Genomic DNA, 209374 nt, shown 5'->3' with positions numbered 1-209374 from the left:
GGGCACTTAGTGTAAATAAATCCTGTACATGTTGAGTCCACATTTTTAAAAATGTTTTTAAAATAAATAATCGAAGTGAGTGTTGCTTCATTTTTAGTAAAACTTATAGCTGATGAAGAGCAAAACATATTTCGGAGCATTCATTTGCTGTTAACTGTCTGTGTCTCTTTAGATACTGCCTCAGATTTTACCTATTTATTACTAAAAACATACATTTTGCACGTTGTTCCGTTCTGCAGGAACATAAATTCATAATTTGGCCTCTGCTGGAGCCATCCGATCGTTTTAATATGCTGGATAGAATTCTGTCTGTGTCCTCATCAAATCTCCAGATTTTTTCTTCTGGAGATGTTGAACCCTCACCGTAGTTTCCCAGCTTTGTTGTTTTAACAGACTTTTTTTTCAGGTGTGAATTCTTAAAATTCAGCCAACATGTTTTATGTTATGCAGTCTGTGGCCTCAATGAACACATTTATGAAAACTGAGCGACATCTGAGACATCCTGAATTCTGATCCTACTTTTTTGTTTCTAACGATGCACCAAATCATCAGAGAAAAAATTTCTAACAACAGGCTGATTACTGTAAAAACTGACAGACTTACGGACTTAATTCCCCCTGAGCTCTGTGACTCACGTTAAAAGAAACGTCGGTGATGTTTCTTCCTGCTTTTTGTCACAAGGTAAGCGGATAGAGGCTGATCACAAGCTTTCCTCTTTGCTTTAGGGAAAGGTTTGGAAGGCAGCAGGAGCTTAACATCTTTCCTGCCCCACGCTCGCTGTATCGTGAAGGGGCCGCCCCGCGCTGCCCGGCCGAGGCCTCGCTCCCTGCAGTGTCTCACCCTCCAGCTCTGTTGCCCTTCATGTGACTCCAGAGGCAGGCAGACAGGTGGACAGACGGGTCTGGCGTAAAGCGGAGGAATGCTGATCGATTCCCTGCAGGGGCCTGCAGCACCTCGCTGGTATAATAGGCTGGGAAGAGGACACCCAGAGGAGAACCATTTCACCAAGGCAAATTGTGAAGAACGTGTGTGTGTGTGTTTACAGACGCCTTCAGCTGCTCTCTGGGTGGTTGAGCTCCTGGCCGGGAAGTGATTTCACCCAGTTTCCAAGGCAGAAGGAGGGGGAGCGCTATCGCTGAACTGCAGAAATCTAAAAAATCTAAATTTGCTGCTTGCGCCCTGCTCACCTTAAATATAGCAGTTTGAGTGTTAGAGTCAAGTTTCCCTGAGTGGGCTTACATCCAAGATCGCTGTCATACACCTGCACACATCCCCTCGCAGACACACAAGGCCGGCCACCTCTCCCTCGTCACTCTAAATGCAAATGGAGGTGATCATTGGAGACAGGCTCGACTCCCGGAGAGATGAGGTTGTCATTTAAGGGGAGTGCCGGCGACGCTCTGAAATTACCAATTACACACCTCGTCCGTAGCCAGTGTTGGCTGGAGAACGCCAGGGAGAAGGAGGCCGATAAGAAAGGAGGAAGATGGAGCGGTGGGAAATGAGGTGAAGAGGAGAAGATGGAGGAGGGGGGGATGAAAAGAGGGGCAGAATGTCAGCTTAATTTCTAAACATCCCTCACCAACGTGTCTGTGAAGATAAAGACAGGAATCCTCTGTCAGATAACTGTACCTGGAGTGTTGTTCTTAAGGCTTCATAAGCTCCTAACGAGCACATTGTGGGTGAGGATAATTATAATTAGCGCGAGATATAATATGATTCTGTGGATGAATCCTCCGAGGGGCAGCTGTGGAATCCTAATGGGCTATACAGGTAATGTGTTTGTTATGTATCCCGGTTTCATTATCCATCCATTACAAAGCTGCAGGCAAGAAGATGCTGAAAGTCTGTTTTAAAACAAAGGCATTTATTGCGAAAAATGCACTTGACATGAAAAAACAATCAAATCAACCACGGGTCATCAGTACAAGACGATGCATAATGATCACATGGTAGAGAGCGCTGGGCGTGGCCAGCACAGAGCATGACTTCAATGGCACAAAAGGCCTATAAATATTCTGCACAATATAGAATTATATATATACTTTTTTTTTCTTCTTCTTCTCTGTTTCTCTCACTGTACCACCGTTTTCATCCCGACTCAGTCCCCGATGAGGCATGAGCGCCCATGCTGCACCGAGCTCTTTCCATAAAGTTTCTTTTCTGTGTTAGGAGCTACATACAGAGGCCTCCTCCCGCCCTCTCACACACACACACAAACACCCAAGTATCCATAGGAACAAATATGACCGACATCTAATTCAAGATGGCAGGGTGAGAGCTCAGGCTTCCTGGAAGGATGACAAAAAAATAAAAAAAAGTTTGTGGGATAATTTGATCATTTTTGTTTTATGTTGCGTTCAAGTCCAGTGGGAATTAGCGCAGCTGTTGGCCGCTTGTTCACATTTTTCAAGCCGTCTGAATGAAGTGGTATTTACAACCAGGAAGCTGAGAGCAAACGACAAGCTCACATCACGTAATTAAAACACATGAGAACATCGGAGAAACCGGCGGTTCAAGTTAGCTTCATGTAAAGTGACCACCGTGCAGTGGTTTTTTTTTTTATTCCTGACGTGTTTTGACTGTTGTAAACTCGTTCTCCTCGCCGTGAAAAAAAAAGAACACCGTGGAGGCGCGTTTGATCTGTCGAACACAAACGAGGACTTGTGCTTAAGTTTCACTCGATAGAAATTAGAGTCCTCGCAAACGTAAAAACTCTGCTCGGGGTTTGCGCCGAGCTCCTCTGGGGTCTGCTGGTTTTTTTGTCGTCGAGCTCGATCTGATTGAAAAACAACCATCGTGCTCATACGCGTACAAAGAAAAGTGGGAGAGAGGTCTGGCCTATAGAGTAACTAGTAGGAGTGTGTATTTGTGTGTGTGTGTGTGTGCTGACATTTGTAGGCACTAGGGTTTGACTGACAGGGTTTGAAGGCCAGTGGATAGATGTTCAGATCGAAGTTTCCAATAACTAATATCCAAAATTTGACATTTCCTGTTTGTTATGTTCAAGGAAAACAAACTGGCACTTTGAATCGACGGAATCGAAACACACCTCGTTGAAACTCATACAAATATCGTAGTCTGGTATATAAAATAAGATCAAATAGTTTAACGTGTAAAGAGTCACGCTGGCTGCTCCATACAAAATGAAAAACTTCTAACTCAAGCTCGTGTGACGCTTGTGATCGAGTGTTTTGTTTTTTGGTTTATCTGTCGCTCCAGGATTACCCATAGTGCACCGCCACCGGTCAGGAGATGATTACAGCATCATGACAGGTCACCTTCACTTCAGAGTCCAGCGTGAACACGGTGATAAATCACGCTTGCATTTTAAATCTCAGGCCTGCTTGTCTCCTTTTTCTTTACTATGCTGAGAATATACTCATATATCAAAGTGTGAGAGCTAATCGAGGGGGAAAAGAAGTTAATAAAAAGCCACACTTCTGATTTATCATCTGTGCTCCTGTCTTGTTTTCTGCAAATCTGTGGAGATCTGGTTGGAAGGTCTCCCTCATACCCGGGTGTTTATTCTTCAGTCGGATCATTTGGGAGAAAAAAAAACCCGACTTAAGTTTCTAAACTGTGTGTTTTTTTGTCCTCTAGAGTTCGGTCGACTCTGGGAAGCTTTCATTGATAAAATGCCAAAAACAAACAAACAAATAAACAAAAGAAGTTGTTTTGTGCCATTTTCAGTCCGCGTGGACCAAAGTGTTCTCCGTCTGTTTGTGTTTATTGTCTTCCCGATGTGACTCAACAGTGCTTCACCAACAACAGACTCCTTGTTTACCATCAAGTTAGAGCCAATTAGACGTTTGTGTGCTCCGTAAATGAACGAGCTGTTGTGCTTCATTTTTGGCCCAGTTTAAAACAAAAAGAACAAACAAAAAAAAGCAGGTGAGGACAGTCGCTCATGCCCTGTAACTGTGCTCTTGTCACTGCTGACCTCTCGCTGTCTGACGTCCTCGTGCGGCCTCGAGGTCTGAGCGTCGCTGTGCTTCTCTCTCCACCAACAGGGAAACAAGGTAGATGGTTGTGGCAGGATGTAAACTAGACGACGGGCCCGGATCCACATTCAGGACGTTAAAAATTCACAGAAGCAGACTGACTACACGCTCACTGAAGCGGTACAAAAATACTCGTTAAAGGTCGGTAAGAATCGGACGAAAAGGTCAAAGGCTGGCAGTTGTACGATGGATTGCGTCCCTGCGCTCTGACTCACAGGCGCTTCCCCGCCTCGATCGTACATTCTTCGAATCCGTTTGGCTTCGCAGTATTGCTGCAGTCAGACAAAAAAAAAAACTATCGACTGTATCTCAAGAAAAAGGCTTAGCAAGAGGAATTACTGTTAGCAATCTTTGTGACAGAACTCATTGTATTTCAAGTAGGGAATTTCCGAGGAGCGCCCACATTGGAAACTTTTTTTTTTTATCTGTTCGTTTGTCAGACTAAAAAAGGCTGGATAAAGATTTAGTCATTTTTGTCCCAGCAAAGAAATTTGTGCCTGCTTAAAGAAAACTCATGTTAATAACAGAAGGATGTGACAAGCAGCAGTGGAAATCCCTTTTGTCAAGTAAATACACGTGTAAAATACTGTATATGTCGATATACTGGCAGGTTGTATCAAATATTAACAAGTGCATTTCTTCTTCTTTTTTTCTAATCTCATACAGAAGTTCAAAAACAACTTTATAAATACAAATTAATTCTTTAAAAGACTTTTGGTGTAACGTACTGCTCCTTTTTTTTTTTTTTTTTACATTCAACAAGCCAGTTAATTCAGTTTAATCCAGCTGTGGGGTCTATGAAAATCTAATTTAATAAAAGTAAAATTTAAAAAAAAGTTGTATTTACTCAGATATATAAATAGAAAAAAAACCCAAATGACCTAATTCATATCTGACTATTTGCACCATTTGATTTCATATTAAACTCCCTGTGACGAACCATCACAGCATGACAACACAAACATCTATTTCAACATATAAAAAAAAAAGAAAAGAGAGAGAATGCTACATGCATCGTTAACATATATCGGGTTGAAAAGAAACATGTGCTCGTCACACGCTGGACGCGGAGATGTGCTTACAATGATCCTGGAGTGTCGGCTCACGCACTTCCCTCGCCGCCTGGCCGTGAAATATTTTCACTTCTCGGACGTAGAAAGCACCCGAATACAAGTTCTGAGGTCTCAGTGGAAAAGCAGAGCTAATGCTTCTTGTGCTAGTGTTTGCTGGTGGATGATGCCGAGGAGGAGGAGGAGGAGGAGGAGGAGAACGGGGGAGGCAGGGTTCGTCCTTCTGTGAGTCTGTGTGCCTTCAGTAGTCAACATCACGGGTCTGCGAGACGAGTCCGATGGAGCCCGACGCTGGCCGGGTTCTGGGGGAAGCTGCCCGGCTCCGTGTGTCTGGGCTGGTCGAAGCCGGGACTCGCTTTCCTGGACAGTGTGTGTGTCTGAGTTAGTTGGACTGATACGGATTTCCAAGTTTTCATTATTAATGCTTTGTGACAGCTTTAATGTGTTTTAATTTCAAACTCCGGTGTTGCTTTAATTATTAAAAGTTTGATGTGTGATGTTAAAATTTTCCACTTAAATCCAGACAAATTAGATTAAGGCAGGTTTATTTTTTTCTAGGTCAGTGTTCACATCTAATCCAATAATTTAAATCTGGAAATCCGATATCAGCCCAACCTGTGTGTATGTGTGTGTGTCTTGTCAACGTGTGTGCTGTATGACTCAGAAACAGGAACAGTGTGTGTTCGTTTGTTCACTTTTTGCAGTTCAGAAACTCTCGACGAAGCTGCCGGGAAACAGGCCGGTCTGTCCCGTCCTCTGCAGGGTGCCTTTGTACCAGCCGTCCTCCCTCTTCTTATGGACGAACACCACGTCTCCTTCCCGCAGCTCGATCTCCGCCTCGCTCTGGGGCGGGTAGGGCACCACCACACGATACCTGCCGCACAGAGACGCGTATGAGACACATGCTGGAGCGACCCACCTTAAAGAATTCAATCAGCGCCGGTATCAGTGAAGCTTTCGTCACAGTAATCAAATTAGACGGTGTTCTCAGCAGTGTGATGTTTTGGTATAAAAGGAAACTTCAACCCTGAGATTTTCTTGAATCCATCAAAATGTTTAATGGATTCTAGGAGCTATATTTTGTGGTTACGTGTCCACCTCGCTCGCTTCATTTAGCAATTTCCAGAAAGCCTTCCACAGAGGAAGGAGTTGCTAAAAGGCATCTGATGTTTTATGTTTTTAATAAGAGGCTGTGTACTTGTGGGGCTTCCACCCAACACCGCCTGCCTAATATAGTGTAGGTCCCCCTCGTGCTGCCAAAACAGACCCCTGAAGGTGTCCACGCAGCGAGGTGGGGCCTCCAAGTGTCGGACTTTTCTAGCACATCCCACGGAAGTTCAATCAGACTGAGATCTGAGGAGTTACTCCTGAACCACATTAGCAGGCTGGCACGATGCTGCCATGAGGGAATCCTGCTGCCATGAAGGCGTGCGTGTGATCTACAACAATGGTTCAGTAGGCGGTACTCGTCATAGCAACATCCAAATAAACGAGTCAAGGTTTCCCAGGAGAACCCTGTCACACTGCTTGACATCTTCTCTTCAGCAGAACTTGATTCATCAGAGCACCTTCTTCCACTGCTCCACGGTCCAGTTCAAACACAGCAAGCTGTGGCGCTCTGTGTGATTTGACGCCCTTCAGTCATGGCCGACGTTAAAGTATTTTTTTAGCGATTTGTGCTAACGTGGCTCTGCTGTGGGATCGGACCACATGGGCTCTTTGCTCCCTGCATGCATCAGTGGGCTCTGGGACCCTGCTGTCCCTCCTTGGACCACTTTTTTCTTTTAGATGCTCTGACACAGTCATCAAACCGTCACAATTCAGCCGCTCAGATATTTACATTTGCTCAGTTTTGCTGCTTCCAACACGTGAACACCTTCAGAAGTGATTGTTTCCTCGCTGCCTAATGTATCCCACATGAGCTGCTGTGACGAGGTGATCCATGTTTTTATTATGTTGTGGCTAACGGGTTTGCTAACGCCATCACAACACCTTCAACCACCTCCTGACTCTCACCTGTCTGATGGCTGAATGTATTTGTTTCTCTGATTCTGAGCGGCTGTTCTCTAAATTGTTTAAATTCACTACAGACTGGATTCTCAGCCGTGTGAAAAACTGGAGCCACTTTTAAAACTAAAGACTGATCTTTTACTCAATACTTGTAATTAAATTCTGATTTAAACGTACATTTAAAAGGGCTCCATTCTTTTAATGTGCATTTTAATGTTTGATGCTATCTTTAATTAATTACTATTCACTTAATTTGATTTCATTTTTCATTTTAATGCATTATGTAGATCACTTCGAGTCGCCTTTGTGTATAAACTGTGCTATCCCTCGCCTTACAAATTAAACTGTTTTAGCAGAGAGTTTTTTTTTACCACTTGAGAACCAAATTGAACATTTATTCCTGCACAACGTGTCTGACTGAATCCGAGTGTGACAACTTCCAATTGGCTTTGATAAATTGGGTGAAAAGCTGCAAAGTGAAGCATAACAAGTCGACGCTCTAAACACCGCTCTGTGTTGTATTATTCAAAAGCCAGTAAGTGCATTATCAGATGCTATCACAACCACTGTGTCGGTGTTTTGGAGCACCACTGTCCCATAGGGTTTGACATTTACCAAAAGCATTGCCAAGACAAGGTTGTTTTCCCTCCCTGCTGTTCTCTCTCTTGCACACAACAGAAGGAGCTGTGTGCACTGTCTGCTGTGATAACCGGCGCTCTCAGTGCACCAGCATCCTGCTGACATATGCTTCATTCCTCCTCCATGTGACACAACTGAAGAGTCTATAAGAGCGTGCCTGATTTTATAGCATTCCTCTGAGGGCCAACAAAGAGTGTGTGTGTGTGTGTGTGTGTTTGTTAGAGCAGAACTAAGGTCTTCCAGGCTGCTGGTCTGTGTAAGTTGTGTCTGTCAAGGATAAAAGAATAATCTATGATGTTTCACAGTCGTATTAAGCGTTGCCCTTGGTGAGCACTAAGGTACTTAAGCTCACATATTGTACTGTAGGTGCAATTTTTTAAATCCCAGCTGATGCACCGACAACAAGGACATGGATGGTGGTTTATATGCTTAAAAAGCGATCGCGCCTCAAGAAAAGCCTGGTCTTGCTCTTGGTGGGATCACAGCAGTAACAGCTTAATGCTCGTAAAAGTGTCTCTGGTTGGTCGGCTGGTCTTCATTCATTCTCTGCTGATGCTGTTGTTGACAGTTATGTTTATTATTTTATCCTCCAACCTAAAATTGTACAATTTGGTCAGAAATAATTGGCTATTGTTTTAAGTTTCGAGCTTATGCACCCATGCAGTCTGTTGCTTCAGTCGCAGTATTTGCTGTGATTGTGTGCATACCCACATACGACTGTGTGCAACCTTTTAATCACAAGATAAAAAAACTACATTTGATTTGCCTCCTACATCTATGCAGTGTGTGACATGCGAGTGTGTGTGTGCCCACCTCTCTCTGGACAGGGGTTTGGGTTCAGGCCTGAGGACCATCAGAGCATTGCCAGCGCGTGTTGCCGGGGGCGACATAGGGAAGTTGGTGTCCAGGGAACCGGACTTCCTGTGCAGAGGCTCCAGGCCCATCGCCCCCGCCATCTCGCTCTCGATTGGACAGGAGCCGGCTCGTCCCTGCGACGCCATTGGACAGGAACCTGAGCGGGCGTGGTGGTGATGGTGGTGAGGATGGTGGGCGAGGTCGGTGGCCACGGCGCCTTGGCCAGCCAATGAGGGGTCGTGGGTGGGCGGGGAGGACGGGGGCGAGCGGGGTTTCTTCTTGGCTGCGGCCCCCGACAAGAGCTTTAAGAGACCTCCTGCTTTCCTCTCCTTCTGAGGACGGAGGGATGAGACAGAAAGAGGGAGGGGAGAACAAGGGAACAAATGAACTAACAGTTGGTCGTCTTTTTCCAGAAAACGATAGATTTCACAAAGCCTGTGCAAACACTACGTCGAGTGTGTTTACTTTAGCAGAACAGACATGGTAAAACAATTGTGCTGTTTTCTTTATACAATGCAGGATGTATCGGAAATCTTCTGGCCTGAGACAGGAGACGTTACAGGTCGTTTTTATGCTGCTGCTGCTTTCTTATGTTGGAAGGACACAGGGGACGTCAGCTGCTTTAAAATGATGCATTTTCCTCATCTTACATGAAAACACTTTAATGCTTACTTGCTGAATCAGATGAGAAGATCGATACGGCTCTGACGTCTGAAGATCATGTCTGAACAATTAGGCGATTTCATACATAAATTGCATACATAAAAAGCAATTAGCAAATGGCAAAGACGGCCTTTTATAATATACATTAAGCAGCATGTCTGATCCAGGGTTGAAACGCTGTGTGAGTTGTTTTTACTGCCATCCTCCTTGTGTGACAGTCATGCTTCTGATATCTCATCTGCTCCATAGCATGCTAAATATAAAATATCTAGACATTCCAAATCAAATCGCAATATCTGTCCGAAAAATCGCAATAAAATATTTCCCCTTAACCCTTCCTCCCTACTGAGGATGGAGTTGAATGCGATTAGCGTAGCTTAGCATAAAGGCTTTCTGGTCTGTTACTCTTTCTCAGTTAGCTACGGCTCATTCATATGTTCACCATGAAACAATTACAATTACATTAGCTGCCTTCCCGTTAAACCACAATTTGTTGCTTTTGTTTTGCATTTTTATGTGTAAAATAAACAATCAAGACCTGATATGTTAATGATAGTGAGCTTTAGAGATGCTGAAAAGCAATTTAAGTAAAAAATAAAAAAATTGTTGGAGCCAGGTTTGCAGTTTCCTCCTGCTTCCAGGGTTTGTGCTGACCTGAGCGTGGCTATCAATCTTCTTAAGGGAGCAAGGAATTAAACTGTGTATTTTGTGTATTACTTTGTGCATTTGTGCATACCGTCACAGAATTTTATAAATAAATAAAACTAAAACTACACCAGCTAGTTTCTCGGGGATTTCGGTCAAAAACAATCCACACTGCTGGTTGCTAATGTTACTTAATTTGTGATTTCATTCAGACCTACAAAAAAAAAAACAGATCAGTGGTTTTGTACTGAATCACTTAGGATTAGGACAGCTCGTCTTTTTTTAACGATTTCAGAACCCTCCCTCACATGGCAGCCATAATGCCATATATGTGGTGCATTTCCTCTGAGCGAGAACAAGTAGTTCTGGGGCCGCAAGACACATCAAATTATAAAACGGCACCTTGCACTTCACTCACAGCTCAGACAGAGAAACAGCAGCGGCGTTGTGAGTAATTATAACCAGTCGATGTTCAGTGTGTAAATGCCGGGCGTGTCACAATGCGGTTCAAACTGACAGGTAGCTGAACAGAACTATTCTTCAAGCTGGTTACATGTGCAGCTGAATCTGCTCTATTGATTATAGACAAAGTGTTTCCTAATGGCCTCCATAAAGCCACATTCATGCTTTTCCATTCCAGGTTCATTTGTGATTATTCTGTTTTGTCCATGCAGTCAAACTACTGCAGCTCGCTGTGATTTTACACCCTCAATCATACCAACGTGGATCAATATTGGGCATGTCTGAGCATTATTATGACTTTTTTTTGGTGATACACAGATCCCTCATGTTAGCTCTCAGCTCTAGCATTTCTTTTCTTTACTTTTTTTCTTTTAAACAAACTGCTGCTGGATGAACCAGCCGGTAGTTTTACACATGAACGCAAATGATGCCAAAACAAATCTGTTATAATTCACTGTGAACCTGTGCTGCAATGTTTGGAACACACAACTAAATAATAAATCATAGTCCACGAGTGGCAGCGCAAGGTTTCAATGAACTACATTTGGAAAACAGTCGTTGGTATTATTTTTTTTGTTATTCAGACATTCACCTGCTTTGGCTGCACCGTCTCCCAACACTGTGGCGTTGGGAGTATCGCCTATCCACCGTGTCACATGTTGCCCATCTAATTATGTGTGCAGCACCTTTTAAATCACCGCAACGAAGTTAATTTTCACAGCTTTCCCAGGTTCTAGCTTTCGTTTCTGCACATGTGAGCTCTCGGTTTTCACAGTAATTCACACAAAGGCTTGTTCTCGGTGTGAATCGCACTTGGTCACATTGTAAAAATTGTGACCCTGAAAGAAGCACATCTACAGTCGAGCTGGAATACATCGTTAATAGTTTCTTTATTTTCTTCGTATTAATCATAAGACGAGCTCAGGGCCTTTTCGTTTTATTTCCTCTACACCAGCTGAACTGATGCATTGAATACTGCACAGCCTCGTACTGAACTAACACCTATCCTGACATATAATCACATCAGAAAACTGCACTTTTTCAATACATCTAAAATCGTGGATGTATATGTTTATCTGTATTTTGTATCGCTTATTTTCCTGCTGCTACCCAGCACTGCTCGCCGCCCCCTGTGGTAGGTCTGGCCAGCTGTCACACTACATTTGCAAGCCTTTGCAGATGGCTCCATAGCACTGTCAACTACCGAATCAGGATTTAAGCAAAAATCTGCCTGTGCTGCGTGATGCTCTAAAAAGTCGAAGCTGTCAGTAAATATGGAAGATCAAAGTAATGATCTGTCAAAGCAAAACCCAGAATGCAACACTGGAGAAAGCTTTCTTACTCATTTCAACTATTGTGTAGCTAATGAGCTAAAAGCTGTACTGAAGTGTGCAGAAGAATAAATCAAAAATATATTCTTAACATGAAAATATCTGAAAGAAATGAACAAACAAACTTATGAGGTCGTTAGACACAGACTTCATCCCAGAAGTTAGTGTTTCAGTCTAAAACTGTCGCTCTAAAAAAGTCACTCTGCTCAGTTATGTTTGGTTTGGTCGGCATAAATTAAACCCCCTATTCCTTTAATGAACGTCTTCTTATTAACCAAACTGTACCTCAACAGTTTCAAACAGAGAGGCTTTAACGCTGCTGTCTGCTGGGAGTTCACAGGACTGTGGGAGAAATATTTCCTCTAAATGACCTGCTACAGACAGAACATCTTGCATTTTATAGATCGGTTGACAATCAGTAGCTTAATCAATAATGAGTCATTCGCCCATTTCACCAAATATATGCAATTATTCAACTTTGAACAACCAAACGTGCTGCTATCTTCACAAAAATGAAATGAAATGTTTCTGCCCCAACACGAAACACTAGGCTAATATCGTCAGGCAGATGTCATCAAAGTTTTCTGTATTGGTTGACGAAAACTTTCTTTTGCAGAACATAATCCAGAAAAAGATTCTTGGGGTAATTTGGAAATTGTGTCATCACATTATTTGTGCAGCAAAGCAGCTTTAACACCATTGTTTCCAACTCTTTGCACTGCCTGCAGCACATGTAGCAGAGTATGCATCACAGATCGCAGATTTCAGAAGATTTTCTTACTTGCTAAACTCGGCATTGGCCCTAAAAATAAAGTTCTGGTCCAGCTCTATAAAACACAGTCTCGATAACTGATCAGAATCAAACCACAGTGAAAGCGATTTGATTCACAGTCCTGATCATCCGGCTCAGTGCAGAGGTGGGATGGCACAGGAAAAAAAAAAGTGCTGAGCAAAGCACTTACAGAGGCTGTATGAACACTTTGACTCAGCAGAGCCATGACAGAAAACGACCTGCACCCTCTGCTCTTATGCTCCAAGAAGCAGCGCTGAACAGATATGCATTTCCCCACGCAAGAATATAGCACTTCTTACTTTCTCTCGTTTTTTCCGCCGTCTCTTTTTTTAAACATGAAACTGTCACTGCTCCCTCTCTGAATAATATACATCTGTTTCTGTTGCTGTACTCTGGCGCGGCGCTGAAATATACACTCTTAAAAACGTCCCGCTGTTTGGGCAACACAGATCTTCCTCCTGTTATGCAAACACAGATTGTCGGAATTCTAATTTGGGAGAGGGAGGATGAGGCGGAGAGGTAAATAGAGATGAATAGATGCAGAGAAAATGAAGGGGATGGAGGGAGGGCTCGAGGAGGGTGAGAAGTAAAGGAGAGGACATAAAGAAGAAGGAAAAGAAGGTGTGGGTGGAAAGAGAGAGAGAGAACAGAGGGGTGTAGGCAGGGAGAGAGAGAGAGAGAGGGAGGGAGGTGGGATAGAAAATGGCACAAAAAGTGAATAATCACGCCCTCTCTTCTTTCATCTGCAGGCTTAAAGGCTTAATCTGCCTCCTGTGAGTGTGTGTGCTCGCCTGTGTGTGTGTGTGTGTCTGTTTACATGAGCGTGTCTAACTGCTGGTGTCGTTCCCGAATAATCCACCAGGGAGCAGCACACACTCACGTTTTAATCTGATTGTGGATCCGACAGTTAAGTGGGATTTTTCATGCTATGCAAAGAAATTATGTACATGCTTGCATCTGTATGAGTGTTTGTATGTGTGTGTGTGAGGTTTTCTTTCATTCCAAATGTAAGAAACACCACAAACACAAACAGACATGCAACCATTCACCGTTGATGTCGGGCCACTGAATGGAGCAGCTTTCACCTTTGAAAGCAGACAGCAGGGTGTAAAGATTGCTCAGGGTTGATGGGAGTAATGCACTGATGCCATTTTCTGTCCACCCACAAAGCTAATTACTCTGCCATTTTACTCACCCACGCTCTACAACACTGTCGAAATGCTTGTAAGGTAAATTTACCGACAGAGAAACCCAAGGAAATTTGAGGACGGAATGGGACGAAGCCCGCACGCCACGTCTCAAACGCGCTAATCGAACGGATCACAGCAACTTCATATTTAGCTTGGTGAACTTGCTCTCCCTGCTCACAGCTGTTGGTCTATAAAAAGAGTCTCTGTCTCAGGATCAAGTGCCAGCATTAATTTAATATCGCTTTAGAGTTAGATGCACAGCCAAAGCACTGCAGAACAGAAGAAAGCAGCTCATGCTAAAGTGTCAGTGGAAAGTAAGGCCCATATTATCTAAAGTCCAGGTCTCAAGACATTTTTAGACTCTTCACGACCTGCTGAAATCCTGCAAGCACTTCTGACAGCCTTTTCCTTGGCAATTGCCCCAGAGTGCAGACTTCTTGGAAACGGTCTACAAATGCATGTCGGTGTCCAACGTGATATGTGTCTGTAATGCTGGCTGCGCTCTAGACAGTGTGACAGTGTGTTGAACAGAGATTACCCTAAACTGTGTCTGCCAGACAGTTATCATGGCTGCTTCATCATTTTCTCTGTAACAAAGTGTGACTCTGTGCAGCCTCGTTGCTACCCCGACTTCAGACCTGATATTTCTGCTCTGCCAAGCTCGAAGCCACGAAGATCTGCTCTGTGAATGAGACTTAGGCTGAACACTTAGCAAACAGATAACATGATGTTTTGGAACAATACCTGGGTTTTGTGCAGATTCTCACTATCTTGAAATTTGATCTAAAGAGCCTCCCTCGCCATAAAACACGAAGCAATCTGGTTTTCAAGGCACAAGGCTTTTGAAACAGCATTTAGATCATAAATGGATGCTGCAATTAAAGAAAAATACATATTGTGAGGTTGTTCTGAGCGGAGTAGCCGCTCATTCAGGCCGGAGAAGGCAAGTCATCATTTAAAATGTTACAGACCAGCTGAGAAAAATTATATCAAACCCTCCAATTATATGATCGTTACTGGATATAAAAATAACAAAAAGCTAATTTTGTACATGTCGTCATATGAAGGAAGCATTCTTTTATGTCAGGATGACATTGGTGGCCTCGTTCCAACCTCCTGAAATATATTCAGTGTGTGTGATATAATCCTGAATCTGGGCTTTTAAAAATAAAAGTCCACGCCAGCTATGCATCTGACGATGTAAACAAGGCCCCTGCCTGCTGTTCTATAGTCAATGAGCTGTTTGTCAGCTAGCCATGTAGTTAGATTAGCTGTCCCAGACAGCGGAGCCAACAGTGAAACAAATGGAGCTGAGACAGATGCGAGCATTCGGCGCCATCCTTCACTGTCAGTGTGGCCGGCTTTAACATCCACAGCTTTAGCGCTGCAGCTCTCGCAACATATAGGATGGCATTCAGCATTTGTACCAGCTGCCTGGGTGAATGACACTCACTGAGGTAGAGGAGGCCTACTGGCACATCACATGCACAGATGCATACAGACTTACACACTATAGATTTCACACCCAATAAACTGTGAACTGTGGGAGACAGAACACCTTTTCTTTACCTGGCAGGGTGTTAAAGTTAATTAAAATACTATAAAAGATGAGTATTTATGGGACAATTAGCAAGGAAATGAAAAAAAAAGTAGTAGCGGCAAGTTGTGCTACAATAGTTGGTCTGAAATGAGGGATTGTGTTGATTTGAGGTGCAGCCTATAAACACATTTTAAATCCCCTCCTCTAAGAAAATGAGCGTGATAGATTCATCTGGATAGATTACCTACTTGGTTGATCATTAATCTTTTGGTTGTTTAAATCAAGCAAAAATATCTAAAGTTTCATCGTTAGAAGAGTCTTTCCTGGTAGTAAGCCGACAGTTTGGAGGATCTGGAGTGTTGATCAGACAAAATCAGCTGCTTGAAGACGTCAGTTTAGGCTTTAGAGAGCTGTATTGGACATTTTTCACTACTTTCTTACATTAGACCGAATTATTAATACATTGATCAAGAAACAAAGCAGCAGAAAATGAAAATACATGTTTTTGTAGTTGTAGTGAAGTCCTGGAGAATCCTCTGCTCTTAATGAGTTCCTTTGAAATCTGCAGCTTTGTTATGTTTATCTGTAGTAATATGGTTAATATTGTTTTATAGGTTGGTCCTTATGGAACGTTCTCCCCTCAGATATTACAACAGGCAGCAGCAATCACTAATCAAAGACTTATTTTACGATCAAGAGGTATGATTTTCATGGTTGGGGGGACCAAATTTCCTGCAATATGTTTTGTGATTATACATGTGGAGAGCATAATAGAAGTCGCATCGCCCTGGCAGGACAGCCAATTACTCCATTAGAGAAAACGTCTGACCAAAAAGCCAAATGTTAAAACAAGCTCATCATGTTTGAGTCTTTGCTGAAAAGTGCAATTATTGGTGAGGATGAGCCTCACCTTCTCTGCTTTGGGTGCGAGGGCGCCCTGGGTGGGAGCGTGGGAGGGGCCCGGCGATGGAGGCTGCAGTGGACTGGCCGGCTCGCCGTTGAGGAGCACTGCTGACACGTTCGGAGGAGTGAGACAAGAAAGAGGGGAGGACAGGGGGAGGATGGGACGCGAGGCAGGGGAGGAGAGGGGCGAGGGCCCTAAGCTGGGTCCTGGAGACACCATGGAGAGAGGACGACCCGATTGGCCAGGGCAGCGCGAGGGGGAGGAGCTCTGAGGACGCAGGGGAGAGATGGCCACCGTGGGGCGCTCTGGGCTTCCAGCAGGGGGACTGTGGACTTAAACACACACAAATACACGTGTGGATTAGTATAGCTGAGGGGGCTTTTACACCGACCGCTGCCATCACTCGGCATTAGGCCCGAGAGGGTCAATACTCTGCTGACATTGAGTTTGACTCAGTGACCTTCTGAGTTAACATCTGAGGAGAGAATTGGTTTTTATAATCGTCTGTCTGTAATGTGTGTTCAGTAACGATGCGCAGTGAGAGTCATGATAGAAACAAGTGCACTTTCAAACTGCTGTGGCACATTTAGATCATTGAAATGCATCTCTGGATTTACTGGGAAATGCAATTACGGGAAACACTGCTGTACACGTTGTAAAGGCTAATATGCGGTAATGTTATGGGCGCCACCTGTGCTGGGCAGAAAGCAAAGAGGCACTTAAGTTAGCTGGCCAGTCCATCACATAGATAAGAGTCGATGAACAGTTACTTACTTATTTATAACTGTGTGAATTTAGGAGTAGTCAGTTCACATCACTTACATATTTAGTCTGTCGGAAGACTCCCACTACGGAGAGATAAGGCCATTCTGGGAGGTCTACGAGTTGAGTCACGGTGTGTAAAAATATATCAAATAGTGAGCTTGACCAACACTTTTCACACAGTGGGAGATCTGCTTCTGTTCACACAAGCATAAGGTGGTATTTCTCTATCCAGCGACTGATGAAAGGGAATATTTACAAGTGACGACGGAAACATTCTCTGGCAGGAACAAGCCAACAAACGCTGAGAAGCTTAACTCTAAACTAAAGTTCCCCCCCAACCAAAAACGGTCTTGGATGTCCTGAGTTTGGAGCACTTTGCTGAGCCTTTCATGAGGGCAGGAGTGCACAAAAACACACACCCACGTAAACATACAGCAATGCCTGTGCATACAACTCGCTTGCACAACGACACACACACACGCATGCACACACACATGCACATGCACGGTTTCTAGCCACCTGCTCTGCTCCACTGCAGCACTCAGGCAGAAATCCACAGAGAGGTGTGCTGGTCATGTGATAAAACCACTAAACGCCAGAACTATGCACATACTTTATTTTGTAATGGAGACCAGATGTGTGTGTGCGTTTGTGTATATGTGTGAGAGCGAGAGAGCATGAGAGGGGGAGAGAAAAACAGAGAAAAGGGGAAAGAAGTGCAGAGAGAGAGAGAGAGAGAGAAAGGAGAAGCTCTGTCATTACGCCTCCATAAAACGAAAAGCACGGTGATGTCATTCAGCTGTGTGTGTGTTTGTGTGCGTTCGCTTGTGTGTGTGTGTGTGTGTGTGTGTGTATGCATGTACGTGGGAGTGCACATGTCTGTATGTGTGTTATTCTTGGCAGTCCTCTCACAGTGTGTACTCTTCAGCCTCCCAAAAGAAACCTCGGCCATTATTTTCTCAAAGGGGAAGAAGAAAAGATACAAAGGAAGAGAGAGAAAGGCTTGTTGGAGAGATGAATAGACTCTGAGTAGAGAACAAGGCTGATATGATCTAGACCTTGTACAGACGCAGGTGTGTGTGTGTGTGTTTCTGGGGGGATTGTGTGTGTGTGTGTGTGTTTCTGGGGGATTGTGTGTGTGTGTGTGAGGATGCTTGTGGCACAAACAGTGCTCTTTAGCAGCGTCTTCGCGTCGTGTGCGCCGTTTGTGTGTTGGAGCACATGTAGCAACGGTTCGATTGTGCTTAATTGTCTGAAGGAGTTACAGAATGTTCCCGTACAAGCGTTCTGAACCCAACGTGTCGACAAAGTTGATTCAGCAGCTTTGTGCTGCGGCGTGCGAGGACAGAACGAGGTGGAGGATGTGTACGAGACGCTCACATCAGGTCTCACAGGATTAACACCTCCGACAACAGCCGTCACTGCCTTTTGAGTTTTGATTAAACTCCAAAAAACCTCATCTCTGTGCATCAAAGTTATATATTTTGATGTTTTTTCCCCCCGTTATGTTTAACTTGTCTTGTACTACTTTATGACTAACACATTTTTGCAAATCTAAACATGAAACTCTTCCCTCTGAAATGTTCCAAACAAAATCTGTGGGCAGCACTGCATTTAGTCGACATCATATTTTACAAACGCATCACAGTCTTTCGGTGCACGCCGGTTATCAGTCTGCCTCACAGCAAAAACAAGCCAGCTGTCTGGGTTTTCTCCTGCGTTACAGCGGGTCCGACACAGAATTAGTTTTCTCCACAGGAACCTGATTGGATAATACTGACCTCCAACACGTTCAGAATGAAGCGAGCCAGACCTTATCGCAACATCAGTGCAGAAGCTGTCAGCGCAGTGAGATATTAATATTCAAGAGTCTGCATACCTTTCGGCCATGTTGTGTACGTGGAGACGCTATGAACTAAATCTCAGTCTGGCCATTTATTTGGGCGCTCATCCAACTTTTTTTTTTTTTTATAGCTCTGATGTTTTTATTTGTTCGTTTTCAGTAACTATTACACTTGTTTAAGAGCATTGAAAAAGCTGGAGGTTAAAGAGGCGATTGCAAACCTGCCCATGGTGTGGCGGCTACTTGAATTAATGACTGCTCAATATTCCATTATGCTGTAATCAGACACTAAGGGTCTAAAATGCTGCAAGGTCCCACATGATCTGGAACCTACTCCTTTAAAGCAGGCTGCAGGCTGGCGAGCAGTTTTGTTGCAGAGCATGAGATTGAGAGAAAACACCGGAGTCAGACTCCATATAATTTCTTTTAACCTGCTGAACATTTCTTTCGAGGAAGGATCCACATCAGTGTGACACGGTGACACTGTGGGAGGCTTTAATGTGGTTGATTCTGCAGCAGAAAAGCAGGTGCTTGTTGTGTTTTTTTTTACAGGTGCACTTCAGTTTATGAATCACCAAGTTCACATCTCTGTCTTTGTTGTGTGTCAAAAAGAATGCAGGTCCTTTACCTGCTAGTGGAGCCGTGACATCTCGTTAGATCCTGATCACAGAGAAACTGTTACGACGGGAACAAAACTGATGCTCCTGAGGATTCAGTGATTTAAATGTAGTGGTCAAATGATTATCGCTGTGGCTGATAATCGGATCCAATATTTAGTGTTTTACTGATGTTATTTTTTTCACCAATTACCGCTAAAATGAATGACTCCAAAAACGCGCTCCTTTAGCTCTGATCCAGCTGCCTTACTCTATCTGTCATCAACACTCTGTGATCTCCAGCAACCTCCCGCCCACAGCACCACCCTGTTAGTTATGTGACACGAGCAGCAGCCTGACAACGCTGAAGGATAAATGTAATGTGCTATTCTAATTGAAAACATGGAAAACATAAATATACAACATAAGAAGTTTTGTGTTGGAGTTTGTTTCCTTCTAAATTCTGACTCAACGATTTTTACCGTAGCGGTTCCAAATAGAGCTGCAACGATTCATCGATTCGTGTGTTAAAGCTGCTTGGCAGCTATTTTAATAACTGATTAATCAGTGTGAGCGATTGCTTAAGAAAAGGAGTTAACTTCTCTGATTCCAGCTTTTAAAATTTGAATGTTTTCTGGTTTTATTCCTTTAGACAAGAACCTATCTTTGCATATCAGCTAACAGGATATTTAGGAATGTTATCTTTTGCTTTAGGACACACTGATCAGCATCTTTCACAATTTGTTAAGAAAATTATTGTTAGTTGCAACTGAAGTTCAAACTACTATTCTCCTTGATTAGTATATATGAGTATATGAGTAAAAACAACATATTGGTCGACCCCTAATCAAGTGTGATTGTACAGATTTACAAATGCTTGATGTGTATTTCTGCTGGCGTGCACATGCTGCTGCTTACCCAGCTGCATTGAGGTGCGTGCCTGGTTCACCGTGTGCTGGCTGGAGCGCAGGCAGTTCTTTAGCTGGGCGGCGGCAGTTTGCGGCGAGGACGCGGGACTGATGCTGTTGACAGAGTTGTTTACCAGGGGGGTGGAGGGACGGGACGAAGAGGGCCCCGGGGACCCCGGGGACGACGGGTCGGAGATTTTACCCGCCACCGGACTGCACCCACTTCCTCCTACTGGACTGGACAAACACGAGCCCCGAGTGCCGCCAACTCCAAAGGGAGCCCTTCAGAAAAGAGAGAGCAGAGCGATATTGATTTGTCGTTTAATTTACCAAATGGTTATAGATGATATTTATAGATTTTTGCTTTCGTCAGCACTGGTCATACGTTAACATCAGGTTTACTACTTTGGAACGACTGGTCTTCCTGCCATACACACACATGCAGGGCTGCAGCTCTGTCCATCGTTGTGGACTGAAATATTTCAACAACTATGTGTTTGCCATGTAATTTGGAACAGAAACCCTAAAGATGAATCCTTACATCTTTAGTGATCCAGAGATTTTTCCTCTAGCGTGTCAATACAGTTCATATTTGTGGGTTTGAGTGAACACTGTACGATCGGTTGCCGTGACATTTTGACTTTTAATAACTTGGTGATCTTCTTTAATAGTTTTATATAATTGTATATCTTCTTCTCTAATTCTTGGATTTGCTGCACTTGCTGTTGATCTGACTTGGAACTTTCTGCACTGAATGAACAAAAGTCTCAGACTGACTTTATTTGTTATAAAAACAAAAGTTCTGCAAAGTTCTACCAGTGCTTGAAGGAGTTCCACCTATGGTGTCAGACGGTTCTGCACTAGCATCTTTAAAACGTTTTCCGAATGTTGCACTGAGAACATCCTCCCTTTATTGTCAAACACTGTGGTCATGTTTTATAAGAGGACAGTTCCTCAGCAACGTCCTCAGAACATCTTTAGAACATGACGTTCCGGCACCGAGGACTCCATTAACGTTGGTTCTTCTTGGATGACTTCTAACCTCATAGGAACATTACTGGAAATGACCGATATTAAAATGTTTTTTGAACATTTACCCCAAACGTTCTCTGTGAAGCATTATTAGAACTTGTAGGTAATGTTAGCCAGTGTTCTTACTGGGCTGTTGGACTTAAATGAACTGCTTCAGCCATTTGCCCACGTCTTGTGGCTTATGACCTGTATAATGGCAATAAGCAGCTTTTAGCATGAACATGTTAGACATGTTGGTGAACATGGTAAAGATCGTCTCTTCTTATCAGCGTATTGTCACTGTGATCATGTCCATGTGGAGCCTCAGAGAACCGACAGCAAGGCCGTTCCTTTGTACAACATGCTAATGTTCAGCCGGTAGTTTCGTCCATAATAGCAGGAGCTGCAAACAGGACTATTAAACTCTGTCAAAGTGAGTAATATCAGTCCTACTATCTGACCGGTGCATCAGCACGACATAGTGTCCTGCTGTAACATATATGGAGCTGCAGGCTGCTCGTGTTTCTGTCTGAAGAGTGCTGAATGGCAGAACAGTGAGCTGAACATTATTGACGCAGCGGTATTCACACTCTTATGGCTGCCCATCGACTTCCTGTCATACACATACAGAGTTATGGCCTTGTGTGTGTGTGTGTGTGTGTGTGTGTGTGTGTGTTTCTACCAACACACACAAGTTATTCACAGTGTCTTTGATTTAAGGTTCTCTGTGGACATCACACATACACTACTTCAATTGTTTACGGCGTGTGTTGTGTTCAACAGATATCCTGCAGATATTTTTGGTCACTTCCAGCAACTTTAGAGATTTCGTAAAAAATTTTTAAAAACCAGACAATCCAGGATAACAACAATTCGGATGCATTCACGGATTCTTGGAATCAGATAAAATTGCCACGCACACATACATACAGTTGGTATCACACAGGATAATAAATCCCACGATAAATATGCAAATATTCAAACTGCAGTTAAAAAAAAAAATTGAATTCCAATCGTGGCCACCTGCATTGATCTTACTCGACAATGTGCACGCATGTGTGTCCGTGTCCAGGTCTGTGCGTGCATCTTTGTCAGCCTCTGATTATCATATTGAGAAATTTCTGAGCTGCACTGCAGACAAAGGAGGAGGGGAGGTACGGAGGGATGGAGGGAGAAGGAGAGAGTATGCTTGCGTAAAAATAACAAATTGCCTCTCATTTGATTATTCGCCCATCTTGCCTTTCTTTCTCTCTCTCTCTGCCTACGATTGCATAAGTGCAGAATGTGAATCAGCCATTCATATCCACTGGAGAAGGACACCTGCTGTTTTTGCAGTCGTTTCAACTCTTTGTATCATTCTCTCGCTTTCTTGCTTCTTCTTCGTCCTCCTCACGGCGTCATTTTCTCTTCCAGCTATCTTGTATTTAATTTCTTTTATTTTCCCCCCACACACAGTTCTCGCCTCTCCTCACGTTTTCTTTTCTTTTTTCTTTTCTCTTCTCTAATTTTCTTTCTTTCAAACTCTTTCTCTGTTTATCTCACATTACCTCATCACATCCTCCATCTTCCCTCATATTTTTCTCGGCCTTCTCCCATTATTGTAATTCCGCTTTGCTTTCATTTTCCTCCTCTCTCTCTCTCTCTCTCTCTCTCTCTCTCTCTCCTTTTCCTTGACTGCATCATGGGGCAGAATACAGATTAGATGAACTGCAAATGTTTTCATGCGTGCAGGAATAATGAGGGTAATTAAATTGCCAAATATTTCAGCACACTATGTTTTTTTTCTTGGGTTTTATTTGTTTTGAACAGCTATGAGTAACAGTGTTGTGTAACGACAATGATGATAATTATGATGATGATGATGATGATGATGACGATGATAACGATCTACAGTGAGGACGTGGTAGCCAAACATTAGAATGACACTGCCAGTAGCATCATTTGAATGTCGCTTTGTACTTTTTTATTACATTTAATTTAGGCTAATATTTACACTAAAACGGATAAATTGATTTCACACATGTTGAGGATGTATTCAAACACACAACAAAACATTTTTCTATGTTCTTTTTTTGCAGTAGCCTCCTGGAAAACGACTTCTCAGACTACGCTTCTGGTACATTTGCTGGTGTGACCAAATCATTTTGGTAGTTTTGGTGGCCACAATGTGCAGCACAGGCTGAAGAGAGAAGAATATATTACCACCATGAGGAATACAGTGTCCACAGGGTGCACCTCTTCCAACTAAAGCCCCAGAAATTGCTTTCTGGACATGCCTTTGTGACAAGAAGCAGTCTGGGCACACGGAAACACATGTGCAATTACATGCCGTAATACCTAGCAAATAGCACTGTTCAGTCTGCTCTGTATTCGGGGTCTGTCGGAGGCTCGGAACATTACGATGTAAATTACAATGGTGGTGGTAGTGCTCGTGCTGGCATTGCCGATATGTGAGGACAAAATTAGTGCCCTTAGTCGGGCTGTATTGCACTGCTGGGTACATTTGACCAAACCAAATCAACTGAGTGACAAACGGAGGGAAAGTCTGAGCAGGACGGGTGGCTTTTGTAGAGATTAAACCTGCGTGCCCTGTGCTTGTACTGCAGCTTCTCGAGCAATTCAGTCACTCTTCCATCTTGGGCCAAGGAAGTGAGAAAGTGCGCTTTAAGCTGCACTCCTAATATGACTGCGACTTACTTTCATGTGGATGCAGCGATGACACAGTATCAATACAACACCGCCTTCCCCATCCATCCACAAGCTCACTGACCTGGACACCGGGGTGACATAGTTTCCTGGGAAGACTCCAGAGGCAGCGGTTCTCAGCGAGGTGCCTTTGAACCATCCGTCTTGACACTTCTCTGTCACCCGATACATCTCCCCTTTCCGAAGCTCCAGCTCGTCAGCCTTCTGGGGTTTGTAGGCGTACAGAGCCAGGTATCTGGGGAATTGAAGCCGACAGACAAAATGCAAAAAGTGAGTCAAATAATAAAAAACATTTAAGTCTGCAGGAAATATCGAGCAACTGTTCACCACATGCCGATTATCTCCCACTGGGCATCTTCATCTGGAGGCATGCATGTGGATTACCCCTAATGTACTGTACTGCACGCTGAGCCGAGCAAAAACAAAGCTAAATGAACAACTGCGAAAAGACCGAACACTATCAAATGAATGCCTTCAGAAAACTCGAAGACACTTGTGACAGTGTGTTAAAAAGGACGAAGAGAATTGTATTTTCTTGTGGTATCAAGAAAATAACTGAAGAATAATCATGACTCTTTCCTTTTTTAGCTGTCAGAAAAACCTAGAATTATCACTTCTAACAAAAGGACGCCTTGAGCATTATGCGAAAAGTATTTTTTTTTATACATCTCATTTTTTGGTTTTTTTACTTTGCAATGCAGAGGAACAAAGGATAGGAGCCCACGTACTGCAGATGCTCCTGCAACTCCTTTATTAGACCATCAACGTTCTGATCTACAACGGGATCTTTGTCAGGTCAAACAGATGAACAGTGCTGGCTTGTCCTCCCACCGTATACCATTTTCCTGGGAGGTTTCGTGTCTGTTTATCTTATCTTTGAGGAAGAGAGGGCAGGAATAAGATAGTTACTGTAAATGTGTGCTTGCCAGGTATGAGTAACTCCTGTAGTCTCCTGCAGCATTTAAAATCTGCACAACAACACCAGGATGTCAAATAGATTTTTGAAAATACAACAACTTAACTGGATGGAATAATTTTACCTTCTGATAACAGCTTGTAGAGAATTCTGAGATGTAGTTTTGAAGTTTCTCTCTGTATATACTCCATAGGTAAGTTATCTGATCATACATTCTCCTTTACTTAAATGAAAAGAAAGAGGCCTTTGGGGATGCTGATCTCTGGTAATATTCTCCTACCAGTGTCCCATTTTGATAGACCTCACAAAACCTGTATCCATATCAGCCAGAATTATTGGCTTTGGTTTCTGCAATACTGACAAATTAAAAACAAAATAAACACTGTTATTAATTCACACCAAATTCTAGTATTTATTTTTTAACAAAATCCCCAACAATTTCATTTTCTCCTTTCTCTCTGACCACTAGAGGCTGACTCAGTGATTGTTTTTCCCCTCTCTTTGATGGTATAGGATGCTGTAAACTGATGCCTCCTTGTCTACCTGCTCACAACTGAATGGACGCATTTAGCGTCTTTCTGTGGACGTCTCCACGTCGAGCTTTGTCTGCGGTACCTGCGTTAACATATAAATGAGTTTCTTGGTCCTGATGCTGGGAGACACGTAGAGCCAGACTCCGACGGAAGACGATAAGACCACAGAGTAAACAAGCCCTATATGTGCTGCCTCCCCCGTTGCCATGGTAACAGATGTGGGGGACTTTCTCCCGTCTCCTCATGGCAACAGGAATAGTTGCCAGGTCAAGATGAGAACGACCGACCTCATCAGCGGGAGAAATCCACTCCGGACGCACGTGTGTCTTGAGAGAGAGAGTGAGAGTGTGTGTGTGTGTGTGTGTGTGTGTGTGTGTGTGTGTGTGTGCGCGCGCGTGCACCTATAGCGCTACTTGGAAGGTGACGATATTAAACCCGACAATGTTGCTGTGTTTGACTCACATCCTGCAGGAAGGACACCACGTTTGTGCTTCTATACTCATGAGGACCCCCGCTGGCATAATGTACTTCCTGGCCTCTTACCTAATCTACAAACCTAATTCTAACCTCGGACGAAGCACAGAGGACTGAACAGATGACCTCGCTTTCCAAAAATATCCTCACTCCCAAGGTCCAAAGCTTAAAAACTGGTTCACACAAAGCTGGAGGTACGCGAGCGCAAACACACGCTTCACCTTGAGGATAGCCGTATTGTTCTGGCAGTTACCCGGTGGATTAATTATGAGGTGCATTATAGAAAGGTCTTGGTCAGCACTAGTATGTCAGCAGCCATCTGGATGCGACTTGTGCACTTGCATTTCCTCAAGTATTTTGTTTGATTTTCGTGAGCGGGACGGGTCGCTTGTTAGGCTCCGAATCCGCTCACGAATCTATCAGCTGATCAAGTCAATAGCAAAGCTTACAAGTGCAGCCGTTGGATCCATACTTTGTCCTGTGAATCCATACTGAGTCCTACTATTGCTTTAATACCCACGTATAGAGTGTAATTTTCCTTGTTCGCACACTGACCAAGTTTTTTTTTGTTTCCCAGTGGCCATCTCTATGAAGCACTAAACACCGGTACAGTAAAACGCATGGTAGGGGCCATGCCTGTGCTGCTCAAAGCCTTGTTATGAAACACTGACGCCAGCATCACACCACTGAGGAAATAGTGTGTAACTGTATTTTTCCTTTCTGAAGGGGATTTCATCCTTGACCAGTGGAGGAGTAAATGTGGTTGCAGAGGTGGTGGAACATGGCCAATACCTTTGGGCACAACAGAGAAAATATTTTTAACACTGCCAGGTGGTGGGTTCTGAAATCACGCTTGGATCTCAGGTACACATCCACTTGATAAACAGAACGGACAGGTGGAAGGAGGGACAAAAAAAAAGAGAAAAAGAAAGAAAGGTCACAGTTGGGTGAGCTGACAGCACTGAGGCGTACTCACATGTTGAGTGGCAGCTGCACCTTGGCGTGGGCCAGCAGCTCAGAGGTTATAGATGCCACTTTAGGGGGCACCAGTACCCCTGCCGAAGAGGGAGAGGGACCCGGGGGTGATGCATCCTGAGGACACACAGGAAGGTATATAGACAGAAAGAGTGGTTTTCATTTAAAATAAATCATTATGTGCAATACATTCCTGCAGCCTTTTCAGCTTTTCAGTATGCATCCTGGGTATTATTCAGCAACAACATATTGAACTAAGGTATAAGAGCAACCACAGGCAATCATTCTAAAAGCAACACGTCTGCTGTAGAAAGCTGTCAAAACAAGGAATAATGGGGCGCCCTGATAACGGAACAGTAAGGGAAAAATATCATGTGGGTGCAAATTCCCTGAGCAGCTCGTCTCTGGTTCGATTCCCGGCTGGTTGAATTAATGGCCGCTCTTCTCGTCTCTCAGTCATAGTTCCTGTCACTCTCCACAGTCAATTAAAGGTTATAAATGACCAAAATCTTTAACATATAAAAAATGATTTGAATGATTTTATGGACACAAAACTGTCTATATGGTGATAATATCTGTGACCGACGTGAACTCTGGTTAAGCACATGTCCAAGTAATCAAGACATAGAAGCTCATCTAAAAAAAAAAAACTCTATTGTCATTGTAAGACTTTATTAAAAAAATAAATATAGCTGACTTTGGGCTCAACTCTTTCAGAAGAAGAAAGGCTATTAGTTAATACAGCGTTGAACTTTTTGATTCTGAACTACTGATATTGGTATCAACACAAAAATCCAATACTGATACTAAATGTGACACTAAAACAACCATTATCATGATTTTTGAGTGAAGCTGCTGGGCTGCAATCTTTGGCCAAAAATTGTTGTTTTTCTTTTTTCGTGTTAAGTTTTAAAAACGGTAATAAAACCCACTTAAATGTCTTTACTCAGTCCTACGTATGCAAACAAGTTCGAAATATGTCAATACATCATTACCGAGATATCAGAAGTGAAGGACCTGAGTTAATGTACACCCCAATTAATCAGATTACTATATACATACCAGAAATGTAAAGTAATTAAGCACATTTTCTTATATATTGCATTTAAGTACAGCTTTGCACTTGGGTACCTGTGTATAAATATGATTTCTTTCCACCAAACAACATAATACGCCTCTGAAGCACAATGAGTGTAATAACCAGAGTGTGTTTGTCCATCACAGTGTGTTTGTCCATCACAGTGTGTTTGTCCATCACAGTGTGTTTGTCCATCACAGTGTGTGCACTCACCTGGATGCGTGCAGCGGCTCTGGGGTCAGAGGAGCTGATGAGGACCGGGTGGGAGATCTCCATGCTGTGTCTGTTGTTGAGCTGGGCGGCCCTCTGGCTGACGGACAGCGCGCTGAACGAGTGGCGCTTCTTGGCGTTTTTCTTTCCTTCGCCTCTCCGATGGCCAGAGCCGTTTCCATTGGAAGGGGAGGCACTGGGGGAGGGTCCCGGGGAGCAGGGGTCCAACGGGGCTGGCTCGGAGCTCGGACCCGGTGCGTTGGCTGGCATAGGCTTGTCGATCTCCATCAACTGCTTGGCTGTTTCGTTTAACTGAGGAGGAGAGGAGAGGAGAGGAGAGGAGAGGAGAGGAGAGGAGAGGAATGGAGAGGAGAGGAGGAAGAGTTAGTTCAGGTGTTGGATTTCAGACGTGAGTGCTTCACATACATAACATCTCCAACACACACGAGTGTATTTGTGTGGCCTTTCCTCGCTTGTTCTTTTTGGCAGCTTTTCAAACCAGCAGCATAACAATCATCACTTACAACAGCAGGTCTGGTGAGACTCCCTCTGTGTAACAATCTCACTGTATCTCTTTGTCAAACACACAGATACTCAAATAACCAACCGAAATGTGAGCATCCACTTCCAGTGCCAGAATTCTCCTTTTGCTTTTTCTGCTTTCTGGTGGAGTGTGGGGTAAAATCTAATACATTAAATGTTTTAGTTACCTATTGTATAAAACTTTATCTGTCATTAAAACATGACAGTGTGTTATATACTTATATAAGTAACGTATACACAACTAAATCCCAGTTCTCCTGCCTTCACTCTGAGTCGGCTGGGATCGGCTCCAGCCCCCCGCGACCCGAGTGAGGATTAAGCGGTGTATAGATGATGGCTAGATGGATAAATCCCAGTTTGATCCAAACACCCATGGTATAGTGACAAAGAACACAGAAACAGAAACACACTTTATTTTTCTATTTCCTCTCAGCTCCGTGACGCTTTAAAAAAAAACAAACAAGAAATCAAACTAAATCATTGCAATCTTGAATTGTAATGGTTCATACTTAATTTACTAAAAGACTGAACCTTGAGATCTAGTCTTAGAAAATGAAGCAGAAATCTAAAACTGCGAGCAAATGGAGAGACGACGAGGATTTGTTCAACAGACGGCACAACACAGAAGTAATGGGTGGCTGACTTGAAGCTCTGTCATTTTCCTCTTTCTATGGGGCGCTACAATGGAAATAAGCTATTAGCTTTATTGTGCTTTTATCCTGAACAACTTTAATTGCATGTCAGGACTGGGTGATTGCAATCTTGTATTTACTTTTAGTATTACCCAATAAATCCTATCTAAGAAGTAAACATTCCTTCTGGCACAGAGTACATAATTAGCTGTATGAATCTAACAGTCTGGTCACAGTCCAGGGTTTTAATAATGTGCTGAATGGTTTTATTTTTTTTTTCCCCCCAGAAGCTGCTGAAGAAGAAAAAACACCTCCCTCAAGGTAGCACATCTCACACTTACCCTGCATCTTTTAGCTGCTTTTAGAGAAAAGGGGGTTTATTATTAACAGTTGTTAATTAAACTGTGACACAGTTGGAGAAAATAAATCAGCTGATGCAAAAAAGAAAAATCAGAGAAGAGAGGTATGTAAAGTATAACGTGTCAGGTTCTCTTGGAGCTGATTCCTTTTTATAAATCTTGCTTTGACACTGTTATACGTAAGTAAAACTTCTAATTCTATGAGCATTTCATAGTGTATGGACTGTGAATGCAAACCCTATTGACAACAACCTCTGTAGTCTTAATTTTTGAGCCTCACTGACTGGATCAGCTCATTTCTTCCAACCTGTAACAAGACATTTCTTGATGTAACAGGAATCGTTTCTGTCATCGCTACCGGCTGCCATCTTACCGTGTAATTCCATGTATCACGTTATCAAGTGGGAGCCAAAACTTGTTTATCAGCTTAGAAATAGTTGTGGAGACACGGGGACGGATGATCCATACCAATTTAATTAAGCAGCAAGTTGCAATATTTTCTAAATGATGAAAAATCCCACATATAAGCTCATTTGATCGCGCCAATGTGTTTTCTGCTCTGCGGCTGTGAGCACAGCTTTGATTCTAAATGAGAAACCTGTCTATAGCTGGAAAACCGGCTGAACAATTACTGAGTGTTCTTGACAATTATGGAGCTTTGGAGCAGTTCAGGGAGGCAGTGAAGTTGTTTTATTGTCAAATGTTCCACGTACCATCCAATTATTCATCTGCACGGTCATTACAAGCAACCCGGCGCTCGTTAATTGTCCTTACTCCGCTGCTTCTTGGCGTTCCTGAACTATCTGCTGCGCCCTCCACCTCCACAGAAACCCTGACACTTGTTACAGGAATGCTGTCGAAGCACCTGAGTGAAACATATTTCTCTTTTGGTAATGCCATGATGTGTTCTACGGATAGATAACATTATCTCTGTGGACTTGTTTCTCCACTGGAAAGCTGATATTACACCATGAGTTTATTACCTGTATATTAAAGGTACCGTACCGTTATTGGTGTGATCTTGGTGACATCTTAGATCTTATATTTGTAAGTCCTAACTCTGGTGTTTAACTAACATAATATGGACCATGGCAACTCTACACACACACACACACAGAACAACAGAGACATACATACTAATATGTTAACAGACAACATCAGCCACAGCACTCCAGCAAATTTACATCGCAATCATGTCTGCTTAGCGGAACCTCAAACCCCCGAACAATCCCTGGAGAGAAAGTCGAGCATTTATTTCTCTCTCTTGCTCTTTTTCTGTGTGCGTGTGAGAGAGAGAGAGAAAGTTTATAGGGCCGCCCCGCCTGGGTTCAGTGTTGGTGATGTCGCATTTCCATATTAATAGATATGCTAATCAAAGCCAAATCATATGCTAATGAGCATGATGGATTGATGCTGCAGATATAACTCAGTTTGCTCTCATGAGACTGACTAGAGGACATACACGCATGCACACGCACACACAAACAGTGAAGGTCAGCGTGGCAACACACACTCCTACTGAGTCACTTACGCCCATGTTTTCTAGTTTGTGTCTGTGAATACATTTAGTAGTTACCGGTCACACACACACAGACAAACTCACACCAATGCCGACTGTTTCAGTTTCTCTGCTACTACTATAGTGCACGGTCATGCTGCAGCAAAGGACACAAGGGAGAGTGTGGGGTGTGTGTGTGTGTGTGTCAGACTGGTCTTCATTTGGAGCTTTTGGCTGAATGAAATCTCCAAGGTCATCTATTATGTGTTGAGCTAACAGTACTCTGTGTCTTTTGGAGGGTGAGTGTTCTCTCAAGGTAATACTGAGACTCGAGCTGATGAGCTGATATCTGCACTGCGAAAAGGGTAAGCCAGCGAGATACATGCATGCACTTGCAGACACACACACACACACACCCTGTGGCAGGTGTGTGCCAACTCCCTCTTGCTGCAGGGAGACATAAAAAAGAGACAGATAGAAAGAAAGAAAGAAAGGAAAAGTACAGCGGTGTATTTGACACGCGTTATAATACGTGACCCAAACTCAACCCAAACCTGTCCACAACAAAACAACACAAAAGGTCCTATACTGTTTTTTTCAATCGATGCGAATCAACCTCAGATCTTCCCATAAAGCACTGACATTCAACACAAACTCACCTACGCTGACCTCACATCCGCCTGAACCCACAACAGCTCTTCCAGCAGTGATACTAAACTTACACAACACAATCTAACCCACTCAGAACACCCACCCAAAGTCAAGTCTGGTACAGTCTATTCAAAATATCCACCGCGTATGTGAACTCAACAAACCCATCCGTACCTTTACATCATCAAGCCTAGACGCCGCGAAAACAACATAAAACATCTCTCAAAGCACATTTACGCTCAATAAATCCATCTACATCTACTTAAACTTAATGGTGCCCTTTCTGCTGTGAGATGTTTAAATAATTATTGTTCTCGTAATGTCGCTTCTTTCTGTGTTTACTGTTGAGTCATGTCAAGTTGATGTACACAGCACAAGTGCTTAGAAAAAGAAAGGAAAAAAAGCAAATAAATAAATAAATCATACAAAACCTATGAGATAGGAGTATATAATTTATAAGGTATTACCAAACTCCTTCTGGACTAGGTCTTTCAGTTGGCACCCCAGGCCAAGACTAGGCTCATATCTAATGAGCCTAGTCTTGAGGCCACGTTTACATATAGCTGGGTATTTATAAAAACAGATCTTAATTTTCAGAAATAACATTGTTCACACCAGATCGTTTACCCTAACCTGCACAAACACGTCGTTAAGAGCTGCTATGAGCCAAACCTGTAGGGGGCAGTGTAACGAGAAGCATAAAGTCAGGCTAGCCAATCAGAATCCTGGAAATAACACAACAAAAACTTCTTGTTGCTTTAACGATAATGGCGCGAGGGTCGTTTGTTTGGACCGACAGAGAAGTGGAGCTGCTCCTACATGTGATGTTAGAGGACAAAACAAGTCAAATACTTGAAAATATTGACTGGGAAACTTGTCAATCCAAGTATATGGATGTAGCCAAACTATAAACATGGTCGCACACATACGACGCTGATTGTCGCATTCTGTGACGTCAAACTCTGTCTCCTCCCGTCTACATGCAAACGTAAAGATGGAGTTTTTCCAATTCTCCCCTTTGGCTGGAGTTTTCAGATATGAACGTTTTCGGTGACTTGTAGCTTTGTTTATGTGTAAACCAAAGACCCACTGAAATATCACCGTTTTTGCGACGTATAAACGGGGCCTAAATGAGCCAGAAGTGCAATTTTAATGGTCTCTGTGACAAAAACAAAGACGAAACAACAACAAAAAACCTGCATTTCAAAAATGACCATTCAAATTTTATTAAAACAAAGCTCAAAATATTTGGTGAATATGGCATAGAATTAAGGTTTACAAAGCATTTAACCTCACAGCTAACACAATGCACACACCGGCTATGAGTCAGTGCAACAACACGATAGGTAGGAGGTTTGGTGTTACAGAATTCTCTAATAGAGTTCCACTCAGGATTCTTAAAAAATGTCTGTTATTACATTAAAAAAACAAAAATATAAGAGGAGATAAATATATATGAGATAAGAAGGTGTTGTCGCAAAAAGGAATCAGATAAGGAGGTATTGTTATTGTTAAAAAGGGAACAATGACAGCAAAAGATAAAAACTGGAGACGTGCTGACGCATAAGTCCTTGATGCCTCCTCATTCATTTTCAGTAAAGGCAGCTTTTAGAGAAAGTACATTATTTTGGTCTTAAAATATGTGTGCTGAAAATGTTCGAGCAGCACTCGGCTTTGTTCTTGTGTGTTTTCTCACCATCCCAATTAATATGTTCAGCAGCGTTGTGTATAGAACAGCAGCCAGGGAGACCAGTGTACTGTCTAAATAGGTGTCCAGTTTCAGAACGCTCCCACACAAAAACCACAGCGTTGTCAGGCAAAAGAGTTGCTGGAACTTTTGCTGCAACTCAATGCAACATCAATCAGCCGGGTTGGCCAATCAAATACCTTTAAGAGAATACGTCTGGGATATTACTTTGCAATTTTATCTGTCAAATTTAACATTTCCCTTCCTGATGACAGTCACAGAAAATCACAGTCAATGTATTATCACATTAACATCTGTGTACTGCTTTGGCCTCCAGATCTGCACAATCTATTGTTTCAGCAGCATCAATACTGCGATGCTGCTCGGTACAAAAAGAAAACCCCGTGACTAATCCGTAAGAGACATCTGTCTGATAGAGCATCATCGCTCCAGTTTAAGGGTTCTCGGATATGATATTTTTTATTTCACTTTGTTTACAAGACGCAGGGTTTGTTGACATGCAGGCTCCATGTGTGCACAGCAAGACGAGCGAGGAACAGCAGAGAAGTACTGAAAAAGGAGACTCGGTTGCTGAAAGAAACACATCAGCTGAATGGAAAGAGAATCAGAAATCAGAAAGGACGATGTTGGGCAAAAACAGGTCCTTTGTCAGCAGTGAATTTTGATTTGTTACGACTACACAAGGTCTAATTTCCACTTAATTCAACACCGTAGCGCTGTGTATGAGTGCAAAGCCAGGTTTGAATACCATCCAAAGTAAAAAACTGTTTTGGATATCTTTGCCGGATGACGTTATTTTTGAAGCAGATGCACTCCCGAACAAAAAACAGCCCAATCGTTCTCGAGTGGTTAACTCTTTTCAAGTGCAGTTATTCAAGCCATCCGCTGAAAGTTCCTGGATTTTTTTCATACAGCAACATGTACTGCAGAAAAACTTCTCAGTGATCTTTTGTTCGGCCATAATTCAAACACAGATAAATTAGACAAACTGGACTCTCCACAACGATCTTCAGAAACATGTATCCGTCCACATGGATCCTTGTTTCAAAGCTTCATTTCACAAGCATCCCATGAAATTTAGCCAAGAGATTTGACCCAGTGGGCTGCAAGGTGGGCAGTGGTTAGCACTGTTGCCTCGCAGCTAGAAGGTTGCCAGTTCGCAGTCCCGTTGAGGACACCCGGGATCTTTCTGCGTGAAGTCTCCATGTTCTCCCCGTGCAGCATAGGTTCTCTCCGGGTTCTCCAGCTTCCTCCCACAGTCCAGAATCATGCTGAGGTTAATTGGTGATTGTAAATTGTCCGTAGGTGTGAATGTGAGTGTGCTTGGTTGTCTGTAGACTGGTTACCTGTCCAGGGTGTCAGCTGGGATAGACTCCAGCCCCCCACGAGCCTAGTGAGGATTAAGCGGTGTATAGATAATTGATGGATGGATGGATGGACTCTCCACAACTATCTTCAGCAACATGTAGCCGTCCACATGGCCCCTTGCATTTCTTGACCGTACTACTGTCTTTGGTCTGAAGCATGTGAGCTTCAAAGGTAGTTACTGGGAATCATTTCACAAGCATCCCATGAAATGTAGCCAAGAGATTTGACTGAGTATTGACACGAGCAGCATTCATATCTAAGCAACAGCTTCAACGGTACTTCATATTCACACACACACACACACACACACACACACACACGCACACACACACCCACTAACTGATCAGCAGCGGTTCCATCTGGGCCCTCCTCATTAGCTTCTCGCTGCAGACACACACACACAAACGCACACTCGACATGCCCCTCTACCCCCACTGTGACAGAGTGATGGAGAGGTCTAAATTATTGATGCATCTCTATCTAATAGGAGCCCCTGAGTGTCTGTGTGTGTTTGTCCCAACCTTGTTCAGTCTACGGCTTAATCACCATCACCTAAGAGAGCCGTTTGGCCAAAAAGCTAATTTCGGGGACATGATTGTGTAGCCAAGAGTCCGAGCCTGCAGACCCCGGCAGAGAGAAAGAGAGCGAGAGAGACAAAGAGTGTGTAGAGAGGGCGGTATGATTAAAGGATAACAAAAACAGGAGGAAAAAACAAGCAGAGCAGCGATTTAATATGCACCGTTTTATAGATGCGGACGTTAACGCGTGCATTTTGTTGTAAAAGTGAGCGCTTGTTGTCGAACATACGCTGCGTTAATAGCAAATAAACAAGAAAAGCAATATAATGTTTAAAAGCAGCATAGAGCACGAGCCATCCCATTAATTACTTCCTGCCGCTAATCTCTACCTTAATAAATTTCTCTAAGCTGCAGTACACTAACGCACAATGCAGCCGGTAAGTGGATCTGACCTCATGGCAGTCGTATTGTCATGACAGTCACACACACACACACAAAAATACTTCCCAGCTTGAGCGAATCTCCTGTCAGTTCTGAAGGTTTCATCATTTGTTTTTGACAGGGCCATGAGAGAATCAGTGTGTTCACAAATTTGCGGTGATGGGTAGAGAAAAGAAGAAAACACACTTTCCACCAATGCCTTTTTTTTTTTTTTAAACCAAGGCTTAAAAGCCCTAAATGTGATCCAGAGTAAACTGTGCATGATATCTTTTTTTTTTTCAGGGATTAAAGTAAAATATATTTCACTCTTGACAGGCGTGGCACTATGAAAGACAGTAAAATGTTTGGGGTGTTGTGGGGTTTTAGCCTTTTTACTGAGAGGAAATCTCTTAAAGAAAATACGACTACGGTTCAAACAGCATTACTGATGTTATTTGCATTTCTGGAGCTATTGACTGCATATGTTTGGTTACGTCCAGATAAACCAGATATCAAAATATCGTATCCACATATCCTGATTCGAAGGCAGAGCCCATCCATCCATCCATCCATCATCTATACACCGCTTAATCCTCACTAGGGTCGTGGGGGGCTGGAGTCTATCCCAGCTGACTCAGGGTGAAGGCAGGTTCACCTGGACAGGTAACCAGTCTATCACAGGGCTACACTTAGAGACAGACAACCAAGCACACTCACATTCACACCTACGGACAATTTAGCATCACCAATTAACCTCAACATGTTTTTGGACTGTGGGAGGAAGCCAGAGAACCCGGAGAGAACCCACGCTGCACGGGGAGAACATGCAGAAAGATCCTCACCGGGACACGAACCGGCGACCTTCTAGCTGTGAGGCAACAGTGCTACCAACTGCGCCTGAAGGCATAGTGTGGAACCAAAATGCAGTTTAACCTTCTGAACCCCCCCAAATCCGCCAGTGGGTTTGAAACGGCACGTTATCTTAAAAAAATCGTCAAAATTACACCATTTAACAAAAGCTGTAAAAACAAAAAGAATCGTGTTTAACTTTCTCAGCTTCCTCCAACAAATTATGCATGAAATGTGATTCTGCTGGGAAAATTACCCAAATCTAAGCTAGAAATCATGATATTTCATCAAAATAATTTTCTTCTACATGTCCCATTTAAAAATGTTCCCAAAATAAATGGCTCGTCCCAGATCCTGCAAAAAGCAAAAAAAATAAAATGAGAAGCTACGACGATAATTAAACTGTAAAATGCATTTCAAAGCGTGTGCTAATAAGAACTCCCAGCTGGAGTTCAATGCCTTTTTTGTCAGTGTTTCCAGATCAATGTGAACTTAGAAAGCAGAAAAAACACATGAGGTCACACATGAGGTCCTTGTGGATGAACGTTTTACACCAGAGTCAGTGTGATTTTTCCTGAGGTGTGTCACCCTTAACAGATAGATTTCTGGAGAATCTGGGACTTCTTAAAGCACCGCCAAAGTCTGGCTGTAACGTCTTCAGTTAAAACTCAGTTGGCATGCAGCGAGGACAGTCCAGTCACAAATTTGGGCCTAGATGTAGAGAGTTTGTGCAGAGCCTCGCAGACTTGGCCGGATTAATAACATCCTTGTGGACACTTGGATGTGGAAAGGTGATTAAGTTACTATCATCCCCAAATGTCAGGCTAACAGTTTTTCAAATGTTGCATACCATGTTCACTGCAAAAGGAAATAAAGGCCTAGTTCGTGCAATGTTCCAACAACGTTTCTCCTCATCACTGCAGAGGTGGTCTGGACTGTAGTTAGCGGCTATAAAAGAGGACTTACAGTGAGGTCACAGCTTAAAACCAGAGTCTGCCGTCCACAGTCAGAAGCTACAGACCTGGAGAGGCAACACGGCACCTTAAACGCTTATAATAACTCAATTGAACGGTTTGTGAGTTCGAGATTGATTCCGTTCTGGAGGAAAAAGCCAACAGCAGCCGTTCCTCCTGCACACGTCTTCATTCAGAGTGTGCAGAGAGGAAGGCCCGTTACAGACGGGTCTGTTGTCGATGTGTTTGTAGAACAGAGAGGCAGCGAGAGTGGGGGAGCAGCTCCACAGTGAAATAAGATTTTACTCCTTTTAAATAGTAAATAAAATGGAAAATCAATACGCGGCGGTGATTGTTGATATTGAGGCGGGCAACCACAGATAAATCAGTGTATGGGAACCACTGATCTTTCTGAAACAGTGTGAGACCCCTCTGTGGATTTCCCTGGTTGTGGGACTTACGATTAACACGGCACACAACCCTGCTGCCATCTGAGGGAAATTCTAATGTTAAAACCTCAGAATCATCATTAATACTGGAGATCTTACAACTCTTCACAATCAGCTGAGAGCCAAGGAGATTCAACAATCTCTTCCGTACATGCCGACTTTAAAGTGAAGCTGAATTCTCAGTACTTGCAGCATCGAAGCTAAAAGAACCAAAAAAATAAATCATACATCACCAGCTACCACCGCCAGTGAGTTTAGACAAAAGCTAAGCACCTTTGGTAACAAGTACAACTGGATTAACACACAAATAAGTTCAAATATATTTGACATGAGGAAACATTAATTGTCAGGATGATGATATTTAGTCTTTAATGCTTATTCCATTGATTCATTTTTCTTTCTGTGACAAAAATCACTTCGTCAGCTCCCACTTCTGTGAACGATGAGGAAACCAGACGGCACTAAAAACCGTCTTTGGCACCCTTTCAATGGACAGAATGGATCAAAGCATTCTACCCATAGAACAAATGTTTACCTTATTTTTTCCTCCAAGTAGGCAGACTATACTTTCTCCCATTGAACGGCCGCGCTTTCTGCCTCTAGTCTCAAAGTGGCAGCATGATAAATGGTGATTTATGTAAGACAGGTGCTCCGCTGCAACATCCCTGTTGCTTCTGCAGCTTTCCGTGTTTGTGTGTCAGTTTACCTCCACATAGAGAATGGGGAAGATGCCAATCTTGTCTCCCAGCATGCCTTCTGCCCAGTTCTCATCTACTCGTCTGATTACTGTCAGCACCTCATCCTGGAGAGAGAGGAAATGAATGAGACGACACAGAAACACAAAGCCACGCTGTAGCTTCACTGTATTTGCCCAAATAATAGATATTTAATTACTGCTGAATTGCTGCAGAAAAAAAAGGTTTTTGTTCGATGTGCCTTGAAAAAATGAAGCAATTTATAAATTATGATTTTTACTGTTTTTTTTTAAACACAGGCTTTTGATTGAACCTTGCCAAAGCATTGTAAAAATACATTTTAATGTCCAAGAGGTTTTTTTTTTCCTGCTTTGTTGAAGCATCTTTGTTGTCAAAATTGTCAAATTATTATTTTTTTACAATCTCGGGCTGTAAAAACGTTCTACATTTGCTTATGTTGGACTGACAGCTAAGAATTGATAATAAACACGAGAGGTTGGCTGATCATTCGTAATCAAGGAATACGATAACCAATATCTGGAAATACATTTGCAATCAAAAACTTTTCAGCATTTATCCTTCGCTGTCGATGTGTGATTAATCGTGATGCGTAACCAGTCAGACAGAGTTGTAGGTGGGTGTTGGATAATACAAAGTAGATGGCAAACATCACACTTGTGGAGCTATACCTGCACAAGCCATAAAATCCAAGCCTTGAATAAGTCCGCTCAAATGAAATAAATGTTAAAATGATAAATGTATGAAGGACAAATACATATAACAGATACACATTCTTAAATTTCAAATCAGATACAACAGCTTTAAATGATCAAAAGTATTACAAAACAAATACAAAAAACCCCCATCACACCGGAATGATTTGGATAATAGACCCAAAAATGTCAGGACCAACATAACTCATGCTTAATAAAGCAGGGCTGGATAAAAGAATACACTGCTAGTAATTGAAATTGTACAAAAAACACATAAAAAAAACAAAACAAAACCTTCATTCAGCCTTTCATAGAGTTCATTTTAGTCAAATCCAACAGGTTGACAGCAGCAGCATCAGAGCCACTTGTTTTATGGAGATGCACTGATATTCCCGTGAGTGTTAACCCCTTAACTGCAGGGTGCAACACTTTTCAAGGCATACATATCATTATAATTAGTTTAGAGCTATCACGTATTCTGAATCTGGATTTCTCCACTGAACCTATGATCCGTTTTTTTCTACTGAGCTCAGTAGAAGCTAACATGGCCGCTTAGAACTGGTCTACAGACTAGGAGACAACTGAAGCTCCTCTATTCTATCAGTTAGGATTATTTCTTTAGATCCACAGATGATGCCTACCACATATCGAGAATGTGGACAGAGCGTGAATGAGGTACGCCTGTCCACGTCATTGGTAACTGGCCTATTATACTCGGTTCTGTTCTGTTTGGGGCAGGCCCAGCCAAAGAAGATAAATGTGAATCATTTCTGGATATCGGGGCTCCGTCTGATAGATTCCTGTCGCTCTGAGCCCAGCGCTGCCTCACTTTACCTGTGACCTAAATAAATTCTGTGAACTGATGAGTTCTCCAGGTTGTTCTTGGGCTTCCAACTAAAGAATCGGTTTAACAGTATGAATTTAAGGGAGGTTACTGGTTTCAGAATGTTTCCGTTCTTTTATTTCAAATGTTGTTCCTTCACCAGCTTCAGTTCACTCAGTTCATGATATTTTCCGCTGCTTCAATCCGTTTTGCTTAAAGACTCTTAAAGATCGGATATGTTTAGGCGTTTAAAACAAAACAAGCACTATTTCTTGTCATTTGCGACTACGACGATGCTGCTGAGGTGGTTCCATAGGGGTTTGTGGCAGCTGAGTACAGTTTTGAAATGTTCAAATCTTTCAAAAAAAATGCGAGCTAAAACTGGTTTGGTAAATATAATACTGCCTCAGGACAAGGTGAATACCGATGCATACGTCTTTCCTTTTTTATTTCCGTGACTTGGCACCTGGGCTTAACAGTCTGAGCAAAGGCAGGCGTTTATGTGCCAACTTAAGTCAAGTCAGATTTATTCATAAAACACATGAAAAACCAACAAGAGTTCAACCGTGACGGAAAGACGGATCTGAATAAAGAGACAATAAAATAACAAAAAGATGATATAAGGAATAAAGTCAAGCTCCACTGGAATCCAAAACCAACAAGAAGTTTAGCAGTGAATTAAGATTATCTAAAGCAAATGGAGACGTATTAATTGTTCCAGAGATCAGGAGAAGCCCATTTAAAGGCTCGACTGTCTGGAACATCCAAGTGACTCTGGTTGGTGGACTTCAGTGCTGTAAAACAAGGTGGTGCCTTTAAAACTGTAAAAACAAGAAATAAAATCTTAAAATCGAGAGGAATCCAACAGAAGAAGGCCAACGCTGGTTTCACGTGATCACACTTTGTTTTACCTGTTAAGACGCAAGCAGCTGCATCTTATACCAGCTTTACACCAACCAACAGTCGTTCCTACCACACCCTGAGCTTCTTTACGTTCCACCTGAGCTATCAGCCGTGTATAACGGATACAATACTGTTTGAGATCTCAACTTGAAAGCGGGGCATAGATCAACATGCTTATATTCTCACTTTTGCCCTGCCGTATATGTACATTGTGTATCTGATGGAATATTGCAGCTGACACACATGAGGATATATCGTCTTTCGTTGCTCACTGCACACACCAGCGGCAGACTTTATCGTGAAAAAAATATCCTTCCCCTCTGCCGCTCCTCACACGGAGGTCCTGGTTAGACCGTTATGGGATGGAAGTGATAATGCCAGTAAATGACTGTGTATTAGTCATACTGAGTAATTACCTCTCACACTGAGCAAACAATATCACACACACTGGTTCTGCATGACAACACGCATATAGCACGCCACGGGGGAACGTGCCTCTGCGCGACTGTACAGCGCCGCCTAATCTTCAATCATTAACCTGTTGATTAGTTTAGCCCCAAAAAATGTAAAAACAACGTGAACTATCGACGTGTCGCCGTTAATCTGGACGCGGCGTCTTTGGAGCAAGGTCTCCGCTTTACATTAGGGCGATCAGTCTTGAGATGCCGTCGCCGAGGAGAACAGTACACTGTAATTTAATAATCTTTCCCTCTCTGCAGACACACTCAGAGCGCGGAGACAGAGCGGAGGTGTTGAGCGATCAGTCCTAGCACAAATGAGCCTGTGTAACAGCAGGAACAAAATGATAAGCTTTGAGGAACACAACAGCACAGAGAATACAAATTACTGTTTACCAAACCCAACCTGGGTGCAAACTTGTGAAGGACTGACTCTCATTCCGCCTTTATCTCTCCCGTTTCCGTCCTTCGCAAAAGTATAATTTTAGGGGGTTCCGTCGACAAATGGGGCTTATTTCGAACCATCACGTTATCTCCGTCTTATATGTTGGGGGGTCTTTAAGATCGACAAGATTGAGACGCAGAAAACGGCACCCCTGCTCTCAAAAACAGAAAGTGATCGATTAAAAAAAAAAAACCTGAAGACCGTCAGTCCGGAGGGTCATTAATCCTGATCCTAAATGTGTTTGACCTTAAAAGGAAGAGAGACACCATCACTGGCAGCAGCACGATGCTCCACCAATTAGCAAGATGGTCAAATAAAGCAGGAGCAGATGTCCTTTTTCTTGCCCTCACACTTTCTGTCTCCTGTAAAAGCACATTTTTCTCCTGCAGTGAAGATGATGCACCACATTAGAACTAATAGTGCTCAGATCTCTATCAGCGCTACTCATTTTGACCCGCTACGTTTAGGTCCTACGCTGGGGTTTGGTTAACAGCAACACTCTGAAGATAGCGGTTCCTCTCCGACCTTTGCTTTGGAAAATGTTTTTATTATTGCTTTCACATCCGACCATAAAAAACCCCATGTGGTTTTACTTAATGGAGTTTACTCTGCAGCTGTGCCTAAAAAAAAAACACAACAACAAATCTACAAGAAAAGATTAGATTAGATTAGAATTAAACAGCAAATAAACTGTGATTATTCCGTGTTGTTAAGCCTCATCGAGATGTAAATACCGTCTTGGCTTACAAATAGTAGAAAATTTGAATATGACAACAGAGAATTTTTGTTGCCGGAATTTTCATTCCAAAAAAACATCAGAGTCGGCCTTAAAACCATCTCCAGCCTCCTGGAGACGGGTAATGCCCGGGAAAATCTGTGGGCAGCAGCTGCAGTTATCTCCACACTGGCAACCCCTCGCATCCAAAAACATCGACTCACGCTGATGAAAAATTCAGCTTTAAAACCAAAAGCGTGTAAATTGTTAAAATAAGACAGAATAAAGCAAAACTCTACACTCGCTCCAGCTTCAAATAAATCCATAACACGGTAAAACAAAGGAGTCGTCAGTGTGTGTGTGGACTTTGATTCTATGTGTTCTGCCCATTTCCTACTTTTTTAAAAAAAATGTCAACAGATGCACAAGCTTCTGCGCCATCACTAAGAAAACACGTCCCTTCTGATTCCATCCACTTTAGCTGATCACAGGACTTCCTGGCAATAACGCAGATATTTCCATTTGATGTCATTTTGAATTAGTAAAAAAAGCAGCACTCGTAGCAGCAGCAGCAGCAGCACGCAGGTTATATTTGTTAGTTGAGCTTCGATTTTTCACCCTTTTTGAGATTTATATTTCTGCAAACCACTCTGAAGTGTAGAGTCAGGGCCAATAAATTATTAGTGTCTTACAAAGAACTACTCCAACACTACGGATGAGTGTTTTCTTACTATTACAGCATTGTTGCTGCTGTAAATCCATCAATCCCTTAAATCTCTCCACTGATTCAGCCACGCAGTCTGTCCATATTTCAGCTGTTTATCCTGCGTGTGATATGAAAACAGTGTCCTCAGGTGACTGTGTCTACAGCGTGTGTGTGTGTGTGTGTGTGTGTCCTACCTTGCTGAAGGCCAGACAGTCTTTATCCTGGTCTTTGTCTTTGACCTCAAAGTCGTACAACGCTTTGCCCTGTGGTGGAGTTTGGCTCAGGGGACGCAGCAGCTGGATGTAGCTGGCAGGCAGGAAACCGTGGCAACCGTTGAGCTCGCCGTGGTACCAGTTGTCGTCCACCTTGCGCCGCAGGATGATGATGTCACCCTTGGAAAACTGCAGGTCGCCGGGTTCCTTGCCCTCGTAGGAGTAGAGGGCTTTACCGCAAGGTAGCGCCGGGATGTTCTGTAAGACACGCAAACAAACACTTAGAGCTGAACGAACGCTGGTTTGTACAAGCTTCAGAGCAGACATCAAGACAACGCAGTAAACATGATTTCATTATACTACTGTTTATACTCCAGAGGTCACTGAGGGTCGACTGTACTCTCAGTGATATCGAGTCTAATTGGAAAATAACAATAAGTAAGATATGCTAACAGAGGAGAGGCACAACAACAGCTGGTTCAAAAAACAACAACATTTCCTGTTTAGTGAAGGTGAAACATAATATTATGAAAAACTTGCACACAAGAATCATATTCAAAACACATTTAAATAAAATGTCCTTATGCTCCTTACGATGGAGGGACGACATGTGGTTCCACTGAGTTAAACAGTTTTGCTTGCTGGTGGCCTGAAGTCACAGATTTCTATCAGAATTTTAATCAGGTTGGTGTGAAGACAGTAAAGATGAGTTCTTTCCCAACATTTATGGCTTTTATTTTACAGCCTGTGTGTGTTTTTTGCTTCTTTAATATGAAATACTAGATGTTTGTATCTTGCCAAGTTTCTAAAAAGCCTTCAAATGAAACTATCAGAGAAGGAAAAACTATTAATATCCACACTAAAACCTCAACCTGCATGATCAGGGGCAAAAGACGAAGCGAACGGTTAAGAGCCGCGAGATAACAGCAGTGTTTTGGAGGCATCTGCTTCTAAATTTTAACTCCTCAGTGAGAACTGGGTGTTGCTGCCTACTGCAGGCCCACGTAGTTATTAACATAAAAGGCTAGGTGAAAGGTATACTTTTTTTTTTAATGTAAAAGTCTTACGTAGAGCACTATTAAGTGCATTTGGAGACCTCTGCAGAGGATTAAAAGCATTAGTGCCACTGTGTTGAAAGGATGTGCGATAACCACACTTGACAAACCTTGGGGTTGAAAGTTTACAGTGAAAAGCTGTTTCATTGCACTCTTCCTATTAAGACACTGGGAGCCGTGGCTGAAACAAATCAGTTAGAAATCTTTCATGTGACAAAAAGGAATATATTTAATGGCTTGGTTTGAATTTTTATTTTAACATTTGTGATAGCCCCATATTAGAAGCAAGGCACAAATGAGGCAGCGACTCCCACAGTGATCAGTAAATAAATAATAAAAGTAAAGGCCTGGGGGGCAAACAGGTTTTTGAAACAACTCAAAACAGTGGTAAATTCAATATGTTGCAAACTGTTGGCCCTGGAGACAAATTTGTAGAGCATGGATAGTTGGATATGCGCTCCAAGGTTCGTTTTATTCCCCCCCAGCAGTATGTGAGATATGACTGGTTATTAAAATGTTTGCCAGGTAATTGCTGCTCCCACCTTGGGCCAAACACAGTAATTTTGAAAATGCCAGAGCGGTGTGAAGCATGACTCCCTGAAGTTTCATCAACATCGGGTCTGTGGTGTTTCACTTATCACATGTCCAGGACCGTCAGTCACACGCTCTGCCCAAACAGATACACGATGCTTGTGTGGAATATAATCAAAACGTTGCACTGAACTCAATCTGTGGTTCAGTTTTATTATTTTATTACAGAATCAGATCCATTTTCAGCTGACCGTTGGCTAAAACCCTCCCTGAACAGTGATTGTTCAGTCATAGCTTAGCAACTCTGTAACTGGGCTCTGCAGGATTGTCAAGCTTTGTAATTTCGCTCTACATGTTGAAGTGGATCTGTCCAGGATGAACCCCGTCTCAGCTGGGACAGGCTCCATCCCCCTGTGACCCTGCAGAGGTTAAAGTGGTGTATGGATAATGGATGGGTCTGTGTTGAAGTGGTGTTTGAAAAAAACAGAATTAGCATTTGCATATACAGTGAACTGGATTACCGTGCCTCGTTTCTTACAACACTTTGCATCAGTTTCACCAAACAACGGTTGCCTCACTTTAAACCTCCTTATTACTCCTAAACTATGGAAGGGACGCTACAGGAGACACTTGGAAGTATGTGGGGACTTTAACACAGGATGCTATAGGCTAATATTAGCAGTTCTGTACCAGTGCTGAGCAATGAATCGAAAAATTATAGAATTTGCAATACCGACAGGTGCAATATCCGAATCGCAGGAGCTACAACTTTTTGCTGAAGGTAAAATGAGTCACAAAATTTAAATGAGGCACTGTGGTGCTACAGAGATGCTACAGTCTATAAATCATATTCTGCAGATGCAAGGGACAATGCCTGTTTTGTTCACACTGCAGAAAAAGATCATATCATCAGTTTTACACCTTTTTTTTCGATGGAATAGAAATGCAAAATGTACCTTTCTCACAGAAATCGTGACTCATGTCGCAATAGATCAATGAAACTAGAGAAGTTAACACTCCTGTAGCTAGTAATTAGTTCGCTATTATAAGGCTGCAATTAAAAATGATGTTCTATGTCGATTTATCTGTTTATTTCTTTTTCCTGAATAATCAATCAGCTGTTTGGTTGATAAAATGGTGAAAATGCAGATTGGTATATCCAGAAATGATGTCATCAAATGTCTTATTTTGTCCACAACCCGAAGATGTTATGATTGTGAATCATAGAGGAGTAAAGATACTAGAATATATTCATATTTTAAGAAGATTTTTTTTTTTTTTTTCAAACTGACTCAGGCTGATTAATCAGATATCAAAATAGGTGTCAGTTAATTGAATAGTTGACCTGGATCTATGGAATAATCCATTTACTGTTGCAGCTCTGGTTAGCTACAGCTGAGAAAAATATTCTTGTAGATTAATTGCGTTTGAGTTCCTTGAAGACGTTTCACCTCTCATCCAAGAGGCTTCATCAGGTGTTAATGGCCCCTTAAGGATGTAAGTATCTGGAACTCCCAACTAGTCAGTCTGAACTGATGAAGCCTCTTGGATGAGAGGTGGAACGTCTTCAAGGAACTACGATTAAACTATGAGAACAACCATGACCTGGACGACTGAGAATCTTCATAGAGGGACAAAAACATGCTGTTAACAGCTTGTGTTTGCTTGCGTCTACAACTGTGAGAAATTAAAGAATCATTGTGTGAGAAACTACCTGAATTCTGAATGGGCCGTAAGCTGCATATGTAGGACACTAGAAGGCCGAGCTTGGCAAGCATAGCAACAGTAACTACGGGGGGATGGGGAGACGACCAAGATGCAGGTAAACACATTAAATAAAGTTCTTCATGTTGGAAGCAGACATCAGACCGACAGTTTCCTTTCTCTACATGCCGCTGCAAAGGGCTAGTTTTCATCCTGCAGAAGAGATGGAAGCTACGTTGCCATAGAACCACTGACACATAGATATTCATTGCCACAGTACGCTTATATTTACATTCTCCACCACACACACAAACACAAACAAACACTGCGGCGTTCAGCACACACTTAATATACTGGACATGTTCTTGACGGCAACCGGTGCTGAAAGGGAGTTTATCTTAAAGAAGATCCAGGTAAACAAACGGCAGCGTGAAACAGAAGAGAAAATGCATGAAAGAAAAACAACGTCTTTTCTTCACAAAGAGTGTGTTTACAATGAGACACACACACACACACACACACAAACACTTTTTACACATTCACATATAGACCGATTCTCCCCAGACGCCACACGGAACAGAACAGCCCGAGGCTCCACTGCCTGACTCTACTGAGATCAGTGGTGACGCAATAAGAGGAAACGCACACAGACACACAAACAACACACACAAAAAAAACGCAGTAGTAATGCTGCTTTTACTACTACTTCTACCAATTCTTGCAATTATTATATCACATCTGCCACCAGAAGCCTGACACAACACCTCCGGGCAAAGGAATCAAGTCTATGGACACCTGTAGACGACACTCATCTCATCCCTGAACCACGGCCAATGTTCTCCAGCTGGAGCGTACACCCTTTTGTTTTCAGGCCTTCCACAGGATTTTATGGTCAGTCACTTATGTTTGGTGTTGCAGCTAGACGCTTGGCTCGCCGTCTGAATGTAAGCTCTTCCCAAAGGTGCACACCGGATCGAGGTCAGGGCTCTTTACAGGCCAGTCGAGCTCCTCCAAACTAAACTGGGATAACCATTCCTGGAGGAATTTCTCTTTGTGCAAGAGGGAATTGATTTCATGTCTAAACAAGACAGAGCCTTCAGTAAACTGTTGCCACAAAGCGCTGGGAGTGCTGCGAGCAGCAGCAGCAGCTCTGGTGCTCAAACTGTGTCTACACAGGATGTGTTGGGGCACAGAAGCTGCCAGTTGCCTGTGTTTTGGAAGAGTTCAGAGCTCAATACACAAGTTACATGTGTAAAATTCAGGAAAGCAGAGAGCCTTTGTAGACAGTTGGATTGATGAACAGAGGAGTGCATCTATTCTGCAAGTAACAGAAGATACAGATGACTGAAAACGTGGCTGCAACTCATCCTGTGTAGAAACATGACATGTAATCAGAAGGTTCACAGACTGCACCTCCAAACATTCAAACCTGGGCCTAATTTAAAGTTTACCAGTAATCCCTTCAAACAGTCCTCTTCTGCAGTGAATCACTGCTCCAAGCGTTCCTGCCACGTTTGGAACACTCTCTGGAAGAACCATGTGCAGCATGTGCTGGGTCTCCTCCACCTCGTCAGATCGGCTATTTCAGAATTTCATTTTGAAGTAGAGGAAGAAGTGGCAAGAAGCCAAATCTGTTTATGAAAGGTGGTCTGAGAGAGACAACTGTGCTGATGCAGTCAAAACAATATGCGCCTGTTGGCACACACCAGAGTTCAGGCTGTTTGCACTCAATGATCTGCCTCAGATGCCGCAGGATGTTACAGTAGACTTCTATGTGGACTGTCTGAACCTGGGACGCTAATTCACAAGACTGTGTTTGGTGGTGGTTTTGGCCTGACGTGCCCTCTTTAGTGTTGAAGACTGCAGCCTCTTGCTGTCTGGTCTCTGGATCGTAGCCTTAGGACACAGTGCTTGACACCAGTGATGCTCTTCGACATGAAGGTCGGATCAGTTTGATCGGGAATTTAATGTTTATTCTCTGAGAGACTTTGAGGTTCATGGTGAGATCGCAAATGTAGTTGTTCACTTCCAGAGATCATTGGAAACACAGCAGCAGCACCGGACGCTGCTCAAGGACGGGAAGGGACTAAGGCCAAATTTAAAAGAGGTGAGCTTTTTATACATGAAATCACATCACAGTGTAAGACTCAAATTTACCTTCACTGGAACTACAGGGCCAAACCTTAACGCCAAACCTTGTGTAGCACTAACAGCTGAGTGGCATTACATTTCCTGCTCATCATATTTGCTGTTGGGATTTAGATGTGTATACTGTAGGAGACATGGCTGACCTTGATCTGGCAGCATAAAGTTGGGCTGGGAAGTAAAGAGCAGTGCTCCTGACCCCTTCGGCTGCACCGTTGAGAGTGTCGGTGGATGGTGACTGTGTCAGAGATGTAGAAGACAGAAATGTGGGACTAGACAGAAGAGAAGAGCTGCATCATTTGTCTCTTTCTTCATTTCCCTCTGCAAGTCTCACATCTCTTGTTTTTTTGCATCTTCTCGCCTGTGCTCCTGTTTCCCCATTTTCTCCTCTCCCTCTAAGCCTCTTATCCTTTCTCACTCCCATGATATTTTATTCTCACCTTCCTCTCGCTTCCATCCTTCCTCTCTTTCATCACTTTTGTTCACTCTTTATTTCTCCTCCCCTGGGCCAACAAACTGTGGTGCTGGAGGCAGCCGGAGGGCCTCATCAGGGAACTGCTGTGTTTGCTGCTCAATGGGAGGGAGGGAGTAGGAAGGTCGCTGTGCTGCCTCTGCTGAGGGGATCATCTAAAACTAGAGGCAGGCTGCTGTGTTTCTCTTCACTGAGCCTGGGGCAGGAGGCTCCGGCTGCAGGTAGGAGTTCTATATTTTACACCTGGAAAGATTCCACCTGAATCTAAACAATGGGCCCATTCTGCTGCTTTATGTTGTCACAACCTAAATACTGCTTCAGTTCAAAGCCCACTTCTATCCGAGAAAAGGTCGGAGGGAACTCGATGACTTGTGTGGACTTGGGTTGTCATCAAGCCACTTGAAACGATGTTGGATAGTGTTTCAGGCAAAAAAAAAAAAGAAGAGTTGATTTGAAATATGTGATCTAATTAATGCATATTTTGACATTTACACTGTGAGGAACCTGAGCGAGGTGAGAGCAGAGGTTGTTCCAGCAGCCAACACGAAGGTCAGACAACGTCTGTCGCCTTCCTGGAGAGAACGGCCTTATCTCAGCGAGCCCTTTGTTACCGTACCGCTGCCTCTGACGTGGTATCATTCTAATATAGTGCTGAAATAAAACTTGTTCTCAGAGGTGTTTGTTGCTGTCAGTTTGTCTGGAGGTAAAGCTAACTATATTGCTTTGCCAACGACGGCGCTTCCTCCGTGAATCTCGGGGGCCTTTTACTACGATATTTCAATACAGACAGATATTTTGTATTGAGAGAGCTCTATATCGGGTGACCAGATGATGTAAAGGCATGTACTGTCCATCAACAGTGGTATTAAACTCTATCCAACATCCTGACACGTGAACATTTAGCATTAATTTATGAGTCATTCTTGGACCAAGACGCTGTTTCTCTCAGCCCACCAGAGTCCATACTTTAATGGAGTGTTGGCCAACTGTGAATTCCCGGGGAAAATACATTTATAAGACTTCAAAGATCTACTTCATTTTTTTTTTGCTCATTCCTTTCTCTTCATGTTAACTTTTCCTTCACCCTAACTCTTTTCTTCTCTGCCTCTTTCGCGCCACCCGCTGCGCTACAGGCGTGACTATAACTGTGCTGCTGCTTTTTCTTTGTGTCGCCGCAGCAGCGGAAAAGCTCCTTAACACACGCACTTCATTGTATAGACGTTCCAGCGAGTTTACTTGTTGGCATCTTGTATTAGAGCGACCCTGAGCCACTGTAAAATTCCCTCTAATGATGTGCCAGGATCTGCTAACAGATTCGTCCTTTGCTGCTAAAATGTGGGAAAAAAAGTGCTGAAACCGACTTCACTCACAAGATAGTAATCTCTCTATAATTAAGACATGCAATTATCCGAATGTGGTCAAAGCGTGTACGCAATTATATATTTGTATACCGTCTAATGATGCAAATGTAGCGTTGTGTAACATCAGAGATCAGTGTAATAACCTTCACAACTAATCTGCATTTGCTATGGAAAAATAAATAAATGAACTATATATATATAATAAAATACTGTAGATAAGCCAATTCCAACAATTTTATAGAAGAACTATATTTTAAGCTGTCTTACCCTTTTTTTTTTAAAGCAGAGCAGGGGATAAGAAAATCTCTTTGGCAATCCGCCTTAGAAAATTGCATTCTACATAATCAAAGTTTGTAGCATTAATTTAAATTTCTACAGCATGGCAATCCAGGAAGAGCGCTTTACCTACAAGATTAACAGCAAGCGAGTATGGTAGGGATTAAAAAGCTAAAACTTATCTGTGATGTTTTGTTATTTCTAACTATGGTTGGCTCGTGCATTATCTGCCCGCCTGTGTCAAAAAGACAGCGTTCTTCCATCTTAAACTAATGATAAAATTGAAAGTTTTAAATCCGTCACTAAAGAAGGCTGTGAGATAGGTGGGAACTCGGCTCTTCTTTTTTGTTGGTTTCATTACTTTGGAACTCACCGATGTTTTCCTGCAGCACTGCGAGAAGGGAAACTAATCTTTTCCAGAGCTGTGATTTTGTGCATGAAGAAAGTAGAACTGTGTGAATGGCCAAAACCAAGCCGGGACTGTTGGATCTCACAAGTGTGCGAAGACTTTTTTTTGTGTGTCCTGTCAGCAGCACATTATTATTGTCAGTCCCAACACACACACACACACACACACACACACACACACTTTGAGAAGGCTCTCCTCACCACCCCTGTGGTGCAGTAATTACTGTTTGTGGATTTCCGCAATGGACAGAAGGTGTGTGTGTGTGTGTGTGTGTGTGTGTGTGTGTGTGTGTGAGTGTGTTGCCCTTGGGGATATACAATAAATGCACAAGTCCCTCCATCTACCACTGCTGAGACTCCCATCTGTTAAGTCTCACAGTGTGTGTGTGTCTTGTGTGACCATAAGGTACAGGGAGGTGACTTGTCCAACATGGGACTCACTGGTCCACTCAACAAGAACCCACACACACACACACACACACACACACAATTATTTCATTTAACACAAACTTATTAAATGTCAAACACAAACCGGGATGTGAGAACTTGCCCAAATAAAAATTCACAACAAAATCTGCATAAAAATCACGGCATTGAGGTGCAAATCAGAGCAGGTATTCAACACTAACGTTTGCATTCGACAGTTTTTGATACCGTGTGTGTGCGTAACTAAACCTTCTGGCACTAATTTATTCTTAACACATCCTGGGCAGCGTTCACATATATATTACAAAAGTTAGTCGATTCATTCATTTGTCAGGTGAAAGAAAAATAATCGGCAAGAATTAATTTTTTGATTGTGAATAAAAACTAAAGACATTTTGGTAAGCTGGCTTTGACTTTTGCACATTTATGTCAAATGATCAATTGAGAAAGTACTCAGCAGATTAATCTAATGCAAAAATAAAGATTAATTGCACCTCCAGTGGGTAAAAAAATACGTATTAAGCACACATACATGCATGCAACTGCACATGGAGCTCATTTAAGAATACTCCAGGCACACAGAGACTTATGAACGTATTAGAGAATGTCCACACCTGAAAATGTATATTGCATGACCATTTAAACGCACTGGGTGTGTGGGTGCTCGCGTAGACAGGAAACAGGGGGTCAGTTGTTCAGTTGTTGAAAATACTGAGGAAGAAGAGCAAAGAGGAAGGCAGAAAACAGTCACTGCAAATCCAATCTGTGTTAACAAATAAGAGGAAGGAAGCTAGTGTCTGATAAAACCTCATTGCAAAAGTCTTCATTTCTGCTTGTCCAGACTAAAACGCAATCCTGGAATTTTCAAACTGCTATTTTCAGGTCCTAAAATGCAGCACAGTGCTGTGTTTAAAATGACAAAGGTTCAGATTGTGTGTGTGACAAACTCATTGTGAACTCATTAGATCTATAATTAGCAGCTACCCTCAGCTCTGCATACGAGAGTCCATAGGAAGCAGATTTCTCTGCTTGGACGGTACGCTGCAGCATCCATAACTTTCATCCTTTTCCAGTTCAGTGACACCACTTGACTCGTGTTAATCTATTGTAACACACCAGGCAGTTGGAAGAAACCAATAAAAACAAGAGAGCGTTTATATTGCTGGTCTCGGCTTTTGAAATGATGCCGTGAGTAACGGTGCACATATAGCAAAAGGTCTTCCATCTTTTGCTGTATTTTTTTTTAATAATAATTCTTCTCCCCTGTACAGTTGCTCAGTTTTCACATTGCTGCACGAATTCTGCTTTAAGATAATGAGCATGTAAACTGAGCTGAAGAAATGAAGCGACGCTGTTCTTGAAGACGTTTTCACTTTAGAGAACTGAGGAAGCCTCTCATGAGAAGTGAAAGTCCGGCTGCTTTTTTACTGCGATTCTTCGGATCGCTGCAGTGACTGAGAACCTCCACAGACAAATTGGTGGTTTTGCACTGTAACGGGAAGGAGTTAATAGTGGAACCCATGAGAGACACAATCTGTATCCAGCTGCTACCTATCCCAAAGGACCCCTATTATAAAGACAACAGCTTTGATGCATGGATTCTATTTACCTCATATTCCTTGGAGACGCTAAATCAAGCCCATGCTTAGCAAAATGTGTCTCTACCAAAGGACGGATTAATCACATTATATAAGGTTAAAAAAAAAATCTGGATGCTTTTAAAGGAAATCTGTGGTCTGAACACGGCAGCACAGCCGTGAGGAGAGGGAGGGCATCTGGAGAATGTGCAGCTGGGTTTATGATGGACCCACTTTTTTTAGCTTTACATTGCACCTTGTTGTGAGATGATGGTACCTACAGAAAGCACAGTGTGGAAAAGTACAGGAGCTTATTTGACCATCCTGGAGTTATAGACCTCTTCACCGGCAGAGAACAGACAGATCATTGAAGAGAAACATCGATATTTTTTTTTATATCTATACTTTAGCGTTCTGTCGATAAAAGCTAACAAGATATTTTTTGCTGCACTAGCAGTCTCTCGGTTCCTCTGTCAATCATTCGGTCCACCAGTTTCATCCAGACTGAAATATCTCAACAACTACTGGATGTATTTCTGTGAAATATTACACAAGATCAATCAACCAATCAATGGTGTCCAGAGGATACGTCTTGAATCCCTATGCTGCCGGTGCAGCGAGCTGCGCCTCGCGAAGAAAGAGTCCTCAGAAGACTCAGAATCAGGACCTGATTTGAATAAAGCTCGTCTCGTGTGCCTGACAGCGAAAGCCTCCTGAGAAATGTCTGGCATCCTTCCTGAGGGGTATTTCTCACTCAGGGGGGTTTTTCTTGACCCACACTCAAACGCTAAACACTTCCACTAAACACACACATGGTGGATGCATTCAGGAAAAAAAAACAAAACATGCACAGATTCCTCCGACTGAAGAAATCATTTGCTTAAACTGATTTACAAAACCATCTGCACACTAACTGACTACAACAATAAATCAGAATAAAACAGCGCTTGTAAACACTGATATGCATATAAATATATTTATGAGTGTAAATCTATTCATTTATTTCTGAGGGACAATGGAGAACACTGAGGCTGAAAAGAAGAAGAAAAAAAACTTCATGGAGTGTGAAATAGATGTGGCAGTCGTTGAGGTTGAAGCTATATTGGAGGAAATTGAGCTTTTATTGTTTGGTCAAAGCACCGGTGTGACCAATAAGATAATTTTTTGAGTAGCAGCACATCACCACCAAGACTCCCGACTCAGAGATCCAACCTTTACATTTTATACGTTTGAATTTACAAACTAGGTGATGTATAATTTGTTTCCGGTGTCTATTTCTTCAGCTTTAATCTATATTTAATCTCATTTATCTCTGTCGAGCGAGCATTTAATATACAGTTGTTTAGCTAATTAAAACCCAGAGAAAGACAGCTGAGCTTTAAAGCAGGATGAGGTGGTTTTGATATCGAAACTGGCACCATGCAACATGACTTTGTGCGAAGGAAAACTGCAATGTGGTTGTCTCTGGAGGGGGTCAGCAGTCATCCGAGCTCGCTGCTCTTAACAAGCGTCTGACTTCTATAACGGGAAACTGCCTCATCGTCGGTGTTGTTCCTCAGAGGGAAAGAAAGACAGATCTGATGATAGATGAACCCGGTGCAGCGAACCAGATGAACAGACTGCTGCTCAGGCCAGAAGTGTGCGCCGTATCACATGCTGGGTTATTTCCTGTGTGTTTTCTGAAGCAAACAACGTTTCGGTGTCCGTCGTAACAGGACTCACAAAAGTTGACGCTGCACAAAATCAGCTACCTCAGAACATATTTGTCTTTATTTCACTGAATTGTCAACGAGACGCTTTCTGTGTAACTTTGATCTGAATCATCTCGACAGGCTACAACTTTAAAGCCTTCTACGCTATGCGGAACCACGGCGATTGTGTACTGGTCTTTGAGGGAAAATCCGCGACTAAACCGCAGCGCTGTGCCTGAACACATCCTTTGCAGACGCTGACAGAGGACTGAAGCTGCTGACTTGTTGCTTTTGCTCCGTGACCAATGTAAAAATACAGTCTCAAAAGGCATTTCTCTGGGACGGGGCTACAGTTAGTGAGCAGAGCAAAATGTTCCTCTGCAGAGGAAAAAAACCCCAAAACAAACTGTAATATTCTGGCAGTGAAAAAAAACAACATGAAATAATTATCTCAGGAAAATATAATAGTTTCCTGCAGGTACAATACATTTTCTAGCCTTAATTCTATGAGATCATGTGTGTTTTAAGGATATCTGCATGTTTTAAAACAACAACACATTTTAATATCAGATAGTAAAACATTTTTTCTAATAGTTATGCTATAGTGAGTGTTTTTCTTTGTCTCAGGATGTGCAGAGTTGCAGCTATGGCCACAGATTTGCCCAATATAATGATGTTGCCTCTGTTAAAGCTGATTTTAGTTTCTAGACATAATGAAACTTTGGCAGTCACTACATCCTTTGTGAGCAGCACTGCACAACTTCACACGGCATCCGAACGGTCCAGAGCTGTTCAATGCAACTGGAGAGTCATAAAAGATAATCAAAAATGTGACGGCATGCAGAATATGGCAAGAAACCCAAATAGCGAAGTAGCACAGGTGTAGGGAGAACCTCGTGTTGTCCTTTGAGCTGAGCACCTGCTCAAAAACAGAAGCCGCTATATGAACTGTTATAGGAGCTGCATGCACATCCCTGAAGCTCTTATTTATGTAAATCTTTTCTCAATAGGAGCACAAATGAGATCAGAAGGTAGCTGAAACAAACCACAGGGCAGCCACAGAGTATTACCGCACACTTTACATAAAGAGTCTGAAAAATGTTCCCAAGTCAGGTGCAAGAAGTTTTGATGGTGGCTGTAGGAGACTTATGGTTTTGTCAACCACCGTCTATAAAATGTTTATACTCACGGTTGTTTTGTTGTAGGGCTTGTTTCTTTGTTTCTAGAAGTGTTATGTATCATGACGGATGCTCTTTCATGTACACATTATGATAGATCCACTAGGATGGGACATGGGCACCTAGACAGCCATAGTTTTTAGTTATTTTTTTGGCCTTTATTTGACAGGACAGTGGAGTGAGAGACAAGAAAGTGGGGAGATGTGTGAGGGAGGGACCTGCAGCAAATGATCATGGGTTGGATTCAAACCCACGACTGCTGCGCTGGGACTATGGCTCCAGTACATGGGTCACCAGTTCAATCAGTGGCGGCCCGGCAGCCATAGTTTTAAAAAGCTCTACAATAAGCTGTAGTGTAGGTAGAGGCAGAGAAAAATATGTCGGCTTCTGCCTGATTGGCTTTCTAGCAAGTATAGGAAATACCTAAATGAGGTATTAAGTGTCGAACCCCTGAATGACGTGCCATGTGGACAGCGGTGTGTTTCGTCAGGGCGTGTTTGGGTGTTGACTCTATAACCAACCCTGTAAAATGTCCTTTCACGATCTTAAAAACAGTGTTGAATAAATTATCGAAAAGCAATGCAATACAGAAAAAAAACCAGCAGAGAAATGTTAATTTCAGTCCACCGCCTGGGTATTACAGTAACGTGCGTCTGCTGAGAACTAAGACTCAACTTGTGAGGTCTCACCTCAGCGGAAACATTTGCATACTGGATACGCAGAGCAGCTTCAGGTTAAGTGAGCTTTGAAAGAAATAAGGAATTAAATGGACTAAATGGTCTTGTTTGGAGTGGTGAAACACATCCTGCATCCTGGATTCGCTCGTCTGTCTGCTCTATTGCTCAGCGACGCTAACATTCCCACGTTAGGCAAGTGCATATGTGTGTGAAGGATGGCGGATGAGACGGGATGTTCCATTCTGCTCGTATCCTCATCCATTTCTCCAGCACCAAACTATTCTATGTCCCCTGTAGAGCATTTATTCACCTCCCTACAGACACACACTCTCTCTCTCTCTCTCCCTCTCTCTCTTTAACTGTGATTACTCTGCTCGCTCTTCTCTTGCTCGCCCGTCCTTGGAGGGGCACTGGGCCATTACAACTTTTTTTTTTTTTCTTCCCTGCACTGTCTGCGTGTGTGTGTGTGAGGGAGTTTGTGTAAGTGTGTGTGGTAATAGCATAGTAAATCTGCAGAGGTCTTTTTCCACTCTGCTGTGAGAGCGGCATTCTATCATGTGGTGGCGTTTTATTGGAGCAGACACTCAAGCACAACACAAACACACACATTTGCGCTCGCACAGAAAGGGATTATACCTGTACGTTAAGATGATGTTAATTTGTACACAAAAAAAAACAAAACAACAAAACCTTTGAATGTTTCGAATAAGAATCCACACCCGTCTCTACGCTCAGCAACAAAAAACCCCAGAGTTGTTGCAGCAGAATACATAAGTAAACGCTATGCTGCGTTTATTTAGATAAATAAAATGTAAAACAACAAATTATGCCAACATGCAGCCACGCTCGCGCAAACATCAGCGCACACACACGGCCCGTCTGGCAGTAGTTCAGCGCACTATTGATTCACTTTCCATCTATAATTCATGATACAACACACACCTCAGATTAAGTGGAGACGCGCACACACACACACACACACACACACACACACACACACACACACAAACTGGCAGTTTCTGAGAAGTAGGAAGACGAGAAACACAACACCGCTCGCTGTGTATAAACTTAGACACACTGACACACGCGCAGATACACACCGGTCTAGCCGGCAGCTACCAGGAGTCCATTCATCTCAACCTTGTCTTCACCTCCCCATCACTCCCTCATTCTTCCTCCTCCTCCGTGTCTCCTCCCTTTCTACGCTCTCTCAGCACATCACTTAGCTCAGGTGCCACGCTTCCTTACCCTGCTCTCACTCATCCTCTGTGTTTTTTTTCTTTCCTCTCTTCCCCGACTTTATCTGAGGGAAAGCTCTTACGTCCGGAATGAAAACAGATGAATCCTGTGTGCGAGTGCTCAGTAAAATTTAATAGAAATCTGCACATTAGATGTTGACAGCAAACCAGAACCAAAGCCCTTACCCTGACCTTAAACCTGATCTACATCTTGAATGTTCTGTTTTCCATTAGGGGGACCTGCTCTTTGTCCACAAGATAGAAACCTACAATGTAAACAGAATAATGTCCCCACAACATGAGCAACACTGGTACAGAATCACACACACACACACAGGCTCTTAGCGTATGGGTAAAAAGCCACATCCCAAAGTGTGTTTGCTTTATTGAAATTACTGGGTCACTGAAGCGGCATGAACAAGGAACTCAGCAATCAGCATAATTCATGTGCGTGTTGCTGCTCCTGCTGACGAGCTGGAAAGTCGGCGCTGGGGTCAGTGCGGTGTTGTGTTCTTTCAGTCAGCCATGTTGGAAGTATGATCGTGGGAATGTGTGTCGTGTACACTGTGCGGGTGGGAGACACACACGGCATTAAATATTGTCGAGATTAGGTGTCCATATGTAAACAGAATTACACTTCAGAGTGCTCGAACATACTAAATTAATAGTAAATAATGTCTTTGCAGAGGTTTATCATTTCCCTTATTGACAGCAGAGTGTGAAGACGTCTTCATGTAGCACAGATTGCCCCGTATCGACCATATTTTGCAATATTTAACAAAAAAATCTTCCAGTTTATTTAGTGGAAATAAGAAGATTAGTTCCCGAACGCATAATACATGTGAGAAAATAATTGCTGAAACCTTATGAACCATGTACTACATAACCAGGGACACATTTGTTGTTTTTTTTTTTGAATGGGCCAGAAATAATGGCTTGATGACGCACTTGAACCATACTTAGCATTATCCCCTTAACAACGTTCTAAAAAACTAGAGCATATTAGCATTAGTGGTTCTCCTGCTCTATCAGGAGTTACTGCACCTCTGCAGCCTACAGTTTGATGTCTTTGTCCAGCAAAAGGGTGTCAGAAATTGCAGAACAGCTCCTTTTTAAAATTTCCTTATGATGATGGAATAAAGAAGAGATGGACGGATTCTGTGAAAAGTCACACTGGTAGAGAGTTGAGGAGAAACACCAACATCTGCAGTGATCATTTTACATCGTGTGCTTTTCCAAACTGGGATTCAAAGGTAATACGCATAGAGAATCCCTTTCCTTAGTCTTCGTCCTCGCATCCTGCCGACATCTGGTGCCTTTAACTGCAGCACATCCTCACCAACGAGCCTTGTGTGCTTAGTTTTTTAATTAGGATGTAACTGAGTCTATGGTTGTAAAGTGATATAAAAAAAAACAAACACTGTGTTGTTAATACAGTTAACTTGGGATACTGTAAAAGCCATCTATCTGCTTTAACATGTAAAATCATTGTAATATATTTCTAATGTACAAATATATAAATAGGGTTCAGCTTAATTGGAGACAAAAGTGTGTGGCAAGACATTCTGCTGTTCTGCAGCATGTCCAATAATCCAATCCAATGGAAACCCAATAACAAGCAGAATTTGGTACCACCCTGACACGTGTAGACAATGATAGTCCTAGACAGTGATTGCAAATATAATCAATGTCAGGTTTAATCTTGTTGTCTGTTTAACCCCTTGATACATCCCCAAAAAGAAAAAAAAAGAAGGATGTTACAGTCTATCGAATGTTCAGATGAAAATAATAAACTACAGTCATGACTCAATAATCTGACCCTGAACAATCTGAAAACCTTGCAGGATTTTAGGAAAAACGAACAGAACCCATGAAAAACAGCCTTAACACACTGACAGCCTTGGATTCCAACTCCGACATGACATTTTATGACACTAATCAGGATAACGGCGTATTATCTGACTGAACAATCCCACAGATTGGCTACATTCACACTGTAGGACTTGATGCTACATTTGGATTTTTTTGTGAAATCCGATTTTTTTGTGAGTTCCTTCACATTTCCATTTAAATGCGACTTGTATGTGATCTGCTGTGTGAACTTCATACGACCCAAACGTGTCCAAAGAAGGACAGAAGAGGACACGACGACGTCAAACGCAGCGAGCGTACTCAGCTTTTACGGAAGTAAACACAGATGTTGGCGGCGGCAACGCTGTCCTAAACTAGCATCAGCAGCCAAGTACTGCCTGTTTGTTCCGGCCACTTCCACCCTGTTGGAGCGCTCCCCAAAGTGTCCCCCCGCCTCTGATATTCATCATTAATTGGGCCTGAATATCCAGAAGCCAGAAAGTGCTATTGGGACCAGTCCTACTAGTTATTCTAACAATTATAAACAATAAATATTAACAACAAATGAGTCTTCCAGCATCCAGAAGGTTTGACATTTAGCGTCGGATTATCGAGTCACGACTGTACTCTGTTCCTAATTATACTGCCTCAGCTAATGCATTACAGGTGTGCTCAGGTCTGTTTCTGTGCTATAGTCATCCAGGTTTGAGTTTTAACCAAGACCTCTGGCGTTTGAGTGGGAAATATGTATACTGCTGTGTGCATCTGATCCGATGTACGGCACAGTACAGGTTGACGCACATGCACATTACATAATAGAGGATATATTTAAGTCGTGGGACCCTGTGCACGATCATACAAAGAACAGTGAAGCAACAGAATGAGCGTTGCACCCTGCTGGAGCTGAGACAGCTTGTCGAAGTGAATTATAATTGTTCATGCACAGGCACACACACAAACAGTTATCTTTAATCTGTCCTCAGACTTTTGTACAATGTCACATCAACTTTCATCTTCACATTGAATATTCTTTGTGAATATCAACCACGATGTACTTTCACGACTCAATGTCAGGCTTCTGCATTGAGGATATTTGACTGAGTGAGCGACTGGGAAAGAAGCAATGACAGAAAAAGAGAAACAGGGTTATAGATGGGAAGGAGGAGCGACAGCGAGCTTTGGTACAGAAAGCTCGGGGATCGCATGCATATTCATAAGACTCATTTCCATCTGAGCTGTGAGAGGAAAAAGTAGCCATGTAAAAAAAAAGAAAAGAAAAAAAAAACACATACACACACACACAGCAGAGCTTGTAAAATATGCAAGCTGTTCAGTGCCAGCGGAGTTATGAAGAGGATGGATGTCTTACCTGATCAGGAATCCAAAGTGTTGAAGCAGAGAGGGAGACAAAAGCGAAGAGAAGAATTAGAACCATTCACTGGCAATATTATTCCAAACTAGAGTTGGGCAAATGAACAAATATATTGGCCATCAGTGAATAAATGACTCCATCGCCAGTTCAGTTTTTTTGGGGGGGGATGATTTTTGTTGTTTTAATTTGCGAATTTAATGGTCTGCCTCATTGAGATTTCAACTCTTAATTGCTTCGTTAACCTGTCAAGCACTAATAGGAACCGGCGGATGATGTGTGAGAAGCAAGTCGGCAGCAAGTACCTGCAGCCACCGTGAAGGCCGAGCCGACGGAGGCGATTACAATACTGTCGGCGACCCAATTTAAGTGCAACAGGTATCCAAATGTTGTGCTCACCGCCCCAGAGAGAAAATAAAGGCCTCCTTCATTCAATGCTACGCCAGTGTCTCTGCCTCTCCTCATCGCTGCAGACACACTCAGCCAAACACTTAGACACACTTAGCATGCTGCCACAAATAAATCAGTTTGTTGGAGACAGCGATCTGATGCCATCAGACTCCTTTATTTTTTTTTAAGTGTTGTTGGACATAGCAGTGAATATATTGAGGAATCACAGCTGAATGGATTGATGGTGGCCAGTGGGAAAGTTTTTACACATCGCCCAACCCTAATCCAAAAACTGAATGCTTTTTGTAATAAACTAACAATTAAACCAATGTTTGCAACAGGATGACTGCACACACTGAAATGATCAAACCAAATGCATTTACTGGAGCCTGACTGGTACCAGTTAGGGAGTTAAAAATTCTAATGTCAATACATCAGCCGACATCCTTCATATATGTGTGTGTCTATACATAGAGGGCGTGATATTAAAAAGGAAAATAAAGGGGGGATTTTTTAAAAATTAACTTTCTAGCAATTCATTTCACAACCTTGTTTGCAAATTACGGAGAAAACACTACTTGAGTCTACACCTCCACCAGCGGTGATACACACTCTGCTGCATGTGCTGCAGACGGTGCTAAGAGTTGCATCCACAATGGAGTCAGCGCCTCAAGCACCTCAAGCATCTTTTTCTGCATGATGTTCTGCAAGGTGGCTCGGTGGTTAGCACCGTTGCCTCGCAGCAAGAAGGTCGCTGGTTCACGCTCCAGTGAGGACACCCGTGATCTTTCTGCGTGGAGTCTCCATGTTCTCCCCGTGCAGCGTGGGTTCTCTCCGGGTTCTCCGGCTTCCTCCCACACAGTCCAAAAACATGTTGAGGTTAATTGGTGATTGTAAATTGTCCGTAGGTGTGAATGTGAGTGTGCTTGGTTGTCTGTCTCTAAGTGTAGCCCTGTGACACACTGGCTACCTGTCCAGGTGGGATAGGCTCCAGCCCCCCCACAACCCTAGTGAGGATTAAACGATGTATAGATGATGGCTGGATGGATGTTCTGTAATGGAAAGTTCTCATATTGGAGTATTTTGACATACATGTCAACACTGATCTATCTGTCAGCTCCAGTATTAACTGGTCAGAATGCGCCTTCAATGTAAATCTCAAAACTTTACTTTTTATCTCTGATATTGATCATTTGCTTAACTCCACACAGCCATGATATCTGCTAATGTGCTAATCATGAACATCTTATCACACAAAGCTCCGTTGAAGCTATTACATCACGAAGCACATCCTGCAGCTGACTAAATGATGCAATGATCTGTGTAAAACATGCCATGCCATGTGGTTATCATGTGGCTAACAATCTGAATTTCAAACTGCGTTTCTTTGAAGAATGTTTTCGCCTTTGAAACGGAGACGGTCTCATTCAGCGAAGGGCTGAGGCAGATGACATAATGATGACACATTAATAATCACTCCAAGAAAAGACTGACATTTCATATGGCACCACTGTGACCAACGAACTGACAGAAGTGAGAAAATAATTCAAGCCAAGCACCGAGCAAGATAAATATTCCCAACCAGACGAGAAGACAGTACTGTAATATTCTGGAAGGACATTTTACGAGATATGTTAACATTTCCACCAGCAGCCAGACAGCTTCTCAGCTGGTCCACCACTTTGATCAAGAGTGAAATATCTGCTGCCAGGTGTAGCAGGAGGATGTCGTTAACAACCTTGTTAGTCTCCTTTGTCATTAGCACCCAGGACTCCCGTCGTGCTGTCATAATGAAGCTGCTCTTTTCTGAGGCTCATCGCTGAGATTCAGCTAACTGCCCTCACACTGGCAACGCTTGAGAGCTGACTCAGTTATTCAGAGCTGGAAAGTTTAAATGCGTGTGTGTTGAAATGACTTTTTGAAGGCCATTACTATTATTGCAGCCCTGAATTCAGCCCTTTTCGAGGAGTAATAGAGGCAAATTAGCTACGAGGAAAGAAAAAAAAATAAAATGCAGGGGGTAGTGAGGTTGCTAGGGGTGACAGGTTGTCATGGATGTGCCCTTTGTATCGGCCCCTCCCCTCTCTAGACCCCTGTTACTGTGGCGACAGGGGGCCTTGAGTGACAGATGGTTGCTGAGGCGTGTCGGCGGTTGTTAAGAGCACTAAATGTGTCAATCACAGGCACAGATATAAAGAGCTTAAAGGATATAGTCACGACCAAAAGAAACCCAAACCACAGTGACTTCAAGTGTAGCGTATCGACTTGAATGCATCTGATAAACTGACGCGGTTTTGAATAACTAAAGTATGGAAGTCACATGATCTGCAAACATTATTGATTAGGAGGGATTTATGTCACTTCTAAGGGTTGGATGAAAAGCATGCTGGGATGGGAGTCCGCAACTGTAAACATGATGAGTAGTTCACGAGACGGGGGGATGGATGTGCATAAATAATGAATAATTTAGCAGCCGAGCACTAATTACACTTACTTAACTCTTCCCGTCAAGAGGCAAAACACGAGCACTGGATAGCTCGTTTTTTCAGTATTTTTTGAAATAACAACAGCAAAACATAAGCAGACTTTCACATTTGAAAAATGAACTCATTTGCACCGCTTCAAATTTTAATTAAGATGCCACCATCAGATGCATAAGATACTGTGTGACCCTGTTCAGTAAAAGTTCAGTTTAAATACAATAAATTAGCATTTGAGTGCACGCTGATGATACAGATGAAGAGCAAATGTTCACATTTTCAAACAGGTTTACATTGTTATCATATTATTATTTAGTATATTTCTTCTACATCGATCATCAAATGGCAAATCCAAGCAAATCAAAATGTTTAAATCAATTAACTGAAATTAATTAACATTTCCCTTTTATGCAATACAGGGGACTAAAGCCTTGTCAATACTAATATGAATATTTTTCAAAACTGAAAAAATTCCGTCCACTTTACCTTCATTTTACAAAACTTCCACAAACACACGAGAAAATTATTAAATCTATAAACTAGGATATACTGAATACCAAAGATATGCATTCAGAGCATCATGTGCAATGAGCCTCTTCTGGTGGTGAAACGAAACACGATTGGTGCTAATTATTTATTTACTTACTGATATGAATTCATACGTGTGGGCAGATGACGAGGTTTAGTTGCTGCTTGTAAGGTGAAGAAAGTATGAACCAAATACAAAGAAACCGGTGGACGTCTGCCGTTGTTAAAGAGTTGCTCCATCTCATTACAAAAAGCAACAACAGGCTGTGCTAACAAAGTGTTCACATGATACACAAAAACCAGAGTTTAAAAAAATCTGCACCTTACAAAGTCAAATCTTCATTTAAATGACCGAACACGTTGTTTACTTGTAACAGAGAGGCCAGTGGAGGATGTTTGTTTTGCACAATATCAGTGAGAACCGGGTCTAAACCTCTGCTTTGTGTAAAAGAAACCTTTAAAACTGACACAATGTGCATATAAATCTATTTCGAAGGAGGCAGTGTGTGTGACGATCGATTGTCCTAGCAGCAATCGTTATGATTAACAGCAATATGAATTGTGTGCACTGCACAAAAGGAATAGATGTGTATCATAGATATGCATACATGGTGGATATTGTGGAGAAGACATCTGTGAACCTGGGACACCTCGGTGTTGTCTCTGTGCTCCTCTCCAAACTCTCAGCGAAGGCCAGAGACTTCGTGAGACATAAGAGGTAGTGACATCTCCATCCATTCAGATAAGGTTAAAGCAGACTGAACTTTAAGGCCGATAAACAGTCTTGACAGCTGGCAGAGATGAACAAGACACAACAGATGAGGGTGGTGTGATCCAGAGCACTGAACTCTACTGTCTAATGTGGAAGTGTGATCTAGACCTCCACATGTTAATGTCAAGAGCTGCATTGCGCTGATCAGCACAGTATGTTCAATCAGCGAAGACTCTCACACGGCGGTGTCAACACTCAGGGCATCTCTGCACACACACACTGAAGCATGCACACACATGTATGAGCGCTGAAGTCAAAGGGAACACAAACAGCTTCTTCCCCCAGGCTCTCCACTGAGCACTTGTTGAAGAGGAGATTCCTCCACCATGATGTCAGTTCTTCACACAGTATAGCCAGTCGTACACACACACACAAATACACACACACACACAAACACACACACGCTCGCTTCAAAAAACAAAGATGATTGGAAGGGAGCTGCTGGCAACGACCAATCAGCTCGCAGTCACATATGATGGCAGCAGTGTCTGTCTCCTCTGTATTCCTTCCTCTTTCCAACACCTCCTCTCTTGTTGTCCCTACCTTTACATCCACCACCTCCTCACACCTCCACCTGGCACGTCTCTATCACCAGCCACATCTCTCCCTCTCCCCCGTCGGTCGGTCTGTCTGTCTGTCTCCCTTCCTTCCTCTCTCTGTCTCATCCTGTTGCTCGGGGGTCGATTTTTTATTTTTTTTTGGTCTCTCTCTGTTTCTGAATTCTCAGTTTCACTTTAAAGCAGCCTCAGAACAACAAAAACAAAGGCTGTTAGAAAGAGAACAAACACAAGCAGGATCAGCAACTGTGACACTGTGATGTATTTTCAAATAATAGTAATGATGACACAGTAATGCGCCGGAGTGACATCAGCGACATGTTTTTTGTTTTTCACCTCTAACGTGATGCGATGCGTCTCATAGCGCTCGGTGACAAATCACTGTTACGCTGGTTATCTATGGAAAAGCCCCCCAGGCTGAGCTTTTTTTGATCAAAGTGTTAACAAGAAGAGAGAGCGTGTTTTTTTTCTTTTAGCCTGCCTGCATCCTGCCAACTTTCAGAAGCGGTGTTCGGTTCCTCTTCTTGGCAAATTAGATAATAAAACAGTTAAAATAAATTAAGTCAATTAATGAATCAAAACTGAAATAATCTAAAGGTTTCTTTGTTCTGTTTGTTATCCCTCTAACATATCTGATTAGTAGCGATGAAGCGCTTTGAGGCTGCTTTATATAAACTGAAACGGCATAAGGGGAAAGTAAATTCACCCCCAGCAGCACAGAGGCAGACAGTTGCTGAGATTTAACTGCAGACCTGGGAGTCCTCCATCAGCGGGAACATGGCAAAGTGAGAGAGACAGAGAGAGAGAGAAAGAAAGAGAGGGACTGGAAGTGCTCTTGACAATGAGTGACAATTCGTTTCATGTTCCCCCGGCATCATCGCTGCACTCAGCTCCCGTCCCTTTAAAGTGTTAACACCTATGTTTCCTCACATTTGTATAACAAACCTCTTCTAAACCTTAAACCTATAATTACCTCACTAACTTGTTTAACGGTGTCTGTTAAATGGGTGCCTCTGTGGTTTGTGAAAAACCACACTGATGCAGTCATTTCCACTCGAGGAGAGTTCATTTATGTAATAGGGGAGAGCGCCGCTTCTCTCGACACCGCTGCACACAATCCCATGTCTCCGATAAGCCACGTTTGACTGACATGCACTCAGAAAACCTAAAGGAAAGAGCAACAAATACACATTTTAATTGGCACTACCCGATGTAATTTTCATTTACGAGTGAAGAAAAAATGCTGCACTTCTAACCGTGCACGTCAATCTATTCTGTTTGTGCGAGAGAGAAGCTCATCAAACAGTATTTCCAGCAATGAATTTCCAGCTGACTAGATGCTGCTTCTCCAGTTGATACGACATCTCTCATGTTTAATGAAACTCGGGGATGTGTATCATGAAAACGAATGTGACCGAGAGCTGGCACCGCAACCAGATGCTCTTTATCTTCCTTGTTGATGCTCTGCAATCCGTCCCTGCTGCCTCCTTCAGCTCAAGTGAAACGCAACTCGGTTGGAATGAGATCAGATGATTGACTCAACCGAGTGAGCCATTCGCCTTAAACAATTCTTTAATTGATTTGGACATATGCTCGCGGCTGTCATCCCACCGAAGGACGAAATGTCACTCGATGTGTTTTGATACATCCGATCAAATCCGAGCGCGCAGAATATTACCGTGTACCTCGGCATCCGTCGTGTCGCATCCGCCGGCGATGAAATCACCAGTAAATGCCGGTTTGCCAGTTCTTTTGGCAGCCGCACATGCACGAGCAGAACAAGCACCATGTTTGACAGATGAGGTGGGTCAAGATTAGAGCTGTTATTTTCATTCCTCCACACTTTCCTCTTTCGCTGATTCCGACGGAGGTTGATTTTGTTTCAAAGAGCTTTTCTTTGTGTTTCTTTTATTACATGTTTTTGACGAACTACAAAAACTCCTTTCTACTTTGGAGCTCACTAATGGTTCGCACTTTGAGTAAATATTCACGGTCATGAAGGGTTAAGCTCTTTCACTTATTAAGTAACATTTAAATAACACACAGCCACCCGAATGTCCAATTACTTCTGAACCCCTTTGCAATCTGGACACTGTGTGGTAAAAGGTCTGCATCGCCCACACAGTTCTCTCGATTTTGGCAGAAAAACCTAAAGTTAAAGTTGGCCCCTTAAAGCAGTATTCAACGTTTGACTTCAGATTTGATGTGCTAAAGCCCAGAGCCTGGAGAGTAAAAACTCTGAATACCTATTGTCTAAGCTTTTGTGGTGGTTTATCAGCCAAACCGCACCAGAAAATGGCGATACTGGAGGACTGTTTCATAAGTAATGTTTACGTCGGAGACCTCTTGGTCATGTAAATAAGTAAAATCTACAAACTCTTCCAATAGTCGTTTCTTTTAGATATATGTCATTCAGGGAGTCATTGGCAAGTGACCTATTCTGTCATTCAGTTGTGAGGTCGTGTTGGATTAATTGATAGTACGTACTGTATAGCTTGCCTGCAGTCTTTAATTTAACACTCCATTACAGCTCATTAGAAGCATATGAAAAAAGCCTCAGCCGAGAGAATCTGGTCATTAAGACAGCCAATGGGAATGCTTCATCTGGAGGATTGCATTCAACAGAGACAGACACGTCACATGTTTTTCAAAGCACAGCTTCATTAATGGAAAATTTTCTCTGGCAACAAACATTAACAGAGCTTCGCGATTCTAAGGCTGAGGCACACTGGTGTCACACAATCCGTGCTCCACTGATTTACTGTTAAGATATCTTCTGTTGTGTTAACAGCAGATTTTACTAAAGTCCGTCCTCTAAACGACTGACACGCCCTTTTTCTTAGAAGATGTGTTCTTGCCTAGAAGTCATGCCCCACAGTGTCAGACCTTGAAAGCTCCTTTTGTAGATTATTGTAATTCATAAAGACCTAAAAATAGCTGCCTTCATGCAGACATCACTCTGAAAAAGTTTAATCGTCGCTCTATTGGCTTAATTCCTGTTCAGCCACATTCACTGTATTGCAGCTGACAGGGTTTTAGGCTCTTCATGACAAAACATGAACGCCACACGAGCTGTCTAAAAATAAAAACGATCCAACTCCAAAGTTCGATCACCAGCAACTCTGCAACAATCTCCAGATCGCAGTCAGATTCTTTTTTTCCTTCCTATATTTTGTCAGACTTACACATCTTACAGCTGACAGTCGCAGAAAAAACGGGGAGATGCTGCGAGTAACAAAAGTCTCAGAATAGAACGGAGACGGATGCATAGCAGTTACATCGTGTTACTGTTACACGGAAACGTCAACAAAGGAAACAAATGAGTCTATCAATGTTCTTTTGAGCGTTGCTGAGAAAGTGTGAAACTAGTTTGATGAGCGAACCGCGGCGTGAAAGTAAAAGATATACTAATGCTAATAATGAGTGAGTGAATGAATGAGTGAGTGAATGAGTGAAACGGCATTGATGATAAAGTGGAAATGATAAAGACCATTTCAAATCTTCTCTCTTGTGGAAAAGTAAACAGTATTTTTCCAGTCTTTATGCAAATCTCCATTTCAAAGTGCACAAAATGCATAATTTTGTGCCTCCTTGCACCTTGTTACTTTGAAATGCTAATGATGGCTATGGTTCACGCTTACTGGGTGTGTGTGTGTGTGTGTGTGTGAAAGGGAGAGAGGGAGCATGTGTGGCAGATCGTGTCTGGTTTGTATAGCTTGCCGCTGACTGAATGACATCTTCAGCTCTCATTTGTCCCATTTGCTCTCATTTGTCACGCACACACAAACCTGAATATTCGAAAAAAATAAATAAATCTCTCCCACCCACCCACACACACACACACTGAACTGTATCTATCTTGATGTTCTAGGAAGGTGAGTGCCCCTTCAGCCATTACTCTTCATATATCAAGTCATAGATTCTGCCACCTCCCCGGCTATTACACCGATATATCTCATACACACTCGCGCACGCATACACGCCCGCGCCGCGTTTATCGCTGCAGTTACTTAAAAAAAGGTCACGACCTGTGTAGGTTTCATTAATCACGCGACTGCTCCGATTGGTGTGTTCACATTTAAGGGGCGGAGCCTGACCTTTGAGGAGCCAGGAGGCCAGCTGTTGGGACCTGCATCATAAAGCGGTGACACACGCGTTCGCCAGTGAATTTAACTCACTCGCTGAAATGAAGGTTAAATGGAAAATGGAGGGAAAATTGAAAAGGACTAAGAATAGAATTGAGTAGGATGCAGCTTCGTTGTTCTCGATCTGCACGGTCAAGTTAATCCTCAGGTTTCTGTCTTGGTGCGCGATCTGATGTGTTCTAAAGCGACGGCTCTTTGCATGCAGCACGTCTCACTTTCCTCACCTCCTTTGTCATTGTGACTTCTGTTCTTTTCTCTCCGCGGTATTCTCTGTATTTACATTTAAACATTTGGTTTAAGGCCTACTCAGAGCGATGTGTAGGTGTGTGTGTGTGTGTATATATGTGTGTGTGTTCAGGACCTCTCTTGGCAGCCTGATGAAGGGGGAGCTCTACTGGAGATGACAGTGAATAGTAAAAGAAGGGAAGAAGGATAGATGTAGCAGTTGGGAAAACATGGCAGTTTATCTACAGGATATGCATCCTTGGGGGAAGAAATAGTAACGTTTCCAAAATGAAATTTGATCGCCAGGTGAACTCTAGTGGTGCAAAAGCTGAAGCAATGAAGCGAAACGTACATCTCCCCAAGAAATTAGTGTTATCACGTTATACATGCGGGAGCCGACTGTGTTTGCACAAAAAAAAAAAGTACATTCCCCTTCCTATGCAGACGTGCTGCATGTGCTATTGAGCCTCCATCACAGCTCACTTCCATCCATATCAAATTACTTTAATAATTATAGCCTGTCACGGGAGACACCGAAGCCTAATCAGTGTTTCTTTGTTTTTGTTTCTGAAACCAGATGAAATGACAAGCAGCTAATGAAGTGTGGAGGCTGTTAGACACGAGAAAAGAACGACTCTTTAGCGCGTCGCTTTTTCTCTCCGCTTGTATAAAGTTCAGATCAGACCTTAATATCATTAAAACCTACAAAGACAAGAAATCTCACACGCAGAGGGTTTCAACAAACACGCGCGTGTTCGTCCGCCTGACAGTTGGCAAGCAGCCCACGTTGACTGACTGAGTAAACACACATGACAATACACACCGGACCACAGGTAGGCTGTGATTAGAGTCCGGTTGCTTGGCAACATCTACAGTCCTGCAACAACTTGAGAAGAAAAAACACACATCCGTCACAAATAGTTTTCTCACTAACTGTGGCTGTAATTCCCACAGAAAAGGTGAAGGGACATGTCAAGTGTTGAGGTGCTGCTAAAAAGGCTACAAGCTCGACAAATTCTGCAAAGTAAGATGAAACCTGCTCGGATACCTGATGAACTGGACTTTATCAGAATTTGTGCAATTGTGATTTTATCTTAAATTCAGTGTGGCCAGTTGTTTAAAGACAGTTTCTTTAATTGTTTGTTTGTTTAATTGTTGTGCTTCCATTATGAGATGTTGACAGACTAAAACTAAGTTTATGCTTGATGCATCCGCAAAGTTCGTGCGGACAAATGACATCATTTTAGTAGCCAAGCGGAAAATTTCCGTGTTGTGCACTTCTGAAAGTTTGTAACAATGCAGAGGGAGACACGCGGAAAACATGGCGGACAAACAGGAGCTCTTCGTGGTAGAGGTACAAAAATACAGGCATTTATATGATGCTTCACACAGGGATCACCGTGATAGCCGAGCGATGAACGATTCGTGGCGTAAAATTGTGGCCACACTCAGTAAAGTAGAGGAATGGGTGAAGAAAACCTGAAAAAAACCTACGGGACAGATAAGGGAAAAAAGAGCACCAAAGGGCCAAGTGGAGACCCAGGGGGAAGCCAAAATGTTCTGAGGATTTGTTGAGCTGGCTCTCAACTTTTATCAAGCACAGAAAACTGACTCCAGATGAGGTGAGGCTGTTGATAATTATGTCAGAACAGAAAACAAACTGCTAAAAACGGATGGAATTCAGCCTTTACTGCAACCTTGCGTAAACCACGTTGTAAGCGATGTGAACAATGCCAAGCTTCTTCTACTCCAATTTAGTACTGTGGTATACGTGTGTTTGCGACACACTGCCCCCTGCAGTTTGGTAACAGAGTATAACAGCCACACGCGTTTTCTCGTGCTGACTCCACGCGTCACGTACAGAAGCATAATCTAGCCTTTAGAGATCTACTTACTAAAGTCAAGTGTTGGCGAAATCATCGTTATGAGACTAAAGAACAAACCCTGTAATGGTTGTATATGTCTCCTCCTGACTTTCAGTTCCACCTGCCCACAGTATATAAACCTCACGACATCATCGGTAACACTCTTATAGTAATTTGCCATTAGAACTGGAGATAATTGAGGCCATCCAAAGACACACCTTGCGTGTGCTCCTTGTGTGTGTGTGTGTGTGTGTGTGTGTGTGTGTGTTGGTGTGATACCCCAGACAGCGGACTGGGAGACGTGGAGGGATTGGATAGCAGTGTGTAATGACTTTAGGGGCAGAGGGGGTGGGCTGGATCAGGTGGCACATTNACCCCAGACAGCGGACTGGGAGACGTGGAGGGATTGGATAGCAGTGTGTAATGACTTTAGGGGCAGAGGGGGTGGGCTGGATCAGGTGGCACATTAGGTGGGTGGGCCACTAGTCTGCTGTGAGCACACACACACACACACACACACACACACACTTAAATAACACAAGCAACCCTCACAGATACATAGCATACAGTGATCCATAGCAAATGACCGGGGCAGGAAGACGCGTGTGCACGGCACTCGAGCGCACGCAGCCTCCTGTTCACATAATCTTGCATATTCAGAAATGTGGCTGCCTACCTGACTTTCTCCTGACTCATCTTGACCTCGTAATAACCCCGAACCATTAGCAGCCTGTACATGTGCGTGAGTGTGTGTGTGTGCGCGCTTGTATCCTCAGCTGTTCAGCTCATTCATTCCTTCAGCTGCTCGACTGGGCGGACTTCACCACAGAGTGTCCGCAGCTTTATCTCAGCTTCAGTTGGTCAGATCTCTGCGAGTTATTCTGTCACCTGCTTTAAACGGTAACTAACCAGCTCTACTGAACTGACCAAAACACTCACACACACACACAAACATGAAGGCACAAAGCATCGTGGCGGCCTTTACTTTTGATGTCACCCACAGTAAACATCAAGATGAAACTCACCATTTGAGTCGACATGATAAGAAGTACAAAGGCTGACATTTAGAAGTACCTCTTTTCATTTGTCCTCAGCGCTATGATCATGGGATTGATTCGTGTGGGGTCCTGTTATTTCACAGGAGGCAAAAGTTCTGTCCTGCTGTCAGAGAAAAACAGAACTTTGGAAATAAAACACAGAATTCAGCACTTTCATTTTTTTTTATAGAATTAATCAGCAAAGTGCAAATAACTCCTTTGAGGAATAATGAGTAATTCTTTTGCTTAAAGTCATATATTCTGTCTGTATCTGGTTATTTTTTTCCTTCACAGACGAACATACAGTACAGGGTGTCACTCAGTGGCTGGAGATGGCAGAGAGAGAGCTATCAGTAGCGAAGACAAATATTCATCAAATCCCACCAGACAATGCATAATTCATCACATAGGGATTTGAATTATATATATTGATCATCAAATATTTACAGTATTTGCCTTTTTCAAGAATGGGGGCTGGACGTAGTCTTTCTCTGCATCGGCTCAACGTGACAGAGAGAATACGGTAACACAGGACGGTGGATTTACAGGGATACAGCGCGGGACGATGAAAGACAAGATCAAGTTTGACCTTTTTGTTTTGTTTTCCTGCTACACATGAATTCATTTTTAAATCACATAATTACATGCTGTTCTACATCTTTTTTTTTTATCTGTGACAAAGAGACGAGTTAGAGTCAGTTGGCTTGAGAGCACTGCGCACTGTATTTCAATTTTAATGCAGAATTTGTTGCTTTTGTTGTCCCAGACGTGTAATTAGCTTTAAACCATAGAGCAGACTGATGGTAAATTAAAATCCGGGAGTCAGAAGATGAGGGCGTTATCGACTGGGGTTAAACCTTTGTAAGCTGTTACTTACACGCAGACACACATATGGACACGTTTGTCGTCCAAGCCTACCTAAATGTCAGACATCTGCGTGATCTCTTCGGATTTCCAGCCAAGAGACACGGGCGGGTAAAATAATGGAAAACATACAGTATTACAGTCTATTTCAATCCAACAGATCTAAAATAAACACAACCTTTGAGGACAATTACAATATTCTATAAGATAAAATGTTCTGGGTTTATTTTTTTTGTTTTTTTAGCCAAACCCTGCTGAAATTGCCCCCAATGAATAGTGGATTTATTTCCCCCAAATAGATGGATTTTGTGACGATAAGAAGCAGATTAACTCTGTGTGTGTGTGTGTGTGTGTGTGAGAAACAGGGTATGTGCCTAGGTTATAATTCTTTTTAAAGGAGATTAAACCTTTATTTTGGCAAACGTCTTACTTAGAAATGATCCTTCTTACATACACACACATGTGCTGTAGGGGAGTGTGATTGGGAACTGGGCCAGATGAGAGGGATAGAGGGAAGTCACCTCCTGGGGAGCGACAGAGACGGGACAAATAGCAAATAGGACAGATGTAAAAGGCCATAGTGGGTCAGATAACGCATCACTGATGGAGAGAAGCAGCAAGAAATCTGATCCTCTGATACTCTTTCGCTCCTTCTCTCTCTCTCTCTCTCCTGTTTCTCTGTGTGTGTCGAGCTCGCTCGCTCTCCCATGGAGCCAGCGAGTCTTGCAGTCAAGCGTGCAGCTGTCAGCTGCTCTATGGCAGGTCAGCGATACACAACCCCTCCGTCACAAAGAAAATCATCCTGCATGTTAGGGGTGTAATGGCACACAAAATTCACGCTTTGGTGTATTTTTGGCGCAGCTGAGAGAAAAATGTAACACAAATACAGAATGACAAAATAAATAAATCCATTACGACGAGTGCAGTGTATGTGCAATTAACTTAAATTGATAATTAGAGCCATTAGCGCAGTTTGCACTTTTTCATTTTCGGTGTTCAAATGTTCAAAGTCAGTCAAGTATCACTCAATTCTGCCACTGCGCTCAGTTCAGCCGCTCTCCGCTGCCCCGCAGGCCCGACTATCATTTGTGAGAGCAACTGCCAGTTTAGTCAATAATTCCTGGTCAACTGCAGCTTGTGCTCTTTAACACAGACGACAGGCAGACGCACACACATGAAGGAACATTATAGCCGGGCTGAAGCCTCCGGGGCTGAGGGCTGCAGATGTGTGATATTCGGTATCTTTCAATTTTCTTGGAAGCAACCAAGTAGACTAGGAACTCGATAAGAGTCATGGCTAATGAAAAAACTTGATAAGAGCTCGCAATAAAGAAACTGGATTAGCTATAAAGAAGAAGAAAAAAAAATCAATGAGTAACAATTTAAAGGGAACTAGATAAGAGGCATTCATGAATGATAAAAGAACAAGAGGATTAAAGTGGCGATTGTGGAATACCGTCACAGTCACGTTACTCTGAAAGTCTACACAAGGTATGTATGGGAGTTAGGATGCAGAAGGTATGATAACGGAGCAGCAAGGATGGCCCGACTTTGTTTGTTTACATGCACACATGCACCAGCCTTACCAACGGCATCATCCGCTGTGTGAATTAGAGGCAGATTACAGCAGAAAGTCAGTTTAATACCAGCTTTAATGTAGAAAATGTGCAAATTAACGTATGTTTTGTAATGAGATTAACAGATCCAAAAGTTGATATTTTATGCAAATACGAGCTAATTGGAGTGCCACTTGCATGCTAAATTTATCAGCGAATTGGGAACAAGTCGCGCTATGCAACTGTTATAAAAGGCCACATTAGATGGAGATTAGAAGAATGGGTTTATCTCCAGAAACATGTCATGCATGGAGATGAAAAAAAAAAAAAAAAAGCAGGGTTCAGGACCTTTTTCATCCTCCATTGCCTCAGTAATAGTCAAAAATGAGCTCATGAGAAACTGCTGTTCTTCATCTCTGTGGGAAATCAAAAATAAGTTCATCCGGTGTGGAATGAAAACTATACAACTGCAGGACAATGTGCAGACATCCCATGGAAAGGAGAGAGCGCTGCATGAGAAGAAGATGTCACGATAAGAGAGCAGGAGGGAATACGCAAGTGAGGAATCGTCCATAAAAGAGAAAAGGGAGGGAAGGCGCAGGCTGTGGTGTCAGATGGACAGGCAGATGGTTGGAGAGTGCGACTCCAATCAGGCCGGTGATAGGGGTGAAGCCCTAAACACTAAATCCACAGAAATCCGTACAATCCAAACACACATATATCCAGCCTAAAGGTTACAGTGCACCCTCTTCTTACTCAAAACCACCATGTTACGTAACTCTCACAAGCGAGTTCTTCTTTATCGTGTTTTCAATTCAGGTCTGGTTCCAGAAAGAAGCCCCAACAAATGGGCGCCTGACGGACCGCAGAACCTGACTGGTTCCATCACTGTCTACATGTATGAGGCATGTTTCAGTCTTCAAGTCAGATGATTTATTGGAACTTATTTAGCTGTTTCTTGATGTAACTGGGTGATGTTTTGTTCTATCTTTTGATGACTTGACTACTTTGGAAAACACAAACAAGTGTCTTAAAACACCCTCATGAAGGTCAAATGGTAAAACACGCCAACTGAGTAAAGAGCTATCAGTTAGTTATCAGACTATCGAGTTGATTGGTGAAGTGAAAAAAAGGACATACTGTCTACAAACTTGTCATGTTACCTACACAAGCTCCCGCAGAGACCATTGACAAAGATTGTAGATCACCAACACAAGAACAGTTATTGGTTTGTGTCTGTATGTAACTGTGAAATTATTAAATGCCTTGACAGCTGCAGACAGGAGTGAATTACCAGCTAATAAGAATATGGTTGGTTTTCCAAGTAGCAGATTGCACTTTTTTAAAAATCTATTTTACACCTTTATTTGTGAATTTATTAGGCGCCCGTCTAAAAGAAACAGCGCTCCAATAACAGACACGACTACAACCACAACTGCTTCACTAATTTCCAGCAGCTGGTTGGCGTTACAGTCATGCTGAACAGGAGCTGAAAGCAAAAACTGAGACAGAGCCAGGAAAACAGACGGGTGAAAGCTGGAGATTACCCTCCAGCGAAATAATACGACGGCTGTGTGGTCAAAAATCAAGAAGATCACGAGATTCAAGATGAAAGGGGAATCAGGTGGAGGGGAATCTAGGCAGAGTCAAAAAGCTGAATAGGTTTTTCAGCAGAGCGAGTACAGGACCCTCAAGTTCCTCCTGCTCACACCTCTTCAGTGATGAGGATTAACGACCTCAACACAGCCCCATCAACGTCTCTCCCCACATCAGGAAACACTGAGCCTCCCTCTACCTCTCTCACCTGCCTGTCTGCCTCCACCAGCCGGGTGAAGAGACAGCTGGAGAGGCTGTGCCAGAGCAAAGCTACAGGTCCAGATGGTACCAGCCCCAGGGTCCTGAAGGCCTTTACCGACCAGTTATGTGAGATTCTACGGCACCTCTTCAACCTTGGCCTGAGCCAGAAGAAGGTTTTAGTAACTGTGGAAGACATCCTGCGTTGTACAAAAGAAGTCTTCTCCATCTGCCCTCAATGATTACAGACCAGCTGCCTCAACATCTCACATCATCATAAAAGTCCTGGAGAGACTGGTTGTGGCCCACCTCAGACCTCTCGTCCCTGGGCCCACTGCAGTTTGCCTCCCACCCAAATGTACAACACTGTAAGTCATATCCAAAAGATCAAAATCAAGTCCAAATCCACTGTCCTTGTCCTCACACAACCAGGGAACCATTCAACATCCCACTGATCCACACTGCAGGGGAAGATGAACTTCTGCTCCCTTTTGGTGCTTCCCCTGCGGTGTTGGTAGCTTCCTGATCACCTGCTTTCTATGGATGATTCCCTCATCCTTCTCCTTGCAGCACCAAAACATATTTTAATATTTCAAAACTAAGTTTTTTCTACCCAGAACAAAAAAAACTGGCTGGAATTGAGTTAGAATATTAGTGAAAATATAAATTTTTGTTTCAAAGATAAATTTGAGATTTGTATTCATACTTATTGTTGTTATTATTATTATTATTATTATTATTATTATTATTATTAATAATAATAATATTTACTATTATTACAATGTATATCTTTATATAAATAAAATACTATTAATTGACCAGAAATAATTCCTGCTCAATTAATAATATTACAATGTCTATCTATATCCTGGAAATATTTCCAGGTCAGTTAATAACCATAAAGATTACTTAAGCAGTTTTACATATATTTATTAATTAATTGACCAGAATTAATTCCATCTCAGTGCACATTTAACCCCTCACAAATTCAAAAGCTACAACAACAAAATCATGGCAGGTGAGACTGAGAGTTCAACGCTGAACCCCTCCCTATTCTGCAAGCTGCAGCAAAGTTCTCAACAAAAATGACGGTGCTTGAGAAGTTGAGAAAAGGCCACTCCTTGGAGGGTCCAAAAAGGAATCAGGAAGGATGATGGGAGCCAGGAGAAAAGAAGAACTACATGCTTTGGACAGGACATTAAATATGTGTCCGGTAACAACTTCAACACAATTAATGTTAAGTTTTAAGTCTGTGCTGACGTTAACGTGTCGGCCAACTTGATGCCGACATCGTGGGTGACCCTCTGCCTAATAACCGGATGTCTAGATAAAATTGGTAACTTAAGCTTAACCAGGTAACGTAATAGACCAGGTAAACATGAATGCATGTGAGTGGGTATGTGTGTCTGTGTGGGTTGGCAAGGGATGGGTGGGTTGTCACTGTCATCGCTGGGCTGCAGCTGCTTGTTGACATCATTACCACAGGACAGCTGAGAGCAGCTGCAAGGCCCCAGAGACAGACAGACAGAGAGAGGGAAGCTTAGGTCATCCAACCAAACCACCACGTCTTTCCACCTTTCTCTTATGTCCTTCTTTCTTTTTGTCCCTCTGAAGCAACCGCGACTCGTTCCTGAACAAACAGACGGACACACAAATGCTGCGTTGTTCAACTTTGGGGCCTCACAGACTTGCTACCAAAAATAAAGCATTGGGTGTAGACTATAGTCATGAATGTGGTTTAGTCACTCAAATATACATCATACGACACGCTGTATGACTATACATGTACAGAGCAGAAAACTGTGTGTGGGCTTCTTTTACTTATGTTGTGGGAACATAAATGTGTTCAGGAGGATGTAACGTCCTTCTAAGGCAAGTCTCTAGAACATAAATCATTAAATTTATAGTAAGAACATTTGGTTTAGGGTTAGAGTGCTGTCAGGTTTACTTTAAGGGTTGGGCAGGTAGTAGTTACGGTCAGGGTAAGACAATGTAATGTGAAATACTGGAAACATGACTCGTGTGTGTGTGGGTGTGTGTGTGGATGTGTGTGTCACGGTAGTCTGGCCAAAACCACAAAGCCAGAGGAAGCTACTGCTGGTACAGACGGACACACGCAGACACACACACCTTCCTCCATCTGTCTACTTAGCGGGTCAATCATAACTTCATTCAGGCAGAGAAAGAGAGAGACAGGATCAGGTCTCCCGCTGCAAACTGCGAAACACACTCACTCGCTACGTGAACCGAGCTGTTCTGGCCCAGATTATACTGTACTGAAATGGGATTATATTAAACTGAACTGGATCATGCGGGTCTAAAACTGATTACGCCGAATTAGTGGATTATTTGGAACTGGATTACAGCGGACAGATGAAGACTATAGTGGAGGGAGCGGGAATAGATGGCGGTGAATTAAAGAAGACTGAATCAGATTAGACTAAACTGAACCCAATTTCACCACCCTGGCATCAACACTGGTAATAGAATGTTAATGGGTTGAAATGGATCAGTTAAGAATGAAAGAGGCATATTGGCTCAAGTAAATGTCCTTTTTGGTCCAAGTTTTTTTTTCCATTTCACTTCAGTCCAATTTTTCTCTGCTTAGCTGCAGTGAAATGAAGTAACAGCTAACCCAAGCTAGACCCGTGTTCGTTTTATCAGACAAAATACCTTTTTCAGGGATTAAAATAGGACTAAAATGAAATGCTTTGTAAGCGATAATGTGCGAGACGGACAAATGGATAAATGCTTGATGCAGAATCCGGCTCATAGACCTGCGTGCATCAGTGGAATCACACACTTTTATTATCGATATTACTGGATATTATCTGTGTTATCAATTACTCTAGAGGTAGAAAATTAACAACTATTTCATCAATCAATTTGTTTAAGTTTGTCACTTATCAAGCACATAAAGGAATTGTGGAAGAATGCATATAAGACTGTAAGTAACCGTAGTAGTTACACATCAAGTTTAAAATAAAATAAAAATACATGCTATACTCGAGCACCAAGTCTCAGCCTTGAGGTTTCACTTAATACTTAAAGAATAGAGTGTGTACTATAGCATATAACAGATTGTGTCCAAATTGTCTGGGTTCAAAAGTAATTGCACACTTGGCTACTGAATGTGTCGTTGGCAGCTCACGCGTGGCTGAGAGTGAATGAATACGATATACGATGCAGCTTAGACTCCAAGAGTTGTTTGTGAAATTGAAGAGCAAAGAGGTGACCAAGATGATAATAAAGAAGCTCGAACAAAGCAAAAAAAACTATCAGAGATGTTGAAGGTAGTGAGTTTGATTGGTAAAACAGACAGCTGGGTAACGGGCTGATTCTGACCTGGCAGGCCAAGTCTTGTGAATGAGGAGAAAATGATTTGCATGAAAAAGAAAAACACCTTTATAGCTTCAAAGTAAGTCAGAAATGCCTGAGGATGTTGGTGTACATGTTTCATTGTCAGCATCAAGAGAAAACCTCATGACCACAACACAACGGTCATGCTGCAGCTACATTAATCTACTAGGAAACAGTAGCCACAGCATGTTGTTTCCCTCTGTGCTGCAGAATAACTCAAAACACTTACATATAGAGCATCGTCCCTACTTGAGTACCCAGAAGCAGATTTATTCATCTCAGGCCCTGTTTACACGTAGCAAAAACGTGTTTGAATGCATTTGGGTCTTTGGTTTACACGTAAACAAAGCTGCAAGTCAACAAAAACTATCAGAAATGAAAACTGAGTTGGCAAAACTGTCTTCACGTTTGAATGTAGAGGTGGAGGTGGACGTCACAGAATGCGACAATCAGTGTCATATGTGTGCGACCATGTTTACAGTTTAGCTACTGTAATAGAAAGTCAATATTTTCACATATTTAACTTGTTTCGTTCTCTAACACCACATTCAGGAGCAGCTCCACTTCTCCGTCAGTCCAAACAAACGACCCTCGCACCATTATCGTTGAAGCAACAGGAAGTAATTCGTGCCATTCGTCGTTTTGTTTTTTCCAGGATTCTGATTGGCTAGGATGCTTCTCGTTACACTGCCCCCTATAGGTTTGGCTCATAGCAGCTCTTAACGTCGTGTGTGTGTGGGTTTGTGTAAACAAAGATTCTTTTGAAAACGATCTGGTGTGAACAATGTCATTTCTGAAAACGTAAATCCATTTTTGTAAATAATCGGCTACTTGTAAACGTGGGCTTACTGTGCTGAACTCAAAACTTCCCCATGTGGAGGATCTTGTTGTTATCTGGCTTTAATTGGTTCAGTTTGTTGCATTTCCCTGTGCTCTTTTTGAACGGTTCTGTGAAATACCTCAGTCAGATGACAGCTTAAACAGAGACGGCTAAGGAGACACACATGCTCACACTCTGACACACACACAGGCAGCTCAGATACCACACATAGGAAAAGCCTCAGCCATGCCACTCTCTCACACACACACACACACACACACACACACACACAGATGTCTGCAGACCACCAGTGAGGCACCAGACTGCCCCACCTGTTCACTTGTGGACCACCAGTGGCTAATGGCTCAGTGTCTCTTAGTTGGTTATAGACCAAAAAAAAAAAACAACAACAAACCAACAGAAGACAGCATGGAAATTTAAATCAAAACAACAACATTTTTCATCCGCATGCCCGCGTATGTGTGTTGTTCTGCCTCATGAGCCACACGCCAGTCATAAGATTCAATTATGAAAAACAAGAGATCTTTATTCACGATTGACAATAGCGACACACACAAACATCTGCAGGGTTCAGAGCCATCTGTTGTTACAGACTGCTCAATCAGCCCGGTGTGTGCGAGTGTGAATGTCACGTATCTTCCAGTTAGACATAAACCATTGTACTTCTGAATGGTTTCTGAGAGTATGTGCAGCTTGTGGCTGGGAATGTAGCCTGTCTGTGAACAGGAATGTCAGTCAGCAGAATTTCTCTGCTTCATCACAGTGAGAGTATGCAGAAACTTTAACCTGAAAGCTGTCCAAAAAGATAGATTCATGGTGACAGCTACAGGAAGACTCCTGGAAAGATTTCAGCACTGTAAGAAGTCAAGCACTGCTTCAGTGATAATGGATGACATTTACTTATAGATGAATATCTCTCTCTTTTATTTTTTTTTTGTGATCAACTTTTTATGGATTTAATAATGTAGAACTCACAAGACAGACAGTATGAGCGAGATGCTAGCATCCCGACCGCAAGTCCGCCAGACAGCAGGACCCTATGAAGGTTTAGTCAATAAATAAATACACGTGTGTCTTGATTCTTTTCATCAGCATTTGATATGCTAAATAAGTATGAATCAGCCTCACTGGTTTAAAGGAGTGAAGATAGTCCAAATAAACAAGAGCACCATCTACAGACACTTACCTGAAATTTTCATCTAGCGCCACAATCAGATCACAATTTGTCCAATGTTTGTGAATGACTAAACACTAAACCTATGACACAAGCAGTCAGCAGAAGCTGTATATTGTGTTTCCTGCTCGTTCTGAATATTTGATTAAGGTGTTAAACATGGTAAACATATGACGTTGTGAAAAGCAAAATGCTATTTTACTTTGAGGATGTTAGTATGGGCTGCAAGGTGGATCGGTGGTTAGCACCGTTGCCTCGCAGCAAGATGATTGCCGGTTCGCATCCTGGTGAGGACACCCAGGATCTTTCTGTGTGGAGTCTCCATGTTCTCCCCGTGCAGCGTGGGTTCTCTCCGGGTTCTCCGGCTTCCTCCCACAAGGTCCAAAAACCTGTTGAGGTTAATTGGTGATTCTAAATTGTCCGTAGGCGTGAATGTGAGTGTGCTTGGTTGTCTGTCTCTAAGTGTAGCCCTGTGATAGACTGGTTATCTGTCCAGGTGAACCTGCCTTCACCCTGAGTCAGCTGGGATAGACCTCCACTGGGACCCAAATGGTAAGTGGTGTATAGATAATGGAAGGATGGATGCTGTGAAGTGCAAAATGCTATTATTTCTACTTTGAGGATGTTCGTCTGCTGTCATCTGCGTTTAGCTCAAAGCAGCACTGTATTTGTCCACAGAGATGGTCGCAACTCGTTTCTTGATAAATAGCGTCAAAGTTAATCAAAATGGTTGTTTATCATTATTCGAGTGATTAAGCACTTCAGTGACTTTCCAATCATTTTAGCAGTAAAAATAATTAAAATCCCTCTCTGGTTTTTGATTAAACCCTCATCTGTGTGTATCAGAGGTACATAGTTAGAAGGTTTTTCCATGAAAAGAATTCCTTTGTGCCTCCAAATGGCTTACAAGCAGCTCTACATTATTGCCTTCTCTAGAATGTGCAGATCTAGGAAATCCTCGCCCCCTCTTTCCATCCATCCCCTCCCCATTTGCTGCAGCTCAGGAACACCAGCTCACCTACGATTCTGCTTAAACACCGTTAAACTACATAACAGGAATCATTAAGTAATGCAGCCTCAAACGTTTAAACTGCTTAGTTCTGTCGCACATGAAACCCCAGAAGTCTGAATCTGTGTGGCACCAGCACACCACGGTTTTAAGGTGGAACTCCCACAGCCATGGTGCTTTTTTAATTATGATGTGTCTTAACACCATATCGACTTGTTAACAAGGTAAGAAAGCAGGATTTTCACCATTTGTTTCTGTTTTTTGCAGGAAGAGTTGCTTAATTTAGGTGCAAATATATAGAATTGGACAAGGGAGTTAAAAGTAAAGTCAGTTCTGGAGAAGAAATATGGATATTTAGCTTATTTAGATAATTATCTGATGTGCACAGGACTTAGTGGAATGGTGTCGTATGGATTCATCCACAAAGAACAGTCCCTGAACACACCATGAGGAGATTTTCTCTGAATTTGGCTTATTGGTCTAGACTTGCATACTCCACCTTTAGTTGTGAGCTTTCCGTCCTCTCTCTCCTCCTATTCCCTCTACTGCCTCCTCCTCTCCAATAAAATCACAACTGCCAAAACATGTCTGAGAGAATGCACTTGTTTAAGTATTGGGTATCACACAGCTCGTATTTGTAAGCGTAGTAGTTGTAATAGTGGTGATATTATCTTGGGTTTCAGTGTCTCATATGGCCTAAATCTAATTCTGTCTTCAGATGCTTCTCAGTCCCAACAAGGACACAAACAGTGTATGTGGAGAAAACTAAGTGCTCCTACTTTTGGCACGGAAACAGACAACCTGGAAGCCATTAAATATCAGCTATTAGCAACTGTCAACAAACAATAGCGCTGGTGTGTGTGTTTGCATGAATGTGTGTCTATATACATGCACTCAGGGACATGAGTGACTTATCTGGGACAGGGACATCACAGGGAACAACAGCAGTTGAAATTCAATTTTCTGGTGGCGATAGGGAGCGAGAGCGTGACTGAATAGGTGTGACTGCAGAGGTTTTCCTTTAATACATCCAAGATCATACAATACACAGAAGAACAAGCCACCAGGAAAAGCCTTCCTGCTGACATTGTTTTATGTCTTTAAAAGTGTGTGAGAATGTGTGTGTACGTGTGAAGCTGCAGCAGCTGAATTCAGCAGATATAAAGGAACACTGTAGTGTCACTCAAAACCAGAGGGGGAGAGAGAGCGAGAGCAGAAGAGTGCAGAGAACAATGAGGAAATAAAGCAGAGAGGCAGCAACAGAACTGGAGAGCGAGCACAAGTCAATTGAAGAGAATAGCTGCTATTTTACATTATGTTTACTTTTTGTTCTGTAAATCACTTACAAAACTGTTTTTGATGCCTGCACCGCTCGCTAATGGAGTCGCACTTCTGATACTCCCCAACCGATGACGTACCAACAGGTATGGCAGTCACCTGTCAACGCAGCTACATGGTGATGGCGGCGCCCATAGACGCAGCGCCCCCTTCAGGAGACAACGAAAGGGAACGTTTTGAGTGTCTTGTCTATTCCAGACGTTCATTCTGCAAAACTTGCGGCCGGGAGACTTTGCTGGGTGTCAGGACAGTGAGCGGCGCTGGAATCGGTTGTGATGTGGACAAACTACACCAACATGGAGTCCGATCAGAGACGACGCCGGCAGTTACCAGAGAGAGAAGGAAACGGTACGAACGTAAACAAAGGAGGAGGAAGAGAGCCGGGATCCATGCTAGGCTAAAGGCTAACCCCTCCAGACCAGCAGGACCGTCCTCCTACTCTCCAATGTCCGCTCCCTCCACAACAAGCTGGACGTTTGCTGAGAGAAACCCTCAGAGAGTGGAGGGACTGCTGTGTGTCTGCTTTAACAGAAACATGGCTCCATGACAGCATCCCAGACGGACATACAGCTGGAGGGGATGCAGACAGACAGACAGCCAGCTCTGGGCAGCATCTGCAGCTTCACCATCGTCTTTGTGTCCCTGAAGACCTACCAGGACCTGAAGAGGTTCGCCATGTTCAACGTGACGGATGCAGTGCCCCCTTCAGGAGACAGGAGAGTGAACGTTTAGTGTCTTATCCCAGATGTGCATTTAGCAAAACTTGCTGCTTGAATAATCCTGAAGAAACGCTCTCTCATCTCACCTGTACTACTGTGTATGTACAGCAAAATGACAATAAACCTGATTTGATTTGATAGTTTAAAAGGCCCGTGCCGGTCTAAACTCTGTCCCAGTTCGCTGGACGTAGGACACGGTGACAGATCCAAACCATGGACCAAGTCACGGTGGCGGTGAGTCAGTCAAAAATGTTGGCCAGTGTGGGCAGTAAGTACATTTACCGTACATATGTTAAACTTTGCTGCAGCATTGCATCATCGCTTAAATTTAGAGCCCCACAACAAACCCGCCGTACTCAAAAATAAAATAAAAAAATACGCCTCGGAGAGACAAAGCACTCTCTCTTCCTGTGAGCTTGCCAGTTTTTTGCAAAAAATATGAAGCCCGCAGTGAGACTGGTACTATTGTTAACCCCCCTAAACTATCGTCATTTCCCTTTGTGCCAGTAGTCGCTCTTTAAACACTGGCTGGATCTGTGAGGGGTGTGTGTGTGGAAAAGGCAGAGAAAGGCTGGTTTTACAGCCAAGTAGTTTGTGGAGACTTAACAGATTTCACAAACACTATTTCATGTTTCTACAAGAGCTTCCAGCACATGGGTTACAGTTTGACAGCAAAACAGCGCATTACGGCCAATTAGGCAAGTGCTTCGTCTGGGTTTATTTCTGTCAAAGTAACGCTATTGGATGGTGAAACAAAGAGCTGAAACAGAGGACTTTGGGAAAACTTTGCTTGTGTGGTGCAGACATTTTGGTAAGAAGTTCGTCTGACTACTTTTGGGGTTGTTGTTTTTTTTTCCGCGGCTACAGGTGTGAAGCGTTCACACGTTCTCAGTGTGTGTGTGTGTGTGTTAGGGGCTGGTGTTATGTAATCATGGTAACGGTTCCATCGGCTCTTCTCTTTCCTGGTAAAAGCAGTGTTCTCCCACCACAATGAACCGAGAATTTGTAATGGAGAGTGCAGAGGAGCTTCTCCTGAGAGGAAACTTGGCCAGCAAGTGCAGCGCTACAAGCTAAAATACAGAACAGTGCAAATATGCTGGCGAGGGTGACTGATGTCTCTTTGTGTTCACATTTCTAGACTTATGTAAGTCCAGAGGCCACCGTGATTTCCTTGAGGAAGGGTTCACAATCCACACGACTATAACTGCAATTACAAACACTGTTGTAAAGTAAATAAAGCAAAAGGTGGTTTTGTGTTTTGCAGATGTTCTGATTAAATAATTAGCATGGTAGAATTTAGTTAAATCTAACTGTATCTACATGCATTATTATACCAGTGGGGACAAGACAAGGCTGTTCACACTATTCTATAAAAGTGTAACTTCCTCTAACATTTACGTCTTGCTCCACATACAATAATAGATTTTTCTGAGGGATTCTTATTTTCAGTGTCATCACTATGAAGCCTACAACATAAACTCTGTGATAATGATTCACTCAAAGCTTCAGGCGCTTCAGACAGTCATCTTGGAAGGATCAGGCACCAGTAACTAACCTCGTGGCACCGGATGAACACCAGCTGAGAGTTTCCAAGAGTTCTAAAGATGTTTGATGCTGAGAACGGAGCTGTGACCAACCAGTTAGATTTGCAGCAGCGCCGTTATCTATATGTTATATACTGTGCGGGTACATACGTGCGGATCAGGCTCGTAATGTTTGACAAGATAAGCCACTCAAATTAGTGACTCTTAGATAAATACTGCTGCACTCAGCTGAAAGGGGGGAATGCCTCCAGGCTGTTGATGACAGCAGGAATAGTATAAAAATTAATTTGAATCCTGCTTTTCTTGCATCACTTCAGTGACAAAATATTCTTTCTACTTCTCTACACATTCACACAGTGCCTCAAGTGCTGACAGTAAATTAAGTTTGAATGTGCCTTGAATGTTATATCCAGATAATCAACTTTGTAAATACTTATCAAGTCATCAGACATGCATTATTTATTTTTTGCGACCACGATTTTTCTATTTGACTATTTACTTAAGCGACCAATCTGACTGTGCTTAGTGGCAGCACATTTCCATTTTACCCTAACCTATTTTTTATGGGGTTACTTATGTAAGTAGATTGCAATGACTTCGCTAACTTGAATTTTGTGAAGTGATGAACGCCGTAACAGTGTCACGAGAAGATCAATGTCGGTGTTTTTAGGATTGTGGCGGATCAGGAGCGTCATTATCAACAGCACAATGGAATTAAGCGAACGGGAGAAAAAAGAACGAGGATGCAGAAAAGAGGGCCAGATCGAAAAGGCGGAGCGTGTTGATGAAGATAGAAACGGGGTTAATGTATGAAAGAATGTGTTTTCGCAGAGGAAAAGGGAAAGCCATGGCTGCAGGCTCTGACACTGCCCCAGTTTTGCTACAGTGCCAGTATCTCCTGTGGCTCTCCAGCACATTTCCACCCAGTTGATTAATGCTGACATCACAACCATTGCCAGTCTCTTTGAAGACTGAAACTATCATGATCCATATAAAAATTTCTGTTCATCGTTGCTCTCGGTTTTAGCCTAGTTTTTTACTCTTGATTGCCTGAGAAAAAGAAAAAAGTTCTGGGACATCATGGCATGGTGGTGGAAGTAGGGCATGAAGGTACACTAAATAGCGCAGTGTGCTGTGTGACAAATTCAATATATAACGGTAGCTAGAGTGGCTTTCCTCAAAGCTTAAGTCACTGCATTTTACAACATCGATTGCTTTAAAATTCACTGTTCCGTGGTACCAAAGGTGTCTTTTTTCATTTTTTTGTCACTTCTTGTGACTAGAGATGATTTTGAACATATAGAATCTGATTTAGTTATTTTTCTTTCTTTAATATATATTTTGAGGGAATACTTTACTGTTTTTGTAGCTCTCAGTGTGTGAGACTGACTTGTGACAAATACATGAATCTTTAGCTGCTTTGCCACAATTAAACTCCATTAGCAACAACCCAATCCCAGCGCTTAATGAAAAAAGGAATTTCCTCTTCTTGAGTTTGAGTTTGAACCTGCCAAAGTCCCACAACCACTTCAGAAGCGACCTGGTAGGACTGGGAAAGATATCAAAATTTTCCAACCGGCTACATCCAAGCAAGTAAGCGGCAATTACCGATATATTCACGGAGGTATCAGACACAATCTGAAAACAGATTTATTTGTGGCAGTCCACCACAATACCAGCACTAACTCCACGTATTGATTTTCTATTTGTTAACTATTTAAAATTCCATTGCAGAGCTAGGTGCTTGTCTCTTGCGGCGTCTTTCGTTATTTCTTTTATCCTCTTGTCTGTTGCACAAACACACTGACAACAGACCGTCTGTGAATAACTTCTTCTCAGGAAAAACGATCTTTCGTAGCTTTTCCTGGAGGACAAAATCAGTTTTGAGTTCACGAATGGCAACTTCTCCGCACAAATTTGTCCAAAGCTGATGCATAAGTTAACCCTGATAGTCTATTTGTTGTTGAGGTGGAAGAGTGTGGTGCCATGCTACCTTTCCAGATCCTCCTAACCATGACAGTTAGACCTCTGGTTTTGGGTTTAGCATCTTAACTCTAGCCCGGCTTGTAGATGCTAATTAGCCTTTATTGTCTGGACCAACTGTGCAGCGATGAGGAAAGAGGTACTGTTGTAACTTATCAGGAGCATTTGCACAACATTTGGATATTGATGACAGTAACTTGTCCACCTGTCGGCATGCACTCTGCTTTGGCTGTGGCTACGTACTGCCAACTTATATCTCACATGCAGCTAACGCATGGCTAGAATTGCAGGTTAAGTATTTGTAAAGCTGAATTCTCAAAGAGGCAGAGAGTTAAATTAGCTAAATAAAAAGCCAAAACAAAAAACTCAGCCAACACCGGATCTTTATTGATTACTCCGCACAAGTCGAGCTTTCTGTTGAACACTTTAAAATCATGTTCCTCCTCTAAGATACAGATTCTGTATAATCCAATCTGTAATCTTTCCAAACTCTGAGATTTATTGGTTCCAGCTAAACACTCCTAATTTCTCCAGACGCTGCAACGGTAATGCTGAGTTAAAGCAAAACAAAGCAAAACAAACACAAATCTCACACACGCTCGAGCAAAGTAGGAGAATAATACAGCAAACAACAAATCGTTTTATAAAATGAGAACAAACTAAGTCGTGACCAGTAAACATGGCCACCGTGACAGGAGAAAATCAAGACAAATGTGTCCAAATCTAGTTTAGGCAAAGTTTCAAAGATTTCCAAACAAAATAAAATGATGGAAATGTTGCCAGAGTAGTCCAAGACCACAAAACTGCCACTCAACCGACGGGCTGCACGATTCTGTGTGTAAAAAATGCTTCATCAAGTTTATCAAAATCAAGTTTCTTAAACACACAGCGGCTGAGCTACGATGCTGTTCTACACAGTTCATACAAAAAGCTGATAATGGGCATACTATGAGATATCCTGATGGCAGCACTGTGCAGCCCGTGCCAGAAAACCATATGATGACCTATGGTGTTTTAATAGAGCTGGCAGGAACGGGCAAAAGGAGCCTGAGATGAGTTTGGACTTCAGCCAGCTGTCTGAGAACAGATGAAGAGAATGAATGGAGAGCTGAGCGGAGAAGTGGCTGCAATCACTCTGTGGAAGTCCCTCTCTGAGTGGACAAACATCAGTCAAAGACAGAGATTACAGTAATGAAAGACAGGGAGCGGCGAGAGGAGAAAATGAATCATGTAAGAGATGACAGTGATGCACAATGGCAGAGCGAGACACTGTGGCGTTCAGGGAGGACACCGACTTTCAGTTTAAAGACCGTCACCATTTGTCCAAGCTAAATAAAGTCATACAGTATTAATGCACCAGTAAAAACAGGTCCTCATGTGGTCTCAAGATGTACAAATTATAGATTTGAAATTGGAATATTTTGCATTATCTTCTGTTGGACTTACTTCATATTCTCTGAATATTAAAAGCCAGTTGATTCTATCGGCTTCCCAGCTAACTCTTTAGCCATTCATACTACTTTGCCCTATAATATAATTTTTTTTCTCTTACATTGTCTGCTGTCCTATGTAGTTGCATAACTGTCATGATAGATCACAATTTAGCTGTATGATGCATGAGAGCATGTTCACAAGGAATCGATCCTTTTCTATATGTGAAATTCTCTCTTTATAGAATATATATAAAAAAAATAAAATAGTAGCTGCAACATCTCTATGTTTGTCTGGAAATGAGGTGTAGAGTGGAGGTGATGGAGCTCTAAAGGTTTCCTCACACACACACACACACACACACACACACACACACACACACACACACATATGACTCAGGCAGGACAGGGAGCCACAGACACTCAAACACACACACATTCACATAAACAGAGAAACCCAAACAGCAGGGTTGCTAAGACAGCCCATGACAGGTATTATCTGTGCTCCGGTCCTGTCAGTCCGGGCCGCTCCAAACCCAACACGACTCAACATCTGCTCCATTCAGAGAAGACCGTCGGAACAAACACGAGGCCTCTTCAAGTTGATGAAATGCTGTGTGCTTCGTTGCCACCTGTATCCATTCTGCAGACTTGAAATTAATTACTTGACTGGCTTCGCATTAGGTAATGCAGTGAGAACACAGAGTCGTTCTGTCAGGTTAAATGACTAAATGGGAGTGCTAAATATCCCACGCTGACAAACTGGGAGGCTGCAAATTTGCTCTCTTTGTGCTCAGAAAATGTCTGGAGTCAAGTCTGGACAATTTTTGACTCATGGAAAATGACTAAGTGAACCTTGTTGTGTTGATATTAGTCATGTGGTAGCATGCTTATGAAGCCCAAACTGTTTGCAAACTTTAAGTTTGCTTCCTCATTTTATATATTCTGATGTCATATTCATGCTGGGGGACATGGCTGAAATACATAGCACAGTAATAATTACATTTTTAAAGTTTTTCTTCATGATTTAATGCAACAAAGACAAGAAGGGCTCCACAGTAATACAGACTGAGTCACCAGCAGCTAACGCTAATAGTATAAGTGCTCTGTTTTCACAATAGTATCGATGGGAACCTGCCACGACACCGTGGTCACTGTTCACTTATTGTTTTCATGTATACACACAATGTTGACCATCAAATGTTATCAGCAGGTAATCGTGATAAACGCTTTCCAGTCACAGCCAGATAAATACACTTTCTCAGTGGGGAGCTCATGATGAGGAGAATCTCACATACAAAGCTCCGACAGGCTCCTTGAGAAAATGAATGCAAAGCAGCCTGTAAGCATGAGTGACTATGACATTGTCGTATGTTCACAGGACCACATAAATGAGCAGAAACTATCTTCATGTAGCTGGCATGACACTTTCCTTCAAGAGGACGTCTACTGTACTGTGCATAAACCTGGATTCATCAGTGATGTGTCGCTATCTTGTGGTTTGTGTTATAATGTAATCACTACGCGCCTGCAGCAGACATTCTCTGACATGATTTATGCATTTCAGATTGTCCACCAGTTACTTACTGGTGTTTGGCGCTGATAAATTGCTCCAAATCATCACAACATTAGTGTGATGTAAAGAGCCCTCTGGTGTGTTTTACCTTATTAACACATCCATATGGCGCATTTTGTACGCTGGAGCAAAACAAAGAGTCGACGGCATGGCTGAGCGTTTCCACCTTGAAACCGCAGCATACCAATGACAGTCACGGACTCGGTCCTGCGGGGGTTTCATACATAATAAACCTCAAGGACCAATCCTGTCAACGTGTAGAGTGGAGCTTTCTGTATAGCTTCTTCAAAATGTGCTCCTGGTTCCAACATGTACGGCTGAATTACTCTAATGTGCTGTTGTGTAGCATTGAGCAGTAATCAAGCGGGAGGATCTGCGCATCCTCGAGGAAGCAATCTCCACAAACAACCAACATCACTGCCAAGGACACAGAAAGCCCACACGAGCCTTTAGAGTAAATGTTGTGTTTTAAATGCCATTCGAATTTCATGTGTGTTTTCGTATCTGGAGAACAAAATGTCAGGAAACCCTAATTACTACAAGCTCAAACACAAACATTTTGCTAAACAACAACCCCTACCTCTTCCCACGAGGAGACCACATTTATATAACACTGATGTAAATTTGAGTTCCAGACCGGTCGGCGCGCGTTGCCATGGTAACGCGTCTCTGTTGATGTGTGTCATCTTCTCGCCCGTCCTCTCCACTTCTACCTCTCTTTCATGAACTGAAGGTAAGATCTGTGTTTGGCTGGAACACATCCGGTATCGGAGAAAAATAGCGATCAGACTCGTGTCTCTGGAGAGTGTAAAGGTTTTTATTTTTAAGGAGGGGGGGGTGGGACAGGAGATTGTTTGTACCAGCGCTTCCATTGTTCCCAGTCGACACAGAACAGAGCCGGAGGGAGGATGGTGTTTGACCTCACTTCTCTGTGCTTACATAATCCCTGTCCTGAAGGGAGAAAACTACCAGATCCCTCACACACACACACACACACACACACATACAGTACATACACACACCAGAGCCAAAGCCAACAATTCACTACATAACTGCCACTAGGCTTTCACGCGTTCCTTCCAACTTTCCTCGTACACTTTTCCTCTGACACACTTCGGTGACGAGCTACACACCAACCTGAGTCTGAGAGTTCAGCGCTATAAAAGGCCGAGAAATTCTGCTTAAGAGCGTAAAGCGGCCAAGCGGCGCACATGCATGCACGTGGTGGTAAACATACAGAGTTTACTTTGAGTACTCGCACAAACCAGCACCAAACACCACACATGCACGCGTGTGCCAACTCAAATATGCACACATAGTACTTAGCAATACGCAAAACACACACATGCGCCGCGTACGCAGAGCCAGGAGTGGATGTTTGGACACAGACGTCAGAGAGTGGAAAGCTGATCACAGCTGTACTGCAGCCATGAACACTGTGGATCAGACGGTGTCCCAAAATAACCTCGAGTGTTTTTATATGACCCCTGAAAATTCACATGCAGGCAGCAAACATTTTGGAAGGATATCACATTCATGCTCATTCAAGAAAAAAAATACTAAACTAGAGCTTAATGTTCCTGAGTCCAGACACTAATCCTATTATAAATGTTACATATGCTTGGTATTTCTTTGTTTGATAGCGTATTAATCGTATTTTAATACCAACACTATTACACTTATCGATTTAATACATGATTCAAAACTGCTCTTGAGTTTATAATAGCAATATTTTAATACCGAGGTGTGAAATAAATTAGGTTTGCTCTACTTAAGGGGGCTTATTCGGGTGTTTTTTGTCTCCATTCCTTTACTTTTTAACCATCACACTGCTAGAAAAGTCTGCACCGATGTTTCCGAAAGTAAATTGAAGTTTTCAGCGAAAATCCTGAAAGAGGAAATTTACTACTTCAAAAAGTTCAATCAGCTCTACCGGTAAATTAAAACAAAAAAAAAAAAAAGAGGGGAAAGGAGTGATTTCACAAAGATCTATAGCACAACCGGTGATGAATAGAAGTCGAGAGCGGTGAGAATGAACCGCAGATCGATGAAAAGGAAGACCTGCACTCTCTGCGGCGTTTCCAAATTCTCTTCAGATGTGTCTGTGTGTCTGTATGTATGCATGTGTGTGCACTGATACCTCTTCTCCAGCCAAGACTCTGCTTCCTGCCAAATCTAAAGTGGGTGGTGGGTACATTTCAACATCTCTCCATTACAGAGAAAGAAGAGGAGGAGGAGGGGTAGAAAAGGACGACGGAGGAGGCATTTTTGCAATGAAACCGGAAGGAACTCAAACATATTAACACACAGGCATATACGAGAACAAACCCTCACACACACACACACACATAATGTCTGACACCTGGAGAAACCACCTTGTGTTTCCACGAATCTCTTTCCCCAAGAGAACCGTTCCACTTCTTCAAGCACATCACCAGTGGAACCTCATCTGTTATTACAACAGACACACACATTACACTGCATGCAGCTAAGGGAGTCAACACTCTTAACACCAAAGTACAACTACCTGCAGTCACACACTAGGCCTCATCACACTTTTCCAACAATGTGAAAGACTGCTTTCGGCTGCTCGGGGTAATTTTACACACTGACATCCCAGATGGCAGCAGGAGGTAGCTCTGATTTGGTTTGTATGTTGCAAGTTTCATAAGCCATAAGCCATGCGATGTGATGCCAGCACAGAAGCTGTGCCTTTCCCACCAGGAAGTAGCACATAAATGTCCACCCACGTCAGACGCGATTGTAGATGGTGCGCTAATTATGAAGTTGTTGCGAGCGACAACGAGGCACGCATCGTTGCTTTCCCCCTGTCATCGATGAGATTGCTTCTTTAAAAACACCATGTTAACATTTGTGATCTACAAAGTGAGACCGATTCCACTGCAGCTTTTCATCCGGTTGCTCTTGGGAGTGTCGAGTTTCCAATACATCACATTCACTCACTTACATTTGAATACGACACTGATTTTGTCTCGCTTTTTGTGTTAACTTCAACCAGACAACAGAATAGTTGTAGTCTAACAATGTTCATACAAGACATTTTCTCCACTTTGTCAGTGGCCACACAAGAAGCTATTTTCATTAGTGACGTTTTGGACGTTTTTGGTGACTGAAGTGAAATTACAAATCATTTTGAGTGCTCAACTTGCTTATTGCGACTCCTCCACTTATTGTTTTTGACACTAGAAGACCATATTTTCGAGTTTAAATTATACATGACCAAGATTTGTAGCACTGCCACTCCTTTGGAAGCCAATTATGGTTTTAGCATCCAGCTTACACATACAAGTAAGACACATGCTGCGCCAAGTAGTTAAATCTTGAAACAACAATATCTGCATATTCATAGATTCGGGATTTTTAATGATGAAGAAGGAGTGGGTGTCATTTCCTTTTAATTTACTCATAAATCACAAGTTGTTTTAACTTTTTTTGTGGAAAAGTCTATTGTGAGCAGAGCATTTTTATGTCCTAAGACAAAAGATCTTTGTTTTTGCTCTTTCTGGCGCCTATGTCCATAAAACATACATCAGGAATTGCTTTTAAAGTGAATTTGGTCTCAAACGTGATGTGCTAGAACATGCTCATTGTATGCAGATGTTAAAATAAAGCGGCACTCTTTTGTCTGAAATGTACTGGCTTGACCAGTGACTTCTCACCCTCATCTCCATTGTGACAAAAAGCCCAGCAGTGAGGGGGTTAACCCTTAACCTAACGGGCATGTGTGTGCTCATGTGTGTATTTGTGCAACCGGGTTCCCCCGTGGGAATAGCAGTCAAGCTCGAAAGCTTGTTTAGACTTTAACACCCATTATGCATTAACCGCCCCCCCAAACTAAACAACAAGCACACCAACTCATTACAACATCTCCCAGGCTGTAAGCTGCCCAACCTGCCCCCATCCATCAATCCATTATCTCACCCACCTCCATCCACTGGCATATCTGCTTTAGTTGGACGATGGCAGCGCCAATGATGAGATGACATCACAAAGATATATAGATATAATATGGACACAAATAAAAAGGACAAATCACAAAAGAAAGTTTGGAATGGGGGAATACTTTAGATTGGTTTGCTCCTGTTGTTTCATCCCGCTATATTCTGACAGTCAAAGCGGTCTCATGTTTCTACATCCAGCGTGACATGTCTAGCCATTAGGTAACTTGATGCTGCCACTACTAGCTGTACAAGAAGTTGTAGTATTTGCAGTTTTGCCTCATGCTAATACTACAAGATCATTAAATAACTGAAAGGAATAAAGACACTCTGTATTGAAAGTCACATTGGTGTCCACAAAAAATACACAAACCGACTAAAAAACTGATTTGATTATTCTTGTTTAGAGAATATTTTCAGGACTACATTAAACTTTACAAGAGAGTAGAACATAAACACAGTTCCAGGCGGACAAAAGAATAAAATTCTGGAGGAAACATTACCACAGCACATTTTGGCATGAAAATGGTTTTAACTATATGATGCTGAACGCTCTCTGTGGACGGCTTCATTGCAAAACCATTTAAAATCCAATTGCGCCCAACTGGTAAACAAACATTTGAGCATGGAAACAGATGAATGCTCGCTATATGCTAGCATACACAAAGCACAGAAGAGCGTAATTCCCAAGATGTCCCAAAGGCACAGAGCATAGGTCGAGAACGGTAGCACATGCGTGAGCGTTTGGGATGGGGAGGCTTCACCGTGTGGCTGCAGCGAAATTAACTACGTTCCCTTCACAGGAATCTGAGAAAAAGTGCAAGAAGATGAGAAGGAATGAGTAAAGAGCGACAGAGGAAAAAGATGTTTGTGCAAGTGTATGCTCATTTAACAACCTGCACTGAAAAATGTCTCACATATATGCATATATTACGTCCAAAGAGATACTCTGAGACTGGAGAGGATGAATTGTGTGAGGCCGTGTAGCTGTGTGCGTGCTGTATATGTACAGTATGTGTCAGGCGGCGGTTTAGTATTTATGAAGTGAGGGGATAATGTGAAGGTAATGACTAAGAGCTCGCTGTTTTCTGCAGAGATCAGCAGTTTGTAACACTGATGAAAGTGAATGACTGTGCACGCACATTTGTGTACGAGGCGATGTGGTGATTGTGTGAGAGCAGGTGTGTGCTTTTGCATTTCTGTGTTTGTGAATTTGAGTTTTAAATGCGTACAGTAAGGATTTTTTGGAAAGAGGAGGGCATTCAGATCACATTTACTTCTTTAAATGGCAGGTTTTTTTTCTTGAGCTAAGGACAGAATTAGGTTATGCTTTGTCTGTCTGTCTGTGTGCGTGCATGCGTTTGGGTGTGTGTTGTTTGGACAGAGGTTCAAAGGATCATTAGAGGGATTGGAAAGAGACTATTTCCTTTTTTGAACCCCTGCCTAATCCTTGGGAATGACAGGGCAAAGCAATGTCTCACTCTAGAGATGAAAGCAGATGGTGTCATTGCTGCATTACGCTACCATGGTAACCTCAGGCATCGCCATAGCAATCCCAGGTAAATACAGGTGAGGGAGAAGATCAAGGGTCGGGATCTTTGTGACACGGCGCTTTGATGGAAATTGGACAGGCGAGGAGGAAGCAGCAGACGACAATGCAACGACGCCTGTAATTCCTGGCAGTGTACGATGAAGATCTGCTGATGAAACTGGGTTTACAATAAAGAACCAATCACGTTAGGTTCCCCTTTAATGTGACGGGTATGCTGCAGTTTGCTTGAATACATATTTGATAACTAATCAGTCACACATTGAGCGTCTATGAGAAGAAAATTGATTATGATCGTCAAAGCTCTGGTGTGAAATCTTCGTGGTCGGCATCAGACGAGATTACGATCGTGGGGAAAGCACTGGATTCTTCATGACATAAAAATGATTAAACATAAGATGTTTAATGCTATGCAGTAGAGTCCAAAATTAATCCCTCCCCAGACTAAATCTGTCACTGGCAGATGGATGAACAGACAAATAGATTTACTTTATGAATACCAAACAAAAACCTGGGTTTGTCACTGAGGTGTAAATGAGAGACCACGTAATCCCCAAAGCCGCCACCCTCAAGGAAACAATGCACTCCAAGAGGACCTGCCAAGGCCAACCTGCACGAAGAAAGCCAGTAAAAATGTATGCAACATGATCCCCCGCTGTCTTTGCCAGGTATTGATTTAATAACGTTTTAATGCGTCACTTAAACGCAGTCTCAAATACTGACCTGTTTTTAAACTATGCAGCTGAAGATCCACTCGAGGCAAAACGCTCCGTATCAAACAGGTGTTTATTTCTGCATGTTGTGAAGCAGGCAGATGAGTTTTTTTGTTCTTGTCTGGAGGCTTAGTTATTCACAGTATGGGATATTTACCAGAACACATCATTCAAAAATAAACTTTGACGCACGCTGCGCTGTGAAAAAAAACAAAAAAAAACCAGACCATCCCTGTGTAAACTGCTTCTATAAATGCACTGCTCTGCATTTTTTATTTTCTATCCAAGGCCATGATTTGGCAAGAAATGTTTAAGAATCACATACGGCACAAAGACCACAACTAAAGCAGGAATCCGACTCAGTTTGAAGTGTTTTTCTTGTAAGCACAGAAACAAATATGTGAAGTGGACGGCACTTACAGAGCGGCTACCTCCACCAAGGCTGCGTTATGGCAGCATTAAAAACAAATTGTGAAAATCTCCAAACTGAAAGAATGGATCAATATGCAGCAGAGCATGCAGCACTTCATGAGACAACAACAACAAATACCATTTCTTGAATAGCTTTATCGTTGGACCATGATCTGATACGCCACTGAATTAAACGAAAAAACCAAAGCACATTTTTGGGATATCCAGCTAACAAACAAACACAGAGGCTGAACAGACTAAAAAAACAGCATAGCTAGTAACAAGAACAGTCCCCATGTCCACTAGAGTTGAGGACTATCTGATAATGCACCAAAGCAAAATCAAAGCTGAAATAAAAAGCAGGACTGATTATCAGCACTGAAATCAGAATGGATCATCTTACATGAACAGCGCCATGACTAAGTGTCAGCGTGAGGTCAAGCAGCACAACTGGCTGACAGGGAGACTAAAGAGATTGGCTCCTTATGAACATCTTGTCCTATTCGAAAATGAAAACACAAATTTTCACACAAATGCATTCCAGCGCCGTTTACACGCCATCGCTAAACTGTTAAAACACCTCTTTTGTTTGTATACCGGTTGTGCTGTCTGTGAATGTGAGAACAATCGTCGAGTCATTTCTGCAACAGCTGATGCACAACGCAGCGACCGAGGGACTAGTTATGGGGTTGCCGAAGTCGTCGAATGCAAACAGGCTGTTGCAGCAAGACTAGCAGCTCAGCTCTTGAACGCTTGACCTGACTCAGCACAGGAGATGACAGGTAAGATGAAATATCGGTATGAAAACTGTAGACGAACCCCACGTGTCAAGATCAATGCAGGTGCTTATTGTAGTTTAGCGTCTGTCAGAAAGCGTTCTGTTTGTGAGAACTTCATTTCACACAGCGATTTGCAAATTAGAAATGATCGGCCTTGATAAACTCTAATTGGGTGAAAGTACAAAGGCAGCAACGGAGGCTCCGACAGCACGCACAGCGGATGGGATAGCTGGTCTCGCTGCTGATTCAGCAAGCCTGCCTCTTCTTCAATTTCCATAGCAACCCATTCATTCTCATCTACAACCCTTAATAACTGATGTAGTGTTCTGTTTCACCTCTTTGACTCCTGCAGCAGCCGTGCGCGAGTGTCTGTGTATGTGCTAGCGCTGTCACTCAAAGGCAGATTTAACTCCCTTAGCGAGACCCCTGCTCTTTCTGCGCAGAGGGATGTCCATCCAAATGCACACACACACACACACACACAGACACACACACATGCACACACACATAAGCCCCACTGTTAAAGGAGATTAATTCACACTTTCATCACCAAGCCTCGGTCCCCAGAGAGCCTGGAGGAGACTTGGGCAAAGTGACTGCAAGGGGAATTGCAGGGGGTAATGGGTTATAGGTGTGTGTGCGTACATGCGAGCGAGCGCGCGTGTGTGTGTCCACCGGCAATAAAAGCTAAGTCCACAGTGGAGTGCTCTCCCGGAGGGGCCCTAAAACAAGCACAGACTGGCCACAACTAAGAAATGAAGGTGTATATTTTTTGCGACTGTTAACAGCCGCACAGTAAACACAGCTTCTGATGTTAATGAAGCTGAAGGAAGTAATCAGTCACACCATCATCACTCATTAACAGTCACAAATAGCAGCAAGTCTATATTTTCTGATTCCATCATTTTCTGCTGCAAATTCTAAATCAAGTTGCGGCTTTGTGATCTTCCTAAATATAAATTACAAATTACATGAACGACTTTCCTGCACTTCCAACATAGCCATACTGCCGTTATGTAAATCCTATATTGCCACGTCTTTGCTCTGCTTTTTTTTTCTGTATGCGCCAGGCTTCCAAACTGCCCTGCAAGGACCAGTAAAGCCTAATGACTGAATTAGAATAGAGTCTTAAGTGTTAGTGGAAATGTCACTGAGGGTTTGGATTCCTGTTCATCGCCATGAATGAGCGGCGCTGCTCAGCGCTCCCGCACTTCATCGCACCAAAGCGCTCCACTGCTTCAATCAATGGCTAGCTTACCTGACAAGTCAAGTACTGAGTAAGGGGGTGTGAGAGCTCATGGTAATGGCTTTATTTGCCTGAATACTCACTGCAGCCCTCTCACTGGGGACATCACTAAACCCAGAAGACAAAAAAAAAAAGAAAAAAAAGGCTGAACGTGAACATACACCCTCCTGCGCTCCAACTCTGAGAAATCCCATCGCACATATCAAAAATAACACCGGAGACGAATAGAATAAACCCATTTTTATAACGTGGCACCGAAGGAAATCTGGAAATCTTGCCTTTCAACAAAACCGGAAAAGTAAGAATTCTGTCAATGGGGTGAAGTAGCTTCTCTGGCTTCTCTGCTAAAGGATCTATTTAACTTCAACATGAATGCAGTGTTCTCCCAAGGTCCTACTGACACCGCCTCACATTTCTCTGTTCGACATCCTCGTAGACTGAATTTTCTTTTTTTGGGGCTGCTTCTCAGTTTGAATTTGAATTTTTTGACATTTCAGAGACTGCAGTTGGTTAATGGAGCCATTGGGTGCTGTATTTTATGCTTTGACTGTCCGGCATTGGGGCACTGGACACTGACATCATCACTGACAACACGTGAACTAAAAGTTTCTTCAACTAGAATCCACGCCCTCACTTTGGTACTTATCTGTTTGTTAATTGCAGCCCTGGATGTTAAACTTTTGCTTCTGGGAAATATCTGAAATCAGTGAAACAACAGTTCTGCCGGGCGTTCCTATCTCACCACAAGTGCAAGATTTTAGATTCCAGACAAAGGGAACATTTCTGCAGCTCACAGATGATGATCACATTCTGCTGCCTCCCACCTTCTTAAACAGCCACGAGACAACGCATCGGATGCACTGCATAGGATGTAAACACGGCTCTTCGCTTCATTCCCATCCAGTGTGGGTTATAAAAGCTCACACTGCTGCAGTCAGTGGCCAACTGGACTTCGCCTGGACTATTGCAACTATAACACTGGCCAGTGATTCTCTCAGTCCGTCCAGTTCGCCTCCCTTCCCCTCTTGTTAACTCACTTCACTATAATCAAGCCTCAGTGGCAATCAATAGACAACATCACAAACCAGTCAGTGGACGGCGTCTGCAACAGTCTGAGGAAACCACAATGATGCATTTCTGCTTTTCCATTAATACAAATGTAGACATCAGGGGAAGTAATGCTTTCCCACTTTTCCTTCCTCTGTCACCGTGCTTCATAACTTGGACTCCTCTAGTCGAACAAGTTTCCTGCTCATCCCACTCATCAAGCAGTCTATGCTGCAATCACTGTCTCTGCGTGAACAACCAGGACCCAGTCTGCACATTAGCATGTAACTATAGGCTACAGCAGCTGGATCCCTCTGTGTGCATGCTGAACACACTGTTCCCGGCTCCAGTAAACATAAACAGTGAGTAATTCCTCTGTGTGCTTGTCCTCAAAACCTTCTTCCCCTGATTTCTGCTGCTGAACGGAGCAGCAGTGAGCAGACGGAACCAGCCTCAAAGTTCTGTTCTGTGCAGATCATTCACAAAATGTCGTATTAACCAAAGTGTTGGGGAAGAGATGCAGACACCACATCGAGCATGATGGAAAGTAACCAACCTTAACAGGGGAGCTCCTGGTGGCCACAGGCAGCTCTCTGATCGCAGTGCCCGGAGGAGAGGCGGATATCCCGGCTGCGTACCCCTGCAGGGAGCCCCCGGCTAGGGACTGCCTGCCGCCCGCTCCTACTCCTCCTCCGCTCCCTCGCTGGGGCCGCTGCTTGATACCATCCAGGAGGCGAACCAGGAGGATGTTAGCGGGCAGGTCGTCCACCCCGCAGTCCACCAGGATGCGGCACTCCGGGCAGCGGAGCTCGTTCCGGGAGCTGACAATGTTCTCCAGGCAGCGGCGGCAGAAGGTGTGCTGGCACGGCAGCACTTTGGCCGTGGTGTCCAGGCGCTCCAGGCACACCGAGCACTCCAGCAGATCCAGCAGCGACGAGGAGTCGTCCATGTCGGCGGAGAGGGTGAGCATCTGGGCTTCAGTGTCCGTGGGGACGCCGCGGCGACTGTTTCGCGTACCGTGGTGGGAACGGACCGGGGGCGCAGAACATTCTGGGAGGCGAGCCGGCGGGAAGCAGCCCACGGACGCCTCGGTGTCCACTCGCAGTTTATCCCCCCGTGCTGTGGACGTTCTCCGGCTGCTGTCTCCCTCAACGTGTTTGTGTTGCTGGCTGGCTCGCAGCGTCTCTCTCGCACAGTCTCTCCCTCCTCTCTCTCTTCCTCCCTCTCTCTCTCTCTCTCTCTCTCTCTCCAGCAGCTGTGCAGAAAGCGGTGAGGTCACGCTCTCATCATCATCATCATCCGCGCGCAGATCAGAATTGCGGTGCGCGCTCACGCACCAAAGACAGATTGATAAAGACAGACAGAGAGAGAGAGAGAGACCTTCCTCCCTCCGTGGGCATCCACGCAGCCCCCCTCGGTGCTGCTTCTCTCCCACCAGCCAGGTCTTCCTCCCCTGACAGCTTCTGAAGGGCCGCTGCTGCTGTCACACCTTTCAGAGGCTCAAAGGTTCAGCTCACCTGCTGACAGAGACGTGCACGCGCCGGCAGCAGTAAACCAAACAGTCCCCTGAATCCTCACGAGCGTTTCATAAGCAGAAGTTCATTTTAGGTTGTTGTTTTTGATTTTGTGTTTGATTTTTATTATTATTATTATTATTATTAAAGTCAAGCCCAGCTACAAGTAGTCTACACAAAAAACACCAAATAATAATGTTTAAAAAATCCCAGCGTGGGATCGATTTATCCGCCGTGTCTCTCTCTGTGATGCCCACCTGACAGGAGCTGACATCCTTGTTGATTACCTCAGTAACTACATCCAGCTTTTTTGGGGGGGAAAAGGTGGTTTGAGGCGCCGCCTGGTGGTCACCAGCTGATGTGTGCGTTTCTTTGTTTCTCTGGAATGAAATCACAAGTGAAAGTTAACCAATGGGTTTGCTTCCATGTGGCCTACAGGCATAGAGGCCAGGATTTAGTAAAGTAAGATCATGTTAAAACAAAACATAGGTACACGACTAAATCTAATCAGAAGTTTTGGGATTAATTACCAGATTTTTCCAAGTTTCACTAAATGTGTACACGCTTCCATATCAACCACATTACATTACATATACTGACAGGTTCAAGAGAAATCTAACCCCTTGACCCTTACCTGAGTGGCTCTGCTTGCTCTACTGTAGGAGTATTTTGCAGGAATAGTTTGGGTCAACTTGTCCCCGTAGATTGAAGGGTTACTGTAAATCAATACCGAGTTGTTCTGAGCGATCACTGTAATCCTCTGATGAAACCTCTCTGTCCTGATGGAATAGGATGCCCCCCCATCCACAGGGCAGAAAAGGTCACTGAGCGGTTTGATGAACGCGAAAATGATGTGAATCATACGATGTGGACTTCGCAGTCACCAGGTTTCACCCTGACTGAACACCTATGGGAGATTTTCAATGAGCACGTAGGAGCACTGTCGTCAAATCGCCAAATAACGAGCGTCTTTTGGAAGAATTATGCTCATTCACACCTTACCGAGACACTTTTTCAGCTAATTTTTCAGCCATCTGCATGCTTAGAGAATGTGCAAGACCGTCTTTAATTAAAAGGTGCGACTTTTACATATTTTAAGATGCAAGTGAAAACTGCATTTCCACTCAACCGCTTCTTGAGGATAAATTCTGTCACATGCCCGACGCGCAGATAACGGACAGGAGAATGAGTTATGCTGAGGGGGCATTAATCTGCTTACACAGTCGTATTGCGAGCCCACGTATCGTAAATCATTGCATTTCAGAGTTGGGTTTAAGGTTTTGAGGTTAAAGTTACTGCGGGATTAAGGCTTGGGCAAGTCGTACGAGCGAGGTTACGGTAAAGCTCCAACAAATGAATGTAAGTCTGCGCAATGTCCTCTGAAGTGATGGAAACAGGCCCGTGTGTGTTGTTTCTCAGCCATGACTGCCTTTGCTTTGCTCGTCCACCTGTTCAGACCTGCTCTGCTTTCACATTCAGGAGGGGTACGGCGTGATTAAGGCGACTGTGTGTGTGTGTGTGTGTGTGCCTCTGTCAGTGTGTGTGTGTGTGTGACTAATGTGACGCCTTCCTGGTTGAGGGGTGGGCCCACTATTTACCACCCACGACGAACAGCAGAGAGTGGACTGCTTAAGCATACAATGAGAAAGAAGGGGGTTGTGGGGGGGTTGCAACCACATTTACATTACTGGAAACACTGGAAACTGTTGTACGCTGTAAATCATTTTACCTCAAAGTTACAGCACGGCAAAGGTTTTCATGACAGTATTGTGATATAAACACACACATCGTCATTCTGTATGTACATGCTTATAGAGAACAAGTGAAGCTTTCAACAAAAACACATAACATAATGAAATGCGGCCCGGGGACTGAGCTGCACGGAGAATGAAACGCTGGCTAATTTATTTCTGAAGTCCCCGTGCATGGCAGTACGTATAGCTGCAAATTAAAAAATGACAGAAAACAATGAGCCACGGAAGACTCCCAAATCCAGAAAACACAAAATGCAAGAGGGGGTTTTAGTCATTTTCAACCTCAAGTGAAATCAAGGTCAAACAATGGGCTAACTCGAACACTTTGAAGCAGTTTCTCAGCTCCCCGTGCGTTTCATCAACAGAGACGTGTCATTTCTTTTAGCTCTATTTGTGTCCCCGTGGCTGCAGAACAATGCTTCAGTAATTCAGCCTCTCAAAGTATGTGCGTTGTTGTTGTTGTTGTTGTTGTTGTTCTCGAGCCTTGATTCCGAACGCCTCACTAGTGCAGCAGCCCACGAGTGCTGGCAACGAGCCCAAATTCATGATGTCTCCCTCCCTCTTTATCATACCCACTCATGTCCTATGCCCAGTGTGTTTCATCTGCCTAATGCAATTCTCCACAGCCAATGATTCAGAATTAGAGGAGAACTACGGGGAGAAGTGAACAAAAATGATTATTGGATGAAAATCCCCTCAATCTATTTAAGCAGGATAGTTAGGGCTCCCTGTAGGACGCAGTGCTGTCAGTAACAGACAAAAGGTGGATGCTGCTTAACCAGCGGACGCGTCAATTAGGAGTGATAACTCTCCTTTTGGTGATACAAGGGTTAAACAGCTCTGTGAGATGTCACTAAGACCGACACACAAATCTAACGGATGGACATTCGCTCCACATGCTTCAACAATGCAGCTGTACACGTCGATCAGCCACAACATTAAAACCACCGACAGCTCAACTGAGTGCCGCTGAGCATCTCATTACAATGTGATGTTCTGCTGGCAGACCGTGGGTCCTGGCAGTCGTGTGGACCCTGACACATACCACCCACCTTAACATCACCGCAAAGCACCACCCCCGCCCTCATGACAGCAGCTTTCTCAGCCTCCCGTGGCAGGACAGGACTCCCCGCTACGCCACAAGAAATGGCTTGGAGAGCATGTCAAAGAGCCTAATGCACCTTCAAATTCCCCAGATTTCAATCTGATGAGCATCTGTGGGATGTGCCAAAACAATCCTGATCAAGGAGGCCGTCCGTGTCCCGATGGGTCAGAGCTGTTTCTGCTGCACAAGGGACACCTGCACAGTATTAGACATTGTCACTGGTCAATGAATGCATGTTGTGGTGGTAGATATGTGAACGTTGTCTTGATTTAATGTTGTAGTGATGCACTTACAGAAATGCGTGTTATATTATTTTCATATACTGCAGTCACACAATATTATCTGCATAATACATAATACATATAAGTCTTAGAATTTCACTTTTACTATATTTAAACCCCCCTGTAGGCGCTATGCTCGTTGGCCTAAATATTCTGATACTGCATTTTTTTTTTAAAGGTAACCGAGTGGTACCCAGAGTTCTTCAGACTTGGCAAAACAACTTAGTTACACTTGGGCTCTTGTGTGTTTCCCATCAACTTAAAGTGTTTTATGCTCCATATTTAACATTGCTGCAATAGCATTACTGCACATTAAGTTTTATTTCTGCAATAAATGAAAAGAAACACATTGTTTTTATTACTGCAGTGTAGCTGTTGTGAAATTGAATTCCGTCCTTTGGGAAATCCTTGTTACGATGATTTAACTCTGGACTGCGTTGAGCTGACCTCACCGTCATTTACAGCCATAATCGCGCTGCTGTTTTCTTCTGCATGAAGTTAGGTATCTACAGGGTCCACCACAGTTTCATAGACTTCTCTGTCATCCTTGTCTTTATCAATAATAATCTAATTTGTCCCATCATGTCGCAGCAAACACCTGAGTTCTCCCATGGATTGATCAGAAGAGAAGTGAAATCTTGTCTGCCTGAGCCAATCAAATATAATGATTATGCAGAGTGTCTGTGTGTGCATGTGTGTGTTGGGGGGGTGTATCCTTTCTATGTACCTATACCATACACCTCTCTCTCATCAGCCAATGCCTTTCGTTCATGCAAAAGTAGGTTAGCTGACACGGCAGTTACCATGGCAACCGGCTCTTTGCTTCCCCGTCGAAGAGTAGTTAGAGGCTGCATGCGTGTGTTCTCGCAGGCGACGTACGTGTGGGAGATTTACAGGGGTAATAACAAGGTCATCGAGTCTGTCGTAGGTGGGTTCTGTGGTGCATTGTGTGTGTTCCGCAAGACATATGGCAGACGTCACGTCAACGGGAAAAAAAAAGGGAAAACAATTACTAGCAAGTTCAAGAGATGATCTTGTAGATATTAGTACTTCAGATAATACTCAAAAATATCTGCTCAATTTTACAGTTTTTTTTTTAGAGGTGCTCTAAGTGTGATGTGATGCATGAGCTTATGGTTCTCTTTATTATTTTCTGTTTGTGTGGAAGCTGGTTGCTGTGCAGTGAATAATGTAGAAATATTTTTTATATTGTCACCATAACCCTGGGATTCAGCGGTGACTTTTTATGCCCAGTGGTTGTGGCTGTAAATATTAAATATGAGACACATCAGACATCTGCCATTGCTTTTTTTTATTATTATTTTTTTCTATATTACATCGGTCTTTGAAACATGTCGAACCATATTTTAAACATCCGGGGAAGAGTTAGAGCCTTTTCAGGACACATTAAAAAGCATGAGGAAGTTTTTTCTTTATTTTTAATGATTTTGTTGTAAGTTGAAGTCACCCTAGCTTCATTACACCAAGCAGTAAATTAGGCCCCCGCTGACTGCTGTCTTCTCAGAGCTGCAGCACTTTGATTGGGAGTAAAAAAAATCAGGATAAGCAGCCAGTGACAGCTGCTTTAAAACTCTGATGTCCTACATTAATGCGTGGTGACCTTAAGAAAACTTGGAGGCTCTAACTGTACACCAGCAACGATTGCACTGATTCGCCGAGTAATTCTGCAGCTCATTTGTTTTGCATAGTTTCTCAACACCACACCAATAGAATAAAACGTAGGAAAATAGCGTGAGGAGAAAATACTGGGTAAGTAAGAAATGTAAGTGACAGCTAGCGCCTTGTTATGCTATTCTTAATGTTGTAAAGAGTGAATGTATATGTTGACATGTGTCAATATGTCCCGCTGGCTCCCAAACATCACATAATACAAGATCTATGAGATGAATACGCTTCCTTTTCTATCATAGTTTATGTCTCGAAATATCATAAAAGAAAAATATTGCACAGGTTACATATCATATTTTAGAAAAGGCTGTAGGAGTAAATAACCTTTTATCTCTTATTATAGCTTCGTCCAGGTGTAGCATCTCTTTTGTCATATAGGTCATATTATTCCAATATAACGTTATTCCCCCATTTCACCTCATGCAAAGGTGTTTTTGTGTTACATCCTGCGCCGTAGTAAATACAGGTTTTGCTTAATGTGTGTTTTTGTCCGGTTTGTGACCGAGCAGCCATCATTCTCTCAGCAGAACTCATCACTCTTCTTGTTATCCTCTCCTCATCCTCTCTTTATCCTCGCTTCTCATCTAATCTCTCCTCCTCTCATCCTCCTTTTCAGTCAGGAAGCCCTGGATCGACATCAATGAGACTCGAAAGGAGGGGGAAAGACAGAGAGGCAGCGAGAAGAAAGAAATGAGACAGAACGATGTAGAGAGAGGAACCGAGTATAAACGGGACAGAGAAAGTGCAAAAAAAAAAAAGAGAGAGAGAGAGAGAGAAAGTGACAGAGAAAGAGGAAAAACATTCGAGATAAGGAGAAAAAGAAAAATGGGAATGAAGCAAAGGACAGAGAGACAGAGAGTGAGAGGGAGAGTAAGTAATTACAGGACTCCCAGTGTTTTCAAAGCCCCTCTTTTATCTCATTCTTCCTGTGTGTGAGAAAAAAAAGAAAAAGAAGAAGAAGTAGCGGAAAGAGACAGAAGGAGGAGGAGAGGAAGACTAAAGTCCAAGCTTTAGTCCAACTCAGACATCAGGCACCAGCCAGCTACATCACAGACACACTCAAACTAATTTATGCCTTCTGTTTCAAAAACATTTATCATCTGAGAGTTGGCGTGTGTGTGTGTGTGTGTGTGTGTGTGTGCAAGGTTCAGGTAAAGCACTTTAATGGCACCATTGTCAGTATAAATATGCCACATTTTACTGACCACAAAGGAATATTGACTTTTTTTCCCCCTTGTTCTTCTTCTTTTTTTGAACTATTATAATATTTATTTATTCATCTGGCCACTGTTGTCCTGTTGTCACTGTGTACTGAGCATCTACTGGACCAAAAACAACGACAACTACACAATTGTACTGTCTCTGGTTGTGTGGTAAAATGCAGAGTGGTAGTAGAGGTAGTGACAGCATTAGTATGGACTGCTAAAGCCTCAGTAACAGCATTAGAACCAATCATAGCAATTATAATGGCAGCTGTAATGGTGTTGCATTGATCAGTATATTTGAATTTAACAAACAAGCAATTTTGAAGACGTCATATTTGATCATGGGAACTTGTGATGGACATTTTCCAACAATCCATCCATCATCTATACACCGCTTAATCCTCACTAGGGTCACGGGGGGCTGGAGTCTATCCCAGCTGGTTCAGGGTGAAGGTAAGGGACACCTGGACAGGTAACCAGTCTATCACAGGGCTACACTTAGAGACAGACAACCAAGCACACTCACATTCACACCTACGGACAATTTAGAATCACCAATTAACCTCAGCATGTTTTTGGACTGTGGGAGGAAGCTGGAGAACCCGGAGAGAACCCACGCTGCATGCAACATGCAAACTCAAGATTCTGGTGCCCCCACCGAGACACGAACCGGCGACCTTCTTGCTGCGAGGCAACAGTGCTAACCAACTGCGCCACCCTGCAGCCCTGTATTCATTCAGAAAAGCTCATTTATTTATTTAGTAGTATTAGTAGCAGTATTTAATATTAAAGTAGGAAGGCAATGAGGCAGGTAATAACCCTGTACATGGGTAGTATTTGGCCCAGGAAGAGAAATAATTTCACTCACTGGGTTGGGTCAAATGAACAATCAGCATTTTTGGATAAACAGTAAAACCCAGGTCCTGAGCCAAACCAGTCCAGCAGATGTTCTGTCCCCCAGTGACCCAGTTGTGGTGATCAGCTTTAAGTTATTATCAATCAAGCAGTTTTTTTGTTGTTGTTAATGGAGACAGTGTTTTTCAGGGTTACCTCGCTTGTTGATCTTCTCCTTGCAGCTCGCTGTCTGCTGTCCGGACTCCGCTGCGCTGCCACGTGTGAACGCTAGATGGCGGGCTCGAGTCGTAGCCTGCAGCATGTTAATTGCCCCCACAGAAAGTCAGTCTACCTGGGACACGTTAATCTGTGTCTCATTCAGGGCGGAGAAAACTTCTCACTTTTTTTTTTTCCCTCATCAAGGAGGAGCCTGCAGACACACCGACATGCACCAATGTGGAGGCTGAGACCCAACTTGGGCTGCGCGGAGTAAAGAAACTCTTAGACAGCCAGTCCCTCGGCGATGCTCAGCCGACACCACGCCACACATTGATCACCGATCGCCAGGATTGATCGCCCGCCAGCTGATCCCGCGGTGCAGAGCAGAAGCCAGACCAGTGTGCCCCCCTCTCCGGAGCTCCAGGTAAGACGTGTGAGCAGCTCCGCTCTCAGGAATGCAGGGACGGATTGCTGCAAGACTTCGGGGAAATTCCTGAGCAACACTTTTTTATGCCAAGCAAACATGTGCTTTACTGTAATTTTTTTGTACATCTAAGAAGAAACATGCATGGATTGTTGTTGTGATTAGTGAGGGAAATGTAGGCTTTATGAAAGAAGTGCTGAAGATGCAAGAAAAAACAAATACAGACTTTGGTTTATGATGACTGTGAGTCAAAATATGCAGAAGTGTCTTAAAAGATCAACACAGAAAACCTCCTCTCTACATACATCTAAACACCTGACTGACTCTGACTTGCCAAAGTATGACTCTATGGTTAACTATGCAGATGCAGAGTAGTTGTAAAGTGCATGAGAATGGAGAAATACATTTCCAGTGTTTTGATTTGCATGGATGTCATCTTACAGAAATGCATTTTTAAACCGTGTGTAAGTCTAAAGCATACCATCAAACTGTTCTGAAGTACGTGAAAGGTTCTGTACGTGTTGGTGCAGAGGTTTTTAGCCCACGGTGGTAGACAAATTAGATTGTTTTTCATTTTTCACATCACTGGAGTTACAGTTTGGGCCTCAGTTGCTTTGTGACAAGGCTGTGATTGTGAATGTTGAGCAGGCAGCCCCTGACTTTGTACTCTAAGTTGTGATTGTATGAGTTTTGTTGGAAAAAGCAGACAGTAGCGCAGGAGTTTGGATAGTTCATCTCCTAATAGAGAGTAATTATAATGCTTTTCATTAATAACACGTCACATCACATCAATCACGTGTCACTTAGTTTGAATAAGGCTCTTCTTTTTGGCCGTCTGTGTCTGAGCAAGTGTGCGTTTGTGACCCTGCACACCTTTCTCCTCTGTCTGCATAATTGTTTTCTTGGTGCCGCCTGACTGTCCCGGGCCCCGGGGCCCCCGGGGGAAGTCCTGCCCGCAGACAGGCAGCTTGGCCCGGCTGGGGACATGCCGGGTCCTGCCGAGCCTCTGAAGTCTGCTGGCTGGCTTTGAACTGAAGCTGCTGGAGGTGGAAATCAATCCGTCTCTATCCCCCCTCGCTCTCTCTCTCTCCCTCTCTCTCTCGCTCTGTCTCCCTCTATCTGAGCCTCTCTCTCCCCCTGCAGCCCCCAGCGCAGCCCATCTCTGCTGCCATTGAATCTTTCATGTTCACAGGTAGAAAGGAAAAGGAGACGCAGAGAAGAAACAGGAGGGAGTGTAACTCATCTTCAAAAGAAGTTAATATGGTTTCTGAGGATTAAAGGGATGAAGGCAGAAAAACTAACAAAGCCTGTGCCTGTAGTCATGATCATCCTATACTACGCCGAAGTGAATAGATAATTTGTTTACTTACTCGTCGCTCTGTCGCTTAACAGCGCTCGCTATTGGAACCCACACAATGACTCTATTTATTTTGGAGTAAAATCGGTGAAAGGCGAAGGGATTCTTGTGTTTTCCCTGTGAAAGTTAATGTTGAGATTTATGTAAGATGTCACAGCTGAGACCAATCCACACAGCATATCCCTTTCCTCCCGTGGAGAAATTTATAGAGCTCAGGAGGCCTTCTGGGGTTGAGTGTTTCGTAATGCCTCACACATCTAAGAGGAAATTCAACAAAACACGTCATTCAGAGTTTACTTATAGAAGTAAAGTTATTTCAGCTCATTATGTTTTTCCATGGCATAATTTATGGTACAACTGTTTGGCGGAGGCTCGTACCCACGCTGTCCCACCAGAACCAGGAACATATGCAAGAGCGAATGGATCCCTGCACACTTTGTATGATGCTTAACATTATTCTAATGGGTATTTGTAGGGATGTCGGACTTTCAGAGTCACATTTATCTCCATTTGCATCAATTTTCTGTTTTTACATTTAGAAAAAGCACATCTAGACTTTACTCAAATGCTTCTACCCAAGTTTTGTTGCATTTAAGTTGGGCTTTGCATGCTAGTTAGTAGCTCACAAAACTCGCATTGTTATTGACAGTAGTATGCTTACTGTAGGTATGCAGAAAACAGGCAAAGTGCCAGAATTATTTGCTTTAAGTGATAAAACACCGGCTGTAAAACTGTAATCTGCATTTAAGAATGTTGAGTATGCTCAACACGTGAAGCTCAAACCAATGCACATCCACTTAACTCTGCAAACAAAAGTTGTTTTCTGACAATATAACCCCGGCTTCTTTTCACAATTCTTAAAGTGACTAATCACTCATTACTCTCAGTCGTCAGGACAGGCAGAGCAACAGCTGAGGACAGAGTAGTGGATCTTCATTGCGCTCCCTCGGGGGCTTCCAGGAGGTCCCCGACAAAATGAGAGGTAGCTGCGCTTCATTATATTTTAATTTATGTACAATAATCCCACCAAAGCAACATAAAAGCACAGAGCTTTTCTAATCATAGGTTTCGTTCTCACCGCTATTATTTCCCCATGCACAGTGCAGACAGATCAACAAACCAATAGTAAATCAACAGTTGAAACCTCACCACGCAGGCCCCGGGGAGCAAGTTTAATCAAATTGGGGTTTGTGGTCTAATTTGTGTTTACTTAGCAGCCCTGTGTATGAGGAACCTACTTCAGTTAGACATCAGTCTCTTCTGCACAGACTTTGTGGAGAGAGGTCTGGTGCTTTATGTCTTACGTTATGGAAAAACTGAACAACCGAGCGAGGTCTTGAAAACACACAAATAGACGAGTTTGTGCCTTTAAACGAAGTTAAAACAGACTGTTGTGTGCTGGTTGGCACCTAAAGGAAGCCTTGTGCACCGTGGCAGGTTTAATCTCCGGTTGAGATGTTTCTGCTCGGTGAGACAAGTCAGCTGGTGGGAAGTCTGTGAGGGATCAGCGTTGGGGCACCTGTGCAGATGCCTGCAGGATCTGAGGCGATAGCGTGATCCGTTTTACGCCTTCCTGATACTGCTTGTGGTGGCAGGCATGGATGTTTATGATGGTTTGCAAACACCTCTGAGTGAGAACTTTTAATTCTTAAAGTTTTAAATGGATTGATGAGGATTTTAGCTGTGAAGATCCCCCTTCTCTAACCACCGCACCCATCCAACTGTTGCTGGTGACAAATAGCCGGAAAACCCACAGATTTGTTTCAAGAGGTGTGAAAATGCACGACTACTTTGTGATAAATCTGGAAACAAACAGACAACGGCTGATGCAGATACAGTGACAGTTGTGGCTAAATTCTGGCCTGCTTATCCCGACAAATAATTCATTGTAGTTGATAAACGGCTTGTCCAGCATTGATTTGGACTCTTGGAGACTCGTTAATAGTTTGTTACAGCGCTGCATAATCAGGAATTACCAGCCAAGGTGACACCATAACTCTCAAAAAACAGAAATATGCTAATGTGCAGACTTCTTTTTTTTTGAGAGGACTGCATTGTCCTGCAGTCGCTCTATGATAGGTGTTGGTTTGAAGGAAGAAACAAGACATACAGTTGAATTCCAGGTTGCAGATTAGGCTTCCCACCTACAGCCAATGCAAAATAAACAGAGACAGACACAGAGACAGGGAGAGAGATGTTCTGCCCCAGCAGAGCTAAAGAGGGGAACAAGGGATCAAGGAGAGGAGACGATGAAAGACAGATCACCGGCAGGCAGAGAATCAAAGAGCCTGCTGACTGACTGGAGCTGCGATAGGTGTGTGATACGAGAGAGAGAGAGAGAGAGAGAGAGAGTGTGTGTGTGTTTGTGTGTGGTGTGTGTATGTGTGTAGGCATTTGAGACTTCTTTTCATGTGCCCTAAGAGTTTGTTTTTCCTGCGCACCGAGTGGGAAGCTGACAGTAAGTCTGTAATTAAAGCAATCAAAAGATGAAGAGAGATGAAGAAACATCACACATGCACACACACATTCGAAAACACATATTTCATTTAGCGCACTGAAATTATTGAAGGTGTGTTTCTATTCGGCTTAGAAATCTGCTCAGTGTTCAAGGTCAAGGAATTAAGCATGTCTATTTGAAGTTTTTTTTTTTTTCTGTGAGCTCTTCGGGACTTGTCTTGGTTGCAAATGTTTATGTGAATCCCAGTCTTCCTGCTGTACGTGACATCCGAGCCACAAACTCGCTGTTATAGTCGTATTCTGGTCTGATTTGTCAACTGAATATTCAAGTTGCAGCAAAGCGTGTTTTGACACTACTGTAAAAATACAGTTCCCGCTGATAAACCGTGGCGATACAGTCGGATAGGGTTGGAAAATATTGCTCTTTAGTGAGGAGACAAGGGCCAGCTGCTGTCTGAGCTTTGGGTCTGTCTCCAAAGTTGGAAATCACTTTAATCATGGGTTTATTTTCACATCAAACTTAGACAGTAATCATGTCGCAAATCAGACGTATTTATTTCCGGCTCATTTAGTTCCTCGCAAGTGAGCCTTGATGGCTACTTTGTTCAGTGAGTTTGACTTCCTTTAGGACCGATAAAGGCTTTTAAACGTAGGAGAGTGCAAGAGGAGTGGGAGTTACCAAGTTATCTCGCATTGCAGAAGCTGGATCATAATGATTAATGGGCTACAACAGACGCAGAGTCCTGTCTCTTTTATTTTTAAGATATTTTTTTCAATCAGTGAGATCCATTAGGAGAAGTTTTGAGAAAGCGGTGGGTCCAATTTGAGTGACAGGTCTGCCGCCACCACCTCCCCTGTATTTACTCTCCAGCTGCCTCCAAATCATAGAAGGGAGACAAAGTGCCAGCAGCACATTCCTCCTTCATAATTCACCCGAGAAAAAAAAGACAGTCGGGGCACTTATGATTACTGAGAATACTTAAATGACAGTGGATTCTTCACTGTGGATTTGGAGAATATTGAAGCCCCGTGCGTAATCTTTGGTGCGTTTGAAATAAGGTGCGATTCGTTGCTTTTCATGCAGATTGTAAATTATTTAGACGCCCTGACACGGGGCCAATGCACAGTTAATGACAGGGTGTTACGCTGAATGGAATAGTTTCATTTCTTTTCCTGATGATTAGAGACTCTTGCAGTAAGAATTTCTCTGCTATAATACTCTCGCAATTCATAATTTGGAATCCCACTGCCAGCATTTGCTTTATTCATCTGGTGGCCGTACTGGTTTCAAGCTTTTGTCATCAATTTACTTTAGGCAAAAGTTTCACATGAAACATAATGAAGAAGATCTAGAAAACAGAGGCTCAGCTGTCCAGTCTGGAAATACAAAATATACGTCAAAATGAGTCTTTCTAGAGTAAGTTGTTTACCAGAGCTGGTGGAGGTTTAAATGACAGACGACGGAAACTTGATAGAGGGGAAATCCACAAAGGTTTGTGGTTTTCTGCTTCATGTTTTATCTACAAACCTGCTCCATTGAAGTTTTATTACCAATAAGAATTCAGATAATTAAGCTTAATAATATCCCAGCGCTCGTAGTTTATACTTGCTACTGTTACAGCTAAGTGTTGGTTTAGCTGATGGGAAGTTGAGCGCAGCCCGAACTGAGACGCAGGGCCGCCGACTTCGTTAAACTTTACTGTAGCTGACCAACTGGAAATGATGTGCACTGTCTGTACCAGTTAGCTGGAGAATTTTCTGTAGACAGATGTTGAGTGAGGACAATAACAACATCTCGTCTTCTGTCAGGGGGCTCAGTGACGGCGAGTTTGACATGTACTTGCTTTTCGGTTTGCTCGGAAAACAGCAGGGGTTTGAGGTGTTGTGCCTGCACACACATGCAAACACACTCGCAAACAGACGGGGTTTAAAGTGGTCAGACTGCATAACATGTGTTTAAGGTCTTGTTTGGATTTGGCAGGTTGAGCCCTGGACTGTAAAAGGATCAAATAATTGGCTTTTCAGGCCTAGAGCTCCTCAGTTAGAGCGCTGATTAACTTTGGAACTTGTTTATGGCTTGGAATGGATTATGTTTGCAAGTGTGTGTTTGTGGCAGGACTGTGTTGACGTCTTGGCTGGCTGTTGTAAAACGACTAACATGATTATGTTATGAGGACATCAAACTGACAATGTCATCCTCCTAAGTTATGCTGGATGTAGTGTGTTTGATTGATTGATTACATATTTCTTCAATAAAACTGATCACCACTGATTGTCCATGAGAACACCTCAATCAACTTTTTAAATGTATCATTTAAATTGTCATAATTATTCACATCCTCGTTTTGACACAGAGAATGCATCATTTAACTGTATATCAGAAGTTTTATTGTTGTAGATGCAATGGTAAAAACTACTAGATACTGACAAAAATCATCAGCTAGCAGCAACTTTGGTCCGCCAATGTTTTATTAGCAGTTTATTCCTAACATGAGCATTTCTATTTATATAACAAGCCATTACGCTATGTTTAAGGATCAATACGTAATGTGAACCAAAAAGTAGAAGAAAGTTTCATGTCAATGTAAAACAGATTTTCCTTTTTAGAAATACCCCAACCCAGGATGACAAAGAGCCCCGAATCTGTGTGCTGCTGATTGGATTGTCATCAGAAATTAAGTGCTTTTTAGGAGACCACAAACCGTCCTCCGACCACACTCTTCATTTTCTGCATTGGTTTGCTTCTTGGCTGGGTTCCCTGGCCACTGATTGGCCTAATGCTTAATGGGGGCAGGAAGTAATTATCAGAAACTGTAATAAATATCCTTTAGGGGGTTAAATACTGATGGCAAAAAGCCCTTTCCCACAACATCCATCTGTAACAGCTCTTAATGATATAGAGGTAGGAAGACGTAGTGGGATGCGGAGACGGAGACGTAACATGTGTCCCACAGAAAGCAATGAAAGGAATTAAACCAGTGAGACAGAAAGAAAGGGGGGTTTAAATCACAAAAGGGCAATTTTAAAAATGGTTAACGCCATGATGTGGTCCAGGAAAACTAAATATCAATTTCCAAAAAATAAATCAATAAAAACCTTGAAGGATTTAGGGATGAAACATAAATTTATACCAAAGTAAAACCAAAAGTTGTACGTCAGCTCTGCCAAGCATAGTCTAGAGTACAACGTTTTTACATCCTAAAACTCAAGGGGGAGGCTTTCAGAAATATGGAATACTTCATACAAAGTGGAGTAAAGACAAAAAAACACCCTACATCAGACCAGTGTTTGGTGTTTGGAGCAACCTTTGAAGCAGCACCAGCCCTCCTAGTTACACTTAAACATGTTTTTAAGCTACTTGACAGTCACGTGCCACAGTTCTCGCATCTCATTGTCTCTCTTTGGTAAATTTTTCTGACTTTTCTTCAACTCAATCCAAAATATTCACCTCCTTTCTCCTCTTGTTGCTGATGAAACTGCAGTTTTTTATGACTCTGTATGTTTGGGGCCAATCCAATGACTCCCTGATGATATTAGATCATTTCTAAAAATCTATAATCCTGGGATTCATTTGCACAGTATGTCCTGTACACGCAATAAGTTTAATTTGAAGCTGGTTGGAGATACAACATCTACAAAGGTTGTTGGTCTGATCTCCCAGTAGGTGGCCCTGTAGTTGTGCATGTGCATACAATGAACTTGTCACTGCAGTAGTTGCTGCCGGTTGGCTTTGGGCTTCACCTGAAGGGCAGACGGATATTGTGAATTGTCAGTGAAGCTCATCGCGATCATGTGAGCGAGATGGCTGGTGACACCCTGTTCATCCTCGTGTTACATGTCTGCCTGCAGCCCTCCTGAGGCTGATGGCAGAGTTAGCGATGGTGAAGACATTACATGCAGTGGAAACTTTCCCGTTTTGGTCGGCCCACCACACGGCTCCTGCTGTAAAATTCTACTTCCAACTTAGGATTCATGCTGATTTGTCAGCGTGATTGTCATTCCAGTGATGTGACTATTATTTTCCACCAGTGACCCATGATGAATTACCCGTTTCCCATAAGAGTAAAAAAACAAACCAAAAAAAATCCTATAAAATGTCCTTAGTCAGCCAAGACCCTGCCGACTGATGAGCGGCAGTTTTTGCCATCTTTGTAGAAACACTGTGCTTGTAAATCTGAAGCATGACCACAAAAAATAGGCAATTATGAATAACAAAAGATTGACAGGCAGCTATGTGAGGAAGCCTGCCCCGGCTGCCCAAAAAGGAGGGCGAGAGTCGAGAACTACCAGGAGGAAGGCAGTGGCTGTCTACCTAGAATGTGTTTGTATGAGCTGATCTATGGGAATTTCCATAGGCCAGCCCCTCCTTTCACCTACAGGGTCTGAACATCCCCATTATGACTTTTAGCAAACTCTGTCATATTTGGCTGTCAGATTTTGGTACAGTCCATTTCAATGCAGATTTAAATCCGCTTTGAAGTTGTGCTCCGGATCCTCAACGATATTAAGGCATTATGCTTGTCACTGTAGGCCAGAGAGCACTGACGGACGACGTCTTCTTCTGGTCGTGTTGATTTGTATTGTGTGAATTCCTGAGGTCAAAGGGTTTGTTATTGTGCATTTTTGTAATGAAGCAGAGTAAATTGTCTTCCCATCGCTATGCGGCATTTCATATGGGATTTCTTCCGCTGACACAAAGGGCAATCAAACGCAACCCAAATGAAAACCAGAAGACGGAGCTAATGGAGGGAGGGAGGCTGCGAAAAACGTCCGCAACTCATTCAGTCCAGAGGATGTTGCAAAATAAAAGAAAGGCCTCTGAAAATCTTTTGCTATCCAGGAAGCTGAATGTGATGTAAACGTGTACTGGGAGGCTACCCAGTACAGTCGCTGGGTTCTGCCGGTGAACTGAATGCACTCCGCTTGGTAATGACACGGCTAAAGACAGAAGGGTTATTTATCAGAGATTATGTGATCGTTAGAGGATTAATACCCTTGGGGGGCAAAAAGGCTTGGGCTGACTTTCATCTCAGACCTGCCCCGACAGAGAGAGAGCTGAGGTTAGAAAGACAGAGGGAGGGTTGAAAGAGGTAAAGCAGACTGTCAGAAGACACCAAGAGTCTTCAAACGCAGCCGTGCTGGTGTATGTGTGCGCAGGGTTTGTGTGTGCATCACTTTAACCCCATAATGAGTAGCCTTGAGGGGGTCCATAGCCATTTGGCAGTTCTTCATTTCCTGATTTGAAAAAAAAAAAAAGAAGGAAAAAAAAAAAGACGCAGTATCTGCCCTTTTATCTCCTCAGCAGTGACACAAAAACACATACATGCGCACACACACACACACACATACCGGTTGTGGTCTTACCACAGGGACTCGCGCAATTAAGCCTATTTTGCCCTCAGAAGCGAACTCTCTATAAAACTATACATGTATGTGTTAATGTGTATGTGAGCGTGTGTTTGTGTGCGGAGGCTGTAATTAAGCGAGATCAAACCCTTGGGCTCGGAGAATTAGCCATCATTGAAGATCAGAAGGTTTTTCTTTTTTTTTTTGTTTTTTTGCTCAAGTGCGCGACATGGAAGAGTGAAATCAGAGGTTGGAGCCAGACAGATAGATTCTGACCTCAGATAGCAGATAATTGCGGCTTCTTCCTTTTTGTCTCACACACACACTCGCGCACACAAACACACTTTGATAGTCTTGACAACTTCTGGCGGATTTGAAGTCAACATGCTAAAAGGGAACTGATTTGACCCGAGGGCACATCCGTCAAAACAATAACGTGCTTTTATACGACTGTGTCAGCACATGTGTTTTCTGGTTTTCTGATTCAGGCGACTAAAACTACTTGGTAAAGATTAGGGAGTGATTGCCTTCATGGATGATGAAAACCAGCGCTGTCTGTTGTTACAGACAGTACTGTTGTTAATTTTGGTGAATGCATCTTGATGACATACCAGTTAATCTGATCCACACTTAAAAGGGTATCATGGAACAATGTGAATTGATTTTAATGAGTGATTTTAATGAGGCCACACACTATTCTGTATCATGTCTCCAATGACTAATGCAATACTCAGGATTCAAAACAGGATCAGGGATTTTTAGATTCCCTTAAGAGAAGCATCATTTTATTCTATTGTCTACTGTTGGAGGAAAAAGTCATTGGATTCAAAACATCTTCATATAAAATGATTGACTGTTTTTAGCCACAAATGCACTTAAATTAGAAATCAGTGAAAGTGGTCAGGTAGTGCGGACGCCCCACGGTGCACTCGCTGTAGCAGCATAATCGGCTCTTACAGTCGCTTCGAGATTGCAAGCGAGTGGATGTGATGCGGGTGAGTTATGTGCAGGGTTTAGGGTGTCTCAGGGCCCTCTATAAACACACACACACACACACACACACACACTTTCAATGGCTATAATATCTGCATACACAGAGCCGATTGTGTCTTGTGTTTCTTTCATGGCATATGTAGCAATTAACCGTCAGACAAACTGCACCAGAAGTCGACTCCATAACAGTAATTACAGGTATATTTGTGTACGTCTGCAGCGTGTGTGCGAGTGTGAGCGTGGGGAATACTTAAAATCTGCTGCTGCAAGTGTATAGGTCTGCGTTTGTCACCGATCCAGACATCGTTTAGCTGTGAAGATGGGAAAAGTGGATTGAAATAAACACTTTCTAATTACATTTTTGTAATTTTTTTTAAAAGCTGTTGCTCTTCACGTCTCATGTCCATGCCCCCTATTCATCATTACCAAAATTGCCCGGAACATTGACTTGTAGTTTTCTGTGTTATCTTAATGGCCAGAAGATTAATTAGTCCCGTCTGGTGAATTAATCAGCGGGTTCTGCGTTTGATTTCCCGGGCCTTATTGATACTGATAGAGTATTGTTTGTTAGTTCAAAGTATTGAATGTGACCATGTAATTACGTGTAGATTAGACGCAAAACATAAATGAAAAGAGTAATTAAATATCCGCCGTATTTGTGGAAGAGGCCTCCGTGTTTCAGGGAGCTGACAGAAGCGGCATTAATCACATGCTCTTACAGCCACACTGCTGCACTGTCAGGGACCACACACACACACACACACACACACAAAATGCAGCATTGTAGACCGATGCAGGACAAACATACAGAAAATCGCAGGCGTGCTCTTGCAGACACTTGTGCGAAGAAACAAACGTGCGCTCACACATCGCCACAGAGCATTTTCATTTATGGCACACTGAGAGAAATACGCACCTCGTTTTATGACGTGTTGCTATCAACAGCATTAAGAGTGCACCCAAACACACCCATCCCATCGCAAATAAAATCATCTCTTATTTAGTGACTTCTCAGCTTTTACAACCTGCTGGTCTCCCTGCCAGAGTTGTGAAGACGGTTTTCGGCAGGGGAACAAAGAATTTTGAGCTCGGTTGCTAAAACAAACACACGATGGTTTAATTATGCTTCACCTAGCATCAACGTGAGAATCACAGCCACTGTGATGCAGACTTTTACTTTGTTCTACCTTCATTTTATACCCTATCCTAATACTTTGTGTTGTCTTTTTGCTTTCGTTTACCCCCTTTGTTGAATATTCATGCTGCTGTAACAATTGAATTTCCCTCTGGGGGTTTAATAAAGTCAGACATTTAATAAATCAGTAACAGCAACCTACTATAAACTGAAGTAGAAATATTGATATAATTTATTATATACTGATATATATGTAGGTTACACCCTTATGTAAAACCAAATAAACATAAAATATTAGCACTTCAGCAGCATCCACAGGTGTCAAATTGTGCCTGAAAGCTGTTTTTACTGGCGTTCCAGCTAAGCTTGGGGTTGTAAATTTTTTTTTTCACCCTAATGCAATAGAGTCATAACCAAGAAAGAGACGTATAATTAAATGTTTTTAAGTGATATCGACGTCGTTTGTGGAAGCAGAGGAAGCCGGTGGAGATGTGTGTCTGTAGTCGTGAGTCAGAAGAATGCCATTCGCTCTTCTGCTGCTATTACATGTTTATGGGCAATGACGTGATGCTAACAGGACACTGAACTCATTGAGGCCACACACACACACACACACTGACAGCACTACTGTTGGCAGGAATGCTGAGATTCATGACTTTGCTGTTTTATAATTGAAGTTTTGTGCAGAAGCTTGAATACTGGAAATGTTTGTATGAATATAGTGATTAATGACTGTTTCCGTTTGTCTCTCTCTCGCCTCCCGTAGGAACAAGACGCAAAAATGTCAGAGAGGAGAGGTCAGAAGAAGTCCGTCTTCCTGTCCTCATTATTGGTGAGCTTTCCAGCCGTCCTCGTTTACAGTTCTTTTGACCTTACTGCCTTTAAACTTTCTGCTCAACCTCCCTGTTTTTTTTCTGCACCCTCCCACTTCTTAACTTTCACGCTGCCCCCGTCTTTTTCCAAAATCATCACCATATTTCTAATGTCGACCCCTCAGAAAGCCTCATTAGTCCAGCTTTTATGAATCGCAGCCACAATCAACTCCACTCTTGGCACTGCGTCCTCCAGACTTTGTGGTGTTGTGTGCCAGCAGCTTGCACAACTCTGCAGCACTTGTACCAATTAGTCAACCTTCGAGTGTTTCAGAGAGCAGATACCTTCATAATCTGACCTGGAATCTAGAGATTCTCTGCTTGTTTTGATGTTGAAACCCACTGGCACTTTTCCCGACAGGCCCCCTCCGCATTACCCTCCCTTCCTCTGCCGCTTTCTTCTCTTCTTGCAGGCTACCACTGGAGCACTTAGGGGTATTTGGATTAAATTGCCATTCAGTGACCTCAGAAGTAAACACATTTTAAAGCCACTTATATACACTCCAGGTTCAGACCGTAGAACAATGACAAATTACTGACAGTCCATTATTTTACTCTTTTGAAATTATTTTATAATACAAAGGAGACAGGGCACTCCAAAGGGATTTTTTCTCTGTTTACACTTCCTGTGTATTCCTTCTAAATACTAGTATAAACTGAACTTACAACAGTAGGACCCACAGGATGCAGGACTTGCAGATGGTGGTGCCTGAGCAAATATCTTTCCAAAGCATTGTGACATAGCTGGCTGTGTGCAACTGGCATGGTGTGTTTTTCCACTTGTGGAAAAATATAAAGGAGAAGATAATTATGACAGACAAACAAAGTGCACACTGTATAAGCAATGTGTAAACACTGGTTGCAAGTAATTACTTGCTAAATACCTAAAGTGACCCTTAAATGTGTTGACTTGCCAACGATGAAAAATAGCAGCGGATGTGTCGCACAGCTTGATTGCTTTCACTCGGTCTCCGCTGACTCCAGAATTTAAATGGAGATTTAAAGAGATAGGATGCTTCTGTTGTTAGTTACAAACTAAGTAGCTGGAGATGTTAAAGGGGCACGCCGCCAGTTTCACTCATGAGATTTGGTTTACTCCTCATAAGGAGCAACGCTCCGTCTGTGAACAATTGTTCTGTGCCTCTGAAGGAGCTTTCCAAAATCTGATAAACTAACACAATGTCTATATTACAAACTGGAGATGCAGAATTGGAAAGTTGTCACTTACGAAGCAGGAGGCGTCGAAAGAAAAGATGAAAGTGGAGCTTAAAGCAAGTGTAATTCAAGTGTCAGACCGAAATGTGTCACAGTGACACTACAGTGCAAATCTGATTACTGTCACAGTGAAGGTTGCAAAGCTGTGAGACGTCTCTGTTTTTTGGCCTGTTCTTTTCTACTGGCCTGAAGCCACATCATGCAAAGTTTCTTCAGGTTTACACATAAAAACAGCAACAAAGTCCATGTTAGGAAATTAAAGGGGGGACGGTGGTACAGACTCAATGCATTTTCAGCCTTTTTGTGTTAAACATACAGGGTTGAGTGCAGGAGGAGGAGCTCATTCGTCATGAAATACCGGCGTGCTAACGCAAAAAGCAAAACATGCGTTCTGATAACACGAGACGTGACTTGGCCTGTTATTCACATGCAGCTTTATTATACCAGCTTGGCCGTTTACCAGGAGGCTGTAACATGTGGAATGAATCCTGTTTTCATAACATTTTTACACTTTGTTGTGTTTATTTTCATTTTTAGTCACGGTTTTGTGTTGCGGTTTATTTTTTATTTTCAGTCGCTGTTTTTTTGGCACTTGTCAGTCATTTTCAGTCACTGTTTACTTTTGTTTGCACTACAAAATGACTTGGTTAGGTTTAGGATGAGACAGAGCGAAGTCTGAAACATGCTAGTCAGGATATCTCAACCTTTACCGCTTTGATTTTGACCTCTAAGTGGCTTCATTTAAATGAGAAACCCATCTTAATAGAGATTAGAACTCATCAACTACTGAGAAAAAATGTTTTCTTTTTTCATCAGGTCATTTTTTTGGTAACTCTTCATTACAAAATGAAAACTGAAAGTTCAGATTTGGCCCCCGAGCTGTGAAGAGTGCATTAAATCACTGCTGACCTGTATTTGCACTAACTGGGCTTCAGGTGTGTGAGCTACGGGTCACTCTGGTTTGGATCTGGGTTAAATTAGACACAGATTATCTGGCCTGAGATGAGTGGACGGATACACTCACACACACACACACACACACACTGTATATAGACACACACACACACTAGCAGTGTAAATGTCTATTTATACAAACAGTGCCTTGTTGTCTGCTCACATGAGGTGGTTGTGAGGACGAAGAGAGAGAAAGAGAGAGGGAGGAAGATGTTATTAAAACAATAGAAAGAAGATGGAGAGACTTAGTCATGCACTCATTTACTTTCTCTCCATCATTTTCTGGACTGCAGATGATTTTATAAAGTCAGTTAGTTTGTTTGGAAAAGGACAATGTGTGCTGGTAAAGCTATAAATACCAGCTGCTGCCTATTACAGTGAGCCACAATGACACAACGCTGCATCTCACACACACACACACACGCTTCCATCACTTCAGAGGACATTACAATGACTTACATGAACTTCCTAAACATGACCATCACCTTCTCATAACTGTCCTCTTAAACCAGATCTTCACCTTAAGATTTATTGATTTGATCCCTAAAAGAGCAAACAAGTCCAAACAACACACTGTGTCCCTACAACATGAGTAACACAGGCACAATCACACACACACACAAATAGGCAATTGCTGGCGTTGTGCAAACTCTGGTGTAACGTGCACACAGCTAACAGCGATCTTCCCAAAGCCAGCTGCTTGTACGGAATAAATCAAGCGTCATTCCCAAATCGCTTCAACAGCAACAAACAAATGTACACAATGGTGCATTTTTTCTTAATTATAAAGGAAACACAGATTGAAATATGACTGACAGACCAGCAAACTAATCCTCAATCATCAGTCCAACTGCATGCTCGACGCAGCGCAGCTTCTTTGATGACATGCTTTAGTGTTTTTATTGTAGGACGGATCAGGATCATCCTGTTTATCCAAGTGAAACACCTTGCTTTAATAACAACTGATTCTCCAGATCCAATGTTCTACACAGACAGATCAATGTTAATTATAAGGTTTGTCTAATAACAACAACAAAAAAAATCAATTAAAAGGTTTGATGATATCTGAACTATATTTTCTACAAAGAAAGTCAAATTAATTATTTAGTTCTGTACTATTTGTCTGTAAATCAGACAAAATAATCATGAGACTAATTATTCTGCTGAGAGATCCTGGTTCAAATAAAGGTTAAGTATAGTACGGATCTTTGATAAAGAAAGGAATGTTTTCAAAAGCTTTTAAATAAAGACATCTATAGAGATGTAAAAATACAGAATCATAATAGTTTCATATGTTAAAAAAAGTGTGTTTAAATGATTTATTTTTATGTATGTGTGGTTGCTTTAGCATCATGATGTAGAATTGATAAATACCAAATTAATTATTATTATAAAACCAAGAATAAATTAATACAAATAAATATAACACACAAATTATGTAAATTATGTACCAAGTAGTTTTGCTGCCTAAACTTAAACAGTGACTGAAAATGCAAGTAAAAAAACAAACAAGATTCAAGTTGTTTGTTTTTAATGCTAATTGTAGCTGATTATTTATTATAAAGGGGCAGATTACATACGTTTATTCTTCTTTCTGCTCTCTTTTATATTCAGAAGTTGGAAACTATTGAATTGGGTTTGTTTTATCTTTTTGTTTTGTCAATGAATGAAATAAACTACTACTGCTACTACTGCTACTACTACTGCTAAAAACAATACATATTTAATGATCCCTGATGGAACTGGGACTCTAGTCCAGAGACGCTGCTGTAGTCTCTCATCTCTCTAGTTCCTGCGCTGGGATAAGTCCATCCCGCCTCCATGGAGCTCTGTTGCTCTTTGGAAGTGAAACCACATGGCACCGCCACCATTAAACGAGGTGATAACATGCTACTGGCTTCCTTGAAGGTGGAGGAGGTCACCTGCTGCGGATTTCTATAGACGCGATAACAGCTGATAACAGGCGTTTAACGGGCTGATAACGACCAAAGCAGGAGCAGAATTATCTCAGCGTGTCCTTGCAGGGAGAGCAGAGAGTACAGTCTGGATCCCTGATATTCATCGCTGGGTGTTTTGTTGCTCCTCTTATATTTTCACTCTCAGTGGGCTCGTTTTTCACTGTGATATAAAGTCCTGCACCTCTGTGGAAACAGCACGGCTATGACTGGAAGTAGAGGGAGCTCAGACGTGGCTTCTGTGCAGTATGTCAGAGTTATGACGCCATAATTCATATGCGTAAACACAGCCTGCAGTTCAGCCGAAAACTCCCTAAATTTTTGTCACATGACTGGCTTCAAGGTTATACCAGGGAGCACAGAATTAAAAAATAAAAAATAAAATAACAAGGGTGGTTAGAGCAAAGGGTTTATGTTTAGCAAATGTTTAATTGAGACATGACTTGAAGCTCAGATTTCATTACAATTAGATTACATTTTTATTATAGTACACTTACTTGCTTGTATTTTTACTTATATGTTGCTGCTGTTTTACATTGTACTTATTATTTATTAGGCTTTGGACCTGCGTACCAATTTCATACCACAAACATGTAAATGTGAGCTGGCATGATAATAAAGCTCCTTGAATCCTTAAATCAGGGACCACTGGGTAACTAAAAATCTGTTGATTCTTTTTGTTTTTGGTTCTGATAAATGATTTTATGAAGTGATTTTGTTGTTTTTTTTCAGACAGCATGCCTTTCCAACCTCCTAGAAGGTTTTGTGATTTAGCGGATTAATCCAGTGCACGTTCTGCATTTCTGTTGATCCGACCAATTTTATTATTTATTTGTTTTGATATGTGTTTTTATTTTAATAATGTTGTTTAATCATAGCAGGTTAGATTAGGTGCTCATCCGGATCTGATCACAAATCCCTGTGGAAGTGCCTTTCAGCAGTTATCTGTCAGCAGCGCTGTATGAATGCGATTGCATCAGTGTGACTGGCGTTTTGGTTTTCACAAGTTATTAGTGCTGTTTTTTAGTTTTGTCTGACCCTCACTCCTGTCTGTCTCTCTCTCCCTGTCAATCCAGGTGTGCTGTATGTTTGCTAGTGCAGAATATTCCAGCTGTGGAGAGTATGAGTTCTTCAACCAGACCAGTAACAGCTGCCAGGCCTGCCCTCAGTGCCAGCCGGGACAAGAGCCGCATATGGTGAGCGTGCACGCACACGTGATAGCCATTCGTTTAGGTCATTATTCTGTTTATTGCAATAGTTAAATAGTTTATCGTGTACATTTTAAAGTAGGTTGTTGCGGTGAACGGGCGGAAGGAAGCAGGATGAATGCAGAGATTCTATATCACATTGCAATGTTTAAAAACTGACAAATAGCACGAAGATCTGACATTATAAACCTACATGCCAGCTTCGCTCAGACCACCCACAATACGCTCACACGCAAACCCACAGAGAGCACACATAGCTGCACGGTGAAGGGTGCCCAAATTCAAATGAACAATTTCTTTCTGGTTTATTGCTCTCATTGACTTCGATGTGAAGGCATGCATTACAGTGAATAACTTGCAGTAGTCACAGAGTGATTTAGCCTCCGTCAGTCAGTCTGCCGACAGCCAAAGCAAACAGAGCGCAGGTAAATGCTCCAGTGGGCACCCCGGGGTGCCACGCCCTCTTAAGAGAGACAGCTGCACTCAAGGGTGAATAGAGTGAAAGATAGTCACGGTAATTTATTTGGGTGCTGCAAACTTTTGATATTGTTTTATATTGCTTTTTATATCAAGTATGATGCAGTTTATTGCAGATTTTTGAGGGTCTTCAGACAAACTAGAGCTGATCGACCTGCACAAACATTTTCAACTTATCCAACCACTTAGCTGGAGTTGAGGGTTTTTAAAGCTCAATTTTGAACGGGGAATAACTTGAAAAGCTCAAACATGAGCAATAAATTTACACTGTGAAGCTCTTTTCAGGCTTGTGCTGTGTTTAAAGTGATCGAGGTTTAATCTAATAAGACGCCGCTGCAGCTGTTTCAGGAAAGTGGTGCTCATTCAGACATGAAACTGACGTGTTCAGATGTTGTCAGATTAATGGAAAAGGTGCTTGTCTGAAAGGGACTTTTTACATTTGACAAAACGTGCATGACAAAAAGAGGAGTCACGGAAATTTCAGAGGAGCCTTTTTAGTAGGTTGAGCAAAACAGAGGACAATGTTTGATCTCACACTTCATTAAAACCCTTGAATACTTTGTTTTAAGTGTGTATTTTTAACACCATAATCAGGACTAAATAAGAAGAACAAATGCCTTCCAGGTGATATTTATAAAGACTTCAACATTAAGTTTCGTCAGGTCTGTGTGTGCGTGGTTCGATCTGATTTGATTTACAGCGAACAAACGACTCGCTGTGTTCACATTCAGACTTTGATTGGTGCATGAAGCATGTGATATCAGTTTCTTCCAGCTGAGCGCCGTCCACCTCAAACCAGCGACATAAGCTCAGACACAAATTGTGCATGACATGATGAACCCACAAACCGCCCAACTCCGCAGCTCCCCTTAGCTCTCTGGGGCGCTGCAGTAGTCACTCTGACTGCTCCCACAGCTCAGATCTCAGGCGCAGCAGGCAGCTGTTAGGGAGAAGCCGCTCTACACTCCCCGCTCAGCGCTAAACATCCGGCGGACAAAGTTAGACAAACTACTGGGCGGAGCTAGTGAGGCATCCAGTCATGAAAGAGAAGGCTTTTCTGAGGAGTTGAAACAATTGGCTTAAACGTGGCTTTGAATAAAGTTTGTCGATTTTAATGTTTACAGCTTGTTTCGTTGACTCAAAGTGGACAAAAATGTAGTTGCAGGCAGCACATTGGTTAGCACTTCACATCTTTGAATCTTATGGGAGGCCTTTCTGTTGTCCCTGAGGTTGCATGTTGTGGGTTTTCACTGAGTGCTTCCTCCTACAGTCCAAACATATTAATTGATGATTCTAAATTGGCTGGAGGTGTACGTGGTCGTCTGTTCCTTTGTGTCAGCCCTCGAAAGGATAAAGTGGATGGATGGATGTTTGCATTGGAACGCTCCAAAGCCGTAGTTCTTTTCTTCCTTCCTTTCTTATTCCCTTGTCTCCTTTACGTCTACATGCGATGCCAAATATTCCCACTGTTTGTTTTTTTCCTTCCTGTCCTACTTTCCCCCCCTCCTTCCTGCCTTGTCTCTCCTTAAGCTGCTCTATACTTCTAGTAAGCATCCCCAACAATGCGATGAGTTCGGACCTGTACAATCAAATGATTTGCATGTCTTTCAATATCGGAGAAGCTCGGTCTGATAAGAACGCAGATCTGTCATAAAGAGTAATTTAGCCAGTTGTTAGCAATCGAAACTAAAAAAAAAAGGAGTTTAATCGGTGAGATGAGAGCCCCCTTTTGCACTTTCTCCCGCCGCTCTGATCCTCTGGGTGCCGCAACCTGTAATTCATGCGTTCCTCTATTTCCCTGAGCTTTCTCATGTGTGTGTGTTTTGGCACGCTTCTAATCTTGGGATAACCATAGGGTTCCTCCTCACAACAGAGACTTCAGAAAGTACGTGCCCACACACACACTCACACAGACAGCGTACAGCACATCACACGACGACCAAGGCATCCGCGACCCCTATTTAATGTACATCTTGAATCCAGATTTCCGTGCTAGTTTACACGAATGTAAACACTCCAGTCAGACATACATTTCCGATTTCCCAACTTTTATTGAGCGATGAAAGTGCTGGTGAGGTGAGGACGCATTAAAGAACTGGGTATTGATGTTTCGAGTTGGCCCGCGTCGTGTGTTGGAGCTGCTCGGCATTAAGATTTTGTTCCCTTGAGATATAGTGGTTTGAGATGCATAACATGAACCGCAGCTTCCTTGGTTTGATCCTGCTCGGAGCCTTTGTTGCACGTCATCATCTTCCCGCTCTCCCTACGCCTCTTCGCTGTCAAGTTTAAAATAAAGGCAACAATGCTAGAATGGTCCCTGCTTTTTTTTTTTTTCAGTTTTAAATTTTACCCTCCTCCTTCTTTCCCACATATACACTGAACACGATTCAAAAAGGCGACAAATTTGCTTTGAAAGCGAAGAAGCCTTCAGTCACTCCGGAGTAAATTTGAGTAAATGAACAGAAGCAGAGCCGCAGCACAAAAGATCCAAAGTGAGCTTTAACCCAAAGCGACAAGATCCTGCCGATAGCTCAGCGCAGTTTTATATCAAACAATCACACTGAGACTTATGGACGTCAAACACAAGCGAAAGAATATTAGATTTCTTTAGGAGTGGGCCTTCTGTAGCCCACAGCTACGAGGCACAGGCTTGTTTTAATAGACAGATGAAAGGAAGAGGGATATGAAAGATGAAAGAAGGAGCAAAAAAAAAAAAAGAGAGAGAAAGAGTATGTTTTTGTATCTGTGTGTGTGAGTGTGTGTGGCCTGTTCAGCCTCCCTGCTGAGAGGAATTACCCATGTAGAACTGGGAGGAGATGGATGCAAGAAAACAGAATGATGAGTAGGTCATCCTAAACACTACCAGGCATTGAGAGCTGTACACGCACACACACTCACAGGGATCTCTGTGACCAATCAGATTATTCTTTTGTCATTTCATAAGACTAATACCACACTGGTGAAGGACATTGATAGAAACAGATGTGTGTTTTTGAATGTGTGTGTCCACACCACAGTTGTGAATCATCTCCATCATCTGGAAAGCTCATCTAATGCTACGTTATGTCAGACGTATTAATTACAATTCATCATGGCGCTGAAAGTACGGATGTGGCTTCATGAATTTATGTGCGTGTTTTGCAGACCTGTGGCTACGGTGTGAAGGATGAGGACTTTGCCTGCGTGCCGTGCCCGCAGGGGAAATACTCCAAAGGAAAGTATGAGATCTGCAGACGCCATAAAGACTGCGATGCCCTCTACAAAGCCACCGTCCGCGTACCGGGAACTCCGGACAGCGACGCAGAGTGTGGACCCTGTTTACCGGGGTAAAGCACACCAACATGCACACATACTGTTTTATTTTTCTAAACTTTAATTTAGAAAGTGACCACACAAAGACGTGGGCACTGAAGCCGCTTTACGGTTCAGTGAGCCCTCAAAAATCTTCTCTTTACATTTAGAGCCACTAGGAAAATGGCAATGTGGGAAAAAAAAGTGCATTGCGGTTGTCATTGTGCGTTGTGTACACACAAACTGTGTGAAGTAGTTAAGCAGATCATTATGCAGTCAGCTCCTGGACTGAGCCTGGTGCTGCCCTCTAGGTGCTGCACCCTGGAAGTGAAGGGCAGCTTGCACTTGGCGTTCAGAAATGGGATTTTAATGAGATCTCCAAAAGAAAAACTGCAACCGTTACTCAAAATATTACTCAGTGAATTATGATACAACCCTTACCTTGTAACTAAATATTAGCACATCAGGAGACAATAAACACGTTCATTCACAGGAAGCAAAAAGGAGTGCAAAAATATGCAACTCATAAAAAACTGAGCAGGTAGAGATGAAGAGGGCGGTGGTATGGATGTAATAATGAGGTGAGTGCAGCCAAATGCACACATGGATGTCTTGGCAAATCAAGGAATGCTTTAATTGCAGCCTTTAGTGATTTACAGTTCATTGATGATCGGGTTCAGATCATAAATATTTGGAAAACTGTAAGATCCAAGTCTAGCGCAATACACAATCAGCCTCTGTTCATATGTCGACTTGTGTTGTGTGTCTCCTTAAAAATATATGCATTGAGCGGCTGTGCGTCGTTGTGGAAATCTGGAGGAGCTGTAGCGGAAACAGAGCTCGTGTTCAGAAAGACAATGCAGACTTATAGCAGCTTCAACTTTACTATCATCATATGCTATGATAACAGTGAGGCCAAGGTTTGTGCTTGTTACAAGATAAATTCACTTAATTCAGGTCAAAAGGAAATTTTGCTGCAACATGCGCCTTTCAAAAACGTGCACACTTGACATGCAAACTCTGTTCTAGTGCGCCTGCTGTGTAAGTAGAACACAGGTTTGGGGCAAAATGCATCACATGAAAGACGGGCAAAACAAGAAGCCTTGAAGACCCTGTCAAGTGAAAATCAAGTTGTTATTTTTGCCCTTGTGGTGTGTTTTTTTTATACGCTAAAAGACACATCATTAGCAAAATAAGCAGCTGACACTAAGACTCAGTATTTACACCTTAAAACTGTCGTGATGACAAAAACATGAATATTCAACAAACCCGAGGAACCAATCCTGCCGACTTGCAGCTTTCTGTATCATTATTCTTGTTCAGAATCACTTTCTGGCTCAAACACTTATGGGGGAATTACTCCAGTATTACAACTTGCTATTGTGTGGAGTAGTTTTACAGCGTTTGAGCAGAATTGAAGGTGAGCTGGTGTGCTTAAGCTGCAGCAAATAGTAGAAAATAGATGTCATAGGTCCAAGCATGCAATGTAGAGTTATATCTAACCTGATTAGTGATTATTTTAATAGAAAATATGTCATTTTAATACATAGAGATGAGTTTTGGGGGGTAGTTAAGTAAGTTTTACATTACAACATGAATTGTGTGTATTCAAAACGGTATTTGTTTACATCTATGTTCACTTTCTATTTCTCTTTTCTTCCTTTTCCTGCTGCATTGCTGTGTTTCTTGGCGCATTACTGCCACCTGTAGATACCTGAAATGCTGTGAACCTGCTGGCATGTATGTGCGTCGAATCACATGCATGGGCTGTCGCAAAGAACAAACAAAAACTGGACCCGCTCATAAAGAAAACTTTCCTGCAGCTCTAATAATGGTCAGAGTCCCTTTAGAAGCACCCTGACATTACCTTTTGTTACATGACATTAAGTGATGAGCATGAGTATTAACTAAAATAACCACATAAAGTGTCCATGATTATACGCTTCACAGCGAGATGTGTTGCGACACGCACACCGACACCAGAAAATTCTGGAGAAGTTACGGCACCTGACTTGATTCAGAATCTCTTGGAATCATCCCCTCAGGAATACATCAACAGCGGTAGAAAGCGATTGAGTAACAAAAGATCAAATAGTGCATGCGACTAAAATAGAAGCGGCTGAGCGTGCAGAGACGGCGTTTGGATTCTCTGGAAGGATAAACATTTTCAAATTCACAGATTTTTGCCTGTCAAAAAAACCCGTATAGGGCCTAAGCTGTTATTTTGAATGGAAAGTGAAACGCCTCTGTGACTGGAGCACTTCATTCTGATCAAAGTGGATACATGAGACGTGTTTATTTTACTTGGCCTGATGCACGTTTTGCCGGCTGAACCAGACGTTCAGATCGGTGATCCTCAATCACATGCATATACACCCCGTCTAGTGATACGTTTCCTCTGGGATGTGCCTCAATTCACATTCGGAAATTGTATTTTTTTTAAACAAAACAGTGGCGTGTGATGCAGTTCATCTGTGTGCATACATTTACATTATACTGAATCTGTTTCTCCACATGCAGAGCTGTACATTTTTAATCTGACTTGCACATGCATGCATCCACTTTCCTGAATGTGCCCTGAGTTGTTAGTACTTTGCCCTGCTCCCTTTAATTTAATACATCCTTTCACTTTGTGTGCGTACCCACTAAATCCTGCACTCTTCCTCCATTTGCATTTGGCAGCTGTCTATGCAGCCCCTGTCACATCGACACATTAAACCAATAAGGAACATTTAAATGTTCCCAGACCTTCCTTTCCTCCCTCCCCCGTCTCTCTCTCTTGTCCTTTGCATCGTCAATCAGTCCCTCTCCTCTCGTTCCACTGGAGACGTTGACTTACTGTCAACACCAAACTGTTTGTTTCAGTTTTTTTTCCCCCTTTAATCATGTTTCAACTGATATATTTGATTGAATGTGGGAAATCTAGCAATATACTGTATTATAAAGTAGGCGTTGATGGATTCGTCATAAAAATGAGAGATTCACGATTTGGGGACATTCGGGAACCCTCCCAATCCATTAGTTTAATGTTGAAATCTCCTTGTCCTATCATTATTCTGGATGCTGCTCTGCTGTCCTTTAGTTATCTTGGCTCTCCGTCAGGATGTTTTTGCTTCTGATTACTGTGATTCTTAGCGAAGTGAGTGTTGGGTCATGTTTTCGTCTGTATCTGCGCCGTATATGCTGCTCTGTAGGTGTGTGGGTGTTGCGCGCTGCAGCTAGCAGAGTCCATACATGTTCGACGCCGAACGGAACAGGCCTCAACAGTTGCCGTAAAGTGCAGCTTAAGCCTGTATCTTAACAGAGAAATGTTTGTTGTTAAGGGTCATTCATCTGCTGCTTTCCCTGAAATAATTAGTTTTTTTAAGCCGTCAGTAAACAAAGATTTCAGAGGAATTTAAAGCTGGGGTAGGCGGGAGTTTTGTGGCGTCACTGGACTGAAATTTCATACTAACGCTTTGGCATATTTTAATTCAAAACTAGGATTCTGTCGCAGGGCTTTTCTTCAAGATAAGGCAAGAGAGTATGAAGGGTTATGAAGTCTGCAGGGGGCATAAGACAAGGCAACACGATTACTTTGACTCAGCAAAGTGGAATTTAAATCCTGCTGAATCATACTTTGTTGTAATGATGAAATAATAAATGATTTTTTGGAGTTGTTGATGGTTACTGACTGGTTGCATTCGAGTCCCGTTTTGCTCGAACTCAGTAATGTTCATTTACTGTTTGGTCTTCACTGCTCATCTTTCAAATACATTCATTTAAATATCTTCTCTTGAACAACAAGTACTGAGCAGGTAATTCCTTTAAATATATATAAATGAAAATTGTGTTTTCCCATCTTCGTGAGTGATTGAACAACATTTGTACTTGTAGTTAAAACACAGTGACTAATATCTAACGGCATAAGTCCCTGACAAACATCAAATCAAATGTCTCCTCATATTTCCATCCACCAAACTGCGAGATTGAAGTTGTTTTGACGTTACTCCAGATATATGAAGGCATCACTTAATTACCTGCCGGCTGGAGGAATCATCTGTATTTACTGAGATATTCTGTTCATACCCTGGAGCCTAAATGATTTAATACGTCGACCAGCCATTCACAGACTTGGCTGCTCGTTACCTCCCTCTCTCCTTTCCTTCTCTAGACGCGTCGTGACTCAGGGCCATAACTGTACCAAGCTATGTTTTGTGCCTTCAGGCCATCAATTATGTACATTTCTTTGCAGAGTCAAACTTTTCACCTCAGCTGCTTCCCCATAGTTCTGCACTGTGTAGGTACAGTATGTCTGGGAGGCAGGGAGGCCCCATACGCTGCATACCTGCCCCACCTGCCGATAATACTTACTCGTTGTGTTTGTATTTCAAAATCCTTGCCTGATCTTTAAAACGGGCTTAATCCGTTCTTTACTTCTGTTGCTACCTTACTTATGAGAGAGTAAAAGATTGTGATAGTGGCAACGGCATCGATGCAGCTCAACCACGTGTAGTGTATCCGAGTTGTATCGTCTAACAAGTTGCTAGTCTAAGCCATGTATTTTATATCTTCCAGGTATTACTTGCTGGAAAACAAACCCAGAAACGTCTACGGGATGGTCTGCCACTCGTGTCAGAACGCACCTCGCAACACCAAAGAATGTAAGTAATGTAAATCTCTTCTTTTCTCTTATCTTTCCCTGTTTTTCTATTTACTTCCTTGCAGTTCATTTCCCCTCCCCCTCCCCCCCAAAACATCATCTTTCCACTATGAATTCCCCTTTTTTCTTTATTAAATTTATCGTCGAAGCTTTCTCGGTCCAAATGCAGAGCCGATTTCCGCCGGATTAAAAGCTACTAAACATTAAAGTTTTCCGTCGAAACGGAACAAAATAAAGCGGGGTTTGAACTGTCTGAAAGCAGATGTAGCGTAATTTTTAAAGCCTGGATTTAGTTTGAGGAAACAACTGGGGGTCAAAAAGCTGTGCCGAGTTCTCCCAGAGCCTCTGGTCACTGTCCTCCCCCCTGTCAGAGGGCCTCGCTGATGGATGCAAAGAAGTCGTGGATCACTCCTTGGATCACTGCTTTCTCTGGCTCCGCTGGGGGTGTGTGGATGCTCATCAATAACGCTGCTGCCTCGCTGATTATCCTGCCTCTGTCTGTGTGCACGCAAACATGGCGCCAACTATCGCTGCGACTCGATTATTTAATTTTTACTGTAATGGTATTCGCATTCGACAGTGGTGACACGGGCATATTGCGACCATATGAGACAGTGTGTAAGCAAGTTTGATGCCAGAGCATAAAAAATACAAATAAAAAATTTGGTGAGCATTTATGAGTGATGATGCATTACTGAAAATTAGGCCTGACTTTTGCGCTTTACTGTATTTTTTTCATTTCTAAACACTTGCATATTATCGCCTTTGGGTATGTCTTGCTTGTGTGAATCAATTGTCATCTTGTGTCCTCGGATAAAAGCCTTCAGATGTATTTAAAAGCACTATAAGAATGATCAGACTTCAATCCCTTAGCATATAATTGGATACTGTGGATAACTGGCACAAAAAATGTCAATGTCAATCAATTTAGTATGAAAAATTAGCAGCGAAATTTATTGTCTGTCAGCAACAATAGACTTCCAGTGTCACATTTTTCAGTGTTAAGTTCAGAAAAGCCACAAAAAGGAAAAAGTTACATAAGATGAGTGTTGCTACCGATGAGCAGTGTCCTGCTGTGCCCTCTGTGGGTTTTGTCCAGATGTGACAAATAAAAATAAAAAAAAACGAGGGGCTCTGAGCTCTGTTTTTGACCCTCACTGATGCACACTGTTATGGGAATGATATTTATGGGCCCATAATTGCTCAAAACCCCCTTTGAGTATAATTGAGGAGGCCGGAAACAAATTTTATTGTTATTGTGTCATATTTAATGAGTATGTTTTGAAAGATGAAAACCCCAAAAAGCAGCCTGGGCCTGCAGAGGAGAGGGTGTGATGTCGGAGCAACAGTGTGTGTGTGTGTGCGAGTGTGTGTCTGTGTGTGAATAAACACTTGCTTTTCAACAGTAACCTAATTGTCTCTCCCAGGCATGGAAATGAGTGATTGAATGATGCTGTAAAGAAGTTCAAGCGAGAGAGGCAGAGTGATGCAACGCTGCAAAAACTGGCGAGTGTAGCAAGAAACTCTATTGTGAATTCATATTAATTAAAACCCGTTTTGGAAAAGCCACTTCTTGCATTCATGTATAACTCTCATGAATATAACCAAAGTTAATATAGTTGCATTTACCATTGTTTTCTACGACAACATAAGTGTCACTATTTGGAAAAGAGATAAAATCCTTCTATCCATCTGGTAAACGAGGCATATTTGAATTGAACCCCTACAGACAAGAGCTTCAAAATGATGGACCCTCCTACAGTAAATAAATAAAAAAAAAGGAGCTGAACGCTGGGAGTTCTACTTGCTCAGGGTGCAGGCAGGCTGACACTTGCCATGTAATCTGTAAATTACCCTGGCTCCTGCCTATCTCTGTGTGTGATAATTAAAACTTCGGCGGGTTTGAGAAAGAAAGATGATTAGCGTGTTTGTGCTTGCGCCGATGCTACTCGTTGGCAGGTCTGCTGTCAGCATCACCCCCCGTCTCTACCTTTTGATTTCTGTTGACTTTTGATGCCGTCGTCCAAAAGTGGGTACAAACACACCTAAACACCTACTTGCTCACGATCAACGGAGACGTGACTCGATATCACGGTTTCACATGATGGAAGTTAACCTTCGCTTCATCCCCGCTTGCAGAGGTATCACAGTTCTCACCTCCAACAAAAAAATGCTTTGTTTTACAGATATATTTAGACTGCTGCGCTCGGTATGTTTGGACCTGAATATCCAGATTGCCCTGCAGAATTATCATTTTGCAGTGTGTGTTCAGCCTTTGAGACATGATTAAGAGATTAAACCGCAAGACTCTAAACAGAATTCCAGTTCAGGCTCATATCCTTATCCTGAGAGTGTAAACACATACCCGGAGTTAATGTCTGCAGCCACAGGGCACTGGTGTGTGTGTGTGTGTGTGTGTGTGTGTGTGTGTGTGTGTGTGTGTGTGATGACATGAGACCACGGGGAAGCAGCGGGGCACATGCCAAAGAGGTCTCCAGTATATCAACGCGGCGAAATGAAAGACTGATTAAAAGAGCTGATTTATGAGCTGCCAGGAGTTTACACCTCCATTAGGAAAGAGGAAAAACAGTTGGTGAATAATCCAGAAATAGAGACACAGTGGGGGAGAAAAGAGGGAGGGGAGGAGGATTTTGGGGAGCTATGGATAGAAAACAGAGCCAAATCTGGACAGAAAGCTGTTTCGTTTCCCCGCCGCCTGATAAAACTGTTTCTTTACGGTGACAGGAGAAGGTCTGAGAGAGATGGAGTTCATCTGCTGTTAGTGAGGAAGAGTCGCTTTAGTCAAGTGTTACCGCTCGCAAAATGATGTCATGCGAGAGGATTTGGGGAGTAGAAACATCAGTAAAATGCCAAAGCTTACGTGTCGCCACCAACAGTAAAAGACAGGATGTGAGCTCTACGAGTAGCAAAGGTTCAAAACATGCTGCTTTTTGGTAACCTTCCCCTCGGAGCAGTCTGAAGTGTTTTATGGAAGAAAAGGACGAAACAATGTTAGTTCAACATTTGGCGTTCTTGTTAAGATTTAAATTAGAAGCTATATACCACTCATCTAGCCCTGTCCTGTCAAAAGGTAGCAAAAGCTCTCCGTGTGCGTCTGTAGAGCTAATTAATTTACACGTTAAATCTTGTATACACCGTATGTTTGAACACGTTTGCCTAATTTGTGCCTAGGACAGGGCCAGGCAAGATGTTTTCTCCCGTTTCTAGTCTTTGTGCTAAAATCATCAGCTGGTGGTAGCTCCGTATTTACTGTAAAGACTTCGCTTGGCAATGGAACCATCAGACTATTACTTTAATCAAAACTGGCACACACTGTAAATAATAATAATATTAACAAAAAAAAAAAAGCCTAAATGTAGCTCAACGGTAGGATTGCGGCAGCTGGGGTGCCATAACAAAAATGGAGAATAATGGAAAATAACTCTCATAAATTAGATCATGCTTTGCTTGTTTTTTGCATTTTAAATGTTTTATTATATGATTTCATGTAAAAAATGTTGTAATGTGTGTGTGACTCTCTACCAGCAGCACTCAGTAGTAGCTCAGCAGGACAAAAATGTCTTCACTAATACATTCTCATTTAATGAATTAGGGCTGAATCTCTGTGTTTTACAGGCACACAAACCAGCAAGCCAAAGGGAAAACCTCTAATCGACCCTGGCAGCACAACTGTATTCCCTCATTCTGATAAAGGTAAACACAATCAAAAACACAAACACAGGCTTCATCTGCCTCCATCCATCACGTCCATCCTTTGTCTGTTTTCTTTGTTCCTTCTCTCACACACACAACGCTTTACATCTCCATTTGCCTCCATTTTTCAGATTCTCCAGGACAGGGTCACCTAGCAACAGCTCTCATTATTGCCATGTCAACGATCTTCATCATGGCCATCGCCATCGTTCTCATCATCATGTTTTACATCCTGAAGGCCAAGCCGAGTGGTCAGGGTAGGACATACGCACCAGCACACAGTCTCATCTTACAGCTGAAATTATGCTGTGTTTCATGACGCTTCATATGTGTGTGTGTGTGTGTGTGTGTGTGTGTGTGTGCAGCGTGTTGTTCCGGACAAGTTGTGAAAGCAGTCGAGGCTCAGACCAACAAACAGGAGGACAAGAAAGAAGTCCCTGGTGAGACACGATGCACACAAACACACTGTAAAGCTGATTAATTTGTTTACATGCACTCTTATATCAAGGTTAAGAGTCTTTGCCTCGTTGTAATTATAAGTAATCTTATTAATCATATCCTCATGACACCAACATTATCCACGTTTGTGCTCTCGTGCGCGGCTGCTGGTTCACTTTTCACACGATCTTATCCTGGTGTCGGAAAACCTGCACAAGGGCTTTGATCAAGTTTCTGCAAACAAGTTATTTAAATTCAAAAACACACAAATGCAATACAAAAATGTGCCACGAAAAAATGTGCGAGCAAAAGTGCCACTAACTTGATTTACATCTTAAAGAAGACCACCCATGAAAGCAGCTTTTCATGCCTCTGCGCTTGTGACAGCCGAGGACAAAGGCGCCGTGCGCTTGGGTCCTGTTCTCGAGAGCATCAGATCTCAGAAAGGCCTTGAGGAGCATTCTTCAAATTTGGCACAATCATCCAAAATGACTCAAGAATAAGCTGCTTTGAATTTGGTGGTCAAAGGTCCCGGTCACTGTAACTTTATGAAACATGCCATAGCTCATCTGATAGGATAAAAATAATGAAGTGGCGAGTTTTCACATCCAAAAGGTCGACGTTCAGCCTCACTGTGGCGTCATTATGTTCTGCAAAACCACTTTTCTGGCTGTTATTCAACACCATAACTCAGGAACAAAAGGGAAATGTGAGTGTGACCATATGTCACATTTTATCGCAGACCGACTCGGTGGCGGTTGTACAGATCTTTTGAACTGTAAAGTTAAAGATATGTAGGAAGAATTTAGAATTTGTAGCTTCTTTGCAGAAACATCCGTATTTGAAGAATTGTCTTTTGTCATTGATTCACCACCTATATTATATGATTCTGGACAGACACTGGTTATGGGAGGCATGCAACTGTGAGGCAATAGTTCAGGTTTCATTCCTAAACCACGGGGTAAACAAGAAAAGTCAGCAGAGAACAAAGGTAGCTGTAGTTAGTTTACAGCTGCTGCACTGTGAGGCTACTGTATGGAGGTAATACAGTCTGCAGACACGTGATGTTGCTCTTGTACTTCCAAAAGTAATATGAGGAAATATTCCTTATAAGCTGGAGAGAGAGACGAGGATAAATTGAAGAAAGAAAGAAAACTATGAACATACATCAACTCAGTGACAGAGTTGTGTGTGTTTTGCTCCAGTGTTTTCATATCTGTGAAAATAAACGGGGAAACACTCACTAACTGATCATTACTGTGTTTCCATAAACACTGCTTGCATGCGGCGCAGTTTTAAAATATACACTAAACAACCGACGCAGTTTAAGCTGCAGCTGAGGTCAAACTGAACTCAAAAAAATGCACTCCAAATACTACAAGGACACATAAAGCTGTGTAATTATAGTAACGACACAAACTATAATTAGTTTGAGAGCTTCCACTGTTAGCTTTAACAACTCAGAAATCACTCAGAGGTAGTCGGTGTGTGTGACAGTCAGCTGAAGCGTGAACAGATGCCACCCAGCACTTATTAACTATACATATAATTTTCACTAAATCCGTTCATGTGTTCATGTGTGATCCAAACACTGGATGCTATCTGCGGACGAGCCAACATCCACCACAGTGTAGCTCACCTGTAGCGCTTTGGGCTCAGCAGATAATGATTTTTTTCTGTTTAACTGAAGCTGCGTATCTTTGTGCAACCATCCCACAGTGAAAACAAGTTTCCTCCACAATTCTGCTTTACTCAGGGCAGCTTTTCTGGAGTGTGAACACGTGTTAAGATCTGCCCTCCAACCACAGCGGTGCTGATCGAGTCTACGTTAAATATGTCATCAAAGAAACATAATCATCTCATCATCAGATCTGACTGATTCACATCTGAATGTTCATACATCATTGGCTCCATGTGTCAGTTTAGTATGTATGTGCATATTTATGACTTGCAGCTTAATGTATGCAAAGTGTGTGTGTGTGTGTGTGTGTGTGGAGGCTGACGGACGTGCAGCGTGATGAGTATATCATGGTGGAATGTGAAGCTTCCAAAAGCTAAAGCCATACGTTGCTTTAGGCGCCATTTCTCCTGACAATGATGCTCTGTTCAATTTCACTCCCAGACTGACTGACTAACCGCTTACATGTGGTGTGAATGAGAACACACACACTCTCACACACTCACACACTAACTGCATCCCTGGCCACAGACACATTATTACTTAAAAATGCAATAGCTAAAAAGCATAATAGAGTGGTTGGAGTATTATTTAAAATAAATGTCTGCATTGTTAAGTTAATGTTGGGTTATCATAAGGGTGTGTGTGTGGGTGTGTGTGTGTGTCTGAGTGTACTTTAGATGACTGGTGTGTGTGTGTGTGGGAGAGAAGCCCATTGCTCGGAGCTCTACCGGAGCTGACTGTCACTCACGTAGACGCTGACTTAATAAGGCTGCGAGATGAAAGACACAGGCGCTTTATTTCTCACACACACACACACACACACACACACACTCTCACGCAGAAACACACACCAGCGCGGCATTTGTTCCACTTAGGATTTCACTCATTAAGCTGTCTATCCCTATCAGTATCCATGATGTAAGTGTAATTTCACATAATACTCACTGTAATCATTTTATACATTGTTCAGTGCAGTGAAGTTCCCCTTGTTTGAAAAACCTTTTAGCCTCCGTAATCCGTCCCGCTTTGTGCGTTCCAACTCACGGCGGCATCTAATAAAAACGGCACTAATGCGGTCTTGCTTGGCGACAAAAGATCAAAACGAGACGTGAGATCTTTTCTGATTTTACGTCACTGATGTGGTTTTAGTTTATTGTCACACACAAAAGGGTTGTGATTTTTGCTAAACTTGTGTTTTCATAATATATTTTTTTGTGGAGGATATTCTGGGATTTGATTGGTGGATTATGTGTACCAACATGACACATCACCAATAATTAAAGCCATGTTATGTACATTTCATGGGAAATAGCACGAAAGACTCAAGAGAATCTTAAAAAATGAGGTGAAATTCCATTTGCCATTATCCTCTAATTGCCACTTGTAGCCTCCACTTGAGCAATTATAGTAATATTTGGTATGTTATCATCACCGCCTCTTCTGTTTTTCTTGCACTGTGCATTAACAGGCTCACTTGTAAACCTGAGCATCTCTCTCTTCTCAGACAACGTGGTGATCTACGCAGAGAAAGACGAGTTTGACAAGCTGAAAGCTCCTCCTCAGAAGACGGTGAAAAGGTGAGAGAAAGCTGCGATTCTCAAGCGGCTGCACCAGCCTCCCGCTATCTGAACAAATTGGATCAGTCAAAATAAGAAGATTTTCAGTGATTACTGGTGAAATCCAGGCAGCTTATGGTTCTAAGCAGCAGAAGTCTGAAAACACGATTCAGTGCGAGCTGACACGCAGCGCGTTATGAGCTCAGCAATACCTACACAAAATAAGATTCCTACTGGGAGATGTGATTCTGTAAAACAAAGAGTTGACGGAGATGAAGGTGAGCTCAGAACTTCTGAAATGACGGAGCTGGTCAAAGCATTTAAGACTTTTTGCCTTTATCTCAACCAGTGAGCCGTAAAATGAGTTTTATAAACCAAGCAGGTTGAACAGCCTCTGCATATGTTTGATTCACAGGTTTTACATTACTTTTACTTAGTTTTCTCTTTAAAACATCAGTAAAAATTCATCCTTTAATTTCCAGCTGCTGAAGATCTTCAGGCGCCTTTTTCTGTCTGACCAACAATCCAAAACTTAACATTATTCAGGTACTGACCCACATGGATCAGCCACAACATTAAAACCACCTGCCTAATATTGTGTGGGTCCTTTTCAGTGCTAGATGATTTTAGCATTGGATCATTTGGGCTCTGTGGGCTGGGTCTTCCATAGACTGGGATTATTCTGGTGCACTCTACAAATGCTAGACTGGATCAGGATTTTGAAATGTGGAAGTCACATCAACGCCTTGAGCTTTTTGTCGTGTTCCTCGAGACATTCCTGAGCAATTTTAAAAGTGTATATTGTGAACCATTCTGGGGGAGGCTGGTGGGGTTGAGGAATGCTGTTGCAGTGGGGGGAAGGGGTGCTTAGTCAGCAACAATATTTCGGTGGTACATGTCAAAGTAACATCCACATGAACGCCAGGAGTTTTCCAGCAGAGCTTTGCGTTGTAACGAGACGATCACAACTTGATCAAAACAAACCTTTCAGAGGTTTTAATTGTTGCGGCTGATTAAAAACAGTATAGCCTCACATTCAAGAAGCTTAAAGTTCATCAGATTGGCTTAAAAAAAAGAACTAAAATCACTGATTTTACAAGTAATGTGCAGAAGTTTGGCACTGAATCCAGCTTGGAGTCAGTTTTTGCAAATCAAACATACATTACCTTTATGTACCTGCGATTAACACACAAGAAAACTAAAAAATAAAAAGCATGAACATGTGCATGTAGATGTACAATGCTAATGCATATATGTGTGTGTGTGTGTGTGTGTGTGCGTTTGGATGTGGCGTCGCAAAGACTCTACTCAGCAGAAAGAATCTTTTATCATTTTTTTTTCACCATCTGCCCATAATTAAGCCACCACAGAACAAGTCGCTGCAGTTGTAGTATCACTGCTGCTGGCCTTTTTTTTTTTCTCCCCCCTTCTCCTGTATCTATACGTATATGTGTGTACCGTACAAAACAAGTTCAGTAGAGTTTTTGTTGCTTTTAATGAAGCAGAGAGCCATTATGTGGCTTTGGAGCAGGCAGAGAGGTGGGTTTGGTTTGGGTATGAGGTCGCACTGATGAGCCCCGAAGCCTCGCAGGCACTGAGAGACGGACTGAGGGGGTAGTTGTCAAGGGAGGATAGGGGTATTTATTCCAGGCTTCACCTAAAACCACCACCAGGTGAAAGCATGTCCCGGCAGACCACAAAAGAATGACAGTTTCCTCACCTTCTTTCTTTCCGAACACATCTCCTCCCTCGAGTGAAGACAATGCCGCTTTATAGGCGGTGGCCAACGCGCAGAGGGAAGTGTGGAAACACATGATAGCATTCAGTCCTGCACACAAACCTTCAGCGATCACTGTGCTCCGCTTGCACTAAGCATGCTTAGATTGATACGCTGCTTCCAATATATAATGAAAGAGCCGCAAATTAGAGAGTAGATTAGACATGTAAGCACACACATGCATGCACACACACACACACACACGCTGCTCAGCATCAATAGTGGTAAATAGTGTGGTATAGCAGCATGCCAGAGGATGTGCTAACTCACTGCATTAGCTGCCAGAGTGGGTGTTAGATGTCTGGGAAACAATGCCATTTTGTGTGTGTTTTCAGGAAAAGAGCGTGGGACTTTGAAACAATGGCATTCTCTTAAGCATCTCTGTCAACAAGGTGCTTTTGCGAGAAAATCCGGAGCAGGCAGGGAGAGAGAGTAGACGGGTAATAAACTGATATTATACGGTATCATGTTGTAAAATGCAGGGCTATTTCAGTCAATCACAGGAACTGCTTAGAAACATCAGCAGCCGTGGCAACAAAACAGCATTCTTCTCCGGTTCACTTTCATTCGTCCCCGAGTTCCTGTTCGCGAAGACACAAGTCATTCTGTGTGTATTACCTGTCGCCATTTACATACGGACCGCAAATTATGGTTATGCATGGAGATGTTTGAGGCGGAAAGGAGAGTGTCAGGAAACTGGGGTATTCTCTCAGCTGCCAGTTAATTCGTCTAAAACTATAGTTCAGTGCAACCGTCCTTTAATACGTCCTACCTCAACCTGGTCTGAAGTTTTTCACCAAGAGCTGCTCATCACGCCTGTAGAATAAATGTGACGATATAGCAGCTCATTATAGAGACTAGAAATGGAGAAACAGTGACAGTGGCTCTGCACAAAGGTAACAAAAACTGTCAGTTAGTGAGCTATAGGGCTAGAAGGCTAAATGATTGCTCAACTGCTTCCTTGTTGGAAAGTTAACTGTATTTCCAAAATCCAAAAATAGGTCAAAGTTTGGTATACAAAATGCGGATGTTATGAAGCTGATTTGTTGCATAGATGTTGGAATACTAACAAACATTTGGACAAAACTCTGCGTGCAGTCCACACTCAGAGTGCACGTTTATTTGACAGTTGTGCGCCTTTACGAAATAAAAAACATGTGAAATATTTGCAGGAGGCCATTCACATTTTAAGTAGTTCTTCCAATACAGAAAGCAGTGATATAAGTTGTATGGTTTGTATTTGCAGTGAAAACGATGCGTCATCAGAGAACGAGCAGCTGCTGAGCCGCAGCATTGACAGCGACGAGGAGGCGGCATCAGATAAACAGGGATCAGCCGAGACCACGAACCCCAACCCCAACCTTTGCCTCGTCAACCTGGGCAACAAACCTGACCTCTGCCTGCTCTCTCTGGGGCTCTTGGACCGCGGCCGTGCCTGCAACGGCACCGGTGCCGTTGCGCCCGGCCAGGCCAATAACCTCCCGAGTCCCAACCACATCAACAACGTCAACCACATCGCCGGCAGCAACCACATCAGCAGTGTGAACGCGATCAACAACAACAATAAAACTCCAGGGGTAGGAAGATGAAGCTCTGAAAGATTATGAACAGATTCTTTATCATCTGGAAGCCTCATAACGCTATTTTTGTCTGCTTGGCTTTTACCACACAGATGCTACAGAGCCGAAGGAAAAAGATTCTAGATCTGTATGCCAGAGCCTGCAATGTGACTGAGGGTAAGTTTGTCACTTACAGGAAAGTGTCCATCTTATCCAACTTTGTAATCAGGAACTGATTTCTGCTCATACTGTGGGGGGATTTGACTTTTTTTTTCTGGTAAAAATGAACTCTTTATAAACTGTGTTGAAATGAGAAATGTCATTGACTGAGAAAATTCCTGAAAAAGAAGTCATTACCTCACTTTGCTCTTGGATTTTTTGGAGTGAAGACTTTAAAAAAATGACTAAAGATGAACAAAGATGCCACCTTTTTTCACAGTAGCTAAAGAGACGTCTAAAAGGACAAAACACTCCAGCAAAAAAAGCTGAAACGCAGATCAGGATTGGAGAAAAAAAAAATACAGCTCCATCAAACCCTTGACAGCCAACTTTGATTCCAATTCTTGAATTGCTCTCCCTCTCCAGGCCTGAGCCCGACAGAGCTCCCCTTCGACTGCCTGGAGAAGGCCAGCCGCATGCTGAGCTCCTCCTACAGCAGCGAGGCGGCCGTGGTGAAGACGTGGAGGCACCTGGCAGAAAGTTTCGGGCTGAAGCGCGACGAGATCGGCGGCATGAGCGACGGCCTGCAGCTCTTTGAGAGGGTGAGCACGGCGGGCTACAGCATCCCCGACCTCCTGACCCGCCTGGTGCAGATCGAGAGGCTGGACGCCGTGGAGTCGCTCTGCGCCGACGTGCTGGGCAGCGGCGAGGTGGCGGCGGTGGCTGGACGCCCGGGTATCAGCAGCTTTCACAGCCAGTTAGTCTGTCCTTCACCTTGCCCGTCTCCATCCCAGCGCTGCGCCAGCGTCTAGATATGTGGTGGAGCAGAGACTTGAGAGACTTGAGAGACTTGGGTGCCTTACAGAGCACATGTATGTAAGGACAGATGCTGCTCTGACAAGGACAGCACATATACAGTATACACATTACCCCATCACATGAAGAATGTCAGTGGACTCCCTGTCCACAATCCTTTTTCGCTATAATGGGTTTTCTGCATAATAGTCCGCTTTAAATTTGAGAGAAATGAAATAATCAAAGACCTCAGCTTCAGGTTTTTCACTTGTTTTCAGATATTTCTCTTCTGCAAGAACATAATAATCAGAATTCGTTGATGTGGTTTTTGTCTTTCTCAAGTGCTACAGAACTTCAGTGGAGCGTGCGCTGGACGCAACACAACACGTTTTTCTTTACAAAATGAAATTTAGCACAGATTTCTAAAAAAAAAACTTTTCATAACGATGCAATGGTGTGCTGCTGGAAATGGTCGCTGTGCAGCTCTACTGCGGCAGCGGCAACAAAGTGCCTTCAGACCGAGGATGCTTTCTGAGCTGCACTCTCACGGAACCTTCTGATCGGGACCAAATCCTTGTCCTTCATCCGCAGTCGAAGAAACCAGATGTTTGTGTCCGTATAAAGAAAGTGACCTAGTTTAACCACAGCATCAATTAAAATTCATAACTGTGCTTTTGGCCGCGCTGTCATCACACAGGAAAGACAGCAGATTCGAGCTCCCTACTTAAAATGCGCTTATTATACACAGCTGGAAATGCTAAAGCATCGTTCGCCTCAGCTTTTATCTGGTAAACTCGCTTGTGAACTTTGGGCATTTGTGGACGCCCTTGTGTCTCTTGCTGAATTGGGATCTCACCAGAAAACACGCAACAGTAGACGAGAGCAGATCGTGATATTTTTATTTCTGTGGATTTTTTTTTTTTTAGGAAAATATCAATTTTGGGTTGACCCTGCAATCTTGTTTAGTTTAAAACACAAGTTTTATTCATTGATTAACATATGTGTGGTAAGTGTGGAATCGGTGATCACAAGCAGATGTAGTGTACGGAAAAGTTCAACCAACCACCTCACTTAAAACCCCAAAACACATGGACTCATTTTACGTGGTGTGTTCAGTGTTGGAGCATTAATCCCATACACCGAACGAGCGCGGCGTTACTCGCACACGTGTCCGCAATCCTCTTTCTACAACTTTAACGCGCAGATCAGCCTACTCTGTTACTGCAGCTACTTCCTCAGCAGTGACCCAGTCTGTGACCCTGCTCATAACTCTGCCTCTTCCCCCCTCGTGCTCCCCGATGCTGCGGTCTAGTGCCGCCGCCAGCCCTAATTATTTGGCGTGTGGCTCCCCGTGCCCCTAATAGGCTGAAGTGTTGTGGTTTACAGAGCGGGTGCAAAGTGCCTGTGATTTCCAGCACCTAATTAAGCATTTAGGGCCACTTAACCACTGAAAGCCCAGTGGAAAAGCTGTAAAAAGCCTGCTTTAAAAAGAGCGATGCCAGGGCAGAGGAATGACTAACTGCCCGCAGGGGTTGCTGCACTGTGAGCGGCGGGAGAATGGTGCCGGCCGCGACGGAGGCAGCTCTACGGTCGTTCTATAACGTCTGATTTTATTCAGCTTTTGTGGTCGGCTCAGTCATGCTCAGACAGGATTTAAGCTCCCCTCTCGCCTATGGGACCAATATGGCAAATGAGAACAATATGCAGTTGTGTGAGTCCTGAAAAGCAGCTGAAGCCCGTTAGATGCTGTACGTACAGTACAGAGAGCTCTGATAAGCTTCGGGGTTAAAGCTCATGAGCAGCATCGAGTTAATCCTCATTTTTAACTTTAATACAGTGATGATGTCCGCGGTGAAGACGCTGCGGGTCAAGTCACCTGATTTCTGTAGCAGTTAAGCTTCCAAACTCAGGAGTAAGCTCCACAGTCCAATCAACGCCAAGACTCACTTTGACGTCTTGGGAACAGGACTGGTCTTTATCTGATGTTGTCTGCATTATGTCCCCTGTCTGATCTGCACAGATTCTTTTATTTTTTTTCCCCCTTAATGCCTTTTTGTTCATAATTTGCATTGCAATCTGGGGCTGGACTCCAGTACTTTAAATTAATTAATGTGCATGCTCATTAAGTGTGTATCCATAAATTTGTTTGTCTTCGATCTAAAGCTCACACTTAAATATTCTTCTCGGAGCAGATTTGTCCTCATCGAGTCCACTTCAATTCAAAACAGATTCTTTTTTTTTTGCTGTTGTTTTATGCTGTTGAAGTTTTGTTTGAAAAAAAAAACAAAAAGAAAAAAACATTAATTGGTGGACTGAATTGAAATGAACTGTTTTCAGACCTGACTTATATCATGCTGATATGACGATGTACAGAAGCCAAACATGAATTACTTACCTCAGTAGCACATACAGTATAACAGAACATGTAGAAACACACAAACTCTTCACAGAACCAAAGTGTAAATGTATATATAACTTATTATTGTACATAAAGTATACCTTAATAAAGATGTATGGCTGACATTGCATGGCATTTGAATTTAATACCGTAGTTACTGACTGGTAAGTATAAAAGCTTTGTTATTACAGTATTCCCAGACTTATATGTGATTAAAGGATTTCTTGTGTTTATTATTGTGACTACTTGACTTGCACCAGAAAAGATAAGATCTCTTAGAAATGTGCTTTTGTTTTAAACGCATTTTATATTTGCTGTATAAGACAAGATACTCTAATATTATGAGATTACAACTTGCTAAACATATTTTTTGCATCCCCGTGTCTTTAAAGTCTGCAGCAGTCTGTATATAGTTTAAAATCTAACCAGAAAACGTCTCTGCATCATATCAGAAGGAAACGACATCCATCCGGAGCTCAGTAAATAAGCCGTACAGTCGTCCATCCCACATGTTTGTCAGCCGTTACTGCTGACACTGACGGGGTTGCTTAATGGCTTTGAGAGACCAAATGGAAAATCTTTAATGACAACATTTTCCAGTTCAAACATTTAATTAAAGGTCATTAAATGTGACATATTAATTAGATGGTTAGTCAAATAAAAGATGATTTCATTGGAAAAAGGCTGTAAGACACAATTAGACGACCATAACTTCATTTAGTCATTAGATCTCACCCCCACAGGCATTTTTTATCTCCTCCACAGGCTTGCTACTGCAAGAAGCCAAACCACTTCTCCTTTTAAAGATAATCACTTCTTATTGTGTTGCATTGCTTGTATAAAAGATTCTAGATAAACAGAGTTGGTTCTTTTTGTAAATAATTCGCTGTTACTAAATGATTAAGAATAACACAGATACTTGATTTCTGCATCATATTTTCTGTTTCAGAGAATTAGAGAAAGATTTAAGCTGATGTGCACCAACACAAATCTTAGCCCGGAGAAATCGTGTTTTAGACAAAGCTCAAGTAAAAACCAATCAGCTGCACCCACTGATCTTTTTCCACTGACTTGACATCAGCCACTGCAGTGGCAGCTTCCACCTCTGCTCACCTCTCTGTCATCAGGCTTTCACTCTGTGTGGGAGTGTGTTTGTGCCAGAATTCCAACAGCCTTAGCTAAACGATAAGGTGTGTATGTGCTGGCTGAGGATCTTAAGGCTGGTTCCGAAAAAGGCCTGTCTGGCAGTGGAGACGTATTGATGCTGCTGTGGGGTGTCGGGGCAGCATTGAGCTCTTTCTCTCATCATGTTTCAAACGCTCCGAATTGCCCACAAATAGTCCGTCCCACCTGAGAAGTCGGTTAGTTTCGTAACACACACACATACAGGTTGAGTAGGCACACACACACACACGCACACACACGTATGCATAAATGTGTGTCTTCAGGGTCTGTTTTTGCGTCTTAAAGCACTTGGCTTGCGTTCATATGAAGAGGTGAAGCCATAGAGAGCTTCTCCAGGGCAAGGAGTGCCAACCAGAAGACTAATTAAACCTCTGCCAGTCAGCTACACCTTCAGCCTGCAGACACATCAAACAACAGAGCGCCTGTAGTGTCCAGACCTCAGTCGGTCGTATCTTTTATAATTTGTTTGGATCAGAACTGGTGTCTGATGAACTGTGTTTGCACTCTTAATAGCTTTCAACAGCAGTGACTGTAGCACGATTTTGCAGAAGGAAATATCCCCTGACGTACTGTCACAGTCGGTATAGAATAAATTATTCATTAGAAATGCTTCTTGCATTTACAGCAGAAAAAACGTGATGTGTGCTTTCCTGCCAAGACGAGGAGACGACAAGATCGATACACTCTCGCTGCGTTAACTACAAGCATCAACATAAGAACTGCAGAATGGCCACTTGAGGCTGGCTCCAAAAGTGAATAAATCCCCATAGAACCCCCAAGTTCAATGGCTAATTTACATTTTAAACCTGTTTACAGACTGCTATAAAAACAAAAGGTATTGGTTGCTATGGGTAAAGGATGCGAATTTGTGGTATAACTCATCCTGTAAAATTGTATTAGGGCTTAAAGTTATGCATAATTAAGGGAGCTTTGTGTGACAGGTGGGTGTTGTGAGCAGAGTGCAGCAGGAGATTAGTGATAGCTTTGCTCTAAAAAAAAAAAAAAAAAAGAAGCATACCAACACCTTTGAAGCTCTCTAATAAAACATATCTCCATTTGTTAAATACGTTCATACACAAGGTGGAAATAAAAATAGGTTTTAAAGGGACTTGCATGTTGTTTCTAAACAAACATGTTGAGAAAAATAGTTCAATACAAATCTGGGACGACCGCGTTAAAAAAATACTGCTCAGACTGCATCATGTGTTGGGCTATAGAATGAAACAAACTGATTAAAAACAAAAGCGGTTTGAAATAAAGCATCGTACAGCCATCAAAAGCTGGCATTCTTCACATTATGATGGATAGGAACGCAGGCAACGTATACAGACAGCCCCTGGTTTGAATCAGGATTGACAAGTCTCTTTAACAGACACAAAACCGAAAAGCAGAATAAAAGAAGTGAAAACAAACGTCGAAGTTGGAAACCGGTGTGATCCCAGCCCGTCTCTCGTACATAACCCCTGACAGCTGGTTCCACTCAAATCCATCACACAATTGCTCATTTACAGTCAGGTATATTACCCCAACCTCCATGTGCTTTCTACATCACTCAGGCAAGCGTATTGCGGCTGGTGGAAATAATATTCATATGGTGGTCTGCCACATCAAATTGCTGATTGACTTGACTTTATGGTTTCTGCTGAACTGGAACCGCCGATGTTTCCCCCTGCCAGCTTCCTCCTCCCACCTCCCAAATAACATTTTAATAAGGTTTACCAGCCAGAGCAGAGCACTTCGTCTCTTCGGAGTAATTTTCAGAATTTTTGGTCCACTGAAAGAAGCCAAACATAAATCAAGATCAGCGCATAACGCTGTGTGGCTGACGCTGTCCAGGGTAGATTGGCAGAGTCGAGCTTGTTAGGAAACGCGGACCAGACACTGCTACGCTGACTGCAGCGTGGAGCAGATTTAACTGAAGTCATGAAAATAAATACATCAGCTGTTGACAGTTCCTGGAGTAGACACATAGGCAATACAGCCTCATTAAAGTCATACTCTACCCAAAATCTATTCCACTGTCAAACACTCATCCCCTTCAGTCGTGAAGGACGGCTGTAAAAACTTTGAATTCCTGTCAGCTACAATGAATTCCAACGTTAAAAAGTTGAAAGGAATCAATAGAAACTGTTTACTCTATGAGCACTTTCTATTCCTAGCTAGTGCGTCTTTGCCACAATACAGTTTTTGTGACACATGGCTGCTCTCCTGAAGCATCAGAATGAGACAGAAAGTTTGTAATGGTTGGTTTGTCACTTTAGGAACTCATACAATCAAATGTAGTCAAACACACGCTCTGTCATGCACACACATTTAAAAAGCTTTGAAGAACATTAAAACAGCTATTTTTACCAAACTAAGGGCAAGAATTATATTTCTTGATTATGCAAAACTCAAAGAATGAAACCTCTGTGTCTGTGCATGACAACTACAATGAAGGCAGGCAACGAGATCACGGTCACGGCGAGTAAACTCTAGTGAAGGTTTCTTTGGTGAATGAAACACTTGGTTCGGATTAGACAAAAGCTCACGGTGGTGGGTAGTATAAGAGTCAGCATTATCTCACAAGTGTGGACATGTTTTTGAAATTGAATTTGAAGAGGTTCTGCCTTCAATATTCAGTTTCAACCTTGAGAGCATCAATGTGTGATGAAGTATGACTTTTGTTGTGTTTTATTTTTTACTTTTTATTTTTATTCTTATTTGGAATTACTTGTTTACTTTAACTGTTTTGCTTGCTTTAACTGTACTCTGGCAAAACAATTTCCTTCGGGATGAATAAAGTTTATCTTTATCTTTATCTTTATCTTTCTTCTTTGTCCAGAATTTTCCATCTGACTAGCTGTAGTAACCTGTTATATGTGTTGTGACCAGCTGCATTACATGTTTTGTTCCTACCTATTTGTATATCAAAGAACCTTCTGATGTACAGTCGTGACTTGATAATCCGACCCGTAACAATTCGAAAACCTTGCTATCCGACAGGTTTTTAGGAAAAACAAATGGAACCCATGAAAAACAGCCTTAACATACCGACAGCCTTGGATTCTGACTCCGACATGACATTTTATTTCACCAATCAGGACAACGGCGTATTATCTGACTGAACAATCCCACAGATGGAATCACACTGCAGGAAATCCAATTTTGTTTGTTCACATTTCCAATTAAATGCGACTTGTATGTGATCTGCTGTGTGAACTTCATACGACCCAAAAGTGTCCCGCATGCACAGAAGAGGACACGACGACATCACAGGCAGCGAGCGTGCTCAGTGTTTAGGGAAGTAAACATGGATGGTAACGAGCGCATCTGCCAGAAGTGTGAACGCTAACTAAACTAGCATCAGCAGCCAAGTACTGCCTGTGCGTTCCGACCACTTCCACCCCAGAGGTGCACTCTGACGGGGTGGAAGTGGCCGGAACGTGCACAAGCGCACCGGTCAGTTAGGCGTGACGTACAGCGATGCGTAGTGTTCTAACAATACACTAGATATTAGAACAACTATGACCAATAAATATTAACAGCAAATGAGCCTTCAAGCATCAAGCCCTCCTTGTATCTCGACCTCCGTCTTGACAATCCGACAGCCTTGATATCTGACATAAATGAAGGTTTTACAATTAGTGACGGATCATCGAGTCGCGACTGTACAAGACAAAGTATGAACAAAGTTGAGATCCGTGGCTTAATTTACTCATCTGCTGGGTGTGAACACATTCATATTGTATGTCCTCAACTAAAACACTAACAGCAAGATGGCTTTATTTGTGATCTCACCCAGTTACACTCATTTGTCACAGGCTGCATGTGTTACTATTCTGCCCAATAGCTCCAAACTGCAGCTTTGCCAAAGCAACAGATGAGCCGATGGAGGCAGAAAGTGATTAACGGCCTCACACGCTTCAATTTGTACTCTATCTGGAGACGAGCTCCGAGGCACAAGAGATGGATGACGAAGAAACGGTTGACGATAACATGATGATACTGACGGAGGGATTTTTATTAACCACATCGGCCTTTAAGTGACACCATATTGTAAGAGAAGAGCTGAACATTTTGGACTACCGCTGCATGCAGTTTGGGGAAAACATCAGTATCTTTCAGGACACACAAACTCATGCACCTCACGATGACCTACCTTAAGGTCAGGTCCAGAACATGGTTTGTTAAAAATTGCAGATGTACAGTATTATGGATGTTTACCGAGTTGCTGTGTGGTACGATCCACAGTTGGAACAGCCACAAAAGAAGCGTAAATATTCTGCTCTCACAAACTGCTGCCAAAAGCCTCTTTAACCTCTAATTGAATCACCTTTGCTTGAGGTTGTGTGCAGTTAAAGCAACAAAAAAAAAGCACATAAAGAAGTTCAGCTAGGCTAAGACTAGAGGAACAGACAGGGATCTCCAAGTCTTGGTCTACCCTGGCAATGCAGCTTCACCCCCAGGGGAGATTAAAATTATACTACTTATTTACAACAGTGCAATACTTTTTTAAAAGCGCACTAAAAGTAAATTGTTTTCCAGACATTGTGTGTTTAAACAGAACTTTAACATTGTCGTGATTGCCTGCTGCACGGTTGTAAACCAAACCGATTTGGAGTTACAGCATTTCTTATCATTAAACGGGATCAACTGTGAGCTGCAGCTCAAGCCTGAACTTTATAGACTGTAGGATCAAAAGATAAAATCACAGAATGGTTTAAATGTAGTAAGTAAATCCAGTTGACATGCTGTCGTGGTTCTGCTGATTTCAGGGATACATAATACTAGAAATGTATCAACCATAAAAAACTGACATTTCCTTTGGCAACTGTGCAATAATTTCACTAAAATACGACCACATCTCATCTTCTACCAATTGCAACTATTATTTGCACATGCAAACAGTTTCCAAAAGTCTGCCATCACTCAAGATATTACTTTAATTCAAATCTGAAGCAGGTTGCATTTATTTGCAGAGTATTTCGTTTCAAACATCTTGACCGTTTCTTGAGCAGGTGGTTTAAAACCTACAGATTAAAGACTTCAAATTTCCATCCATCTGTCAGTTCTATACAACGTTTCCTTGATGGAATAAACCCTGGACAGGTCACTGGTTCATCACATAGAGACTCACACCAATAGGGCAAATTGAGAATCACCTAAAACTGACCTAAAATGATGGCTTCGGATTGTGGGAGGAAGCCAGAGCATGAGGAAACCCACACGGGCACAAAGAGAAAGACGCCTCAGCCGATCAGCAGAGCCAAACGTTCCTGCTGTTAGGCGACAGCGCTAACTGCTGCACCGCCGTGACTCAAACTATTCAAACATATGCATCAGTTGGTCCTAAACCAACATATTAAAAGTCTCATTACCAAAGAATAATTCATACATACGTGAAATCTGAACAGTTTCAAGCGAAAATCACAGAAAACTTTGCCACCTTTGTTGCATCAGTCTCTCCTCAGAGAGACACTTCTCTTTAAAGGATCTCTTTCTTATTTGAAATTGAAGATAAAAACTGAATTTTAGTGCTGCTCTCCTGAGCATGCAGGAATTGGGGGGCCGTGAGGACAGACTCAAAGCTCAACAGACTTCTGGGGAAAATATGCTTCAACATCAAGGATGGATGAATCCCAGATCATCCTGATAACGCAGTAATCTACAAGTGATTAAACACTAATAGTACCTTTTTATACTTTCACCCCTGGGTGCACATTTCCTTATCTGTGACACTACAGATAAAGAAACATCCCTTTTAAGGGTGACTTTAATTAGATATAATTGCTGCAGCAGAATCAGAGACAAGGTATGTATGCAAAACTATAATAAGAGTGCTGTGCTAGGCTATGTTCTCCTCAGTCTGACCCTGAAAAAGAGCAAACATATGTTCTCCCATCCCATTCCTGTTGCTTCTTTATGTTTGTTTTTCCACTAATGAATCAGAATCACTGACGCACAACTTGGTATGTAATAACTTGTCAGAACCGTCTCAAAATGACAGGACGCATCTCAAGAGGCTCGTTTCATTCTTCAATCAATCATGTGGAGTCCTTTTAGGGGCCTCGCGTAGAAGACCAAACGTACGAGAACGCTGTATTCTATTTCCCTACAGGACGCATGTGATCCCAGGACACAATATCCAGCAAATCTTTCATCAAGCTCACTATCCTCAAACGCTGATTTGAACAAAAGTTTATAAATTAACAAACATGCAGTTAATTAAGGAGTTCAGATTCTGTGGGGGGCCTTAAGAAACCTGAAGGCATGCCTTTCAAATTCAGACCAGCGCAAGCACGATCCGAGCGGTTTTCAACAAGTACATTTTAAATATCAGCTCTAATTGTTCCAGTCCGTCCAATCTCCTCCATCAACCAACACCAGTGTGTCCCATACTGAGACCATTACTCCCATCAACCCACCCATGCTCTGGAATAAATAAATAAGACATGTTTATAAAAAACATATGGACTTCAGCATTTCATATGCCATCCAAACTTCATGTACTTCAGTTCTTTCTGTTTATTGCCATTAAAACTTTCACAGTCACAACCTCTCGCAAGCGTGATACTCTGATAGTTTTTTTTCTTTTAAAGGGGGTTTCATGAAAGAAAAAGACATCAGATTAGCATTTTAGAACAAAAACAGTACGGGTCGCCAAGTGCAAAACACACACACAGCCTTAAAACAGCACTTCTGACAGACGAAAGAACTTCAAAAACACATCGGTGTTAAATATGTCCGCAGATGTCATGTGAGGTAGAGGAGGAATCGAGCTGCTGCTTTCGCGTATGGTCAATAACTGCAGCTTGAACACACATTAGAAGAGGAGGCAAAGTGTTGAAGTTGTAAAATAGAGGGAATGTCATCCTGAATAAGAAGTCTAAGCTTTGACAGAAACCTTGAATGTACCATGAGGCAGAGAAACACGTGTGTGTTATCTAAGGTTGTGAAGGATGGATCGGAGGTTGAGGCAGAGGAACGTGTGTGCCGGGTCGGTGTTGTGATGCAGCTCTTGTATCTGGTGTCGGAGGGAGGAGAGCTCAAACAGACGACGGTTCCTCCTGGACAAAATTATTTAAATAAAAACAAAATCACGAGTCAGTCAAAAGACATTCAATGAAACTGTGTCAGTGAGACCTTCAGTGCTGCACCAGTGTACCATGACTATACAAATAATCCTCTCTGGCTGGGTAAATACTGCCTGGATGGACAGGCCTAAACAAAAGTGGTACCTGCTAATTAGAATACCTTTCAGTGTTGGTCACCGAGTACCAAACAATGATTAGAGTGTGTGTTTAAAACCACTTAAAGGTAAGCTAGGCAGGAATTGTTGGTGACTGCTTGTTTAGATTATTTTGTCTTCATCACCAGATTCATCCTTATTCTAGATCACTTGGTGTTTTGTCTTGTTATACCTGCATTTTTTCAAGGTTGTGTCATTTTTATAGCTGTTCACAGTCTAGCATGTGGCTGCTACCTTTCTGATAGTGGGTCACTGAAAACATTCTTGACCAGCTTGCATCCAGAAAATAAACTACTAACACATTACTACACCTCTATAGATACGGTAAATAAGGAAAAGTCATGGATCAACAGAGTTATATGGATCCATTGTCAGGGAATCATGGATGTTGAAATATTTGATATTAAGAACCACAAAAAAAGCCTTTTTTTCTGGGAAACAAACTGCAGGCTTTGTGTGATTTCCCGTGCATAAAATTGACCAGAAGTCTAAAGTTGAACATTTGAACAGATCACGATCGTCTCAGATAATATATTTATATGTCCCTGACCTCCAGGATCACAGATGCAAACACAGAGTTGTGCAAGGAGAAACATTACATAAGTTGTGGCAGAAATTCAAAGTTACTTATGGAGACTGTTTTCTAATGAACTCCCATCATCTGCTCAGTATTCTCTACAAATTTGACCTGACGGACTGACCAATATTTCCATCCCAGACTGTTGCATTGATAAAACGTTGTGTGAAGGTGTGTAGTCAACATAACTTCAGCACACACACACACAAAGGATCTAATAAATATAAAACTGCCACATCTAGAAATTATATGATTTAAACCTTCCTTTGGTTTCCAGAATGTTCCTCTTTCCAGCACTTCAGAGTCGGTTTATGTCTGGACTCAGGTTGAGTCTTAGACAGATAACGATCAGTCTGCACAGACACAAAAGGACTGACACGAGTGCGCAGCTACAGGTTGCATATGTCTGAGCATGCAGGCAGTTACGACCCAGGATCACGGATGTGTTACTCTTTGTTTAACATGTGATATTATGAACATCGAGATCACAGTGTCTACCTGATGCCGGAGAGCTTCTGCAGGAGGATGGAGAGCTTCTCCAGCGATGGCAGCTCCAGTCGAGGGTTTTTAAGGAGCTGAGAAGCTGCTCTGAAAAACTCCTCGCAGCTACATGCCTCCAGAAAGGAATTTAAGTAGCCTAACAAGCATACAAAAACAAGCAGAGAGCAGGGTATTATCAAAGCAATTCAGCTAATCAACAACACATTGTCTTCAATGTTAAAACTTCTGAAGAGACGGAAATTATCTTCTTCATTCTGCCATGCTTTTTAGATTTACATAGGAATGAAAACTACATGGACGCACAAACAAACCATGAAAACACTTTAACGATCAAACTGAGACAGGGACGCAGATGCCGGTCAGAGTGGCTCTACGATGATTGTGTTTGGAAGAGCTTCCATATTGTCACTGTTAACTTTGACCTTGCCATCATCAAACCATAACCTCAAACACACACACACACACACACACAGGGAGATGAAACAGAGAAAGGACAGCACACAGATGGGAGCTGCACATTTTTTAAATTAATAACAGCAAAAGTTGACCTTACGAAGTCCTAAAATGAAGTTGGTTCCTTGTTAACAAACATTTGTTTCTGCTCAAGTCGCATTCCTGCTCCTTCAAAAAGTAACTCTCCGCTGTCTTAAACCACGCATGCAAGGGAGGGAATACAATCTTCACAACAGAGGGACTTTTTTTTGGCCGGCGAAGCAGCTCCACTGGCATCAAATCACAGCAGAAGATTGGACGAGGAAGAATAGGATCAGGTTTAGATAAGAAAGGACAAGATGGATAGAATCTGACAAAACGAGAAAGATGGACCAAGAAATAGTCGTTTGGCAGGTTATTTTTCAGCATCATCTCCCCTAAAGGTTATAATGGATAGCAAACATTACTGACATTATCTTGAACAATTACATTCAATTTTTACAGTCTTTATAGCTCATTTTACACATTTCACACTCCGCATTTTGAAACTAATTCTTCCTGACGTTTAGTGAAATGTCTGCTGATAACGGCTGCACAGTTCGGCTGTCAGCGAAACTCTGTAGCTAAACTAGATCCCTCAGTCCAACAGAGATGTGCGCTGGTAAGAGGTGAAGGGCAGCAGGTAATTATTATTTTAATTAAGACTTATTAGTCGATGGATTTTTTGAGGGAGTGATAAATAATTTCAATGAAGACAGACACAGTAAATCCTCAGGTGGAAGCAGCACATTGGGCATTTTGTAATCAGTTAACGATTCATTTACAAGCGATTGGTTTTCTGTCAAAGCGTCGATATCTTGTTCTGTTTCCACAAATGTTGGCAGCCTGCTCTCCCACACTGTCAAGTCCTCTGACGGGCCTTCTAAACATGTGCCACATTCTACACATACGTAGCTGTATGGACGCATGAACACACGCAGTAACACAAACACATTCCTCACGGGTTCGACAGCTCACAACATCGAATCGTAAGAAATGAGGTGAAAAATCCGCCTTTCAAGTAATTTACACAGGTCAGGGTGAACGCCATAAAAACATAACGACAAACACATGGGACGAACACAAACACACACAACCGAGTGAGTCAAAGTGACCATGCAAGTTAAATATACAGTATGAAGTAGTTTGGCAGTTAACGTACCCACGGTTTACCAGAAATCAGATCATTCTAGTTAAACCTTGTTAGCGGTGTGTTTCGTTACGCCGCCTTCATTTGAAGCACAAATGCAGCGTTCACGTGGTGCGTTGTGTAACTGGTCGAGTATGTGGCTGAACTTTATACAAGCAGTCAAGCTGTGGCAGTTTGACCACAGATGTCCTACGTGTGCATACGTGTGTTTTGTGTACAAGTAGACCTTTGTTTTGTTTTATTGGAAACCTTCAGGTGTAAAACGTTCCCCCCCCCTCTTCCTCAAACCTTTTCCATCTCCCCTCATTACTGCTTGTAAAACACAATAATTAGAAAGTCTCACTAGACTTACAGTCCCCTTGAAACGCACAAATGCGCACACACACACATTAAATGCCCCAGTCAATTTTGCCATATGGTTCTGCTGTGTATTAGCATACAGCAGTTAAAATGATACGGCTCATAACCCTGGTGAACCCACTCTTCCATGGAAACACATTGCAGCTGTTATCTCGTCCACCTCCGCCGAGTCTTTTCGTCTTTCCGTAAAGCAGTCAAGGGGTCGCGGAGGTCTGAGGTTTTATGACCGCAGCTTCCAAATCTATCGCCTGACCTTTGCTTTTGATTGATGCGAGCTCCGACAAACCATTACTTTCTCACATGTGGTTTTTATGTGGAGATGATATGGAGTGATACAGCAGGAGGAGCTGGTATAAATCAAAGTAAATAGTGATAGCCAGGACAGTCTATAAATCTGGCCTAGGAAAGTGATTGCAGCAGTTACGTCAATCACAAACTATTTTTCAAGCAAAGTGAGTTGTGCAACTTTTAAACTGTATCACAAATGCGGTATTGTGGCTAGCTGGATTAAATTATGCTTGTCCCATACGTTAATGTTCATCCACCATTGCACCAAAAGCTGCTCCAACAGTGTAGCGCTGCCGACTCCAGAAGAGCGCGATATGTTTACAATTTCAGTATCTCGGTGCAGCAATACGTGATCAGTTTAACGATTGTTTTTCTTTCCGACTTCTTAAACTGTGACAGCATGCTTTTCTTTATTTCTAAATTAGTAGCTTACTGTTCTTAGGGTGATTATCTCGGCCAAAATTGTCGTGGCAAACACTATGATTTCAACATTTGGGTAAAGGAGATGGAAACAGTTCTGAAGCACTCTATTTGACAAAGGAATGATGTGACAGAAAGGTATAATTAAGTTTCTCGTGTTGTTTCCTTCGATTCCTTCGACTAAACCCTGTTATTTGCTCACTAAAAATTTGGTTTCTAATAGATGCATGTACATTTACCAGAATTAACATATATTTGTTTAGAGCCTCATACAAACTTCAATTACAGGAGAAACATTTCTATCTTTAGACCAAGATATATGTTTTTTGACATTTTGCATTTTTTGGTTGGAAAGAACTAGTTTCTAAGACACAAACTGATGAAAGCAAACTGAGAGACAGGGTGTCAGTATTATCCTAAAAGCATCCGACATATTGACTTAGTGACTTTGTCCTTTCAACTGAAGTTGAATATTTAGTTTATATATTACACAGCTGGGGCTGCAAGGTGACGCAGTTGGTAGCACTGTTGCCTCGCAGCAAGAAGGTTGCCGGTTTGTGTCCCAGTGAGGACACCCGGGATCTTTCTGCGTTTCTTTTCTCCCCGTGCAGCGTGGGTTCTCTCCGGGTTCTCCGGCTTCCTCCCACAGTCCAGAAACATGTTGAGGTTAATTGGTGATTGTAAATTGTTCGTAGGTGTGAATGTGAGTGTGCTTGGTTGTCTGTCTCTAAGTGTAGCCCTGTGATAGACTGGTTACCTGTCCAGGTGAACCTGCCTTCACCCTAAGTCAGCTGGGATAGACTCCAGCCCCCCCACGACCCTGGTGAGGATTAAGCGGTGTATAGATAATGGATGGATGAATTACACAGCTCCCTTTTGTAAAGACTTGTGTGGAATTTGGAGGTCCCAGGTTTGCTGGCTTTAGCCAAGCTATAATTTGCATAATTTCCACTACAGTCATGCTGCTGTGGTCCTGCAGGCAAACCTGTGGGATGCTTTTATCATGAGGATATAGAGAATGCAATGTTTAAGTCACCAAGCTAGCTGCACTTCATTAGTGGTGCCATTCTTCAGTCACATTCCGTGCTATTTGGTCAGAAGATCAGCTCTAATATTGCAGGGAGGAATAGTACAAACAGAGACAGCCACAGGCTCTTACTGTAAACAACTTACTGTAAACCTTACATTGCTGTGGGGTGCAGTGGAAAAACCATTACCACAACTCTTTCTGGGAAAAAAAAAACCCTAATAGGCATCTGAATGTGTTTATTAAAAAACATGCGTACTTACGGGACTGCTCGCAGAGCCGCATCAGGACGTCTATCGGTGTGTCGAGCCCTGTGCGACCGGCCCGGAGCGTTGTCAGCAGCACATGCAGGCCTCCGTAGTGGATGAACAGGCCTCGACTGTCTTCACACATCAGTTCAGTCCGGAGATTCTCCAGCGCTTGGGCCAGCACATCCACTGCAAACAGGAGAGAGACACACACACACACAATCAAAAACACTTGAGCTTGTTTTGAAATGCGTGTGTGCGTCATTTCAGTCTGACATGAACATTTTAGCCTTTAGTGTTTTTTAGCCAAGCCATAAATAAGGATAGGACTAAGCAGTAAATTATGTCATTTTATATTAGAAGCAATTGTAGAGGCAAGTGTCATCTTTGTACTGCAGGTACAATCAGGTCCATAAATATCTGGACAGTGATTGTGTAATTTTGCCCCTGCTTTCTGTGGCTGTTCATCAACAATCCACGACAATATGTGATCCAAAGAGGTGTCGATGCAAGCGAAAGAAGTCCATCACGAGGCCAAAAAAAACCAAAACAGACCTATCGGAGAGAAAGCAGGAACTTTAGGAGAGGCCAAATCAAAAGTATGGCACATTCTTAAAAAGAAGGAATTCAATAGTGAACTCTGTAACACCAGAAGACCTGGAAACCCACAGAAGATAACCAAAGTGGATAAAGACAGAATTCTGTCCTTTGTGGAAAAAAAAAATCCTTTTGCCAAGTCAAGAGCACACTCGAGGAGGTAGGCGTTTCCTTTTTAAAGTCTACAATCAAGAGACACCTTCGTTAACGTAAACAGGCTTTTCCTAAAGATGCACATCACTGGTGAGACTCAACAACAGAAAGGCCAGTCTGGACTTAGATAGAAAACATCTAAAAAAGTCTGATGAGTTCTGCAGCAGTCTTCAGATGGATGAAACTAAGACGAACTTGTACAGGAATGATGGAAAGAGAAGAGCATGGAGAAGGAATTAAGGGATCGTGATCCAAAGCATATCACATCATCCGTCAGCACAGTGGAGACAGTGTCATGGCATGAGCACGTATGGCTGCGACTGGAACTCGGTCACTGGTGTCTATTGATAATGTGACCGCTGACAAAAGCAGCAGAATGAATCCTGCCACGTATAGAACTATCATGCAAATGCTATAAAACTGGGCTTCACTGTACAGCTGGACAATGACCCAAAGCATGCTGCAAAGACGACCCAAGAGCTTCTTAAAGCAAAGAAAATGGAACGTTACTAAATTGCATTCACCTGTTTTCAACCCAGTTAAGCTGCTTTTCACAAACCGAAGACAAAACCGAAGGCAGAAAGAACCACAAACAAGCAGCAACTGAAGGCGGCTGCACTAAAGGACTGGCACAACATCTGAAGGAAGGAAGCTCAGCATTTGGTGACGTCCATGGGTTCCAGACTTCAGGCCATCGACTTCAAACAGTTCAATGCAAGTAATAAAAATAATCCTTGTATTTCTAATTATGCTAGTTTGTCTGATTATTTTTGAGCCTGTGAAAAGGGAGAAAAACTGTCTGTAATACCTGAATGTTTAATTCAAGATTTTTAAGCTTTTTTTTTTTTTTTTTTTAAATAAAGCTTCGGTCACATCTTGATTGATTCACTTCAAATTCATTGTGGAAGCAAAATGCACAAAACCCTTTGTCACTACTGATAACCATGACTGTACACATTTTTAGTCGCGTATTACCTGTTAAGCTACAGGATAGTACTCATCCACATACCCTCTCCCATCTTGTTCCTCCATCACACTCGCCTCCACTCCGCTTTGGTCATAACTCCTGTCATTTCTCTGCAGTCTTCTTTTCAAGTAACATATTTTCAAATGCCCAAAAGGGCTGGATTTCTATCTGATGTGATAAAAGCTTTTTTTAGTTTTTGGACTGAGTTTGGTGAGCTGCACCTCAGAATGGTGCCCGTTATGTGTTTAAAAAAAAAAAAAACTTGGGGGAAGAAACATCTCTCCATTATACTCAATTTGGTTTCATGTCAATCTGAAGAAAGGAAGAAAGCAAAGCTGGTAAGCAGATTGACAGAAAATAGTCTATATAGACATACCAAGGGAGCCCTGGAGCATTACAAGCAGATGGAAGGTCATTTTAGAAGAGAGGTTCATAAAATATGTCAGGATATGTAGGCTGAACCCAATGAGTGCACTAGGATTTATAGTGTGGGAGGACAAGGATCTTCTTGCCCTTTTCAAATATGTGCATCAGAGCAAACTTAAGAACCTAAAGGCATGCTGGCAGGTTTTTTTGGCTATAAGCTTTATTGTAAAGAAAACCCAGTTATGAGTTAGATGGTATAATAGTGGCTGCTATATCAAGATAATTTTATTGCCAGCGTCCTGATGTTTAGCAAGAAATCACTACCATGTTTGCAGTCTTACTTAGGATTTGTTCAGGAACCTACATGATTGTTCATATTTAATAGCAACACATCAATCAGTGGACATTTTAGTTAAGATCAAACGGCTGTACCGCCCAACCTTTGAACCACACAGAAACATGTATAAGTTCTGTGAAGCTGAGCTGACTAATGCATCCCAAACCACACATAGCCAAAGTACACACAAAGGTCAGTGAAATACAACGTAGTTCAGTTTTAGTTGTCTCTCCTCAGTACTCCAACTACCACAGGTGGGACAAACTCAATATTTTTCAAGTCACACATAAGTCTATCTGGATTTTAAGGGATTAGTCAAGTCCTGCATCAAGATCAGCAAGTCTGCAGTTAAATCCAAGTCTTGTGTTTTGTGTTTTAAGTCCTTAACTACTAACAAATACAGTATATTGTTGTAGTGCAGACGCAAGGAAAGCTTGATTTTGAATGCAACTGAAAGCAAAATATTCATCTCTTATTAAGGGCTGCAAGGTGACCGGTGGTTAGCACCGTCGCCTCACAGCAAGAAGGCTGCCGGTTCGCGTCCTGGTGAGGACCCCCAGGATCTTTCTGCGTGGAGTCTCCATGTTCTCCCTGTGCAGCGTGGGTTCTCTCCGGGTTCTCCGGCTTCCTCCCCAAAAACATGCTGAGGTTAATTGGTGATTCTAAATTGTCCGTAGGTGTGAATGTGAGTGTGCTTGGTTGTCTGTCTCTAAGTGTAGCCCTGTGATAGACTGGTTACCTGTCCAGGTGAACCTGCCTTCACCCTGAGTTAGCTGGGATAGACTCCAGCCCCCCTTGACCCTAGTGAAGATGAAGCGGTGTATAGAGAGATAGATCCCTTATTAAATCCATTTGTTTTAATATTTCACCATTTGTGACAGTAATTAAATGGGGCCTGCACATTATAACACTGAATGTATTTAAAATAATAACATGAAATATCTGATGATTCATATTTTCTGTTCAGTCACATATCAGCAACCTACAGCCCCTCTATGTGAAGCCCCTACACTCATGCACCAGCAGGTAAAGAGTCACCTGCAGGTAGGACACCTGTGTAGTTGACGGTTATTCTATAGTGAGGTATCTTTAGGTGAAGTTTAATATTTACAGTTTTCCGTCATCTTGAGCAGACCCTGTTCTTTGTGGAGTCATTGTAGGAATTTGTGTAGCTGGTGAATTAGATCTGACAAAAAATTGGAGAAATTTTCTCACTTCACACTTCCCTCTTGCTTGGTTTAATGTTTGTTGGCTGTGTTTTATCAGTGTGTAGACTTTTACCGAATCTGTCAGAACCACAGGCTGCTGCAGTGTTTTTGACTGAAGGCCCATCTTGGCGCTGCTATTTCTTTAATACGTCACAGAAAAGTTTAGATTTTCGATGCAGCTTCTTTTGATTGTAGTAGGGTGTTAGCGTTTAGAGTAGAGACAGGATGACATTTAAAGATTATGTGTTTGACTGTTTTGCTGAGAGGTAAAAAAAAAAAAAAAACACTGACAGTTTGAGGTGTGTCTTTCTTGACTATCTTGTTCTGTCTGTTACACCTGTAGTTTGTTTTTTTGACCACATATGTTGGTCATCAATAGCTGGCCTGTCCTGGAGCCCAGTAAACATTATCGTAGTTAGGCCTTAGGTCCCATGTTAGAAAATAAATAGGAGGTGTAATAAATGAATGGATGAGAATATAAGTAAGATAACAGTTTAACATTAGCGTAGGTCATCTGCTTTCAATAGACAAGAACTAAATCAACAACTAACAGAACACTTCTCTTGTACGGCTCCATAAAAAGACCACCAACATGGTAGCCCACAACCCATGATGCAACAGTTCCTGTAAAAGGACTTAACAGTACTGAAATAACACGTATTAGCTAACAGTAATTGGCTAGTCATCCAAAAAAAGGACAGTTTCCAGCTTGGCATTCATGGCTAAAGGGAGTGGCGTGTCTCTACCATGGACTGCATAAAAGAGTCACTCTCACACCAACCACTGGCTCATGAACTACTGATTAGCAGCACTGAGTTTGGCATTTCGGTCGCTGCCATTTTGGATTTCTGGAGCCAGAAGTGATAAGTTAGGGGTGGATGTGACTGAGAACCTATGAACACTATGTATGCCTATATGGTAGTGACAGACACGCTCTCAACTGTAACCCGTCTTTATCGTCTATTTAACTCTAACTGGGACCAAAATTCACAAAACAAACAGCACGCTACATAGAAGAAGACTTGAAACTTGCAACTGAGACCATAAACCCTTTAGGAAAGGATTTACTGAGGTAATAAATCAAGTGAGAAGTAGGATCGTAGACTTAAATACAATCAGAAGTCTTTTTTTTTTTTTTTTTTAAACCAGTGGCGTTACCCCCTACTGGCTGCAATCCTATCTGCTCGTCTCCCAGTCTGTTCTGCCTGTTGCCTAATTCATGACTGGCCTCTAGTGGCGTGGTTTGTGCACGGCAATGCATTCACGGAGTCTTTCTGTGTCCGATTATCACAAACAGAGCTTATCTCGGTGACAGTGAAGATCAGACTTTTGAGATTCTAAATACCATCTTAATACTACGATACCACCGACCCTACTATCCATGGATCTACTTTATTTATTTACATTTATCAAATATAATGTCAAAGATACAGTCTGTACATGTGTTGTCAATAATACCTTGTGTGATGGTGCGTAGGATGATGAGGGTGGAAAGAACACGTGTGTGAGGACAAGGGCTCTGGTAAAGGGGCCAACTCCTGAAGGGTCCAGGTGTGTCAGCGCAGGACTCGGGCAGGTCTGGATCTACGGACCTCGGTGCTGTTGACTGGGCTGCGGGCTTCGACACCTCCTCCCCTATCCGCCGCAGAGTGGCAGACAACGGTACATGCTGTACAAAACACACAGAAACAAAAACTTTGATGCACTGGTCAAAGCAAAAAGTCATTAGCTGCACCTGTACTCAGTTACTATTGTTATATAACTGTCAGAAATAGGAATGATATGCCGACAATGATCTTCGTCAAACATCAGTGTATAAAACATGAGGTCAGCCTGACAGGAAGCCAGAAGGCTTCTTCTATGACTTCTCCAAATAACTGATGGAGCCAATAAATCAGTGCAGTAAACTACAGCTACTATCCAAGATTTATGCATTCCCAAACCAATGGAGAGCTGGTGGTTTTTAGACTCACTAGATTCCACTTTTCATCTACCACTCCAATTCCCCAAAGTCTCCAGCGGTTCACTAACGATCCTTCACTGTAGGTCATCTCCCTTCCTCCATTTATGCACTGTGGTCCAGTGCTGGTTGGTTTTCATCTTAAACATGAACACATATTGCAGCAATAAGGGAGCATGTGATTCCAGTTGAACATCAAGCATTTCACTGAGCAGATATGACATAACCTGACAAACAAACATGAAGGGGCCAGGCTCCCTTCAGCGGGCCTGAGGAAGAGGACTGAAGCATGGGAGATGGAGGCAGTGGATATGAAAAAAGAGGCCTGGGGCAATGGGTGAAGGCTAAAACTTAGCCAATGGCTGGGAAGGTTTAACAATGAGCAGGAGGTCAGGCTCAAGGAGTGGAAGCTGGTATTAGGTCTTCATCATGGTATGAAGAGGGCAGTCTTTGCCTATGAAGTGGGAAACAGCTAAAAAATGTTTCATCTGTCACGTCTTCAACCAGCACAGAGGTTGTTACGGAGGACTCTCGAGGGGCTCGTGGCTATGTGGCCAAATAAGTGAGAAGGACACACATCCTTATCAAAGTCGAGATGTTGTTCAGCACACAGAGACAGGCGGGGGCCTTTTGAAAACCAAGCTTCTCATTTGAACACAAGATTGAACTCGACAGGACCTCCAAACATTAAAGGCTGCCATGTTGTGCCGGGAGATGTGGCAATAAAGTGGATATCCCCCACTTCAAGTGAATGTGTACTTGTGAAGTGTAGATATGTGTTAAAAGAAAACTGTGCCGTGTTAGTATTCTGCGGCATGTTGTTGTAAAAGGGAACTTTCTGTTTGTAGAATAACACTCCTCTGCTCCTCTTGCTCTTGTAAGGTCACACATGAATAATGAGGGAAGGTGCAGGCCGCCTGCATCTTGTTATAGACAACTATATATTGTTAACAAAGCGGATGGATGCTGCTGAAAAGCTTACTTATCCAAAACTCTTTTTTTTTTTTACTAACAAACTGGCTTTCTGTTTGATTTACGCTCCTTCTGGCAGCCATGTGGGAGATCTGAAGCTTTCAAACAAGAGCATACCTCATAAATTATAAAAATGGGTTTGGTCTCAATATCGATACAAAAAAATGTTATCAATAACAATAAGATCAGTTGAAGAAAAAAAACGTAGTAGTTATTTTGATTATGAAGCTCAGGTGATGTGGTTTAACTAGTCACTAAAAGAGACCAACAAACAGAATAGTGACGGAGCAACCATTTTGTTTTAGCGATTTCTTTCAACAAAAGCTTGACTAACGAGGACATTTCTTAAACGTCAAACATATTGCTGTTGGATTAGCCACAACTTCAACTATTGCTTCTGGTGACAGAATCGCTAACACCCCACATTCTCCACTTCCATCGATGTTATTCAGTAAATACATCTAAAACTACTTACTTCAACAAAACCGATGTAGTTTTTACCTGTTTGCTGTCATCCAAGTGTCTCACAGCCCAGTGAATGAGGCGGAGAAGGTTGCGCAGAAGGTTGGGTTCTGACAAAGGAGCGTGATGAAGCTGATCTGCTAACAATGGCAGCACCTACGGAAACAAAGATAATCTGTGACTACAATTCCCGTCAAATGTTGTTAATGTCTCATCGTCTGTTGCTCTTTTGTGGTTGTGACACCAAACTGTGTGTTGGAATGCAGCCGTAATGAAATCCAAACATCAGCGTGATGCTACGCTGAACATGTCACCTTGAGACATCTCTCACTGAGCACAACCTCCCGAGGCAGGCGCTGGTCGACGCCGTTCGGTTCCTTTCCTGCTACTGATGAGAACATCTGTCCATCAAGTACCCAGTCCAGTAGAAGGGCCAGGAGCTTTGGCGGTGTGGGACTTGAGCTGCCCTGAAGGGAGAAGGGTAAAACAAAAACAAAAAAAAACCTAAGGGTTCGGTCATGTTGTGCAAGTAGTAACCTGCAACTGACTTTGTAAAAAGAAAAAAAAATGGTGACTGTAGTTAAAGCTGTTTGTTTGTTGGACTTCTACCAATGGTCAAGTTCACATTGTGATCTGAGTTATTGAACAAGCACACATGAAGTCACACCAATGGCATTCAGAGCTGTACCTGTGGAGATATATTTTGGGAAAAGGTATATAAACATCAAGACTGTGATTTAGGGCGTCTTAAAATGATTTAACAGTCAAAAGAGCAGTAAAAAAAAAAATAAAAAAAGTTTGACTCAACCTTCTCTAAATAGAGAAAGAAAATTCCTTGACAAGACAAGTGCAGCTGCATCCAGCACAGCACATTCATCTTCATCAACAAGTGTGATGATAACTTCACAAAATCACAAACTATGATTTATCATGTCAGTTGGCAGAACGAGTGTGGTTTGTGGAGAAGGACGGTTGTGCTGCTTCCAGTCTGGATATGTGTAAATCAGAATGTTAGTGTTTATCTAACCATGCTAAATTACATGCTTTTTTTTTCTCCAGTAAACACATTAACAATAAATTAAGTAACGCAGTCGTAATTACAGCAAATGTACAAATCCTGGTAAAGACACACAGAGTTGTTGATGTACCTTCTCACTGGGTTTTCCAGCAGCAGCAGCAGTTTTCTCCTTTTTGTGTGGTTTAATACATTCTGTACTCTTTGCGCTTTCTTTCTGATGGCCTCTCGACGCGACGCTTTGCTCGAACTTCCTCTAGATAAAATAACAAAATACGAAAAGGTAAATATCTGCTTTTCTATTCATCAAAGATAACAGATATTAAAAACGAACAACTTTGATGCAACAAAAAAACAACCACATTAAATAGTTGTTGCAGTGAGACGACCTCAGACAGCACTGAGACCATAATGGGATGGGAAAAGCTCACTTCAAACGTACTTTATTTTAATTATATCGAAAACTAGATGTGCTTGGAAACTTGTGTTTGTACCTGTAGGTTCTCAAGTCGAGCCTGCACCCTCTTTGACTGGCTCTCCAGCTTCTTATTCTGTTCACTGATCTCAATCACCTGTTGATTTAGGAAAAACAAAAATAGTAAACGCTAATCTGCTATGAAAACCAACTGGACATAAAATCTATTTTTTACGTCCATACATATGTATATATAAACCGGCCTCTTGGTTCCACTTTTGAAGCCACAAAACATGATCACTTTCCTGAAGTTTCCCCCCAAAAAAACACTTTAACCATCGAAGCAAGTGTAGAGTAAGTGATTCTAACTCATTGTGGTATTTTTCAGCTTCGAAATACAAGATAATTATGTTGTAGTGCCCCCATGTGGACCAAGACACTAACTGCGTAGTACGTCCCTGCATGACTCCACCCATGACATAGTGAAAATTTCTTCAGTCACTTTCTATGTTTTGGAAAAAGAAAATTCCAGTCAAGCATCAGCTTGTTCTTGGTACAGTGCAGATGCATATCAGAATAAGCTGCCATAGTCTTCATTTTGGATATTACATCCAAAGCTCATTATAAACAAACACTTCACAAACGGAACCGATATCATAACACCTGTGAGTTTAGACACTCATAAATATTAATAGTTAATATAATAAACATTTACCAAGTGTCAGCTGACACAAGCACCATCTTTAAACACTTCTAACCTGTTTCTTCATGTTGTCATTCAGCTGCTTGATGGTGTCGAAGCTGGATTTGAGCCTCTTGTTCTCTTTGCTCCTTTCTCGAAGAAGCTCCTGCAGCTGGCTCAGTTCCTGCTGGTGTTTCTAGTGAGACACGGTTATACATTCGTGCATAAAGAAAAATGTAGTCACACCAACAACTCTTCAACATCAGTATTCTTCAGTATTACATTGTGCTGAATTGAGTTTTCCATTTAATCCTATATTACACCGTCTGTGTCATTCTTCAACGCAAGGTCAGACGGTTCTGTGTGCATGAATAAAATCACATTAGTCTTGTTGGACCCACTCAGATAGTCTCAATATTTGATTTGGATTGCATCACAGGCTAACAATGAAAGGTTCAAAGATGAAAAACCTGAACATTGGCACATAGAATTTTTAGTAGACGTGTGGAAAGAGGGTGACCAAGACATGGTGAAAAACATGATCAGACATTCCTTGCGCTAAACATGATGGATGGTGCATGTGTGTCTGACCTCCTCTGTAGCCTGAATCTGAGCGTGGACCGTCTCCTCCAGCCCAGCCAGCCTCCCAAAAGCCTCTTCCTCCTGCTTCAGCCTCCTTTGTCGCTCAAGCAACTCCTTCTCCCACTGCTGCTGACTTTGTCGCTCTGCCTGAAATACACACAAAGACAAAAGTGAACTATTTAGAATCTATATCAAACCCAAACCAACCTCTGATTCTAAAACTTAAAACTACTAATCACAAAGACAAAAGCACCCCGAATACGTACAGCTCTGTAGGTAGGTAAACCTCTTTAAATATTCTCTGATTTCACTTTTTCTGTCAACTACTCTTCCTCTCTCACCTTTAGCTGTTTGTAGATTGTCATCATCTCTTGGTAAACCTTTGCTAGTACTAAGGAAGAGGAGTCACATGAAGCAGGGAAGTGGGGAGTCCAAGGCAACTCTCTGTCTCGCTCCGTTTCCTGGGACCCGGGACTGCCGTGCAGACAGGAGGGCAAGGTCACATCTGGATAAATGGAAGAAAATTAAAGCCCTAGTGCAGTTAATTAGGATCTTACTAAGGTATCGGGGGGGAAATGCTTATCTTAAATGAATATTTTTCCTCAGCATGTACAAACTCTATAATGATTTCAACTTCTGAGGTAAGGTGGCCGCTTGTTAAACCAGAAACACCGCTAAATGTGCTTTTCACACACACCTGTTTCTGTAAACAGCACCTGGGAGTCCTGAAGCGGGACCGCTGTAGAATCTGCACTCAGGTCTTTGTCACTGTCATTCAGACTGCGATCGGTGCTGAACCTGACAAAGACAACAACATGTATAACACTCAAAGCAAACATGCAAAACAGTACTCGGTCTTTGTGGTCACTTACGGGCCAGGATGGTTGGTAACTGCTGTGAAAAGCTCACGTAAGGCTTCGCTGTAGCATTTCAACTCTTTGCTTGGCTGTTTGGACCTGTGGGCCAAAACGCGCCTTTGTACTGCTTCTAAAAAAGTAAACAAAGTAATGTTAAGACTTCCATCCATCCATCCATTATCTATACACCACTTAGTCCTCACAAGGGTCATGGGGGGGTGGAGTCTATCCCAGCTGACTCAGGGTGAAGGCAGGTTCACTTGGACAGGTCGCTACACTTAGAGACAGACAATTTAGAATCACCAATTAAACTCAACATGTTGAGGAAGCCGGAGAACCCGGAGAGAACCCACGCTGCACGGGGAGAACATGCAAACTCTACGCAGAAAGATCCCGGGTGTCCTCACCGGGATGCGAACCAGCTTCTAGCTGCGAGGCAACGATGCTAACCACTGAGCCACCTTGCAGCCCATTTTAAGACTGTATTCATGTTAATAATTATCAGTTAAAATCAGATTTTACTTCATTTCTATAGCATCTTTTATAGACGAGATGCAACTCTGCACAGCACTGCAGTGAGACAATGATGTGAGACAATGATGTGAATCTTCTTCTTTGCATCAGCAAGTGCGAGTAGAGTTTAAACTTTAGGTGGAAAAATTATTTTAAGTAAAGTACTTTGATTGGCCGAGGGTTTTAAAAGCAGCAAAGTGTCCAGACTGGCACAAATGCATTTCTTTTATAAGTTCATTAAATAACAAGTGACAGAGGATTACATCTGAAGAAAAGGTTGTACGTACATTTAGTATGCAGGGGGTGTATTCACTTCTTTACACTTCATGAAACAAGGAGTCCAATCTTTATACAGCACATGACTGTATATAGCACTGTGTTAAAAAAGTTGCTTTTTGCTTGAATCATTTTTAAATGATAAAATCATTAGTGTGGTAACTCTGACTAATGCAGGGCTGTACAGCAGGTGAGGATACAGGATGTATGACCAATGACACGCTCCAGAGTGAATTATTAGCAGATATAAATAAGTGTGCATAATCTTGTGGACTTGCTAGAACCCAGCCGAGAGCCTTTGGGTATCTAGCTGCTCATAGACCCTGTGTGAGGTATAAAACACTCACCATCTCTGGTTCCTGAGCTCCTGTCTTCTGATGGTGGCAACTAAAAGACACAGCACAGTGATATTACTTCCTCTCGACAGTCAGTTGTCAGTAATTATTTGTCACTGTTGACTAGACAAAGCATTCACGACAACAACAACAAAGTGATTTCAACCAGCATTAGCAACGAAGATAAGCTAGCTTAGCATAACTTTATCAATATCAGTCACAGCGACAACGGACAGGTTTGTTAGCATTACTTAGTTACGAGGACGCTTTGCTACTCAAACTGAATGTGATACTTTATGCTGTCGTTGAACTCAAACCTTTTTCCTCCTCTCCAGGTGTTTCTGCTTCAGCATGTCCACTGTGTCCCTCACGTCGGTGTCCTTAAACTGTCAGTTCATATCCACAATAACTGTGACTAATATTTCTCGTTCGTTTCTGCGCTTTCAGCTACCGGTAGTGTCAATGTTCACAGAAAATAAAACAAACTTCCGGTTGAGGATTTAAAATAAAACGCCCCTTTAGTGTTACGGTTGTGAGAAGGAGCAACACAGCGATTATTCTGTTTGTTTTATTGTTAAAAGCGGTGTCTTTTTTAATTACAGTCTAATCGTGTTTCCTTTTTTTCATTATTTTTGTATGTTTGGACGACTTTCTTACCGTAACCTTAATATGGAGCGCTTTTATTTTTTTAAATGGTATGGTTACATTTCCGGTATCACTGTGTTTACATGCGCTGCCTTCACGTAGCTTCAACCAGCCGTGGTCGTTGACTAGAAGCAAAACACGATCCAAACTTGGCGGATAAATGAACATGTGATGCTTTAGTGATGGAAAACAGCGCCCACTAGTTGATTCCGTATTTATTCTGTTGTGTGAAAATTATTGCTGCTCGTTAACATGGTTAAAGCTCAATACACAACGAAAAGTACCCAGAAGAAAAGCGGAAGGACAAAGGAGGATGCAGGTAATTTGGCTCCATTTTGTTGGGGAAAAAAAAAGAAAAAGTTTTGTCCACCAAACTTCCCCAGTTAGCCTAAGATAGAGACTTTTTTCGGTAATAAAAGTTTTCTGAAATTGTGTTTAAATACACAAAGTGTTTTTTGTTTTTTTTTGTTTTTCTAAATCAAAAAGGCCCCATTTTGCATTAATTTTAAGCACAGAAACATGAAGATCGGATAAATCTGCATAGTTTTAGGAATTAAATATTGCATCAATAAGGATATAATTGATAAATGAACAAATCCCTCTGTTTATAAAAAAAAAAAAAATCCAAAATATATGGTAAACGAAATGATAAACAGCATGCAAATGGTCTTCTTTTCTAATTTAGTGGAAAAGTTAATAATCTTATTTCTATTCTTCTGGACAGAAAATATATACATTAAGATTCAGTTGTGCACCAAAACTGTATGGAGCTGTTCAACTGGTGACAAGTTTTTGACCAGTTAATTAATCCAGACTAATTATTAGATAACATGACCAGCACACACAGACCCTCCTTTAACCTGTGACTGTAAAAGGCCACTTTATAAAACAGCTTTATTCAAATGACACGATGCCACAGATGACAAAAGACAGATGAGAACTGGGTCTTGGCATATTGGATGCTGACATGTCAGTTAGGGCCCTTGAATGTCCACAATTCCACCATTTGTAGTCGAAGGAATCATTTTAGACAGCATGGTAAGACATATATGATTCTGCTGATGGGTGTGTCCACTATGACCCTGTCCCCGAAAATGCTAAGTTCACCAAGTTCCTCAGCATCGATAACCTCATTAGTTGTATGTGTCGTGGATGTGTGGCAGTCTCCTGTGTAAAACGTGGACACGCTAGCTTGTGATTTCAGGTCTGTGACTCCAGTCTGGATTTGCAGATTTCCCTTTCCAATAGAGTGCAACCTTGGTTGTTTCATGATGTTCACTGTGTTGAAGAGATGCTGCGTGTCGGAGCAACAATGACTTCCTCCCTAAAGTTAAAAAAAAAGTTTTAAAAATCCCACTCTGCATTATGTGTTTATTTACAGTGTGGATAGGAAGAATGCTTGGTGTGTGTACGTGTCACTGACGGGGAGATTTCTGACTCACAGTATGAGGAAAAAACACATTTTAAGGACCTTGAAAGATATGTACTGAAAGCTACAGATGTAAGTGTTGAAAAATGTACACCTAAATGTGTACTTTGGATGTTTTTTCTCTACTTTTATCTGAAAGAAGACATGGCATGAAAGGAAACTGTTGTGTGTGTTGACTGAATGTGTGCCGTTCAGCAGTAACAGGCTAATGCAAGCAATAAAGCAGAAACTGTTATATTCAAACTCTCCTTTTCCATTTTCTTATATGTTATGTTGTTTACCAATGCTCTGAATATACTGTAGGGTACATATCCATATTCAAACAGCTCTTTGGTGAAAGCCTCCCTTGTTGTCATGCCAGCAAAGCCCTTTGAATTAGAAGAATTTTAATTAATTTCCCCTTTACTGCTCCAAACACCCACTTTGGCATACTTTAATTTTGCGATGATGTTTGGTTTACAAATGAGAAAATTTCATCTAATTTCAGTCCAGGATGTCCTTAGGCTGACTATTTTGATGAATGACTGTCTTCTCCTTTCAGCTGCGGTGTAGTTACATCAACGAGCCAGCAGGTGTCAGTGTTTCATCAGCTTGTTCCTTTTGCTGCCTTGTCATTGTTCTACCAGCTTCACCACCAGTTAACCAAGTCAAACTAGTCAAGTAGGTTGTCAGAAAATCAGTCTAATATCCCTCTCTCACATACAAGACATATATTTTCTACAGGTAGTCCTGATTGTTAAAATATTTTTCATATATATTTTACAGCAAAACAAAGGTCGAGATCAGGGGTGTCCAATCCTGGTCCACGAGAGCCACAGTCCTGCATGTTTTAGATGTTTCCCTCTTCCAACCCACCTGATTCAAATGATCAGGATTGTTCTCAGGCTTCTGCAGAGCTTGATGATGAGCTGATCATTTGAATCAAGTGTGCCGGAAGAGGGAAACATCTAAAACATGCAGGACTGTGGCTCTTGAGGACCAGGATTGGAGACCCCTGATCTAAATACTTGTGGCTCTACAGGACATATTTCTGTTGCATTCATGCCTGAAAGTACAAGAAAGTCATTGTAAACGGATTCTGTGCAGTAAAAAACTTAACATCTTCATTTTAACTGACAGTTTGAAGAAGGTAATGTACCCATCAGTGGTGATGATGATGGAGTAAATACCAGATAAATTAAGAATTAGATGGAAATTTTCTAATCACAGTGTAGAAAATGTAAAAAATACTGTACCACAAGGTCAATAAGTGAAAATAGGCTGCACCTTCTGAGGAGCTAGAGGGATAAAATAAAGATTACAGTAAGTCTTTGTTGAGTGTATCCACAGATTAACCTCTCTGCACCCCGAGTGCCCCCTCTAACCCACAGCGTAGCATTTAGTCATTATGTTTGACAGGCAGTGCCAAGTTCGCTCTTGACTTGAATAGTCTACAACTAGCCTTTAAGATTAATGTCCCCTTTCTCTGTTTGGCTAATTAGCAGCCACCGTCATTAATACACATTCTCATGATTCCATCATTTTGTCCCTGCAGGCTTTTTCTTCACGTTGAGAGAAATTAGCCGGCAAGCATAATAACACAGATCTTCATTAGGGAGCTCTTTGCTTTTGTCCACTTTGTATGGAAATTACCGTTCTGTTATGTTAATTGGTCATAGAAATTCGAGCTATTCTGCCCATTTGTGCCAAAAGGAGACAGTGTTGGACCATCGGTGGTGCATGTGTGAATACGTTTTGTTGGGTTGAAGGTTAAAATTCTGATCAGGTCAAAGGTTAGCGTTGATTTTCTGCAAAGGTTAAAGGCCTTATAGCCAGAAAAAACCCTCAGTAATATTACAATATCCACCTCTGAGTTAGCTTTCAATGAATTGTTGTCCTGTTCCCGTACATATTGCAACTAAAACAGCACTCAGGGACAGAAATAGTCGGCGCACATAATCGTAAAGAGCAGACACGGCATGCTTGGAATCTACAAGGCAGTCGCGTCTGTTTCTTCACTTAGTAATTTGACAAAAGCAATCCACACAAGATAAGATAATTGAGTTTGATTGTCACCAAACAGTGGGGCATTCATATGAAGCGCAGTTCTGCTCTTTATTGTAGCAGATTTTATGGACCCTCAAGGCCTGTGTTTGTAGCATGCGGCTCAACTAATTTTTGTGGCGCATACTCGTCTGTGTGCGGTATGTGTGTGTGTGTGGAAAAATCTCATAATAGATACAGCGACGACATTCTGAAAAGATGTGCGCAGCAGTTATCGTCTGCACCTTCTGTTTTCTGTCAAACAGCACAAACACATGTGCCAGCCCATGGGATACAACTAGACAAAAGCAATCAGCTCAAATCATTGAATTAACACCATATTGCTATGTTGTATTGCACAGCCAATTATCTCCTGTCTCATGATACAAAGCCATGCACATACACATGCAAGTACTCTGGCACTCAATTAAAGTGGCGATGGCAGTGCTCTGCTGTGAAAATGATTGCTTTTCAATTGGCATGACTCTTTGAGTCCACAGAGCAGTATTATGTATGCTAATGCAAGCTGTAAAGACGGATCTGCAGTTCAGGGGGTGGACCCAGAGCAATTAGAATGCCTCAGAGCCCCAGTCAAGACACTGCGTCCCTGGGAATGCAAGGCAATTTTACGAGCTTTTCCATATTAAAAATATATTTTTGAAACTTCACAGGGATAAGCCTGTAAAAATATGAGCCTACTGATACCTCAGAGTTCGACTGATGCATAAGCAAGCAAGAAAGTTTTTATAAAGCATCTCATCATGCTCAGAAGTTATTCAAAGTGCTCTACAGGCAAACATAAAATATATATATAGAAATAAAATTCTATTAAATTAGACATATAATTAAAAGTATTTTAATAAATTCAATTAATCAAAAACACTGCAGACAGGTTGGATGAAGTCCACCTAAATTTATAGAATAATTAAAACCATTCGACTAAAATAGTGACAAGAGATGAGAAAAAAAAAGTAAGGGAGAAAGCATAAATTAAAATAGATAATACAAATATAAAATAAAATGAAGTAAGTAAAAGTGCAGACAAGTTACATTTAAATCAGTGGGGAAAAAAGCAATCAAATTTACACTTAAATATGGCTGCACTTGGGGCAAATCTAAGCTGGTTCCAGTGGAAGCTCAACAGTAGCCCTTTGATGAAAAGTGTTATGAATTAGGAATAAGACTCTTCTTCTCTGTTTCAAGCTGTCAGGGGTCAGTAAGGTGCAGGAACACGTTCAGGGCTTTTCCTTGGGTTTCCTACCAGTTGGACTTTCCTCAGGGACAAAGGGAGAACCTCCAAACTCCACACAGAAAGACTCCAGGCTGAGGTTTGAACTCAGGACTTTCTAACTGTTGTGTAATCAGAATCAGAGTTTAATTGCCAAATAGGTTTTCACATACGAGGAACTGGACTTGGTGTTTTACAGTAAACAGTAACATATAGATTTAAAAAGTGTTCCCAGTCAGTATTCAGCAAGAAGACAGATAAGAAGCAGTGCTACAAGTCAAATTAGCAGCAAGTGTAATCAAGGGTCACAAAGTAATAGAAATACTTCCAGTGTGCAGGAATGTACAAATCAATTGCCTGAGCATGTGCAAGGTTACACAGTATGCCATGTAAACAACGTGAAATGTGCAAAAGGACAATAATAATCCTATTCGTATTGAGTCGGTGTGTGGTGGGGGGAGGCAGGGTCACCGGGGGTCTCTGGCCTTGTTTAAGAGCAACACTACTGTAGGAAAAAAAGTCCACCTATCAGCCATAACATCAGAACCAGACAGACAAAGTGAAGATGAACCCAGCCTCCAAACTCCCCAGATCTGATCGAGCGCTCGCAGGATGCGTCGGAACAAGCCTGATCCTGGGAGAGCCCGTCCTGAAACCCAACACGACCCAAAGCATCCTCTGCCAATGTCCTGGTGCCAGACACCGCTGTACACCACAGGTTCTCATTTTTGCAGTATCGGGGGGATCTACGTATTAGGCAGGTGTTTTTATTGTGACAATGAGTGTCTTCATAGTGAATGATACGCTTCATAATTCACAGCAGTTCAGCTTAAGGAGGGCAAAGGGTACCGGTTCCGCTGCCCAGCCCTATTGATTTGCATTAATCAGAACTACTCAGCAAAGCCCTGCAGGATTTATCCTCATAATAACTTCTCCTGTTTAAGAGCCTTTAATAGCTTTGTCAGATTATATTTATTAGATTAATTTCTACAGATTTAATTGATACATGAATATTTTAATGTTTACCCCTTACATACTGTGAAAGGCCTCTGGGGCTTTGGGAGACTGGGAGGAGGAGGAGAAGTCAAGTAAATCCACTTCAGAGGAACCCCCTTGAAACCCACTTTTTTTTTTTTTTTGGATAATGGAAACGTATGAAAATTCTTTAATTATTCAATGGATTCATAGTTTATTCGGACTTTTGGATTTGTCTAATTATTATGGTGCTGAAATATAAATGGGATTTAATGATTATAGTAAAGTACGTAAGAATAACAGTGGACAGAGTTCGGCAGAGGGTTAAGAAACTACTGCAGAGTGGTTAAACTGCATTACTCTCATGTAATCCACCTCTACTTGGAACTGTGCAAAAAAAGATAAGTGGGTGCTTTAATTTCGCCATCTCTTTTTTCCAATCCTTTTGCTCTCTTAACCTTTTTCTGTCCAGATACGGTTTTGCAAAGCTGTTGTTTAACTCAGATTAATTTTCCGTCTGTTTTTGTTCACCTCACTCAAGCACTTGTATGTTAAAGGTAAATGGTAAATGGCACTTATATTTCATCCAGAGTGCTTTACAATATGTTTCTTATTCACCCATTCACACACATTCATACACCAATGGCGACAGAGCTGCCATGCAAGGTGCTGCCTGCCATTGGGAGCAACTTCGAGTTCACTGTCTTGCCCAAGGACACTTCGACTGTGGAGGGGCGAGGGATCGAACCACCAACCTTGGAGGACAACCGGCTCTACCACCTGAGCCACAGCCACCCTAAAATATAAGAACGATAACCGGTTAAAAATATCTCTTGCACACAGTACAATCAAGACAAATGACTGTGTGCCCATTTTCATTTTTACTAAATTTCTGTATCGTTTTCCTGTATAGTGTAGTTTGTCGTATGTCTGAAATACATTCAGTATCAAATGTGGAATTGCTTTAAATTGTAAGATATGCAAAGATATATATGTATATGTACAGTAAAGCCCCTTTCTCATAATTGATTAAACAGCCGAACATATTTAGATGCTGTTCGGTATTACATTAAATAAGTCCTATCCTGCTTTAGAATGTTGTCAAAGTAACTCTACATCTTCGCATCTTTTACAATGTCTGGATCTACGAGATCTGCACCTGTCTTCTTCACCCTCCTCTTTCCAGTCTCTGCAGCTCAGACACTGTCAAACTACTGTGCACAACACAATGGCAAGTTGGAATATATGAGGTTTTCAGTCATACGCTGACACAGCTGATTCTGTAGAAGACTGGCTATACAGTGAGCCCCTCTCTCCAAGTTGACAGGTTTGGTTCTTTGGGTTTTTTGTGTGTGACACTTTGGAAGCCAGAATCTTCTTCAGATATTTTGATACACTGCCATTTAAAGATGGGAATGCTCAGCTGCTTATTTTGCTCATGATGTGTCTTCAAGCATATAAACGAGCACCATATGGATGTTAACAAGGTAAACAGTTGGATTTTTACTGGAGGGGGTCTTTAAATTACTTCTTAGAAAGACGGCCTTCATGTAAAAACATTTTATGTACAATTCTGCTCCACTGATGAAATGAACCCAGATGGATAAATCCACATCAGACTCATAAAGACAGACATGGGCTATAGCATTATTACCAATGAATATAAAAGTGTTTTAAATCCAAATAAATATAAAAGTTATGTAATTTTATCCATCTTTTTTCGTTGAATTAATTGATCATGTTGTTTTTAAATTATCTTGTCACCCAGTTTTCAATCAGAAACCTTATTAACATCTCGTGATGTCCCATACCATGACACTTCCAATGAACCCCATCCCAAAATGATATATGTGCAACCTTGTAATGACACACCGGATGTGACTGGAAAGTGATCGACCCCTCGAAAACTTTGAGATGGTCACTTACGTTGCGTCAAAGCCCCCATTTTTAATGCCAGTGGCTCTCTCTGCCAGCGGGATGAATTGACCCACTGTTGAACAGATAGCCGCCTTGGTCGGCCTCTATAGGAGCTGAATACATCAACACAGTCTTGATAGTGAAGTTTGACCTCAACTCCCACTCACAATACACACAACATTCCTCTAAGTGTTTGTGTGTATGTGTGTGTGTGTGTGTGTGTGTGTGTGTGCACCAGGGTTTTTGAATGACCGATATAAACGTCAATACTTCTTTTCATATGCTGATGTTTTTTGATTTGACCATTTTCATGCCAGAAAATTGGTCCTGAACATTGAGTTTTTTTTACTCCCATGGAGATTATTTTCATTCTGTGACATCGGAACTAAAAACAAGGAAAAAACTGCTTTCACACCTAAATACTTACCATGCATATTTGCAAGACATCTGATGAAGTATCAGTCACAGCAGGATTTTCTACACATGACCAATGCAGTGTTGAGACATGTTGGGATAAGTGCCTGATAACCATGTGTGCTGCATTTTAACACCCTTGTCCAAAGTGGATCAGTATTGGGCATTGTGCAAAAATGAGCAGGTCCATTGTATGGGGACTCCTCTACACAACTATTACTAACTCTTTTGTCATCCATGCCATTAGAATCTGGTCTGACTGCAGGATCATTTCACTGAGAAATGTCTTTTTAAAACCCACTTGCATTTAATGATTTCTTCTTACCCTCTTTGCAAGATACAGAGTTTGATATTTGGCATAAGAATAGTTTGCCCAAAGAGAATACACATTTGCCTTGTTTGTGTAGATATCACCAAAATTTAACAAATGTACTGTATTTCCCTTTTTTTAGTTTGTCATTATTCTGAGGATATGATCCTGCAGTTCCCTCAGAAGCCAGCTGTAGCAGGTTAAACTATGCAAGGTAATATATGCCGTCATGGGCTCCAAGGCGAACGATAAGGGGAACAATTTAAAATATATTTCATCTAATTTCAAAATTAAATTGCCTCTCTGGGTCTGATATTAAATTTGTATGGCAACAGGGAAGATAGATTACAACTGATGAGAAGTACTGTGGTGGGATACTAAGAAGAGTCCACTGCTCTGCACCAGACATTTACTTATTCAATTCAAACTTGTATATTACACCCATCCGTCATCATCAGCGATTACCTGAAGATTGATCAGGTTTGTGATAGATGCACTCAAGCATCTTTGAGCCACGGACTGAGCGGCTACAATATTAAAACCGGCTGTCTAATATTGTGTTGGTCTCCCAAAACAGCAGTGAACCACTGCTGCATAGAGACGGGACCAGTGGAGATATTCTGCTGTGATGTCTGGCACCGTCAGTGGATCTTTTGGATCCTGCAGGGTGGGGTCTCTGCAGACTGGGGTTGTTCCAGTGCATCATGTGGACGCTCAATCTAGTTGGGATTTGGTGAGTTGAAGCAAGCAGCAAATTGGGATCATGTCAAAGTACCTTTCACATAAATATCTGGACTCAAGGTCTCCCAGCAGAGTGTTTGTAGTGACATGATCAATGCTATTTACTTCACCTGAAACTGGTTTAAGTGTTGTTGCTGGTCAGCGTACGAGGGTACTTCAAAAAGTTCTCGGGCCTTACCAGAAAATGTCTCATGTCTTAAAGCTTTACTACCCCGTCACAGCACAAGAAGGTCACAGCTTGAACCACCAGATTCTTCTTAACAGCGTGGATGACTTCATCCTCCCTCTGAAAATGATGACCACATGTCAGTTTGGGAAACAGATGGAAGTCAGACAATGCAGGTCGGGTGAGTACGGTGCATGTGGCATCAGTTCAAAGCCACATTTTCTGCTTCTGCCACCTGTGCTGTGTGGACGGTCGAATTGTCGCACTCCAGCTCGAGTCTTTCCTCTCCTTTTTTTTTTTGATTGCTTCAAACATTTGAGTTTTTGGAGACAGTTATAGAAGTCTTTATAGAATGCAGTTATTCCCTGAAATGGGAGTTCAGCCCCTTATCCCTGTCTATGATGCACTTTCTACAGTATTAGGTGTCAAAGTCGAACCACACCCTCTTACTGTCATTATTGGAAATGTTCCAGAAAGAACACAACTACCTGTGGTGGGGTCATAAGATTATTCATCTTACAAGAGCAGAAATCTTCATTCTCACTGCTGAGGTACACTTGAGCAAGCCTTCAAACACTAAACTGCACAAAACAAAAGATATTTTAGTTACAGATTACCTAATATTTGGGAGAGCATGATGGAACGGAGGCAGAAGGACAAAAATAGCGAGAGAGGAAAGGAGGGTAATACTGTAGAGGGACTATATCTATGAGAGGACCTTCATCAGCGACCCTGGCGGTGCTGTAATTCCTGCAGGGTTGAGTCATGTGGGATGTTTCTGGGTAGTCTCAGGGCCCAGCAGCCCTTTTTTGGGAATGTCATGTTTTAACAACTCCAATGCCTTTTAATTCCCGCTTCTGAAAGTCTGTCTGGAAGTATTGGAATGTGTGTGAGGCAGCAGGCCAGACGCTAGTGTTTGGAAATAAACTGTCTGTCCGATCTGATTGGCCTCATTCTCAGGGACGTGGGAGCAGCAAGTTTGCCAATACACAACACACTCTTACATGCATGCACAAACATGGGCGGGCATTCTTCCAAACACACCTTACAGGAACTGCTCTATTTTCACTGCATTCCCATTTGGTTTTGCACTTGCAGCCCAGTTGGACACACAAAGATGCATAGATGCTACAAACCCACACACACACAGCCACAGGCACACTCGCAAAACATGCACAGTGCAATTGCAAGCAAGTGCTTTCATCTGAGCATAGATCCAATGTGTGTGTATGTGTGTGTGTGTGTGGTGAGAGAAAGAGGCCGATAGAAAGGCTAATTCTTTTTTGCTAATATTATTCCCAAAGCAGTGCTGATGAGTCTGATGGAATGGCTGCAACTGAACTAGAAGCTCCTGGGAGACTGCTAGAGTTAATGGACCATGTGTGTTCATATTATCATATGTGTGTGTGTGTGAGTCTGTGTGTGTGTGTGTGTGTGTGTGTATTTTTTAGTCTAAAAGGGAGGAGCACTGGAGGAGTGTGATGAAATAAGCTACAACAACATAAAAGGAATCTAATTGTTCCCTAAAGGCACAGTGTTAGAACAGTGACAAGAATAACTCAACCTCCCACATCTGAGCAGCAACACTGGCAACCACTGAAGACAGGTCTGGACCCAAGTTTACTACTTTTGTTTTTTTGTTTTTTTTCCATCTTTGACAAGCAATAAAACATGAAGGGAAAATGGCCTGAGGTAAAGGATGTCTGGAAGGGAAACATTTATGCTTTAAGCTGAATTGTCCACGAGTGTGTCCGTTTTCTATACATGGCTTGATCCTCTGTAGGGTTGCAGCTTATCCCAGTTGTTTTAGAGCGAAGGCAGGGTACATCCTGGACAGGTAGTCAGTCCATTACCGGACCAGCACAAAGACAACCAAGTACACTTAAACCTATGGCCAAATTATAACCCCAAATTCAACTATTCATGTCATTGGACTATCGTAGGAACCCAGAGCAGGCACAGGAAGAAACTCCACACAGAAAGACCCCAACTGAGATCTGGACCCAAGACCTTCTAACTGTGAGGTGATGGTGCTGCCCCAATATCACTGCAGCTAACATCAGATGTGTGTTTAATGTTAGTTACCTCTGCAACAACCTTAATGAAGTAAAACCCACTTGCGATTGGTCACCTTTTGACCTTGTGACCGAGAATCAAAAAGGTCACATCCCGACTGATGATGTTTGAGAAGAAGTGGAAGTTGAAAGAGAGTGAAAAGTTCACCTCACATACCATAATTTCCCAGTGGACCATTTTGCGTGCTCATGGCTCAACGCTTACGGTTATTTCTCCTCCAGAGCAGCTTGGCTGACATACTGTCATTTCCATCAATTGTCTTTCCTGAGCCTCTGCAAGTCATTCCTAGACTATTTAAATTCCTGCTTGGAAACCCAGAACAACAAACCTCTCAGACTTCCTAGTGCCACACTGCTGTAGGCTGGAGTTGCCGCTGCTTACAGGACTAACTTCTTCATCTTGACATCCTCATCAGTCATCTTTCTCTGACTCAATGTGCCCAATCTATTTCAAATATAAGAGATGTTGTTCAGAGTTCAGAACTGAACCTGTTCTAGTCCCTTGCAGCTGTTTCCGGCAAAATCCCAACACATGTTTGGGTTCACCAGGCTTGTCTAACAGCCTCCCCTTTGATGAAATTCACCCGGTCAAGTTAAGGTAGGACCCAAGCCCTCCTCAGCAACTTGAACAGGAGAAATCCTGTCAGGTCTGAGGAAACAACTGCAAAGCAAAGCCACAGCTACAAAGGCGCTTTTGTTTTAACATATATTTGGCTATAAGAGCAATGACACAAAACCAAAGTTCAGATGAGGGAGGACATTTCTCACCCTTCCATCTATCAGGCTGATTTCACATGTCTACTGTGTTGGCTAAGGCATGAATTAGAATTAGAATACAAATTTATTAATCCCTGAGGTCTTGTACCGAAATTGCTACACCAAAAAACAACACAACACCAACATAAAATCAGTAATAAAACAACAGCATTCAAAATTCAAATCGAATCAAATCAAATCCAAATCAATGAGTGTGGCCCTTTAAGATATTGTTCTTCTTTAGCTCACTGAACCAGTTTAATAAGCAGCCATGTTTTTAGAATTAACTAAAACATAATTTTAAAAATACAAAATGTGTATTTTTTCCCAACTAAATGTTAAAACTTACTGGAAAAGTAATGGTTCTAACTTTAAAGGACAATATCAAGCAAACTGGTCTAATCCTGCTTTAAAGTGTGGATGTGCTGCTGCTGCTGCTGCCAAACCTCTGCAAAGCCCACGAAAGCTCTTCTAAACACATCAAGCACATAAACACACCCTGGCATATGTAAGTGTTTGTGTCCATTCCATTGAAATCCTAATTTTTAGTACATGTGGGCACCATATTTAGTCCCTACGTTAAGTTGGGGCATCTTGGCAACTCTTATATTAGCGTGAGACCTGTACGATTACTGAGACCAGAGAGAAGAATGAGCTTTTCAGCAACATACTAGCTCACAGTGTAGCTGTGAGATAAACACAATGATGAGAGAGCAGGATTAGAGGATGGAAAATGAGGCAAGAAAGTATGAACTCAGAACAACGTGCCTGAGGAGCTTGTACAGTCAGTACTGTCTCTCCAATCGCTGCCCAAAATACAATTTCATGGACTTGCTCAATTTTACTCGATTATTGATTTGGGAAAATAAAAAAATAAAAAATCAGCAGCAGCCACAGCTGCCCATCAGCTCAAGAGGTCAGTGTGTTCCTCAAGTTAAAGAAGTCTGTTAATGGCAGACATGCTGAACCAAAGATTACTTACTTGAGTACTTGTGTACTTATTGCCCTGTGAGTGAAGAGATCATCTCTCAAGCTTTAGGTCCCTAAATCATGTTCCAATCAAGGACCTGTGCTCCTACTGGGAAATAATCTCATGTCTCACAAAACCATTTAGTCTTGACATTCTTTTTTGGCAATAAGTTTGTTTTTCCTGAGTTTCCATGTCAAGAGTCCCTATATAATCAGTCCATAGCATTCCACATTCTTCCTATAAGATATGTGGAATGGAAATGCACCCACCATCCACAGCCTGGGCCTTGATGTGACTGCAGGGTCAAGTGCCTCTTTTCTCTCTCTGCAGAGACGAGAGGCGTACATTACAGTAATCTAAATTCAAATGACTAAATGTAAATACAAGAGGTAATACTTGAGAAGTGGAGAACATGAAATGGTGTAAATACAAGTTGTGTGTGTGTGTGTGTGTGTGTTACATTTCCTAACCAGATGTGTTGCCTGATCGTACTTGGATGGAAGTCAAAATGTTGTGCAACGTGCAAAGCAGAGGGTTTATCTGTTCTGGACATACAAGTAATGACAGTGCAAATACTGTTTATAGCGACTAATATAGAAACACATGTATAGAAACATATAAACAGCAGGATAAAATATATATAAATTGGCTGACTTAGACACTTTAATGGCCACTGAGGTCAGTTGTGATCAGACCGAATGAAATTTTGCACCTGAGAATGAGAATGAGAGCACCTTTCCGGTCTGTGTTGCAGCTGCCAAGTGCACATTTAGCCATAAAATTAGCAGAATTTTGTCATTATTTTTGCTTAACAATAACATGATTATGAATGGGTTTACAAGACTTTTTTTTTTTTCAACTTGGCAAATTGTCCAGTAGTGTGACTTTTTTGGATCCATGGGTATCAGAGAAATGAGAACAATAAGCTGCTTGAATGGCATTTATTGGGGTTTTTGAGGTAAAGTTAAATGCAGAAAATGACTTGCCTGGAGGGGACATTTCACAAAAAAGTATTACCTTTTATGTACCGTATGGAGAGCATTGAGGCCATGTTGGTCTTGGTCTTTATTTCCAGGTGATTTTGAGAAGGTGAGAAACCATCTCCAAGACAGCAGTGTTTTACCAAAGCTGCAAATTCATTAGCTGAACAGCTGGGATTACTTACATTCGTGGTCACATAAAGATTTTTGAGGTCAACAGGTGCTACTCTTTGCAGCTTTCCTCCTGAGTCAGCAGCACAACAGTTAGCACAAGAACATCATCGGTGTCTTCAGGTCGTTCATGTAGATTTTTTGCATCTGACTCCAGTCTCCATGTCTCGCCCTCCAATTGATTTAGTTCTTTGTTGGCGTACTCCAGTTCCAACAACTGACCAACTATCAGCCCCATAACGGTCCGTGGGGAAATCCGACATTGCTTTTAACGGCTGAGTTTCCTGTAAAGACAGAATAAGTCAGCCTCACCCATGTAAACAAACTGGTGTGAATATGCCAGTGATTAGGTCAGCCAGGAAACATCCCCAGATGGAGATCCCTAATGCACTCAGGGAAACAGAATTCCAAGGGACTAATTTCTGTGTTTACGTATGTTTAAACCTCCGACATACGTTCGAAATTTTTCATGTTAAAAATAAGCTTCTATGGAAAACTGCAAGAAGCTCAAATGCCATTCACACGCTTTTTTTGTGTTTCCTCGTTTCCTCAAACTCCTTAGAAGGAGGTGAGAAGTACAAAGTTAGCATGACTCATAAAAACACAATGGTCACTATCGGGAAGTATGTCCATGTTCTATTGAACTCTGCACAAACTCAGGCAAATAAGTTGCACATTTGTGCATATAAATATTTCAATTTCTTTCTCAGGGCTTGAAATTCTGTGGATTTGCTGCACTTGCTGTTTATTTGACTTCTAACACTTGCTCCTGTTTTGTCCACAAACACTTCCTGACTATTGATTCACTATTTTAAGTCTGAAATGAACCAGAATTCTCCTTTAACTGTTAAGTTTGCTTCATAATCAGATCCGTGTTAGACATCTACTTGAGATTGTTTGAATATCTGGCCGCCAAATTGGTCCACTTGTGGTGAGATATGTAACCTAACAGAAGGTCTGTTCTCCTCCGTGGCTCATTTGCATTTTCCTTGGTGTTAGCAACTCTGCACCACAAACTCTTTCCCCTCACTTACACATACAGGCACACACACACACACACACATACTGGGGGTGTGTGTGCGTGGGCAGATAGAAAGCAGAGGAATCCCTGATAAGCCAGTAGCCTGGCGGACGACACAGAGAGAGGAATGGCAGCTATGTCGGGCATTCACAACACTGTGTGGTGTCACCAAACAAAGCCTTCCCTTCTCCCGCCTGTCAAAGACACCATTGTGTCACGAGGAGAGAGCCTTTATATCACACACACATTCCACGCATGCTGTCCCCCACCACACACACACACTTGTACACTTACATACACACATAAAGTGTCGACCATATAAACCTACATGTGTACAGAAAATATGCAGACACTAAAACATTATTTGCACTCTGCATTTTTACTGATGATATTCACATTAACAACACATGTAAAAACCGTGAACTCTGCCTTTTACTTTCGCTCCTCTGGCCTCTGGCTGTCTGTGTTGACAGGATGGATGCTCCCAGCAGAGAGGCTGGCATTGCCAGCATGGAGCCCCCAGTGAGAGTCACCTGCGAGGGGGTGGGAACGAGGGGAAGCTCCCCTGCACACTGGAAGTCTGGGAAGTTAATGACAGCTGACATACTCACAGGGGGGTTGACAGCGAGAGAGTATGAGGGCTGTTCCTGTAAGAGAGAGGGAAGCTGTCTGCGTCTGTATGAGAGTGCGTTATCCTCTTCCTGTTGCTCTGACAAGCTCCTGACTGCTCCTGCCACCTCCACCTCAGCCACAAAGGCCTCATGGGAAGGTGGACATGACAGGAGGGTGGGACTCCCATATGCCTCGTGTCTCACTTTCCAGTGTGGCTCTGCAAACACCTGTCAATCACTGTCGGGGTGGGACGCCAGCTACAGTACAGCTGGAATGTGTGTTTTTATGTTTGAGATAGTGAAGCAGAAAAAGGAACATGAGAGCAAGCATCATCAAAAGTGTGTGATGTGTCAGAGGAGAGAAAAGACTATTTTAACATCAAAAAGACAACAGCCTTTGTGCTGCTTTAGGACATGGTGTTTGGTTCTAGACAAATCCTGCTACCGTATTATTTTTCTTTTCCTTTTTAAACCAACTTTTACATGGAAGATAAACCATTAAATAGTTAATAAAACACTAAATATTTGCAGTTACATCGATATTGACCCCCATAACTCCAGACAGGGCACGAAAATGGGAAAAGATGCAGTGGATCCTGAAAATCTGCCTAAAAATGAGTGTGATAGCCACATTACTTCATGTAGTTTCGAGGATGTGTGTGTGGAAAGGGGTGGTTGGGCAGCTGATGCTGACAGGTTGAAACTATTTGGGGCCGGCATTCCTGTCAGCCACGTGGAGAGCCTCCCAGCATGGGGGTCAGCATCACAGAGGAAGCTCCCAACTTCACTTCCCCAGCTCACAGTGACGGGGCACACTGAGTCTCTGGGGCTGGACAAGAGGTCCTGCTGAGAGACTCTTTGGCTACAGGGTGCATGGTCAGATCGGTGGACAAAGACCCAGACAGTAGGGGCTGAGTGTGGACAATGCAGGAACAGTGGAGGGCCGGCAGGGGGGGAGAGAATTACCTGCCAATTAGGCAAAGTTAATGTGAAGAATGATGGGTGTCAACCTGTCAGAACCCGGGGAGGTGGGGGATCAGCTGGATAAGCACCATGTTATCCCTCAGATTACACTGTCTACTGACATGATCACAGACACACACACACACACACATACAGGGCAAACAGGCTGAATACAAACATCTTTTGATTTGCATTCACATGAGGGATTCCAATAATTGAAATGACCCACCTCTTCTTGTAAAATAACTTTAGAATGAGATTTAAAAAAACAAAACAAAACAAAAAAACATAGATTACTTTGGACAACAAATATAGAAACCTAAAATGCTGCCATTTGTTTTAATTGAAAAAAAATATCCAATTTGGGCTTCGGCTACTGTACTCAACAATTAAATTTTGCAGAATAAATGCAGTAAATTGCTTGTTTATGTTATTTATTTATTTTAAAGTTACAACAGCCACCTCTTTTAAAGTAGATCTTTTTTTAGTCAGAGCTGTTTTCTCTTTGGAGGTGTCACAGCAGTTGGATGATAAAGAGGCTCATCAGCTGCCATGTTTATGCTCCAAAAGGTAACATCAAAGAAGATGAGGTCTTGAATTAGATGCCTCGCCTTCAGTTCAAGTTGCTTTTGTCAGGGTCTTTGAGCTGATGTATGGCCTCAAACAAAGGTACCCTAAAGAGTCCAAAAGGTTTTGGTGCATCTCGACACAAACAGGACATTTACAAAGTGCTTCAACTGAAAATCAAGCTACACAGTTTGAAAGACAGGATGAAATGAACTCTTCACATTTCCTAAATACTTCGAAATCCAGCTCATATCTTCCCCTGCAAAGCACCTGTAGTCAAGTGACATCTAAAGTCAGCTTATTTGCACACTTATCTCAAAATTGATATGTTGCAGATCGATATTCTACCTGCACATCTTGCAAGAAACAGCTTGCAATGTTTGGAAGTGGAATGTAAAATGTACTGTAAATGTGGACAAGTGGAATTTATTTAAAGGTTTAATTTGATTAGAGAAATGCTGAATGATGGGGAAAAGCAATTTAAATAGCACTCACACATGTCACACAAGCAAAGTTTGTAGAAGTTGAAGTAATAAATATAGTAATTTATATGACTATGTTGTTGTTTTAAGGTATTTTATGCCTGAAGTTATATTGTCTTGTTGAAAGACGACACAGAAACCCACTTGGTCTCCCCGGAAGAGAGGTTTGCAAAATTAATTAGAATTTAACTGTTTAAATGAGTAAAGGAATAAAAGCTGAATCAAACTTCAATTCCACTTTTATATTTAGATACAACTGGTCCTTGTTGGGTTCATGTAGGCCAAGAATAGAAGAGCAACGCGAGGAAATAGAAAATCTAAATTACCCCTTTGGATGAATTTAACAGTTCTAAAAATGGTTCTCTTCTGGTTTACTTCCTATGAAAAACTGAAGCACTGGCAGCTTTTTAAAACATAAAAACACAGACTCCAGAGGAAATAAGTACAATTTAGATCCAGTATAATTGTTGTAATATCATTTCAGCTTACACACATCAACCCTTTTCCCCTTTCATCTATAAAAACCTATTAAGCACATTTTGTGACACACTGCACAGCTTGTGACTCCACATCTCTCCTGGGAAACCATCCGTAAGTTGTTTCAGCCCTCAGTGAAGACCTGGTTCCAGTGACAGCTATAAAGTGAAACAACGATCTGGGTCAATGGACCGGGAATGCCCCTCTGTGGCTCTGGTATGTGTGGTATGGCCATTATGGGCAGCATGGGACAGTAGCAGCAGGTAGGGTCACATAACACAGGCCGGGATGATTGACGGGCAGGTGGCAGAGCAGCAAAGGGATTACTTACTGCTGAGTAACAGAGCGTTTTCAGCTTCTTCTTGAATGATTTGTCACGAAAATAGTCACAATAATCATGAGGAATTCCTGCCAGATCCTAGTTTAACTGTATTAACAGTACAATGTTTATGTGGATGTTATTACTGAACACTGTGAGCTGCATTAAAAATACATAGCCCTCCTTTTTATCTATATTCTTTTCCAGGACTTTGTATTTTTGGATTATAGCAGCCTCATTGCTCTTAGGAGGTGCTTGTCTTTAAAAGGTTTTTTTTTTAGCAAATATGATTCCTTTCTGACAGTTTATTAATGGGGATAATAATTGGGTCTATAAACCGTTGATGGTGCCAATTAGCGAGCTGACAGGTGAGTGATAGATCGTATTTTCAATGAACATTCGGCACTGCTTTGACCTAATCAGAAGACAAAAACGTGTGGGAACAGAAATGTGTGGGTTTCTGGACATTTGTGGCTTCAAAGTGTCCCTTGAAAACTTTTTAATCCAGACTTCTAAGAATGTCGTACAGCTTCCAGAGTAAAGTTTTAACATCCTGTTAAGGTTGAATTGCTATTGAATTTTTACGTTGTCGCAGCTTGGATTGGGCTAACGACTACTGTAAGTGTTGGCAATAAAAATAGTCTCTTAGCCACATTCCAGAAATATTGGTATTGGCGTATGAAAAGTCATACGAGTTGAGTCCCCCGCTCCTCTGAATGCAGGCTGAGCTGCAGTGGAGCAGCCTACAGTGGAGACTGAGCAGGGGAAACAGGTGTTGGTTGCTAAATGTGCTTTCAGTGAGCAGAGGAATGACAGCTATGTACTGGCCTCTGTGGTTACTGGCACATTACCCAGAGTGGAGCTGACAGAAACAACCTACTGCTGCTGCTGCTGCTGCTGCTGCTGCTATACACCGACCTTTATGAATGGAGATCTCTCCCTCTGATGGAGGAACACTTTTTGTTGAGTGAACTGACTTGGCAACAAGCGATAAAAGCAAATAAAAGGCTTGAAGTTATTGTATAATGTCTGCGTTGACCTTTATCGAACAATTTAGCCGAGCTGGTTTCTAGCAGCTGGATAGTCTCGCTCTGCTAATCATTATTGCTATTTGTGTGTATATTTGGTTGTACTTCTTTTGCAAATATTAGTTTTTTTATCTCTAATTTTAAGTAGAAGGTCTGTCTTCAGAAGTCTGGCAAGAGGGAGCATCCTGATGTACAGTATCTTGGCCGCTCTGTGTGTGGGCAAGCAGAGGAATGTGGCTGGGCTGTGTTATGGGTGGATGTTCTCGCTGTACATTGTAAACAGGCATAAATGTTGATCTTTCCCTGTGGTGTAGCTGTGTATTGATTTTTGATTTAACAGCCTTGCTTTGGCTCTTGGAGCTCCGACAGACCTCATGCACGCCACGCTGAGGCTCGTGGACCTGTGCAAACATTTCCTCCCTTGTTCCATATGGTACCACATATATATATATATAAATAAGCTCTGTTGAAGCTGTTACAAATACCCAGTTTTTTTTTTTTTCACACTGGGTCCTAATTAAACATCCTGAAGTGATAAAAGTGAAAACATAATCAAGGGGTTGCTCATAGAATCCAATAGAGTCAGCAGTGCAGATGTCTTTAAAGGGATGGAGGAGGCATGATGTTGGTGATGTTGGTGTTCTCTCATCCAAACCAATACCCAAACCTGTCTTATAATAACTAAAACTACATCACATCCCTTTACTCCTCCAGTACAAGAGTAATCCATGAAGGCAGAGGAAAGAAATGAATTCAAGACAGATGAAAGCAAACATACAACTGAGTGAACAAAGTTGACTGATGGAACAAGGTCATTCAAAAGCATTATAAAGCTGCTCTAATGAACAGTTTTTGATTCACGTTGCTATAATGAGTGTGTGTAATCTGAGAGATATTGCTCATAGTAACATACACCTGACCCTGCAGCTTCCATCAGCTCTATGGAGCTTTTAATAATCACCTTCCAACTTGTTGTTTAGGTTGTCTGGCCTGCAGTTTTATTATTTTGACCCAGTGTTAAGTCTCTAGTTTCCAAGCATAGCAGGTGTGTATGGAGATAACACTGACAAACTGCACAGAACAAACAGTTAGATTAGCCATTATAAGCCAAATTAGAAGCTTGGTTTGTGCTACTTGGTTAACATGATGTGCAAAATGGTCCAACAATGGCAACTGTCCAACAATATTTATATAATCTTAAGAGGCAAACATTTTAAAGGGAACTGGTGGGAAAATTGCACATCACCCAGCTATCTTTTTTTTTGTTATTGACACCACAAGTAAACCATATTTATGTTTGGGAAAAAAAGACAGAGGGGCTCCTCTCATCCATGTCAAATTCTTGTTCTACTGACGGACTTATTTAAACATAGACTTTGGAAAATTCGGATGCATCCGTGATCTGATCCAGCAGCAGTAGCTCCAACAGCTGCAGGAGAGCAACAATCCATCATCCTTTCTCCACTGAAATTAATGACTTCCGGTCTGCCTCAGTTTACCAAAGCATGAAGTTGCGCAAATAGTGCTAGCAGCTTGTGTTGTGCCCACTCGTGCCCACACAGCTTGTGCCCACCGTGCTGCCCCCATGTGGCCAAATAATCCCTTATTACAACTTTAATAGATGTATAACCGTTACTATTTCAGAAGTATTTAAAAGATGCAGCTAATTCAGTTCAAGTTCCAATGATTTTTTGCGTGATAGTGATTTAAAAATCCATCAACCAGGTGGTGATGTAATTATGCACATTTGCCCAATCACAGCTTTTAAATGAAGCTTTTTGTTTTGGTCCTGTGTTCAGCGATCTTATATTCTCCAGTGTATTGTGACCACCTTTCTCCATGGCATCATTATGTAGTTTAACCTAATGTAAACTAAATTAAACTGTAATGAGCTGATCTAATCCAATCTAAATTTGATTAGAAAGCTTATAGAGTTTTAATGTAAGTCCTGTCTGAACTTCCATTACATGGATTTGTCATTGGACCTGCAGCATTAAGTAAATAATTGGCAAGTTGAGGGACAAGATTAAGGGACGTTTTACTTCAAAGGGGAAACATCGATGTGATATTGACGGTAGAACATTGATACTAATACTTGTCATAAGATGGTGAACATCAGGAAAATCTTACGTTTCGCTGGGCTCTGTGCTCCTTGGGTGTTCCCAGTCGTTTATTAAAGAGGAGTCAGGTATCATTTAAAACACAGAAGACTCGGCGGATCAAACGTAATCAGCAGGACAAGTGTTCTGTGACAGTCCCAGCACGCTTCATTAGGCTGCCCTGTTGACACAAATAGAGTGGTGAAAGCTGAGCCTTTCACTAATACCCCTAACACCCTTAATACTCATAGAAGGAGGGCAAATTAGCTCTAATTACCCCAGTGATTTGTAGGCATTGAGCTGGCTCGTGGAAGTGAGAAAAGGATGTTTGAATGGAAAAAGGGGAGCAAAAGGGACGTGATGAGGGATTATGACTACCATGTGGCTCTTGGCTTGTCTTTGCTGCACTCCTCTCCTCTCCTCTCCGTCCCGATCGCTATATTTATATAGTTTTGTGTTCAGACAGCTGGTGTTGTGTTGCTGATTGTGAGACTAATCATCCGCTCAATTACTCTGGAATGTGTAGCTGGACCGTGTTATGACTGATCAGCTTTTCCTCTCCCACTCTTTCTTTTCATCTCTTTTTGTGAACTCTGACTCTCTCCAGTCCTGCCACTCGAAGCATCTGTTTTCTATCTCCCCCTCTATCACTGTTTCTTCAGAATCCGGTGCACTTCCATTGAATTCGATCTACAAATTTAACATTTCCTTTGAGACTTAACTGCAGCAACATCTGAAAAACAGGTCAAACACAACAAACAGGATCAACTTTCTATTATGTCGTGCCTCAGTAACTTCCTAATGTGTGACAGCAAGATTTATTTGCTCTTTTTATAGGCTGTAGTGCTAACTTGTGGTGTGTTGTGCCCCCTGACCGTGTAGAAAGATGGACAGCTCACATCATCGGTTTTGAAGTTCAGGATGGTGGCTCTGGCTGTCACCATCTTAGCAGTGCCTGACTCCTCATAAATCCAGATGAATCCAAAGATGACAACATCTCTGAGCTCTGGTCAGTCCTGTGACAGCACCCACCCAAAAGTGGCCATGAGCTTAATAATGCAGAACTTTAAGCAATAAGACATTTCAGATGGTTTAGTTATATAAAACTACAGTACAGTTGTCGCTAATGGGGGAATTAGCAATACAGACCAGGACCTTTTTTGTTTGTTTGTTTGTTTTTCTGGCTGTGAACATGTTTATTTCTGCTATAAAGAGACATTTCTGTTGGCTGCATTATGACAGATCGTATATGTTAAATAAAAGATCCTTGGCACAAAACAGAAGGATTTGTAAATAAAAGCTATATTTTACCAGTAAAAAAAAATGATTAGCTGTTAAGGTAAATTCCTGCCTTTTTATTAAATCAAGTATGTAATAAAAAATCAATGCCATCATGTATCTGCTAAAATACAATATTGCTGCTTTAAGGTACACAACAAGGTTTCCTGATAAACAAATTGAATGGATGAGGTGGCAGCAAAGGAAGAAAGACGGAATAAATCATACATCTGGAACATTATTAAATGAAATGGATAAAAAAAACAGACAGGAAATTCAGTCCGAGGGGCTCACCAGGTCACCAGAAAATGTGAATTCCAAGAAAATGAAAGAAAAAAATAAAAGTAATTCTTTTCATTTCTTAAAATAAATGCAATTCTCTGTAACAGAAAGAACATAGATGCTGGTCATTGAAGAGGCAATCATGGCAACGAGGAGATGAGGAGCCACAACCCAAGACTGGCCCTGAGTTTATCCTTTACTCATTTAGTACCTTTTGTCCAGGTCCAGCGAAGCCTGGCCGTCTGTGTGCATGTGTGTCTTTCTAAGCTTGTAACCGGGTTTGTGACGTATGCAAGTACAATGTTGAACCTGAGTGCAAACAAGGCAAAGGAATAAAAGTGATCTTTCTAGAAAGCTGTAGGTAAGGTAAGAGTGAAGATTGTTTCATTTACTTATGTATTTTATCAACATTAGTGATTTTGGCAGCAAAAACGAACGGCTATGACCATCCCATCATATATTGTTCTGAAGATCTTTATTATCGGCACATCCTCTATTTAAACTTTAATTAAAATCTAATGCAACATGTGCAACATTTCCTCAATCTCCAACTGCCCCTGTGGTTATTTAATAATTGACATATTAATTCACTTTCATTCAACTTCCAGGTCTGTGTTTTTGTATTTTCAGTGTTCTTCTTCCTGCAGTGGAAGTGCCTGTGGTGATTCTCCAAGGCTGCCAGCGGGATGCCTGTTAGCATGCAAGTGCGCTACATGCTGATGCAGAGACTACATGCTAATGCTAATGAGGACCTTACTTGCAAATCGCAGCCTTTTATTTTGCTCCTGAAGTGAACCTAAACGTAGAGAACATCGCACTAAACCTTTACATAAGAGCTACATCCACAGCTAGATGATTTCTCATCACATTTGGCATTTATATGAGCATGTAAATTAATAACCAGACATGGTATAAGAGAGAGATTCATCGCTTAAATAATCTTGAATAGAAATCTATGGGAGACTTCCAAAATGCCGAAGATGCCGATGGTATGAGATGTGTTCCAGGCCTCCTCCTTACAAAGCCAATCATATGCTTTTTTGAAGCCAAGCCAAAAACCTTCAGCCAATGGTAGTTTTGCACTAAAGCAGTATTTAATACATGCGTGGTGGGAGTATCTGGTCAAAAAAGCTTTTGAAACCTTGTTTAGGAGCAAAGTTGCCAACTTTTGAAGTGTTTTTTTTAAAATCAGATTTGACAGGTGATCCTATTCATGCAATTTTTATTTCCTAGAGACCATTTAAAGTAGCTCAGACTTGATTCATTTATATAGGGACCTGCTCTTGTTAACCAGAAATAACTGCCTACAAACATGCCTGCTGAGTGGCGAGATTCGTCTATCAGACGTTGACATATTACAGGACAACTTAATATGACATAATGTGCATAATATGACATAATGTTACATCATATAATTTGACGTAACACAGCATTAAATAAACAAACTCCAGATTCTGGTTCCTTGTGCTTGCCGTCACACTGTCATGGCTAACCAAGACACATGAACAACATTACTGACATCTGTGCTTTTTCAAAATCAAGTAAAAATGTCTGCCGTAAAAAGGGCCCATAACAAAAACAGAACATATAAATAAAACATTGATTTGGCTTATTTAAATGTCTCAGTTCCCAGGTTGTAGTTATATTTTTTTAACTCTGCTCACACTGAATGCTGTAAGTGTTCAAGCTAAATACAAAAGGCCATAAATCTGAAATGGGAACAGTCACAATTTATCGAACTAACTGTCTGATTATTATCTGACATTCATGGATGGCTGCAGTAAATAGATCCTCTGCTGCCAGCCTCTTCAAATATCCACAACTACTTCTGTGCTGTTGATCTAAGGCAAATTGAGACTGAACGAAGCATTTATTATATGAGAGATTTGTTGATACTTTGGATGGAAACGCAGCTGCTGTGCTCCAGATTTAAAGTCCTGCTGTTTAGTCGAGATGGAGAATGAGATACGTGGGAGCGGAGGCTGGAATGTCAGTGGGCTGGTACTGCTGATCATACCACCTGGTCAGACCACTCACCACACACATGCACACAGTCGTGTTTCCATCACTCCAGAGGACATTGCATTGACTTACATTGGTTTTCTAGACTACATTAATCTAAACATAACCTTAAACTAAGTCTGTACTGTTAAACTGAATTATTTATTTATTCAGGACAACTTGCTTTTTGTCCCCAGAAGAGAAGCAGGTCCCAACAACATGACTGTTTAAACAGTCCCCACATCATGAGTAAGACAAGCACACACACACTGACATGCACATACAGGCCTGATCAGCTTATGTCAGATGATTAAGTGTACACAATGTTGATCCTTGCACCAGACCATGACTAAAATATGTATTTAGAGCAGCCTCTTTAAAAAAAAAACACAAAAAAACATCCATACCATCGTCTGTTGTGATCAGCCCACGACAACGTAACTGTGGTACCTGAGATCTGTTTGGTTTTTTTTGTCGTGGGGGTTTGAGTGCGTGTTTGTGTGGCTCGTCTGCAACGGTCCGACAAACTTCCCGTCCAGACAGGAAATGCATTCTTCGGTGTGTCTTTGTCAGTCTGGGAGTGTGTGTGTTTTTAATGTGTGTGTGTTTGCGTGGAAACACGAAACAGACCCATCATGGTATCTTACAATAATTGCCAGTGGAATGCGATCCACTTCCTTTCGTAGCACAGCTCAGCTCCTGTTAGCCCCGAAACTTACAATATGAGTTCATACCTGAAGCACTGATGTCACAGAGGACTGCAGCAACTGTTTATCTGGTTATAAGGGAGTTCAGGTGTCAGTGCAGTTTGGGCTTCATCAAGCTACACTTTTTAATTTTATGAAATGAGTTCTTTCTAGAGGACGTCTGTGTTTTTACAGCACTATGACAAATCTCCATGTACTGCTGACAATAGCAATAACCTAACCTATTCTTATTTCTAGTAGTTATTCTCATTAATCCTTGCAGTTATTGTATACTTAAGTAACATCATATTTTTCTAGCTTGTTGTTAATGCCGATGGCTTCACTCTCACAATGTTTAAGCTTCGATAAGAAATGAGAAAATGTCAGATTAGTAAATTATTCACCAATTTAAATTTAAACAACAAAGATCCCGGAGCTGACATTTAGTGTAAAAAATAGAAAACAAAACACCAACTTCAAATCATAGTGTGTGGATGTTCTTCCTATATTTGTAATTTGAGCGAACAAACTTTGATTTTACATGAGGAAGCATATCTGTCCTTTCTTTGGATGACGTGCACAACAAATCACCACCTATTGGGAGCAGCAATTAGAATCAATGCATAACAGATCTTTAAATTTTGACTGATGTGCTCCAAACCCTTGAGAGGAAGTTGTTATTTCTTCTTGAATTCTCCATATATTAGGAGTAACTGAGTAGATTTATGTCTGAGACAAAAACTTCATTTGAAAATTCAGCTTAACAAATTTATTACTTAAACATACAGTATCAATATTTACACTACACATTCCCAGAGGGCAAACATAGTAAAGGCAGCATTCAAGCAACCATTTTAGCCAAAGTCATCCAGCAAAAGAGCAAAGAAGCACAACAAAACTGTACACACACACGAAAAGCAATTTACAGTCATCAACAAACATTTACTGTACAAAACAAAAATGTGGATCAAAATCGAGCTCTTGAAACAGAACCGCTTGGTCTCACATTGCATGAAAAGGAAACTGGTGTCTTGTGCTGACAAAGAAGAAACCTTCCGTTCTTAAAGCTAGTAGTCTTTTTTTTTTTAAATCGTTCTTCGAGAGCCTTGACATGCAGTCAAAGCATTAGATCACTGTCATTTAAGTCCAAGCCTGAGTTCATCTCCGTAGTAATTGAGAGGGCAGTGCACGACTGATAGACTAAGCTACAGTTAGCATCCTATATCTACATTGTACATTACAGTGCTGGTGTTGCAGCCATACATTGATAAAGCCACATTGTAGGTCCTTTTTGGTGTCTATTTGTCCTTTTGCTGGTGTATCAGTTAGAACCAAACCGACGTCTTTGCTTTGGTCTGATCAAGAGCTGCAGAGAGAAAGAAATCAAGGTTTAATCACTGTCCTCATTTTGACGCCTTATTGCAGATGTTAGAATGCATGTGAAGTTTGATTCGTCATAGCTACCTGTGTCGTACACCTCCAGAGATCCATGGAGGGCAGATGGGGTCCAGGTGACAGAGGTAGCCGTGACCGGGCTGTTGCTGCTGGGATCCATCTCTGCCTTCACCCCCTCGCTGTGCGGGGAGCTCCCTGCGCTGGTGGCTGACTGGTTCTGGCTCCTGACACCAGGCAGCAGCAGTGGACTGAATCTGGGATCCAGTGCGGGGCTGTGGGCTGGGTACGTATGAAGCACGGGGTGATGGTGTCGGGTGTGGATGTGGGGGTGAGGATGGTAGACGTCATGGACGTTGGGGTAGCCGCTTGTGCTCTGGGGGCTCAGGCTGTAGGTCCAGCTGTCGGGGAGCGTCGCTGGAGGCGGGAGGCTGGTCTGGGAGAGCATGTGGCCGGCCCACAGGGCTCCATCCGGGTGGTTGAAGGAAACGGGGCTGGAGGAAAACTCGGGGTGGACTGAGACAGATACAGAGGGGAGGCAGGAACTGGGCTGAGATCCATAAGCGCTGCTCCAAGCTGAGCTGCCGGGACCCTCAGAGAGAGACGCTCCATCTGAAACAACCCAATGCACACAGATATAACACACTGCCACATACAGTATTAAGTGGTTTGCTAACTATTAAGGGAATTAAACCAAGTCAGTGACTGTTTAGCTCAAGTCAGATTTTGTTTCCCCGCTCACCTTTCCATAAGCCAGCAGTGGCTGAAGCAGACGGCTGAGTCACTCTGATGGGTTTGCTCTCGCTGCTGAAGGTGCTGGACTGACTGAGAGCCCGGGAGAAGTGCTCATCCACAACATCCCCGATGTCGCCTTGGAAGTAGGTGAACAGTACACACCGGGAGCTCAAGTACTCCGCCTCCGCTGGTTGAGGGCCATCTTTCAGTTCCGAACTGGGTGAGCATCTACGGCCTGATTCTGGTGCAGCGGGACCCTGCCGGAGGCCCTGATCCCTGGGCAGCATCCCTCTTCCTCCTCCCTGCTGTTGCTGCTGCTGCTCCATGCACTCCTGCATCTTACTGTAAACACTCAGCTTCCTCTGGAGGGAGATAGAGACAGAGATTAAGTGACAGGTCCAAGTGGTCAGTTTTACTTTTAAATGCTAAAACTCATAGAATACAGAAAATAATCCCGTTTTTGTTGCTGATACATGTCTAAATTAAAAAAAACAAAGACAAAAAGTAGATTTTTGATGCCGTGCACCACTAATTCCTATATTTGTCTAGCAGTATTCACTTTATTTTGGGAGTCGTGTGAAAATGGCTTTCTTTTTTCCCATACTGCATTCCAACTATTTGTAAAGCTCAGTGTGCCTGATCCACATTCCTGAGTGACTGACCGGCTGTCATTACATCACCGTTTGACCACAGGATTAATAGTTCCGTGTCATTACGCCTGACCTGAGGTGAATACCGAGCCCCAGACTGGAATTTAATCATTCAAAAGTGAAATTTAAGGTAGGGAGCTGTGGCTGTGGGGCGTTAGGAAAGTTTAAAGTGATATCCTGGACAGAAAGCAGCCAATACAGGATAAAAGTTTGGGCAGAAAAGGGTCCATTAATCATAAAGCTCACTTTACAACTAACCCTACAGCTTGACTGGGTTGTCCAACTACTTTCTGATTCATTTATCACCAAAGTTTGGTACATTTTGTCCTCTGTCACTTCTGGTCATGCAGTTTTTGCTTCTCCTTGAAAAAACTTTTTGTTAGAATCAGAAATAGCTGCTGCAATCTGTGAAAATACAGACCTCACTCGTCACCCGAGGTCACACGAGCGCTTGTGGAAGTAATTCCGTCTCCCCAAAGTGGAAAAAGAAAATCCTCCAGCTGAGGTTATTTGGTGTCAGCAGCCACACACACGCGCACAAAAGTTCTACGATGAGTGTCTCACCTGTTGTTGCTGGTGATGGTGGTGGTTATAGTACGTCGCCTTGTACGCCGCTGCAGGGAGGTAGTGCGCTCCATAGCTTTGGTGGTACATCACATCCAGGCAACTCATAGCGCCGGAGCAGAAACCGTTAAGAAGAAGAAGATAAAGTCGGAGGAGAGAAACGGGCGGAACACGACCGAGGGCGACTCTCCTTGAGACTTTACACGGGCTGTGTCCTCCGAGCCATCAGTGGCTCCATATATGCCCAAACGCATACAATGGCCATGTCGTCCAGTTTGCATACAGACAATGCGCCTCCCGCTGTGCGCTCCACCAGCACCACCCGGGGCCACAAAATGGATCAAAACGATATAAGACACACACTGTATCCGGGGAAAAAAAAAAAAAAAACTCTTCCCCAATAAGTTTTCAGAGTGCTTTTGATTGGGTAAGCATTCCGTTCTCCCTTTTCTCTCCTTTCTGTTTTGGAGGGGAGTTATATTTAGAGAGGGCTGGGGCCGTTACGCACGCCCACCGGGGAAGGGCCTGTATGGCGCAGTGGAGTTTAGCAAGGCACTGTTACTGCCATGAATGTAAGAACTGCATTCCCAGTGCCGGCGTCCAGGCAGGAAAGTTGTGGGCATTAAACTTTCATAAAGCGGTTGTGGAAGTACAGCCAAGTCTGCCCAAGAACATGACTGCTCAGCCAGAAGTTCTTATTTTATATACATTTTTCCAGTGTTTTAACTGATCCAACCACAGGTAACTATTTCACTAATATATTGGTCAACCACAACTTCCATCACAATGCTAGAAAAAAACAAAGAGTGGGCAACTATTAAGTAATTTAGTTGTTAGGGGAAAACTAATTAGAAATACTGGGTCTAACAATACTAGAATCAGCCTATAAAATATCTCTCAAGTAGCCCAAAAGTAAAATGCAATTACATTTTTTGTTAGGCAACATTAGATTTTCTATCCTTTATCAGAGAGCAGATTTAAATGAGATGCATGAGGCCGTGTGAGGTCAAACAATGTCACCTGCCAGTCATCTCTGAGCAACAGGTGCAACTGGGGCGCTGGTGCATTGTGGTCAGTAAAAATGGTATTAGAGGGAACTATTTTGGATCGTACCCTTGAGATAAGGGCCTTAGAAGCCCTAAATAAACAGTTACAAATATAAAAATTCCTATAAATTGAAACTATGTGCATATGGTTGGTCAGGTTGTTGACTTCCACCACAGTGGGGCTGTTCTGTAGCTTTGTTCCCTCCTTGAACAAAGCTCATTGATTGACTGATGGGAGTTGTTTGCTGCCACCTATTGACGAGACAAATGACATGACATGATTATTAGTCTGTCCCTAGTGGACGTGCATACAGATTAAGCCCTACAGTGTGAATGTCAGTGACTGATCAAACAGTTAAATGAACGTATAGTCATTTAATAATGTCTGAATTGTACAAAACGATAAATATCATGGGCAGGCAAATGGATTACATGAGTAAGTTGTGTAACTGATTTCAAATCAGACAGATAAACTCAGAATTTGTGTACAACTATCCTTGTTCATTCTCTAATGACTAAAAGTTCTTTCCAGTACACAGTTTGTTTTCTCAGGACTTTAAAAAAATGGAATAGAAACCCTTATGGTCAGAAACTGGAACACAAAAGACCAGCGCTGTTTAAATATTGACATCTCACAGTTTCTATTCTGCCTCTATACTTACCCCATGTGTCTGTATGGATACCGGTGCACGATATGCCACCTTTACTTCTTGATAGAGATATGCTTTCGAGTTTCCTTAAATCAGAGAGAGAGGATGGAAACTTGAGCAGACATAATCTTAATATCAGAAAACTGTGCATTAAGGCTCGACTGGAACGACAGAGAAGCAGAAGTACATCCATTGTGAATCATTTATTTTTGAGCAGGGAACAACGGGGAAGCATACTGTATCTTAGATTTGTACATAATTCCACTGAATGTATGATAATGTGGCCACAGTGGCTTGATTGGTTTTAATGACCACCCTCAAATAACAAGACAGCTCCAGGAAAATCTATATAAGTGTATTTAGTATTGCTCTTTAAGTCTCTGAACTCAACATATCGGCTACAAAATACCAGAAAACGTGGGTACATGTCATTAAAACAGATGTGTTTACCATGAAAACATGTGGACTTTGACATAGTAGCATGATAGTATTCATCTCCTATACCTGCTTCATCCTATACAGCCTCATGGGGGGGCAGTTTAATAAGACCAGGAGTTTTCAGGCAGAAACTCTGTGATTACATGATAAGCATCTTAGAGCTCTGAACCACAGGGACAGACCAGCTACAGCTTATTTGACAAATTATTCAGATTCCTGCTGAGCTACCACACCAACATTTAATTACATCTCACCCTTATTCTGCCGTTCTCTCTGTTAAAACCGACGCCGCTTAGGAGGCAGGCAGTGGGCTAATTAGTCTGATGACACTTTGTTCCTTTGCTGCACTGAGTTATCTCATTCTACTGACCTTTTCTGTCATGCATTGTAAATGGTAATAAATACTGTAACACTGCAAGCTGAGACTTATGTTGCTCTCAGATGAATTTGTTGTAAAACGTGCCTTTATGGAAGATATTTATTTGATGCATAAATCGAGTGCTCCTGAGCTGAGGGCTGAACAGATTTGGGGGATACA

At 42.3% G+C, this 209374-nt stretch overlaps 4 protein-coding genes across 4 annotated transcripts; 1 reads left to right on the top strand and 3 right to left on the bottom strand.

Annotated features, from left to right (window-relative positions):
* Positions 1 to 1846: 1846 nt before the first annotated feature.
* LOC103359017 (SH3 domain-containing RING finger protein 3) lies at positions 1847 to 103784 on the bottom strand. The gene is made up of 10 exons (XM_008284187.1): positions 103146 to 103784; positions 43722 to 43997; positions 38776 to 38871; positions 28125 to 28433; positions 26835 to 26950; positions 24000 to 24170; positions 20229 to 20500; positions 16113 to 16438; positions 8537 to 8910; positions 1847 to 5948 (listed from the first exon to the last, which is right to left on the bottom strand). The coding sequence occupies exons 1-10, from the start codon at positions 103557 to 103559 to the stop codon at positions 5780 to 5782; spliced, it is 2523 nt and encodes an 840-aa protein (XP_008282409.1). The 5' UTR covers positions 103560 to 103784; the 3' UTR covers positions 1847 to 5779.
* A 7687-nt stretch (positions 103785 to 111471) lies between these two features.
* Positions 111472 to 151821, top strand: edar (ectodysplasin A receptor). The gene is made up of 12 exons (XM_008284186.1): positions 111472 to 111614; positions 123669 to 123734; positions 128975 to 129094; positions 132728 to 132909; positions 137432 to 137517; positions 141153 to 141230; positions 141362 to 141487; positions 141596 to 141670; positions 144854 to 144926; positions 147929 to 148259; positions 148355 to 148418; positions 148827 to 151821. Exons 2-12 carry the CDS (start codon positions 123684 to 123686, stop codon positions 149210 to 149212), a joined length of 1572 nt encoding a protein of 523 aa, XP_008282408.1. The 5' UTR covers positions 111472 to 111614; positions 123669 to 123683; the 3' UTR covers positions 149213 to 151821.
* Positions 151822 to 159270: 7449 nt separating this feature from the next.
* On the bottom strand, positions 159271 to 177101 carry ccdc138 (coiled-coil domain containing 138). The gene is made up of 15 exons (XM_008284185.1): positions 177066 to 177101; positions 176761 to 176800; positions 175638 to 175754; positions 175465 to 175551; positions 175109 to 175272; positions 174777 to 174914; positions 174262 to 174381; positions 173583 to 173660; positions 173222 to 173344; positions 172388 to 172540; positions 172113 to 172229; positions 170138 to 170348; positions 165067 to 165240; positions 161085 to 161223; positions 159271 to 159827 (listed from the first exon to the last, which is right to left on the bottom strand). The coding sequence occupies exons 1-15, from the start codon at positions 177099 to 177101 to the stop codon at positions 159701 to 159703; spliced, it is 1824 nt and encodes a 607-aa protein (XP_008282407.1). The 3' UTR covers positions 159271 to 159700.
* Positions 177102 to 204115: 27014 nt separating this feature from the next.
* Positions 204116 to 207117, bottom strand: vgll3 (vestigial-like family member 3). Its single transcript, XM_008284184.1, is given in 5 exon segments — positions 204116 to 204727; positions 204826 to 205365; positions 205496 to 205850; positions 206703 to 206836; positions 206839 to 207117. Coding segments are annotated over 5 exon segments (1215 nt in total). The 5' UTR covers positions 206984 to 207117; the 3' UTR covers positions 204116 to 204686.
* Between the last annotated feature and the right edge of the window lie 2257 nt (positions 207118 to 209374).

Source organism: Stegastes partitus, unplaced genomic scaffold, assembly GCF_000690725.1.
Source record: "Stegastes partitus isolate 25-593 unplaced genomic scaffold, Stegastes_partitus-1.0.2 Scaffold350, whole genome shotgun sequence".
Taxonomy (NCBI): domain Eukaryota; kingdom Metazoa; phylum Chordata; class Actinopteri; family Pomacentridae; genus Stegastes; species Stegastes partitus.
Note: the sequence above shows the minus strand (reverse complement) of the source record. Positions and strands in the feature narration are given on the sequence as shown.

Bases quoted from the DNA above. Each gene is read 5' to 3' on its own strand.
- edar (XM_008284186.1), top strand. From the start codon at position 123,684: ATGTCAGAGAGGAGAGGTCAGAAGAAGTCCGTCTTCCTGTCCTCATTA. The intron at 132,910-137,431 runs GTAAAGCACACC...TATATCTTCCAG, and splicing joins TGTGGACCCTGTTTACCGGG to GTATTACTTGCTGGAAAACA. The intron at 141,488-141,595 runs GTAGGACATACG...GTGTGTGTGCAG, and splicing joins GGCCAAGCCGAGTGGTCAGG to CGTGTTGTTCCGGACAAGTT.
- ccdc138 (XM_008284185.1), bottom strand. From the start codon at position 177,101: ATGCTGAAGCAGAAACACCTGGAGAGGAGGAAAAAG. The intron at 175,755-176,760 runs GTGAGTGTTTTA...TTACTTTTTTAG, and splicing joins GAGCTCAGGAACCAGAGATG to AAGCAGTACAAAGGCGCGTT. The intron at 172,230-172,387 runs GTGACATGTTCA...TTGTTTCCGTAG, and splicing joins TCAGTGAGAGATGTCTCAAG to GTGCTGCCATTGTTAGCAGA.
- LOC103359017 (XM_008284187.1), bottom strand. From the start codon at position 103,559: ATGCTCACCCTCTCCGCCGACATGGACGACTCCTCGTCGCTGCTGGAT. The intron at 24,171-26,834 runs GTGAGTACGCCT...TCAATTCCCCAG, and splicing joins GTGCAGCTGCCACTCAACAT to ATACCTGGCTCTGTACGCCT. The intron at 16,439-20,228 runs GTAAGCAGCAGC...TGTGTGTTTAAG, and splicing joins ACGCACCTCAATGCAGCTGG to TCCACAGTCCCCCTGCTGGA.